We start from the raw sequence: 288,358 nt of genomic DNA, 5'->3' as shown, positions 1-288,358 counted from the left end.
ATTGTTGTCTGAAAACAAAACAGGTTATAGGAACATATGCTTATATATGAATAGATGGCCTCGGAGGGAAACATCATACAAACACGGTTAAAATGGTTACCTCAAAAAGAAAGGAGGGAGGGGACAGTAACTTGATAATTAAAGGAATATAAAACAATTATGATTTTTAATGTATATATTTTTTATCTTTAGAAATCTGCCATGTGCATATATTACCCATTCAAAGCAAATAGATATGCTTTTTTAATTCTTCCCAAATGGGGAGAAGGGCGTCGGTTCCTCAACACTTTCCTCCTCCTTTTTTGCTTCTAATGATGAATAGCTGAAATCCATCATTTGATGTCAAAACCTGAAATATTTCTAGTATCTCATATCCATTTGCTCCTTCCCCCCAAAATGGAACTGAATCCCTGCTCATGTTTGTTATTCCCTTGTTTTTATTTTTTTTAAGAACTACAAAACAGGCACATGAAAAGTTGAAATGCCTTCTTTAAAAAACTTGGCATATTTTTATTACATTCTCTCAGACTGTACCCATCTAGATATGTGGATTAAGAAAAATAAAACACTTAAAAACAGTACTAAGCATGTATATGTATGGTAATAAAGATGTTGACCATGAATAACTTAATATAATAAATAAATATTCTGAATATAAATATTATTACCACTTAATTTTTTGTAGCTCTTCAGTACTATTTAGGAAAGCACAATTATTAAAAACAGTTATATAAAACTTTCACAATTAGGCTACATTATCTGAGACTTCAAACCATTCTTATAAAAAACAGGACTATATATGGGGTGCCTGGATCACTAAGTTAAGCAGCTGACTGTTGATTTCAGCTCTGGTCATGATTGCATGGTTTGTGAGTTCAAACCCCTGCACTGTCAGTGCAGAGACTGCTTGGGATTCATTCTTTCTTTCTTCTTTCTCTCTCTCTCTCTCTCTCTCTCTCTCTCTCTCACTCACTTGCTATCCCCACCCCCACCCCCGGTCCTGTGCATTAATTCTCTCAAAATAAATAAATACACTTTTTAAAAAAGGAGTATAGAGAGATTCTTACTACTTCCTTTAATTAATGAGTACAGACAATAGAACAATTTTTCCTGCTTTCAAGACCCCTAGAAATAAAGCTGCCATTTATTTTTTTAAGGAAAATAAAATTCTTAGCTATTTCTAGCAACTTCAAAACTTGAATACCACCTCTCTTCACTGATTAAAACTTTTCCTAAAATCCTGTAGTTGTCAAATTTTTTCTGTTCTTAGTCCATCATTAAGACATCCTTAGCAGACTTACCAAACACAGAAGTCTCTGATATTGTCTGATCTTGAAAAACCACCAGTTCTGTTATACACTGAGTTTAATTTCTCTTGTTTGTACTTCATTGGGAACTGAGGCTTTCAAATTTCATGGAAATGTTGCTTGATATTGGGAAGGGAAAGCTGGTGGCAGGGAGAGACCAAAACTCCAAAGCATAAGATTCAGGGAAAAAGAGAGTCAATTCTCACACAGCCATGGAACCAAACTGGTTCCATGGTGTGATTACAGTAAACAACAGTGTATACATCCTGTTATCCAAAATAATAGCTAATCCAAAAACCTGTTCTTTTATACTTTGGAAAACATCCAGGCTTTCTTTGCCTTGTAGATTGACCTTTATAAAACAAATTCCCTTTAAGCAAAATTAGCCTGGATTCCCTCTGAAAATATATCAACTCAACCAAATGGGCAGAGTCAGCCAGAAACCATCTAGGTGGAAAGGGAAAAAGTGCTGTTCTTTACATTTTACAACTGGCTCAGCAAATGAGAAGAAAAAAAAATCTCATTACCTCAAAAATTAGGATGGATTAAGAATGAGCAGCCCCCCCAGCCTCTCTCCTGAAAGAAGGAAATAATAACCTCATAGTGATGACACCCAGCAAGAGCTCTGAACTTCTCTGCCCAGGGATGGACTGTAAAAGTAGACAGAACTATACCACCAGGAAAACACTCTTCCCCACCAGGCCAGGCTCTAAGATATGACCATTTACGTGTTCAGTAAGGTTATGACCTTACTGTTCAGGTGTTTGTCACCAATGAGTGCAAACTACTTCTTTAGTGAGGAAAAGTTAACAGAGGTTAACTCTGGCTGCAAGACCACTTCTGCACTAGCAGGAACCTAAGAGCAAGCAGCATAACCTGAGAAAAAGGGCACAGAATCTTTTCCTCAACATGGAGTAGCCATTCCCCTGAAGACACACACTGAGCTTCACTTTCAAAGCAGCTAGAAGGAAAGTCCCAACAAGGCCAGGGGCAAGACTGAGCCAAGACATTAGGGCAGAAACTGTGAACTCACCAGGAATAACACCTTAAGCCCCAGGAGGAGCACGGCAGGGCTCCAGTGTGGTTGACCATCAGTGGTACCACATGGGGAGAGCTCTGGGCCCTTCATCAGCCCAAACTTTCATGAGAAACAAACTCATAAGAAATCTGGTGTCATGAGGATTTCAAAATAGCCACTTCCTGGCCATTCAACCTATGCCAATTCTTATTCACAAGGGACAGGGGAGAGAGTACTAGCTTTCAAGAAGGAGCAGCAGAGAGAACTTGGCACATATGCACACCAAGGGAGGCTGAACTCGTGCACACACAGGTGGGAGAAGAGCATGTCTCAGACATGAATTCTTGAGCTTTTCTCTGATGCAGGGGAGGGAGGGCACAGCAACCAGATCCCTCGCCTCTCTGGAAATGATGCGAGAAGCTGTTTATCCCCAATCCTTCTGAATCTCCACTTACCACACATTTAGAAAGAAGTGGTATCTGGAAAAGTTGCTCTCAAACACTACAAGGTTTGCAGCCATCAGGAGGCAATCATTTCCACTGTGCTTACTAAGGAAGGAATGTGGGCTATTATTTTAGGAACATTTTCAACAACCAGAGTCAAAGAAAAAAAAAGTTTCTGTATCATTCTTTATTAAGAAAAATAGATTAACTAGAACAATACATTCCCCTAAGCTTCCTATCAATTAAGGAAGTGACTGGAATACAACGTGGGCCCTAGACCGGGAATGTATGGATTTTATTAGGGAACAGAGGAGCAGACTGTGCTGATAGAAAAATAAAAAAGTAATTAGAAGAGACTGTTTAGCTAAAGTCTTAGGAACAAAAAATAGTAACTTGAAAATACTTTCTAAATAAAGAGAAAAAGATTATCAAAACTAAAAGTAAAGTTAGAATGTTTCTGAAAGTGCCATTCAGGAAAAGGATAATTAGGGATTTAAGACTACAAATCAATAGTCCTTATTATAAGAGAAAATTGTAATTGCCCTTATCCCCATCCACCTCTCTACATCTTCTACAGGGTAATAAGTAATTTTTTTTTGCCTTACAACCAAATATAAAAGTTTTTGCTATCATTTAGGTAGAAAAATCAAAGACAGCTACAGGGAAATCTTTTAGCCTTCCATTAAGGAATAATAATTAAAAATTTAAGTAGAAAACATTCCATGTGTATGGAGTAAGAGAGTGCTAAATGTGATTTTTTTAAGGCAAAAACACAGCTTACTCAAGCTGAAATAGTTGCCAGTTCAGAAATATTTTTTCCACTTGGAATAAAATAATACTTCAAATAATCATTTGGAGTGATTCCTTCTGTGCTTCCAACATTGTTATTGCAAAGAATTTAGGGTTTTAAAAGCATATTTTGAATTAAATGACTATGGTTTCAAATTCAGGTACGTATATTTTTAAAACTCAAAGCAGCTTCAGAAAGATTGCAGAGAACTAGCAGAGATCCAGAAAGTATTGCAATGTAGCCAAAAACCTTTGGATAAATAACATCTGGCATTAGGGGTTTGCTATACTTGAGTTTCTCAACTTCCTCTCTGGAGAAATTTAAGTCCCTTTTGGCCTCTCTCTGATTTCCTTAAAAATGTTTCTGGAAACAGATACTCCACCATCTTCCATCTTCTTTATCTGGAGAAGTAGGGTAAAAACTGGTAGGAAACTACACTGTAGCGAGTGAGTACTGGACATGCTACAGCTCTTACCAGGGCCTATTTCAGTCTCAACCCCCAGTCTTTTAAATTTGCAGATCTGGAAAAAGCAAGAGGCTTTGGCATCTCAGTGAGGCTGCAATCCCAGCCTCACTATAGACTAGCTGTATGCCCTTGAACAAATATTTTACGTCCAACTGAGCCTCACTATCCTCCTGTCCTCCTTGGGTCCATTGTGAGAACTGAGGTTCTATGAAAAGGAACCAACCCCTGCCTGGCACATGGCAGGCCACAATAAATAGTAAGTGCTCAGAGAAACCCCAGCACTGACTGTGATAACAACAGGTCTAGCACACCTTTGGATAGGCTGGAAACCAACCACATCTGTTATAAAGTGGCTTTCCCTAGAGCTTCCTCCTCTGCCCCTAGCAGACTGTTTGTTTTCTCTTTCTCAGCTGCTATCCCTTCTGATTGGCTGTAGCTCTGTTCCCTAACCTACCCAAAAGTCTTCAGTGAAATGATTTGCAAAGGACCCCATAAAGAAAAACTAAGCAACCACTCATTCCTTCCCTTACTTCAAGCCATCTGGGATAACTTTCTCTTTCTCTCTACCTTGTTGTTTTGTCTTCCTCAAACAAATAAGCCAGAGCTGCTCACCTTGTTAAGTGAGAAAATAAGGTTCAGAACAATGTTATTTGAACTTATGTTTCATTATATTTTTATAATAGTGATCCTTTTTAATATTATACTTTGAATACACATACCTTACTTTTATAACATAGTTTCCAATGTACAAACCTATTTAAGTATTATTTGAAAAAACCAGAAAAGAATAAATAAGAATTCCCTGGTTTAAACTGAAGCTGAAGATGGGAGGCAGGAAATAAAATGGATAAAAAAAATTCCAGGTTTGAATTACATGAGAAGGCACAGTGGATATAACAGACATCAGGTCTACTCCAAGTGTGGTCTGCTGCCAGGATGTGAACTGTGTATTCCCAGACACCAAGGAGACAACACAGGATAATACAGGTAATACAGATAATGAGGGGAAGCACTTAGAAACTTTTTTTAAATTTTTGTTTGTTTATTTTTAATAGAGAGAGGCAAAGCTTGAGCAGGGCAGGGGCAGAGAGAGAGGGAGACACAGAATCCGAAGCAGGCTTCAGGCTCTGAGCTGTCAGCACAGAGCCTGACGTGGAGCTCGAACCCACAGACAGTGAGATCATGACCTGAGCCGAAGTTGGACGCTCAACCGACTGAGCCACCCAGGTGCCCATAGAAACTTTTACAGTAACTTAAAAAGAAGTCATAAGTATATGCAATAAACTAATAAATATTGGGGATTGTCTTTGTTGCTTTTCTAGTAATTTTCATTTTTCTAATTCATTCTCATTGAATATTATAGGAAAAGTACATTGAACAGTAAGTATCTGTCAACTGCAACTTTGAAATTTCAAAACACCAATCCTATACAACAGATTCATTCTTAAAAGACTTGGGGTGGGAGGATCTGCTCTGACCTCCCCAGAGAACATGAGTTTGTAGAGAGCGTAAATAATTAGAGGCCAGTGACATTCTACCAAATCTTCTTCTAATGTGTGAAATATAATCCACATAAGGCAAAAAAATAAAAATGGCCCTCAAATAACCTATTTAAGATACACAACAGAAATAAGTAAATAAAATAGCAAATAGTTTCACTTATTCTTGTCATACATGTTCATCAAGCATTAAAATTTACAGTGAGAACTCGATATGAGAATGTTTGAAATATCACCTCCAAAGCTGTAAGTCTTTGCAAACAATTAATCTAATATCACAAAGTTGCATCAATTATGACAAATGCTTCCACCTCCCTGAATTCTCAGTTTGAGGTGGCACAAGTTAGGGTAAACAAAGACATACACTGAAAAAGAACAATCACATAAGCAGAACCATCAAAAGACCTTCATTTAAAAACTGGCTGCACTAGTCATGAGGAAATTTCACAGCACTCAAACGCAAGCTTGCTAGAGTCTCAGCTTCTTCCTCAGTGATAGAGAGATCCCTTACTTCTCAGGGCTAGCTTAAGGACCAGATCAAATAATTGGTGCTAGAGCACTTTCTGAAACTTTGGAGCAGTGGTTCTCAGAGGGCCATCCAGGACCCTTGGTGTTCTCTGATACCCTTTAGGCCTTTAGGATGATCTGCAAGATCAAAATGGTTTTCATAATACTGCTGTATTCTTTGCCTTTTTCATTCTCATTTCCTCACAAATGGACACTGGAGTTTTCCAAAGGCTACATGTCAGGTGACTGCGACAGACTGCACACATAAGTCACACAAACCCAGTTGTCTTCTAGGACACCAGATACTAAAGAGATGTACAAAGACATAAAAAGAGATTAACCTGTCTTACTGAATTTGTTTTAGAAAATATAGAATGTTTCATAAAAAATAATTTTCATTAGCCTGCAATGGGGTTAGTGTTATGTTTAAATGTATGACTATATTAAAATCCATTTTAATTCCTTGTAATATAATTAAGTTTGTATTTGTTAGTATGTATCACTTTAGTATGAATTTATATTTATGCAAAGAAGTTTGTTAGACTGTATCCTCTATTTTTACCTCACTTTCAAGTTGCCACCATCCAGAAAAAAAGCACTGAAAGGGTCTGTTCTCTGGCAACCATGTGTCCCAGGTTTCCAGGCCAGTCTTAACATCAAATGTGTTTCCAATTTTTCCCATCAACCACAAAAATGCTCTTTATATTTCAACATTTTTGTGCCCAAATGCATCTCCCAATCTGGTTCTCACATACAAGAATAATCACAAAACATCTTCCTATTGTGTTGTCTGTAATTATGTTTAAAATATTTCAGCACAGCTCATGTGACAAATGCCTGTTGGTTGGTTCTGACCCATATCCCAGAATGGTTGGTTACTCCAGCTAAGAATACAGTCCAGGAGTATTAGTATCTGAAAGCTGCCACTCAGGACATGCTGTTGAAGAGTCTGAATTTTTCTGTAACTTTCATAAATATCAGAGGTTTTGTTAATTAGCAAAATGGATACTAAAAATTATTTTCATGGGTCAAATAGCAATTATTTAAAATGTGAATGACTGGAAATACTGTAGGGTACCCCTGTCCTTGAGTAAACAAGGTATATGCACTGAGAAAGTCCACTGGCCCAAGCCCTTTGGACTGGCAGCCCAGGTTTAGTATTTTCACTCTGAGGGAAGACCAAAGGACAATTAGGCAACTTCCCTTCTGTCTCAAGTGAACGTTTCCTACAAGGACAGCAACACCACCAAAAGGAGGGAGCTCACACCTCACTGAGCTTATGAAATAAACACATTGGACCCTTAGTAGTTACACACTACCCAGTAACAAGGCTGCTGAGTAGGAAATCTACAGCCCTCATCTATGCTATTAGGCTATGGATAACTACCAGAAAGATTACAAACCATCAAATTAGTTTAGTTTCAGAGTATTGGTAAAATGTCTTTCAGACCATCTGAACCTCAGAAATGCTTATTCTTTCTTGTCCAGGACTATCATTTAACAGCAAAGAACTCCCAGGACAGTTCAAAAGCTGCAGGATTCTGACTTACAAAACCAGTATCTTAAGTAATGACAAAGGCCAAATTTTATTTTCCACTGAATGAAATACAGAACCTAGTTATCAGCCTTTTGTGAGGAATCTAGGTACCTCTTCTTCAAAAAAAAAAAAAGGAATTAAGGGAATAAACATTCACTGAATTCTCTAACATGCCAACATTGAGCTATACCTTTATAAGAATACTACAAAATGACCCAATGTCACAGAACACAGCAATTCATCTCAAGGCAGCATTACACAACCACTAAGACAGCCCTACTTACAAGTAGAGGAAGCAGGGAAGGGAGAAAACAAAGCTGGTGGCAGAGGATGGGAGGGTAGTAGGGGGGTGGTTGGGGAACACATGCTCCAACAGGAAAATTTGCAGCTTCCAAAATTCAAGGTGTTGTGCCATCATTTTGTTTGGGGTAAAACATCAGATGATACGGAATCCATAGTCAAATATGAACTATCTGCTCTGGCTTCCTCCCATAAATATTGATGAACAAACTGTTAATAGTTAAGCACCAAATCTTCTCTCTCATTCCCTATATAACCAAAATGAACAAAATATCTATAATAATGGAATATCACACAACAGAAAATCATGCTACAAAAAAACCCTAATGACAATGAAGAATGTTCACCACATTTCATACCCCACCAAGAAGTGGGAGCGCACACCAGCTACACACAGCATGGTGTTTTTCCTCTGGATGGCTGTTTTTCTCACACTCCCCAATACCAGGGATATTCCTTGTTGGTATTTTGTCTCTCTAGCTTTTCTTCTATTTCTTCTTTTTATATTTTTTCTTTTATATATTTAAATACAAATATATGTGCTATATATTTCCACATATATAGATAGGGATAGAAATATGAGAGATAAATGTTTAAATATTTTTTATTGTTTATTTTTGAGACACAGAGTGTGAGTCGGGGGAGGGGCAGAGAGAGAGGGAGATACAGAATCTGAAGCAGATTCCAGGCTCTGACCTGTCAGCACAGAGCCCGACATGGGGCTTAAACCCATGAACCATTATATCATGAACTGAGCTAAAGTCAGACACTTAACCAACCAGGCCATCCAGGGCACCCCATGAGAGATCAATGTTTAGAGGAGACTTCTACACTTTTCAGTTTTGTGCATATGTTAAGAATTATAACAATATTTTTAATGAAATCTGTTCAAAGCAACAATATTTTCACATTACATCAATAATGGAATTCCCATGGAAATAATATATCCTTAGCCACCAGGTAATCTCCATAAGTCTGGCCTCCATCATGACCATCTAGAAAAATAATGCACTGTTTGACCATATGCATTCAATTCAACAAGTATTTAATCAAGCATCTTCCATTAGGTGGGTACTTTGATAGGCTCAGTAAAATGACAGAGGTTCTTTCAAATAAAATTATACAAGTCTCTAAATTATCATTACTTCATAGAATAGTCAAACTGAATGTGGTCATACTGCCTTTCCAAAAACTTGCAGTTGGTGTAGCAGAAATAAGAAATCTGAGAAGTGGGACTTATAAGTCAAATTGTTTGATGTCTAGGATACACCGGATACATAGCAATGACAGATGAAAATAAAGGAAATGAGAAATTGGTGAAGTGGATACCTTTGCTGAGTACTGAAACAGACCAGAGTCAAGCAGATACTTTTACTAAGAACAAAAAAGGAAGGTCAGTAGAACTACCTTTATAAACACAAAACAAAAATGATATCATAAAACATTTCACTAACAAAGGTGATTAAGATCCTATATTATATAAAGCTTAGAAGCATCTGGAAGCAAGAGCATCTGGAAGAATCTGACCAAAACTACACTTGCTACCCATTTATTTTTCTTTAGGCTGTGTCAATGCTAAATGAGTGGTTGGCTTGCTAATTCCAGATTAAATGGGTTCAGGTCTGGGAGATACACACAAACGGTTTTGGTTTAATTTAAATATCTTATTCACACATAACTTCCCTAACCTTTAAGTTTCCAAACTGTATTCAGACAAATTAAGCACAAATTCCAAGTTCCGCTGGCTCAAATATATTATGGCTAGAAAGCTAAGGGAAAGATAAACATGCAAAGCCAAAGAAAGAAGCAGTTCTAAAAGTTGAAAAGCCGCCTACAAAGATGGGATCAATTGAAATATGTGAGTCTGCATCTATTCCGAATAGCTCCACTTCATCCTCTATCAACACCAGACTCAGAGCTCCAGTCATCTTGGCTGCTCCTGCCTTTGCAACCAGCCTATCATGCTCAAAGAGTTCATCATGAGGGTTGGCCAACTTGGAGAACCTTTAAATCTATGATGGCCAAACCTATAAGAGCAGCAAGCCAGGAAAAGCAGATGTCGGCATCATGCTACAGCATGCATTTCAACGTTACAAGGCAAGATGGAAGATAACCTTAGCCAAAGATAATTTCTCTAACCTTGACATTAAAACTAGACATTGTATCTATTGTTTTTAAGTAAGTTTCCTACTATGAGCAAGCTTTCAGCTTCCCAGAACCAAGAAATACATAGACATTCTTCTTCCTATTGCTCTCCAGCTAGGCAGTCATGTTGCTTATTTACTGACTACTGCAGTTGATTAAGAAATCACCTTAAGGGGTGCCTTGGTGGCTCAGTCAGTTAAACATCTGATTTCAGCCCAGGTCATGATCTCATGATTTGTGGGTTCGAGCCCTGCGTCGGGCTCTCTGCTGACAGCTCAGAGCCTGGAGCCTGCTTCGGATTCTGTGTCTCCTTCTCTCTCTCTGCCCCTACCCTGCTTGTGTGTTTTCTCTATTTCTATCTAATATAAATAAATAAACATTTTTTTAAATTACCTTAAGTTATAGTTCCCAAAACTACAGGCCTAAAAGAAATTCATAAAAGTAAATATTTCCCCCAAAAGGTTCCCAACATTCCATTTCAACTGCAGTAGAGAACCCTCAAGACATTTAATATTATAACACAGACTCATATTCCTTTGGTGAGGGGAACAGCAACAAGAAGGAAAATGAAACACTATAATTAAAAAGGTTTGATACTGGAGAACCTCCAGGAAACTCTATGCAGACAGAAAGACACCAGTTACACCATCTTCAAATGAATGTTATTGGCTGTATCATCATGAAACTTATTTAACTTGATGTGCTACTTTCTCTGTTCCAGTATAACCTGAAAACACACCCAAACAGCACTTACACTGCACTTCTACCAAACCTATCCACATTCATTTCCCTGCCAATGCTATTTGGAGAAGGAAAAAAACTTTTAAAGCCCAAACTGAGGATTCTTAAGCATAACCTAAGAAGTGAAATGTCTTGATTTGTCTTTCTGCAAAAACCTTCCCTTAGGAACACAAAAGAGAAGTAGGGGAAGCCTGGGAAGTCTCGGCACTTCACTGCATGGTGAGCCAACAGCCCAGCAGCTTTGGGGCAAAATCCCACTTCCTTAGAAAAACCTGTATTTTCCTGTAGTTCTTACAAAGGGTGTTCAGATGTGATTCTTACCTTGTCTCCTCTGATAACACACTAAGTGAAGAGAAGGCAGGGGAGATGGGGAGAAGAGGACAGAGCACCAGGAGTAGGAAATGTGTGAAGAGGTCCAAGATAAACATTGAACACAAAGGTCAGTCCTTACCTAAAAAAAACCCTGGCTGGATTTTGGGAATTGAGAAACCTCCTGCCTCCTTGGAGTGGATGTGGTGTGCTGATGTGGGCGATCTGTGCACAAGTTTCTCTTCTGTTTTTGCTGGCCAGCAACCCTTCTTCCTTTCCTTTCATCCTTGCCAGAGGATTTCTCAGTTTAAACTTTGGGGTGAAGAGATAACCCGCTGAAACTTTTAAGTAAATGCTACATAATGCAAAATTAGCTTTAGAAGGTCCTGGGGCAAATCTGACATGGGTTTAGGGTATGATGCTCTCAAGGAGAACTCCTCTTTGAAGGAACAAACCAGGGTGCCTGAGTGGCTCAGTCGGTTAAGCAGCCAACTTCAGCTCAGGTCATGAGTTTAAGCCCCGAGTTGGGCTCTGTGCTGACAGCTCAGAGCCTGGAGCCTGTTTCTGATTCTGTATCTCCCCTCCCCACCCACCTCTCTCTCTGCCCCTCCCCCACTCGCATTTTCTCCCTCTCTCTCTCTCTCTCTCTCTCTCTCTCTCTGTCTCTCTCTCTCAAAAATCTCAAAAATAAAAACAAACATTAAAAAAAATTGAAGGAACAAACCAAATGTTGCTTATAAAAGGGCATTCCCAAGCCATACATTTCCCATCAAAGACCTGGAGCTCTGTTTGGCACCTGCCAGTCTGATCTGGCTTCCTGGTCACCACGGGTGAGGAAAAGAAAGAAAAAGGAAAAAAAAAGAGGAATAACCCATGGAGAGCACTCAATTTCAGATAGCATAATATACAGGCTTCTGTGTCTTGTGAGCTATTCTTTACAGAAGCTCTCCTAGAGACAGACACTATTAGTACCATTCATTGCACAGATGTAGAATCAAGGTAGAGCCACAGAGTAAATTACCTAAACTCACACGACCAAAAAGTTATTGGGATTAGAATGTCACTGGCTGGGGACGCCTGGATGGCTCAGTTGGTTGAGCGTCAGACTTCAGCTCAGGTCATGATCTCACAGCTCGTGGGTTCGAGCCCTGCCGAGGGCTCTGTGCTGACAGCTCAGAGCCTGGAGCCTGCTTCAGATTCTGTGTCTCCTTCTCTCTCTCTGCCCCTAACCCACTCACATTCTGTCTCTGTCTCTCTCAAAAATAAATAAACATTAAAAAAAATGTCACTGGCTGTAAAATTCTGACTCTGAAAAAGAAAATTAACATTTTCTTTCTTTTTTCTTTTTTTCCTTCCTTCCTTTTCTTTTTTTTTTTCTTCTTTTCTTTTCCTTCCTGTCCACATTCCATCCCTGCAGGATTTTGGTCACATAACATCTTTCCAAACTCCAGGCCTTTTTCTTCCACCTGAATAGCCTTAAGAAGCCTACTTCAGAATCAGATGATTTTATCTCCTCCCCTGTGAGCCTCTACCACCTCTCCAGGTACAACTGGTCAAAGGATCCTTAGACACCAGGAACTTGAAAAATGCTATTATAAGTAATCTATTTAACTATAAGCAATTCATTTAAATCTCAACTTCAAACTGCCAGTGGCTATCTTAATTCTTAGTTGGCTATGTAACTCTGGTCACAGCATTCAGAAAGAGCTTTAAAAGAATCAAATAAAACTTCTAACAGATCAATCACATTTTGAAGCAAGGTCAAATACACCAATTATGAGGTGAGAGAGTGAAAATCTATAAATATATTATTTTTTAAGGGATGACAAATCATTTTTCTTTCTCTTCATAGCTTTCATAAAGGGAGAAAAGTGAATTCAAATCATTTTTAAGAGTTTATGGTGAAGGCTGATTCACAAGATATGCACTAAAAACTCAGCTTTGGGGAACTTCTAGGGAATAGGTCATCATAGAAAAGTTTATACCCTTAAGCAAAACAACAACATTTAAGTTAACCATTAAGTGTGTAGTGTTCTAGGAACATGTTAAACACTTTTTCCATATCTTTCATAAGGTATAAAGTCATCATCATGGACATTAATGACAATGCTATGTGGACTCCAGAGATGTGAGCATCAGCAGCCCCAGCCTATCATCAGTTTTTACACCTTTTTATGATTCTTCGCTCAGGTTTTCAATTGTACTTCATGTTGATGATGTCAGTAGTTGGCCTAAGTATCAACTCTCCATTTAAGTTGGCTGTGAACTTAAATGCCAGGTAAGAAAACTTGCTGAAACTGAGTAATAGAAGAATACACACAAGTTCCAAGTAAGTACCTTTCTCATAAATACATGGACAGGAAAGGGTTACCTGCCAACAAGACAATTACATGGCTGTCATTAAGAATGGCCATGCCAAGTAGCACCATCACCCATCAATCACTTCTCACAGAAGCCAGAATCTCAGACATGGATGGTAACTACAGACACAGAACTTCTTGCTTAGATAATTCAACTGACCTGTGAAATAGGAGAATGTGTTGAGAGTCATTTTTCCAACTAACGACACTGCTACTGATCATGCACCAGCTGGCAATGAGAAAGTAAGTTCCATTCTTGATGTCTCTAGCCACTTCTTGGTAAGACCTGAGAAAATTCAGTGTCACGAGGAATTTCTCCCTTGAAAAATGTGTTTCACTTTTTATGCTGCTAAAGTGTTGTAAAAGATACAAGTATTTTTTTAAGAGAATTCATCTTTGGTTTGATGTCATTTTTTATTTTTTCTATCATATGTTCTACATTTTTTCAAATCTCCTGTACTGAACACTATTACTCTAATAATCACAAATATACAGTATTAAAAAAGGTGGTAGAAGTTGTTTGATGCTAATGGTTTGTCTTTCTTCCTTCTCATATAGCAGATGAGGCCAGGCTCTTGTGGTCAAATGTTAAAGAACTTTGGGTAAGTCTCTTGACAACTCTGAGCTTCAGTTTTTATATCCTTAAAATGGGAATATAGAATGGGAGAAGATATTTGCAAATGACATATCCAGTAAAGGGTAACAAAAATATACAAGGAACTTATAAAACTCAATATCCCAAAAAATGAATAATCTAATTAACAAATGGGCAGGGGGCACCTGGGTGACTGAGTCAAGTTAAGCATCCAATTCTTGGTTTCGGCTCACGTCATGATCTCAGTCATGAGACTGAGTTCCCAGTAAGCATGGAGGCCGCTTGAGATTCTCTCTCTCCATCTGTCTCTGCCCCTCCCCTGCTCACACACACTCTCTCTCTCTCAAAATAAATAAACATCTTTTTTAAAATGGGCAGAAGATATGAACAGATATTTCTCCAAAAAAAACATCCAGATGGCCAACAGACACATGCAAAGATCTTCATTATCACTTACCATCAGGGAAAAATGCAAATCAAAACTCCAATAAGATATCATCACATACCTGTCAGAAAGGTTAAAATCAACATAAGAAACAACAGGTGTTGGCAAGGATGTAGAGAAAGGGAAACCCTCTTGCACTGTTGGTGGGAATTCAAACTGGTGCAGCCACTATGGAAAATAGTATGGAGGTTCCTCAAAAAGTTAAAAATAGAACAACTCTATGATCCAACAATCGCACTGCTAGGTATTTACTCAAAGGATACAAAAATACTGATTCAAAGGGATAGATGCACCCCAATGCTTATAGTAGCATTATCAACAATAGCCAAATTATGGAAAGAGCCCAAATGTCCATCAACTGATGAATGGATAAAGAGGTTGTAGTACACACACACACACACACACACACACACACACACACACACATACACACAAAGGAATATTACTCAGCCATCAAAAAGAAAGAAATCTTGGCACAAAAACAGACACTCAGATCAATGGAACAGAATAGAGAACCCAGAAACAGACCCACAAACATACAGCCAACTAATCTTTGACAAAGCAGGAAAGGATATCCAATGGAATAAAGACAGTGTCTTCAGCAAGCGGTGCTGGGAAAACTGGACAGCGACATGCAGAGAAATGAACCTGGACCACTTTCTTACACCATACACAAAAATAAACTCAAAATGGATGAAAGACCTAAACATAACACAGGAAGTCATCAAAATCCTTGAGGAGAAAGCAGGCAAAAATCTCTTTGACCTCGGCTGCGGCAACTTCTTACTCAACACGTCTCCAGAGGCAAGGGAGACAAAAGCAAAAATGAACTACTGGGACCTCATCAAAATAAAAAGCTTCTGCATAGTGAAGGAAACAATCAGCAAAATTAAAAGGCAACTGACGAAATGGGAGAAGATATTTGCAAATGACATATCAGATTAGTATCAGGTTATTATCCAAAATCTATAGAAAACTTACCAAACTCAACACCCAAAAAACAAATAATCCAGTGAAGAAATGGGCAAAAGACATGAATAGACACTTCTCCAAAGACAACATCCAGATGGCCAACCGACACATGAAAAAATGCTCAACATCCCTCATCATCTGGGAAATACAAATCAAAACCACACGGAGATACTACCTCACACCTGTCAGAATGGCTAACATTAACAACTCAGGCAACAACAGATGTTGGCAAGGATGCAGAGAAAGAGGAACTCTTTTGCATTGCTGGGGGAAATGCAAACTGATGCAGCCACTTGGGAAAACAGTATGGAGGTTCCTCAAAAAATTAAAAATAGAATTACCCTACGACCCAGCAACTGCACTACTAGGTATTTATCCAAGGGATAAATAGGTATACTGTTTAGAAGGGACACATGCACCCCAATGTTTATAGCAGCACTATCAACAATAACCCAAGTATGGAAAGAGCCCAAATGTCCATCAATGGATGAATGAAGATGTGGTATATATACACAATGGAGTTTTCCTCGGCAATCAAAAAGAATGCAATCTTGCCATTTGCAACTATGTGAATGGAACTAGAGGGTATTATGCTAAGCGAAATTACTCAGTCAGAGAAAGGCAAATATATGACTTCACTCATATGAGGGCTTTAAGATACAAAGATGAACATAAGGGAAGGGAAGCAAAAATAATATAAAAACAGGGAGGGAGACAAAACATAAGAGACTCTTAAATATGGAGAACAAATAGAGGGTTGCTGGGGGGGGGGGTGGGAAAGGGGATGGGCTAAATGAGTAAGGAGCTTAAGGAATCTACTCCTGAAATCACTGTTGCACCATATGCTAAGTAACTTGGATGTAAATTATTAAATAATAAAAATTTTAAAAAAAGAAAGAAATCTTGCCATTTGCAATGACATGGATAGAGCTAGAGAAACAAGTTATGCTAAGCGAAATAAGTGAGAGAAAGACAAATCCCATATGCTTTCAACTCATATGTGGAATTTAAGAAACAAATGAACACAGGGGGTAAAAAAGGAGAGGCAAACCAAGAAACAGACTCTTAACTATAGAGAACAAACTGATAGTTACCAGGAGGTGGGCTGGGGGATGAGTTAAAGAGATAATGGACATTAAGGAGGACACTTGTGATGAGCACTGGGTATTGTATTTAAGAGATGAACCACTAAATTCTACACCTGAAACTAATATTACACTGTATAACTAACTGGAATTTAAATTAAAATTTGGAGAAAGGGAAAAAACAGGAATAATTTAACGGGTTGGGTAGTGGGGAAGGACTTAACACAGTTGTGATCATTGAGTGAGATGATATATGTAAAACTGCTCAGCTCACTGCTTGGTACAGAGGAAGATTTCAATCAACTATAATAATTATTATCAAAGAGCAGAACAGATGAGTAGTTATCTAATTTCAGCTCTGGCTTCTTCAAGCTTGCCTGTCTGCCTTTCTTCCTTCCTTTCAGTCAAAAATAGGTGATACTGGCAATTTCATAAGATTTGACTTTGCCTCACACATTTTTTTAATTGAACAGGGAAATTACATACCTGAGCACAGGTGAGTTTTAATTCATTAACAGATATCTATTACTAGTTCCTCTAAATTTAGGGAAGGTGTTTTTTTTTTGAAACCCACTACTTCCCAATCTTATTCTTGTGAATTTTGACAATGTCTTGACTATACATTTAAAAAGTCAAGTGTTAAAGTCAGTATTCATTTATTTATTCACTCATGCTTTCTATTATACCTTTAGTTAGCACACACTGTATTCTGTACTGGATTTAAAAATGTAAGGGTTATAGTTCTGCCCTCCAAACACCTCACTGGTTTGGAGGTATGTTCATTTCCTAGTGCTGCTGTTAACAAATTGCCATAAACTTAGTGGTTTAAAACACACAAAATTTTTATCTAGTGTTCTGGAGTTTAGAAATCATAAATGAGTCTTACAGGCTAAAATAATAATGTTACTTTTGGAAGCTCCAGGGAGAATCACTTCCTTGTCTTTTCCAGTTACTGGAGGTCATCCGCATTCCCTGGCTTATGGCCTCTTCCTCCAGCTTCAAAGCATAACATCCCATCTTCTGCTTCTGTCCTCCATCTCTTCCTCTCTTACTATGACCTTTCTTCTTATAAGGACCCTGATGATAACACGGGGACCACTGGATAATCCAAAACAATCTCCCAAACTGAAGATCCTTAACTTAATCATATCTGTAAAGTCTCTTTGCCAAGGTAACAGAGTTACCTTGTTACCATATTGACAGGTTTGGAAATCAGGATATGCACATCTTGGGGAACCATTATTCAGCTTCCCACAGGAGACTGATGGAAATAAAACCAGAAATTTCAGCAGGATCCCACTCTTTCAAGTTTTCTCTCTGAATCTTATCAAATTTTAACAAAGTTCCTAAGAAGTTCAATTACCTACTAAAACCAGGTAACAGCACAAGTGAACCACAAAGTTGAAGAACAGAGGACAGTTTAGGGTGCTAACTTTAGGAGACGGACTAACATCAGAACAGGAAACATAAAAATAAAATGGCAGACACCTTAGAGTACAACATAGTGATCTTAAAACACCAAGAAGGTTAGTGATGTGTATAAAGAAGACAGAGATGTGTATAAAGAATTTTAGAAGCATCTAAAATAAAATTTTTAGATGCTTTGCAACATGACTGATTTTTATAGTACATGAGCATATGAATACAGTCATGGGGAAAAAAAGGCTACAAAGATAAAACCAAGAATTAACAGCAATTATTAGTAGTAAATATTGCTGAACAGTTAAAATAGAGATAATTTTATTTTTTCTTACTACTTCTGATTTTTTCTATAATGAACATGCATTATCTTCACAACCAGAAAATATACATTGAAATATAATTTTCAATAATTTAGTAAAGTACAGGCTTCAGTTCTCTGGAAATATTCAATTAAATCAAAATACTCCTTTCTGCTATAAGCCCATAACAGCTTCATAACTATTCCTATTTTTTAAAGATCTGTTCTATAACATTACCAAGCAACACTGATTTTTTTTAATTATAATTTTTTGTTTGTTTTTTAATACTGATTACTAATTGACCTTCTCAGTTTCAGAGAAGTAGATGCGCTGGAATTAGTATTTCAATCACTGACCATTTATAAATGTTAAGAATGCATTTTAATATAATTATCAGACTTATGTACACATATATACACAATATTTAATAGTTACATGTTTATAAATCACAAACTCAATTGATAGATATGGACCAAAGAAGAAGAACACTGGTAAGCTGAGCATTAATATATTCACACCCTCAGGGTGTCTGGGTGGCTCAGACAGTTGAGCATCCAACTCTTGATTCAGCTCAAGTCATGATCTGAGGGTCGTGGAATGGAGTTCCACATCGGGCTCTGTGCTGAGCATGGAGCCTGCTTAAAATTCTCTCTCTCTCCCTCTGCCCCTCCCCCCTGCTTGCGTGTATGCATGCACTCTGTCTCTCTCTAAATTATATATGTATTCACACCCTCAAAAGATATAAAATCAATACCCTATCTTTACACTCACTGAAATTTCATTCATATGTGCACACTTCCATTTATAAATGGGGAATACTGAACAGACAGCACACTTATTCATGAACTACTTATCCCTCTTGTTTTATGGGGGGAAAAGGAGAGAGAGAAAGAAGGAAAGAAAAAACAGGAAAAGGAGGAGAAAAATGAAAGAAGAAAAAAAACAGAAAAATCAAGTTTTGCCCTGGACACTTATCTGGACCAGCCTAACTAACACTTTAATCTCTCATTTTAAAAATGCCATCTTCCCCCTTTCTTTCTAGATCAGTCAAAATAGCTAGCATAGACTCCTCAAGGATTTTCAGAACATTAGTCAATTTTACAGCCTGAAGCAAAGAGAGATCTACTTACTATGACAAAGAGATCCCAGTTATTTTGCCTTTCTGTTATAACTGAGTACTGTCCTTCCAGGGCAGGCAGTGAGTGACGGGGGGTCAGTAATGCCCAGCTACTCTGAAGATGAGGAGTGGTCTGCTTTCTCACTCAGAGGTGTGCCCGCTTTCCTAATCAACCCAAGGGACAGACTGCATAGAGACAGAGCATCCTGGCTCACTTAACTGACGAGCTCCCCTGCAGACAGGATGAAAAGAGGCTCTGCTCAACATCTGCTCTAAGTTTCAAAACTTGCAATCCTTGACTTTGGAGATGAGAGCCCAGCTCTGCCTTGTTCACACTATTCTCCCTAAGCACAAACATAAAATAATGATCTAAGGAATGACTGGTAGAAGTCCTTCACATGTGCCTATCTTTTGAATACTATATATTAAGCATAAAGACCCCATAAAATCCTAAATGTAAAATGCATCTATCAATTTGCAAATCATATCACCTAGAAAGACATAAGCAGAATATTCACATTATACCTAGGAAGTGAATCAGTGACTGAAAAGTTGTGGAAGATTTGGCTTATGATAAGTTTCTCCAATAGCTAGGTGAAATGAAGCAAAAATTATACATAGGTAAATCTGGTAAGAATCAAAAAAAAAGATGGTGTTCAAATGATCAGTACTCAGATTCTTAAATAAGTTCTTCTTTCCTATTCTCTTTTTATACCAATACTATTTAAAATGGGAAAGATAAAATTGTACATAAAAGTATGTCATTTCATGTATATTCTTTAATTATTCCTAAAAGTACCTCATTTCATAGTTTCTTCTTAAACAGCCAGAACCATTCACCTCCACATTTACTAAAATTATATATGATGTTTTTAAAGCCCCTTTTAATAAATGAATGGTCTTCCCTATTGACTAGTTCAGGACTGTAACTGACAGCCCAGCGCTCCCCTGGATGAGGGTATGAACAGCTCTATGCCAATGGACAAGGGGCACCAGAACAGCCAGCAGTTGCTTCTGCCCATGTCCAAGGGGAAACAGTAGGAGACAGCATAATATTATGAGTGTTAGAGAGTCAGCCCTTTGTTACCGGAATGACTTAAGGGGCAGCTTGCTGTGACCTCACTGAAAATCATGTCCGTCATCTGTAACATGGGAGATAACTGCATGTCCCACAGTGCTTCTGAGATGATATAAAGTGCCTGCTGCCTGCAAAACGAAGGAGAGCCCCGCTGTTTCAGATTGCCCCACTGCAATCAGCACTTCTGGCCTCACTCAGGGAGCCAAAACCATCTTCTCATTTATGGACTTGATTTAGAACCATGGCAAATAAACAATAACTGAGAGCAAAGCACTTTGTAAAAGACTTTGCTTCAAAACCATTTAATTTTTAAAGCAGTCCACAAAGAGAAAAAAAGAAAACGACTGAAAATGACCCCAAATCACTATGCTGTGACTAGATATACAACAAAGATAAAGCTAAAACGAAAGGATTTTTAATTGAAATCAGCTTAAACTATGTCATCAGCTTTCATTCACCTCAAACTTTGATCACATAGTTATCACAAAACAGCACAGAGCTTTTATTTTTTTTCTACTTGAAAGCCAAAGGAAAAAGTTGTACATAATAAAATGTGGCACAGGATTCTATTAATAATTAAATGCATGCTTCCAAATGCAACGTGTTTCTTATAGCAAACAGTAGGAAAACTTCAGGCAACTTTTTTCAAAAAATTTCAAATATCTCACTGCATCACTAAAAATGTTATCACTTATAAAAATGCAATCCAAAGAAAACTAAGTGACACCAAAGTTTAAAATATTACATTGCTTCTGAACTTAAATTTCATGTATTCCAGGAAACAAATATATCAATACATCCAATGGCTGTATTTCAATATTAAATTAAAACACACACACACACACACAAAGTATGCTACCATTTTTCAGTTTTGTAAACCATTTAGAACTCAAAATTTAATATATCTCAGCATTATAACTGAACTCTAAACACTTTTACTATATTTTATACACCTTCAGATAAGCCATCATAAATCATCTTAAACATATATAAAGACATTATTTTTCAGGTCCCAAGTAAGACTAAAAGTCTGGGTATCTTTACTAAACAAACTGCACAATGAAGTTAACAACAAAAAGGTGGTCCTGAGAATGTTGCTTGGAAATAATTAAGATGTCATAGGCTGGAGACACCCTCTCCTAGCCAAGATAGAGAAACAGGCACCAGATTTACCTACACACTTGAAACAACTCAAGAATGAGCAAAATATTTTGAACAATAGTTTTAAAACATTGAACACTGAACAACAAAGGACAGTGAGAGATGGAAATGAACAAGGTAACCACACAATTGAACCAGCTTATTGCCTGGAGGGAATTTCAAGATTACAGCACAAAAAACCTGGAGCCAGGCAGAGCCTGGTGGTCTCCCTGAGCTGAGGAGATGGGTCTGGGAGTGCAAGAAGACCAAGATGCTGAGAGTTGGCAGGGCAGAGTACCAGAGAAAAGAAAGCTATGAAGACAGGGGAATTCTGAAGATATGCTGGGGTTCCACCTCCAGTCTTCCCTAATCAACCCATATATATAAGGAAACTACCCAAGAACCACCTGAAAGAATGAGAGTAAATGATATCCAAAGCTCACACAGGCTGGGAATGGTTCTTCCTCTTCCCATTACAGTGGAAAGTTTCATAATTAACAGGACATCAGGTAGATAATTTTAAAGGATTTTACCTCAGTAGAAGGTAGAACTAGTACTAGACTAAATGCTGCTCTGGTCCTACTTAAGAAAGCTTAAAAACAAGACATGAAAGGGTCAAACCCTTTCCAAGTGACTTAACTATATTCCATAACCAAGCTCAAGAATACAAAAATATGCAGCATTAAACAAGATAAGATCACGATGTCTGGCATTTAATGAAAAATTACTAGGCATATAAAGAAACAGGAAAATACAAACCATAATAAAGACATAAATCAGTTAAGTAAAGCCAACCCAGAACTGTCATATATTAGAAACAGCAGGGTCACCTGGGTGGCTCAGTCGGTTGGGTATCAGACTTTGGCTCAGGTCATGATCTCATGGTCCGTGGGTTCAAGCCCCACGTGAGGCTCTGTGCTGACAGCTTAGAGCCCAGAGCCTGCTTCGGATTCTGTGTCTCCTCTCTCTCTGCCCCTGTTTATGCTTGGTCTCTCTCTCTCTCTCTCAAAAATAAATAAACATAAAAAAGTTAAATAGCAGACAAGAATATTTTTTAAAGGTTTCTGTATGATCAAAAAAATGCAAAGAAAATTTGAAATTTTTAAGATATTAAAAGATTCTAACTGAACTTCTAGAGATAAAAACTACAATGAATGGGGTTTCACACTGGATAGGATTAAAAGCCACATTAAAATTTGTAAAAAAAATAATAATAATAATAATTTTAAAAAGATAAGTGGATTTAAAGTCATAGTAACAAAGACTATCTAAAATGAAATACAATGATAAAAATAAATACTGGTGAAAAATGGACAAAGCATCAGTAAGCTATGGAACTACTTCAAGCAAACTAGTATAAATATAAATCAAGTCTCCAAAGGAGGGGAACAGAAAATATTTTTTTAAATAATGGTTGAAAATTTTCTAAATCTGATGAAAAAATATAAACCTATAAATTCAAGAAGCTCAATGAACTCTAAGCATAAGAAACATGAATAAAACAACACTGATACATATGCCACCATCACAGTGCTGAAACTAGTGTTAAAGAACAATACTGACATATATACCATCATCAGTGCTGAAACCAGTGTTAAAGAAAAAATCTTTAATACAACTAGAGTAAAAAATACACATTATTTACAGAGCAAATTTAATTTATACTTAATGGCCAATTTCTCATTAGAAATAATGCAAGCCAGAAGACAGTAGAACATCTGTAAAGTAATGAAAGGAAAAAACTGTCAATCTAGAATTAGTCAATGAAAATTTCTTTCAAAAATAAAACCAAAATAATAATGGTAAAGGATAAGAAATATTAAAGGAAATTCTTCAGGGAAGAAATGATTATCCAGTATAGTCTCCTGATCTTTAATTTAATCACATCTATAAAGTTCCTTTTACAACGTAAGGTAACATTTCCAGGTTCTAAGAATGAGGACACGGATATCTTTGGGAGACTATTCTTCCAACCATGTGCCCCATATGAAGAAACTACTCAAGAAGACACTCCACTAACAAAAAATCATGAAAAAAAAATAGATTATTTTTTAAATAGAAACTGAGTATAACTGAGAAGAAAGAGACATGAGAAAAAATTAAGTGGGACTCCTCTGGACTTTGATGCCTGGATATTCTCCTTTGACCTGCAGATTTAGTAATTTAAGATTGTTTTCTTCCTAACCACTCCAACTATAATACTTATCTCTGCAAATACTATCCACGTAATTATAACATTGCAATTTCTGTTTTCACAAAAATAACTCAAAAATAATCAGAACAGTGATTTGAAAAAACCTAAGGTTCCTGCTGCATCAATGTTCAACCAAATTACTCTTAGTTTCAAGGACCAAATTTGGCATTTGAGGGGTTGAAATTATGCTAACTTAACTCTAGGTCAATATGTTGTAAGTCATATTTCTTGATAAAGTTTCTTTTCCCCTTCATACTGTCAACCAAGTTGCAAACTTGAATGCTAAGTGAATTTATAGCCCATCAAGAATTCTAATAACTCTAACATTCTTGCCTTACATGAAATGCTTCAATGCATCACCAAATTGACTTATTATAATATTTATTTTAGAACTAGTAATGCAATTTCAGAATTTGAGAAACTGTAAATGATTAATATTCTTTTTCTACCTTGCACGCATACACCCATGCCAATAAAATTATATCAAGGCTTCCTGTTCAGCAATAAGAGATGCATTTTGCACACAACCTTGGAGATATAACTTTCATCCCAAGTTAATAGTTTGCCATAATATTAACAATCCCCATCACATCTAAATAGAAGTTCTTACAAATAGATCTTCTCATTCTATAATTTATAAATTATCTAAATAACCATAATTAAACAAATAAATGGAAGACATTTTTATAAAACATATAATTTCATATTACTTCTCCATGCAAATGCTACCTAACTGGGAATGACATTTCTGATTCTTAGTGTAGAACACCATGTTTACAGAAACTAGCACCATTTACCAAACTAATTCTCTTTAGTGATAACTCCAGTGGTGAAATATTTCACTTGACTCTCCTCCAACCAAAGTTAGGGGCTACTTAAAAACCAAATCAGGGCTTTGAAGCCACTGTATTTGTTCACCAATTTTATCCATTTCCATTTAATGATTAAAACTGTTTAACAGAGGCCAAACCCATTTGGCCATCGTTTGAGTTCCAGAGATGCCAGACCAACATTGAGTTTCACATGAGAGACTTCACTGACCCATATTTTTCAAGCACTCACTGAAACTTCCCTGAACAAGAGTTGCTAATCATTACCATAAGAGATGAAAATACTGATCTACCTCACTGAAAATTAACTGACTTCACATACAGAGAATGTCATTACCCAGACCTCCACTTCCCTTTTTCGATCTTGATGATCAGAAGAGAAAATTGGCTTATTTATACTGATGTTTCTAGGATTCCTGCCAGGATTACTGATTACTTTTTAACTACCTGGGTGGTCAATTCTGTCCTCGACACCACACAAAAGCAATGCTGGAGTAACTGATTCAGTCAAATAGATGCAATGACTAAGACCACAAGCTGCAACTTTTAATATGCTACTCATGTCCTAAGGCAATCACCTAAAAAAAAATCCAATGGCCTCCAATCTCTTCAGCTATAAAACAAAATCCTGACATCCGTTAGGTTGTCACAACAGGAATCAAAAAAGTGCATCACTTTCTTACACCATTCACAAAAAATAAGTTCAAAATGGATTAAAGACCTAAATGTGAGATAAACCATTAAAATCCTGGAGGAGAACACAGGCAGTAACGTCCTTGACATGGGGCATACCAACTTCTTACCTGGTATGTCTCTTGAGACAAGAGAGAGAAAAGCAAAAATAAACTATCAGGACTACATCAAAATAAAAAAGCTTCTGCACAGGAAAGGAAACAATCAACAAAACTAAAAGGCAATCTACTGAATGGGGAAAAATATTTGCCAATCACATATCCAATACAAGGTTAATAACCAAAAAATACATAAAGAACTTACAAAACTCAACATCCAAAAAACTAATAACCCAATTTAAAAAAAATGGGCAGAACACATGAACAGACATTTCTCCAAAGACAGCCATATGGCCAACAGACATGAAAAGATGTTCATCATCACTTACCATCAGGGAAATGTAAATCAAAACTACAATGAGATATCACCTCACACCTGTCAGAAGGGCTAAAATCAACAACACAAGAAACAACAGGTGTTGACAAGGATGTAGAGAAAGGGAAACCCTCTTGCACTGTTGGTGGGAATGAAACTGGGCAGCCACTGTGGAAAACAGTATGGAGATTCCTCAAAAAGTTAAAAATAGAACTAACCCTACAATCTAGCAATCACACTACTAGGTATTTACACAAAGGACCCCAATGTTTATAGCAGCATTATCTGCACTAGCCAAATTATGGAAATAGCCCAAGTGTCCATCAACTGAGGAATGGGTAAAGAAGATGTGGTGTGTACACGCACACACACGCACACACACACACAATTACTCTGCCATAAAAAAGAATGAAATCTTGCCATTTGCAACAACATGGTTGGAGCTAGAGAGTATATGCTAAGCAAAGTAAGTCAGAGAAGAACAAATACCATATGATTTCACCCATTTGTGGAATTTAAGTAACAAAACAAAAAAGCACAGGGGGGAAAAAAGAGAGGGATAAACAAAGAAACAGACTTTTTCAAAGATTTTTTTTATTTTAGAGAGAGAGAAAAAAGTGGGGAAGAGGGGCAGACAGAGAGGGGGGGAATAGAGGGAGAGGTAGAGAGATGGAGAGGTAGAGAGAGAGGGAGGGAGGGAGGGAGGGAGGGAGAAGAGAGCGGGAATCTTAAGCAGACTCCATGTTCAGCAGGGAGCCCTATGTGGGCTCAATCCCATGACCCTGGGATCATGACCTGAGCTTAAGAGTCAGACACTCAACTGACTGAGTCACCCAAGAGCCCCAGACTCTTAATTATACAGAAAAAATTGACGGTTACCAGAGGGGAGATGGGTGGTGGGAAGGGTTAAATAGGTGATGGGAATTAAGGAGGGCACCTGTGATGAGCACTGGGCGATATAAGCAAGTGTTGAATCACTATATTATACACCTGAAATTAATATTATACTGTATGTTAACTGGAATTTAAATAAAAACCTACAAAGAATGAAAATTAGAAAATAAAAAGCCTCTACCACCAAAAAAAAAAAAGGAAAAGAAGGAAATAAAAGAAAAAGAATGTGCATTATACCAAGTTTCCGGAGTTTACACTATCTGATGGCAATTCAAGCAAAAAATCTCAAAAACGCACTTTTTTCCCAAGTGATTTTCCTAGCTCTAATTGACATGAACTAAGACAGTGATTTTCTCTCCCTCCCCATCATGTGTGAGTTACTTATTAGCTCTTTTTACTTTTAAAAAAGACTTTGAAGTATTTACCACAAAATCTGGACAAACATGGAAATTGAAACTAATGAATTCAGAGTTTACATATTCTTTTATATTCTTGATCAGACAGAAAGCCAAGAAAGAAACAAATGTAACTGAATTAAGCTTATGAAGAAATAAAGTAGTATGATTATAATATACATTATAGAAAAAGAGGTATACATAGAATTCATACCATAATCAAATATCAGTCTAAAAAAGCTGGGGAAGCAAAATATCCACATGTAAGTCATGTACGAATTTTAAAAATCTGATAGTTAAACCAATATTAATATTACATTTTAAAAATTAGGTCTTTCTTTTTGCCATCTAAATGCCCACATTATATGGGTCTAAAAAAGAAAATAATTCTTATCTTGTGTATGTTGTCCCAACAAACCAGCATTTTGTCTGATTCTTACTCTTTCTTTTTGTACTTTCAAAACTACTGCAATTTAGAATGGCATCACAGGAAAAACAAAAAAGTATGAAATTCAGAAACTGAACAATACAGCAAGAATGCCTGTTTGTCTACGATGTTTATAATGGCTGCTGTATATTAAAAGGGAATCTATATACTGCAGGCCTTTTATTAAAAGCACATAACTATAGAATTGACTGAATCAATGAAGTGCAACTCTAAGGCTTAAAACTGTCCAATTTTTACCTTACCCCTGTGTGCAGCAAGACAGGAAAAGACTGGATTTAGAACCCAGACCTATATTCTGCTCAGGGTAAACTAATGAGCTAATCCCTTACACTACCCTCTCTGAATCTCAGCATTCCTCAACCATGGAATTAGTGGGACATCTACAAATCTTCAGAGCTCCTTCTGATTCTAATAAGGGATTAGCAACTCTGAATTCAATCAAATCTTGACTTCCACTTACCACTCAGTAAGAAATCTGTCCATTTAAAATCTCAAAAAAATAATTGATTTTAATATTAACTACTTTTTAAATACAAATTATTTTTAAAATAAAATCCTCATTCTAAATTACCCAAGAGTCCAAAATCACATATAAATTATTCAATGTTTTTAATTTTTTTAATGTTTATTTTTGAGACAGAGACACTGTGACCGGTACAGGGGTAGAGACAGAGGAAAACACAGAATGTGAAGTAGGCTCTAGGCTCTGAGCTATTGGCATAGAGCCCAACACAGGGCTCATACTGCAAGATCATGACCTGAGCTGAAGTCAGACATTTAACCAACTGAGCCACTCAGGTGCCCCTCAATGTTTTTAATTGTATAGGTCACCAATCCCCTCAAATACTGGAAGTAACAAGGAAGCTAAAACCATTATCACATGAACTCCCTTTCATCCAAACCCATTATTAGGCAGACACCTTCAAATTTCTTACAGGTTTTATACTTTATTGGCAAAACTACTCAAAAGCTAACCCCTGAAAATAACACAAGAAGTTCTTGCATACAAAAATAGGATTAAAATCCTGATGTTCATTAAAGAAAGCTAAAAATAGGGAGACCCACTTCCCCCAAAATTATTTGTCTTGATATATTTTATATGTTTTCAGAACGTTAACTTTTGAAATTAATTTATAGTGCTCTTTGCACTAGATATCTGTGTTTGTATTAGTTTCCTATTGCTGGTACGACAAACTACCACAAACTTAATGGCTTAAAACAACACAAATTTTGGGGCACCTGGGTGGCTCAGTAGGCTGAGCATCCGACTTTGGCTCAGGTCATGATCTCACGGTTCAAGAGTTCAGGCCCCACATTGGGCTCTGTGCGGACAGCTCAGAGCCTGGAGCCTGCTTTGGATTCTGTGTCTCCCTCTCTCTCTGCCCCTCCCCCACTCACATTCTTTCTCTATAAAAAATTAAAAAATAAATTAAAAAAAACACAAATTTATTATACCACAATTTTTAAGGTCAGAAGTCTAAACTGAGTTTTACTGGGCTAAAGTCAAGATGTTGGCAGGGCTGTATCCCTCTGGAAACTCTAGTGTAGAATGTTTCCTTGCCTTTCCAGCTTCTGGAGGCCACCCACATTCCTTGGCTCAGGATCCCTTCCATCTTTAAAGCCAACAAGGGTCAGTACAGTTTTTTCCCTTGTACCCCTATGACTCTAACTCTCTTGCCTCCCTCTGTCACTTATCACCCTATGGTTACAATGAGCTCACCTGGATAATCTCCCTATTGATTAACAAATCAATCTCCCAGTTGATTAACAAATTTAATTCCACTTGCAACCTTAATCCACTATGCCCCCATGCCGGTATAACATATTCATGGGTTTCAAGGATTAGGCAGTGGGTAACTTTAGTAGGCCATTACTCCACCCACAACATCTGTCATACATTTATTTAGAGTGCCTACTAACAGAGAGCAGAGATGAACAAGCCCTATGGGACTCACTTTAAGGAGGATGACAAAAAAACAAGTAAAACTAAATTCAGGGAGAAACATATAGAGATAAACATAGGAACACTTAGTAACAAAAGGCAGATGTACAAGAGATTTTTTTTTTAAGTTTATTTTTTAGTAAGCTCTACACCCAACATGGGGCCTGAACCTGAGATCAAGAGTCACATGCTCTACCAACAGGGCCAGCCAAGTGTCCCTGATTTTTTTAAGTAATTAAAAATACTGTCTGAAGCCACATGCTGTTATAGATAATAATTCTACACATAGGACTATCATCTTGAGGAAAAGCACCTGGTATGATAATCTACAAAGAATGAGTCATTATCAATCAAGTTCAGTACAGTTTAAGAAATAAGGGTAACATGCAATACCACTTTGAAACTACCAACTGCAGGCTTTTCCAATTTTAAATCATGTTTAGCTATTCTCCAAATTCACCTTTGTATAATTTCCTATTGCACAAGGGTGTTACAAATATGAAACACTGTATTTCATTCACCTAGCTCACATTATATCGTTGAGATATTATGCACCAGGAAAATCCTATAGCAAAGGGCCACAGCAGTAAACAACAAGAAAATTCCTGCTCTTGTAGATCTTCAGTTCTAGTGAAAGATAAAGGGAATACATGAAAAATAAATACATCGCATGTCAGGAAGAGGTTATATTTACTATTACAGGGATATGAAGGAAGACCAGGGATGTGCATTCTCAGTATCACTTGAAAACAAACAATATGGAATGTTAAGAGTTTAAGATGGAGGGGTGCCTGAGTGGCTCAGTCAGTTGAGTGTCTGACTCTTGGTTTCAGCTCAGGTCATGATCTCAAGGTTTGTAAGATCAACCTCTGCGCTGCGCTCTGCGCTGACAGCCTGCTTGAGATTGTCTCTCTCTCCCCACCTCATACTCTCTCTCTCTCAAAATAAATAAAACTAACTTTAAAAAAAAAGAGTTTATGATAGATGAAGGAGATTCAACAGCTAATGCCTTAAGAACACTCAAACACACAAGCATTGTCATAAAATTGCACGAGAACCCCTTTCTCAACTCCTAACTGAAAATTAATACCAATTATAGTCAAACTCAATCAAGATAGTGGAATTGGCAAAGAAGAGACACACAAATCAATGGAACAGAACAGAAAGACACTCACACAAATACAGACAATTGATTTTTGAAAAAGACACAAAGGTAACTCAAGGAAAAAGCATTGTGTTTTCAACAAATAGTGCTACAACAATTGGATATCCATATACAAAAAAGAAAACATGAACCTAAACTTAGACCTTACACCTTGAAAATAATTAGCACAAAATGGATCATAGACCCACATGTAAAATACAAAACTATAAAATTTCCAGAAGAAAATCTACATGACCTTGGGTTCAGTGATGAGTTTTTAAATACCAAAAACACTATCTACAAAAGAATAGAGAAGTTGGACTTGATAAATTTAAAACTTATCTGTGAAAGACACTATTAAGAGAACAGAGACAAGCCACAGACTGAAAGAAAATATTTGCAAAATACATATCTAATAAAGAAGTTGCACACAAAATACACAAAGATTTTCTGAAACTCAAGAATAAAAAAAACTACCCAATGTAAAACTCAAGAAGAAAAGACTACCCAATGCAAAATACATATCTAATAAAGAAGTTGTACATAAAATACACAAAGATTTTCTAAAACTCAAGAAAAAAACTACCCAATGTAAAAAGGGCCAAAATTACCAAAGAACTATTATATAGATGGCCAATAAACATATGAAAAGATGCTTAACATCATACATTATTAGGGAAATACAGGACAAATTAAAACCATAAGATACCACTACATATTTATTAGAATGGCTAAAATCCAAAACATTGACAATATCAAATGTTGGCAAAAATTCACAGCAACAGAACTCTCATTCGTTTCTGGTGGCAAGGCAAAAGGTACAGACGCTTTGGAATGTGGTTTGGCAGTGCCATAAGGCTAAATGTAGCCTGAACATACAATTAAGCAATCCTGTTCTTAGGTATTTACCCAATTCACATGAAAATTTATGTCCACAAAAACACCTGCATGAAAATGTTTATAGAAGCTTCATTAATAATGGCCAAAATATGTTAACAATCTCAATAGGTGAATATGTAAACAAACTGTAGTCTTGCATACAATGGAATACTATGGGGGGGGGGGGGAGGAGTAAAAAAAGCCGGCAAAAGCAAGGATGATTTCTTCAAGGCACATACCTAAATAAAAGAAGCCAGTCTGAAAAGGCTACATACTATACCATTACTTCTATGTGACATTCTGAAGAGGGCACAAACTATTGCCAGAGGATTGGGAAGAGGTATGGAATGAACAGGTAAAGCAAGTGAAATTTTTAGAATGGTGAAACTACTCTGTAAGGTATTACAATGATGGATACAGGACATTGTGCATCTGTCAAACCCATAAAACTTTAGAGCATACAGAGCAAACCTTAAAGTATTCACATTTTAGATTATTTAAAAGGTTGAAGAGGGGCACCTGGGTGGCTCAGTCAGTTGAGCATCCGACTTCAGCTTAGGTCATGATCTCACAGTCTGTGAGTTCGAGCCCCGCGTGGGGCTCTGTGCTGACAGCTAGGAGCCTGGAGCCTGCTTCGGATTCTGTGTCTCCCTCTCTCTCTGCCCCTAACCTACTTGTATTCTGTCTCTCAAAAATAAATAAACATTAAAAATAAATTAAATAAATAAATAAAAAGTTGAAGAATTCTAGGATGGAATGCAGACTGTCACAAAGGAATCTAACAAATGTATTAAATAAACTCACTAAAGGAGAAAGTGAGAAGGTTCTAAGTATCCTTAGAAGTAAGTGCAGTATGGGGGTGCCTAGGTATCTCAGTTGAGTGTCCAACTCTTGATTTCAGCTCAGGTCATAAACCCAGGGTTGAGGAATCGATCCCCACATCATGCTCTGTGTTGAGTATGGAGCCTGTTTAGGATTCTTTCTCTCCCCCCTCCCTCTGTCCTCCCCCTCTCGCACATGTGCTCACTCACTCTTTTGCTCTAAAATAAAATAAGTAATAGCAGTGCTATAACAATAGCCAAATTATGGAAAGAACCCAAATGTCCTTCAACTGAAGAATGGATAAAGAAGGTGTGGTATACGATGGAGTATACTCGGCCATTAAAAAGAATGAAATCTTACCATTTGTAATAATATGGATGGAACTAGAGGATACTGTGCTAAGTGAAATAAGTCAGAAAAACAAATATGATTTCACTCATGTGGAATTTAAGAAAAAAAACAAATGGACACCAGGAAAGGAAGGAAAAATAAAATAAGATAAACAGTGAGTGAGGCAAACCATAAGAGACTCTTAAGTACAGAACAAACTGAGGGTTGCTGGAGGGGAGGAGGGTGAGGGGATAGGCTAAATGGGTGATAGGCATTAAGGAGGGCACTTGTTGGGATGGGCACTGGGATGAATCACTAAGTTCTACTCCTGAAACCACTACACTGTATGTTAACTAGCTTGGATTTAAATAAAATTTAATAAATAAATAAATAATAAAAAAGAAAAAGAAAATACACACTGAAGTACTACTGTGTAAAGGGGCAAGATATATGCAACCTATTCTCAAATAGTTCCCTCAAAATAAATAATGGGCATAAAGAGAAAGAGAAATTCCACAAAATGTTAAGTTTTCTATATTGTTCTTGCAACTTTTCTGTAAATTTCAAATTACTTTAAGTCAATTAGTTTCTGAGCATATCTAATAAAATAGACCATAAGCCAAAATAGACATCAGTTTAAATTCTTCTTTTACCTATAGACTACCTCAATTCTATACCCTTAGTTGGATCAGGAAACAAATGGCAGATTTCAACTATTTTTTTGAAACTCTATGGACCTTTGAAAGAAATTAATGGTACATGTCAAATGTTAAAACAGAAAATGTATTTCATGCTAACTTTGGCAAGCTTTGGGAATTTAAATTGATCGCAATTACACTTTGGTGAAACCTCCCTATAGACAATGTTGCACGATGTGTAAGGTGTACTATAATGTACGAAAATGTTTAATACATTATCTATAATCACAAAAAAATAGTGAAAATATAAAAATCCACCAGTAGAGGAATAGTTATGATACATCCATACTATAGAACACCACAGATTATTTTTTTAATGTTTACTTATTTTTGAGAGAGAGAGATGGAGCATAAGTGGGAGAGGGACAGAGAGGGAGACACAGAATCTGAAGCAGACTCCAGGCTCTGAGCTGTTAGCACAGAGCCCAACACAGGGGGCAAACTCACAAACCACGAGGTCATGACCTGAGCCAAAGTCAGACACTTAACTGACTGAGCCACCCACGGTGCCCCTAACACAACAGTTTCTTAAAAGAATGAAGTGTCTCATAAGCACAAAAATATGGATATACTACATAATACAGAATGAAAACCAAAAGTTGCTGATACATGCATTTGTACAAAAAATCAGAGTTGTGTTAGTGTGCTTATGTATGTGCCCAAAAGCAAAAACCTAAAAGGATGCAGGAGGAATAGTTACTGGTGACTACCCCTGGGAGATGGAGAGGAGGAGGAAAGGATACAATTATGCTTTTGAATTTTTTTCCTAAAAGATCATGTACTACTTTTACAATTAAAACACACACACACACACACACACACACACACACACACACACACACACACTGTATTCTTAGAAATGACTGAAATGTTCTTCGATGAAATATGATTCATGCAACCTTATTTCATCAAAGAACATAAAATATAACTCTGACAGCAGAACTCTAATATATTCTTATTACTCAACTGTAACAAAATCTATTTTTGTGTTCAAGTATCTTTGTGCAATTGGTTCCATGTTCTTAATTTTTAATTTAACAAAGCCAACAACTCCTTTTTGGAAATAGGTAAGATATCAATCCTAAACTGAAAAACCTTTACTTAATGACACTAACAAAAACTTTAAAAAGCAAAACAAATATCCACACAATGTCTTTAAGAAAGTTTATTCTGAGAATATCAGTTGATAGCCAAACCAAAATATGATCTACACAACATTTTACAACTGTAAGTGATTTATGATAATAGAGAGACACAACAAACTCTTGAAATTTGAATTACTATCTTGTTATCCATTTTATGAATAGAGAAGATTAACATCATTCAGGTGTCCATTCACTAACACTATATGTTAGGTTGTGTACATAATTGAGAATTAAATTCAACAAAATACTTATTAGGTTGTTAGAACAATATGTTTGAAGCAATCCCTAGTCAAGAGAACCTTACAAAATTGGGGGGGGGGAGTTTATTTTAAATTGAATGCAATAATAAGTAAAATTAAGGACTCTATTTAGAACCTCAACTACTCCTTTAATCAGGTTATCTGGGTGACAAATTAACTCTTTTGGCCACTGTTTTGCAAAGTGGCTTAAAGTCACATTTAGAGTACATTTGTAAGTAGGGAATACGCAACAGGCTCACTATTACATACTTTGATAAGCAATGTTTACAATCTCAAATGACAATCACCATTGAGACTGTGTTTATGTTATGGGATTTTATGTTTAAACTCCTTTGCACAGAAGTCAATCTTAAGGGACCTTTAGGGAAACAATTTTTTTTTCAGGCTTCTAAAATGTTATTAGGAATATTATTATAAGGCATTAAAATAAAACAATAAGTATGCAATATAAATCTATTAACAGTAATTCCATAATTACTCTCAAACTCTCATTACCAGAAGAGACACACACAAGAATATCTATGCTAAGTATCTTAAGAACGTTGCTTCCTTACATCTAGGCTAAGCACCTTGAGAACTATACTTGCTTCCTTACCTATGTATACTAAAAAAAATGTCATTTTTCACTCTTTCAACATTTCCCAATTTTAAATCTTGTTTTTTTTTTATTTTTTTAATATTTTATTTTAGAGAGAGAGAGGTGCAGAGGGAGAGAGAATCTTAAGCAGGCACAGAGTTTCTCAGCACAGAGTCCAACCCTGGCCTCAATCCCAGGACCATGCCCTGAACCGAAATCAATACTCAGACGCTAAACCAAATGAGCCATCCAGGCACCCCTCAACATTTAATTTAACTAAGCCTCAATCCCTATACAAGGCTATGAAGATAAACAGATTTGGTCTCTAAATTCAAGAAACTCAAAATCCAGTGGGGAGAAAGTCACACAATCTACCTGGCATGATCATTAACACCTAACTTTCAACAAGAGAAAAGAAAGGCAAGTAAAATTGATAAAATTATTTTTCACAAGTGGTGTTAGTAAACAATTCTAAAACCAATAGACACTGCATACTGAAATTGAACAATTAAGTAAATGAATTAAGTAAATGGATCACAGAAACCAGATGTCCCTCTGTAGAGTGGGGATTTACAGACAACAGGAAAGCTACAATGATTCATGTGGTAACAGATTAGGGTTGGAGGGAATTTAGCTGAATATAGATACACATGGATACAAGTGGAAACAGTTATAAATATGTGCATACATGTTGGTTACTATACACAACTTCTTGTTCTGTCAGCTTAAAGGGCCTAGAAGCAACGCATTTCAGTATCCATGAGGACACCAGATCTTGGTTTCTAATACCATTCTCCAATAAAAGAACCAGCATTCTTTGGGAAAATGGCTGTTTCTAGAGCTGGGGCAGGGAATATAAAGGATGGGCATGAGTATCATGCAGTGCCACGAAGTACAAAGGTGCTTAAAAAAAAAAAAAGCACAATGATGAGAGTATGTCAAAGGGACACAGAAGCCAACTGAAAGAGCTTTCAATGCTCAAAGCCAGAATAATCTGAGCAAGAAAATAAGTTAGTATTACATTATTACCAAAAGAATAAAATAAATACCCATGGTCCATACTGATATGGCCAACGCCCTACAAAGAAGGATTTCATCATATTGTGTAGGTTCTCTCCTCTCAAGGGGGTATACAGCAGGACTCCCTACTGGTGTGGGCTGCACCAAATGACTTCCTCCAGAAAGTCTAGTACAGAAAAGCAAAATTTTAAGAAGAGTAACATTTCAATGGATAAACCTGGCCAACATTAAGTTAGTCAGGTAACCAGGATTACTATCAACAGTCATCAGTCATATTGGCAGTGTGTACCCTTGATATGGTGTACTTCTGATAGGGAAAAATCTGTTATATGATGGCCGGCATGAGTGATAAGGGAATTTCAATCTCTGCCTGAAGACTTCCCTTCCGGGTTCTTCTTCCAACCCTGCTTGTTTCAGGCACCAAATTACTAATAATGAGGAATGCGGAAGTAACAGACTAAATGGTCCCCTCTGTTGATGCTCTGGGCTCAGACCTCTGGAAAATGATCTACTCTGAGCCCACTGGTGTAAAATAAACCTCCTGCCTTCCAAGATCTCCGAGTGCTGCTTGGTTCTTCTGCTGGGTGATCCAGACTGGTTTCCATAACACTTCACCCCTCTGGTCATCCTCCCCAAAACACGTAACCCCAGTTGAACCATGAGAAAAACATCAAACAAATCCCAACTGAAGAACATTCTACAAAATACCTAACCAGTACTCCTCAAAACTGTGAAAATCATCAAAAACAAGGGAAGTCTGAGAAACTCTCAGCCAAGAGGAATCTAAGGAGACATGACAATTACGTAATATGGTATCCTAGTTGGAGTCCTGAAACAGGAAAAGGACATTAGGTAAAAACTAAGGAAATCTGAAGAAAATATGGATTCTGGGTCATAATAATGCATCATTACTGGTTCATTAATTGTGCAAATATACCATACTAATGTAAGATGTAATAAGAGGAAACTGGCTGTGGGACATATGGGAACTCTCTGTACTATATTTGCAACTATTCTGTAAATCTAAAATTGCTCTAAAATAAAACATTTTAAAAAATTCTACTGGAATGAATTATAAATTCTTACCAGTGAAGAAAATAAGAATCCTCCATTATTTCTGTAGGTACCAACTTAACTGAGCACACTTGAAAATCTGATTCATTCCTTAAACATTAAAAAATAAAAGCTGATATATTCATAAGGCAAGAAGCCAATGTTATCAGTTTGTAAAGTCTATTATTTAAAAAAAAATAAAAACATCCTCTGGATTGCAAAACTGATACTTTGCTATTGATTTTTTTCTTAAGCATTTGAAACTGCTGATAAGACAGGATAACAAAATAAATTACAACAGTTAAGAGTTCATATTAGGTAATTACAACAATAAAGGTTTCACTTTAGGTAAAATTGTGGTCAACCATGCATGGGTATCATTTGGACCTGAATTTTTCCTGCAACTACAAGAGGCATTCACTACAAATCGCCCCAGGGCTGACTCCTACAAGGACTGGTTACCATGAAATCCCAGTGAAGGCAATGTTCTGTGAGTATCACCTGCTACCTAAAAGAGCAACAAGCTAGCTTCATATAAGCTAAACTGGAGGCTGAAAACAGATGGTATTTAATTTGGCCATAATTGTTTCAATCTGAACTTGTTGCCAACAATAAAATCTGAGAGACTACATACAAAAACTACAAATTTCTACCTTTTTATTTAAACCATAGGAAGATCTGGCCATGTCTCACCTGCATTCCCATAGGCAACATCTGATGTAGCAGAGCAAAGGTGGCCCCTTTAAGGCATGGCACAGCCTCTCCAACATGCCTTAACCCCCAGCACTTCCCTATTTTCTGTATTCCAGCCCACTTTACTGATTCTTTACATAAGCTAAGAATAGAATGTGAATTCCACAAAGGACATCATAAAGAGGCTTCTGGGGGAAAACAGGACTAGTTAAATGAGTAGGTGGGTTTGTTTTGTTAGATGGTGTATGCCAGCTTGGGCAGCAGCAAAATTTCTTGAAACACACACACACATGCACACACGCACGCCTGGATCTGTCATTGGAAGGCTAACTTCATACAGTGCCTTGCCTCTCCAGGAAATGTTTGTCCAACCAATAGCTAGAGTGTGAGCCAGTGTTACCCTGAAAGGAGCACATACTTATCTAGACATTCTCTATTTCCATTATATAACTCTAAAAAGTCTACGAAAAAATTTGAAGACAACCCAGTTCAAGCTAGTCACAACTATTTGAACCCAACAGACAGGATAATGAGCAAATCTCAGATTCAGGAAAACAGAACAAGTCATGTCAAATCTTATACTTTCATATCCAAGAAAGGAGTCATAAGATACCCACACAATTCATGCCCATGGTGATATATACTCTAAACATAAATCAGTCAAAATTTCCTTTTTTTTACATTTTAAGTTTTTATTTTCCTTCCACTTAGTTAACACACTAGAACAAACAATGCTAAAATTTGTATGGAACCACAAAAGACCCCAAATAGCCAAAGCAATCTTCACACAGAAAAGCTAAGCTGGAATCACAATTCTGAACTTCAAGGTATATTACAACACTACAGTAATCAAAACAGAATGGTGCTGGCACAAAAACAGACACATAGATGAACAGAACAGAATAGAAAACCCATAAAGGAACCCACAATTATATGATTAATCTTCGAGAAAGCAGGAAAGATCTAATAAGAAAAAGACAGTCTCTTCAACAAATGGTATTGGGAAAAAGTGAACAGCAACATGCAAAGGAATGAAATTAGACTGCTTTCTTACACCATACACAAAAATAAATAGAAAATGGATTAAAGACTTATATATAAAACCTGAACTCATAAAAATCCTAGAGGAGAACACAGGTAGTAACTTCTTTGATATTGGCTGTAGCAACTTTTTTCTAGATAGGTCCCATGAGACAAGGGAAATAAAAGCAGAAATAAACTACTGGGACTACATCAAAATAAAACACTCTGCACAGTGAAAGAAACAATCAACAAAACTAAGAAGCAACCCACTGAATGGGAGAAGACATTTGCAAATGACATATCCGATAAAGGGTTAGTAACCAAAATATACAAAGAACTTATAAAACTCAACACCCAAAAATTGAATAATTCACTTAAAAAATGGAAAGACATGAACAGACATTTCTCCAAAGAAGACATCCAGATGGCCAATAGGCACATGAAAAGATGTTCATCATCACTTACCACCAGGGAAATACAAATCAAAACTATAATGAGATATCACCTCACACCTGTCAGAAAGGAAATCAACAACACAAGAAACAACAGGTGTTAACAAGGATGTGGAGATTGGGGAACCCTCTTGCACTGTTGGTGGGAATGCAAACTGGCGCAGCCACTCTGGAAAACAGTATGGAGGTTGCACAAAAATTTTAAAAAAGAACTACCTTACAATCCAGCGATTGTACTACTAGGTATTTAGCCAAAGGACACAAAAATACAATTCAAAAGGATATATGCACCTCCAAGTTTAAAGCAGCATTATTTACTATAGCCAAGATATGGAAGTAGCCCAAGGGTCTATCAATTGATGAATGGTTAAAGGAGATATGGTATATAGATATGCAATTGAATATTATGTAGCTATAAAAAAGAATAAAATCTTGCCATTTGCAATGACATGGGTGGAACTAGAGAGTATAATGCTAAGCAAAATAAGTGAGATAAAGACCAATACCATATGATTTCACTCATATGTGGAATTCAAGAAACAAAACAAATGAGCAAAGGGAAAAAGAGAGAGACAAACCAGGAAACAGATTCTTAATTATAGAGAACTGATGGTTACCAGAGAAGAAGGGGGTAGAGGGTAGGTTTTTAAATAGGTGATGGGGATTAAGGAGTGCAGTTGTCCTGATGAGTACCAGATGATATATGGAATTGCTGAATCACAAGACTGTACACCTGAAACTAATATAACACTGTATGTTAACTAACTGGAATTAAAATATAAAATTACTTAAAAAACTGTACCATTGTACTATGTATGTTATGTATGTAGATATAACACATATGGTAACCACATCATAAAGGAGGGAGGATGATGGTAAATGAACCTACATGGTTGTAAGGGCTTTCCTTTCACATAAAGTAGTACAATAATGATCCTAAATAGACTGTGACAACCTGAAGATGTATACTGTATAATCCTACAGCAACCATTTACAAATTTTTTTAAAAAGCTATTATTAAAAAACTACTACATTAAGTTAGGTGGAAATTTTATAAGTAATCAATTAACCCAAAAGTAGATTAGACAGGAAAAATCAAAGAACATACCATATTTGTCCACACCCACAAAATGTATAACACCAAGAGTGAACCCTAACATAAAACTATAAACTTTGGGTGATTGTGATATGTCGATGCAGGTTCAGCAGCTGGAACCAATGTATCACTCTGGTGGGAGATGCTGATAATGAATATACATGTGTGGGGACTCAGAATATATAAGAAATCTCTATACCTTCTGCTCAATTGTGTTGTGAAGCTAAAACTGCTCTAAAACATAAAGGTCTATTAAAAATTAAAATAAGATTGAAATAAAAACAGATGAGACAAACAATGCTTAATAAAATTACAGATCTAAATCCAACTATATCAATAATTACATAAAATATTTGTGAAGCCAAATGCTCCAGTTAAATGGCAAGGATTAACAGACTGGAAAGGATAAACTATGGTATGTTCATACCACAGAAAACATTCAGCAATGAAAACTGTAGCTACATACAACATGGATAGATCTCAATTTTGAGGGAGTAAAGCCAGACCTAACAGATTACATACTGTATAATTACATGAAGTTTAAAAGAAGGTAAAACCTACCGAGGTATATAGGGATTCACATAAGTGGTAAAACTACACAGCAAACTAAGACATTAGCAGAGAAATTAGGAGAGCTGTGACCTTCAAAGGTGAGGTATAGAATGAAGAGAATGCTTCTAGAGTACTGACAATATTTTCTTTCTTGACCTCACTGGTGTAAATAATTCATTATTCATTATTCTGCTACATTTGCTGCATCTGTGTTATATGTCACAATTTAAAATGTTAAAAACAAAAACATAAAATTGAACAGACTTGATCATTTCATAACTGTGGGTTTGAAAATGATAGAATGGAAATAGTCATAAGAGAAGCACAAAAAGCATATGTATTTGAAAAGGGCATTTGTGGTGATAATACACAGAATAACTCTACCCCAAAATTAACTATCACAAAATTCTCATATTCATAAGCATAATAAATCATATAACGTCCCTTGATTAGCTATTTTCTAAATACAAAATTCACTTTTTAGAATAGATAACAAAATTTTACCAATGACTAGGTCAATTTTTCCTAAAGGTTTAGGGTTCTTCATTACTCCAAAATTTATAGTCTTACATTAAACATCAGTGTAAGACCTTTTAAAAATACCTTGGTATATTTTGATTTACTGGAAATATTGGACAACTTAAAGAGCCAATAACATGATTTAAAGAATTCTAGCTTTGTATAATATAGTTTCTTTTGTTTGTTTAATTAAAAATTAATGTGAAAATCATTGGTCAAGCCAGTTTAACAGCCTTCATTATCTTAGTCTACAAAAGTCAAGTGGATATAGAACATTTTCACCCAAAAATTAACCTCTCCCAACGTCCAACAGCAACAACAAAACTACCTAACATTTTAAAATTCTTCCCAATCACTATCTTTATTTTTTCCCAGAGGTTTGGGGAATGCTGGTATGTTCCTACCTCGGTTGGATATAGTAAACTCAGGTGGGGTTTATTCGGATGTGTGGTATGGGAAGTCTGGGTCTGCCACGGAAAGGCAGAGGCAAACAGCTGAAAGAATGCTTATTCTTCTGCTTTTCCAAGCACTGAACTCAAGTGTCCCTTCTGTTGATGATAACATGAACACAATAAAAAGGCACTTACAGCTTAGGGCAGTGGAAAATCTGGTCACATGAACAATTTTATTTCTAATCTGCAGAAAACTTAAATGTAGTATGTGTAATTTCGAAGGTTTTGTTTTGGTTTGTTTTTTATTTTTCCTTTTTGGTGCTAGATGAGGACAGGTTTATTTCTGATCCTGCCTCTCCAAATGATTAGGTCTCTGGTAGACTCTGGCACTGCTACAAATTGCACAAACTCATAAACTCATGATTTAAAAAAGGTCTGATTTATATTTGTGCAAAGTAAGGTCAGAAGTCCTGGACTCACTTTCCAAATCCAATTGCTCCATCATCATGACCAACCTGAATTTCGTAAGAGTACTTACAAGACACAAAGTAAAAAATGTTAAACTGTTCAAAGACTACCTATTTCAGCTAAATGGGTATATCCTGATTTTCACAACAGAGAAATACACTGCATTAACTTATTAGTACTACCATAGCTAAATACCACAAATTGGGTGGCTTAAACAACCCAAATTTACTGTCCCCAGTTCTGGAGGCTAGAAGTCCAAAATCAAGGTGCTGTTGGGTTGGTTTCTTCGAAGAGCTATGAGGGATGGCCAGGTTCTCCCTATGGCTCTTCACAAAATCTTCCCTCCATTGTGTGTCTATGCCCAAATCTCCCCTTTTTTATAAATATACCAGTCACATTGCATTAGGGTCCATCCTAATGACTTTGCTTTAATTTGACTACCTATATAAAAACCCTATCTCCAAACAAGCTCACTTTCTGAGATACTGGGGATTAAAATTCCAACATATGAATTTTTGGTGGACACAATTCAATGTATAACATCTATACACATGTGTATGTTATATATATCATGTATGTACATGTGTATATAACTAGAATCACTCCTAACAATTAAGAAAACAATTGCACTAAATGTTTTTCATGCCACTTCTGAATGTGTATTTGTAACATTCACAGAGTAACACATTTCTATTTCTTTTCTTTCTATACACATAACACAGATCACACATACAAATCCATGTTTTGTTGCTAAACAGAGGTATTTCAAGCCAAGGAGCCTGAAAACACAGAAAATAGGGCATATTTTCCAATGGAGGTAAAGATTATAGTGTAACCAATAGGAATGTGCAAGCCAGCAATAATTTAATTTAGTAGCTGAGCCAAACCATAGTAGTCCACTTTAAAAATATGGAAACTTGAGAAAGTGATGTTGTTACAATTGTTAACTATGGAATGTAAGAACATTTATTTCAAACTTCAAGTCACACAAATCTATTTTGTGTATTTATTTTTTAAAAGAAATATCTATTCAGCACATTTGGGATTTGAGAGCTTGAAAATAACTGAATCCTTTTCCCTGTGTGTGCATGTTAACACCAAATGTAAATGCTGTTACGAGGTTCCAGTTACCGCAGGACTCTGCCTTCATGCCGACTTATTTTTATGCATCTCTCAGAAGGAAATACTCATGGTTTGAGTTTCAATGGATGAGTGCTTTCACCCTTATGAAATACAGAAAGTGCTCTCCCTTTTAAACTATTAACGAAAGGTAAAGAACTACTATGACTTTTCAAATGCCTTTGCTCTTATATTTTTAAAACTTTTAAAAAGTTTTTTTAAAAAATTATGACTGTTCAAAAGGTTTACCTGAGGCAAATCTGTCCTATGGGGTAAAAATCAGAGGACAACACACAGGATTTTTTTTTTTAATGTTTATTTATTTTTGAGAGAGATAGAGTGCAAGAGGGGGAGGGGCAGAGAGAGAGAGAGGGAGACACAGAATCTGAAGCAGGCTCCAGGCCCCGAGCTGTCAGCACAGAGCCCGACGCGGGGCTTGAACTCAACAAACATGAGATCATGACCTGAGCCAAAGTCGGAGGCTCAAATGACTGAGCCACCCAGGCGCCCCTTTCGGTTTTTGTTTTAGACAAAAATATGTGACATTTCCCATCTTAACCATTTTTTTAATTTTTTTTAATGTTTATTTATTTTTGAGAGAGAGAGTGAGCGGGAGGAAGGAACAGGGAGAGACAGAGGCACAGAATCCGAAGCAGGTTCCAGGCTCTAGCTGTCAGCACAGAGCCCAGCACGGGACTCGAACTCACTAACCAGGAGATCATCACCTGAGCCGAAGTTGGATGCTTAACTGACTGAACCACCCGGGCATCCCATCATCTTAACCACTTTTTAAATGAAGAGTACAATAGTGTTAACTATATGTACACTGTTGTGCAACAGATCTCTACATGTTTTTCATCTTGCAAAAGTGAAACTCTGTAACTGAGCAAAGACTAGACTCTTCTATTCCACTCCCTCCAGCCACTGGCAACACCATTCTATTTTCTGTTTCTAAGAGTTTTGACTATTTTAGATACCTCATTTAAGCAGAATCATGTCATACAGTATTTATCTTTCTGTGACTGGCTTATTTTAATTTTCTCTTAGCTTAATGTTCTCAAGGTTCATTCATGTTGCAGCATATTACAAGATTTTCTTTTTTAAAGATTTTACCAAGCAGAGTTTTTTATGTATATTTTTTGAGAGAGAGAGAGAGAGAGAGAGAGAGAGAGAGAGAGAGAGAGACAGAGGGGAAGAGTGAGCAGGGGCAGGGCAGAGACAGAGGGGGTCAGAGGATCCAAAGTGGGCTTCACACTGACAATAGTGAGCCTGATGTGGGGCTCAAACTCATGAAAAGTGAGATCATGCTCTGAGCAGTAGTTGGATGCTCAACCAACTGAATCACCCAGGCTCCCCTAGATTTTCTTCTTTTTAAGGTTACATAACATTCCACTGTGCATATATATGCACCACATTTGCTTTATCCATTTATCAATTGATGAGCATTTAGGTTGCTTTCATCTCTTGGCTACTGTGTGAATAATGCTCCAATGAACATGGATATTCACCTATCTCTTTGAATGGCTGTTTTCAATTCTTTTATATATATACGCAAAAGTAGCACTGCTGGACCATATAATAATTCCATTTTTAATTTGACAAGGAAACATCATACTATTTTCCATCATACTATTTTCCATATTTCCATGTGCACCATTTCACATTCCCAACAGTGCACGTGGGTTCCAATTTCTCCACATCTTTGCCAACACTTGTTATTTTCTGCTTTGGGGATAATGGCCATCCTAACGGCTGTAAGGTGATACCTCACTGTGGTTCTAAACTGCATTTTCCTAATAATTACGTGATGTTGAGCATCTTTTCATGATTGTTGGTCATTTGTATATCTTCTTTGGAGTAATGGCTATTCAAAACCTTTATCAATTTTTTAACAATTTTATTTTTTGTTACAGAGTTGCAGAAGTTCTATGAGTATTAATCCCTTATCAAATATACAGTTTGCAGATACTTTCTTCCTTTCTGTAGGGTACCTTTTCACTCTGTTGATTGTGCCCTTTGCTACACACAAGTTTTTAAGTTTGATATCATACCATTTGTCAATTACTGCTTTTGGTGCCTACGCTTTTGGTGTTATATCCAAAAATACTTGCCAAACCTAGTGACATGAAGCCCTTCCCCTATATTTTCTTTTAGGGGTCTTACATTTAGGTCTTTGAACCATTTCAAGTTAATTTTTGTGTATGGTGTAAGGTAAGTCCCCAAAATTAATTCTTTTGCTTGTGGATCTCTAGTTTCCCTAACAATACATGTTGAAGAGATTATCCTTTCCCATCATGTACCCTTGGCACCTTTGTCAAAGATCTTTTGACCATATAAGGGAAGGTGTACTTCTGGGTTCCCTATGGTGTTCTTTTGGTCTATATGTCTGTCTTTATACCAACACCATACTGTTTGATTACTGTAGCTTTATAATATGAAGTCAGAAGTGTAAAGCCTCCAACTTTGTTCTTCTTTTTCAAGACTGATTTCACGACCTGGGGTCCTTTACGATGCCATATGAATTTTAGAATTTTTCTTCTTTCTGCAAAATATGACACACATTTCAATAGCATTTGCATTGAATCTGTAGATCACTTTGGGTAGTAGGGCATTTTAACAATATTAAGTCTTCCAACCATATATACAAGATGTCTTTCCACTTATTTGTGTCTTCTTTGATTTCTTTCAGCAATGTTTTGTAGTTCTCAATATGAAAATCTTTCACCTCCTCAGTTAAGTTTATTCCTAAGTATTTTATTCTTTTGAAGCTGTCTTTTGGATTGGTCATTGTACAGAACTGCAATTTATGTCTGTATGTTCATCCCATAACCTACAACTTTGCTGAATTCATTTATTCTAACAGTTTTCATGTGTGTGGAATCTTTAGGCCTTCTATATATAAGATCATGTCATCTGCAACAGAAATAATGTCACCTCTTCCCTTCCTATTTGGATGCCTTTTGATTTGTTTTTCTTGCCTGAATGTTTTGGCCAAGATTTTCAGTACTTTACTGAATAGAGGTGGTGAGAATAAGCATCCTAACCTTAGAGGAAAAACTGAAAGTTTTTCACCACTGATTGATGTTAGCTGTGGCTTTTCATATTTGGCCTTCTGTACATTGAGGTAATTTCCTTCTATTCTCAGTTCATTGAATGTTTTTATCATGAAAGAATGATGAATATTGTCAAATTTTTACTACCCATTTGAGATAATCATTATCAGTTTTGTCCTTCATTCTGTTCATGTTGTATATTATACAGATTGATTTTCACAAGTTAAACCATTCTTGCATTCCAGAAATAAATCTCACTTAGACATAACATATACTCCTTTTAATATGCTGTTGAATTTAGTTTCCTAATATTTTGTTGATGATTTTTGCATCAATATTCATTAGGGATATTGGTCTACAGTCTTCTTTTCTTGTAGTATCTTTGATTTCAGCATCAGGTGACCTCACAGAATGAGTATGGAAGTGTTCCAACCTCCTCAAATTTTAGGAAGAGTTGGAGAACCGGTATCAATTCTTTAAATGTTTGGTATGGATCTAGGCTTTTCCGTGTTGTAAGGTTATTATTGATTCAATCGCCTTACTAGTTATAACTCTGTTCAGACTTTTTATTTCTTCATGATTAGTCTTGGTAGATAATAAACATTTCTAAATGTACCCATTTCTTCTAGGTTACCCAATTTTTTGGCATATAATTCCTCAGTTTTCCTGTTTGATCTTATTTATTTCTGTGCCATCACCTGTAAGAACTCCTTTCATTTCTGATTTTTCTTGAGTTTCCTTTTATTCACAGTCTAGCCAAAACTTTTCAAATTCATGAATCTTCAAAGAACCAACTCTTAATGTCATTTTTCTGTTGTTTTTCTATTCTATCATCAATTTCTGCTTCTAATCTTTACTTCCTTCTGCTAAAAATTGGGTTTAATTTGTTCTTCTTTTTCTAGTTCTTGAGTTGTTACTCTCAAACAGAAATTTTTGTTCAATATTTGCATTTATCATCATAACTTTCCTTCTTAGTACTGCTTTTGCTGCAGCCCATAGTTTTATTATATTGTTTTCATTTTCATTTGTCTCAAGGTAATTTCCACTTACCCGTGTTTTCTCCTTTGGCCCACTGATTCATTCAGAAGTGTGCTGTTTAATTTTCACATTTCTGTGAAATTTCCAGTTTTCCTTTTGCTATTGATATCTAGTTTCATTCCACTGTGGTCAGAAAAAGGTATTTGGTATGATTTCAATTCTTCTTAAGTTGGTGAAGAATAGTTCTGTGGCCTAATATGTGATCTATACTGAAGAATGTTCAGGTACACTGGAGAAAAATGTGTATTCGGCTATTGTTGGGTGGAGTGTTCCATATATGTCTATTAGATCCAATTGGTCTATCGTGTTGTTCAAATCCTCTGCTCCCTGTTAACCTTCAGTTTGTTTGACCTATCCCCTTACTGAAAGTGGGGTGTTGAAATCTCCCACTATCATTATGTTCCTGTCTCCCTTCATTTCTGTCAATGTAATGTTTGCTTCACATAGTTGGGTGCTCTATTAGGTGCATACAACTGTTACATTTTTTTTAATATGAAATTTATTGTCAAATTGGTTTCCATACAATACCCAGTGCTCATCCCAACAGGTGCCTTCCTCAATACCATCACCCACCCTTCCCTCCCTCCCACCCCCCATCAACCCTCAGTTTGTTCTCAGTTTTTAAGAGTGTCTTATGTTTTGGCTCCCTCCCTAATTTTTTTTCCTTCCCCTCCCCTATAGTCTTCTGTTAAGTTTCTCAGGATCCACATAAGAGTGAAAACATATGGTATCTGTCTTTCTCTGTATAACTTCTTTCACTTAGCGTAACGCTCTCCAGTTCCATCCACGTTGCTACAAAAGGCCAGATTTAATTCTTTCTCATTGCCAAGTAGTATTCCATTGTGTATATAAACCACAATTTCTTTATCCATTCATCAGTTGATGGACATTTAGGATCTTTCCATCATTTGGCTATTGTTGAAAGTGCTGCTATAAACACTGGAGTACAAGTGCCCCTATGCATCGGCACTCCTGTATCCCTTGGGTAAATTCCTAGCGGTGCTATTGCTGGGTCATAGGATAGGTCTATTTTTAATTTTTTGAGGAAACTCCACACTGTTTTCCAGAGCGGCTGCACCAGTTTGCATTCCCACTAACAGTGCAACAGGGTTCCCGTTTCTCCACATCCTCGCCAGTATCAATACTCTCCTGATTTGTTCATTTTAGCCACTCTGACTGGAGTGAAGTGATGTCTCAGTGTGGTTTGGATTTATATTTCCCTGATGAGGAGCAACGTTCAGCATCTTTTCATGTGCTTGTTGGCCATCTGAATGTCTTCTTTAGAGAAGTGTCTATTCATGTCTTCTGCCCATTTCTTCACTGGATTATTCGTTTTTCGGGCGTGGAGTTTGGTGACTTCTTTATAGATGTTTGGATACTAACCCTTTCTCTGATATGTCATTTGTAACTATCTTTTCCCATTCCGTCAGTTGCCTTTTAGTTTTGTTGTTTCCCTTGCAGTGCAGAAGATTTTTTATCTTGACGAGATCCCAACAGTTCATTTTTGCTTTTATCCCCTGCCTTTGGGGATGTGTCAAGCAAGGAATTGCTGCGGCTGAGGTCAGAGAGGTTTTTTCCTACTTTCTCCACTGGGTTTTGATGGTTTCCTGTCTCACATTCAGGTCCATTATCCACTTTGAGTTTATTTTCGTGAATGGTGTAAGAAAGTGGTCTAGTTTCATCCTTCTGCAGGTTGCTGTTCAGTTCTCCCAGCACCATTTGTTAAAGAGACTGTCTTTTTTCCATTGGATATTCTTTCCTGCTTTGTCAAAGATTAGCTGGCCATACTTTTGTGGGTCCAAATCTGCAGTCTCTATTCTATTCCATTGGTCTATGTGTCTGTTTTTGTGCCAATACCATGCTGTCTTGATGATGACAGCTTTGGAGTAGAGGCTAAAGTCTGGGATTGTGATGCCTCCTGCTTTGGTCTTCTTCTTCAAAACTACTTTGGCTATTCGGGGTCTTTTGTGGTTCCATACAAATTTTAGAACTGCTTATTCTAGCTTCGAGAAGAATGCTGGTGCAATTTTGATTGGGATTGCAATCAATGTGTAGAAAGCTTTGGGTAGTATTGACATTTTAACAATATTTATTTTTCTAATCCATGAGCACGGAATGTTTTTCCATTTCTTTGTATCTTCTTCAATTTCTTTCATAAGCTTTCTATAGTTTTCAGCATACAGATCTTTTACATCTTTGGTTAGGTTTATTCCTGGGTACTTTACGCTTCTTGGTGCAATTGTGAATGGGATCAGTTTCTTTATTTGTCTTTTTGTTGCTTCATTATTAGCGTGTAACAAAGCAACTGATTTCTGTACACTGATTTTATAGACTGCGACTTTGCTGAATGCACGTATCAGTTCTAGCAGACTTTTGGTGGAGTCTATTGGGTTTTCCATGTGTAATATTGTGTCATCTGCAAAAAGTGAAAGCTCGACTCCATCCTTGCCAATTTTGATGCCTTTGATTTCCTTTTGTTGTCTGATCGCTGATGCTAGAACTTCCAACACCATGTTAAACAACAGCAGTGAGAGTGGTCATCCCTGTCGTGTGCCTGATCTCAAGGGGGAAGCTCTCAGTTTTTCCCCATTGAGGATGATATTAGCTGTGGGCTTTTCATAAATGGCTTTTATGATGTTTATGTTCCTTCTATCCCGACTTTCTCGAGGGTTTTTATTCACAAAGGATGCTGAATTTTGTCAAATGCTTTTTCTGCATTGATTGATAGGATCATATGGTTCTTTTCTTTTCTTTTTTTAATGTGATGCATCACACTGATTGATTTGAGAATGTTGAACCAGCCCTGCAGCCCAGGAATGACTCCCACTTGATCATAGTGAATACTTCCTTTTACATGCTCTTGAATTCGATTTGCTAGTATCTTGTTGAGAATATTTGCATCCATATTCATCAGGGATATTGGCCTATAGTTCTCTTTTTTTGCTGGGTCTCTGTCTGGTTTGGGAATCAAAGTAACGCTGGCTTCGTAGAGTGAGTCTGGAAGTTTTCCTTCCCTTTCTATTTTTTGGAACAGCTTGAGAAGGATAGGTGTTATCTCTGCTTTCAATGTCTGGTAGAATTCCCCTGGGAAGCCATCTGGTCCTGGACTCTCATTTCTTGGGAGTTTTTTGATAACTGATTCAATTTCTTTGCTGGTTATGGGTCTGTTCAAGTTTTCTATTTCTTCCTGTTTGAGTTTTGGAAGTGTGTGGGTGCTTAGGAATTTGTCCATTTCTTCCAGGTTGTCCAGTTTGTTGGCATATAATTTTTCATAGTATTCCCTGATAACTGCTTGTATTTCTGAGGGATTGGTTGTAATAATTCCATTTTCATTCATGATTTTATCTATTTGGATCCTCTCCCTTTTCTTTTTGAGAAACCTGGCTAGAGGTTTATCAATTTTATTTTTCCCATAAAAAAACAACTCTTGGTTTCATTGGTCGACTCTCCAGTTTTTTTTAGATTCTAAATTGTTTATTTCTGCTCTGATCTTTACTATTTCTCTTCTTCTGCTAGGTTTGGGGTGTCTTTGCTGTTCTGCTTCTAGTTCCTTTAGGTGTGCTGTCTGATTTTGTATTTGGGATTTTTCTTGTTTCTTGAGATAGGCCTGGATTGCAATGTATTTTCCTCTCAGGACTGCCTTCACTGCGTCCCAAAGCGTTGGATTGTTGTATTTTCATTTTCATTTGTTTCCATATATTTTTTAATTTCTTCTCTAATTGCCTGGTTGACGCATTCATTCTTTAGTAGGGTGTTCTTTAACCTCCATGCTTTTGAAGGTTTTCCAGACTTTTCCTGTGGTTGATTTCAAGCTTCACAGCATTGTGGTCTGAAAGTGTGCATGGTATGATCTCAATTGTTTTATACTCACGTAGGGCTGTTTTGTGCCCCGGTATGTGATCTATCTTGGAGAATGTTCCGTGTGCACTCGAGAAGAAAGTATATTCTGTTGCTTTAGGATGCAGAGTTCTAAACATATCTGCCAAGTCCATCTGATCCACTGCATCATTCAGGGTCCTTGTTGCTTTATTGATCCTGTGACTAGATGCTTGAGCCATTGCTGTAAGTGGAGTATTAAAGTCCCCTGCAATTACCACAGTCTTATCAATTATGCTGCTTATCTTTGTGATTGTTTTATATATTTGGGGCTCCTGTATTTGGCGCATAGACATGTATAATTGTTAGCTCTTCCTGATAGACAGACCCTGTAATTATTATATAATGCCCTTCTTCATCCCTTGTTATACAGCCTTTAATTTAAAGTCTAGTTTGTCTGATGTAAGTATGGCTACTCCAGCTTCCTTTTGACTTCCAGTAGCATGGTAGGTAGTTCTCCATCCCCTCACTTTCAATCTGAAGGTGTCCTCAGCTCTAAAATGAGTCTCTTATAGACAGAAAAATAGATGGGTCTTGTTTTTTTTATCCATCCTGATACCCTATGTCCTTTGGTTGGAGCAATTAGCCCATTTACATTCAGTGTTATTACTGAAAGATATGGGTTTAGAGTCAATGTGATGTCTGTGGGTTTCATGCTTGTAGTGATGTCTCTGGTACTTTGCGGGCCTTGCAACATTTCACTCACAGAATCCCCCTTAGGATCTCTTGTAGGGCTGGTTTAGTGGTGATGAGTTCCTTCAGTTTTTGTTTGTTTGGGAAGACCTTTATCTCTCTTTCTATTCTGAATGACAGACTTGCTGGATAAAGGATTCTCGGCTACATATTTTTTCTGTTCATCACGTTGAAGATTTTCTGCCATTCCTTTCTGGCCTGCCAAGTTTCAGTAGATAGGTCTGCCACTAGTCTTATGGGTCTCCCTCTATATGTTAGAGCGTGTTTATCCCTAGCTGCTTTCAGAATTTTCTCTTTATCCTTGTGTTTTGCCAGTTTCACTATGATATGTCATGCAGAAGATTGATTCAGGTTACGTCTGAAGGGAGTTCTCTGTGCCTCTTGGATTTCAATGCCTTTTTCCTTCCCCAGATCAGGGACCTTCTCAGCTATGATTTGTTCAAGTACACCTTCAGCCTCTTTCTCTCTCTTCTTCTTCTTCTGGAATTCCTATGATACGGATATTGTTCCGTTTGATTTCATCACTTAGTTCTCTAATTCTCCCCTCATACTCCTGGATTTTTTTTATCTCTCTTTTTCTCAGCTTCCTCTTTTTCCATAGTTTTATCTTCTAATTCACCTATTCTCTCCTCTGCCTCTTCAATCTGAGCTGTGGTCGCCTCCATTTTATTTTGCACCTCATTTATAGCATTGTTTAGCTCCTCATGACTATTTCTTAGTCCCTTGATCTCTGTAGCAATAGATTCTCTGCTGTCCTCAATGCGTTTTTCAAGCCCAGCGATTAATTTTATGATTATTATTCTAAATTCTTGTTCCATTATATTGCTTAAATCGGTTTTGATCAATTCGCTAGCTGTTGCTACTTCCTAGAATTTCTTTTGCGGAGAATTCTTCCACTTCATCATTTTGGGTAGTCCCTGTGGTAGCTCCAAACTGCAGGGCACTTCCCCTGTGCTGTCTGGAACAACTTGTGTTGGTGGGTGGGGCCGCAGTCAGACTCAATGTCTGTCCCCAGCCCACTGCTGGGGCCACAGTCAGACTGGTGTGTACCTTATATTCCCCTTTCTCAGGAGCAGGACTCACTGTGGAGTGGTGTGGCCCCTGTCTGGGCCACTTGCACACTGCTAGGCTTGTGGTGCTGCTTTGGTGGGATCTGGTGTATTAGCCAGGGTGGATCCACAAGGTGCATAGGGGCAGGAGCGGCAGGCTTCGCTCCCTTTGCGGTCGTGGTCTCCTGTGGGAGAGGTCCCACAGCACCAGGAGAGGATGACCCATCGGAGGGATAGATCCACAGAAGCACAGTGTTGGGTGTTTGCATGGTGCAAGCAAGTTCAATGACGGGAACTGGTTCCCTTTGGGATCTCAGCTGGGGGATGGGAGAGGGAGATGGTGCTGGCCAGTGCCTTGTTCCCCATTGACCTGAGCTCTGTCTTCCAGGGCTCAACACCTCTCCCTCCCGGGGTCCTCTCGCCCTCCCACTCTCCAAGCAGAGCTGTTGACTTATAATGTTCCAGATGTTAAGTCCCACTGGATGCCAGAACTCATGCAGTCCAGCCCCTCCGCTTTTGCAAGCCAGACTCGGGGGCTCTGCCTTGCCGGGCAGGCTGCCCCTCCACCGCCCTGGCTCACTCCCACCAGTCTGTGTAGCGTGCACCACCTCACCGCCCTTCCTACCCTCTTCCGTGGGCCTCTTGTCTACGCTTGGCTCCGGAGAGTCCATTCTTCTAGTCTTCTGGCGGTTTTCTGGGTTATTTAGGCAGACATGGGTGGAATCTAAGTGATCATCAGGACAAGGTGAGCCCAGCATCCTCCTACACCGCCATCTTCCCTCCTGTTCCAACTGTTACATATCCTAGGAACTGAGCCTTTTATCTTTACATAGTCACCTTCTTGGTCCCTTGTGGCATTTTTTGCCTTAAAGTTTATTTTGTCTGATATAAGTATGGTCACCTCTACTCTCTGTAGGTTGCCATTTGCAATGGAATATCTTTTTCCATCCATTCACTTTCGACCTGTGTATGTCCTTATATCTAAAGTAAACTCTTGTAGACCACTATAGTTGGTCTTTTTTTGTTTTAAGCCATTCAGCCATTCTATGTGGGGAGTTTAATCTGTTTATGTTGAAAATAATTACTGGAGTGCTGACTCCAGTAATGACAGGACTCCAATAATTACTGGCTCAATCAGTTAAGTGTCCAACTCCTGGCTAACAAGGTCATGATTTCATGGTTCCTGAGATCAAGTCCCACATGGGCTCCATGCTGACAGTGCAAAGCCTGCTTGGGATTCTCTCTCCCTCTTTCTCTGCCTTTCCCCTACTCACAACACACACATGAATGTGCAGTCTATCACACTCTCTCTCAAAATAAATAAACACTTAAAAATTAACTAAAGTGAAATAAAATAATTACTGACAGGGAAGGACTTTTTACTGTCACTTTGTTAACTGATTTCCGTATGTCTTATAGGTATTTTATCCCTCTTTCCTCTCTTGCTGCCTTCGTGTTTCATTTTTTTTTTTTACAGAGACATGTTTTGCTTCCTTTATCATTTCTTCTTTTGTGCATCTTCTATAGGCATTTTCTTTACCAGAGAGCTTTATATTTATACATGCTTTCATGTTCTGTCCTTTCCTTTCAACTTGAAGAACTCCCTTTATCCATTCTTGTAAGGCATATCCAGTTGTCATGAACTTCTTCAGCTTTTATTTATCCAGGAAAGTCTTTATTTCTCCCTCATTTCTGAAGGAAAGTTTTGCCACATATAGTATTCTTGTTTGAGAGGTTTTTTTCTTTCAGTACTCTGGCCTGTAATGTTTCTGATAAGAAATCTGCAGACAATTGTACAGGAGCTTCCTTATATATTTTTCCTTGTATATTTTTCTCTTGCTGCTCTCAAGATTGTCTTGAGTTTTCACAGTTTGATTATAATATGTCTCAGTGTGGACCTCTTTAGATTCATCCTAGTTGGAATCTTTTAAGCTTCTTGAATTTGTATGTTCATTTCTTCCCTTGTTCAGGAAGTTTCCTGGCATATGTCTTCAAAGAAGATCTCTGCTCATCTCTCTCTTCTCTTCAGGAACTCTGATGTTGTATAAATTGATCCATTTGACAGTGTCTCATAAGTCCCTAAGACTTTTTTTTTTACTTTTCATTTTTTTTCTTTCCATTCCTCTGATTTCAAATGAACTGTATTCAAGATCACTCATTCTTTCTTCTGCTTTATCAAGTCTGCTATTGATCCCTTCTACTAAATTTTTTTCAATTAAGCTACTTTTTCAGTTCCAGAATTTCTGCTTAGTTTTTTTAGTTTCTACCTCTTTTGTTGATATTTTCATTTTATTTATGCATTATTTTCCTTACTTTATTTACTTGTTTATTTACTTGTTTATTTACTTGTGTTCCCCTGGAGCATATTGAGCCTCTTTAAGCCAATTATTTTGACTTCATTGGTAATTCACAGATCTCTATTTCTTGAGTGTTGGTTTCTGAAGATTTATTTGGTTCTTTTGATTGGGCCACGTTTCCCTGCCTTCATGTGCCTTGTTATTTGCCATATTTTTTTGTTGTGATTTTTGCACTTTACAGAAGCAGCCACCTCCCCAGTGGCTTTGTATGTTGGAAGACTTCCATCAATCAGCCTGGCTAGAGATTCTCAAACGCTTTATAAGGATACATATTCTATGGACTTGTGTGTGTAATTTTCCAATTACAGAGGTTTTCCAGTTTCTTTTTCATGAGGGGTTAGTCTCTTTCACCTTCTGGTGTCTATCTAGAGTACTGAAGATTCTCTAGCACTAGCACATACAGTTGAGCTCTCTTTGGTTCTAAATAGCCCCCAGCATCCAAAGTATGCCAGTTCCCCATCAGCACTCTAAGTGAAGCAAAATATAAACCAACCCCTCCTAGTCCCTCACCCCAAAAAAACCCTGGGATATTGGATACATGTTCCACTACTCTTTCCCTTCCAAAGGACAAGCAGCATATGGGGCTTTTCCTTTTAATTACGAGTTTTACTGGCCTACAGGAAGGGCTGATGGAGCTTAAATGAAACCATTTCTCTGACCCATTTCAATGCAGATGCTCCTGTCTTTGAGCATTCTCATAATGGATATTTGGACTGTATATTGCTAAGTCAGTGTTTCTGTAAGGGAGTGAATTCTAGAGCTGTCTACTCCACCATCTTTTTGAGAAAAGACCAGTTATCTCTGTAATGTCACATTATAACAAACTCAGTGGAAACATACACTACAGCACTCATCAAAAATTTATAGTGAAGACTGGTCTTTGATTTAGAAAAGGTATAACATATTTCAAACACCCACTTCTCTTTCTGAATTTTTTTGCACCTAAAATATACAAAATTATTATACTGTACAGACTATGTTATATACCATCTCACCTCCACCACACTTCATCTCCGACTCCAGTCAGCTATAGTTAATGACTCTGTGCAGGTGTCAACCCACTTTGTGCTAACAGTGCCTCATCTCAATCTTACTCCAAACAGACTTATTACTTCCTGTTCTCGAAGTTTGTTGGATGCATGCAAGGTCAAGAGGTATCACACATATGTAACCTAGAATTTCTGAGAAGGCAAACTTCATGGGGCAACCCTCAATCCTTTTGAAAGAGGGATAGAAACTTTTAGACAAATGGCTTCTCCTTTTAATCCCTCGGATGGGTGATTTAGGGATGTAGTCTCTGGGACTCACCAGAAATAATAGTCACCCTCATAAGTAACCAAGTCAATAATGTATCATTGTATTGGCTTTGGCTTCTTCTTCCCCATTTGACTCTCCTTATTCCCTCACCTCCTCTCCTTGAGACTATTTCCCAAATAAACTAGCTGCTACAAGTACTAGCCTTGAGGGACAGAGGTAGGCGACCCCAGGCTAAGAAGCACATTATGTAAGCAGGGCCTTACTCCATGGGATCTACTTTTCTTTTCTGTTATTGAGTATAGGTGGGTTTCTTCTCTTCCACCTGACTGTATTCCTCTTAAAGGTAAAAATCCTTATTCACTTGTGAAGTCTCATAACATGACCTCATGATTTTTTTAACACATACAGTAATTTCCCATTGGGTTTTTCAGATGGCTCACTATTCCTAATGATTTATAATAAAAGATAATTTTTACAAGCTTGAAAGCTAATAACTTATGCAGAACTTCCTTCAAATTCAAATCCACTTTTATAATATTTGTTGCTCAAGACTAGATGTTTTGACTTGGTCAAACATATTTTCCATAGATAATGCATCTCAGAAGTCCATTCATTGATTGTAAATATATTTTTGAAAGCAATCTTTCTTTTTAGGTGAAAATATGACTGCCAGCAATGTTACACTAAATTATAAATCCCATAAAAAAATAAAAATTAAAACTTTAGATTGATGCTAATCTTGGGTTTCATTTACCAATATTAAAAAAAAATTAAGAAAAGCATTCCCCCTGGATTAAAATAAACATTCCATTATATGATTCCTCCTGCAACACTCAAGCTAAACACATATTTTTCTGGCTTTTTAAATTAGATCATTATAATCAAACAATTTAAAAGATAGCAATATCTAGGGGCACCTGGGTGGCTCAGTGGGTTAAGCATCTGACTCTTGATTTGGATTCAGGTCATGATCTAATGGTTCATGGGATTGAGCCCTGTGTCAGGTTCCATGCTGACAGTGTAGAACCTGCTTGGGCTTCTCTCCCTCTCTCATTGCCCCTCCTCCACTTGAGCAGACTCGCACTCTCTCTCTCTCAAGATAAAATAACCTTTAAAAAAAAACACAAGAGATAACAATTTCTTGCCAAAATACTGATTTTGCCTAAATGGTACTTCAAAAGCTCAGAATATGATAAAGGGACCAACCCAAAAAATAAACAACACAAGCTATGGTGGTCTTCTGTACAAGAGAAATATTGTGTTAGTTCTCAATAATGAACAAGCAATTAAAATAATTCTGAAAATACTTAAAATTTGGACATACAGATAGATATCTTTTTAATTGAGATTTTACTCTAATGAACATTATTATATTCCCCTACTATACTTCTCTAGTGGTTTATATGACATATGCAAATCTTGACACATGAAGCTTGATAATTGGACATTTTGGCAGAGAAGGAAAATGTGACCAGAATATGCTACTTAGGGAAGCATACAATATCCTTTGCTCATCTAACGCAAAACCTTAAATCAAAAACCTTAAACCTTACTATCAAAAACCTTAAATTAGCTAACATCTAGCCCATAGGCACTGTAAACCTGACTGCCAAGATGTCAGCTCACAGTCAGCTGTCTTTTGAGCAGTTGCTCCTCCAAAACCAAGATATTCCAAACATCTTCATTGTACCCTCTTCCCCCATTTGCTGTGAAAGCTCACGTGTGGTATCGTACCCAAACCACTCATGTATGTAGACTCAGCCTCCAACACCACATGCCAGGCACTACTGGGCTTGTAGTGTATGCTGTGCAGAAGACTCAGAACACTAAAACTGGAGGGCACTGAGGGCATCTAATCCAAAATCCTGAGAGGTTAAATGATTTGTACATGGTCAATGGCAAGACTAGATCATGAACTCAAGTTGCCTGACTAACCCACTCTTCTGAGAGGAATGGTTTATTTCCTTCTAATCAAAAGGACTTCAGTAAGTATCCTAGTGCAATGAGCAAACTAACATAAAAGACCACTTATGTCAAGAATGGATGGTCTCTTATCTGAGATGCTTTAAAATAATGTTTAAACAAGTATCTGAAGATGTATTCCTGTAAGAAAAAGATAATCCAGTATCTGCAAATAATTAGGCTAACCTTGATAAATTTCAATGTATAAAATTAATTGAGATCAGATACAGATACAAATTATTCAACATTAACCTCCCTGAATTATTCTGCATATTCTCATTTAATACTCTCACTAAAATACTATCACTAACCATACAAGATTCTACACAGTCCCTAGAATAAAGGTAAAGTAAAACTAACTTGCATATGGACAATTACTATGCCTTCCTTGTGTAAGGCAGAACTGTTGGTATTTCTTAAGGCCAAGAACATACCCTACCTTTAAAGTCCAATTCCAGGAGGTCAATGCCAAGTCCACAGCCCAAAATAGAACAGTTTTCAATCGAGCTCCACCATGGGTCATTTATTCTATAAACACAGCACTGGACTAGATGCTGGAGATAATGGGAGATGAATTTGAAACATATAGGCCATGTACAGGGAACAACTGTGAGCCAACTTTGTATACATGATCATATAATCTTCACCACAGCCCTGGAAAAGGGATGTGATTACCCTGTTTCATGAAGAAGAAAGCAGAAGAGTTAACCAAAGCTACTAGAAGGCAGAGCTTTGGAACACATGCATTCTCACTGAGAATTCTAACCTACCTTTGCGCCTACCACCACATTCCTTTGCATTTCTGCAGGGAGCTGGGGAAACATGAACCTATTCTGGAGTACAGTTTCTCATCTTAGATCCAGATGTGGTATGTCTCCACACTGCATAAGAGCTTCAATTCTACAACAACCCTAAGGAGAAAATGAGTATCTAAATCCACTAAAAACTCCAAAAAGAAACCAGGCCCCAAGTTTAAAGGGTTCATTATAGCCTTTCTGTCTGTAAAACACGGATCCCCACAGCACTGGTATCTCACAGATTGTAGCATAAGAGGTGGGGATTGCTGAACAGGCCTAAAGCACCAGAACAGTGTCTCACACATAAGTGCTCAATTAAAGTTGGCTGCTGCTTTCAAAATCACTACCATTCTTCGGTAACCATATTCCTCAACTTTTTTCCCTCAGAATACAGTTCCAAAGGGGAAAAAAAAAAAGCAATGTAATTCATGTTTACTATAAGGTGGTCTATAAAATTTTTTGACCAAATGTATTCAACTATAAAATTTTAATTCTGAAAAGAATCAAAAAGAACTATAAAACATTATTAGCTTAAATGCTAAATACAAAATAGTTAATGCTACAGCATGAACTACATAAACTCTATGCAAATAGTCAAGGATTCTATGTCAAGACTGCTTTTCAAGGCAGAAAAGTGAAAACAGCCATTAGGATAGTGAGATGATTGTTTTTATTCTTAAAAGTTCCCTTCAGAAACAATCAGCAAAACTAAAAGGCAACCAACAGAATGGGAGAAGGTACTTGCAAATGACATACCAGAGAAAGGCTTAGTATCCAAAATCTATAAAGAACTTATCAAACTCAATACCCAAAAAACATATAATCCAGTGAAGAAATGGTCAAAAGACATGAATAGACACTTCTCTAAAGAAGCCATCCAGATGGCCAACAGGCCCATGAAAAGATGCTCAATGTCATTCCTCATCAGGGCAATACAAATCAAAACCACAATGAGATATCACCTCACACCTGTCAGAATGGGTAATATTAACAACTCAGGCAACAACAGACATTGGCAAGGATGTGGAGAAAGAGGATCTCTTTTGCATTGTTGGTGGGAATGCAAGCTGGTGCAGCCACTCTGGAAAACAGTATGGAGGTTCCTGAAAAAATTAAAAATAGAACTACCCTATGATCTAGCAATTGTACCAATAGGCATTTATCCAAGGGATACAGGTATACTGTTTTGAAGGGGCACATGCACCCCAATGTTTATAGCAGCACTATCAACAATAGCCAAAGTATGGAAAGAGCCCAAATGTCCATCGAATTATGAATGGTTAAAGAAGATGTGGTATATATATACAATGGAGCATTACTTGGCAATCAAAAAGAATGATATCTTGCCATTTGCAACTATGTGAATGGAACTAGAGGGTATTATTCTAAGTGAAATTAGTCAGAGAAAAACAAATATCATATGACTTCACTCATATGAGATAAGACACACCAACAGATGAACATAAGGGAAGCAAAAATTATATAAAAACAGGGAGGGAGACAAAACATAAGAGACCCTCAAATATGGAGAAAAAACAGAGGGTTACTGGAGGGGTTGTGAGAGGGGGGATGGGCTAAATGGGCAGTAAGGAATCTACTCCTGAAATCATTGTTGCACTACATGCTAAATTTGGATGTAAATTAAAAAAACAAAATTAAAAAAAAGTTCCCTTCATATTGCTTTTTAAACTTCTGTAACAACAAATGTGTCCTTTTAGATTATTTCATAATATATTAAATAGGTAGGTGTCTGTTACACCTAACTTAATGGGAGTCTGTAGGAAAATTAAATTTATTCTGAGACTCCTGTGCAATAATAAAGACAATATACCCCCCCAAAGGAATATATAGGCTTGGGCTCTTCTCAAGTCCCTTACAACAAGCCACTGTAAACGATGGTGTGCCAGTAACAAATTATGCTAGACTAAAATGCTTCAATATGGTTTAACATGGAGAAAGTACTGGCTTCAAACATAAAGGAAATCAAAGAAAGAAAAGGATCTGGAGCTTTTTAATTCTGATCATCATCATCTATGTAGCAATGTTTCTCAAAGAGTACAAAGTCCTAGGATCACCTACATTAGACTCACAAGAGATTCTTTTCAAAATGCAGATTCCAACCACCACTACAATCTTCAAACCTACACAATCCGAATCTCCAAGAGAGGCCCACAGTTTGCCTTTCTATGCATACAGATTTTTATGCATACAGATTTTAAGAACTATTGATCCAAAGACATGTTAATCCAGTAAAATAAACACCATTCAAAATTTTCAGTGAAGGAAACATACAGAGCTCTAACTCTAGATAGGTAATTCAATTACATCCTAATTTCTCACCACTATCAGCTCAAACAAGCCAGGTTGTAAGAGCACAAGCACAAGGAGCAGACATCCTGCAAATCTATTGTCTCTTCTTGCCTAACCTGTGAAACTTTTTCTGGAAAATAATTTTGCAAACTTTATCAAAAGTCTTAAAATGCCCATGCCCTTTACCCCCAAAATTTCACTAGTAAGAGTTTTTCCTATGTGAATAATCAAGGATGCAAAAAACATTTTTAGGCAAGAGTGTTTAGGACAGCAGTATTAATATTTATCATCTGCAATTTTTTGAGTATATGCACTGCATCTGGCACTGGTAGGTGCTTTACACACAGTATTTCTAATCCTCACAACTTAGAAGATACTTTTATCCCCCTTTTAGAGATAATAAGACTGAGGCTCAGAGAAGTTATTTACTGGTCCAGGCAGGAATTATTAATCTGCCCAAGATCTGAATCTTGGGCAATCTGAGTAAAAACATTAGGCTCTTCCCACTCCCAGACACACACACAAAAAAATGCTATGTTTAAGCAAAGTATGATATGTCAAGGGGATAGTTCATATCCATTTAAAACCATGCTCTTCAAAATCTTTAATGAAATGGAAAATACTCATGACACAATGTTAAGTGAAAACTGGGTGTGATCCCACTTTAGAATGCAAGGGACACAAGACACAGAAGGGTAGGGACTATATTCACCTTGGTTTTGTCTGCATCCCCAAAGCCTAACACTGTACCTGATATATAGTAGGAACTCAATATCTGTTGTAAAAATAAATTACGTGTGGACATATTTTTTAAAGACCGGAAAATAATTCCCAAAATACTATCAGTGGTTATTGCTAGATTCCCAAAATATTATCAGTGGTTATTGTTAGATTAGGAATGACATTTGGTTTCTCTCTTTTTTTTTTTTACATTTGTTTGTACTTTCGAATATTCTATAAGAAGTTCACATTACTTTCATAATGAGAAAAAAAACTGCAATGGCTAATTTTCAAATCCTAGATTTAAGCATCTTGCTACACAAGAGATGCAATTAAGCTTCACAAAAACTCAATATGCAAACTAACGTCTGGTTTATCTTATTCATTTTAACAGAAAAACTACTTTACAGTTAGAAAGTGAGCATTCACTTTTTATATGCCAGCACCGATTTAATACTGGTAACAACTAAATGCTTTCATCGCCTACAGTTATTAGTAGCTTGGGAGGCAGGAAATGTATTTACAAACGTGTAAATAACATCTACAAAATGTTTCTATTAATGGTTTATGCATTTTGGATACTGCCCTAAATGTTAGTACCACAAGGATTAAAAATCAAATTTGGTGGCTTCTGCAGCAAAACAAGGGTTTCTTGCCAAGGTCATCCCCATGCACAGCAAAAGCCACTATAAGTTAGCATTACAATTGTGCCTCATCCCTGGTAGTTTATTAAGCATTTTACATAAAGGAATATATATGGTCACTGTTATCCCAAGCATTTTTTAAGAACTATATTTAAAATAAACAGAATAAACAAGAATGAGCCAACTGGTATATTTTAATAGCTCATCATTCTGGAAATTTTCAAACAGCAAAACGTGGCACAAATCTGATGATAATTCTACTATCAAACTGCCTCCAAAATGACTTAAATCTTTCTGAACAAATTCCGGAATACTGCAGTAACCAATCTACAAAAACCCAAAAGGAGAGAAACATGAACTACACTGAACCTGTCGATTCCAAAACCAATTTGAGATGGGTGACAAGCAGGAAGGAAAAGGGAAGAGAGAAAGGATATCTTGGGTAATAAAAGGGAAAATGGGCATTTGTACTGTTGTGTAATTATCAATCAAAAAAAGAAAAAAAAACAGTACCTGATATGGAGAAAACAGTGGAGGAAAAAGCTACAATACTTAGTGGCCTTAGGTCCTGTTTGTAAAAGCAGTAGCAGGATGAGAAGAGCTTTCTATGATCAAAGATATTTTGTCTTTGGAATTTATGTTTATTCCTGGATTATGCCAAGAAAGAAACTCTACCTACCTATAATGCCACTAAATAATCTAAATCTCTAGGGATTCTCCATGCAGGCCAGTCTCCAAATACAAGCAAGCCTCTGCTGCTTCAATCACAACTTCGTATTTTGCTACAATTCCCCCTGCTTCATCCGCTGTAGGGAAATAATGGGTTGGATCCATTCTGGTTCCCTTTCTCCTTTACTTAGGTTAGAAAAGCTGGAAAAAAAGTTTTAATTCCAGCATCTCTTGTAGCAAAGAGTGGCCAAAAAAAACCATAGATGGAAGTTTCAGGAGAGAGAATTCTTTGACAAAATCTTAAATAGAAAACAATGTTTATTCTCATTTCCCCTGCACAGACCCCCAGATGCACCTCCAGGCATAGCTATAGCCAGTCTACAACAATGAGGCCAAAAGCCACTTGAGGGGGGGGAGGTGAGGAGAGTAGTCGCTGGGCTCCTTGATGCCCTTGGGACAACTATTGTAGGGCTGAGACCTCTTAGCTCCAGGTTTTGTGTTAGGTGGAGAAAATAAACCTCTGGCTTGTTTAAGCCACTCTGTGTTGAGTTTTCTGTTAGTCAGAGACAAATACATTCCCACCCATTAAAATCATCAATGTGACAAACCTTTCTGTTTTAACTTATCAATGATCAACTTCACCAAAACTCCAGTCTTCACAAAGTTAAGATTTACTGAGAGTCTATGCGTTTACTGGGAGTGTGTCCTCAATGCCCATGAGGGCAGGGACTTAACACCCATCTCCTTTCATCCTTACAGGAACCCTACTAGAGGCAAAGTGCAGACCCCAATATGGGCCACTCTAACAGCAGCTCCTGAGCTCTTTACTGTCAAGCTACACAACCACTGATGTACATTTTCATTGTTTATAAAGTGATCTTAACCTTCAGTTCTGCTCTCTGACTCCACTGCAATTGTCCTAACTTTCTGATTGGAGAAAGACTACACCTAAATATTAAATCTCTCCTTCCCCTAAACAAAAGGGACTTACAGGCAGCTTTGAAAAACCAAGCAAGCAAACAAACAAACAAAGAAACAAAACTGGCAAGCATTTGTTTTCTAAGGTTTTGAAATCTTTATCCATCACAGGGCACAGAGCTGCTGTTGCACTAACACCTACTAAGCACCATGTGCCTGGAACTAGGCTAAGGTTTTCACATGCAGTGTCTCATTCAGTGCCCACAACATTCCCAGAAGACAGGACTACTGCTGCCCCCATTTTACAAGTGAGCAAATAGAACATGTAAGCCCAGACACAGACTTTGAAAGAAGTGTCTTTCCAGATACCAACGAATGACAAATTCAGAGCAACATAAAACTAGAAGGGAGATTGATTTTTCATCTACTCTTTAGTAAAAATTTCAGAAGTGACTGGCTCAGGACCCTTCAAAAAATGAAAAATACTTAAGGCAAGGACAACTAAACAGGGTGTAAAGCCATCTCATCCTGAGCAAAATCTGGAATTTCACACTCATGTCTAATATAATTTTACTCAGTATATACTCAACCACCTTTACAAGAAGCTAATATACTCATCATACTGTGAGCTACCAGGAAGGCCAATAATATTTAGATAGCTATGATTATTCATTTATCATAAGACCATTTTAATTCATTTTCCAGTACACCTGATTTTTATTTTCAATATAAGAATGTTCATTTATGAATTACGGTTTATAATAAATAGAGTTATTATCCATTTATTCAGCACTTCCAGCCCTATAATGTTTTACATACATCTTTTTTCCCTTAATTGTCACAACCACCTCAAGATGCAAGAACTATTAACAACTCCTTTTAGAAAAAGGAGTGAAGGTGATGAATTTTCCCTATTTCCCTATTAGAAGGCAGCACTGAGATTCAAATCCACATAGGGCCCAGAGCCTTGTGCTTTTAACCACTAAACTTCATTAGGTTATTAGATTTGCTCTTGTTGTATTAGCCTTAATCAAGCATTAGCTAGAAAACTATATTCAGCTGAGCTCATATTTATCTTCCCTTTCAGTAGTCCCTAATTTTCACATATTTGTGCTTCGTATTTCTCACACAAAACATCTAAAAAATAAGACCATCTTCACTAAAGATTCATTTCACTTGCTGAATTAAAGAAATAACATTAATGCTGCTCTTACTTTTAATCAATGATGTGTGATAACCTGTTTTAGTGGCTAGTTCTGCTACTCAAGCAAGCAGAAGTAAATGATTCCTATTTTGCCTATCATTGTAAAAATGCAACATGGTTTTTAAAGTCTTTAACAGCAATATCCTAAAAGCCCACCAGATGTCAACCTCAGTTCATGAAAACAGGACATTTCCTACCTTGTAACACTCCATTCTTTCTATAATGAAACACGGGATTTGAAATTTTGAAAATGCCTATGCTTCTAAACTATATGTAGGAATTTTTTTAATTTTTTTGTTTATTATTGAGAGAGAGTACCAGTGAGGGAAGGGCAGAGAGAGAAGGGGACAGAGAGAATCCCAAGTAGGCTCAGTGCCACCAGCACAGAGACTTATGTGGGGCTCAATCTCAGGAACCCAGTCAGGAGATCATGACCTGAGCTGAAATCAAGAGTCAGACGCTTAACCAACTGAGCCACCCAGGCACCTATTGGAATTTTTAATTATATGGCACATGTGTTATGTTTTTCAACATAAAAAGAAAAGTGTAACAGTAAGATGTAAAACAGCCCCAGAGACAGAAAGAGAAAGAAAAGTATAAATATACAAATTCTACATTTGCCTCTCAGGGTCTCTAGAAAACACCAAAACTGTATTTCTGACTCTTCTGACTTTACACCATTCTCCTCCATCTTCCTATGCTATAACTCACATTTCCTTGACTTAAATGAATTAATACTATTATCTCACACAAGTCATGAAATCTAATTTTTGAAAATTAGTAAATAAATTAAAAACAATTTTTCTTTATGATTAAACAGTGCTGTCCATGGCTGACCATTAACTTAAATAAACTTGAAAATAATTCCCATTTATAAAACCATTGACTAATAAAGTTGATAATCTTCATTTACACTGGAACAAAAATGTCAGATACTCTGCATGGCTGTTCCAAAGTAGTTATTAAACCAAATAAAAAAAAAAAAAAAAGAAAAATTACTGATTTTTTCCCTACATTTTCAGCCTGGTGGTTTTTATGTGTATCAATTCTTTTGAGATTCACTGATCATCCAAGAATGGTATTTAATTTCTTTGATCAGTGCCCTACTGCCCATATTTTAACATCACTGAATTTTTGGTCCATTGCGTAGAAGAATTTCTCTACTAATAAAAATGCAACCCATTAAAGATTAACTTGCCCCCAGGACAGTCTCTCTAGAAACAAATTCCAAGCATTATAATCACCAATTTGCACTATGTAGACTTAAAGACAGATCATCTTGTTTATCCTGATTTGAACTGGAATTCTACACATTATTTTAAGGCAATTATGGAAAGAAAAATGGCAAACCAAATTCGCAATAATGAGAAATCCAACCAGACAAATACTAATTTGGAACTTTCCAAATGAAAAGTTTTACACCCAAGAATATCTAACAATATTTGAATACTTGTTGACTTACCAAACTTCCTATCTTGGTGTATATTTTACTTCTACAATATGAAATTGCACTACAGGTCAGAAATTATAACAGGTGCTGGAAATCTTTTGAATCCATGCTGTAATACTTACTATTAATAAAAATAAAAGCAACTAATCTATATTAAGCTCTTATTTACCAACAGTGTGGCAAGTTTTTAGCTTATCAGGCATATCTCTTTTAATTCTCATAGTACCTACCGTAAAAGAAATACTAATTATCAGTGCCATTTAGAGATGAGCAAATTGAGACAAAGGCAAGCCCAGGAACTGTCCCAAGGTCTGTGGGATTCGAATCTAGGTTTGAGTGATTCTACTGCCCACTCTTGCTATAATCATCTGATTTAAAACAAAGAGACACAGGATTATGTTTTGTTCAGAAAACCAGTCTTACTCCTTCAAACACAGTAGTTCTACATAATTTAACACTAGGAAGCATGCATCACAAAATGCCTTGGTACACTGTGCACTAGGTTCTATTGTCAAACGTGTTCAAAATTTACTTTCTGGGAATGCATAATCCACTTCTTGATGATTTCTAGGAAGCTAATCAAAGCGCTATGTTCAAGCATTAAAGAATTGTTTGGGGCTGAAATGTAAATATTTCATTATATACAGATTGTTGAATAAACATTAACTCTTTTAGGACTTTCTATAAAAGAAACTATCTCTGTGAAGCAATTTTAAACCATCTCATGTCAGAATATATCTACAAGGGGATAGCCTTCAAATTTAAGAAATGTATCACCCATATTTCATTTTATTCAAAATGAAAAAATTAATTTATTCAAAAAAGAAACCCACTTCTAGCCAGGGTGGCTCAGTCACTTAAGCGACCAACACTCGATCTTGGCTCAGGTCATGATGCCAGGGTCACAGGATGGAGCCCGGAGTTTGGCTCTGCACAAAGCATGGAGCCTGCTTAAGATTCATTCTTTTTCGCTCTCTCTGCCACTCTCCCCTCCCCTCCCCCCACCCACCCTGCTCTTTCACTCTCTCAAAAAAAAAAAAAAAAAAGAAAGCCACTTCTAAAGCTCAAGTCATACACAAGGGTTTCCTAGAAACTAACATCACTGTCACTACCTGTGTGAACAGGTAAGGAAGATACAGTATTATGATAAGATCCACCTTTCACATCATTCCACACTCGTGTAGGAAACAAACTGGAAACTTGGTCAAAGGATGGGTATGTACTCTATCAGTTTGATCCAAACAATCTCACAATATTTTTACGAATAAACTTAATACTTTGTTTTACAATCAGAAACTAGGAAAAAGAACCAGGGAACAAATGAAGTAAAATGTATTACTGAAATACAACTTTAATTTCCAAATCTACTATAATTTAATTTCTAAATCTGCAATACATTATCCATATTTGAACAGTTTATCACAGAAGTAACTCTCTAGAAAATTATATAATTTAAAGCGGGGACGGGGGAGAGAACAAGAGAGTAAGACACATTAAGCACTAGGGATGTTTATCAATAACAATAAGCAACAAGGGAGATGAGTTTGCAGTTCATCCACAATCGCCAGCCAAACACTCCTGCCCTTTGTTTCTACCCAGTTATTGTCTTGGAAAATATGTTGTTCTCTCTTAAAATAACCTGCTTAATTGTTTTAAAAGCCACTGGGGAGGCTAAAATCTCCAGGAAGGGCTAAAAATCTCCATGTTGTGATGCATTGACTGATAAAGTCAAAGTAGGTTATGCACAAAGCCACAAAAGATAGTTGGAAAGCTCCAATCCTCTAATGATATAAGGGTACTAGCCACTGAATGAACCCATCATACATCCTTAATCAAATTAATGCCTGGTCCTCTACAGAATCACAGTCATTCAAACTACTCTATTTTTCTGGAGAAGGGAAATGACCACATTGGTGGCTTTACAGGTAGGCTAGTAATTAACATTTTTAAGGAAGGTCAAAATGACCTTGGACATGTTAGCATTCACTCTGAGAAACCAACCATCCCATTAAAACTCACTATTTGTTTCCAGTCCGGTATGGTTAAAGCTATTGTGCCTGGGAAAGTCCCAGAGAAACTAGGTAATTAAACACACACACACACACACAAATTGTGTAAGACAGATACTCATAGTACAGGAAGATTTTCATGAACTGAGTGTAACTCAGGATCTGTTTTATAAGCCTGTCAGGAGGTGAACACACGGTGTCCTCCAACCCAGCAGCATTGAGCTGACACAATCCCCACACTCTGGCTGCTTACCCCCATCCAGGCCCCTCTTTACCGCCCCGTGGAGGGTGGAGGGGAGGGAACTCCTATCTTAAATTCTGACACGGGCAGCGTTTCCCAATAGCTAAACAAGGCCCCTCAGCTGGAGGAAGTGGATACTGACAAGAGGAGAAACAGAGAGGGGCTCAGAGGTAGAATTCAAGGCTATCAGCGAGTGGGGATAGAGTCACGCATACTCTGTGCGGTCCTAGTGGGTCCTGATGACACAGCCCGGGTGTCCGGACTAAAGTTGGCATCTCCAAAATATCCAAGAACACAACTCAACTCGGGCGCGCCGGTACAAACTCGGCCTTTGGCTTTTCTGAAGCCGGGTCAAGTTAGCACAAGGCTCCCGGTGCCTGAAGACCGGAGAGGTGTGGAAGGGTGGAGAGTCCCGTGAGGTCTTCACTCCTTGGGTGTCCTGCAGTTCCGCGGGGGAGGGGACCGGGGAACTAAGTCGGCTGTCGCTGGAGTAGGGAGCTGGGCGCGGGACAGGGATGTCCGGGAAGGAGTACGGGCTCCGACGGGGAGTCGGAGAACGCGGGGGATGCCTACCTTGTAACATGGCCTCAAGTTTCTTCCTGTCCACGCGGAAGCGTTCCTCGCTCCACTCAGGACTATGCAAGGGCGCCCCGGCGACCAGGTCGTCCTCGGAACCTGGCATGGGCGAGTCAGTGCTGCGCTCGCTGTTGGAGCCCGGGTCCGACTGAGCCGCCTGATAGCCGGGCTCTCCCTGGGCGGCCATGGTGGGCAAGCGGCGCTCGGGCTCCGGCCGCCGCTCTGCCTGCGCCGCCGCCTCCGCTCGCCGGCCCGGCTCGACTGGCTCCCCGCGCCGCGGCGCTAGCTCGTCCCCCGGCCGCCGCCGACGCCTCCGCCAACGCTGCCGCCACGGAGCCCCCGGCGCATCCCAGCCCCGGGAGCTGCCCGCCACCCCGAGTCCCGGCCCCAATCCCAGGCCAGTGACTGCGCCTCCCCCAGCCAGCAACTCCCGCGCGGAATGAACGCGCCTCGCCGCCCGCGCCTCCATCCGCAGGGCTCCGGCGCCCCCTCCCCGCCCGCCGCCCCTGCCGCCGCGCGCTCATTGGCCCCGCCGGCCCACGGGAAGCCGAGGCGGGCGGGCGCGCGGGCGGGCGCGCGGGCGGGCCGCCCCTGGCGCTCGGACACACTCGCGCGCGCACACTCACCACGTACACACTACCGGTTTTCTGCACTTACTTGCACAAGTCTTGTCCCGCACGCATACTTTAATAGTTCTTCACGCACAGACACTCGTCAGGTTTAAGCACAACACCTTCTGAACGCACACCAAGCACCCTCACGATCCCCTTTTACTTACACTACACCCTGAAACTCACAGCCCCGGTTGGTTCCACGAGTTTGAAACAGGAGGAGGGAGAAAAGAGAAGACAAGCGGAAGAAACAATATCCATGGCTTGCAGACATCACTGTGGTCAATGCTTACACGCAGTTCATTCCTTCACTGAAGTTCAAAACCGGATTACTCCTCTCATCACAGCAAAGTGGCCAGCTGCAAGAGAAGCGGACTAGGGGCTTAGTCTTTATTGTGAGGAAAGGGTTTTTTTGTTTTTTTTTTTTTTGTTTTTTTTTTTTTCCTGAATGAGATGAGTAAGGAGTCATTTTCTATGTGATTCTCAAGAAATGGATTCAGCTGATTTAAAAGGGGCAGTGGGTGGGGGCGGATAAAAGAACCTCAGAGATCGAAATGGTGGTTAGCTGGATCCAATTGGCATCTGGGCAGCCTCATGGACGGAGGGCTTTTCTCTGTTCTCAGTGTCAGTCTCATAGATGAGAACCAGCAAATGACCCTATAATCCTAACTGCCCAGGCCGCCCCACCCACTGTCACCTTCAAACTTGAGACTTGAAGCACCAGAGAAGAAACTTCCTTGCATGACGGATGCCTTTGGGACTCTATTTTGCATTCGCACTGATTTATCCCTGTTTGTTTTCTGACCAAAAGCATGGAATTTTTGTTTAACTCTTTTAGGGGGTGGGGGTTGGATGGGAAGGCAGTTTCTTACTGCGCCACAGAGGGAGAATTACTGGATTACACAAGGGGCAAGGTATACTTCAGGTCAATCGAAACTCATTAGGCTCAGTTGCCTAAGTAACAACAATTGACTATGCTGTGTACTGTGGTGTACTGACAGATGAGGTAACTAAGACTGTGGGAAGTCAAGTGACATGACCAAGGTCACACAGCATCAAATAATGGAGCCAAGAATCAAACCCAGGTCCATGTACCTGACATATAATTTCCACAAAATCCCTACTTTATTAAGCAGAAAACCCTCCTGCTCAGAGTCCCTTGCTGAAGAACTGGCAACAGATATACAGCTTAACTGCTTGATTGACTACCATGCTTTCCTTTTCTGAACTTATTAATTAGTATGCAAAGCACTGACTTAAACACGGAAAGAGGTTATCAAGGAGCCTTCAATCAGGGATGTTTAGCATCTTTTTCTGTCAAGAACTATTTTGGGGGAAACTGGAATGTGCTGGATTTTGTGTTAGGAGGAAAGAAGAGTTAACAAAAACAAACACCATCCCCAGGCTCCTGGAGTTGACATTCCAGGGAGAAAGACTGTTGACCAAAATAAATCATTCAGAAAAATATAAAATTGTACCTATATGAAGCATTACAAATAAGACATTCAAGATATGGGCAAAGCTGTAAAGGAATAATTGGATTCAATCAGAGAGGTCAGTGGAGGCTTCTCAGAGAAAGTGACCCTGGGACTAAACAGAAGTTTGAGAAGAAATTAACTGGGCAAGAAAGAAGAGAGTGGGGCCTTCCCTGCAAATGATTATTTGATCATCCTAACATCCCTGACTGTAGATATTGCAATTATCCTTGTTTTCCAGTTGAGAAAACTGAGGCACGGGAGGTAAAATAATTTACCCAAGTTTAGCCTACTAAGTAAGTTGTAAAATCAGGATTTGAACCCAGGAAGTCTCCCTTAAATATTAGACTTCAGGTGCTGTATGTTTAGCCACTAAACTATATTGGTTCTCAAAAGGATCAGCATAAGCAAAGGTCCTGTGGTTGGAGGAGACAGTGTACATTCCTCCATTGGACGACCTAAAAGAAAATCAGCAAAGCTGGCACAAGAAAACAAGGAATTAGATGGTGCTAGCTGAGGGACAAGAAGAGTAGAATATGTAAGCCCTGTAGTTAAGTTTTGTCTTTATCCTTAGAACAGAAAGAAGCCATGTAGAGGCTTTAAGTAAAGCCTCTTAGATAGCATTTTAAAAAGAAAACATGGCTGGGGCACCTGGGTGGCTCAGTCAGTTGAGCAACTGACTTCGGCTCAGGTCATGATCTCACAGTTCATGAGTTTGAGCCCCGCATAGGGCTCTGTGCTGACAGTTCAGAGCCTGGAGCCTGCTTCAGATTCTGTGTCTCCCTCTCTCTCTGCCCCTCCCCTGCTCATGCTCTGTCTCTCTCTCTGTCAAAAAATAAATAAACATTAAAAAAATTAAAAATAATAAAAAATAAAAATAAAAAGATGACATGGCTACAATATGCAGAGTAGATTGAGGAACAAGGACAGAAGTAGACCAATTAAGAGACTATCTAGGAAGTTTAGATAATAGATATTGGTAGCTTACCTAGTGTGGTGAAGGTGAGAAATCTGAGAGGATTTGAGAAATATTGTGATTGTAAATGTCACCAACTGATTGGTGATTGATTGGGCAAGAGGTGATGGAGAGAAAAATGTCAAGAATGACTGTCAAGTTTTGGCTAACATAATTGGAGAAAGATAGGTACCATTAGCTAAAATAGAAACACTGGAAAGGGATTGACTTCTCTGGAAGAAAGATGAAGTTGAATTGGGCATATTGAATTTGAGGTGCCACTGAGACCCCCAAGAAAATATATCAAGTAAGCAACTGGATATATGGTCCAGAGTTCAGAAAAGAGATCTCGACTGGAGATAAAAACGTTTTATTTGTTTATAGGTTAGTAATTAACCATACGCATGGGTAAAACCGTCTAGGGAAAGAGAAGAATTAGAAAAAGGGAGAACCAAGGAAAGAGCCTTTCACAAATTCTAACATTTGTGATCAAGGATATGACAATGTAATAGAAAAGGAGCTAGAAGGAGTAGTAGTAAGAGGGGAAGGAGAAAATAAAAAATAAAGTTTTATCATGTAAGCCCATGTAAGCCATGATTATCATCATCATCACATCATCATCATAGGTCTGATGTCTGAGTTCCTTATAGAGAAAATGTGTCCTTCCATCATTTTGTCCTGGTGGGCACCCAGATTTTTCTGATACAGGTTAATAAGCTTTTAACTATGCACCTAGAAATTTAAACAAAAATTATTTTGTGATACACTTCAGATGATTATGTATCTAAAGAGTTACTGAGGACCATCATAAAAAGTCAAAATTCTAATGCTGGAATTAAAGGTAGCTGAAAGCTAAAAACATTCTTTTCTCAATTTACAGCTGAGGAGACAGATGCCTGGAGAAATGAGACAAATTGGTTGGAATGCCATATTCCATGACAATAATCTGAAAACCTAGAAAATCATAAATATTGAACCTGAAAAATTACTAGGTCCAGTCCCTTTACCTTGCAGATCAAGAAATTGAGACCCAAAGAAGGAAAAATAAAGTTCTGCAAATATATGCTTAAATTTTATGAAAAACTGATTTTCAGCAAAGCATCATCCATAGAAACCATTCATTTCATCTTAAATTTTTTTCATTCTAACTTATCACTCAAAACTTTTGGCTGAAAACCTACATAGCCATGTTATGGTGAATTATATTTTACAGATTAGTTTGCACTTAAGTGAACATTCTAAAATTATATAAATGTACTTTGATGTCAAGATAAACGAGTAGCAGAGTATTAGATATTCTATTTTAATGCTTTGAGAATTGGTTCTAGGAGAAGCTTATTTGGAATAAACATAAATGATGTAATAAAGGAAGATTTGTATACCATGGATAAAGCCAATGTTTCTTCAGATTAATAATAATGCCTATCACATATTGCATATTTATGATTTGCTGAACACTGTTAACTATCTAATTTGGTTCTCACCACAATCCTATGAGACTGACACAACTATTATCTCCATTATAAATAAGATAATGACTAGGTCCTTGAGAGGATAACATTACTGAAGACCCTCTGTAGGGTATGGTTATGATTCAAAGACAAGGACATCTGACAGAGATGGTGCTTTCTCACCAATCTGGGACTATCTGATTACATGTAGGTAACATAAAATATTAGAAGTGGAAGGAATCTAAGACTCATTGATGCTGGTAGTTTTCACATTTAAAACAATAGAAACCATCTTTCAAATAAACTCGAACACAGAAAGGCCTTACAGAAAACTAATAACAACAGAGTTGTTCGAGCTGAAAAAGGACAGAGGATTCTCACTAGCTCAAACTTTTTCTTCCATAATCTTAGGGTTTTAAAGTCTCAGAAAACTACTGATCTCATTTGCTCTCTGTTAATCTTTTTCCCCCAACACATACACATTTATACCTACGGACAAATGAAGCACATAGATCCAAAGTGACTTGCCCAAGTTCCATGACACAAAGCACAAGTCATGTTCAGGCTTTTATTGCTTTCTCATCAAAAGAGGAGCAGTTTTGTGTTTTCCAGAAATCAAGAGCAGAGAATATCTAGTTGCCAGAAGGCATCTGCGTGTTCTTTTACTATTTCAATAATATAGACTTCTGATAAAAAAAAAAATTGGAAAAGTAAAAATTTTCATGGAGGTTTCAATACCCCAATGCTGAAAAGTAATAGAGAAAACGTGAGTCATTGAAAAGAAAATAGAATGATTTGAATTGGAAGAAAGTTAAGCAGTAGGCAGAAGAATAGAAGGAAATTAACTTCCCCAGGCATTTACCTGAATTCTAACATTGCCCAACACTTCAACACTTAGCTTTGCCTAAGTGGAAAAAAAAAAAAAAAAGAAAAAGAAAAAGTTGATAGTACTATGTTGAAACTGCCACCCATGGAGATATTTCAGCCCCAGCCTCACAACTCCTGCAGTTGTCCAAGTTCCAAGGCACATGTTAATTGTGCTTTTGATCTACAGGATCAATATTTTACCCTGTCATCCAGGATACCTGGACTAACACTCACCTGTCAATTTATTCTCATGACTCCCTGGGATTGAGGAAGATGGAGTGTTTTGCAAAAAAACAACAATATAAGCATGTGCATAACTGTATCTTCCTGCACTTTTTTTTTTTTTTGATGGGCTGAAAGTCTGATGGAAATGTGACTTTTAGCTCCATCCAGAAATGAAGTCTATGAAGCTGTAAAAACATCCAACCTCAGGGATGTGAGAACTGGCTCTGCTTCTAACACTACATTCAGTTACAAAGTAAATTCCACCCATGCCACTTATATGCTAAAGCTCACCATCAAATGAGAAAAGAAACATTCCAGAAATGCAGGCCAATGGAACATTGAAAGTGACCCTTCTTAGGCAGCTAAGAAGGGTTCATAGGCAGGCAAGAAGTGTTCATAGCAGGAAAAGTGTGGGGCATCAAAGGAAGGACCAGGCTGCTAAATCTGCAGAAATGTCAATGGGCAAATACATGGCACATGCTCCACCACAACCTCAACCTCCTCCCATGGCTGACATTACTGGTTGAACACAACCCCGTTCCACTCCAGCTCAGGAAATAACTTCTCAATGAACAGTCTGAAGAGCCAAGACAAATCATTTGGAGTTGGCTCTCAGTATGAAATTTCATTGCCATGTTGGATTCAGTGCTGTGGTTAAGGGATTGGAAGATGGACACAGGCTGTTGATCCCTCTTTCAGGGGAGGTGAGCCTAAGAGCAAAGGAAATAAATATCCTACTCATTATTTGTCAGCTGTTCCCTTAGGGATCCCTATGTTTTGGTACAGCAAAAATTAATGGGAATCACACTGAATCTACTCCACGTTCAGAATGTGGTAGTGAGCTATGACCATGTAGAACTATCAGCATGGACCTGCTCACAGCCCTAAACTGGATTTTCATCTGTAAAAATTAGGACCAGATTGATTTGGATTATGTGAATTTTCAGGTTCCTTCTAACTATAAATTTCCATGACTTAAAGGAAATACTCACTTATTACTCAGTTCAGGAACAAGCAGTTTCCAGTTAGAACAGTGTCTTTCAAGGGTGCCTAGGTGGCTCAGCCAGTTAAGCATCCAACTTCTGCTCAGGTCATGATCTCACGGTCTGTGGGTTTGAGCCCTGCATCAGGCTCTGTGCTCTCAGTTCAGAACCTGGAGCTTGCTTTGGATTCTGTGTCTCCCTCTCTCTCTCTCTGCCCCTCCCCACTCATGCTCTGTCTCTCAAAAAATGAATGTTAAAAAAAAAAGAAAAGATTCTGAATAAATTGTTAAAAAAAAGTTTCTTTCAAAGAAGAATGAATAGAATCAAAGAACTGTAACATTGTCAAATTCAGTGTAGTAGAAATAGTGTCTTATAAAGGTACAGATTAATCAAAGTCAGTGTCACATACAGGTGAACAGACTGTTCACTGAAATCAGATCCCCTGGGTTCCAAGAGAACAGGGACATTTATTACTTTTATGACCTTTATGTTAGTTATCTCTTTTCATGTAACAGATTACTCCAAAATTAACGTTTGAAAACAACAAACATTATCTGTGGATTTCTGTGAGTCAGGAATCCAAGTACAACCTATCCAGATGCCTCTGGCTCCAAATCTTTCACAATACTACAATCAGGTTGTCAGCTGCAGTTGTGGTCTCTTTCAAAGGCTCAATCGAGGGATGATCCACTTCCAAGTCATTCACATGGCTGTTAGCAGGTTCCAGTTCCTCAATGGCTATTGGGTGAAGGACCACAGTTCCTTGCTGACTGCTGGTTAGAGGTCTCCCTCAATTCCTTCCACATGGGCCTCTCCTAGGGCAAAACATAACATGGCAGCTGGCTTCCATCAGAATGAACAAACAAAAAAGCGAAAGGAAGAGAGAGAGTACTCAAGCCAGAATTTTTTTTTTGGGGGGGGGGGGGAGTGGCTAATCTCAGAAGTGACATAACATCACATTTTCCACAGTCTATTCATTAGAGGCAAGTCACTTGGTCCAGCCCACATGTCAGGAAAAAGGATTATACAAGGACATGATTACCAAGAGAGAAGGGTCATTAGTGCTATTTTAGAAGCTGCCTATCCCAACCTGGAACCAACTATTTTAACTCTCTAGACCTCAGTTATTCTTTATTTAAAATGGGCATAAAGTAGCTACATCCAAAGATAGTTGTAAAGATTATGAACATGTTATAAAGCATTTAATCCACTCAGTACATGGGATGTAGTAAGTACTCAATAAATAATGGATATTAGTTTTCATAATTGTTTTGTATATACCTAGAGAAATCGAGACATCACCTTGAAAAAGGAAGACATGTTCATATACGTGAAAAAGATAAATAAAGGAAGATTGAGGTGGGATTAGAAGTGCATTTTCTGAAACTCTTTGAATCCTCCCCCTCCAAAAACACTCCAGACATAACAACTAGTTAGCAAACCCAAAAACCCGCAAAGAATGTATACAAGAAAAATAGATGACTACATATCCCCACAAACCTCAGAATAGAGGCTAATGGGAACAGTATCAGAAAAACTCCAAAACTTCCATCAAGTACTCCTTGGAAAGCAAAAAATCTAATCTGAACCTAGCTAAACCTAAGCAGGAGCCCTGCAGGATCAAATTTGTAGTTCAGGGCATGAGAATGACTGGTGCTGAATTCTCAAAACTAAGAAACCAAAGCTCTCCTCATATACTGAGTAGAAACTCCTGGAAATAGGATCAGATTAAGTAGGACAGAGAAATAGTGACCAAGAGAAAATGTCAGGATATAAGTGAAGAAATAAACAGAAGAGGTAAACCTTAGAAGTATGGGGCCACATATTTCTTATCACTTTGCTAAGGAAATCTACTTGCATTTAAAAATGAGCAACAGAAAATGACACAGGCTAAATTATGGGGAAAAAAAAGAGGTCAAATAATGTAGAAGATATCCCTAGAGATCATGAAATCATGCCAGGAAGACATGCACTCCAACTTAAAATTTCAAAACAAGCAAAAACAAATGTTTTAAATAATAGAAACTATAAAAGAAGAAATAACTCGAATTGAAAAAAAAAAACTTTAATATGAATAGTGAAAGGGGAGATTTAAAAAAGAGGATAAGGAACTCAGGAAAAAAGTAAACATGTTTAAGTAAGAAATTAACATTATGTTAGAAAATACTGAGGTGCAAGCAAACATGGTGGAAAATACCTGAAGAGAAATAGAAAATGGAAGGATAAAAACATTTTAAGGCAAAAAGTAATTTTAAAAATATATTTAAGACATTTGAGAGAAAGTAATAGCGATAGAATATAAGGAAGGGGACTTCTATCTAATAGGAGTTGCTGAAGAAGAAAATCACAGCAATGGGGCAGAACAAACACTAAAAACTTTACTAAGAAAACTTTCATGATATAAAGGATGGCATAAATATACATTTTTTAATATGAAACTTATGGTCAAATTGGTTTCCATACAACACCCAGCGCTGATCCCAATAGGTGCCTTCCTCAATGCCCATTACCCTCCCTCCCATTCCTCCAAACCTCCATCAATCCTCAGTTTATTCTCAGTCTTTAAGAGTATCTTATGGTTTGCCTCCCTCCCTAACTTTTTTTGCCCTTCCCCTGCGCCATGGTCTTCTGTTAAGTTTCTCAGGATCCACATTAAGAGTGAAAACATATGGTATCTGTCTTTCTCTGTATGACTTATTTCACTTAGCATAACACTCTCCAGTTCCATCCACGTTGCTACAAAAGGCCAGATTTAATTCTTTCTCATTGCCAAGTAGTATTCCATTGTGTATATAAACCACAATTTCTTTATCCATTCATCAGTTGATGGACATTTAGGATCTTTCCATCATTTGGCTATTGTTGAAAGTGCTGCTATAAACATTGGGGTACAAGTGCCCCTATGCATCGGCACTCCTGTATCCCTTGGGTAAATTCCTAGCGGTGCTATTGCTGGGTCATAGGATAGGTCTATTTTTAATTTTTTGAGGAAACTCCACACTGTTTTCCAGAGCGGCTGCACCAGTTTGCATTCCCACTAACAGTGCAACAGGGTTCCCGTTTCTCCACATCCTCGCCAGTATCAATACTCTCCTGATTTGTTCATTTTAGCCACTCTGACTGGAGTGAAGTGATGTCTCAGTGTGGTTTGGATTTATATTTCCCTGATGAGGAGCAACGTTCAGCATCTTTTCATGTGCTTGTTGGCCATCTGAATGTCTTCTTTAGAGAAGTGTCTATTCATGTCTTCTGCCCATTTCTTCACTGGATTATTCGTTTTTCGGGCGTGGAGTTTGGTGACTTCTTTATAGATGTTTGGATACTAACCCTTTCTCTGATATGTCATTTGTAACTATCTTTTCCCATTCCGTCAGTTGCCTTTTAGTTTTGTTGTTTCCCTTGCAGTGCAGAAGATTTTTTATCTTGACGAGATCCCAACAGTTCATTTTTGCTTTTATCCCCTGCCTTTGGGGATGTGTCAAGCAAGGAATTGCTGCGGCTGAGGTCAGAGAGGTTTTTTCCTACTTTCTCCACTGGGTTTTGATGGTTTCCTGTCTCACATTCAGGTCCATTATCCACTTTGAGTTTATTTTCGTGAATGGTGTAAGAAAGTGGTCTAGTTTCATCCTTCTGCAGGTTGCTGTTCAGTTCTCCCAGCACCATTTGTTAAAGAGACTGTCTTTTTTCCATTGGATATTCTTTCCTGCTTTGTCAAAGATTAGCTGGCCATACTTTTGTGGGTCCAAATCTGCAGTCTCTATTCTATTCCATTGGTCTATGTGTCTGTTTTTGTGCCAATACCATGCTGTCTTGATGATGACAGCTTTGGAGTAGAGGCTAAAGTCTGGGATTGTGATGCCTCCTGCTTTGGTCTTCTTCTTCAAAACTACTTTGGCTATTCGGGGTCTTTTGTGGTTCCATACAAATTTTAGAACTGCTTATTCTAGCTTCGAGAAGAATGCTGGTGCAATTTTGATTGGGATTGCAATCAATGTGTAGAAAGCTTTGGGTAGTATTGACATTTTAACAATATTTATTTTTCTAATCCATGAGCACGGAATGTTTTTCCATTTCTTTGTATCTTCTTCAATTTCTTTCATAAGCTTTCTATAGTTTTCAGCATACAGATCTTTTACATCTTTGGTTAGGTTTATTCCTGGGTACTTTACGCTTCTTGGTGCAATTGTGAATGGGATCAGTTTCTTTATTTGTCTTTTTGTTGCTTCATTATTAGCGTGTAACAAAGCAACTGATTTCTGTACACTGATTTTATAGACTGCGACTTTGCTGAATGCACGTATCAGTTCTAGCAGACTTTTGGTGGAGTCTATTGGGTTTTCCATGTGTAATATTGTGTCATCTGCAAAAAGTGAAAGCTCGACTCCATCCTTGCCAATTTTGATGCCTTTGATTTCCTTTTGTTGTCTGATCGCTGATGCTAGAACTTCCAACACCATGTTAAACAACAGCAGTGAGAGTGGTCATCCCTGTCGTGTGCCTGATCTCAAGGGGGAAGCTCTCAGTTTTTCCCCATTGAGGATGATATTAGCTGTGGGCTTTTCATAAATGGCTTTTATGATGTTTATGTTCCTTCTATCCCGACTTTCTCGAGGGTTTTTATTCACAAAGGATGCTGAATTTTGTCAAATGCTTTTTCTGCATTGATTGATAGGATCATATGGTTCTTTTCTTTTCTTTTTTTAATGTGATGCATCACACTGATTGATTTGAGAATGTTGAACCAGCCCTGCAGCCCAGGAATGACTCCCACTTGATCATAGTGAATACTTCCTTTTACATGCTCTTGAATTCGATTTGCTAGTATCTTGTTGAGAATATTTGCATCCATATTCATCAGGGATATTGGCCTATAGTTCTCTTTTTTTGCTGGGTCTCTGTCTGGTTTGGGAATCAAAGTAACGCTGGCTTCGTAGAGTGAGTCTGGAAGTTTTCCTTCCCTTTCTATTTTTTGGAACAGCTTGAGAAGGATAGGTGTTATCTCTGCTTTCAATGTCTGGTAGAATTCCCCTGGGAAGCCATCTGGTCCTGGACTCTCATTTCTTGGGAGTTTTTTGATAACTGATTCAATTTCTTTGCTGGTTATGGGTCTGTTCAAGTTTTCTATTTCTTCCTGTTTGAGTTTTGGAAGTGTGTGGGTGCTTAGGAATTTGTCCATTTCTTCCAGGTTGTCCAGTTTGTTGGCATATAATTTTTCATAGTATTCCCTGATAACTGCTTGTATTTCTGAGGGATTGGTTGTAATAATTCCATTTTCATTCATGATTTTATCTATTTGGATCCTCTCCCTTTTCTTTTTGAGAAACCTGGCTAGAGGTTTATCAATTTTATTTTTCCCATAAAAAAACAACTCTTGGTTTCATTGGTCGACTCTCCAGTTTTTTTTAGATTCTAAATTGTTTATTTCTGCTCTGATCTTTACTATTTCTCTTCTTCTGCTAGGTTTGGGGTGTCTTTGCTGTTCTGCTTCTAGTTCCTTTAGGTGTGCTGTCTGATTTTGTATTTGGGATTTTTCTTGTTTCTTGAGATAGGCCTGGATTGCAATGTATTTTCCTCTCAGGACTGCCTTCACTGCGTCCCAAAGCGTTGGATTGTTGTATTTTCATTTTCATTTGTTTCCATATATTTTTTAATTTCTTCTCTAATTGCCTGGTTGACGCATTCATTCTTTAGTAGGGTGTTCTTTAACCTCCATGCTTTTGAAGGTTTTCCAGACTTTTCCTGTGGTTGATTTCAAGCTTCACAGCATTGTGGTCTGAAAGTGTGCATGGTATGATCTCAATTGTTTTATACTCACGTAGGGCTGTTTTGTGCCCCGGTATGTGATCTATCTTGGAGAATGTTCCGTGTGCACTCGAGAAGAAAGTATATTCTGTTGCTTTAGGATGCAGAGTTCTAAACATATCTGCCAAGTCCATCTGATCCACTGCATCATTCAGGGTCCTTGTTGCTTTATTGATCCTGTGACTAGATGCTTGAGCCATTGCTGTAAGTGGAGTATTAAAGTCCCCTGCAATTACCACAGTCTTATCAATTATGCTGCTTATCTTTGTGATTGTTTTATATATTTGGGGCTCCTGTATTTGGCGCATAGACATGTATAATTGTTAGCTCTTCCTGATAGACAGACCCTGTAATTATTATATAATGCCCTTCTTCATCCCTTGTTATACAGCCTTTAATTTAAAGTCTAGTTTGTCTGATGTAAGTATGGCTACTCCAGCTTCCTTTTGACTTCCAGTAGCATGGTAGGTAGTTCTCCATCCCCTCACTTTCAATCTGAAGGTGTCCTCAGCTCTAAAATGAGTCTCTTGTAGACAGAAAAATAGATGGGTCTTGTTTTTTTTATCCATCCTGATACCCTATGTCCTTTGGTTGGAGCAATTAGCCCATTTACATTCAGTGTTATTACTGAAAGATATGGGTTTAGAGTCAATGTGATGTCTGTGGGTTTCATGCTTGTAGTGATGTCTCTGGTACTTTGCGGGCCTTGCAACATTTCACTCACAGAATCCCCCTTAGGATCTCTTGTAGGGCTGGTTTAGTGGTGATGAGTTCCTTCAGTTTTTGTTTGTTTGGGAAGACCTTTATCTCTCTTTCTATTCTGAATGACAGACTTGCTGGATAAAGGATTCTCGGCTACATATTTTTTCTGTTCATCACGTTGAAGATTTTCTGCCATTCCTTTCTGGCCTGCCAAGTTTCAGTAGATAGGTCTGCCACTAGTCTTATGGGTCTCCCTCTATATGTTAGAGCGTGTTTATCCCTAGCTGCTTTCAGAATTTTCTCTTTATCCTTGTGTTTTGCCAGTTTCACTATGATATGTCATGCAGAAGATTGATTCAGGTTACGTCTGAAGGGAGTTCTCTGTGCCTCTTGGATTTCAATGCCTTTTTCCTTCCCCAGATCAGGGACCTTCTCAGCTATGATTTGTTCAAGTACACCTTCAGCCTCTTTCTCTCTCTTCTTCTTCTTCTGGAATTCCTATGATACGGATATTGTTCCGTTTGATTTCATCACTTAGTTCTCTAATTCTCCCCTCATACTCCTGGATTTTTTTTATCTCTCTTTTTCTCAGCTTCCTCTTTTTCCATAGTTTTATCTTCTAATTCACCTATTCTCTCCTCTGCCTCTTCAATCTGAGCTGTGGTCGCCTCCATTTTATTTTGCACCTCATTTATAGCATTGTTTAGCTTCTCATGACTATTTCTTAGTCCCTTGATCTCTGTAGCAATAGATTCTCTGCTGTCCTCAATGCGTTTTTCAAGCCCAGCGATTAATTTTATGATTATTATTCTAAATTCTTGTTCCATTATATTGCTTAAATCGGTTTTGATCAATTCGCTAGCTGTTGCTACTTCCTAGAATTTCTTTTGTGGAGAATTCTTCCACTTCATCATTTTGGGTAGTCCCTGTGGTAGCTCCAAACTGCAGGGCACTTCCCCTGTGCTGTCTGGAACAACTTGTGTTGGTGGGTGGGGCCGCAGTCAGACTCAATGTCTGTCCCCAGCCCACTGCTGGGGCCACAGTCAGGCTGGTGTGTACCTTTTCTTCCTCTTTCCCAGGGGCATGACTCACTGTGGAGTGGTGTGGCCCCTGTCTGGGCTACTTGCACACTGCCAGGCTTGTGGTGCTGCTCTGATGGGATCTGGCCAAGTGCGTATTAGCCGGGGTGGATCCACAAGGTGCACAGGGGTGGGAGGGACAGGCTTAGCTCACTTTGCCATTGGTGGTCCCCTTCGGGAAGTGCCCTGCAGCACCAGGAGGGAGATAGGCCCGTGGGAGGAATGGATCCATGGAAGCACAGCATTGGGTGTTTGCCTGATGCAAGCACGTTCGGTGAGGGGACCCGGTTCCCTTTGGAATTTCAGCTGGGGGATGGAGAGGGAAATGGCACTTGCCAGCGCCTTTGTTCTCCGGCCAAGCTGAGCTCTGTCCTTCCGGGTCTCAATTACTCTCCCTTCCAGCATCCTCTCACCCTCCACGCTCAGGCTGTTGACTTTTAACTTTCCAGATGTTAAGTCCTACTGGCGGTCAGAACTCATGGAGTCCAGCCCCTCCGCTTTTGCAAGTCAAACTTCGGGGGCTCTGCCTTACTGGGTGGGCTACCCCTCCACTGCCCCAGCTCCCTCCTGTCAGTCTGTGTAGCATGCACCATCTCTGCCCTTCTTACCCTCTTCGTGGACCTCCTGTATATGCTTGGCTCCAGAAATTCCATTCTGCTAGTCTTCTGGCGGTTTTCTGGGTTATTTAGGCAGATTTGGGTGGAATCTAAGTGATCAGCAGGATGAGTTGAGCCCAGCATCCTCCTACACCACCATCTTCCCAATCTGTCCTAAATCTACATATTTTAAAGAAATTTCTTGAACCTAGAAAAATCAACCTATAATAGCCAATGCTGAGACACATTCTAGTAAAAGGTATTAGATTTTAAGTAAAAAAAAAAAAAAAAAAAATCCTATGGACTACCAGACAAAAGAACCTATTCATTTATAAGGAATAATAATACAATTGTCATTAGACTGTTCAGCAGCAACACTTTATGCCACAAGACAAAAGTACTCAAGAAGAGAAAAGTTAAGGTATTCCAGAAAAAAAAAATAAGAAAAGTCCCACATCAGGGATTTTATATAGAGCTAAACTTATTTACTAGTATAAAAAGGCTACAGGTAAACTGTTATGAATATACTTAGGAAATATTGCTCCCATGAGCCCTTCTTACGGAATCTTCTAAAGAATCTACTTTAAGCTTTCAGCATACAAAATGATATGGGAGATATCCAACATAAGGACCTAACATTAAATATATATTACCTATAGAGCTAAGTCTAAATGATGGTCATAAAGGAGATAGTATAGTATGTAATGTCTATACATACTGACAATGTAGACACAATACAAACGAAAGAAAGGAGGAAGAATCAGGAGAGTGTATGAAAAATAGAAAAACCAGTTGGTTAAGCATCCAACTTTATCTCAGATCATGATCTATCAATCTGTGAGTTCAAGCCCCATGTCTGGCTCTGTGCTGACAGCTCAGATCCTGGAGCCTGCTTCAAATTCTCTGTCTCCCTCCCTCTCCACCACTCCTCCACTCGTTCTCTCTCTCTCTCTGTCAAAAATAAATAAACATTTAAAAAAAATTTTTTTAAAGGAAAAATAGAAAAACCTGAAGAAAAAGAAAGGGAACACATCACCAACAAGGCCATACACAATCATCACCCTCATGTTTATAGACATTAAGTTAGGGAAGTCATCCTTCTTTAACCGAAATCACTGATAAGAATGTCTATAGGAACTGTTCCAAGAATTTTGCCTGCCAATAGGCCTGTATTATGCACTATGAAAAATAAATTTAGGTATTAAAAATTTTAGAAGGAAGAAATTTCTATGATTTTTCTTAAAATATAGTACAAGGGCATCTGTATTAGAATCACTTGGTGTGCTTATTTTAAAAATGCAAACTTATGGAATTTTTCCCAAACCAATTGAATCTGAATCTCACAGTGAAAGATGAAGGGAGAGTACTTGAAAATCTACATATTAACATGTTTTCCAAAAGGCCCAAAAGTCCTTTGAAAATCACTACTCTGAAGTCTTACTCCAAAAACCAATCTCTATGTCTAGGTATAATCCTTTCCTCTAAAGCCCGGTCTTGCTGGCTGGAGATCAAATTGCAATGGAATACAGTCAGTACCTGCAATATGTCTTTCACTGAAGTAATAAGGTATCCAATTATGTATTCCTTTTTTTAATAAAAAGAAATGAGGGGCACCTGGCTGGCTCAGTCGGTAGAGCCTGTGACTCTTGGTCTAAGGGTTATGAGTCTGAGCCCCACAGTGGATGTAGAGATTACTTACATAAATCTTTAAAAAGAGAGAGAGAGAATTTAAACCTTTTGATGATATTTTTCCTATTGAAAATCACTAGAAAACTCCCAGACCTATCCTTCAATCCATGCTTAAAGACACTGTTCAAAAATCCAAACTACACAAACCCCACATATTTGTAATTGAATTTCTCCTCAAATGTTTCAGTTACTGCCATATTTTAACTCCAGCTAAATTTTACCATCAGTTATACAGCTCAATATTCTCTGATTATAGCACATACTACGTGAAAACAAACGGAGTCTGTATTTAATTTCTACATTAAAATTGCTGTTGTACAGTATAATTTGTATTTTATAAGGCCAAAGGCAAAATGGCTAAAATAACATTCATTCAAAGGGGACATGTGATTAGCTAAGCTGAATATGAAATAGTGTATTATAAGAGCTCAAGGTCAGATATACAAAAGCTTAGCCTATCTTTGGCTACTTCTTTCAATGCCAACAAATTTAATACAGAAATTTCTCAAACAATTTAAAAAACTTGCTCTTCTTGGTAAAGATTTTTATATTTCTGAATTCTTTCTTCTTCCTTTTGGCCCTGATACCACTGTGGTTTTCTTCTAACTCTTTCACCAGTAGAGTATCTCTGACATTTCCACATACAATATCTGATCACAAAGTAAAAAGAAGAATCAATTAAAGCTATTTACCTTTATGTTCACTATCTACTTGATTTATTCTCAAAAAGTCACTCCTCAGTGGAGGCTTTCCTGACCATCCCCAACCCAAAGACAGAATTGACCACTCCTCTAATGTCTTCATGGCACTGCCTACCTGACTGTATCATGGTATCTCTGATAATTCAGTTGCTGCACACTTATCTATCTTCATCTATTAGGTCACAAGTCCCTTAAGTGCAGGGTCTCTTTATCTTCATATCTCCAGCACTTAAAGTTGCACTGAAGGTATTAAATAAAGTAAATGAGTTAATGTTCTACTTTCCAACAAAAATGAATAAAAAATTAAAAAGATAAAATAACCAAGAGTGCTGCTCAAGCACAAAGTAACATAAGATTTCTTTCTTGCCTTATTTTCAAGTTGCTGGCTGTTTTCATGGACTTTAAAAGGAAAGGTACCTCATGGAAGAAATAAAATAACAAGCAGAATAACAAGTAGATAAAAAGGAATAGCCTTTGGTATATGGTGCCTATTAAACTTTTTGGCCATTTACTACTAGCTTGATGTTGTTTTCTAAATATGTATGGTAGAATGCAGTGCTGGGCTAAACCTTGAAATTTTCAAGTCCAAATAATACAAACTTTCCCCTAATTTATTTAAAAATATTAAATTGATATATGAATTTCTTCACTAAGTTTTTCTACCAAAAATGTTTTTAAAATTATTTTGGAAACTACTGCTATGGGTTTATTGACAAATCAATTAGATTTACTTACTAAGCATAGATTAGTGGAGAACTCCATTACCATGAACTTATGTTTACTTAGACAATTTGTCTATTTCATAGTCTTCTTTGCTTGTGGCTGTGAATAATTCATAACCAGAGAAACTGGAATGTCCAGATCTGCTTTAGCACCCTGTGACTACAAAATGGGAATCACATTTACATCCGAGTACTCTCTGTTCTGGATTAACCTATTTTCTCTCAGCTACAAACCTACCTTTTTCTATTCTACTCCAGGAAGCTGGGACCTGGGCTCTGCAAATGCCATTCTCTTTTGAGAGAGCACTTCCTTTTAGGTTCTGTAAATGGAAGCAATAGAGTGAGACAAGAAACCTGAAGGAAGAAGAGATTTTCTCTTTCCCTCGTGCCCCTTGTTCCTGTCATTGCTGCCTCAGCAATATCGTTTTGCCCTAGTATCAAAGTGTAGTTCTAGTTTTGATCTTCTTCCATTACTGCTGGGACCAGCCTTATACTCAGAGATACCACCAGCAAGTGGTGGCATCCCCTCTATAGAGGTCTTATTCCCAGCTTTCAGGGACTCTCCAAGCTTGCAGGTTTTGCTAATCTAACTCTTCCCTATGTTCTCCCAGGCACAGGGAGAAACACTTCCTCACCTGCTAAAGCAGTTTATTTGGACATTATAGACGGGCACATATCAATCTAATAGCACAATCCATTGTGAGTAATGTAATGTCCCAGGTCCCACTTATCCATGTCCACTTTTCACAAAACTGTTTTGAAGATATCTCAGTGCTAATGTCTATGCTAAGTTTATAGTAACTGGATGCGTCCAAAGCCATCAATACTCCTTGACCTTCTGGATCCTATACATAAGTAGGAAATGCCAAAATTTCCAAACAGTGACATGGAAACATGTCTATACCATATACTATTAGGTTTAAAAAACAGCTTTAAGAATCTTTAAGCTTTAAGATATTAATGGCATCATGTTATAAATACATGCTATGGAGAGCTTGAAAAGATGGTGGAGTAGGAGGACACTAATCTCACTCTGCCTAATGTTTGCAACTAGATATCACTCATATCTGAGTAATTAAACCAGAGAGCATTTGGAAGAATGGAACAACTAAGTGTAGAGAAGAAGATGAATGAAAAAGAAAATTGAGGAATATCTGTAGAAATAAGTAAAGAGAAGCACAGAATAAAAAGATGTAAAATATGATACTAAATATTTGAAATGTGGAGGAGAGAGGAGTAAAACGTGAGTTCAAAATAAAGTGATCATCACCTTTATATAGACTGCTATATGCAGAAGATATTATATATAAACCAAATGGTAACCATAAATCAAAAAATAGTAATAGATATGCAAAACATAAAAAGTAAGGAATCCAAGTATATCACTAAAGAAAACTAACAATCCATGAAAGGAAGAGATCATCAGAGAAACAGTACAAAAACAACCACAAAACAAGTAACAAAAATGGATATATATATGTGTATATATATATATATATATATATATATATCTCCATTATTACTTTGAGTGTAAATGTAATAAATGCTCCAATCAAAAGACACTGGATGACAGAACAGATGAAAACACAAGACCTATCCATATGCTGCCTAAAGAAACTCATTTCAAACCTAAAGACATTGTAGATTGAGAGTGAGGGAATGGACAAACATTTATCATGAAAATGGATGTCAAAAGAAAGCCAGGATAGCAATACTTATTTTGGACAAAATAGACTTTATAACAAAGTCTGTAAAAAGAGACACAGAAAGACACTATATAATAATAAAGGGGACAATTCAACAAAAAGATTATGACAATTGTAAATATTAATGCACCAATAATGGAAGCACCCAAATACATAAAATAGTTAATAACAAACAGAAAGGAACTAATTGATAGCAATACAATAATAGTAGGGGACTTTAACACCCCTCTTACATCAATGGACAGATTATCTAGGGGCACCTGAGTGGCTCAGTCAGTTAAGCTTCTGACTTTGGCTCAGGTCAAGGTCTCATGATTCGGTGGGACCAAGCCCCACTTCGGGCTCTGCACTGATAGAGCCTGCTTAGGATTCTCCTCTCTGCCCTACCCCCCCCATACACACACACACACACACACACACTTTCAAAATAAATAAATAAACTTTAAAAAAAATAGACAGATAGTCTAAACAGAAAATCAGCAGGGAAACAACAGCTTTGAATGATACACTGGACCAAATGGACTTAACAGATATATTCAAAATATTCCACCCTAAAACAGCCGAATACACATTCTTTTCAAGTGCATATGGAACCTTCTCCAGAATAAATCACATATTAGGCCACAAAACAAGCCTCAACAAATTCAAAAGAACAAAGTCATACCAGGCATCTTTTCTGACAACAACCCTGTGAAACCAGAAGACAACCACAAGAAAAAATCTGGGAGGACTACAAATACATGCAGGTTAAATAACATGCTACTAAACAATGAATGGGTCAATCAATAAATCAAAGAAGAAATTAAAAAGTACATGGGAAAAAAACAAAACTGAAAATACAACGGTTCAAAATCTTTGGGACACAGCTAAAGCAGTTCTAGGAAGTTTATACCAATAATGGCCTACCTCAAAAGCAAGAAAAATTTCAAATCAACAACCTTACCTTATACCTAAAAGAGCTAGTAAAAGAACAACAAACAAAACCCAAACCAGCAGAAGGCAGTAAATAATAAAGATTTGAGCAGAAATAAATGGTATAGAAACCAAAGAAACAATAGAACATATCAAGGAAACCAGGAGATGGTTCTTTGAGGATATCAACAAAATTGATAAACCTCTATATAGACTCATTAAAAAAAAAAGGATAGAAAGGATTCAAATAAACAAATCACAAATTGAAGAGGAGAAATAACAACCAACACCACAGAAATACAACAACTGTAAGAGAATATTATGAAAAAACATAAGCCAACAAATTGGACAAACTAGAAGAAATGCATACATACCCAGAAACATAACATACCAAAAGTAAAATAGGAGAAAAACAGAAAATTTGAACAGGCCAATTACCAGAAAAGAGATTGAATCAGTAATCAAAAAACTCCCAAGAACCCAAAGTTCAGGACCAGGTGGCTTCATCGGTGAATTCTACCAAACATTTAAAGAATTAAAACCGATTCTTCTCACACTATTCCAAAAAACAGAAGAAGGAAAACTTCCAAATTCATTCCATGAGACTGGTATTACTGTGACATCAAAATGACATAAAGACACCACAAAACAACAGAACTACAGGCCAATATCTCTGATGAACATAGATGCAAAAGCCCTCAACAAAATACTATCAAGCCAAATCCAACAATACATTAAAAAAATCACTCACCACAGTCAAGTGGGATTTATTCCCAGCATGCAAGGGTGGTTCATTATTTAGAAATCAATCAATATAATACACCTCATCTATAAGAGAAAGGATGAAAACCATATGATGATTTCAATAGATGCAGAAAAAGCATTTGACAAAGTACAACATCAATTCATGATAAAAGCCCTCAGCAAAGTAGGTTTAGAAGGAACATACCTCAACATTTTAAAGGCTATATCAAAACCCACAGTGAACATCACACTCAGAGGGGGAAAAACTGAGAACTTTCTCGCTAAGGTCAGGAACAGGAAAAAGATGTCCACTCTCACCACTTTCTTTTTAGGTTTATTTTATTTATTTTGATAGAGACAGAGACAGCACGAGTGGGGGAAGGTTCGAGAGAGAGGAGAGAATCCCAAGCAGACTCTGTGGTGCCAGCACAGAGCCTGACATGGGGCTTAAACTCACTAAACTGTGAGATCCTGACCTGAGCCAAAGCCAGGAGTCAGACACAAAGCCGACTGAACTACCCAGGCATCCCAATTCTCACCACTTTTATTCTACATACTATCGGAAGTCCTAGTCACAGCAATCAGACAATAAAAAGGAATAAAAGGCATCCAAATTGGTAAGGAAGAAATAAAATTTTAACTAGGTAGAGATACCATGATATAGATATATAGAAAACCTTAAAGACTCCCCTGAAAACTACTGGAACTGATAAATGAAATCCTGAAAGTCACAGGATACAAAATCAATGTACAGAAATCTACTGCATTTCTACATATTTATAATGAAGCAGCAGAAGACAAATTAAGAAAACAATCCCATTTACAATTGCACCAAAAATAAGAAAGTTAGGAATAAACCTAACCAAAGAGGTGGTGGGGGAAAAAAACAGTACTCTGAAAACTATAAAAACATGAATGAAAGAATTTGAAGATGACACAAAGAAATGGAAAGACATTCCATGTTCATGGATTTGAAAAACAAATATTGTTAAAATGCCTGTACTAACCAAAGCAATACATACATTTAATACAATCCCTATCAAAATACCAGCAGTATTTTTCATAGAGCTAGAAAAAAAAATCCTAAAATTCATTTGGAACTACAAAAGACCCAAAATAGCCAAAGCAATCTTGAAAAAGGAAAGCAAAGCTGGAGGCATCACAATTTTGGACTTCAAGTTATACTACAGAGGTGTAGTAATCAAAACAGTGTGATATTAGCACAAGAAAAAAAAAGGACACATAAATCAGTAGAACAGAATAGAAAGCCCAGAAATAAACTCACAACTGCATGGCCAATTAATATTTGTTGAAGCATAGAAGAATATCCAATGGAAAAAAGACTGTCTCTTCAAAAAACTGTGTTGGAGAAACTGGTCAGCTACATACAAAAGAATGAATTGGACCACTTTATTATACTATGCACAAAAATAAACTCAAAATGGATTAAAGACCTAAATATGATACCTGAAACCTTAAAAATCCTAGAAAGGAATATAGGAGGTAATGTCTCTGACATAGGCTGTAGTAATATTTTTCTAGATACTTCTCCTAAGGTAAGGTAAATATAAGCAAAATTAAAATATTGAGACTACATCAAAATAAAAAGCTTCTGCACAGCAAAGGAAACAGTCAGCAAAACTAAAAGGCAACCCACTGAATGGGAGAAAATATTTTCAAATGACATATCCAATAAAGGGTTAGTACCCAAAATATGTAAAGAACTTATAAAACTCCAAATCCCAAAATTTAATAATCCAATTAAAAAATGAGCAGAAGACATGAACACACATTTCTCCAAAAAAGACATCCAGGTGGCCAACAGACACATGAAAAGATGTTCATCATCACTTACCTTCAGGGAAATGCAAATCACAGCTACAGTGAGATATCACCTCACCTCCATTAGCTAAAATCAACAACACAAGAAACAACAGGTGTCGGTGAGGATGTGGAGAAAAAGGAAACCTCATGTGTGTTGGTGGGAATGCAAAATGGTGCAGCCACTGTGGAAAACAGTATGGAAGTTCCTCAGAAAGTTAAAAATAGAACTACCTCACAATGCAGCAATTTACTCCCAAAATACAAAAACAGTTATTCAAAGAAATACATGCACCTCTATGTTTATAGCACCACTATTTACAATAGCCAAATTATGGAAGCAGCCCAAGTGTCTATTAACAGATGAATAAATAAAGATGTGAGATATATATATATATATATATATATATATATATATATATATATGATATGGAATATTAGGCCATAATAAAGAATAAAATCTTGCATTAGACAGTATTATTCTAAGTGAAATAAATCCATCAGAGAAAGATAATTACCATATAATTTCACTCGTGTGTAATTTAAGAAATAAAATAAAGGAAGAAAGGGGGAAAAAAGAGAGTGAGAGACAAACCAAGAAAGACTCTTAACTATAGAGGGCAAACTGATGGTTACCAGAGAGCAGGTTGAGGGAATGGGTTAAATAGGTGATGGAGATTAAGGAGTACACACTTGTGATGAACACTGAGTGTAGTATGGAATTGTTGAATCACTGTATTGTGCATCTGAAACTAATATAACACTATATGATAACTATACTGAAATTTTAAAAAGTTTTTTTAAGTTAAATAAAAAATAAATAAATGCTATTTTTTAAATGGTGGGGGAATGAAGGTATAGATGTATATGTATTAAAATTAACCTATAACAGTGATTATCTCTGGGTAAATAAGATTATAGATTAAAAATTGGAGGGTGCTTATTTGTATTTTCTACTTTATCTTCTAAGAAAATACAGAGTATCTGAAATTTTTAACTTTAAACATATACATATACATTTTGTCCCAGATGGTCACTTTTTAAAATCATAATTATTATGCGTCTTCCTAGCAAAGAGAATTAAATTGACTTCAATTTTTCTCTCAAGAAGTTAAAAACAAACAAACAAACAAAACCCTCAAGATATCAATGTCATAATTCAGCTCCAACCAGCTCCCTATCCTGTTTTATAACTTACACAAAGATTAGCTTTAAGTTGGTTAGTATTTAAAGTCCTGAAAATAGTATCCCAAGTGTAGTCAATTTGTTCTGTTAAACATGTGACTACACAATTTCATGGAATTAAATATGTGACACTCACCCTTAGTACTTCAATTTTTTTAAATAAAGAGTTTGGATCTATTCATAAAGCTCATAAAACTGAAAGTAAAAGAAATTGCTTTCTTAAAATCAGCTAAATTCACTTGTCTAAGAATCTGTTTACCCAATGCATGGTTTCTGGTCTGCTTCACCCATTTTTCTGTTTTTGGCATCAGCAGAATTCTTTCTTGTGTACCACATAATTACAACTATTGCTAGCCAGCCAATACATATTATTTATGCCAAGTGAAAATAGATACCCTGGTTTTGTGTCATAAATGTAACAAGGTTTTTTGTTACATTTAAGAAATTTTACCCCAAATTTTCATCTTTTATTTTGTCAGGATGATACTGTTGTTAACCACAAATTTTTAGGTTCTAAAACTTGAGACATTATGTACATTTGAAATTTGTTTTCTATTTGCCTTATAATGGTGAAATTAATATATTTATAAGTATGCCCCTACTTTAAGATAACCTTTTACTTGGAAATTAAAATTGGAGGAGCTGGTTATTCTAATTCAAAAGAGATGCCCACATATCATGAACTTCTTGACAGAGAGAGAGGGTTAGTAGGTCACAAAATTAGAAAAGGGAAAAAACACTTTAAACCTTAAGTTTTAAATGTCTGTAGACAAGTAAAGTTATCTGAAACTATGTCTATGAAAAGGCAATACTGCACGTATTCCATTTAGTACAAAAATAATATATAGCACAAATTTTAGGAACATATATGATAGGAAATCAACATTCATCTGTAGTGGAAATTTGTCCTTCATTTATTAACACATTGATCAAATTCAGTGGCTGCCTTGTTCCATACATCATACAAAATAAATGTATTAAACTATTTAAAGTTCTTTAAATGGTGGTATTAGTGATACCCATGCTTTTTTAGTTCTTAGGCAAAGCTAACACTGGAGTTAGGAGACTGGGGAGCACGGATGGGCCCAGGAGCCAACAGAGTCTACTGTTCCGACATGAGTCATCTTTTGTTTTGATTTGTTTTCCATATCAAATGTCAGAAGAGTATCTCCAAATGTATGGTCTAGTGAGAATCATGGAATTTTTACTGTGCATATGGAATGCTCATACTCAAAAACTCTCCCACTTTCAAATCGTCCAATCTATCTGCAATTTGGCAGCGAGAACTTGTACTCACTGCAAGGAAAAACTTGAAATCACTGAAATAAAAAAAGATGTTATTGATATACCACATTTTCTTTATCCATTCATCCATCGATGGAGTATTACTCTTCAATCAAAAAGAATGAAATCTTGCCATTTGCAACTACGTGGATGGAACTGGAGGGTATTATGCTAAGTGAAATTAGTCAGAGAAAGACAAAAATCATATGACTTCACTCATATGAAGACTTTAAGAGACAAAACAGATGAACATAAGGGAAGGGAAACAAAAATAATATAAAAACAGGGAAGGGGACAAAACAGAAGAGACTCATAAATATGGCGAACAGAGGGTTGCTGGAGGGGTTGTGGGAGGGGGATGGGCTAAATGGGTAAGGGGCATTAAGGAATCTACTCCTGAAATCATTGTTTCACTATATGCTAACCAATTTAGATGTAAATTTTAAAAAAGAAAAAAGAAAATTAAAAAAATAAAAAATGTAAAAAAAAAAAAAGATGTTACTGAGTTTGAAAATGATGAGTTAAAATCTGAGTGATCACTAAAACGGCAATGTCTAGTTCTTAATTAAATGTTATGTGCTTAAGGTCGTTTTAGTGTAATTAATAGAAAATAGTTATTGATAGCTTACAATGTGTCACTCACTATTGTATGTGCTTTATATTTATTACCTGATTTATTTATTGCTCGCAGCAATTTTTTGAAATAGATTCTTATATTATGATCCTCTTATAAATGAGAAAGAAGAAGCAATTTAAGCAACCATACACATCAAAGTTGACCCACTATATAGTGCAGTCAATAATTAGTGTGAGTGCTCTGTTTTTCCAATCCATGTATGCTTTAAGGTTAACTATACATTTTTGACTTGATTCAAGGTTTTTTTCTGCAACTTTAACAGATTTTCTCTGCCAGTTTTTCAATTGATGAGTTTCTATATATAGGCGTATCTTATGTATACCTCTCACATAGTTTGAAAAGTTTACTTCTAAGCAAGTGCAAATATAGCTATTTTCAGGACTGATTTGAGATGAATTTTTTTCCATAAGCTACTTTTTGAGCACATCGTGGATTCTCAAACTAGAATAAAAATATTAAAGTTTAAACACATTTGGGTAACAGAAGCTAGAAGTATGCATAACAGAGAATGACTTAGCTTTTCCTCTTTGTACACCTCAGAAAGCATCTGAAAAGATTTAACCTCCAAAAATTCTCACCTTTGGGCTGAAACCAAGTAGAAAGAACTTCAGTTCCAAAGGAAGCATTCTTTTCTTAAATTTCTGAGTGAATTAGACGAGGCAATTACCTGGAATTTGGATGCATACAAAGCTACATTTTGTGCCCACACGTGCTCTAGTATCTACTTCCTGTTCAGTCAGCAATGATAGTTATTATTCTATAAAATAAGTGTTTGCTTCCCAGGGCTATACATCCTGAGACCACCTCAGACTCTTCCGTGGACTTCGTTTCTTACAGCAAAGAGGAATACAGCGTCTTTTTTCTTTTGGTGCAAGACTTAAGGGGTGGTGGAAATAAGATAGCAGAATATTTCTAACCCAGCCCGATATCTAGTGGCAACTTTATTATGACCTCCATGGAGAGCAATTGATTTTCTGTCAATAATATATTTGGTAATTCCTTGGTTTTAAAATCTCACCAGTTTAATAATAGTTTTTGGCTGTCGGGGAGGAAGAAGGAGAAATACTACAACATAAACCATTAAATGAACACATTGATTGTGAGGCATGACTGGATATCACATACATTAAATTTTGAAAAAAAAATTGAAAAAAGATGTCTTAGAATTGAAGAGATTTGATTATTTGTTGACTTGAATTAAAATAAAATAAAAACCCTCCAAAGAAGAAGTAGAACTAGAATATATAAAGCCCCATTTTATTTCTCTTAAGTTATATCAAAGATGGCAGCCATTGCTGCCACAACTTTTTCCAAGAGAATCTACTTCCACTCCCAGTCACTACTGCACCTCTTATCAAAAGTCATTGGATGATAGATGGGCATTTGACACAACCTGGGCCAATCAGATTTTTGCATCCAGTGAATTTGAAATTGGGACACTGAAAGACTAGGTTAATTAGCTGGGGAAACCAAGTTTCAAAGGACATTAAAATCTGAGTCAGTGTCCAGCTCATGGCCAGAGTGATCAACTACCTATAAGTCAAAATTCTGGGAGAGCAGAGATAACCAGTGTGCAAAGTACAAAAATGCAGACCATGCTGCCTTTGAAAAGGTTTTCACTTTTGTTGCCTGTATGACTCAGTTGTTTTTAATTTGCTGCCCTTTGACAGTTTTAGCCCTAAAATAGTCTTTTTTCTAAAATAACTTGACTCTTTAACAAATGGTGCTGGGAGAACTGGACAGTAACCTGCAGAAGAATGAAACTAGACCACTTTCTTACACCATTCACAAAAATAAACTCAAAGTGGATGAAGGGCCTGAATGTGAGACAGGAAACAATCAAAACCCAGAGGAGAAAGCAGGAAAAAACCTGTCTGACCTCAGCCACAGCAATTTCTTACTTGACACATCTCCAAAAGCAAGGGAATTAAAAGCAAAAATGAACTATTGGGACCTCATCAAGATAAAAAGCTTCTGCACTGCAAAGGAAACAATCAACAAAACTAAAAGGCAACTGATGGAATGGGAAAATATATTTTCAAATGACATATCAGACAAAAGGCTGTATCCAAAATCTATAAAGAACTCACCAAACTCCACACCCGAAAAACAATCCAGTGAAGAAATGGGCAGAAGACATGAATAGACACTTCTCTAAAGAAAACATCCAGATGGCCAACAGGCACATGAAAAGATGCTCAACATCACTCCTCACCAGGGAAATACAAATCAAAACCACACTGAGGTATCACCTCACGTCGGTCAGAGGGGCTAAAATGAACAAATCAGGAGACTATAGATGCTGGCGAGGATGTGGAGAAACAGGAACCCTCTTGCACTGTTAGTGGGAATGCAAACTGGTGCAGCTGCTCTGGAAAACAGTGTGGAGGTTCCTCAAAAAATTAAAAATAGACCTACCCTATGACCCAGCAACAGCACTGCTAGGAATTTACCCAAGGGATACAGGAGTGCCGATGCTTAGGGGCACTTGTACCCCAATGTTTATAGCAGCACTTTCAACAATAGCCAAATGATGGAAAGATCCTAAATGTCCATCAACTGATGAATGGATAAAGAAATTGTGGTTTATATACACAATGGAATACTACGTGGCAATAAGAAAGAATAAAATATGGCCCGTTGTAGCAACGTGGATGGAACTGGAGAGTGTTATGCTAAGTGAACTAAGTCATACAGAGAAAGACAGATACCATATGTTTTCACTCTTATGTGGATCCTGAGAAACTTGACAGAAGACCATGGGGGAGGGGAAGGGGGAAAAAAAGTTGGGGAGGGGAAGGGGGAAAAATAGGGAGGGAGGCAAACCATAAGAGACTCTTAAAGACTGAGAATAAACTGAGGGTTGATGGGGGGTGGGAGGGAGCGGAGGGTGGGTGTTGGGCATTGAGGAGGGCACCTGTTAGGATGAGCACTGGGTGTTGTATGGAAACCAATTTGACGATAAATTTCATATTAAGAAAAATAAAATAAAATAACTTGACTGGACTGGACTTAAAAAAAAAAACAGTACCTTTTTCATTCTCAAGCCATTATTTGTTTCCTTCCTGGCAGCCACAATGTAATATTCGTGCATAAAGATGATATCCTCTACAATATTACCCAGCAAGATCCAAACAACCAAGCCAAGTTTAATGACTTGCCCAAGGTTTTGTCATCTAAGCCAGAACTTGATACTAAGCCAGGTTTCTTTACCACCTAACGAAGTGAAATCTGGTCCAAATCGGGTCCTTTTCTGCTTGCATCTGACCAAAATCTGCATTCACTTGGAAGTAAATATTAACTGTTCCCAAATTATCTTCCAAAACTTTTTTGGTACACATTTCTTGCAGAAATATTATTTTAATGGTGGACAAATTTCAAGATTAGGCCCTATTTCAAGATTTCAACTAATTTCAAGATTCGTTACCTATTGGGGGTCTGAAATCCATTTTGTTTATTAAGAAAATACAATACAATACTGTAGTAGTGGTAATTATTAAACAAAACAGTAAATTGAGTAATAATTCTTTTTATGTATTTGAATGCTTGGTTGGAGGAAGAACAGATTTTATTGGAAGCTTTATGCTGATTTTTAAAAGTAGGTCTGGGCTTTTTGAAAGGCTTTTTAGAGTTTCAGGAAACCAACCGTTCTCCATTATGCTTAGTTACACCTCTGAAGTTAACATTGCCAGAAAACAAACAGACAAACAACTGAACCAAAATGCCCCAAACTGTTATCAGTGGTTGTCTCTTGTAGGTGAGGTTATATGAGACTCTCTTTTGCTCAATACATTTTTATACTCTTCAAACTTTTAAAGCCACCAAGCATTACTTTTACAATCTGAGTAAAAGTGATAAAAATACAAAAATCTTTGAAACTTCCTTTTCCTGGATACTGTTGTTTTATCACAGTCTCCTGTACTTATTGTTTATGATCCAAATCATTTTAAAATTCATGAATAAAAGAGTATGCTTTATTGTACAGAGGTGGAGAGAAAAAAAAGAGCATTAAAGAGCATTTTAACTATGTGAAAGGGTTATCTGAGATGGAAACATCTGAGTTGTAGTTTGGCTGGGGTACCATCATCAGCAGAAAGGAAGGAGGTACTAGTTAAAAAAAAAAGTTTCTCTGCCTGTAAAAGCCTAGAATGCTTTTCTAGAACAGAGGAGTTAAATGAGATTGACCTTCAGGAAGACAAGAGGTAGAATCAGTGTACACAAGACTGGTATTGGCACAAGTGGGAATTTAGAACCAGAGGAAAGCCTATGTAGACAATAGGATCAGCTTTAACTGAAGATGGAAGTAGGAGAGAACGTGGATATGATGACATTCCTCTGCACCTCTCCACCAACACGCCTCATGAAATTACTTCACATAACTTATTTCAATATAAAAAGGGTCATTACAGTCTGAAAAAAAATTGAAGTAAAGAATAAAAACAGTCTTGGGGGAGTAACAACTTAAAAGCACACAAATACCACTAATTACTATTAAAAGCTATAAATATATATAGAATAAATTTGCTATACTGGTGAAAAATTATAATATTGCACTTGATGAAGGAGAAGGGTGGCTACCACAAGAAAATAATAAAAGTAGCTACCATTTTTTTTCAATATTGGTTGTATCTGACATCAAGAAATGAAAAGACTTTATGTGCATTATTACATTTAATTTACTCAAAAGCCCTATGTGTGATAATGCAAACTATGCCATAGTGCAAACTACAGTCCAAGATTCCCCAAATCAGGGCACTGGAGTGGCTCAGTCCATTAACCTTCCAACTTTTCTGATTTTGACTCAGGTCAAGATCCCATGATCTGTGGGATCGAGCCCCACATTGGGCTCTGTGCTGACATCAGGTTGAGAGTCTCTTGCTCCCTCTCTCTCTGCCCCTCACCTCCCCCAAAATAAAAACAAATAAACTTAAAAAAAATTCCCAAAATTACATGGCTAAAATGGCAGTACCAAGGCTGAAAAAAGAGCGTCACTGAACAAGAGACCCTGAGGGCACTATTCAGATATATCCCAATTTGATGTGAGGATGATCAGAATATCATTCAAATAGGAGAAAGCAAAAATTGTGGGGAAGGGAGGATGCAATATCAATTGTAGTGAGAGAGCTAAAAATTAGGTGGGACAATTTCATAGCCTTCAGGAGGGAAAAAGATGGCCATTCTGTCTCATTCAGGCCACTTGAACCCAACTCTACACTTAAATAAGTGCAACTCTGGCTCATCCCCACAAGTGTAGGGAGAGAACACAGGATAACAGTTATCTCTTCTGTGACCAAGAAGGCAAGAATCATACAAAGGGATAACTAAATTCACTATTTTTTTTATTATTAAACAAAATCTTTATTAATCTATTTCTCTGGATACCATATTGGTTTTTCTTTTTTTCTTCATAACCATACTGGTAGAAACAGAGGTCCATATTTGTTGCCTTTCTTTCCTCACCTTACATTTATTCATCTACCAAATGCAATCTGCCTTCAGTGTCCTCCAATGCCACCAAATCTGCTTGTGTCCAGGTCAACATTGACTCCAAATTTTAAAAATCAAATGGAAACTTCTCAAACAGTATCTTACCTAACCTTTCTGACACAAGAACAACTGCATCCTTTTGTTTTTTGTTTTTGTTTTTATTTGTTTGTTTTTTCAACAAGAACATTTTTTACTTGAAGCATACTTAAGTTGGTCTGCTTGTGAAATGAGACCTGACACCATCTCCAACAGAATTGAGGCCCCACAGAACTCTCTGTTTGGAAGACACAGTGTGGACAGGGGCCCAGGTGATCTGGGGGAGGGGACCACCACACTGGAACGGAGGTAAGCTTGACTGAGAAGGGCAGTCCTACCAGAGCACAGGGGAATGGGGCTGGATATAAAGAAGTTAAGCAGCCAGTATCATGCTGAGCTGCTTCCTTCAGGTGGCTCTGTGTTTATGCTGAGGTATGGAGGAGGGAAATGATGCTAGCCAGCTCTCTTGTTCCAAGAGAGACATCTCTGTGAACATTGCCTCCCAGCGACTCTCTCCAAGATGAGTGAATAATTTCCTCACTATGTACCCCAGGTGTTCTGCAGATCACTGTTGCCACTCTGCCCCCAGGTTGTTTGCTTGCCTTCTCTCTGGAAGCAGGGCAGTGCCCTCTGGGCTCTATCCTAGCCAAGCCACTGACCTTTACACTCCAGGCTTTAAGCCCTGCTAGTTGCAAAAACTTACAAAAACCAGCCCCTCTCATTTTCCAAGCCAATGACTGTGGGGAAATGTTCTCTTTGTGTGTTCTCCTGGGTGCTCCTCTCTCTAGCTCTTCTCCACAACCACAGCCCCCTCTTCTCAACAGCACCTACAACCCATCTCTCCCCTAAACCACATCTCTGCACTTTCTACCTTCTTTGATGTGGCCTCTTCTCTCCCTTTAGCTGCAGAGTTTGTTATGTCAGTCTTCAGGCTGATTTCTGAGGTATATAGGATTAATCTGATAGTTATCTAGTTGTGTTTATGGGATGAGATGAGCCTAGCACCCTCTTACTCTGCTGCCATCATTGATGCCTCTAAATTCACTATCTTATCATAACTCTCACAGACATTTAAGAAGAAAGAGAAAGAAAGAAAGAAAGAAAGAGGAAAGAGAAAGATGTCCAGTCAGAAAAATCAAACCACACTAATACTGATTGCCCTAGTCCATGATCAGTGTCTCTATCCTCCATTTTCCTTCTTGTTCTGTGAAGTAAGTTACCAAGGGGCACTTTTTCACAGGGCACAGCTCTCATCACTCTTGGTCCTTCCAGCTCTAAACATATGCCAATTCTGGGACCCCCAACACACTGTAATTTGTAAATAATTTGTGGGAAGTGATGAACACATAGATGTGCTCTGTAGGCTCATTCAGACCACTGCTCCCCAAAACCATGTGATGGGGACAAAGTAACCTAATACCTGAGGCCCATTTCTTCATCAGTGGAATGAAGACATTGGGTTCAGTGATCTCTAAGATACATTAAAAAAAAATAAATGTAAAATAATTGAATAGCTTCTTTATTCACTCACTGTGTATCTCTTGATTGGGACATTCAGTCCATTTACATTTAAAGTAATTATTGATATGTATGTACTGATTGCCATTTTATTACTTGTTTTCTGATTTTTTTTCTAGTTCTTTTCCTCTCTTTTTCTCTTATTCACTTCCTTGTGGTTTGATGCTTTTCTTTAGTGCTATGCTTAAATTCCTTTATTTTTTTTGTGTGTTATAGTTTTTTGATTTGTGGTTACCATTACCATGTTAATATATAACAACATATGCATATAGCAGTCTATATTAAGTTGATGATTGCTTAAGTTTGAATATATTCTAAAAGCACTAATACATTAGTGATTAATCTATTACTATATATTTGCTTTTACCTGCAAAAATTTTCCCTTTCATAATTTTCTTCTAGTTATGGTTTTTTCTTTCCATCCAAAGAATTCCTTTTAACATTTCTTGTAAGAGTGGTTTAATGGGGGATGAACTCCTTTAGTTTTGTTTGTTTGGGAAACAGTTTATCTCTCCTATTCTGAAAGGTATCCTTGCTAGATAAAGTATTCTTGGCTTCAGATTTTTTCCTTTCAGCATTTTGAATATATCATACCACTCCCTTCTGGCCTGTAATGTTTCTGCTGAAGAATTCAACTGATAGCCTTATGGGGTTTCCCTTATATGTAACTGTTTTCTTTTCTCCTACTGCTTTTAAAATTCTCTATCACTACTTTTTACTATTTTGATTATTATGTGCCTTGGTATTGACCTCCTTGGGTTAGTTTTGTTAGGGGCTCTCTGTAATTCCTGGATTTAGATATCTATTTCCTTCCCCAGATTAAGGATATTTTCAGCTATTATTTTTCAAATAAGTTTTCTGCCCCCTTTTCTCTCTATTCTCCTTCTGGAATCCTTATAATGCAAATGCTATTACTTTTGATGATGTTGCTGAGTTCCCTTAACCTAGTCTCAATTTTTACTATTCTTTTTGCTTTTTGCTGTTCAGCTTAATTGCTTTCCATTAGCCTACCAGATCACTGGTTAATTTTTCTTCATTCTCCAATCTGCTATTGATTTCCTCTAGTGTATTTTTTGTTTCAGTTATTGAATTATTCATCTCTGACTGGTTCTTTTCTATATTTTCTATCTCTTTGTTGAAGGTCTCACTGAGATCGTCCACTCTTTTCTGAAGTCCAGTATCCTTATGACCATTACTTTGAATTCTTTATCACACATATTGCTTACCTCTATTTCCCTTAGCTTTTTTGCTGTGACTTTGTCTTGTTCTTTCATTTGGGACATATTCCTCTCTCTCCTCATTTTGTCTGTGTTTGTTACTATGTATTAGGAAGGTCAGCTACATTTCCTGATGTCAAAAGTAGTGACCTAATGAAGTGGTCCTGTGGTACCCTATAGCACAATGCCCCCTGTTCACCAGAGCCAGTTGCTTAAGGCGTGTCTTCTATGTGGATTTCATGCACCTTAACACAGGCACCCTACTGTGCATTAGGTTTGCCTTCAGTTCAGTTATCTGCAATGGCCCACTTTGTCTGCTGTGGGCATGCTGAGCAGGGTTTTGTCCCTGCACTGTTAAGGGGAAGGTTTGAGGCCAACATGGGCTCATAGTTGGATAATGTCATCCATCAGTCTACCTTTCTGTACTCTGTCTGTTGAAGTTGTGTGCACACCAAACTGCAGGGCACTCTCCCTGAATTGCCCCCTGAACAGTTTTCATTTGTTGGCAGAGCCTGCAGCTAGACCAGGTATCTGCTCTCAGTCCATCTACTGGGACTGCAGTTACACCAAACTGCAGGGCATTCTCCCTGTGCTTCCAGCTAAAAGGCTCATGTTCATTGGTGTGTGTGATTATCTCCTCTTCTCCTTAAGGTGGGCATCACTTTGGAGTGGTGCCCGTCCCTGCCAGGGCTGCTTACAAGGTGTGCCAAAGCAGGGACCACCTTGACAGGACACATGCTGAGTCACACAAGTTGGATGGGGTGGGTCCCCAGGGGAACATGGGGTGAATCATGTGGTGTTAGCAAGATAGGCGGGAGAGTGTTCGTGCTAATTCCCAAAAGTGTTCAGCTATCTAGATGAAGGAGGGGAAAAGAAGGCATCCACCAGCACTTTTATTCTTAAGAAGTCTTATAAAAATCCCTGCCCATCCAGCACACGTTCTGAGATTAGTAAATAAATCTCCTTCACTTATACCTTAGATGCTTTTCAGGTTGCTCATTCTATGCTGTGTCTCAGGCAGATTATGCTGGCTCTTTAAAGGCAGAGACTCAATTTCCTATAGTTCTCCCAGAAATAAGTGCACTGATTTTTAAATTATCCAGAGTTAAACACCCTACCCCCACCCGATTTTAAAAACACACAAAGTTAAACCCTAGTTAAATCCTAAATTATATGGAGACTTGTCTTCTCCGTGTGGGTTCCCCATGCCTGAAGTGTCTGATGTGGGGTCTGCTCCTTTCGCTTCTCTGTGCTTGTGGTGTTCCTCCTGTTTATGGTTAGTCTCACCAGGAGTTTGGTTCCTGACCATGTTGCTGCCCTTCTTAGTCTTCTCAATGTGGTCTCCTCTCTACAATTATATGTGGAAGGTCTCTTCTGCCAGGCTTTGGGTCACTTTCAGGGTTAGTTATACAAGTGTAGCTGCTATCTCAATGTGCTCAAGGGACAAGGTGAGCTCAGGATCCTCCTACTCCACCATCTTGACCAGAGTCCTTGTATATGCTGCTTACAGGGGACTCAGTTAAGAGCTAAAGACACATGCAGATTGAAAGTGAAAGGATGGAAAAATATGTACCATGCAAATGGAAGTGAAAATAAAGCTGGATAGCAGTACTCATATTGGTCAAAATAGACTTTAAAACAAAGACTGTAGCAAGAGACAAAGAAGTACACTGTGTAATGATAAAGGGAACAGTCCAACAAGAGGATGTAACAATTGTAAATATCTATTCACTCAACATGAGAGCACCTAAAGACATAAAAAATATTAACATAAATAAAAGGTGAAATTGACAAAAATACAGTAATAATAGTGGACTTAAACACCCCACTTACATCAATGGATACATCGTCCAGACAGGAAATCAACAAGGAAACAGCAGCTTTAAACAACACATTAGACCAGATGAACCTGACAAATATATAAAGAACATTCCATCCAAAAACTAATACATATTCTTTTCAAGAGCATATAGAATATTCTCCAGGATAGATCACATTTTAGGCCACAAAAAAGTCTCAATAAATTCAAGATGACTAAAATCATATCATGCATCTTTTCCTACCACAACAGTATGAAACTAAAAATCAATTACAGGGAAAATAATTTGGAAAGAACACAAATACATGATGGCTAAATAACATGCTATGAAACAACGAATGGATTAACAAAAAAATCAAAGAGAAAATCAAACAATACATGGAAACAAATGAAAATGAAAACACACTGGCTCAAAATTTGGGGGATGGAGCAAAGCAGTTTTAAGAGGGAAGTTCATAGCAATACAGGCCTATCTCATGAAACAAGAAAAAACATCAAATAAACAACCTAAACTTATACCTAAAGATGCTTAAGAAAATAACAAAGCCTAAATCCAGTAGAAGGAAGATTAGATTAAAGGTTATAGCATAAGGATATGAAATAGAGACTATAAAACAATTAAAAAGATCAGTGAAACCAGAAACTGGTTTCTTGAAAAGAGAAACAAAATTGATAAACCTTTAGCTAGACTCATGAAGAAAAAAGGAAAGGACTGAAATAAAATTGGAAATAAAGGAAGAGAACTAACAACCAACCCACAGAAATACAAAGAGATCATAAAAATTACATGCCAACAAGTTGGACAACCTAGAAGAAATGGACAAATTCCTAGAAACATATAATCATCCTAAACTGAATCAGGAACCAATAGAAAATTTGAACAGATTGATCACCAGCAAAGAAATTGAATAAGTAATCAAAAAACTCCCAAAAAACAAAAGTCCAGGACAAGATGGCTTCACAGACAAATTTACAAACATTTAAAGAGGAATTAATACCTATTCTTCTCAAACTACTCCATAAAATAGAACAAGAAGGAAAGTTTCCAAATTCATTCTACAAGACCAGGATAGCCCTATTACCAAAACCAGACAAAGACACCAGAGAAAAATAAAACTATAATATTTCTGATGAACATAGATGCAAAAAACCTCAATAAAATATTAGCAAATAAATTCAACTATACATTTTAAAAAAATCATTCACCACAATCAAGTGGAATTTATTCCTGGAATTAGATACATCACATTAATTAATTAAAAAATTAATTAATTTAAAAAAGGATAAAAACCACATGGTCATTTCAAAAGGTACAAAAAAAGGCATTTGGCAAAGTACATCTATTCATGATGAAAAGTCCCCAAAGTAGGCTTAGAGGGAACACACCTTAACAGAATAAAGGCCGTATAAAAACCCTATGGCTAATATCATAGTCAATGGTGAAAACTGAGAGCCTTTACTTTAACATCAGGAACAAGACAAGGATATCCACTCTTACCACTTTATTCAACATGGTACTAGAAACCCTAGCTGCAGCAATCAGACAAGAAAAAGGCATCCAAATTGGTAAAGAAAAAGTAACACTTTCACTATGCAGATGACATGATACTATATATAGAAAAGCTTAAAGGCTCCCCCCAAATACTACAAGAACTGATAAATGAATTCCAGAAAGTTACAGATACAAAATTAATATACATAAGTCTATTGAATTTCCATACACTAATAATGAAGCAGCAGAAAGAGAAATTAAGAAAACAATCATATTTACAATTGCATCAAAAATAATAAAATACCAAGATTTAAACTTTACCAAGGAGGTAAGAGATCTATATGCTAAAAACTATGAAAAATGATGAAAGAAATTGAGAATGACACAAATAAAAAATATTTTATGTTCATGAATTAGAAAAACGAATATTCTTAAAATGTCTGTGTGATGAAAAGTAATCCACAAATTTAATGCAATCCCCATCAGAATACAAAGAGCAACTTTCACAGAACTAGAACAAATAATCCTAAAATTTGTATGGAACCACAAAAGACACCAAATAGCCAAAGCAATCTTGTGAAAAAAGAACAAAGCTGGAGGTATCACAATCCCAAATTTCAGGATATACTACAAAAGTACAGTAATGAGAGAATTATGGTACTGGCACTAAAATAGACACATAGATCAACAGAAAAGAACAGAGATTCCAGAAATAAACCTGTGTTTATATGGTCAATTAATCTATGACAAAGGAAGCAAGAATATGCAGTGGGAAAAAGTCTTCTCAACAAATGGTTTGGAGATAACTGAAGAGCTACTTATAAAAGAATGAAATTGGACAACTTTGTTACACTATACACTAAAATAAACTCAAAATAGATTAAGGACCTAAATGTGAGATATGAAGTCATAAAACTCTTAGAGAAAAAAACATAGGCGGTATTCTCTTGATATCAGCCATAGAAACATTTTTCTAGATATATCTCTTCAGGCAAGGGCAAAAATAAACTACTAAGACTATGCCAAAATAAAAAGCTTTTGCACAGTGAAGGAAACCAACAAAATGAAAAAGCAACCTACTGAATGAGAGAAGATATTTGCAAATGATATATCCAATAAGGGGTTAATATCCAAACTATATAAGGAACTTATACAACTTAACACCAAAAAATCCCAAATAATCCAATCTAAAAATGGGGAGAGGACCTGAATAGACATTTTTCCAAAGAAGACATACAGATGGTCAATAGACACATGAAAAGATATTCAACATCACTAATCATCAGGGAAATGCAATTCAAAACTACAATGAGGTATCATCATTTTACACCTGCCAGAATGGCTAGAATAAAAACAAGAAATAAGTATTGGTGAGGATGTGAAGAAAAAGGAACCCTCAAGCACTGTTGTGGAAATATAAATTAGTGCAGCCCCTATGGAGAACAGCTTGGAGATTTCTCAAAAAATTAAAAATAGAAACACCACATGATCTTGCTTGCAGCAATCTTACTCAACACGTCTCTGGAGGCAAGGGAAACAAAAGCAAAAATGAACTACTGGGACCTCATCAAAATAAAAAGCTTCTGCACAAGCGAAGGAAACAATCAGTAAAATTAAAAAGCAACCGACAGAATGGAAGAAAATATTTGCAAATGACATATCAGATAAAGGGTTAGTATCCAAAATCTATAAAGAACTTACCAAACTCAACACCCAAAAAACAAATAATCCAGTGAAGAAATGGGCAAAAGACATGAATAGACACTTCTCCAAGGAAGCCATCCAGATGGCCAACTGACACATGAAAAAATGCTCAACATCACTCATCATCAGGGAAATACAAATCAAAACCACAATGAGAGACCACCTTACACCTGTCAAAATGGCTAACATTAACAACTCAGGCAACAACAGATGTTGGCGAGGATGCGGAGAAAGAGGATCTCTTTTGCATTGTTGGTGGGAATGCAAGGTGGTACAGCCACTCTGGAAAACAGTATGGAGGTTCCTCAAAAAACTAAAAATAGTTTTAGTTGCTATGACCCAGCAATTGCACTACTAGGCATTTATCCACGGGATACAGGTGTGCTGTTATGAAGGGACACATGCACCCCCATGTTTATAGCAGCACTATCAACAATAGCCAAAGTATGGAATAAGCCCAAATGTCCATCGATGGATGAATGGATAAAGAAGATGTGGTATATATATATATATATATATATATATATACACATATATATACATATATATACACATATACACAATATATATTGTATACAATATATACAATGGAGTATTACTTGGCAATCAAAAAGAATGCAATCTTGCCATTTGCAACTATGTGGATGGAACTGGAAGGTATTATGCTAAGTGAAATTAGTCAATCAGAGAAAGACAAAAATCATATGACTTCACACATATGAGGACTTTAAGAGACAAAATGATGAACATAAAGGGAAGGGAAACAAAAATAATATAAAAACCATGAGGGGGACAAAACAGAAGAGACTCATAAATATGGAGAACAAACTGAGGGTTACTGGAGGGGTTGTGGGAGGGGGGACAGGCTAAATGGGTAAGGGGCATTAAGGAATCTACTCCTAAAAATCATTGTTTCACTATATGCTAACTAATTTTGATGTAAATTTAAAAAAATAAAATTACAAAAAAAGAAATACCACATGATCCAGTAATTATGCTACTGGATATTTACCCAAAGAAAATGAAAACACTAATTCAAAAAGATACATGCATCCCTACGTTTATTGCAGCATTATTTACTAGAGCCAAGATACAGAAGCAATCAAAGTGTCCATTTGTAGATGAATGGGTAAAGAAGATACACACACACACACACACACACACACACAGGAATATTACTCAGTCATAAAAAAAGAATAAGATCTTGCCATTTGCGACAATGCGGATGGACCTAGAGGACATATGCTAAGTGAAATAAGCCAGACAGAGAAAGACAAACGCCATATGATTTCACTCATACGTGGAATTTAAGAAACAAAACAAATGAACAAAAAGAAAAAGAGATGAACAAAAAAACAAGACTCTTAAATACAGAGAAAAAATACAGGGGAGTTGGGCAGGAAGATGAGTGAAGTGGATAAAGGGGATTAAGAGGTACTTAACAAACTTCCAGTTACAAAAGAAATAAGTCATGGAAATGAAAAGTATAGCATAGGATTCGGATTCTGTGTCTCCCTCTCTCTCTGCCCCTCCTCTGCTTGCACTCTGTCTCTCTCTCTCTCCCTCTCTCCCTCCTTCTCTCTCTCTCTCAGAAATAAACATTAAAAAAATTATTTAAGTATAGAATAGGAAATGTAGTCAACAACATTGTAATAATGCTGTTGATGACAGATGGTGACTACCTTCATTTGGTGAGCACTGCATAATGTACAGAATTGTTGAATCATGTCATACATTATTATGCTTTAACATAACATTGTATGTCAATTATACTTCAAAATACATACATACATACATACATACATACATAAGGTTACCAGGGCTTAAGAGAATAAGGTGTTATAGCTTAATGATTACAGAATTCTGTTTGGAGTGATGAAAAGTTTTGGAAATAAATAGTGGTGAAAATTAATACCATTAAATTGTACATTTAATAATGGTACAAAAAAGTTGATAAAAGCAATTATAAAGGTAAGTGGAATAAGTAGTCAATATATTCTTTCAGACGTTTACTGTGATGAGATAGTATTCATTCTCTCCCTCTCTCTCTCTCTCTTCTCTCACACACACATCAAGTTGAAGATACTGTCGATTTTAATATGCACAATTTCTTTCCGTACCAATAATCAGGGAAAAGATGCTGTCAACTAAACCATGATACTCCATTGATTGGAAGATGCATCTCAGTTTCAGAGATGTTAAACTGCAAAACAAATGGGTCTTGAAAACAATGAAATGTAGTGCATATGTGTATATGTGTGCACGTGTGCGTGTATGTGAATGTTTGAGTTCTTTTAAATTTTTTTTAATGTTTATTTTTGAGAGAGAAAGAGGCAGAGTGTGAGTGGGTGAGGGGCAGAGAGAGAGGGGGAGACACAGAATCTGAAGCAGGCTTCAGGCTCTAGGCTGTCAGCACAGACCTGAACTCATGGACCACAAGATTGTGACCTGAGCCGAAGTCAGTTGCCCGACCACCTGAGCCACCCAGGCACCCCTTAGAATGTTTGAGTTCTTGGGAGACTCTCACTTCCTGCATTATTGGCATTTTCTATGACATACCTATATAGCACTATCACGTGGCACTAGGTTCATTTTCATTTATCCCTATTACACATCCCACTTTCCATCAATGGCTCTTAACACCTTCACTCCAGGCTCCCTGAAGTCTCAAGCTCTCCTTGGTTCTCAAATGTCTCCAAAACTTCTTAGAAATAATCCTGATTCCAAGCATGATAATTTTGACTTTTATAGCTCCCTTGTCCTTTGAAAATAATTCAGTCCTATATCTCATTCTCATTCTCTTGCTAACTGACTGAAATAAAATTTATGAGTAATTATAGCTAGTGTTTTCGTGGTCGGCAATAAATTTTTTTTGTTAGATTTTCACCTTCACATAGGCTTTCTTACCAAACAAATAAACAACAAACAAACAAAAGAGTGTGCATTTATTGAAGAACAAAAAGAACTGTATATAAAGAAGTGTTTTGTTCCCTTCAAATCATACTTGTTAATACTGTTTATTGCCTTAAATATGTAAATCTGGGTGGCCCAGGGGCTACCAAAAGTCTAAAAAGAAACTTCACTTTCCTTTGTGTCCTACAGGAATGCAGAGACAAATTCTCAGAAATAAAGTAAATGTAAGCGGCTACTTTGACCCCCCAGACTTGCACTTTGGGGTTATCCTCCTCTTTTTCCTCCCCTTCTCCATCATCATCATCATCATCATCATCATCCTTTTACTTTCATCTTTGATTTGGCTCCTAAAAATAAAACCTCAGTATGAAAGTAATTTTTTTCCAGGATCCATATAGGAACCTGGTGCTTACACTTTGAATACTAATCTTATTTCAGGTTGTACCCAAATTTTGGACCCTTATATACTTATCTTTATTTCTACATTATTTTGTTATAGTAAATATAATTTTAAAAGGCACTTTATGCTTTCTTTAAATAGAGGTGGCATTCATTAGTCTGCCTTTTACACTTTTTAGCACTTTTCCCATCTAAGAAGCCCTTTTGGGAACAAAAGTTGATAATATTTCTCTGGTGGGCAATGCATCCATATGTATCAAAAACCTTAATATTATGCAGGAGATTTAAACCCAGAAATTTCACATCTAAGAACTTATTTTAAGGAGAAAATTTACCATAAGTACAAAAAGTAATTTTTAAAGATATTCATTAAGTGCATCTCATAATTCAATCAGTATGAATTTGGTTAGATAAATGCCAGTGAATAGATTATTCAAGCAATGGACTATCAGGTGGCCATTTTATGTTCAGGAATATTATCTACACATGGATGTTTGTAATAAATTGCTAACCACAAAACACAAGCTACAAAATAAAATGTCCACTATTTACCATTTTCACATGGCATGAGGATTAAAATAAAATATGGGTAGGTTTTCCAGCTTCACAGAGCCTCAGTTTCGTCATGTCATTTATAAATAATAATACTTATCTCTTAATGTTTTTGTAAAGATTCATTTAAATAATGTAAGCAGAGGCCTAAGGACATGGCTCCATACATAATAAGCATTCCATAAATGGTTTTCCACATTGAATATGTGACATGTGGGATTTTTGATTATAGGTAACAGAGGTAAATTTTGGCTAACTCAAACAATGGCAAATTCATTAAAAATAATATGGAAAAGTTGGAGAACCAGTCTTGGAAATAGGCAAAAACCAATTCAGCCTCAGGGGCTAGAAAGCAGGAATTATAGGATCACTCTTGTAGTGCAACAATCTGGTAGGGATGTTGGTACCCAGATAAGAGAATGCCAACCCCTTCCTCAATCACCAGTTTCACACACTCAAAAGTTAAAGTCCCAGCAGAGGGCTTCCATGGGCTGAGCTGATGCCACTGCCTACCTTCTGGCCACAGAAGGCATGGAAGGAAAAATCTGGGTCTTTGGGGCACAGCCAACTAGATTTTCCCTTTCAACAAGATTATATACAAAATGGTAGTAGGTCAACTCTCCTGAAACAGAGTTCTGTTGAAGGTGGATGCTGCTGAGTGCCATAGAATGATAGATGCTCATCTATCATATAAACACAAGGCAATTTTGAAATGGGAAAAACATAAATCAAGAATTTATTAAAAAAAAAACTCTTTCACATACATGTGACCATCATAAAACCCTGTGAGAAAAGCAGAAAAACAAATATTTTCATTTTACAAAGAGGAACCAAGGCTTAGGGAAGATAAAGGACCAACCCAAGGACACTACACTTAGTTTATGCAGAGCTGAAACAGACTCCTGAATCATAGTCCAAGGCTCTTCTGTAGGTACCCACTGGAAACTGTGAAACATCTCCCAGCCTTCTCAACCCTAAACTTCAAAGGACACAGATTACCAGTTGGTGGCATTTTCCTTTTCATATAACTTGCTGGTCTGTTCCTCCCACCACCACCACCCCCTACCTCACTGCTTGAAATTCAGCTCCCCCCCCCCCACCAGCTGGATGCTCAGCTGGAAGCAGTACAGTTATCCTGCCTGAGGATGGCTGGGAGGCTTGGCAATCTGCCTCCACCTCCAACACATTTGAAGGAAAGAGAGGGTGGAGAACAGAGAGCTGAAAAAACACTGGAGAAAGAAAGGAGTCACACTGGAGGAAGACAAAAAGGCAGGGGCCAACCTGGAAAGGAAATGGTATGGAGGGCAAGCAGTGGGGAGACAGAAAGAATGATTTTTTTAAGCCAAAGAATTAGGAAAATTGTTAAATCAGCCAGGAAGAGGTCCAGTGATTACTAAGATCTCATGCACCTAGCCAGAGAAAAAAGTTAAAGTCTTACAAAACTGCTGTCTCTGTCTCTCTGGAATAAATGATACTCATGATTTACCACAATATTTGACATCTAAGTTACTGAGGATTTGTTTTCTGCTCTGTATCTCTTCTTACAGTTTATAGAAGAGCCCACCAGAAAGAGCAAACCAATTGGAAATTCCCAGACTCTATGAGTTCAATGATAACTGAATACTTCTAGAAAGATCCTAAACATCTTATCTAATATATGCATTTTTCAGTTAGAGAAACTGAGACACAGAATTACAAAACTTGTCCAAAACTATTTATGTACTTTAAAACACTTAAAATATGACTCTCTATACCAGGGAATGGCAAACTTTTTTCTATTAAGGGCCATCTACTAAATATTTTTGGCATTGACAGTCATATAGTCTTTGTCACATCTACTCAACTCTGCCATTATACACCAAACACAGTCATAGACAACATATAAACAAATGGATATAGCTGTTCCAATAAAACTTTATTTACAAAAACAGGGTGTGGGTCAGACTTCGCCAGTAGACTGTACTTTATTGATACCTTATCTGGACCTAGTTATTTATTAAACACCATGTGAACATCTCAGGAAAACATATGATCAAATGTGAAGCATAAATTAAATTCCCACAGGAATGATACTAACAATGGCTGCAAGTGATTAAGCACTCCTTATGCAATTTTCCTTATCTAATCACTCCACCAGTCCTGGACAATGAATACTATTATGCTATTTTTCTGGATAAGGAAAAAAAAATACATGTAAGTCAAATAACTTTCCAATGGTCATACAGTTAGAAAGTGGTAATGTCAGTATTTGAACCTTAATGCTGTCTCACTTCAGGACCAAAGTGCTTAACAACTACACCAGGTACAGGAATATAGATACTTGGAAGGCAGAATAGAAAGCCATATCAAGTTTCTCACAAAGGATTGAATGTTTTCATGTTATTCTGAAAGAAACATCAAATAGCTTAAATATTTTAATAGTGCATTCATATCAACTTGGATGAAGCATGAGTCAGTCTCTGTCTCTCTCTCAACCTTCATCTTCCCCTGAAATGCTCATTTTGTTGCCTTTTTCTCATGATCTGTCATGATCTGTCTGTTGGACTTTCTAGCACACACACTAAGATTTAAGGAAGGATTTAGGTGGAGCCCACCCACCTCAGATCATGGGAAGTGAAGGGTCTCTAACATTCAGAGGAATTCAAGCCTGAAGGGGAAAAGAGGACAGCTCTTGATGATTATCCTAAATTGTTGAAGCCAAACCAGGGAAGACTTGAGGAAATGACTCACTGAACCCAGGAGAAAGAAAAACAGCCGAGTGATGGCAGGAGAAAATGAGGATAATATAACCTTACTGTTAAAGTGAGGGTTAGAAGTCCACAGAGACTCAGAAAGGAAACACTGAAATGGCTGAGTTACATTCCTGAAACTAACATGCAATATTGTTTTATCAGGCTTACAGCTGTTTGGGCCAAGAATGAGGCAGGAACAGATTTCTTCTTAACAGAGACATCATTTCATATTCTTTACTGTCCCCAGATTGTCTCCTCTGCTAGAGTCCTAAGGAGAAATCACAGCTATGCCTGTCCCTTCTATTCTTAAATCACAAAACTAGGCATTCCTGACTCAGAAGCTGAGATTGGTGTGAAAAACAGATGCACTATAGTGCAGCCATTAAAAATCTCCTAACATCTGTACTGAGCCCATGAAAGGACTTTGAGACATCAACATTCCAGTGTAAAAAATTTTTAAAAATTAAAAATTTTTTTAAAAAGCCTGATAGGAAAAGTTGGAGAATGTTTTCAAGCATGAATACAGTTAGCTTTTACTTAGTAGGTCACTAGAAACAGAAAGAAAACTATGAGAGAAGTAAACTCTATCCTTTGTCTTTTCTGACCCTTCTATCAAATTGTCACTGAATTAACATTCTTTTTTCCTTAAAGTTTACTTATTTATTTTGAAAGGGAGAGAGAGAGAGAAAGAGAGAATCCCAAGCAGGCTCCATACTGTCAGCAGGGAGCCCGATGTGGGGCTCAAACTCACAAACTGTGAGATCATAACCTGAGCCAAAATCAAGAGTAGGATGCTTAACTGACTGAGCCACCTAGCTACCCCTCTGAATTAACATTCTTATGTAAAACTCTGATCATGTTACTCCTGTGCTCACAAGCATGCAAAATTAACACACCATATTGGTAATGGTGCTGTGAAATACCCACTTTAAAAAAAAAAAAAACAAACACTTTCATATATTGGTGGTGTAAGTGTAAATTGGTACAATCTCCAAAAGGAACAATTTTGCAATGTCTACCAAAATTACAAATGCACATATCTCTGTTCTAAGAATTTATCTTATAACTGTACTGGCACTTGTATGTAATGGAGTATGTATAAGATTTTTTGATACAATATTGTTAGTAAGAATAACAGATTAAATACACTTTTGCTCCTGGATAGCAGGTCACAGAAGGTCAAAGCTCTTGCTGCAACAACTAAAAACAAATGGACAAATGGAAAGACACATGTTAAATACATAAAAGAGCCATGGATAATTAGATGAACTAAAAGTTCAGAGGGAAAGCCCTTCTTAGGGCTGATAAGACATAAACACTCCAAGCTCTCAATAAAAAGCCTGGAAAGATTGTATCTAAAGAATAGAGACAAACCAGGGGTGTATGAAATCTTGCTAACATTGCAAATCAATATATGATTGAGTTGAGGTAATTATCCCCTGGCCCCATTGGCCTCACAAAGAAATAAAGGATCTCTCTCTGGTAGAAGATATCATCATAAGTGTCTACAATTCTTATATACAATACCCAGCATACAGTAAAATGCCATACATTCAAAGAAACAGGAAAGGTAATCAATAACCAAAAAATAAAATAAAATAAACACAAACCCACAGATGATTGAGATAATGAAGTTGTAATAAAAGTATAATACAGTAAGTATTGTCAAAGAAACACACAGAAAATATTAAAAGATTTCAACAAAGAATCAGAATCTACAAAATAAAACAAAAGGATATTTTAGAATTGAAAAATGTAATTTCTGTATTTAAGAACTCATTGGATGGGTTTAAGAACAAACTGGACATAGAAGAGAGGATCAATGAATTCAAAGGAAGATTGATAACAACTATTCAAATTGAGCCACAGAAACTAACCTGGAAAGCAAGAGTATGTCCAAATGTGAGACATACTCAAACACTGTAATATACATATAATGGAGGTCCAAAAGGAGAGAAAGGAAGAGAGAATGGAGCAGGAGCATTATTTGAAAACGTAGGACTGAGAATTTCCAATAATGATGAAAGACATAAACCCACCATTTCCAAGAAGTTTAACAATCCCCAAACATGATAATACAATGAAAACCATAACTGACACATTATAGAAACTGTTACAAAACAAAGATGAGAAATTCTTAAAAGCAGCCAAAAGTAAAAATACCCATTGTATTAAGGAGAGCTACCGTAAGATTGACAGCTAACTTTTCAAATGAAACTATATGTGGTGGCCATTGAAATGTGCCATTTAGATCTTCCTTCAAGAGATCCTGTTGCAGGCACCATATCTGATGGACAGCTGTTGCACTTTTGGATCCAATGAAATCTTCATGTCATATCACACTTCCTTTGGGCTGCTTCCAGCCAATGAATAAGCACAGTTAATAGAACAAGGTCAAAGAGTTTTCTAACAGCTTTGGCTTGGGAGATCTCCATTGGCCTGTCTAAGCATTTCTCAGAACTGTTCTATAGTCTGAGTTTCTTCTGACCAAATCCTTCCTCTCTTCTTTCATGGATGCCACAACTTCCTGGTTGTCTGAAGGTTCTCCTTACTCTACTCTTCCCTTTCTCATTTTATCTTTCACAGGCATTTTCCCTAAATACATCTGTTGCATTTTTAATCCTATCATTATTTTTTCTTTTTGTGGAACTCAAACTGACATACCATCAAAGTCAGAAGACAATATAATGACATTTAAAGTGGTGACAGAAAAAACAAACAAACTGCTGAACCAGAATTGCTAGTGAAATTATTTCCTTCCAGCAGAAATAAAGAGACTCTGGAAACAATGCAGATATCTCTCAGTGGATACCATGGAATATTGTTCAGCAATAAAAAGGAATGAACTATGAACTATTGGTGCATCCAGTAACCTGGATGAATCTCCAGAGAAAATTAGGTTGAATGAGAAAAAACAATCCCCAAAATTTACCTGGTATAGGCTTCCATTATTATACCATTCTTGAAATAGCAAAATTATAGAAATGCAGAACAGATTGAGGGCGCCAAAGATTAAGCAGGAGTTATGGATGGGAAGAAAGTGTGTATGGTTATAGAAGTGAAAATAAAGGGTCTTTCTGATACAGAAAAAAAATAAAAAATAAATAAAGAGAATCCTTTGCCAGTAACAGACCACTGAAGTAAATACTCTAAGGGATTCCTTATCTAAATGGAAAATTTTCTTGGTTAGAAACAGAAATTTGAAGGAAAAGAAAAGCACTAAAAAAGCATATGTGAATAAATATAAAAATACTGTTTACAGCAACAATGATAATGTCTTTTATTTTATTTGTGTGTGAAAGAGAAACTGGGGGGAAGGGGCAGACAGAGAGGGAGAGAGAGGAGAGAGAGAGATAATCTTACACAGGCTCCACACCCAGCATGGAGCCTGATGTAGGGCTCAATCCCATAACCGTGAGATCATGACCTGAGCAGAAATCAAGAGTCTGATGCCTAACCGACTGAGCCACCCAGGGGCCTCAACAATGTCTTTTGAAGTGTAGAACATATAGCGTAAAATATATGACAACAGTAACACAAAAGGTAAGACAGGGCAAATAAAATCAAGTTATCAAATTCTTACATTCTTCAGGAAATGTACCAGTAAAGTAGACTATAACAAGTGTAGGGTGCATGTTGAAATCTCTAGGGCAATGACTCAACTGAGAGCAATTTTTCCCATCAAGAGATATCTGGCAAATAAGTAAATAAATGACACAGAGAGAGATTAAGAGAAAGAAAAAGAGAGATTTGGCAATATTTGGAGAATTTTTGGTTGTCACAACTATAAAGGAAGTATCAAAAGCATCCTCAATTGAGAAACACTAGCTAAAAGACAGAGATCATCAGAAAAAGACAGATTGTCAGATTGTCAAAATAACAACAAAAATGATCAAACTATATTCTGTCTCTAAGAAACTTATTTCAAATGTAATGATATGGTAGGTTAAAAGAAAAAGGATAGAAGATGAGAGTCTTTGCAAACTCTGGCCAAAGAAAGCTGAGGTGGTTATGTTAATATCAAAGAAGACTGCAGAGCAAAATAATTCATTAGAGATGAAGGGAGCATTACATAATGATAAGAGTTTCATTTCACCAAGAAGACAAAACAATCCTAAATATATTTTTACCTTTAACAGAGCTTCAAAATGCATGAAGTGAAACTGAGGGAATTAAAGACAAAGAGCAAAAATCCACAGTTATATCTGGAGACTTCAAGTTGCTCTCTCAGTAATTGACAGAACTAATAGAAAATCAGCAAGATTGTAGATGAACAGAATAACACTATCAACCAACTGGATCTCATTGAAATTTTTAGAACATTCCACTATCAACAGCAGAATGTACATTCTTTTCAAGTGTACATGGCACACTCATCAAGACAGATCATATCCTGGGTCATAAAGCAAACCTTAACACATTTAAAAGAATTGAAATCACATAAAGTATGTTCTCTGATATAATAGAATTAAAATATAAATAATAATAGAACGATAATAAGAAATCTCCAAACTCTTGGAAATTAAAGAATACCCTTTTAGATAAATCCATACATCAAAGAACATCCTAGAGAAATTAGAAAATATTTTAAAATGAATAAAATACAACATATCAAAATTTATGTGATGAGTAAAGCAGTGCTGCAAAGGAAACTTATAGCATCAAATCCTTACAGAAAGAACATTAAGAAACTAGAAAAGGGAGAGCAAAATAAACTTAATTTAAGCAGAAGGAAGGAAATCATAAACATAAAAGCAGATGCCCATGTAATTGAGCATAAACAAACAAAAAACAATAAAGTCAAAACAACCAAAATCTTGTTGTGTAAAAAGGTCAAGAAAATATAAATTAACCTATAACAAAACTGACCAAAAGACAAAAGAAGACACAAATTACAAATATCAGAAATGAAAAAGAAAATATCACTAGAGACCCTGCAGACTGTAAAAGGATAAAAGGGATACTTTGAACAACTCTACAGACAAAAATTTGACAACTTAGACGAAATGAACCAATTCCTCAAAAACCACAAATACGTATCCATGATAATAGAGATAATATGAATAGTCCAAAACTAATTTTTAATTGGATTTATAGTTTGAAACCTGGAAAAAAAATGTATCCAGAATTTCTTCCGGTCTATAGTGGGAAGATTTCAGGTTATTTTAGCTCACTGTATTACTAGTCATGGAACTCTTCTAAGTTTTTTGTAAGCCCGTTTGAATTGAGTTTTCTGTTACTTAAAGAAAGACTTCTTAAACATCATAGTTCTGTGACATTTGAAATAATATTGTAGTTGTTAAGTGTACAAATGCAATACCGTGATGACCTAATGTAGTAATTATAGAAATACTGGCAGTAGTACCATTATGGTGTAGTGGCATTAGTAGTTAAATAATAGTAATTATAACTAAGAGATACTAAGCACTTAACCTGTGGCACCCTGCAAAAAAAACTTTGCATTTGCAAAGTGTTGTAGAAGAGGAAACGAATATAGACATTATTAAGTAAAAGAGTAAAAACACAGTGAAATGGAGTATCAGGTGGGCCTTTCTGTAGATTAGTTTTCTTCCCAGCCTACTGTCTGGTTGTGATCCTTCTACTCTGGGATAGAATGGGACTAGAACAATTATCATTTTTTTCTACCCATGCGAAAATGCCTTAATGACATGCCCGTGGTCTTCAGGAGAATGCTTCCAGCCCAAGAAAAAACAAGTTCTGGCAGCATCAAGATCCTGCCAAGAAAGTAAGCCAGTTTTGTGTTTCTTCAGCCAGGATTTGCCCTTTCCACCAATTAGACCATAGAGTCATAAACTGTACTTGCTGAAAGCCTCCCGTGCCAGGTAACACACACACATACACACACACACACACACACACACACACACACACACCATGAACAGTGAATGAATGCAGAGTGCCTAAGAAAGCTCCCAGATTAATGGGAGGAACATCTCAATGGGGTGGTCAGTCTCTAATATATTAATAACCTTCAAAAAGAATATGCAAGTTCATCTTGTTTACTTATTGAAATAAGAGCCTGAAAGGGCTGTTATGCAGTGTTTAGCAGTATTCCCATAAACTTGCTAACTTCAAGTAAGTACTTTTCATTAACCCGAAAGTTGAAAGAAAAACTTACATGCAAGTTAACTGCAAAAAACAAAAAGATAAGCACCACTTATTTCTATGCTTTCTCCATTCTAATGAGGCAATAATCCAAGAAACCACATTCTTGCCCTTATAAATCAGCTACCAACATGAATGTGATTCTTCAGCTATGAGAAAATGTATTTTGAAGGATACAGGTTAGTTAATATTGGAAATTCTTGTGTACGTTGGGAGATAACACTATTTGCCCTGATAAGGACCAGTACTTTTTTTTCCTTGATAAAGACCAGTGCTTTTTTCTTCCTTTTTATCTGGCCTTGTCAAAAATCAGTCATGCATTCTTGCATTTTCCCTTTTTATCTTTCTTGCCCTTGCCAATTTGGGGGTTAATGCCAGTAACACATTTTCCTGATACAGTGGTGAATATAATATAATCCAGTATTCTTGTCCCATATGTTAAATACAATCTTGAAACAGGAAAAGTTTTTATTTAGGAACAATAAATAAAAGTTACAATGTACAGCAGCTACAAAGCAAGAATATACTAACTGCGCCAGTGAAAGTATTTGGCTTTATGACTTTGAAATCTCTTACTGTAAATCAATTCACTGGTGTTAATGTTTATACTTCAGATGGAAATATGATGGATAAAAAGAAGAAGGAAGGAAGGAAGGAAGGAAGGAAGGGGAAACTGGCAGATGGTTAGAAAAAAGAGAGAGGGAAGGAAAAAGGGGAGAAGAAACCCAGGTTGGGATTTGGGTACCTGGGAGAGTAAGCCAACTTTGAATCCTATTAAAGGAAATACAGCTAACCATGGAATTTCCAGCTACCTGTTCATTACTATTTGGAAAGCATTGCTGACATATGTAAATTTGCTCTAAGTAAAAAAGGTTCTATTCTGTGAATTCAGTGGGCTTTATGCCTGGGATACAGAGAGTTCTCAGTAAATATTTGGTAAATAAATAAGTGAACAAGGAAACATACAAGTTTCTTTTTATGTATTCATAAAACTGAAGCCTACTTGTTTAGTGAGTTGCCCAAAATCATAAAGAAAATCTTAGGTTCCTAAAGCATATTAGATGGAAAATGTAAGAAAGATAATCAATTGGGACCTAAGAGATATGGATTCTGGTTCAGGGTTTGTTTTGTCATTTCACTTCTCTGGGGCTCTAAATTGCAGAAGGAAGGGACTCAACTACATTGTTTTCTGCTGTACCTTCAATGCTTAGCACAGTATCTAGTATATACCAGATGCTCAATAAACATTTAAATACTTAACATTTCCCCATCTGTAAAATCTAGTTTCCCCAATAAAAATTAAGATGTTGATACGAAGCCTTTCTGAGTGCTTTTTCCAATTCTATGTCACTGTGAGAAAGTTTGCTTGTTCCAGTCCTCATTTCATCCTCCACTTTCCAACTTCTGCTCAAGTTGTACAGGAAGGCAAATACAGGTGAGTGAGGTTCCAACACCCTTTCTCCAATGTTATACCATCATCCTTCTGAGCTCTTATTTCTACAAGAAAAACCACAAAGATACAATTTTAATTAAAAGCAGTGAATCAATTACTTCATTGTCTATTCTGTAAAATGAATTCCAGAATCACCACAGACCTCCCAATCTCACAACCTCAGCAAAGATTTCCCAAACTTTCACATTAGGTGGTTCTCGTCATTCTTCCCTAGAGGGGAAGCCAAGGGACATTCTTTCTCCTTGTCTTCTGGGGGGTTCAATAGCAATAAACAGGTTGGAATAAAACAGCAGCAACAATGCTTCATGTATTACAGGATAGTGTCCTTGAGAGAGATGAATTCTCCCACACTATTATAGGGAGTCCTTCCTCCTCCTTGCATAATACTGCCCTAGTGAGAAAAATAGCAGAAAATCCCGAAGCATAGGCAAGAGAATCCATAGAATTGTCAGCACAACCTTCCTGTTTGTCCAGAGAAGGAGGGGGACCCAACTTCCCAGAAGACCCACCCATGTTTCTCCTTTTTTGAGGACTCCTTTCCTGAGGAAAGAAAGCCCTGACTGTGGCTCACTCTCAGTGACTTTAGGGTAATGTATACCATTCTGAGGAGGGGCCTAGTCAAGGAGTCAAGAATTCCAATTTGACTTCTAACAAACTGTGTGACTGAAATAGTTCCTTTCCTCTCTGAGAATCAAATTCCTCAATTTTTAAAGCTTATTTGAACTTTTAAGTAGTTGTAAAATTCGTTTTTCAAAAATACCTTTCTTATTCTAGAAATAATACATAATATTGTTAAATTCTTTTAAACAAGACAAATTAAAAGAAAAAACACAATTATTCATAAATCTACCACCCAGTGATATTCACTGTTAACATTTTTGTGTATATTTTTGGATGACACTGCTTGGGATTTTAGCATCATTGAATGTGTATCTCCTAGTGAAGGTTACCATTTAAAGTCTTCCTGAGGCTTCAGTTGTGCCAGTTGTGTCAGTTCCCTCAGTTACTGAGGGAAGCCCCCTCAGTAACCATAGACTATGACAGCCTTTTGATAAATTTTTTTTAACGTTTATTTATTTTTGAGACAGAGAGAGACAGAGCATGAACGGGGGACGGGCAGAGAGAGAGGGAGACACAGAATCCGAAGCAGGCTCCAGGCTCTGAGCCATCAGCCCAGAGCCCGACGCGGGGCTCGAAGTCATGGACTGCGAGACTGTGACCTGAGCTGAAGTCGGACGCTTAACCGACTGAGCCACCCAGGCGCCCCTATGACAGCCTTTTGAATGCCCTTGGTGGTAAGTCATCTGAGTCTGCTTGTAAATATTGGAAAAGTCATTTGAAGACAAATCTGTATGATTAGAATGATCAAGGTGGGTACCTGTTTTGGAATTATTATCATTATTATCATTACTGTAAAGCTTAAAGACTATTTTTCACCTTCCTCTGGAATTTCCAAACTTTTGATGATTAAAGAAAAGAGACAGGGTAATGTATACTTTTGATGATTCAAGAAACGGGATACATTTCACTATTTTAGGGCATTTCCCAAGATGTTTTCTATGGCCCTACAGATGCTGGAGATGTTCCCTTGGAAAATAGAGTTGTGTGGTCAAAACAGTTTAGCAAAAACTACGCAATTTACTCCCTTAAAGACTCACAGCGCATATTTAATATATTAAAGTCTCTGAGATTCCTCTGCTAATAAACCCCTTTAATCTTCATTAACTGTGTTTCCTAAACGTATTCGAGTTCAAAAACACTTACTTGGGAATTTCACATTAGTTTGCCCATCAGTCAGTCATGACAGATAGTATAGTTTGGAGAGCAACCATGCAGACTTCTATGGGCACATGAGCTTAACCTCTCAGAACCTGAGGCTCCTCTAAGATAAAGATTAAAATCTTACCTATATCACAGGACCTTTGCAACTAAATGAAACAAATCATGTGAAGAACATAGAGCAATACTGGCACAAAGCAAATGTTCAAATAAATGTGAGATTTTATTTTTGTTTGAAAGAGATGAGATGTTGAGGACAGGATGAGGATGGACAAAATTTGTGGAGGAGGGGAAGGGTAATGAACAGTGATTCCTCTTAATTATTGTAGCAAGTTCTTGTCCAGACACAGGAAACCATTTTTTGGCATTAAGGCAATCTGGCTTCCAGAGAAGCCATCCCGGTACAGAACATCTAATACATTTTTTCTAAAATATAACATTCATATTTTTAAATTCAAAGCTTAACCAGCAGGAAAGAAGAGAAAATAACAAAAAAGTACAATCCAAAGAAGAAAGCAAGTACTAGAGGCTCATTTACAAGTCTCTAGTAGCTAACAATTTGGGTTTAATGGTTTATGCTCAAGTGGCAAAAGACAAATCCTGAAACCAGTGCAATGTGGGAGGCTGTATTATAGACCACTGTATAAATTCAGTAGCCCCTAGAAGATAATGGAATAATGGGTAAAAATAATAAAGGAATGAGTGGAGGGAATACTGTGCTGTTTTATCCTTAGTTTTATATGGAGCAAAATAAGAGAGAAAAAAATTCCCCTTATAATTTGTAATTCACAATGAGCCCACCTTCACACAGGTTTGGAGTTAGAACCCATACTATTCAAGCACTCTCAGGTTGATGGTGCCATGAAACACCCAAGAGAAGCAAAAGCCTTTTCTTTCTTGAATTAAATTTTTAAAATCTTAAATGCAGACCTCAAAGATACCCCAGAGGGATTTTAAAAGTCTCTAAGCCTATTTGGAAACAAATAATCATTGTCATGATGTGAATATTCTACAGAATCACCCCTAAACAGACAGAAGATAATGGAATTACTAGATATCAAATATAAAATTAAGCATAAAGAACTTTACAGCAGTATTTAAGGTATGAACATTGGTAGGCCATTGGTAGGCCAGTGGAAAAAAAACAAATAAAATGTTTAAAGATAAAAAAATTAATAATTAAAAATGAACCTCATAGGGAAGTTTAAACATTGGTTTAGAAACAGACGAAGAGAAAATTAGTGATCTGGAAAATAGATTTGAAAAATTACACAGAATGAAGCACTTTGAAAGAGAACCCAACAACTCAATAATGAGAGAATTTAATGTACATTTCTTAGTAATCGGTAAAGAAGCAAATGAAAAATTGGTAAATCTATAGAAGAATTTACTGAATAATCCATCAGTTTGGATTTTTGATGCCTGGGAGGGATAGCATCATCAGATGCCATTCAGACCATAGTGGGAACTATTTTACCTGTTTTTTCCCCTGTGATAGTTAGCTTAACATGACTCTAGGGAAGGAGATTTTAAACCTCCTTTGTTCAAGAAGCCTCACTTTGTTCAAGAAGTCTTCCCACAAAACTCTCCTGGAATTAAGTATACCAGTAAGACATGTCTCTGTGACTTCTTGTTAATGTTTGTAATTTTGCATAAGTTCAGTTGTTTTTTTCTTTTATTTCTATTTGGCTTTCAATGTAATACATGCACATTATAAGACAATGTGTGAAAATATATATAAGGCCCCCACCCAAAACAAAAAGAAAAAAAGAAAATTAAAATGATCCACGAACACATTATTCAGAGGTAAGCATTATTAATATTTTATTATATTCTTGTCATTTTTCTATGTGTAATCTTGTTCACTCACTGTTTAACACTTATCACATGGCTCACACTTCATTTAAGCAGCATGGAGGTAGCAGTAGCGAAAAGTAAAGTCTCTGTCCTCTTGGCACTTACATTTTTTTCTGTACTTCCATATATGAAATATGCATATTTTCAATTTAAAAACAAATGAAGATAAAAGACCAGATGAGATACTTAGTAATTATTCATGTTATTCTATCCCTTATTTCCTCAGTGAGGAACTAGATAGCTGTAATCATGGTATTCTTCATATCACCAGGCAGAGTATGGTAGATCCAAAAGTTAAGAGAGTCAAAGGGAGCAGGGAAAAGGCAAAAGGCAATTGGGATCATGGGTCTCTCTCAATTTGGGGCAGGTCTTAGTGTATTGGCAAACCTAATGTATTGGAGGGGCACAGGAAGCACTGACTTGTAGTGTTTGCTAATTTCCATGGTACAAATACTCCCATGTATCCAATTTAAAGCTTTCATGTTTTAGAAAACATACTTATTACTAACCTTCAAGAGCTAGTACAAACCAGCTCCAGCACAAAATGCCTGGCCCTGATAGAACCCTTACATCCTCTGTCTCTTAGTTCTGGTGGTGCCCTGGAGAATGGAACCTTCTCTCAGTAGGAAGAAAAGAAAGAAGGCTGGGATGCTAGAGATCAACCTCACCAAATCCTCCTTTTGGTCTAATCCACTTTGCTTTTTGGAATCCTGTTCTGCTCCCTGGCTAATCAGGGGCTTTGCCTAGAACAAATGGAAGACCTACTATATACCTACTATGGTATTGTGTGGAACACAGAAAACGCACAGTTGTGATCCTCACTCTCCACCAGCTCACCATATAGTGGAGTAGGGAATCAGAAATATTGCTAAGTGATTATTTAAAAATGCAGAGAAAATGAACCCACTTGGAGATATGATTATTTCCAAAAGTTCAGATGCAGTATAATGAGGTCTCTTACGTCAGACATGTGACATGAGAGAATCAAAGCCCTTACTCTGTCATTTGAAGTTCTGTGGTTGTTTTTTGTTTTGTTTTTGTTTTGTCTTGTTTTTTGTTTGTTTGTTTTTTGCAGTTTCTATGGTCTTAAGCAGCTAATTAGTAACAAGAATTAAATAAGACAATGCATGGAAAGTCATCACATGGTGCCTGACACACAGTCAAGTACTCAATGCTACAGTTAATAACAGTATTGTTATCAATAATATTTATAGTACCACATGAACAAAGACAAAAAAACAGAAAAGACTATAGCTATTTCATGGATTAGCCAGTAACTTGGTTTTTATTAAAATCTTTGTGATTAATGGAAGATTGCAAAATTATTATAAGGGCATTAAGAACCATGATGAGGAGTTTGCACTTGTTTTTTGTTTTTGTTTTTAAGAGAGAAGCTCATGCAAGTGCCTGAGTGAGGGAGAGGCAGAGGGAAAGGGAGAGAGAATTTTAAGCAGGCTCCACACCCAGTGTGGAAACTGACGCAGGGCTTGATCTCAAAACTGAGAAAATGACCTGAGCCAAAAATCAGAAGTCAACACTTAATGGACTGAATCACCCAGGTATTTCTGTATGTGGTTTTATAAATGATGACGAAGCAATAGAAATTCAGTGACATGATCTGAGCTGCATTTGGGGAAGATCAAGCTTGAATTATGGCTACTTTCACTGACAGGTTTGGTAGTTTTTGCTGATATGAGTAGATGAAGGCAATGCTGTTTGTGGCCACAGAACCTGGGCAGTCAGGAATTTGCCTTCAGAGATCTCCCTGCAGCCTCATCTCTGGGGATGATTTGCCTTCAAAGCAGACAGCATGTATTTTCCTGAAGCTACGCCAAGTCCTTTTTCCCTTTCTTACTTTGCTATTTTTTGGCTCATAGAGTCACTAAATATAAGCAACTTTTGAAAAGATCTCCAGCCCGCTCATTCCAGTGAGTGTAAGAGTTATCTAGGAATTGAAGATGCATACTAAAGTTCATCAAGATAGGCCTGCTTCCATGTCACAGTCTGTAATATCTTTGTCCAAGTTTTGGGGGTAACCAGGTCCTAACAATAGCTTTTCACATTTCTCATTATCTTACATAAGAGGCAATACTTTTCTCAAGTTTGTTGACATATGAAGCAAATAAGCTGTTGGAGAAGTTTGTTGCAAAACTGGAAACAAAATGTATCTCAAATAGTTTACAAAGGCTGTGAATCAGGGGTTGGGAGGTGGCCCAAAATTCCTGCTTCCTGTCGAAAGCACATTCAGCTCAGTGGGATGCATTTGTCTGGTTGTGATATGTAAATGATCTCCACAGTGTATTTATGCTTGAAAATTTCACTGATTCCTGTTATTTCAGACCACATACACCCACACAACTGTGATTACTTGGAGTCCTTGACTGGAATATATCAGGAGTAATTGGGCTGGTATGCCATCTTTTGTTGATAATTGGAAACTTTTGGACACAACACAAGAAGTTAGCAGATTCCCCTGAACCTAGCCATATGTTTGAGCAGTTATAGCAACAACAATTTTCTGCATGCTCCTAGCTGGAACTCAAGAAGGACTTTATGACTACTGCACAGGTCTAGCCCTAATGGTCTCCAAAATATTATTTGATAAACAGAAACAAGATCTTTACCTGACAAATTATTAATAGACCTGGTTAGGACACCATGTTGCACAAAATCAATTCAAAGGGCCTTTTTTTATTTTACTAAACTATAATCAAGACACAGGGAAAAGATAAAGGTTTCCATTGCAAGGCAAATTAAACACCCCAATGAAATTTATCATGTGGACTGATTTAAACTGGAGGACTCAATGGGATGTTAAATATTTTTTGCATCTAATTATAAAAGTGAAAGGAGGAACACACATGGAGTTGATTGTGCTTTGCATAATTTTGGGAAAAGAAGGGTTTTATTTTTTAATATACCACATTTTCATCCCCTAAACACTAGTCAAGGAGAGATTTCTCTAGAAAAATCCATCAGATCAAAGTCAGTCATTCAAAAGGAGGAGGCAAATTTGATTCACAGGATATGAAAACAAAAATTTAATTAAATAGTAAGAATAAACACAATAAAGGTTTTTAAAATACCCTAATATGATGTATATCAAAGAAAGCAAATTTATATGAAGAAAACATGGCATAAGAATTATTCAGATAGTATGAAATAACAGCACCAATATCGGATGAGGTTAAAAAAAAAAAGCCAAGATGATGAAAACTTTAGCTGGACTTTGAGTAGGTCTGCAACTTAGTGGAAGGGAAGGACTATGATTAATTTAAACAACTTGGGAAGGGGAAGATGGTGGTGGAGTAGAAAGACCCTAGGCTTGCCTCATCCCATGAATACAACTAGATAACTATCATGTCATCCTAAATACCTCCAGAAATCTATATAAAGACTGACAGAACAAGCTCTACAACTAAAAGTAGAGAAGAGGCCACATCAAAGAAGGCAGGAAATGTGGAGACATGGCTTGGGAGAGAAACAGATCATGGCTGCTGTGGTGGGGAGGGAGCCATGGTTGTGGAGAAGAACAAGAGACAGACTGGCAGAGAACCCACACAGGGAAAATGAATCCCCGTAACAATTTACTTGAAAAGCTAGAGGAGCCAAATTTCATGAGTTCTTGCCATCAATGGTACTTAAAGCCTGGAGTTTTAAAAGTGAGCATGTTTGGTCCCGGAAGAGTTTGGAGGATGTTGGGTTGCTCTTGAAGAAAAAGCAGGGCAAACATCCCACAGACATACAGTATGGAAACAGCAATCTAAGGAACACCTAAGGCACACAGTGGGAGCTTAGTCACTCATCTTGGAGCATCTTCCAGAGGCAGCATTCATGGAGAGGCCCCACTGGGTACAAAGGAACTGGCAGGCACCATTTCCATCCCTGCTCCAAAGCATAAGCACAGGGTCACCTGTAGGAACCAGTGCAATGCCTACATTCACTACCTAACTTGCTTACACCAAGCCCTGCCCCCTGTGCTCTGGAAGAACTGCCCTTTCCAGTCACATTTACCTCAATCCGTGCAGCAGGCCCCCTACTCCAGAAGACTGGCCTGAATGCCTGCCAACACTATGTCTCCTTACCCAGAAGTTTTGTGAGGCCTCAGTTCCAGTGGCAGCAGGGACAGGTCTCATTGTACAAGCAGACCAGACAACACCTAGTTAAAATATGTCACATTCAGGTCAGGGACCAGACATTACCTACAGCAGGGAAAGAGAGCCTCTGCAGATGACTGGCCTGAAGGAGAAGGCAGCCATAACACAACAGCAGAGCCTATGCAGCACCCAGTGGAGACATTCTCAGAAGTGCCAGGCCCTGAGGAAAGGGGGCACTACACTGCAGGACACTATAGGACCACTTCTTCATAAGTCATTACCCTCAAGAACAGGAGACATAGCAGACTTTCCTTACACATAGAAACGGATACAGAGACTGAGATAAAATGAAAAGACAGAGGAATTTGTACCAAATGAAAAACATGACAAGGCCATGGCAAAACAGGTTTAAGTAACATGCCTGATGAAGAATTTAAAGCAATGATCATAACGATGCTCACTAGATTGGAGAAAAGAGTCGAGGACATGGGAGGACATGAGTGAGTTATTAGCAGGTAACACAGAGATAAGAAATAACAGCAGAGATAAAGGGCTCAATGAATAAAATGAGAAACATGCTTAATAGAATGAACAGCAGGCTGGAAGAAACAGAGGAACAAGTTGATGACCTAGAAGACAGAGTAATGGAAAGTAATCCAACTGAACAGAAGACAGAAAAAAAAGAATTATGTAAAATGAGAATAGACTTAGAGAATTCAATGACTCCATCAAACATAATAACATTCATATTACAGGAATCTCAGAAGAAGAAGAGAGAGAAAAGGGGGCAGAACATTTATTTAAAGAAATAATAGCTGAAAACTTCCCTAATCAGGGGGAGGAAACAGATATCCAGATCCAGGAGGCTGGCTACAACCTCCAACAAAAACAACAAAAACAGGTCCACACCAAGATATATTGTAATCATAATGGCAAAATATAGTGATAATATTAAAAGCAGCAAAACAAAATAAGACAATTGCATACAAAGGAAACCCCATAAGGCTATGAGAGGATTTTTCAGCAGAAACTTTCCAAACCATAAAGGAATGGTATGATATATTCAAAGTGCTGAATGGGAAAGATCTGCAGCCAGGAATACTCTATCCAGCAAGGCTATCATTCAGAAAAGGAGAGATAAAGAGTTGCCAGAGAAACAAAACCTAAAGGAGTTTGTTACCACTAAACCAATCCTGCAAGAAATATGAAAGGGGACTCTGAGTGGAAAGGAAAGACCAAAAGTGACAGTATGAAGGTAAGGAACATAAAAGCAGTAAAAATGAATATTTCTGTAAAAAATCAGTCGGAGAACTCACAAAAAAGGATGTAAAATAACACTATATACATAAAACATGGAGAGGAGTAAAGAATGGGTTTAAACTTTAAACGACCATCAATTTCTTACCAACTGTTATATGCAGAAGATGTTATATGCAAACCTAATGGTAACCACAAATCAAAAACCACAAATATGCAAAAAAATAAAGAGAAAGAAATGCAAATACATCACTAAAGAAAACCAACAAACCATGAGAGAGAAAGACAAGAAAGGATCAGAGAAAATCTTCAGAAATGACCACAAAACAATTAATAAATGGCAATAAATACAACCTTGCCTGCACCTGCCCTGAGCCAACAATTTTCTTTTTGCCCAGCATCCAATGAGGTGAACCACACACCCATGCAGACAGAGTGGACATGGGCAGAATGGTGGTGGCCAGCCTCAGACTGGGGTTGCTGCTTCTGGCACTGGTACAACCCACATAGATTTATTCAAATCAAACAACTGTTGTAACACTTTCAAGTAACTGCTCCCAGCTAATGCCTGTCCACAGCAACTGGCAGTGCTCTGCAGTCCACAGCCAGTCTCTTTGTGATCTCATTCTTCCTTCTACATCTCTACTGCTAAGAGACTCAGGCCAAAAAAACATCTGTACCTCCCCATATTCTAAACCCAATCCAAATGGTGTCCAGATATCCAGTGTGATAAGGAAAAAACAGATTTTCATTGAATCTGCTAACTCCACATTTCAATAAATGCTGAGGATTCCAAATTTCATTGAAGAACATGTGAAGGGGTTGACTAGATGATGAATATCTACTAAATCTACTGGAATTTCATGTACAAGAAGACAACATCCAAGATTAGTTAAGAGGTGATTTCTTTAAATGTGGCTTAAGAAGTATGGACATACAAAATTCTACCTTGAAAATGAGAATAAATTTTATCTTACCTGTATCTAAAGGATAGGATACAAACAGATTCAGTTTTCATTTGGTTCATTAAATCTTTAAGACCATAACTCAGGTAATACAAAAAGCTTCCATGATTTTATTTATATGCACATTAGAAGGAACTTCCAGGTGTTATAGCAAATCCTCAATGCATTGTTTCAACATATTAATTTAATGCCTATTTACTCTAGATAAAGTTTTATATTATTAAGCTATCATTCTTTCTTGGGAACTGAACTCTCGTCTCTGAGGCTTTGAATTTCACATTGCATTTGATTTTTTATATAGTAATTTACATGTGCCAGGGCAATGATGTGTTGGAATCCAAATTTTGCTTACATACTCATCACCTATTCCTATTCAACAATAGTGCCAGATTCATTTAGCTAAACTGATTCCAAAGAGTAGAAGTACATTGACCTCAACTAATTTAAAAATGCTTTTTTAATTTTTGCTTATGTTGAATACTTTTTACAATTTAAAAAGTGATCTGTTTTGAAGGTAAAATTGACAAATCTTAAAATTAAAAAGGCAAAATATGTGCAGCAGCCAAAATTGTATATCAAGTATTTGTAAAGTGAAGACTGGAGGCTTACATTAAATTCAGAAAAACTTTTATACTCTTTTTGCAAATACTTTTTTTTTTAATTCTGAATTAGAATAACCACATTTGGAACACTTTCTGTTAGTCAATAATTTTAGGTAGTTAAAACTTGGTCTTAAGCCTAAAGTGGGCTTGATTCTGGAAAGTAACTCTTTTCACAACTGTCTCAGTGCACATAAAGCTTTTTATATAGATACTGTAAGGTCTTCTGTTCACATGGTCACATATTGATGCTAAGATGCTCTAATATTTAATATGGCCACAGTAATCTTGATAACCAATGATAACCAATACTATTTTTTCCTATCTTTAGGAACCTACACCAGAACAACTATACCCAACAGATCCCAAGCTACTATTTGTGCCAATGAAAATTTCATTTTGTTTCCTACATGAATACTGTATATCTATTTTGGATTGTATATTGTATTTCCATATTTCTGCTTTGATTCATAGTACTTTCTCATGTTGTGAAATTGATTGTCATTGAACCAAAACTGTAATTAAAAAGAAATAGCTGAAAGAGGAAAAAAAATAGTAAATACATATCTATCAATAATTATCTCAAATGTTAATGGACGAAATGCTCCAACCAAAAGACATAGGTTGACAGAAAGGGTAAAAAACAAGACCTATCTATATGTTGCCTATGAGAGACACATTTTACACCTAAATCCACCTGCAAACTGAAAGTGAGGGGATAGACAAACATTGATCATGAAAATCAATGTAAAAAGAAAGCCAGGGTAGCAGTACTTATATCAGGAACAATAGACTTTAATTTTCTTTTTAACATTTATTTATTTTTGAGACAGAGAGAGACAGAGCATGAACGGGGGAGGGGCAGAGAGAGAGGGAGACTCAGAATCGGAAGCAGGCTCCAGGCTCTGGGCCATCAGCCCAGAGCCTGACGCGGGGCTCGAACTCACGGACCGCAAGATCGTGACCTGAGCTGAAGTCAGACGCTCAACCGACTGAGCCACCCAGGCGCCCCGAGGAACAATAGACTTTAAAACAAAGACTATAACAAGAAACCAAGACTATATAATAATAAAGGGGACAATCTAACAAAAATATATGACAATTGTAAATATTAATGCATCCAATATGAAAGCACCCAAATACATAAAACAGTTAATAACAAACATAAAGGAAGTAATCAATAGTAATACAATAATAGTAGGGGACTTTAACACCCCACGTACATCAATAGATAAATTATCTACACAGAAAATCAACAAGGAAACAATTGGCTTTGAATGGCATGCTGGACCATATAGATTTAACAGATATATTCAGAACATTCCATCCTAAAACATCAGAGTACACATTTCTTTTCAAGTGTACATGGAACATTATCCAGAATAGATCACATATTAGGTCACAAAACAAGCCGCAACAAGTTCACAAAGATCAAAGTCATAGCTGGCATCTTTTCTGACCACAATACTATGAAAGTAGAAGTCAACCACAGGAAAAAATTTGGAAAAACCATAAATACGTGGAAGCTAAATAACATGCTACTAAGCAATGAATGGGTCAACCAAGAAATCAAAGAAGACATTAAAAATTACATGGAAACAAACAAAAATGAAAATATAACAGTTCAAAATCTTTGAGATACAGCAAAAGTAGTTCTAAGAAGGAAGTTTATAGCAATACAAGCCTACATAAAGAAGCAAGAAAAATCTCAAAGCAACAACCTAAACTTACATATAAAGGAGCTAGAAAATGAAGAACAAACAAAATCCAAAAACAATATAAGGGAGGAAATAATAAAGATTAGAACAGAAATCAATGATATGGAAACCAAAGAAAAATATAACACATCAATGAAACCAGAGGCTAGTTCTTTGAAAAGATCAAGAAAATTGATAAGCCTCTACTTAGACTGAGAGAGAAAGAGAAAGAGAGAGAAAGGACTCAAATAAAAAAATCACAAATAAAAGAGGAGAAATGACAACCAACACCAGAGAAATACAAACACTGTAAGAGAATATTATGAAAAACTATATGCCAAGAAATTGGACACCCTAGAAGAAATGCATAAATACTTAGAAACATATAACCTGCCAATACTAAAGCAGGGAGAAATAGAAAATTTGAACAGGCTGATTACCAACAAGGAGATTGAATCAGTAATCAAAAACTCCCAACAAACAAAAGTCCGGGGCCAGATGGCTTCACAGGTGAACTCTACCAAACAGTTAAAGAATAGTTAATACCTGTTCTCCTCAAACTATTCTAAAAATAGAAGAAGGAAAACTTAAAATTCACTCTAGGAGGTGAGTATCACCCTAATATCAAAACCAGATAGACACCAAAACAAAGAGAACTACAAGCCAATATCTCTCATGAACATAGATGCAAAAATCCTCAACAAAATACTAGCAAACCAAATCCAACAATATATTTTTAAAAAATCATTCACCACGACCAAGGGAGATTTATTCCTGGGATCCAAGAGTAGTTCAATATTTGCAAATTAACCAATGTGATACATCACATCCATAAAAGAAAGGATAGGGGCACCTGGGTGGCTCAGTCAGTTAAACGTCTGACTTCGGCCCAGGTCATGGTCTCATGGTTTGTGAGTTCAAGCCCCTCATCAGGCTTGGACAGGCAGCCTGGAGCCTGCTTCGGATTCTGTCTCCCTCTCTCTGTGCCCCTCCCTAGCTCATGCTTGCTCTCTCTGTGTGTCAAAAATAAATAAACTTTAAAAAATATTTTTAAAAAAAGAAAGGATAAAAACCATATGATCATTTTAATAGATGCAAAAAAAAGCATTTGACAAAGTACAACATCCATTCATGATAAAAACCTACAACAAGGTAGATTTACAGGGAACATACCTCACCGTCTATCAAAAACCTACAGCAAGCATTATGTTCAATGGGGGTGGGGGGGAGTGAGAGTTCACCCTTAAGGTCAGGAACAAGATAAGGATGTCTTCTTTATCTTCCACCACTTTTATCGAACATTATACTGGAGGTCCTACCCAAAGCAGTCAAACAATTAATAAAAGCATTCAGTAAGGAAGAAGTAAAACTTTCACATTTGCAGATGACATGATACTATACATAGAAAACCCAAAATACTCCACCAAAAACCTATTGGAATGTATAAGTGAATTTGGTAAAATCACAGGATGCAAAATCAACATACAGAAATCTGTTGCATTTCCGTACACCAGTAATGAAGCAGCAGAAATATAAATTAAGAAAAAAAATCCCATTTACCATTGCACCAAAAATAATAAGATACCTAGGAATAAACCTAACCAAAGAGGTGAAAGAATAGTACTCTGAAAACTAGAAAACATTGATGTAAAAAATTGAAGATGACACAAAGACATGGAAAGACATTACATGCTCATGGATTGGAAGAACAAATATGGTTAAAATGTCTATACTACCTAATGCTATATACACATTTAATGCAATCCCTATCAAAATACCAACAGCATTTTTGGGGCGCCTGGGTGGCTCAGTCGGTTAAGCATCCGATTTTGGCTCGGGTCATGATCTCACAGTTTATGAGTTTGAGCCCTGCATGGCACTCTGTGCTGACAGCTTGAAGCCTCGAGCCTGCTTCAGATTCTGTGTCTCCCTCTCTCTCTGCCCCTCCCCCTGCTCATGCTCTGTTTCTCTCTCTCTCAAAAATAAACATTAAAAAAATTTTAAAAAATACCAACAGCATTTTTCACAGAGCTAGAACAAAGAATCCAAAATTTGTATGGAACCACAAAAGACTCCGAATATCCAAAGCAAGCTTGAAAAAGAAAAGAAAAGCTGGAGACCTCACAATTCTAGACTTCAGGTTATATTACAAAGATGTAGTGAACAAAACAGTACGGTACTGGCACAAAAATAGCCATATAGATCAACAGAACTGAATAGAAAACCAGGAAATAAACCCACAACTACATGGTCAAGTAATCTTCAACAAAGTAGAAAAGAATATCCAATGGGAAAAAGGCTGTCTCTTCAACAAATAGTGTTGGGAAAACTGGAAAGTTAGATGAAAAAGAATGAAACTGGACCACTTTCTTACACCATACACTAAAATAAATTCAAAATGGATAAAGACCTAAATGTGAGACCTAAAATCATTTTTAAAAATAGTAAAGAGCACAGTCAGTAATCTCTGACATCAGCAGTAGCAACTTCTTTCTAGACATGTCTCCTGAGGCAAAGAAAACAAAATCAAAACTAAATTATTAGGACTATATAAAAATAAAAATCTTCTACATAGAGAAGGAGACAATCAACAGAACTCAAGGGCAACCTACTGAATAGGAGAAAATATTTGCAAATGACATATCCAATTAAGGGTTAATATCCAAAATATGTAAAGAACTTAAACAACTCAACACCCCAAAACCAAATAATCCCATTGAAATGGGCATAAGCAGACATTTCTTCAAAAAAGACATACAGGGAGCGCCTTGGTAGCTCAGTCGGTTAAGCGTCCGGCTTCAGCTCAGGTCATGATTTCACAGTTCACGAGTTCGAGCCCCACATCAGGCTCTGTGCTGACAGCTCAGAGCCTGGAGCCTGCTTCGAATTCTGTGTCTCCCTCTCTCTCTACTCCTCCCCCACTCATGTTCTATCTCTCTCTCTCCTTCAAAGATAAATAAAAACATTTTTAAAAAAAAAGACACACAGATGTCTAACACACACATGAAAAGATGTTTATCATCAGTTACCATCAGGGAAATGCAAATCAAAACTACAATCAGATATCACCTCATATCAGAATGGCTAAAATCAACAACACAAGAAACAAGTATTGGGAATGGACAGAGAAAAAGGAACCCTCGTATATGTTGGTGGGAATGCAAACTGGTGCAGCCACTGTGGAAAACAGAATGGAAGTGCCTCAGAAAGTTAAAACTAGAACTACTCTGTGATCCAGCAATCGCACTACTGGGAATTTACCCACATAATATAAAAACACTAATTCAAAGTGATACATTCACCCCTATGTTTATAGCAGCCTTATTTATAATAGGCAAGATATGGAAGTAGTCCAAGTATCCATCAATAAATTAATGGATAAAGAAGATGTGGTGTGTGTGTGTGTGTGTGTGTGTGCACAATGGAATATTATTCAGCCATAAAAGAGAATGAAATCTTGCCATTTGCAACAACATGGATGGAGCTAGAGAGTATAATGCTAAGTGAAATAAGTCAGTCAAAGACAAATTCCATATGATTTCACACACATGTGTAACTAAAGAAACAAAACAAACAAGCAAAGGAAAAAAAAGAATGAGAGGAAAAACAAGAAACACACTCTTAACTATAGTGAACAAACTGATGGTTACTAGAGGGGAGGTGGGTGGGAGGATAGGTGAGATAAGTGATGAGGATTAAGGAGTGCACTTGTGATGAGCACCTGGTGATTATAATAAAAAACTTAATGAATGAATGAATAGGTAGGTAGATAGATAGATAGATACATAGATAGATAGATTAAGACTGAGAGGAAAGAGATAAAGCTTCCAATCTTGCTTTGCCACTAACAAGCTGTGTGATGTTGGGTTACTCACTTTTTTTTTCGGAACCTCAGTTTCCTTTTCTGTAAAATGAGGCTGGGGTATATTGCCTTTATTCTCTCTAGCCATGCTAAAATCTTACTTCTTGTATTATATCCCTTTCCTCACATTCCTGATGTTATCTCAGATGAAATAAATATTTTTAAGAAAATCAAGAATGTACCATTAATAGGATTTTATATCAAAAGTTATCTGCAAACAAATGACTTAATTAATTCTGCAACTTATTCATTCTTTCATTCATTCAACAAAATTGGATTTCAAAGTTGAGTACCTATTATGAACCAGATACTGTGGTATCCTATAAAGTCTTCCCATATAAAGTATAAAAGTCAAAAGGACATTTTACCTACCCTCAAGGATTTTATATTCTGGTGGTGGAGACAGGCACATGATTTTAATAAAAGGTAGAAGTAAATGATAGAGGGAAGCACAGAAAACTTTTGGGAGAGAAATGATATACCCTCTTAAGATGGGGAAGGCTTCCTATAGGAGGAGACACATGACCTAAAGAATGAGTAGGAGGTTATTATTCTAGGTAGAGAAGAAAGACTGTCAAAGTACAGAAGAGTAGAAGTAGAAAGAATTTTGAGATAGTAGTAGTAGCTAGGATGTAAAGCACAGAGTAAGGAACAATTGCATAAGAGGAGTAAGTAGTGGAAATTCTAAGGTACCTTTTAAAGGACCTTCATTTTGTCCCATAGAGCAATGCTTTTCAAAGAAGCCAAGGATCCACACGTACCAGAATTACTTGAGACTTTTGTAAAAACCAAACAAACAAACAAAATCTGAGTTTTGATTTTAAGCTAAATCTGCTGATTCAGAATCCCTTGGGATGAGGCCTGGGGATCTGTATATAAAAGAAATATTCCAGTATTTCAGATGCAACCTAAGGTTTGAGAATCATTTGTATTAGATACTTTTACATCCATTATTTTTACTTAATTTCCACCATGATATTATTAGTAATGGGAATTTGGGTTCCAAGAAAGATGCCATTCCCTAGGATAACTGATGAAAGCAAAATCAATATTATGAGCTGAATAAACATTGGGATCAATGAATAGATGACTATATCAAGAATAGAGAATAAAACTAGGACTTGGGGGCCAGAAGTATGTTCCAAATTGGGGATTTAATTTTTATAACAAGGCAGAATATCCAGATGAATACTGAAGTATAAGATCAGACATAATAAACACTACAGTTTAAAACACTTTCTAAAATCTCAGTTTCTATCCTGTGAAATGGAAATAACATCTTTCATAGGCACCTGGGTGGTTCAGTCGTTTAAGCCTCTGGCTTCAGCTCAGGTCATGATCTCGCTGTTCATGGGTTCGAGCATCACATAGGGCTTTCTGCTGTCAGTGCAGGGCCCGCTTCAGATCCTCTGTCCCCATCTCTCTCTGCCTCCCTCCCCCCACAACAAATAAATATTAAAAAAAAATAACATCCCCCATTGGAAGAACAAATGTTAAAATGGCAATACCATCCAAAGCAATCTACATATTCAATGCAATCTCTATCAAAATAACACCAGAAAACACCCCAAATAGCCAAAGCAATCTTGAAAAAGAAAACCAAAGCTGGAGGCATCACAATCCTGTACTTACAAGATGTAATACTGGTACAAAAACAGACACTCAGATCAATGGAACAGAATATAGAACCCAGAAGTGGACCCACAAACATATCGCAACTAATCTTTGACAAAGTAGGAAAGAATATCCAATGGAATAAGGACAGTCTCTTCAGCAAATGATGCTGGGAAAACTGGACAACAGCATGCAGAAAAATGAATCTGGACCACTTTCTTACACCATACACAAAAATAAACTCAAAATGGATGAAAGACCTCAATGCGAGACAGGAAGCCATCAAAATTCTCAAGGAGAAAGCAGGCAAAAACCTCTTTGATCTTGGCCGCAGCAACTTCTTACTCAACACGTCTCCAGAGGCAAGGGAAACAAAAGCAAAAATGAACTATTGGGACCTCATGAAAATAAAAAGCTTCTGCATAGTGAAGGAAACAATCAGCAAAACTAAAAGGCAACCGACAGAATGGGAGAAGATATTTGCAAATGACATACCATATAAAGGGTTAGTATCTAAATCTATAAAGAACTTATCAAACTCAACACCCAGAAAGCAAATAATCCACTGAATAAATGGGCAAAAGACATGAAGAGATACTTCTCCAAAGAAGACATCCAGATGAGTAACAGACACATGAAAAAATGCTCAACATCACTCATCATCAGGAAAATACAAATCAAAACCACAATGAGACACCACCTCACACCTGTCAGAATGGCTAACATTACCAACTCAGGCAACAACAGATGTTGGCGAGGATGCGGAGAAAGAGGATCTCTTTTGCACTGCTGGTGGGAATGCGAGCTGGTGCAGCCACTCTGGAAAACAGTATGGAGGTTCCTCAAAAAATTAAAAATAGAACTACCCTACGACCCAGCAATTGCACTACTAGGTATTTATCCAAGGGACACAGGTGTGCTGTTTCGAAGGGGCACATGCACCCCAATGTTTATAGTAGTACTATCAACAATAGCCAAAGTATGGAAAGAGCCCAAATGTCCATCAACTGGTGAATGGTTGAAGATTTGGTTTATATATACAATGGAGTATTACTCAGGGTGAAGAAGAATGCAATCTTGCCATTTGCAACTATGTGGATGGAACTAGAAGGTATTATGCTAAGCAAAATTAGTCAGTCAGAGAAAGACAAATATCATATGACTTCACTCATATAAGGAATTTAAGATACAAAACAGATGAACATAAGGGAAGGGAAGCAAAAATAATATAAAAACAGGGAGGGGCACAAAATGTAAGAGACTCTTAAATATGGAGACAAAGGGTTGCTGGAAGGGTGGTGGGAGGTGGGGGGATGAGCTAAGTGGGACAGGGGCATTAAGGAACCTATTCTTGAAATCATTGTTGCACTATATGCTAACTAACTTGGATGTAAATTTAAAAATTAATTAATTAATTAAAAAAATAAAGACAGAGCAGGCTGCAGGCTTGGAACATTCCAGCTACCTTACAAAGCAAAACTTCAGTTATACTGTTTAGTTTGCAATCAATTTATTTTTATGATTCCTTTATAATGATGGCAAGTGATACAGGTTTTCCATGTGGGCTGGTCTTCAAATAAAGTTGTTTTAAGGGGAAAAAACTCTTTCAAAGGACAATGTGGGGGTCTAAGATGCTACCCAACTTGCATGCTAATAGATTAGCCTGCTACAGTTTAATGGATGCTAGAAGACACAAAATCCCTGGTTCAGAGACAAAGAACAGTATATGACTTATGGCAACAGCAGTAGCCACAGAGCCACCATATCTGTGCTTAGTCTCCAAGGCCCATTTCCAAAAGGGAGCTGCAAAAAGAGGGTTCTTTACAAAAGGGGAACGCTGAGTTTAAGAAACCTGACAGAAGGGGCACCTGGGTGGCTCAGTTGGTTAAGTGTCCAACTTCAGCTCAGGTCATAATCTCACGGTTCATGGTTCAAGCCCTGCGTTGGGTTCTGTGCTGACGGCTCAGAAGCTGACGGCTTCCGATTCTGTGTCTCTCTCTCTGCCCCTCCCCTCCTCACGCTCTCTCTCTCAAAAATAAAATAAGAACACTAAAAACATAAAATAAACAAATAAATAAAAGAAACCTGACAGAAGACATTATCTCTATCTCCCAAAACTATTTGCTGTACAAGCATCCTTCAAAAATTAGTCTGAAACAAATGGGAACCAGTGCCTCACTCACAAGATGTGCAGAAATGTAAGAGACTGACAGAGAACTGTCTCATTATGATATATATCTCACAGGCTGATATAATAATTAAATGGAGTAAAATATATAAATTACATAACAAGGTGTTTAGAACACAAAAATAGCTCAATAAAAGTAATTGCTATTATTACTGTTATAGACTTATCATTTTGGGTTTTGTTGCTGTTTAACATTACTCAAAGATTGTTTGTGGTTTACATATTAGCCTGCAACTTACCTTGACCAAGAGAATTGACCCAGAAGCCTGGAGTTGGGTGGGTCCTGAAGGTGGGACTAAATGGCATGACTGGGGAAAGAAAAGTTAAAAGGCAGAGTGGTCATTAGAGATATTGCCCTTGGGAACCTCAGTGGGGACCACATTGTCAGTCCTCTGCAATCTGTGGTAACAGTAAGTGATGAATTGGTAACTGTTGTCAGAGGCTTCAACCTCTGCTATTTTATTTCCTTCTCTACCCAAACAGAATCTAAAATTTCCTTACACAGCAAGCCTGTACCTGTAATGCCTTCCCTTCCCCTCTCTACCATCTGTTTTCTGGAAGGCAGCATATAATGGAAATAACCCAAGAAATCCTGGACTTAAATCCAATATTTGCAACTTACCAAAGCTTTTTTTTAAAGTAGAAAACGGAATAAGTAACATTTAAATCTTTTGAATTTCCAGTGCCCAGAATAAGCTTAAGGCAAAGTGATGAGTTTTGACATAGGACTTGAATTTCTTTGCGGTCCAGCCCCTACCCAGGGGATAGTTGACCTAGATCTGCCCTTCAAGATCTAGAATATAGGTTTTACTTCTCCTTTATCTTCCTAGGCTATTTGGAATTTGTAGTCTTTGTTGAGATTCTTCACAGGATTTGATCTTTCACATTGAAATACCTAATGGTGCTTTCAAGTAGCTTAATACTCTGCTAATGGCCAAAACTTTCTATCTACCCTAGAAGCACAAATCCAGCTGCTCGGTTATGGGCTGGTCTATTTATAATTTAAAGACTATCCCAATGTATTATTTGTCACAATGTATTTCAGAACTTATACCTGGACATGTAAGTCATTTCCCAGGAGAAATGTTTCTTTCTTCTTGCTCCTCTTGATTCGTCATGAGATATTTGCTTGCTATCCATTTGCAAACAGTAGGGCCTGTGCCTCTGGAAGAGAATAACATTTAAAATGGCCACTAGGCTTGGAGACAGACAGTCTGGGTTCAGAACCCAGTTTTATTACTTCCTAGTTCTCTGGGAGGCAGCATCTAAGGAGATGAACTTACCTGCATCCAGATGGTTTTGAATCCTAGCTACTCACTAACTAGATGACTTCTGACTGACCACAAAACCTTTGTGAGTCTCACTTTTTCCATTTTTAAAATAAGAATGATAATACCTACCTGATGGAGCCTTCTGTGAGTAGTCAATGAGATACCATGCTTACACAGTGCTCATCACATTATAGCAGCCACCTAACAAGTGTGACATCCACTCCAGCCATTCAAGGTTTCATCATCCTCTGAACTCACAGCATGCGATGGCTCTGGCAGGAATGGAACACTTACATGCCTGTGGGCCCAGCACATAACTGAAGTCAATGAGTATAAGAAAAAGAACACTGCAATTTTCAGGATACAAAGCAATTAAAAGTTGGCCTCAACATTGGGAAGAAAATAGTAAATGCTGAGGACTGTGGCAAACCAGGAAGTGTGTGTTTCATCTAACACACCTACCACTCCAGCCCATAGTTGCCCCATATTAACAGATCTGATTTTTCCTAAAAGAAGTCATATATTTGGATTTTTAGGTAAACGTTCTCAACTTTTAACTGTTGGCTCACTTAAACATACTCGGGGGCACCTGGGTGGCTCAGTCCGCTGAGTGTCCATCTTCAGCTCAGGTCATGATCTCATGGTTCTTGAGTTCAAGCCCCACATCAGGCCCTGTGCTGACAGCTCAGAGCCTGGAGCCTGCCTCAGATTCTGTCTGTCTGTCTCTCTCTCTCTCTCTCTCTCTGCCCCTCCATCACTCATTCTCTCTCTCTTTCTCTCCAAAATAAATAAACATTAAAATAATTAAAAAATAAATTTAAAAAACATACACAAACAACTTGGAACTAAAACAAAAAAAGCTTAGTCCAGACCACCAACTAGGAGACTCTATTTAACCACATTCACTCGATACCATTTAAGCCCAGAGCTTATATTACTCCTTGACTCTTTTTATTTTATTGTGTAATTTTTAGTGCTCAAGTTCTGTCTCCAATTATATTTTGTTAAGCTACTTGAGTAAGATATTTGAGAGCAGGGTTGGTGTCTTGCTCAGGAAATAGCCACAATTGGTAAACTCCCCTTTGGGTTATATGCTTTAATCCCTTGAAATGGCTTGCTTCCCTCCAGAAGAACTTATTGACTTCTTTGTGCCATGACACAGGAATACAACAGCTGGCTGCCTCTGGGAGGTTGAAAATAAACAGGTTCAGAAGCTCTGAGGACAGAAAATGGACATTGTAGGTGGAGAAACAGCCCAAAATAAATACAGCTGTTGAGGCAGAAAATTTTATTTACTTTGGCTCTTTTGAGGTCTATATTGGGGGAGGAAGAGTTGCAAATCCTGAGACTTTTCATATACTGATGACAGAGACCCCACTGAGGGACTGATCTCTAGTGCTAGGCACATTTATACTAATCATTCAGTGTATATTTGATGATTAACAGATTGACTAGATAGCTCAAATGATGGAGGACATTTTAACAAAATGAAAATGATGAATTAAAGGTCTCTGCATTGGAGGGCCTATGTTAATGTACATTCTAGTTTGGAATATAACTCACACTGAACATTCTTTAACAGCAAGCTTTTGTTTGCCACATAGACATAAGAGATAAGACATGACACTAGCTTCAAAGGCAGAAAATATGGCCTGTAGTCTTAATTTGCTAACTAGCCATATGACTTTAGTAAATCATCACAATATTCTGGGACCCAGTTTCTTCCACTATAGAGTGAAGGATTCAGAAAGAAGATCTAGAATGGGAGCAGTGGAAAAGTATGGGATGAAGAACCAGAAGGTCCACACTCACATCCTAGCTATGATCATTCATTCCTGTGAAAACTTGGATGGGAAAGAACATAATCCCCAAATCTCTCTCCACCTTTGCAGACAAGACAAATCACAGTCTTCTTCTGGTGTTGTAACCATGAATTAGAGAGTAGAATTTACATAAAAGTGCTTTAAATGGATATACAAGCATAGACATTGGTATCGGACAGAATCAGCTTTGAAGCCTGACCCCCCCCACTTCCATGTGCTCATAGAAAGGTGACTTAAGACTTTTTACCTTACTTTCCTAATTTGAAAATGCACATAATGATATCTACTTCATTGGGTTGCTGTAATAATTAAATTATGTGTAGTAATATATGGAAATCACAAAGCACCATAAATAGTAATTATTATAGCTGGTAAAAGACAAATGGCATCGATATAAGATCTCTATCGCATTATTATATGGTGCTAATTAGCTAAATCCGAAAACAAACTAATTTTTTTACGTTTTGATCTCAATAAAAATTATTCTCCTTTTACAAAACAAAACAAAACAAAAACACCAAACAATGAAACAGGGTGATCTAGTTTAAGTTGATCATGAACCTAGTTGTTTTCTGAAGCCCAGGAGAGAATAAAATCCAGACATCCAAACATTGTGGCTCAAGTTTAATTTGCCCTGCAAGGGCCTGTTGCATTGAGGTAAAAAATAATGGGAAAGTTTCCTTTAGAAAGAAAAGATCACAGTCCATTTTTCAGAAAGCAGCCCATGGAAATACTTGGGTGTGTAGTCATCCAGAAAGCAAAAGCAAACATCCCAGACAGTCACTGTTGCAGATTGTGTTCTCAGGGCAACATTCCAGGCTTTTCTAAGATCCAGATCACAGGAGTAACTCTTTATCTTAATAGCTCTCCAGATCTTGCCAATATCATAGGGTACACTTGAAATCAAACTTCATCCAGATGGCAAGAAATGAATTGAAACTCTCTTTATCTGACAACTGAATTAATCACTCATTCATCCACTGATTTATTCATTTAAAACACAGCTATTATTAGTCTAATAATATGCACTATACTAGATGCTACAACCATAAACTAGGCAAAGTCCCTGCTTTCAGTAATGATCTGAAATACAAAGATTCTCACACACATAACTCCAAATGTTTTGTAATGCCAGGTCTAAAATGAGTAAATATTAAGATACATGAAACAATATTAAATGTGTCTACTCTATCACAAATATCTTACTGCTGACAATCTATCCTCCACAAAAGGGAAAGACTATATATATAAACATGTTCATGGAACATTATTCATGGTAGCAATATAAATGCCTAACAAATGGAATAATGGTTCAAAAAGCCAAGGTACATGAAAAAAATGGAATGCAGGCATTAAGAAGAATATAATTATAAAGATCAGCAAGATAAAAATAGCCTATTCATGTGAGATGATAGAAATAATACAAAATTATGATGTGTCAAAGACATTTAACTTGGGGTATAATTACATCTATTAAAAATACACATTTGTTTCTGAGTAAGGTCTGAAAGAGAATATAAAATTTTGTAGTTTTATAAAAGTAGTAAAATTTTAGTGATTTTTTTCTACCTTCTATAGTGTTGTTACATGTGTAAACAAAGTAAGAAGTTAACACATGCTGTGATTTGAGTAACGGGAGAAAATGTTTCTTAACCTTATAAATATCTCCTTCAGTACCATTTCACCAAATACTGGCTTATCAGTTTTAAATTCTCTTTCAAATCTGGTCTCTTTCTGCACCCTCACTAATATGCTTTAGTTTAGCTTCTCAGTTCACCTGCTTCTTGCACCCATTAATTCACCCATGTCTCCATTTTCAGACTTCACAGGTGTTTGTCCATTCAACTAATATTTATTTTTCTTAAATATTCAGTCCTGGTAATCAAACAACCTTCCCTCAACCCACCAGACATGTATATGTATATCATGTCTGTGCCTTGGATTGCCATCGTCCCTGATATTAGAGATGCATGTATAAAACATAAGCAGCTTTATGTTTTTTTGACATGTCTCATTCTGAAATCCTTCCATTTGTTCCTGGGAGATAGAAGAGTGTACTTGGTAAGACTTTAGGTTCCACACAAGAATAGCTAAGACACTTCTGAAGAATTAGACTAAGGTGAGGAATTTGTTATACAAGATAGAAGACTAATTAACAAGCCAAAATAAATAAAATAATGTGGGTACTCTGCTCCCAGTAATGATTGAGTAGCTCCTATCAGGCTAACCCTCCACATATAACAACTAAAATTCTGTAAAAACTATTAAAGAAAAAAAACTCCCTGAAATAACTGAAAAGCAACTAAAATCAGGTGGAAACTGGAGAGAAATTTACACTTAGATGAAGATAAATGAACTGAATTTTCCATTTGAAAATGGATTTTTATTTGAGGGCAAGCATTAGTTCACTAAAACTCGAGTAGAAGCCTATAATCTTAGTGGCTTGAAAACAAAATAACAGTTTGGGGCAAACGCAGTAGCTGAAAAGTAAGGGGAGAAACCCAGGAAAGGAAAGATCCAGAAAGGGAGAGTCCCAAATTCTGCATATAAATTTTCCCCAAACCTCTGGCTGACCCTTAAACTGTGCATGTATGGAGGAGACTAAGTATTCCTGCTAAGGCTAAAGGGGTTAAACAGAGATTTTCACCTGCAAGGTAGACAGATTAGGAGTATGAGGTCAGCAAAATTAATTGCCTGCAAAACCAACAGTTTCAGGGGAATATAACAGAATTCAGAAACTACAAAATATCATTTACAGTGTCTAGGATATAATCCAAAATTATTAGACATATAAAAATAGAATAATTTAATAATGCATACTGAAGAGTAAAGGCAATTAGTGGAGACTAATAGATCAGATGTTGGAATTATAAAAAATGTTATTGTACCTAGAGGAAACTAGAAGAAACTAGAACATAGATGAAAACATATTCATAACGAATGAAAAAGTAGAAAATCCTCCAGCAGAGAAATAGTAACTATTTTTTTTAATAAAAAACTTTAGAATAGAAAATACATATGAAATTTAAAAATAAGAGATTTTTTTCTCAGGAATAGATGGTATGAAAAATAAAACAAAATAAAAAGCCCAGAAGCAGATTCATGAAAGTGTAGATACTTGATATAGAACTGAACTGACATTGAAGACCAGTGGGTAAAAAATAGATATCCACACTAAAAAAAAAAAAAAAAAAAAAAAAAAAAAAAGGATTACTCTCTCATACCACACGTGCAGTCAATTGTATACTGATTAAAGATTTAAATGTAAAAGGCAAAAATTTAAAAATTTTAGAGGATAGTATACCAGAAAATATTCATGACCTTTTGGCTGATAAAGAATTCTAAACAAGAAACAAAAAGTACTAAACACAAAATTATAAACTGACAAATTTGAAAGTATTTAAAAAATTTTAAAGCTAGATATAACAGGGTACACTACCATTTTTATAAGAAGAGAAAGTAGAGTGTATATACAGTTATTGTTGTAAAAGAAGCAGAGAAAAGATAACCAACAGATGAAAATGATTATCTATCTACATGGAGTAGAGTGGTTGGGAACTGGATGAAGAGTGAAGAAATAGAGATCATGACTTCTTTGAGCTAACAATTAATTATTAATGATTCATCTTATTATATATTGTTAATAATATATAGTAAATATATATATTCTGTCAACATATAAATATTTTTAAAGTTAAGTAAAGATGATTTTTTTAAAACCCAAACTCTAAAATTGAACACAAACAGAAACATATGACTCTACCTATAAGTCAAATTGATAGAACACTTAACCACACAGGGAAAATAATTCAAGTAAAATTTTTTTTTAACTTTTGAGAGCGAGGGTGCAAGCAGGGGAGGGGGCAGAGGGAGAGACAGAGAAAATCTTAAGCAGGCTCCATGCTCAGTGCAGGGTCCAATGCAGGACTCAAGCCCACAATCCTAGGATCATGACCTAAGCCAAAATCAAGAGTCAGATATTCAATAGACTGAGCCACCCAGGCGCCCCTCAAGTAAATTTTAAACAGAATTACCTGACTGTTCACCTTTTGTATGATAGAGGATAAAAAAGTGCTGCAAATAAATTTGGAATTCGATTTAGTTTTGTTTTGAATAACGGTACTGCTCTAAAACTGTTTTGTGTGCAGTGTAGAATAGAGCAAATGTATAAATGTTTGTGGTGTTGCTTGGGAAGCAGGGTTTTCACTATGGAAAAAGAGACATACCAAAATGGAATGAGAGAAGATAGCAAGTAACCCTGTGGTATTAGATCTGAATTCAAAGTATCAGCAAGAACTCGGGATTTTTTTTAAGGGAATTTCCTGGTAGCTAGAAACAATGAGGCCCCAGTAGCAATGAGCACACTTAGAGCCCAGATGTTATATACTAAATCTCAATCCCAGCTAAAAGGAACAGAGCTACCTGGAGAAATGTCTGATACCGGGTCTAGGATAAGGAGTGTACAAAATAAACCTGAAATATCACATGGCGCCAGAAAGCAAATGCATGCTTAATGACTAGCGGATTCATGTTGTTAACAGCAACAGAGCTACTTTCCAAATGAAAAATTATTTGCAGCACTAATATGTGAAAGGGAAAAAGCAAAACTGCAGGGCTCGGATCCCTGGTCTTTCACCCTCCATCTTATTTCATATCTTCATTCAGTGGCAGCCTCTAAGACCAAGATTTTGAGAACCATTGGTGTATTGAAAAGAGCCTGGATTTAAATGTTCAGAGACCTGGACTCTAACCCATATTTGGACAAACACTCCCATATAGCCTTAGATAATTATTTAGTCTCTCTGGGCTAAATTTACATGTATTTACTTATATGTAAAGCAGGGCTAAAGCTACTAATTTGCCTATTTCACACTTGTGAGGGTCAAAGAAGATAATTGTGAATACTCTTTACAAGGTTAAATAGAATGGTTCTACACTAGTGTAATTTATTACACCCCATGGAACATTTAGACATATTCTTGTACACCATTTGGCAGCTGTCATTCTTAGCTGTTGCCAAATGGTAAGGTAACAACAGATATTTAATACATATCGGGGGAAGATGGAAGTTGCTCTTCACCCTTCCTTTCACCACAGCTTTACTAGTCACATATGGTGTCAGGCATCTGACAGTACAAAGATAAAGATGCCATGGGTTCACTGTGTAAAAAAGGAAAAATAGCATAAATAAAATACTTGAATGTAGTATGAGAACGATGCTGGAAACACTTATATTACACTTGCAACCAGAAAACAATGCAATAGGCAGTGCCAGGATTCAGGGTAGAGAGGGGTGGCAGGGAACAAACACCACATAGAAATGAAGGTGCCAGAGGAGCCAAGATGGCAGAACAGCATGGAAGCTTTTTGTGTGTCTCACATCCATGAAATAGAGCCAGACCAACACTAGCCCATCCCACACACATAGAAAACTGATCGGAGGATTAACACAACAATCTGCACAAACTGAACCACAGAGTTCAGCAGGTACACAGTGCAGAGAGCTGAACATGGGGAGCGAGAAGCCATGAAAGATAGGGAACTGCTTTTGCGATCGGAGACAGGACTGAGACTGGGGAGGGGGAGAGAATATGGGAAAAGCACCCCTCCCCAAAAGCAGCTGGAGAGAAAGTGGAAAATTGGAAACAGCTGCAGGGACTAAACTAAAAATGGAGAAAGGAGGAAGGAGAGGGTTCAAATTGTATTATGACTGTAAACAAGGGGAGTGCAAAGGCTGCAACTCCACAGTTTGATACCTGGTGGTACTCTGATGGAAAGAGTGAATCCCCAGGAACAGAGTGGGGTCTGGGAGGTTCTTGGGCCACACAGGAAAAACTGGTTCCACTGCTGGAAGGTCATTTGGTAGAGATTGTTGAAGCCACGTGGTCCCAGTAGACCCCAGAAAACAGCTACATTCACTGGTGCTGGAGCAAGGTCGTTAAGGGTGAAGCCTGGTACCAGATGTGTGTTGTGATTTTTCATAATCCCTGAAATGCTGCTGCTACACTATCTTGTGAAATTTTTCTGGGTTGGGCTGGCACCTGGCTGCAGTCTCAGGGCACCGGCAGCAGCAAGGTCCAGCAAGCGTTCCTGGGTAGAGCCAGCATTCAGCCGTTTCTTGGTGAGACCCTCCCTCAGTGGGGCAGAAGGGGTCAAAGCCTGAGTCCTTCAGAAGTAAGGAGCCAGAGAAAATAGCTGCATCTGAGACAAAACTTGGGAGAAAGGTACTGCCTGGGGCCTGGCCACAGAAAGTGAAAAAGCTGGGAGTGGACAAGAGCTAAAGACAGAGGACAGGTGCATGATTGCTGATCTGGGAGAACAGACTTGGTAGCTGGGTGGCACCATTTTCACCGCTCCCGAACATGCGCATACGCTCCTACCAGTGCCACAACAATCCACCCCAGTAGGATAGCAGCGCCATCTAGTGGAGAGCGGAGCTGTTACACTGAATCCCACCCAACTGGGCCAACGTCGCTCTTCAAGAACACAAGTCTCACCACCGGCTTAATTTACAGACTATAAAGAGCTACATAGACTGACTTCTAGGGGAAAACGAAGCAATTTCAGTCCTACTTCAATCTGTTAGGTTCATCTATTCAATTTTCTTTCTTTTTTTTTCTTTTTCCTTTAAATCTTTTACACTTCTTTTCCTTTTCTTGAATACAAAAAGAAAAAATTCATTTTTGCTTTGAATTTTTATTAAAAATACCTTTCTTTAATTTTTATTACTATATTTTTTACTTTTGTGTAAATTTTTTCAAATTCTACTTTACTTCCATCATTTTATTTAGTCTACTTCAGTGTACTCACCTTTTCGAATTTTCAAACAACTTCCTTTTTTTCCTTTTTCTTGAATGCAGAAAGAGAAAAACATCATTTTTACTTTAAATTTCTATTAAAAATATTTTTCTTTAATTTTTTTACTTTATTTTTGCTTTTATGTAAATTTTTTCAAATTCTATTTATTTCCATAATTTTATTTTAGTCTACTACAGTGTATTCAATTTTTCAAATTTTCAAACGATTTCCTTTTTTTCTTTCTTTTTTAAAATCTTTTTTCTCTTTTTTGTTTCTTTTATTTATCTTGAGTACAGGAAAAGAAAAGATTCAAATTTATTTTTAATTTTTATAAATTTTCTTTAATTTTTCTACTTTATTCTTTCCTTTTATGTTATTTTTCAAATTCTATTTTACTCCCATTATCTCATTTAGCCTACTTCGTTTATTCGTGTATTCATTTTTTCAAATTCTCAAACAATTTCCCTTTTTTTCTCCCCCTCTTTTTTTCCCCTAATCTGTCAAACCACTTTCAACACCCAGACCAAAACACACCTAGAATCTAGCATCATCTATTTCATTTGTGTGTGTGTGTGTTTTTAATTTTTTAATTTTAATATTTTTTAATTTTAATATTTTTTATTTTAATTTTTCTACCTTATTAATCCCTTTTCTCCCATCAAAATGACAAAACAACAGAATTCACCCCAAAAGAAAGAGCACAAAGAAATGACAGCCAGGGATTTAACCAACACAGATACAAATGAGATGTCTGAACCAGAATTTAGAATCACGAGAATAAGAATACTAGCTGGAGTCAAAAATAGATTAGAATCCCTTTCTGCAGAGATAAAAGAAGTAAAAAATAGCCAGAATGAAATTAAAAATGCTATAACTGAGCTGCAATCACGGATGGAAGCAGTGGCAGCAAAGATGGTTGAGGCAGACAGAGAATCAGCAATATAGAGGACAAACTTATAGGGAATGAAGCAGAAAAAAAGAGTGAGATTAAGGCAAAAGAGCACAATTTAAGAATTAGAGAAATCGGGGAAGCGAAGTGCGTTCATCCCAAGCTAAGGACTTGTTGAGGAGGTCAGCATACTTAAAAGTGACACAGGTGCCTTTTACACTGCTAAGCACTGGAAATACCTGCAAGAGTCACAGTGCTGGCTTGAAGATGGCGGCATAAGAGGACGCTGGGCTCACTGTGTCCTGCAGATCACTTAGATTCCACCCACACCTGCCTAAATAACCCAGAAAACCACCAGAAAACAAGCAGAATGGATTCTCCAGAGCCAAGTGTAGTTGAGAGGCCCACAGAAGAGGGTAGGAAGGGCGGAGAGGCGGTACGCGCTACATGGACTGGCGGGAGGGAGCTGGGGCAGAGGGGCAGTCTCCTGGCAAAGCAGAGCCCCTGAGTCTGGCTTGCAAAAGCGGAGGGGCCGGATGGAGTGTGTTCTGACAGCAAGTGGAACTTAACATCTGGAAGGTTATAAGCTAACAGCTCTGCTCGGAGAGTGGAAGGGCTGGAGGACAATGGGAGGGAGAGGTGTTGAGCCCCGGACAACAGACCGCAGGTTGGCGGGGAACAAAAGCGCTTGCCAGCACCATCTCCTTCACCCATCCCCCAGCCAAAATCCCAAAGGGAACCAGTTCCTGTCAGGGAACTTGCTTGCACCACATAAACACCCAACGCTGTGCTTGTGTGGATCCATCCTCCGGGCGGGACTGACTCCCTCCCAGTGCCGCAGGGCCCCTCCCGAAGCAGATCACCTAAGGAAAAGCGAGCTGAGCCTGCCCCTCCTGCCCCTGTGCACCTTGCTGATCCACCCCAGCTACTACACCAGATGCCCAGCACCACAAGCCTGACAATCTGCAAGTAGCCCAGATGGGCCACGCCACCCCACACTGAATCCCGCCCCTAGGAGAGGGGAACAGAAGGTACACACCAGTCTGACTGTGGCCCCAGCAGTGGGCTGGGGGCAGACATCAGGTCTGACTGCGATCCCGCCCACCAACACAAGTTATTCAAGACAGCACAGGGGAAGTGCCCCAAAGTTCCGCACCACTCCAGGGACTATCCAAAATGACTAAACGGAAGAATTCCCCTCAAAAAAACCTCCAGGAAATAATGACAGCTAATGAGCTGATCAAAAACAATTTAAACAATATAACAGAAAGTGAATTTAGAATAATAGTCATAAAATTAATCGCTGGGCTTGAAAACAGTATAAAGGACAGCAGAGAATCTATTGCTACAGAGATCAAGGGACTAAGGAACAGCCAGGAGGAGCTAAAAAATGCTATTAATGAGCTGCAAAATAAAATGGAGATGACCACAGCTCGGATTGAAGAGGCAGAGGAGAGAATAGGTGAACTAGAAGATAAAATTATGGAAAAAGAAGCTGAGAAAAAGAAAGATAAAAAAACCCAGGAGTATGAGGGAAAAATTAGAGAACTAAAGATGCACTAAAGAGAAATAATCTACGCATAATTGGTATTCCAGAGGAGGATGAGAGAGGGAAAGGTGCTGAAGGTGTACTTGAAGAAATAATAGCTGAGAACTTCCCTGATTTGGGGAAAGAAAAAGGCATTGACATCCAACAGGCACAGAGAACTCCCTTCAGATGTAACTTGAATCGATCTTCTACACAACATATCATAGTGAAACTGGCAAAATACAAAGAAAGAGAAATATCTGAAAGCAGCTAGGGATAAACACGCTCTAAAATATAAAGGGGGACTGATAAGACTAGTGATGGATCTCTCTACTGAAACTTGGCAGGCCAGCAGGCCAAAAAGGATTGGCAGAAAATCTTCAACGTGATGAACAGAAAAAATATGTAGCCGAGAATCCTTTCTCCAGCAAGTCTGTCATTTAGAATAGGAGAGATAAAGGTCTTCCCAGACAAACAAAAACTGAAGGAACTCATCACCACTAAACCAGCCCTACAAGAGATCCTAAGGGGGATCCTGTGAGACAAAGTACCAGAGATATCGCTACAAGCATGAAACCTAGAGACATCAAAATGACTCTAACCCATATCTTTCTATAATAACACTGAATATAAATGGACTAAATGCGCCAACCAAAAGACATAGGGTATCAGAATGGATAAAAAAACAAGACCCATCTATTTGCTGTCTACAAGAGACTCATTTTAGATCTGAGGACACCTTCAGATTGAGAGTGAGGGGATGGAGAACTATTTATCATGCTTCTGGAAGTCAAAGAAAGCTGGAGTAACCATACTTATATCAGACAAACTAGACTTTAAATTAAAGGCTGTAACAAGAGATGAAGAAGGGCATTATATAATAATTACAGGGTCTATCCATCAAGAAGAACTAAGAATTATAAATGTCTATGTGCCGAATACAGGAGACCCAAAATGTATAAAACAATTAACCACAAACATAAGCAACCTTATTGATAAGAATGTGGTAATTGCAGGGGACTTTAATAACCCACCTACAACAATGGATAGATCATCTAGACACACGGTCAATAAAGAAACAAGGGCCCTGAATGATACATTGGATCAGATGGACTTGACACATATATTTAGAACTCTGCATCCCAAAGCAAGAGAATATACTTTCTTCTCGAGTGCACATGGAACATTCTCCAAGACAGATCACATACTGGGTGATTGTAAGTCCTTCATAAGTATACAAGAATTGAAATCATACCATGCATACTTTCGGACCACAATGCTATGAAGCTTGAAATCAACCACAGGAAAAAGTCTGGAAAACCTCCCAAAGCATGGAGGTTAAAGAACACCCTACTAAAGAATGAGTGGGTCAACCAGGCAATTAGAGAAGAAATTAAAAAATATATGGAAACAAACGAAAATGAAAATACAACAATCCAAACGCCTTGGGATGCAGTGAAGGCAGTCCTGAGAGGAAAATACATTGCAATCCAGGCCTATCTCAAGAAACAAGAAAAATCCCAAATACAAAATCAGACAGCACACCTAAAGGAAATAGAAGAAGAGCAGCAAAGACACCCCAAACCCAGCAGAAGAACAGAAATAATAAAGATCAGAGCAGAAATAAAGAATATAGAATCTAAAAAACTGTAGATCAGATCAATGAAACCAAGAGTTGTTTTTTTGAAAAAATAAACAAAATTGATGAACCTCTAGCCAGGCTTCTCAAAAAGAAAAGGGAGAGGATCCAAATAGATAAAATCATGATTGAAAATGGAATTATTACAACCAATCCCTCAGAAATACAAGCAGTTATCAGGGAATACTATGAAAAATTATATGCCAACAAACTGGACAACCTGGAAGAAATGGACAAATTCCTAAACACCCACACACTTCCAAAACTCAAACTGGAAGAAATAGAAAGCTTGAACAGACACATAAGCAGCGAAGAAATTGAATCAGTTATCAAAAATCTCCCAACAAATAAGAGTCCAGGACCAGATGGCTTCCCAGGGGAATTCTACCAGACATTTATAGCAGACATAATACCTATCCTTCTCAAGCAATTCCAAAAAATAGAAAAGGAAGGATAACTTCCAGACTCATTCTATGAAGCCAGCATTACTTTGATTCCTAAACCACACAGACACCCAGTAAAAAAAGAGAACTACAGGCCAATATCCCAGATGAATACAGGTGCAAATATTCTCAATAAGATACTAGCAAATCGAATTCAACAGCATATAAAAAGAATTATTCACCATGATCAAGTGGGAGTCATTCCTGGGATGCAGGGCTGGTTCAACATTTGCAAATCAATCAACGTGATACATCATATTAACAAAAGAAAAGAGAAGAACCATATGATCCTGTCAATCGATGCAGAAAAAGCATTTGACAAAATTCAGCATCCTTTGTGAATAAAAACCCTCGAGAAAGTCGGGATAGAAGGAACATACTTAAACATCATAAAAGTCATTTATGAAAAGCCCACAGCTAATATCATCCTCAATGGGGAAAAACTAAGAGCTTTTTCCCTGAGATCAGGAACACGACAGTGATGTCCATTCTCACCGCTGTTGTTTAACATAGTGTTGGAAGTTCTAGCAGCAGCAATCAGACAACAAAAGGAAATCAAAGGCATCAAAATTGGCAAAGATGAAGTCAAGCTTTTGCTTTTTGCAGATGACATGATATTATACATGGAAAATCCGACAGACTCCACCAAAAGTCTGCTAGAACTGATACATGAATTCAGCAAAGTTGCAGGGTACAAAATCAATGTACAGAAATCAGTTACATTCTTATACACTAATAATGAAGCAACAGAAAGACAAATAAAGAAACTGATCCCATTCACAATTGCACCAGGAAGCATAAAATACCTATAAATAAATCTAACCAAAGATGTAAAAGATCTGTATGCTGAAAACTATAGAAAGCTTATGAAGGAAATTGAAGAAGATATAAAGAAATGGAAAAACATTCCATGCTCATGAGTTGGAAGAATAAATATTGTTAAAATGTCAATACTACCCAAAGCTATCTACACATTCAATGCAATCCCAATCACAATTGCACCAGCATTCTTCTCGAAACTAGAACAAGCAATCCTAAAATTTGTATGGAACCACAAAAGGCCCCGAATAGCCAAAGTAATTTTGAAGAAGAAGACCAAAGCAGGAGGCATCACAATCCCAGACTTTAGCCTCTACTACAAAGCTGTCATCATCAAGACAGCATGGTATTGGCACAAAAACAGACACATAGACCAATGGAATAGAATAGAAACCCCAGAACTAGACCGACAAAAGTATGACCAACTAATCTCTGACAAAGCAGGAAAGAACATCCAATGGAAAAAAGACAGTCTCTTTAACAAATGGTGCTGGGAGAACTGGACAGCAACATGCAGAAGAAGGAAACTAGACCACTTTCTTACACCATTCACAAAAATAAACTCAAATTGATACAGAACCTGAATGTGAGACAGGAAACCATCAAAACCCAGTGGAGAAAGCAGGAAAAGACCTCTCTGACCTCAGCCGTAGCAATCTCTTACTTGACACATCCCCAAAGGCAAGGGAATTAAAAGCAAAAATGAATTACTGGGACCTTATGAAGATAAAAAGCTTCTGCACAGCAAAGGAAACAACCAACAAAACTAAAAGGCAAACAACGGAATGGGAAAAGATATTTGCAAATGACATATTGGACAAGGGGCTAGTATCCAAAATCTATAAAGCGCTCACCAAACTCCACACCCAAAAAACAAATAACCCAGTGAACAAATGGGCAGAAAACATGAATAGACACTTCTCTAAAGAAGACATCCGGATGGCCAACAGGCTCATGAAAAGATGCTCAACGTCGCCCCTCATCAGGGAAATACAAATCAAAACCACACTCAGATATCACCTCACGCCAGTCAGAGTGGCCAAAATGAACAAATCAGGAGACTATAGATGCTGGAGAGGTTGTGGAGAAACGGGAACCCTCTTGCACTGTTGCTGGGAATGCAAATTGGTGCAGCCACTCTGGAAAACCGTGTGGAGGTTCCTCAAAAAATTAAAAATAGACCTACCCTATGACCCAGCAATAGCACTGCTAGGAATTTACCCAAGGGCTACAGGAGTACTGATGCATAGGGGCACTTGTACCCCAATGTTTATAGCAGCACTCTCAACAATAGCCAAATTGTGGAAAGAGCCTAAATGTCCATCAACTGATGAATGGATAAAGAAATGGTAGTTTATATACACAATGGAGTACTACGTGGCAATAAGACAGAATGAAATATGACCCTTTGTAACAACGTGGATGGAACTGAAGAGTGTGATGCTAAGTGAAATAAGCCATACAGAGAAAGACAGATACCATATGTTTTCACTCTTATGTATATCCTGAGAAACTTAACAGAAACCCATGGGGGAGGAGAAGGAAAAAAAAAAGATGTTAGAGTGGGAAAGAGCATAAGAGCATAAGAAACGCTTAAAAACTGAGAACAAAGTGAGGGTTGATGGGGGGGTGGGAGGGAGGGGAGGGTAGGTGATGGGTATTGAAGAGGGCATCTTTTGGGATGAGCACTGGGTGTTGTATGGAAAATAATTTGACAATAAATTTTATATATTAAAAAAAAAGAATTAGAGAAATCAGTGACTCATTAAAAAGGAACAACATCAGAATCATAGGAGTCCCAGAAGAGGAAGAGAGAGAGATAGGGGTAGAAAGGTTATGAGAGGAAATCATAGCAGAAAACTTTCCTAACCTGGGGAAAGACACAGACATCAAAATCCAGGAAGCACAGAGGACCCCCATTAGATTCAACAAAAACAGACCATCAACAAGGCATATCATAGTCAAATTCACAAAATACTCAGGCAAAGAGAGAATCATGAAAGCAGCAAGGGAAAAAAAAGTCCCTAACTTACAAGGGAAGACAGATGAGGTTTGCAGCAGACCTATCCACAGAAACTTAGCATGCCAGAAAGGAGTGACAGGATATATTACGTGTGGTGAATCAGAAAAATATGCAGCCAAGAATTCTTTATCCAGCAAGGCTGTCATTCAAAATAGAAGGAGAGAGTAAAATTTCCCAGACAAACAAAAATTAAAGGAGTTTGTGGCCACTAAACCAGCCATGCAAGAAATTTTAAGGGGCACTCTCTGAGGGGAGAAAAGATGTATATACATATATATATATATATATATATATATATATATATATATACACACACACACACACACACACACATGTATATACATATGTATATGTATATATACATGTATCTATACATGTATATATATGTATATACATGTCTGTGTATATATATATGTGTATATATATATACCAAAAGCAGCAAAGATTAGAAAGGACCAAAGAACACCACCAGAAACTTGAAACTTGAACTCTACAAGCATCATAATGGCAAAAAATTCATATTTTTCACTCTAAAAGTCACTCTAAATTTCAATGGATCAATGCTCCAATCAAAAGACACAGGGTAACAGAATGGATAAGAAAACAAGATCCATCTATATGCTGTTTACAAGAGACCCACTTTAGACCTAAAGACACCTTCAGATTGAAAATAAGGGGATGGAGAACCATCTATCATAATGGTCAACCAAAGAAAGCCGGAGTAGCCATACTTATATCAGACAATCTAGACTTTAAAATAAAGACTGTATCAAGAGATGCAGAAGGGCATTATATCATAATCAAGGGGTCTATAGACCAAGAAGACCTAACAATTGTAAACATTTATGCGCCAAATGTGAGAGCACCCAAATATATAAATCAATTAATCACAAACATAAAGAAACTCATCAATAGTAATACCATAATAGTAGGAGACTTCAACACCCCACTCACAGCAATGGACAGATCATCTAATCAAAAAACCAACAAGGAAACAACGACTTTGAATGACCACTGGACCAGATAGGTTTAACAGATATATTCAGAACATTTCATCCTAAAGCAGCAGAATATACATTCTTCTCCAGTGCACATGGAATGTTCTCCAGAATAGACCATATACTGGGACACAAATCAGCCCTAAGTAAGTATAAAAAGATTGAGATCATACCGTGCATATTTTCAGACCACAATGCTGTGAAACTCAAAATCAACCATGAGAAAAAATTTGGAAAGGTAACAAATACTTGGAGACTAAAGAACATCCTACTAAAGAATGAATAGGTTAATCAAGCAGTTAAGGAGGAAATCAAAAAGTATATGGAAGTCACTGAAAATGATAACACCACAACCCAAAACCTCTGGGACGCAGCAAAGGCGGTCATAAGAGGAAAGTATATAGCAATCCAGACCTTCCTAAAGAAGGAAGAAAGATCTCAGATACACAACCTAACCTTACAGCCTTAAGGAGCTGGAAAAAGAACAACAAATAAAACCCAAAACCAGCAAGACAGAAAATAATAAAGATTAGAGCAGAAATTAATGCTATCAAAACCAAAAAAAAAACAAAACAAAAAACAGTAGAACAGATCAAGGAAACCAGAAGCTGGTTCTTTGAAAGAATTAACAAAATTGATAAACCACTAGCCAGTTTGATCAAAAAGAAAAAGGAAAGGACCTAAATACATAGAATCAAGAATGAAAGAGGATAGATCACAACCAACACAGCAGAAATAAAATTAATAATAAGAGAATATTATGAGCAATTATATGCCAATAAAATGGGCAATCCGGAAGAAATGGACAAATTCCTGGAAACATATACACTACCAAAACTGAAACAGGAAGAAATAGAAAATTTGAACAGACCCATAACCAGTAAGGAAATCGAATTAGTAATCAAAAATCTGCCAAAAAACAAGAGTCCAGGGCCAGATGGCTTTCCAGGGGAATTCTACCAAACATTTAAGGAAGAGTTAACACCTATTCTCTTGAAACTATTCCAAAAAATACAAATGGAAGGAAAACTTCCAAACTCTTTCTATGAAACCAGCATTACCTTGATTCCAAAACCAGAGACCACACTAAAAAGAGAATTATAGACCAATTTCCCTGATGAACATGGATGCAAATATCCTCAACAAGCTATTAGCCAACAGACCCCAACAATACATTAAAAAAATTATTCACCACGACCAAGCAGGATTTTTACCTGGGATGCAGGGCTGGTTCAATATCCACATAACAAGGTGATTCATCACATCAATAAAAGAAAGGACAAGAACCATATTACCCTCTCAATAGATGCAGAGAAAGCATTTAACAAAATACAGCATCTTTTCTTGATAAAACCCTCAACAAAGTAGGCATAGAAGGAGCATACCTCGAGATCATAAAAGCCATATATGAATGACCCAACGCTAATATCATCCTCAATGGGGAAAAACTGAGAGCTTTCCCCCTAAGGTCAGGAACAAGACAGGGATGTCCATTGTCGCCACTGTTATTCAACATAGTATTGGAAGTCTTAGCCTCTGCAATCAGATGACACAAAGAAATAAAAGGCATCCAAATTGGCCAGGAGGAGGTCAAACTTTCACTCTTCACAGATGACATGATACTCTATATGGAAAACCCAAAAGACTCCATCAAAAAACTGCTAGAATTGATTCATGAATTCAGCAAAGTTGCAGGACATAAAATCAATGCACGGAAATCGGTTGCATTCCTATACACCAACAATGAAGCGACACAAAGAGAAATCAAGGAATCGATCCCATTTACAGTTGCACAAAAAACCCATGAAATACCTATGAATAAATCTAACCAAAGAGGGGAAAAATCTATACACTGAAAACTATAGAAACCTTATGAAAGAAATTGGAGAAGACACAAAGAAATAGAAAAAGATTCCATGCTCCTGGATAGGAGAACAAATATTGTTAAAATGTTGATACTACCCAAAGCAATCTACATATTCAATGCAATCACTATCAAAGTAACACCAGCATTCTTCACAGAGCGAGAACAAATAATACTAAAATTTGTATGGAACCAGAAAAGACTCCAAATAGCCAAAGCGATCTTGAAAAAGAAAACCAAAGCAACAGTTATCAAAACCCCAGACTTCAAGCTATACTACAAAGCTGTAATCATCAAGACAGTATGGTACTGGCACAAGAACAGACACTCAGATCAATGGAACAGAATAGAGAACCCAGAAATGGACCCACAAACGTATGTCCAACTAACCTTTGACAAAGCAGGAAAGAATATCCAATGGAATAAAGACAACCTTTTCAGCAAGTGGTGCTGGGAAAACTGGACAGCGACATGCAGAAGAATGAACCTAGACCACCTTCTTACACCATACCCAAAAATAAACTCAAAATGGATGAAAGACCTCAATGTAAGACAGGAAGCCATCAAAATCCTCAAGGAGAAAGCAGGCAAAAACCTCTTTGATCTAGGCCGCAGCAACTTCTTACTCAACACGTCTCCAGAGGCAAGGGAAACAAAAGCAAAAGCAAAAATGAGCTACTGGGAACTCATCAAAATAAAAGGCTTCTGCACAGCGAAGGAAACAATCAGCAAAATTAAAAGGCAACTGACAGAATGGGAGAAGATATTTGCAAATGACATACCAGATAAAGGGTTAGTATCCAAAATCTATAAAGAACTTATCAAACTCAACACCCAAAAAACAAATAATCCACTGAAGAAATGGGCGAAAGACATGAATAGACACTTCTCCAAAGAAGACATCCAGATGGCCAACCGACACATGAAAAAATGCTCAACATCACTCATCATCAGGGAAATACAAATCAAAACCACAATGAGATACCACCTAAACCTGTCAGAATGGCTAACATTCACAACTCAGGCAACAACAGATGTTGGCGAGGATGTGGAGAAAGAGGATCTCTTTTGCATTGTTGATGGGAATGCAAGGTGGTGCAGCCACTCTGGAAAGCAGTATGGAGGTTCCTCAAAAAACTAAAAATAGAACTACCCTATGACCCAGCAATTGCACTACTAGGCATTTATCCATGGGATACAGGTGTTCTGTTTCGAAGGGATACATGCACCCCCATGTTTATAGCAGCACTATCAACAATAGCCAAAGTTGGAAAGAGCCCAAATGTCCACCGATGGATGAATGGATAAAGAAGATGTAGTATATATATACAATAGAGTATTACACAGCAATCAAAAAGAATGAAATCTTGCCATTTGCAGCTACGTGGATGGAACTGGAGGGTATTATGCTAAGTGAAATTAGTCAATCAGAGAAAGACAAAAATCATATGACTTCACTCATATGAGGACTTTAAGAGACAAAACAGATGAACATAAGAGAAGAGAAACAAAAATAATATAAAAACAAGGAGGGGGACAAAACAGAAGAGACTCATAAATATGGAGAACAAACTGAGGGTTACTGGAGGGGTTGTGGGAGGAGGGATGTGTTAAATGGGTAAGGGGCATTAAGGATTCTACTTCTGAAATCATTGTTGCATTATATGCTAACTAATTTGGATGTAAATTTTAAAAAATGAAAAATAAAATTAAAAAAATAAATTGATATAACCACTTAAAAAAAATAAACAGACTTATTTAGAAAAAAAAGAAATGAAAGTGCCAACATAGTAAAACATCTGGCAAAAATTAATGAGTATTAACCTGTAGGTAAATATGGCAGACTGAAAATAGGCACTTAATTTCAGTCACCCTTGAAATCCTACTAAAATGGCAATTTACACCTGGCAGTTTAGCAAAAGAATATAAGATAAACAAAAATGTGTTTAAACCAGCAAATCAAGGGGAGTTTAACAGTTTTAAAAAAGTTGATCAATGTAATTTGCCATGTTAAGAAGTTATTTTTTTTTAATATTTTTTTTTAATTTTTTTTTCAACGTTTATTTATTTTTGGGACAGAGAGAGACAGAGCATGAACGGGGGAGGGGCAGAGAGAGAGGGAGACACAGAATCGGAAACAGGCTCCAGGCTCTGAGCCATCAGCCCAGAGCCTGACGCGGGGCTCGAACTCACGGACCGCGAGATCGTGACCTGGCTGAAGTCGGACGCTTAACCGACTGCGCCACCCAGGCGCCCCTGCCATGTTAAGAAGTTAAAGAAGAGGGGCTCCTGGGTGGCTCAGTTGGTTAAGCAGCTGACTCTTGATTTCTGCTCCGGTCATGATCTCACTGTTCATGGGATTGAGCCCCATGTGGGGCTCTGAACTGACAGTTAAGATCCTGCTTGGGATTCTCTCTCTCCCTCTCTTTTTGCCCTACCCTGATTTGCATGCTCTCTCTCTTTCTCTCTCTCTCTCAAAATAAATAAATAAACTTAAAAAAAGAAGTTAAAGAAGAAAAATTGTACAATCAGTTCAATAGATATAGAAAAACGTGATAAAATTCAACATACTTTCATGATTAAAAAGAAAAAGCTCAGGAAACTTAAAACACAAGGGATCATTTTTATAAAAAAATAAATAAAAATCAATCTTAACCCACAAGCAAACATAATTTTTAATGCAGAGACACTGAAAGTTATCTTTTTGATGTAAGTAACAAAATAAGGATGCCTCTGTCCCATTTCTTGTCAACATTGCCCTAAAGGTCCTAGCCAAAACTATAAAGCAAAATGAAGAAATATAATGTATAAGGGTTAAACACAAAATACAACTGTCATTATTTGCAAGTGTTATGATTGTGTTCCTAGAAATACAAAAATAATCTAGTGATAATTCAGTTTAGCAAGGTTGCTAGATACAACATCAATATAAAATTTATTTCTATATATGAGCAACAAACATTTAAAAAACAAAAGTTAAAATAATATGCCATTATATTATCAAAATTTAAGTAATTAGGAATAATTATAGCCTAAGATTTGTAAGGCGTATATGGCAAAAGACTATGAAATTTTAATAAAGAAAGTTAAAGGAGACCTAAACAAGTACAGAGACTAAGAACATGGATTTGGGGGCTCTCTATTATTAAATAACAGTTCTCCACAAATGTATCTACAATTTCAATGCAATTGAATAAAAATCTCAATAGGTCTGAAGAAATAATAACAAGCCAATTCTAAAATATATATATATAATACAAAAAAAAAACCCAAGACTAGAATACACAAGAAACAATTATAGTAAGGACTTTGGCTCTACCAAAAATAAAGATATTAAAGTACAGCACTTACAAAGAATGAAATCTGGCCATTTGTAGCAATGTGGATGGAACTGGAGAGTGTTATGCTAAGTGAAATAAGTCAGAGAAAGACAGATACCATGTTTTCACTCATATGTGGATCCTAAGAAACTTAACAGAAAACCATGGGGGAGGGGAAGGGGGAAAAAAAAGTTACAGAGAGGGAAGGAGGCAAACCATAAGAGACTCTTAAATACTGAGAACAAACTGAAGGTTGATGAGGGGTACAGGGGAGGGGAAAGTGGGTGATGGACATTGAGGAAGGCACCTGTTGGGATGAGCACTGGGTGTTGTATGGAAATCAATTTGACAATACATTATATTTAAAAAAATAAAAATAAATAAAAAAAATAAAAGAAGGTAGTGGTGCAAGGACAGGCCAATAGACAAATCAAATAAAATATGTGTGCTCCAGAAACTGACCTACACGTATATGGGTACTTGACTTATGACAAGTTGTAATAATAATGTAGAGTAGTTAGAAGTGGGTGGTCTTTTCAGTACATAATGACAGGAATGTTGAGCATCCTTTTGGGGAAAAATGATATTGGAACACTTACTATGCAACGAAATCAAAATCAATTCCACCTAGCTCATGGCACTGAATAGGAAAGGCAAAATAATAAACCCTTTTAGAAGATAATATAGGTGAATATTTTCAGAACTTCAGGGTAAGGATATAGTACCAAACAAAACACAAAAAAAAGTATAAGGCTAATATTAATAAAAATATTAATAAATTTGACAAAATTTAAACTAAATACTTCTGTTCATGAAATTACACCACCAAAATAAACAATGACACTCCAGGAGTAATGAATGCCCTTTGTATCTAGATTGTAATCTCATTATACTATTTCTCCAAAAAGAGAACCAGAGCACCTTTTAGTGATGGCAGTTCCAAATCTGTAACACCAAATGTACAGGATGAATCAGAGACATCTTGTCCAGCCTGAAAGCAAGAAAGTTATCAATGGCTACTAGTGTCATACTGAAAGAACACAGGAGCCAATTAGAAGGGGCTCATACTGACCAAAGATGGGACAACTTAAGCATCTAAAAAAATAATGGCTCCAATCAATTGAGGTATATCAAATATATACAAATCCATTTTTCATAATGATAGTCCAAAAATAAAAACTCAAAAATAAAAACTCAAATCTAAGAATTACTATGAGTGGGAAAAACTGGCATTATGTGCCTCCAGACATGATGGAGAGGAACTATATAGCATTACACCTATATACTGACAACAGAGATTTGGAAATTGACATTAAAGAGGATTACCACTTATGACAGCAAAAAAATAACAAATACTTATGGTGACCTTGGGTTAAGCGGAGATTTCTTAGATATGATGCCAAAAACAATTCATAACAAATTCATAAATTGGACTTCAACAAAATTTAAAACTTTTGCTCTGTAAAAATACACCATTTTTCTTTAAATGAAAGAATGAAAATTAAATAAAAGAATGAGAATGAAAAGGCAAGAGACATACTGGGAAAAATCTTTGCAAAGTATATATCTGATAAAAGACTTGTATCCAGATTATATAAAGAACACTCAAAACTCAGCTATAAGAGAAAAAAACAAGACAATTAAAAATTAGGTAAAAGATTTAATCAGATATTTCACCAAAGAAGATCTATAAAGGGCACATGAAAATGAGTTCAATATCATTGGTCATTAGGGAAATGCAAATTAAAAGCACAATGAGGTTCCACTAGAATGGCTAAAATTTAAAAGACAGACTTTATGAGTGTGGGTGGGATGTAGAAAACTGAAACTTTCATACACTGCTGGTCTGCATGTAAAATGGCACAACCACATTGAAAAACATTTTGGCAGTTTATTTAAAAGTTAAACATATACCGCTTCTGCCAATGTGTTATTCTGGTGGTGGTGGTGGATCACCCTTTGCCTGGCAAAATGGACACTGAGGCCATGAGCAGATACACCAACCCAATGAACTTTGGTTGTCCTCTCCCATCTGACTGTGGTGCTGTTGACCATTGGCATGTTCTTTACTGCCTGGTTCTTCATTTATGAGGTTACCTCCACTAAGTACATTTATCTACAAACAGCTTCTCATCTACTTGGTGGCCTTGCTTTTCATGGGCTTTGGAGTCCTCTTCCTGTTGCTCTGGGTTGTCATCTATGTATGGGCTCCCAATGGTTCCAACCAGGTGTCTTCACTGAATATCTGCTTTTGCAAATTAATTTTTTTACTATTGCTGGAAGTGTCCCATTTGCTGCTCACAATAAAGGCAGATGTGTGACCAAAAAAAAAAAAAAAAAAAAAAGTTAAACTATACCTATAATACTATCCAGTCATTTAATTCCTAGGTATTTACCCAAGAGAAAGGGAGATACATGTCCACACAAAGACTTGCACATGAAGCATATGGCTTTATTTTTAATAGCCAAAACGTGGAAACAACTCAAATGTCTATCAGCAGATGAATAGATAAATTGTGGTATATCCATACAATGGAAGGCTCAGCAATAACAGGGCAGGAACTAGTGATATAACAACATGAATGAATCTTAAATTACTTATGCTGAATGAAAGAATCACTGTGTGATTCCATTTACATAAAATTCTAGAAAATTCAAACTCATTTATAGAGATACATAGAAGATCAGCGGTCACGTAGGAAGAGTAAAGTGGAGGGATTAACAAGGGTCATAAGGCTGGTCACAGGCCCATTGCATGGTGTCAGAGCACCAGTAAAATGATGACAGCGTAAAAGTGGGAGAGGAACGAGCAGCAGTGATGGGATTGCATAAAAGAAATTGATCAATTGGGTAAATCTGTTAAGGATAATGGAATCAGTTTCCTGTTGGGAGAAAGGGAGTAAATGTGTGGAAAGAAGGAAAACTAGAATGAACCTTGTGGTGCTAAAATAAAATTAGAGTTGTCACTGTAGATTCATAGTTTTCAACACATAGATTGATAGGTAAATATAGATGTAAATGTGTATTGTTATATGTGAATATATTTTATTTTATTATTTTATTTTGTTTATTTAAATCCAAATTAGTTAACATATAGTATAATAATGGTTTTAGGAGTAGAATTTAGTGATTTATCACTTACATATAACATTGCTTATCCCAAGTGCCCTTCTTAATGTCCATCACCCATTTAACCCATCCCCCCATCTAACACCCCTCCAGCAACCATCAGTTTGTTCTCTGTATTTAAGAGTCTCTTAGGGTTTGTCTCTCTGTTTTATGATATGTTAAATAAGCCAGTCAGAGAAAGACAAATATCATATGATTTCACTCATATGTAGAATTTAAGAAACTAAACAGATGAACATAGGGGAAGGGAAGGGAAGGGAAAATAAGATAAAAACAGAGAATGAATATTATATATATGATATATATGCATATATACATACATATATACATATAAATGTATACATATACATACATATATTCTCTAGCTATGTCCACTAAGAGAACATGTGAGCAGTAATACCTTCAAAAGCAATAAGCACATCTAGTATCCAGATCTTATTCTCTAAATCCACTAAGTGGAATCTTGGAATTAAATTTCTTGGAGAAATAGTCAGTTTCAAGATAAGGTCATGAAAAGTAGAACATGATCCTGGAATATTCTTTCTTTTTGTGCCAGAAAATAAGGAATGGCTTAAAGAATGATGGTGATATGTCAAAATGGCAAAGACCTGTCTTGAAGGGACTATCCCACACATCTGGGGTGATTTAAGCATCACAGTAAATCATATGTTAAAGCACTATAATCCTTTGAATAAAATTGGAAACCATGACTCAACATAAATTTAAAAATTAATAAGCTGAGTTTCATAAGATATTTAAATGAGGTACTTCAATATCATCAAAGAATCTCCCCACAAAATATCTGTTAATTATAAAGGACAAAAGAGTAAATTTGCAGCTGAGAAGGCTAGCAAACTTAACTACCTTAATCAAGTGATCAAAACTAACAACATCAATAACAGAACAAATAGAAACTATATGCCACCTGGTAGAATGCAATGAAAAGAACATAACATCACTTTTTTTTAATTTTTACAAAATCTTTATTTTTGAGAGAGAGATAGAGAGACAGAGTGCGAGCAGGGGAGGGGCAGAGGGAGAGGAAGACACAGAATCTGAAGCAGGCTGCAGGCTCTGAGTTGTCAGCACTGAGCTCAATGTGGGGCTTGAACCCACTAACGGGGAGATCATGACCTGAGCTGATGTCGGACGCTTAACCAACTGAGCCACCCAGGCGCCCCATGAACATAACATCACTTTTATAATTTTCTTGGCAAAGATGCATAAAGTAAATCTAATCAAGAGTAAATATCAGATAAGCTTAAATGGAGCGACATTTTACAAAATAATTGACCTATAATCTGCAAAAGCTTCATGGTTATGACAGTCAAAGAAAATTGGAGGAACTGTTTTGAATTGAATTGAAGAAGCCTCAAGAGTGTGTGATTCTGAACTGAAGGTTTTGAATTTTGGAATTGCAAATTAGGGAGTAGGTATAAAAGACAGTATTGAGACAATGTGCAAAACTTGAATGGAATCTAAGGATTAGATGGTATGGTACCAATGCTAATTTCCTGCTTTTGATAGTTGTATTGAGGTTATACAATAGAATGTTCTTGTTTATAAGAAACACATACTAATCTACTCCTGAAATCACTGGTTCACTAAATGCTAACTAATTTGGATGTAAATTTTTAAAAATAAAAAATAAAATTAAAAAAATAAATTTTTAAAGAAAAAAAAAAAGAAACACATACTAAAGTATCCCAGAAGTAAGGGGCATTATGGAGAATTATATGGGACATATTAGCAGTTTATTCTCGTATAGTGTAAAAAAAATTATGTACCATATTTTCAACTTTTCTATAAATTTATTTCAGAGAAATTTCATTTTTTTTAACGTTTATTTATTTTTGAGACAGAGAGAGACAGAGCATGAACAGGGGAGGGGCAAGAGAGAGGGAGACACAGAATCTGAAACGGGCCCCAGGCTCTGAGCTGTCAGCACAGAGCCCGACGCGGGGCTCGAACTCACTGATCGTGAGATCATGACCTCAGCTGAAGTCGGACGCTTAACCGACTGAGCCACCCAGGCGCCCCAATTTCAGAGAAATTTTAAATGGAAAATTAAAGTCAGGCACTATATGTATGTGTGTGTGTGTGTGTGTGTGTGTGTGTGTGTGTGTGTGTATATATATATATAAAATATAAATACATATATTGTGGGTGTGATTTAATTTATCTAAAGTTAAAAAACAGACAAAACTATTTGTTTAGGGATGTATAATTTGGTGGCAAAACTAAAATGAAAACCAAGAAAATTAATACATAAAAGTTAGGTTAGTGGTTACCACTAATGGCATGGGAGAGGATGATGATTGAGAAGGGAAATGCTTGGAGCTTCTTGGGTGCTGGGAATCTTGTACTATTTGACCTAGGTGATAGTTAAACACACATTCATTTTACAAATATTCATTAAATTGTACACTTATGTTTTATGCACTTTCCTGTAAGTTTGTTGTATTTCATAGTATAAAATTGTGAAAAGGAATTTTAAGAAAGAAAACAAAATGAGACAATCACTTATCTGAACCCTTTGGGGAAGGATATATTTCAAATTTTAGATTTTTTCAGATTTTAGAAATATGGTGGATAGATATATTTTCTATAACTCCCCAAGTGGATCACTTGCTATAATCACTATAATCAAACACATCAAAATTTCTTCAGCAAAGCATCTAAATAATCACACCAGGTAGCATAAGTAAGAACTATAAGTAGCCAGATATGTTCAAATCAGATGTTGCTGTCAAATGAATTTTCTGCCAATGTAAAATTTTGTTTTATTTTGTTTTGGTTTTGGTCTTCAGAGCTTTTTGAATTTTGAAATTGTAAATTAAGGATTGTAGATGTGTATTAACTTTATAAAATGTACAGAAAAGGAATAGAAATAATCATATGCTATGCAGTGTAGCTATGAAAAGCACTTATATACTAAATGACATGCATAAACAGTGAAAATTATTCAACTGAAAACAATGGTAAAACCATATTGCAAGATTGTACTGGGAAGTACACATTAATAATATAACTTTTATTTCCTGAAAATTGCTAGTCTGTATGTATGTAAAGAGAGATAAATCCCTACATAGATACTGCCTAAAACTGAAAAAAGAGGCAGCAATACAGGCATTATTTAGCAACATAAGGTTAAACACCAAGACATTCTAAAAAAGGTAAAAATGATTGTTTCTACATTCTGGAAAATGGGAGAGTGGTAAGAGAGAATCATAACTCTGTTACTTTTCATAAGCCTCAACGGTTTTATTTGGCTCTTTAAATTGTGTGGAAGAGGGGCGCCTGGGTGGCTTGGTTGGTTAAGCGTCCGACTTCAGTTCAGGTCATGATCTCACGGTCTGTGAGTTCGAGCCTCGTGTCGGGCCCTGTGCTGACAGCTCAGAGCCTGGAGCCTGTTTCAGATTCTGTGTCTCCCTCTCTCTCTGCCCCTCCCCTGTTCATTCTCTGTCTCTCTCTGTCTCAAAAATAAATGTTAAAAAAAATGAAAAAAAAAATTGTGTGGAAGAAATATGTAAACCTTTTTTAAAAAGTAATTGTTAAGTACCTAGTATGTTCAGGATACTGTACATAAGTAAGATATAAAAACCATTCTCAAAGTATTCTATTTCGGGTCAGCCATGTATCCATAAATAAAATGACCAGGACTACCAAATGTATATGATAACAGTCATTGGAGGTTTAGCCAACAGCAGTTCAGAAGAGGGCAGAGAATGATTATTAAAAGAGTATGCCTGAGATGAGACTTAAAAATGGGTAGAATCAATATTTGTGCTCATGTTACACCCTTGCTAACAAAAGGGCTTCCACTCTGGTCTGAGATTTGGATATCTGAAATGAAGACTTGGGGAAATGATATTGTTGATGGGGTCTTCAATTGGCAAAGAAATGGAAATGCCATTAAATAAAAGCCAAAAGGAAGGCAAAGAATCACAACAAAACAAAAGTATATCTTTCTAACATTAATTCCAGAAATAGGTGGTTTCCACTTCATTCTACTAGAGCAGTGGTTCTCAACTGGGGGCTATTTTGTTGCCTTGAGTATATCTGACAATGTCTAAAGATGTTTTTCAGTGGAGAAGTGCTACTGGCAAAGTGAGTAAAGGCCAGAGATGCTACTAAACATCCTACAATGCACAGACAGCACGCACAACAGAGAATTATCCCATGCAAAATGCCTGCAATGCTGAGATTGAGAAACTTTGTCCTAGATCATCCAATCCTGTTCCCTGTGCAGAGGTGGCCTTAGAAAGAGGGGAACAGGAATTGGCACAGGTATTATATCTTAAAAGATTCCAGGAAAACCTCCTAAGCACACTTGTCTCCACGGGTTGATTACTGGTACTCTAAAGTTTACCATTAAAAGTATCCCTTTGGGTTAAAATATTGCATATCTGGAAGTTCCCAATTAAAAGGAAGAAGTAACCCACTAAAGCAGCAACATCAAATGAGTTTCATCTTAACACTGAATCTGACCAACTGGAAGGGGTTACCAAGAATACTATGTTAAAAAGATTCTGAAGACTCATTTGGGTTCTGTATAGGAAAGGACCATGGCTGACTCATGATATGTAAACAGACACAGGAGAATGAGTGGGGACATGTCCTACATGTTTGCCTTTAACATCTTCTATTGAGTTCAATTATCAAGTCTGTTTTTCAGCTTTGTAGGGAATCATTGGAGAAATAAAATTCTTGACTGCAAAATTAAAGACGAGTATGGTAGATTAAAGACTCTAGAAAGATGTTCATGCCCTAATTTCCAGAACCTGTGAATAAGTTACGTTACACAGCAAGAGAGAGTGAAGATGAAAGAAGGAATTAAGGCTGACCTCAAAATAGGGAAATTATCCTGGGTTATTCAGGTGGGCCCAAAGTGATCACAGACATAAAAATTGAAAGTAAAAGGAGGAAAGTAAGAGTCAGAGTGAAATATGATGACAAAAGCAAAGTCAGAGAGATATATAAGAGAAAGCCTCCACCAGCCACTGCTGGCTTTGAAGATGGAAGGGAGCCATAGGCCATGAGGAAAGCATGGAAAAAGCAAGAAAATGGATTCTCTCCTAAAATCTCCAGGAAGGAATGCAGCCCTGCTGACACCCTGATTTTAACCCAATGACACCATTTCAGACTTCTGACCTTCAGGACTGTCTGATAATAAATTTGTGCTGTTTTAAGCCCTAAGATTATGGTAACTTGTTGAAACAACAGTAAACTAATGTAGTGGGGAAGCAAAAAAATTGGGGAGAATTATCATTAGCAATATTGGGCCAAATAGGGAAAACCAAAGTAGGGCTTCAATGTGGTGAACTTTGAGCCTCTAGAGGGTAGCAGTATAGTTCTGAGAACTGGCAGATAGGAGTGATAGACCCCAAGGGGAAAGGGTCCTGAGCAAAAACAGTTTATGACAAACCTGACTTCTTAATTGTGTTTCTAAATACAAGGTCCCCAGGGAAAGATGGGAGTAGAGCAGGTTTTCCTTGTAGAGTCTGGCAGGTAGATTCCTGAAGGAGGAGTAGAGACTTGTTGAATAGCCCAAGGGAATCAGGTCACTTTATTTTTCCCATCAGGCACTCTAGTTTCCCTAACATAAGCCTGGCCAGCATCTTACCTGAATTAACATGAGGGACAGCCTTCCCAACCAGCTCACGAGTTACAAATCTGGGACATTTTTGAGGTTTGACTTGAAGTTATTCCTGCAATCCTTGAATAATTGCCATCTCCACTCAAGCCCAATGCATGTTTTATTTGTGTAAAAACTCTTAGCCAGAGTCCTTTATTACTTTCAGTTATATGACTGATTACCTTAAACCACACTAGCAGTAGCACAAAGGATCAAAAACAGAAAAATCTGCTTACACAGTCTTTGGACCTGAGAACCAAGTGGAAACATTAATACCTTAAAGCTGAAAGCAGTTACTGGATAAAACTCCTAAGGAACCTTGAACAACCTATTCAACCAAAACAACATCCTGTCCCACAAATGTTTTAATTCATGTTGTGAAATAAAACAGACATTATGTTTTTACCCTTAGAACATAAAACATGGTATTGACCTTCCAGTGCTATGAAAGAGATATACAATTTCAGAAAGTAGAATAGGTCTACAGTTTTGTTGGAAAACAGCTATGGCTTCATGTTTGTTTTTTTCAGGTTGAACCTATTGCCAGATAATTATTTCAAAATGAATCTCTTTCCCAATCCTCTGAAAAAGAATGCTTGGCATGTTTTGATTGGTCAGTGTGCCATCATGCATTTTATAAGCTCTTCACTTAATCTGATGTTAATGTATGCTTTTTAGGCAAAGGAGAAAGACTATGCCCAGAGGTTATAGTAGTAACACCTGAATTACTCAACACATATTTACTTGGTTTAATATGCCAGAGAAAGGAAGGCAACTCTGTCTTTTTTTTAAAATCATATTCTTCTATAAAGCCTTCCCTGACTAGCTTGAAAAGCACCATGCACTTCTCCATCATAACTCTCACTGCATATATTCAATGTCTGAATGAGTAATAACCTATTCAATGTCTTCCCTGTTATATATTGTAAGTTCCAAGAGAGTAAAGACCATGTTGGTTTTATTCTATGTCCTACTTCTATTGCCTAATACTGTGCTTTTACAGTAAATTTTATTTGAACTTATTCTAAGTTAATAAATGAACAAGCAATTACTTCCTTCCCTAAGAGCTGAGAAGTTTAATCCCAAGACATCTAGGTACTCTCAAATTAGCTCTTTCTAGACAAATATAAATGACATGGAAATTTTCTCAATATAGTGTTTTTTGAGGAAACATTTTACTTATTCTGCCACACTATGAAAACACTCTTACCTGGCAATCTCTTCAGCACATTTACATTTAGTGTGTATTTGGTATTTCTTCTTTTCTAACTTTTTATTATGCTTATATCTTATCAAGTCATATTGTTTATGTCTTTACTTTGCATGCTCTTAGACTCCCTCTCTGCCTGCTCTAGTTTTTGGATACAACAAGTAAAGCACTTTAACTATCCTACTTCAGGTTCAATGGTAAATACTGGCCTTAGCCCATCCCAGTCCCTCAAGAAAAGTAGGTGAATTTACAAGGGGATGACTTACTGGTTTATGTTTTCAGGTTTCAAGAAATACAGCCTCCAGGGGAAAGGTGGGTCTAAGCAGAATTATATCTGTGCTCAAATTTGTTGTTCATTTTGTACCATTTCAACTCTTTCCTTCCTCCGGTCTTCAAAAAATGTGGATTTTGGTAACTGTCAACCTTGCCTCTTACTGCAAAAAAAAATGTTTTGCCATTTAGTGACAGGAATATAGTCTGTTAAAAAATGCTCAAGTGGTGCCAAAAGCATTATTGTGTGAGAGTTCTCAACTTTGCCCCTCTGTGACTATGTGCTTACCTCCTGGCATTGGAAGATAATAGCCTGAGGATATTTATTTTTTAATCTTAAAAAGAGAAAAAAAAAACCTTCTTTGTTGGGGGGGGGAGCTGTGGGGGAGGCGGGGCGTGGAGACCAGAACTCTGAGTGTATATAGGGATGATAAATAGATTTGGTGGGCTGAGAGAGTCTTTGGAAAGAACTTTAGAGTGGGTAGGGAATGGGACGAGTGATGAAGTAATTTTAAGGAGTTCTCCTAGATATTATTTTGTCATTCTTTGAGAGTCTTGTCAAATATTCGAATTACCTTCTGATTAGTCTCTATTGTCAAACTTGTATTTATTTGAATGTGATGCATCATACAGACTGTATCAAGTGGGGCCCAATGTTTAAATGGGATCTTTCTCCCTTGTTCCCCTCATCTCTAATTATAGGGAAACCACTATAAGTGGGAGACAACCAATCAGAATTTTCTAAGCTAATTTAACCTTTATTTTCCCAGAGGACTCATAGGAGACACAAATAAGTGAAAGAGAGTTATTCTGTTAGAACAAGAAATTCTGTTAGAACACACATACACACAACTGTTGGAGGATAGATACATTTCAATCTTTAATACTTTCTCCATCTACAGCTCTAATCTATAAAAGATGAGCACTCAGCTCAAGCTCAGAATGATGACCCTGAGATACTATTAAAATCTCACTTTTTGAACATACTAAAGAAAGAAAAATAACCAGAAGAGATTTTGACATAAGACACAATCCTTTCTAGCCCTGAGCATTGTACTTAAGGGCAGTTTGCTGCACACCTGTTTGGCAACCTTAAAGACACAAACAATTCAAAAAGGGATCAGTGACTTGTGACCATATAGATGAGAATGAAATCCCACCTTAACACACCAATAATTTTTGTTCTGTTTCTTCTTTTCAAAAGATGGGACAATATGAGCAGCACCTCAAAGAAACACACTGGAACCTCTATGTTGAGGAAATTCTAAACCACTGAAGGGCAAAACCAGTAAACCTTTCTCCTTCCCACTGGAAACTTTTCCTCAAAATGACAAATTTCTACCAGTTTTATTTATACTTCCTGAACCAGGACAAAGAATCAGTCCCTCACACTCGCACAGCATTTATAGACATTACTGTGGCCAACTTTTTTGGCCTCCTTTCAATTCTGTTGAGAAGAAAACCCTGAATTCCAACCTCTGTTGATGGCTCTCATCCCAGGCCACACAATTGGCAAAACTCTGAGTCCCAAGACCTCCCAAAAAGATGCTTAGGAATCTGAAATAGGTACCCACTGCTTATTTTAGCAATAGAGATTTGTGTTTCATTTGCCACTGTTACTTAAACAATTCTTTAGACATGACTTTCAAGTCCCTCACTTGATCTTTTTTCCATTGACATATTTACCCCAATTCTCTCCTCCTCTTCTCAGGCTTTCACTCTTGACATCTCTGCTAGTACTGATATCAACACCATGGTTGTGTTTAGTCTCCCCCTAGTGCCAGGCTCACTGATGTGGTGAGTGGAGTTCTGGAAAGTGGAGCCGAGGGGGTTGAGTCATCAGTCAGCATCTCCTGTCTCCCTGGATCTGACCACAATGACAGAGGCTCATCTCACTCAAGTGTCACTGGGAGGCCACAGCCAGAAGGAGGTGGAGGACTTCTCCCATTGGACTGGAACCACTTTAAGAAAGGATACATTTTTGGCACAGCAATGGAGAGATGTTAGTACAGAAATATCAGTGCAGCTTCCACTCCCTGTTGTCCTTCAGGCCACAGCTTAAATGTGACTTTTTTTTTTAAATGTTTATTTGCTTGTTTGTTGTTTTTATTTATTTTTAGAGGAGAGTGTGCACAAGCAGGGGAGGGACTGAGAGAGAAAGAGGAGATGAATCCATGCTGAGCATAGAGCCCAACGTGGGGCTCAATCCCAAGACAACGAGATCATGACCTGAGCTGAAATCAGAAGTTGGATGCTTAACCAACTGAGCCACCCAGGCACCCCTAAATGTGCCTGTTTCTAAATGCATAAACCATTTTGGAAAGCAACTAAAGCTAAACATATATATATATGCCTATTCTGTGACCCAATGTTTCCACTTCTGACTACATATGTCTAGGTATATATATAATATGTTCACATTATATATTCAGGTTATATACCATATATTCAATAAACTTTATATGCATATAAGTAATATAAATTTTTTCATGTGTTCACCAAAAGATATGAATAAAAATGTTCAGAGCAGCACTATTTATAATACTACAGACAGGAACTACCTAAGTATCCATCAATAGTTTAATGGATAAATTGTGATTCTGTTACATCAATGGAATATCAAAATATTCTTTGATAGAATACTATAAAGGACTGAGAATTTTAAAAACTATAAATATGTACAATTAGGATGAATACTACCAAATATAACAAAAAAGAAAGCATATCAAAAATAGTAAATACTGTGTGGCTTCATAAGTTAAAAAGTAGGCAAAATTTATACTCTTAAAAGTTAGGATAGAGGTTACCACTGGGGGTTATGACTGGAAAGGAGTACAAGGGGGTCTTCTGTAGCACTAGTAATTTTAGATTTTTTATCTAGGTGTTGCTTACCCTGATGCGTTTAAGTGGTGAAGGAGTTATCAACTTTTCTCTTTGTATGTGATACTTCAATTAAAAATTTTTTTAGGGGAACTACTGGGACCTCATCAAAATAAAAACCTTCTACACAGCAAAGGAAACAATCAGCAAAACTAAAAGGCAACCAACAGAATGGGAGAAGATATTTGCAAATGACATACCAGATAAAGGGTTAGTATCCAAAATCTATAAAGAACTTATCAAACTCAACACCCAAAAAACAAATAATCCACTGAAGAAATGGGCGAAAGACATGAATAGACACTTCTCCAAAGAAGACATCCAGATGGCCAACCGACACATGAAAAAATGCTCAACATCACTCATCATCAGGAAATACAAATCAAAACCACAATGAGATACCACCTAAACCTGTCAGAATGGCTAACATTCACAACTCAGGCAACAACAGATGTTGGCGAGGATGCGGAGAAAGAGGATCTCTTTTGCATTGTTGGTGGGAATGCAAGGTGGTGCAGCCACTCTGGAAAGCAGTATGGAGGTTCCTCAAAAAACTAAAAATAGAACTACCCTATGACTCAGCAATTGCACTACTAGGCATTTATCCATGGGATACAGGTGTGCTGTTTCGAAGGGACACATGCACCCCCATGTTTATAGCAGCACTACCAACAATAGCCAAAGTATGGAAAGAGCCCAAATGTCCATCTATGGATGAATGGATAAAAAAGATGTAGTATATATATACAATGGAGTATTACTTGGCAATCAAAAAGAATGAAACCTTGTCATTTGCAACTACGTGGATGGAACTGGAGGGTATTATGCTAAGTGAAATTAGTCAATCAGAGAAAGACAAAAATCATATGACTTCACTCATGAGGACTTTAAGATACAAAACAGATGAATATAAAGGGAGGGAAACAAAAATAAAAAAAACAGGGAGGGGGACAAAACAGAAGAGACTCACAAATATGGAGAACAAAATGAGGGTTACTGGAGGGGTTGTGGGAGGGGGGATGGGCTAAATGGATAGGGGGATTAAGGAATCTACTGAAATCATTGTTGCACTATATGCTAACTAATTTGGATGTAAATTTTAAAAAATAGAAAATAAAACAAGTTAAAATTAAAAAAAAAAATTTTAAAGCCATCTTCTCACACACGCTATGACATGGATGAAACTTGAAGACATGCTGAGTGAAATAAGCCACTCGCAGAAGGACAAATATTGTATGATTCCACTTCTATGAGGTACCTAGAATTGGCAAATTCATAGTAACAGAAAGTAGAATAGCAGTTACCAGGGGCTGAAGGGATGGAGAAATGGGGAGTTATTTTTTTAATGGGCATAGAGTTTTGTTTGTGATGGTTCTCTGAGGCTCAAACTCCTCAGGAATTAGCTTTAGGGAAAAACCAACAGACAAGTCACTGAGGCCAGAGAAGTGGTAGCTAAGGAAGGGGAGGATTTAGAACGGTCACTGGAGGACGAAAGACAATGAATATCAGCTGGAAACTGTGCCTTTTTCACTAGGAATGGAGGCTCATTAGAACCCTGGAGGAGCTGCTGCCAAGAAGCATGAAGGGTGGCCTGTGGCAGCCATGTTTGCTGACTGCTCAGAACTCCCTTCAAGAAAGAACTTGCCGGAGGCGAGGGAAGATGGCGGCATAGGAGGACGCTGGGCTCACGGCGCATCCTGCTGATCACTTAGATTCCACCTACACCTGCCTAAATAACCCAGAAAACCGCCAGAGGATTAGCAGAATGGAGTCTCTGGAGCCAAGCGCAGACGAGAGGCCCACGGAAGAGGGTAGGAAGGACGGCGAGGCGGTGTGCGCTCCACGGACTGGCGGGAGGGAGCCGGGGCGGAGGGGTGGCTCACTGGCCAAGCAGAGCCCCCGACTCTGGCTGGCAAAAGCGGAGGGGCCTGACGGATTGTGTTCCGACAGCAAGCACGACTTAGCGTCTGGGAGGTTATAAGTTAACAGCTCTGCTCAGAAAGCGGGAAGGCTGGAGGACAAAGGGAGGGAGAGCTGCTGAGCCCCCGGATGACAGAGTTCAGTTTGGTGGGGAACAAAGGCGCTCGCCAGCGCCATCTCCCCCACCCATCCCCCAGCCAAAATCCCAAAGGGAACCAGTTCCTGCCAGGGAACTTGCTCGCTGTGCGCAAACACCCAACTCTGTGCTTCTGCGGAGCCAAACCTCCGGCAGCGGATCTGACTCCCTCCCTCTGCCACAGGGCGCGTCATGAAGTGGATCACCTAAGGAGAAGCGAGCTAAGCCTGCCCCTCCTGCCCCCATGCACCTTGCGTACCCACCCCAGCTAATACGCCAGATCCCCACCATCACAAGCCTGGCAGTGTGCAAGTAGCCCAGACGGGCCACGCCACCCCACAGTGAATCCCGCCCGTAGGAGAGGGGAAGAGAAGGCACACACCAGTCTGACTGTGGCCCCAGCGGTGGGCTGGGGGCAGACATCAGGTCGGACTGTGGCCCCGCCCACCAACTCCAGTTATACACCACAGCACAGGAGAAGTGCCCTGCAGGGGCCTCACCACTCCAGGGACTATCCAAAATGACCAAGCAGAAGAATTCCCCTCAGAAGAATCTCCAGGAAATAACAACAGCCAATGAACTGATCAAAAAGGATTTAAATAATATAACAGAAAGTCAATTTAGAATAATAGTCATAAAATTAATCGCTGGGCTTGAAAAACGCATTGAGGACAGCAGAGAATCTATTGCTACAGAGATCAAGGGACTAAGGAACAGTCACGAGGAGCTGAAAAGCGCTTTAAACGAAATGCAAAACAAAATGGAAATGACGACAACTCAGATTGAAGAGGCAGAGGAGAGAATAGGTGAACTAGAAGATAAAGTTATGGAAAAAGAGGAAGCTGAGAGAAAGAGAGATAAAAAACTCCAGGAGTATGAGGGGAAAATTAGAGAACTAAGGGATACACTAAAAAGAAATAATATACGCATAATTGGTATCCCAGAGGAGGAAGAGAGAGGGAAAGGTGCTGAAGGGGTACTTGAAGAAATTATAGCTGAGAACTTCCCTGAACTGGGGAAGGAAAAAGGCATTGAAATCCAAGAGGCACAGAGAACTCCCGTCAGACGTAACTTGAATCGATCTTCTGCATGACATATCATAGTGAAACTGGCAAAATACAAGGATAAAGAGAAAATTCTGAAAGCAGCAAGGGATAAACGTGCTCTCACATATAAAGGGAGACCTATAAGACTCGTGACTGATCTCTCTACTGAAACTTGGCAGGCCAGAAAGAATTGGCACGAGATCTTCAGTGTGCTAAACAGAAAAAATATGCAGCCGAGAATCCTTTATCCAGCAAGTCTGTCATTTAGAATAGAAGCAGAGATAAAGGTCTTCCCAAACAAACAAAAACTGAAGGAATTGGTCACCACTAAACCAGCCCTACAAGAGATCCTAAGGGGCACCCTGTGAGACAAAGTACCAGAGACATCACTACAAGCATAAAAGATACAGACATCACAATGACTCTAAACCCGTATCTTTCTATAATAACACTGAATGTAAATGGACTAAATGCACCAACCAAAAGACATAGGGTATCAGAATGGATAAAAAAACAAGACCCATCTATTTGCTGTCTACAAGAGACTCATTTTAGACCTGAGGACACCTTTAGATTGAGAGTGAGGGTATGGAGAACTATTTATCATGCTACTGGAAGCCAAAAGAAAGCTGGAGTAGCCATACTTATATCAGACAAACTAGACTTTAAATTAAAGGCTGTAACAAGAGATGAAGAAGGGCATTATATAATAATTACAGGGTCTATCCATCAGGAAGAGCTAACAATTATAAATGTCTATGTGCCGAATACTGGAGCCCCCAAATATATAAAACATAAGCAACCTTATTGATAAGAATGTGGTAATTGCAGGGGGCTTTAATACCCCACCTACAACAATGGATAGATCATCTAGACACACGGTCAATAAAGAAAAAAGGGCCCTGAATGATACATTGGATCAGATGGACTTGACACATATATTTAGAACTCTGCATCCCAAAGCAACAGAATATACTTTCTTCTCGAGTGCACATGGAACATTCTCCAAGATAGATCATATACTGGGTCACAAAACAGCCCTTCATAAGTTTACGAGAATTGAAATTATACCATGCATACTTTCAGACCACAATGCTATGAAGCTTGAAATCAACCACAGGAAAAAGTCTGGAAAACCTCCCAAAGCATGGAGGTTAAAGAACACCCTACTAACGAATGAGTGGGTCAACCAGGCAATTAGAGAAGAAATTAAAAAATATATGGAAACAAACGAAAATGAAAATACAACAATCCAAACGCTTTGGGACGCAGCGAAGGCAGACCTGAGAGGAAAATACATTGCAATCCAGGCCTATCTCAAGAAACAAGAAAAATCCCAAATACAAAATCTAACAGCACACCTAAAGGAACTAGAAGCAGAACAGCAAAGGCAGCCTAAACCCAGCAGAAGAAGAGAAATAATAAAGATCAGAGCAGAAATAAACAATATAGAATCTAAAAAAACTGTAGAGCAGATCAACGAAACCAAGAGTTGGTTTTTTGAAAAAATAAACAAAATTGACAAACCTCTAGCCAGGCTTCTCAAAAAGAAAAGGGAGATGACCCAAATAGATAAAATCATGAATGAAAATGGAATTATTACAACCAATCCCTCAGAGATACAAACAATTCTCAGGGAATACTATGAAAAATTATATGCCAACAAATTGGACAACCTGGAAGAAATAGACAAATTCCTGAACACCCACACTCTTCCAAAACTCAATCAGGAGGAAATAGAAAGCTTGAACAGACCCATCACCAGCGAAGAAATTGAATCGGTTATCAAAAATCTCCCAACAAATAAGAGTCCAGGACCAGATGGCTTCCCAGGGGAGTTCTACCAGACGTTTACAGCAGAGATAATACCTATCCTTCTCAAGCTATTCCAAGAAATAGAAAGGGAAGGGAAACTTCCAGACTCATTCTATGAAGCCAGTATTACTTTGATTCCTAAACCAGACAGAGACCCAGTAAAAAAAGAGAACTACAGGCCAATATCCCTGATGAATATGGATGCAAAAATTCTCAATAAGATACTGGCAAATCGAATTCAACGGCATATAAAAAGAATTATTCACCATAACCAAGTGGGATTCATTCCTGGGATGCAGGGCTGGTTCAACATTCGCAAATCAATCAACGTGATACATCACATTAACAACAAAAAAAGAGAAGAACCATATGATCCTGTCAATCGATGCAGAAAAGGCCTTTGACAAAATCCAGCACCCTTTCTTAATAAAAACCCTTGAGAAAGTCGGGATAGAAGGAACATACTTAAAGATCATAAAAGCTATTTATGAAAAGCCCACAGCTAACATCATCCTCAACAGGGGAAAAACTGAGCGCTTTTTCCCTGAGATCAGGAACACGACAAGGATGCCCACTCTCACCGCTGTTGTTTAACATAGTGCTGGAAGTGCTAGCATCAGCAATCAGACAACAAAAGGAAATCAAAGGCATCCAAATTGGCAAAGATGAAGTCAAGCTTTTGCTTTTTGCAGATGACATGATATTATACATGGAAAATCCGATAGACTCCCCCAAAAGTCTACTAGAACTGATACATGAATTCAGCAAAGTTGCAGGATACAAAATCAATGTATAGAAATCAGTTGCATTCTTATACACTAATAATGAAGCAGCAGAAAGACAAATAAAGAAACTGATCCCATTCACAATTGCACCAAGAAGCATAAAATACCTAGGAATAAATCTAACCAAAGATGTAAAAGATCTGTATGCTGAAAACTATAGAAAACTTATGAAGGTAATTGAAGAAGATTTAAAGAAATGGAAAGACATTCCCTGCTCATGGATTGGAAGAATAAATATTGTCAAAATGTCAATACTACCCAAAGCTATCTACACATTCAATGCAATCCCAATCAAAATTACACCAGCATTCTTCTCGAAACTAGAACAAGCAATCCTAAAATTCATATGGAACCACAAAAGGCCCCGAATAGCCAAAGTAATTTTGAAGAAGAAGACCAAAGCAGGAGGCATCACAATCCCAGACTTTAGCCTCTACTACAAAGCTGCCATCATCAAGACAGCATGGTATTGGCACAAAAACAGACACATAGACCAATGGAATAGAATAGAAACCCCAGAACTAGACCCACAAACGTATGGCCAACTCATCTTTGACAAAGCAGGAAAGAACATCCAATGGAAAAAAGACAGTCTCTTTAACAAATGGTGCTGGGAGAACTGGACAGCAACATGCAGAAGGTTGAAACTAGACCACTTTCTCACTCCATTCACAAAAATAAACTCAAAATGGATAAAGGACCTGAATGTGAGACAGGAAACCATCAAAACCTTAGAGGAGAAAGCAGGAAAAGACCTCTCTGACCTGAGCCGTAGCAATCTCTTACTTGACACATCCCCAAAGGCAAGGGAATTAAAAGCAAAAATGAATTACTGGGACCTTATGAAGATAAAAAGCTTCTGCACAGCAAAGGAAACAACCAACAAAACTAAAAGGCAACCAACGGAATGGGAAAAGATATTTGCAAATGACATATCGGACAAAGGGCTAGTACCCAAAATCTATAAAGAGCTCACCAAACTCCACACCCGAAAAACAAATAACCCAGTGAAGAAATGGGCAGAAAACATGAATAGACACTTTTCTAAAGAAGACATCCGGATGACCAACAGGCACATGAAAAGATGTTCAACGTCGCTCCTCATCAGGGAAATACAAATCAAAACCACACTCAGATATCACCTCACGCCAGTCAGAGTGGCCAAAATGAACAAATCAGGAGACTATAGATGCTGGAGAGGATGTGGAGAAACGGGAACCCTCTTGCACTGTTGCTGGGAATGCAAATTGGTGCAGCCGCTCTGGAAAGCAGTGTGGAGGTTCCTCAGAAAATTAAAAATAGAACTACCCTATGACCCAGCAATAGCACTGCTAGGAATTTATCCAAGGGATACAGGAGTACTGATGCATAGGGGCACTTGTACCCCAATGTTTATAGCAGCACTCTCAACAATAGCCAAATTATGGAAAGAGCCTAAATGTCCATCAACTGATGAATGGATAAAGAAATGGTGGTTTATATACACAATGGAATACTACGTGGCAATGAGAAAAAATGAAATATGGCCTTTTGTAGCAACGTGGATGGAACTGGAGAGTGTGATGCTAAGTGAAATAAGCCATACAGAGAAAGACAGTACCATATGGTTTCACTCTTATGTGGATCCTGAGAAACTTAACAGAAACCCATGGGGGAGGGGAAGGAAAAGAAAAAAAAGAGGTTAGAGTGGGAGAGAGCCAAAGCATAAGAGACTGTTAAAAACTGAGAACAAACTGAGGATTGATGGGAGGTGGGAGGGAGGGAAGGGTGGGTGATGGGTATTGAGGAGGGCACCTTTTGGGATGAGCACTGGGTGTTGTATGGAAACCAATTTGACAATAAATTTCATATATATATATATATATATATATATATATATATATATATATATATATATAAAAAAAGAACTTGCCAGCAGCTTCAGCTATTAATGCTTTCAGGATCTGCCTTAACTTTCAAGTTGAAGCCATATTCTTCTAAGGCATTCCCGGCCAATGACAACACAACAGAGACACTAGTGCCTCACCATTAATGCATACTCTAAAAAGCAATCTTTGCTTTAGACATCCCCACCAGGTTGGCTGATGTTTTGTCAGATCTGAGGCTCTCCCTATCCATTCCTGTTTTCCATTTCTCTTCCTTTGCAGGTGTCAGAGCTGTATCATATTCTGAAGGCTCTCCCTGCCAAATCCCACTTCTTTCCCCTTTTGCCTGTCACAGATAATATCTCCCAATAAACCTCTTGCACTTCCAACTTTGTCTCAGGGTCTGCTTACTCTAGGACCCAACTGACACAAATGGTTTTGAGTACAAACTCCAAATTTAATGCCACAAGGGCAAACACAAAAATTATAAGCATTCATTCAGGAAAGGAAAACTTATTTACAAGCATCAAAAACTCTATGTGGTGGGCTCCAGGTATGTTTTTTATTTAATGATCATAAACAATTCCTTTGAGAAATGTAAGAAAGGCCATCCAGAAATAAAATCATAGTTGAAATCCATTGAATAGTTCCTATGCAGCAAACTCTTGACATACAACTTTCCACCTATTTCTCACAATGCCTTATGAAGTGTGTAGTATTTTTATTATTCCCTTATACAAATGAAAACAAATGGAGGTTAGTTTTATTGCCCAATGACATAATTAGTAAGTTAAAAAATCAGAATTTGTACCAAGGTAAGCTTAAGCTATTAACTTCTATACTGTTTCAGCGACCCAGCATTGATTTGTATTGTTAATGACTGAAGAATCCTAACAGATAGGAATATGGATCCAGGGATCAAATTATAGGGTATAGAGCCATAAGAGAATTGTGCACTCATAGAAACAAATTTAGCCCCATCTGAAAGTATCATCTCTATATCTGAGCCAAGTAGCCTCAATATCTATTTCTAAAAAGATTGCTTTTTTTTTTTTTTTGCTAGTTGAGTTTGCCAATTCCTGTGATGTTTTCAGAAATTTCTTTTGAAATGTCCAGTTTTGCACATGACCACAGGGAAAAATAGGATGTGGTCCTAGTCCCTAGTCTCCTGACAGTAGATGTAGCATAAAGGGGATTATCAGCTTCCTCCTGAAAGAGAGCTTTCAGTGTAGCAAAAAGTATAGTTTCTATAAACGAGGAAGACAGAAAGGCTTCCTTATGCAATGAAATTTCAATGGTGGTGGTGGTGGTGGTGGTGGTGTGTGTGTGTGTTTTAAAGAGGGATTGGTTGCTTGGAAATCTTTGATTCCTTCTTCAACTCTTATAGTAATCTCAGCCCTATAGCTATAAGAGTTAGGGATTCTTGCAGCATGCTGATCATAAAAAATTAAGGAATTTTAGTTTGTCTCCTTGAAAATAAAACCCTGAGTTTGATCTTCTAGATTATAGGTTGGATTTACAGTCTTGTCAATTATCTTATATAAAAATCCTGGACATTTATTTTTAAAGAGTTCCCTTACCAGAGACTCTATTCAATATGCCCACTAGAGTATCATGTCATTAAGAGTGGCTGGTATACTGGGAATTCATGTAAAGGAATAGTTTAAATACCCCAATAGTAGCTGTTGGAAACATGAATAAGTAGAACATATTTGTTTAGGATCTATCTTGTGAGGTCAAATGGGTTTAGATATTTCCCATGCTAGCATGTGAATAGTGTCAGGGAACATATCCAAGCTATGCCTCATACAAAAGAAAGGTATATAGAATAGCTGAGGAAGTTGGCAGGCATCCTTAGATATGTGGATCCCTCAAGCCAACTATATCAGTATCCTCCAGCCAATGTGTCTTTTGAGGGCCAGGGAAGCTACACTACACTAATGTTAGGGTGGTTAGTTCCTGATAACCCTTTCTAAACTATCTTGCTGTCATCTGCTAGGTAAATGTTTATTGAGTGAATTATGGCTGTGAGCTTAATTGCCAGCATGCAATCCAAGAGATCCCCACTTCAAATCCATTATGTTAGTGGCAGCAGTAGAATCATAGTAACTTACTTTAAAAGTGGGGCAAGACACATGGGAAGAAGTAATTTTTATTCCCTAGATTCCATGGTGGTATTTCAGTTCAGTTCACCGGATGGCTACAAAGATCATAGAAATATGACTGGTACTGTACTTGAGCTGGAACTTTTGCTTACCTCCAGCCAGTGCATCATTCAGGGGTCAGTTACAGAAAACAGAAACCACATTCGCTATTTTCAGCAGAAAGGAATGTAAGAAATGCAGAGAATTGGGTGTATATAAAATATTGGAAAAGATGGGGAAACAAATTTGAGGCAGGGCCTCCAGAAATGACTCCCAGAAGACAGAACTGGCCTGCCAAGAAACCAGCTACCATGGCATAATCAAAAAGGTAGAGAATCAGGAAACTGCCATGGAATTCAGCCTACACAGCGATCTGGAAATCACAATGCCCCACTGATATAGCTCTTGTCTCTGAAGTTACACTGCTCCTGCTTGACCGGCATCAGCAAAACCTGCATGTCCAGTATCCCATGCCTTGAGCCCAATGGAGCTAGTGACTAGATATTGTGATGCTACTACAGAAAGCCCAACCCCTCCACACCATGCTTGCCTGCAGAAACAGAAACAACAGCACTCCTCCATACTTATATCTGTCTTCCAAATATCCCACAAGTGCATCCCACAAGTGATTGGCCAAATTTAAATCACATTTGCAGCCCTAAACAGAGATACAGTTTTTGGTTTCCCAGCCTATGAGGTACAGACAAGCATCCTAAATGGAGGGGCAAAGGATGAACCTCAGCCAGCCGGCTCTGTCCATAGAGGAAGGAGAGAGCAGTGAGTAGTGAAAAGCCACAGGTGAAGGCATTTGCTGGCTTGCAAAGAGCAGAAATGGAATCAGAAGAGAAGAGAGAAAAGCATAGCTCAGTGGAACATTCAGACAGGTTTGATGTGGAGAATTTTTTCTGTGATTCTGGAATACCTATCAAATGCTGCCCTCTGATGTTTGTGGAATAAACTACTCTTGAGAAACACTGAAATATAACCAGATGATGGAATGCATCTAGCTGTAGTTTTCTTGGATGAGTAGCTATAGATGTCTAAACTTCTTGGAAACTGGGAAAAACCCACTGGACACCAAAACTACTTCCAAATTATTTGGCCAATTAACATCCAAATCAAACTTTGCCAAGGTGTTACTGACTCAAACTTCTAGGTATAGGTTATTTTTCCCTTTATAATCAGAATGGGGAAATTTTATTCCTTTTGGTAAATTCAATGATCAGAAAAGCAGATGATCAATTAATTTATGAATGATTTATACAAATTATGGACCAAAGTGAAGACTTCCAGTAAAATAATTTAATTTATTGTCAGTGTCATTAATTTGACATTTCTTGGTTTGTAATCTATATTTACAAGGTCTTCCCAACCACAGTTAGGAAAAGAGTGACATCATTGATTTTCAGAATTTTAATTTAATTTTAATTTATTTTTATTTTTTATTATTCTTTTATTTTAGAAAGAGAGAGAGAAGGTGGGGGGAGAGGGGCAGAGGGAGAAAGAGAATCTTAAGCAAACTCCACACTCAGCATGGAGCCTGACACAGGGCTCAATCCCAAGACCCTGGTATCGTGACCTGAGCTAAAATCAAGAGTCAGCTGTTCAACCAACTGAGCCACCCAGGTGCCCCATGATTTTCAGAATTTTATATGCCAGTAGGAACAAGCATATGTCAACAGATGAAAACAGAATTCTGAATAAAGTATTGTTCAGTGCATCCAAAAAATGAAGGCTACTATATTTAAAATTATTAAATCCAAAGCCACCAAATGTAATCCAAAACACTTGCCAGAATCATAAATTAAATAAATCCATGGATCAGGGGCTGTCCCTTATACACACCAAGAATGCTCCTGCTTCAGTGCCTTTACTTTCTCCCTGCTTGGAGCCTGGTTTCCTCCAATATGGCATCCATAGGAGTGTGATTCTCTCATCTTCCTTCCAAGCTGATATAGATCCAGGGTCCATGTTCACAGGAAGTAAATTGTCATAACCTCCTCACTTCCCTCTTCTTTCCTTAGGGCTTTTTTGTGGCAAACCAGAACTATGGTTCGGGATCTTTGGGTGAAGTTGTATTAGAATAGGTACTACCTAAAGGAAGCTTTAGAAAACTTTAGTTGTGTATATTGGGGTTGCGGGGTCAGAAGCACATTTATCAATCATGCGTTACTTTGTATTCCTTTGCTAACCTTTCTTCCTTGTATGTCTTTCTTGGCTATTCTTTGGTAAGATTTAAATCTTCATGGGTCTCTGGCTACAGTTATTTCTAGTATCATCTCTCTCTCACTCTGATTTCTAATTGGATCCAGACTAGAAGAGCCTAGGAGATTAATGACAAAAGGCCATCATGGCTGGAGTTGTAGCACTTTTTTCTGAGAACTGTTTCTACTCCAAGACCACTATCTCTGAGAACCTCTAAATATGTGGGAACTCTTTAACAAACAGTAAGAAACCATCCAAGTTTGAGGCTAGAGCTGAACTAAAATATGACAAGCTGGAGATGCTCAGCATAAACCACTTCTTATATTGCTTCATGCAGATTAACCTTCAGTTTCCAGGTGCCAGAGCTGTCCCCATTCCCACTTCTCTCTTCAGTCCTCTGGCACTAAAGGAAAGAAGTTGTTTGCAAACAAGTCACTGCAGAGATCAGAGCCATCTGCACAGCCTGGGGGACAAGCATCTTGCTCTTCCCACTCCACTGTTTGCTTTCCCACTGGGGAAGAGATGGACTGAAGGATGCAGGGATGAAAGGCTGCAGAAAACAACAAGCTTGAAGCTGTGTGGGGTCAGGGCTGTGTGTATTTAGTCAGTAAGGGGTCCTGATCTGCTGATATGCTTCAAAGCTTTGGATTTTAACTTAAGGGATGTCGTCCTGCTGGGTTCACTGAAGAAATTCCCAGAGGCTAGGGTGAGGTCTGGCCACAAAAGTGAGATGTAGATGGAGAAGCACTTTGAAAAGACTTTGTAGGGCTGTTGTTAGGATAATGACAACAATAAGCACAAGGACCCTCCCAAGGCTGTCAAATCCCCCATGTTGATTAGTTTAGTCATAGTACCACAAAATAGTGTGGCTTTGAGATCAAAATGAATGTAGGCTGGAGAAACAAGTTCAATGCTCACAAACAAAAGACAGATTAAACAAATTATGGTAATCTCTACAGTAGAATAATAAGCAGTCATTAAAAAGTTATGCAGTGCTCACATACTGCTAGGGGTATGTAATTGGCACTACTTCTGTGGAAGGCAACTTGGCACCACAGATCAAAATTACAAATGCATATACCTCCAATTGGCATTTTCACTTTAAGGAATTTATCTTATATATGTTCACAGAGGTGCTAAAGACATGTGTAAACATGTACAAGACTATTATGGCAGCATTTTTTTTTTTTTGTAACAGCTGAAGTTGAGAAACAATCAATCATTAGGGAATCTGGTTTTGGTTTGTTTTTTTTTTAAGTTGTGGCTACAGCCATGCAATGGAATAAAGCACAGGCTTAAAAAACAAAAAGCAAAAAAAATCAAAAACAAAAACAGAAGCAGTTCTCTATGCTTCTTTTTCTTTTAGATACACTGCTAATGTAAAACAGTAATAATAACAACAAAATCAAAAACAGTATGTATACTACACTACCATTTGAGGTTAACAGATTGAGTGAGAGAGCCTGGGAAGAATATATGCTGAATGAAACACAGCCAGAGCCCAATCCAGCTTGCTTCAACCTCTATTGCCTTCGACCTCAGCCATCTGGGCACTGAGCTGTTCCTGAACGGGGCAGCCTGAGTTGAGAAAGCATATGTATGTATGCCAATGCAGTAGATTTTAAATTTTAGTAGGCATAAGAATCATCTGGATTGCTTGCAGAAAATGAAGATCCAAGTGGTCTTTCCTCAGAGATTGTGACTCTATACGTCTGGGATTAGGTGCTGGAATTGGTGGGGTTTTTTATTTTGTAAACAGACTATTTTTTAGAACATTTTTAGATTCAAAATTGAGAGGAAGGTACAGAGATTTCCAATATACCTCATGCCCCCACACAGCATAGCCTCCCCATTATCAACATCCCCCATCAGAGTGATGCACTTGTTACAATCGATTAACCTACACTGACAAATTATTATCACTCAAAGTCCATAGTTCACATTACAGCTCACCTTTGTTGTACATACTATGGGTTTGGACAAAGGTATAATGACATATACCTACCATTATAATATCACCCAGAGTAGTTTCACTGACCTAAAAATCCTCTATATTCCACCCTATCATCCCTCTCTCTCCACCTACCTCTGAAAACCACTTATCTTTTTACTGTCTCTATAATTTTGCCTTTTCTAGAATGTCATACATGTAGTTGTAACCTTACAGTACATAGTTTTTCTGATTAGTTTCTTTCACTTAATAATATGTATTTAAGTTTCCTCCATGTCTTTTCACAGCTTGATAGCTCATTTCTTGTTTGAGCTAAATAATATTCCATTGTCTGGTTATACCACAATTTATTTATCCATTCACCTACTGAAGCACATCGTGGTTGCTTCCAGGTTTTTTTTTTAATTTTTTAATGTTTTATTACTTATTTTTGAGAGAGAGACAGAGTGTGAGTGGGGGAGGGTCAGAGAGAAGGGAGACACAGAATCCAAAGCAGATCCAGGCTCTGAGCCATCAGCACAGAGCCCAACACGGGGCTCAAACCCACAAGCTGTGAGATCATGACCTGAGCCAAAGTCGGATGCTCAACCAACTGAGCCACCCAGGCACCCTGGTTGTTTCCAGGTTTTAGCAATTATGAATAAAGTAGCTGTGAACGTTCAAGTGCAGGTTTTTGTGTGGATGTAAGTTTTTAATTCCTTTGGGTAAATATGATTAATGGATTCTATGGTAAGAGACGTTTATTTTGTAAGAAAATGTTAAATTGTCTTCCAAAGTAGCTGTATCGATAATTTTGCATTCCCACCAGCAATCAATGGGAGTTCCTGCTGTTCCACATCCTCACCAGCATTTAGTGTTGTCCATGTTCTAGATTTTGGCCTTTCTAATAGGTATGTAGTAGTATCTTATTGTTGTTTTAATTTGTATTTTATTGATAGGATGAAAAGCACCTTTTCATGTGCTTATCTGCCATCTGCAAATCTTTGATGAAGTGTTTCCTAAGATCTTTGGCCCATTTGGTATCTTTTTTATCAAGCACAACAGGTGATTCTGATTCAGCAGGTCCTTGGACCAGTCTTTGAGAAACAGTGTTAGAGTAACCACAGAACTCATATCTGGGGTGAAATAAGTCTTCTCACTAAGTTGAAGTCAGATCCAGGATCTATGAGAGGGCAATCAAACCATACCATTTAGCAAGCTCAGCCTCAAAAGGGCCCTGAAATTTGGCTAGTGTTCATGGGCAAATTTGTTCACAGAAGCAAGAAGTCCTCCACAAATATTCATATTTTGGAACTTTTGAGCTTGAGGCTATCTATATCATTTTCTAAGAACTATAATGGAAGTACAGTAAAGGTCATTCCTGGTCATCCAGAGTTATTCACAGATGGAAAGATGGATTTATGAGCACAAAACACTTGGCTGCCCAGTTGATGACTTAAGAATGTTTTATCTACTTCAATTTATATGGTGACACTTTTCTTCTCAGAGAGCAACATGAGATACACATCCTTTAAATGATAGTTCATACAATTTTATGCAATTATATGCATTATATATACTATGTGATCATATAGTTTATTTACACACTACATAAGTATTGTAACTTCACTGGTCTGTCAATATTCTTGTAGTCTAACTATTAGTTGTCTTTTGCCACTTATTTTTCATTTACTTCTTTTGTTATTTTTAGATGTCATTCAGGTAAAGTAGAAGTGCAAATACATGTGTAACATTCATACATTTTTCTTATACCACTATTCTTTTCATCAGCTCTGCAATATTTTCCAAATCCATCAATATTCAGTTCATTTGCAATTTTAAAAGTTTACTCAAGAAATTTCTAAATTTACGTTTTTTTCAGGAAAGTACAACATAACCTTTGTTACATACTAGATGGGTGAGAACTTAGGCACTGTATTTTCACAGAATTATGTTCTATTATAAGACACATCTCCTGATAATGTAGTGCTTACTATGTAAGGTACTATTCTAAATGCAGTATAAACATCACTAATTTGATCTTCAAACAAGACTATAATGAAAGTGCTATTCTTACTGTACCATGCTGATTCTCAATATTGAGAAATTTTGTAAAAGTTAGTCTTCTGACCCTAATTGAAATTCATCTTGAATTGCAATCTCCCTATCCTACATAAATTCTAAGATTAAGGGGTCTCAAAAGGTGAATGCTCTGTGGCTTCCTCAGTGCTCTTAGAAGAGAGAGTTTTCCCTACATATTTTACTACTCCAGGTTAGTCCCCCAAACTGCAAGGTGTATTGATAGTTTCTGCTTGAACTGGGGTCCTTGTATGCACCCTGCCCTTCTTGCCATGTTGCCCAGCCTTTGTGCTAGAAACCTTCTCTTGTGTGTTTGCTTATCTCGCCTCATCCTGCTTCCTGAGGCATTACTTGTTTCTACTTACCTGAGCATTGCCTGTTGTTTACATTCCCTCTGAACACTGCACATTTCACCTTCACCCTACCCTTAATTAGGCCACTGGATTGGACATCCTAAAGACTATTGTCTTTTTGATCTACTTCACAGTTCAGTAAAAGCACTTCAAGCACTGACAATAATCCCACACCTGGGCCAGTTTCTCCTGACCCAGTTCTGACTTTCTAACTCCATTTCTTTGGGTGCTAAACATATGTAGTACAGAAATCTACCTAAGCTATGACACTTTTGTGTCAAAAGTAGACATTCCTTTGAATTAGGAATGATAAAATCTCTGAGAAACTAGGTTTCAGTGATGTGACTGAAAGCATAAATCTCTGTCATACAAGAAGGTTGTTATACATGTTATACAAACTGTAAGTTTTTTGTTTTGCTTTTTTATCAGAGTACCCTTATATAAATCCCTAGAAGGGTTTAAAATGTTTAATGATGGATCTTAGTGACACAAATATATACCAACTTGAGAAGTCTTCAGTTTTAAGTCTACTTTCATTCATCTTTTATTCAACATTTACTGAGGGCTGAGCATATGCCAGGCACAGTTCTAGCTAGGTATGGCAGAGAACAAAACAAAGATTTCTGCCATCATGGAATTTACATCCAAAATGGCAATAAATCCTAAATATAATGAGTAAATTATATAGTACTTAGAAGATGTTAAGGCCTATAGAATAAAGAAAGAGTGAAGTAGAAGAGATCAAAGTATAGTGAGGAAGATATAGGTTGCCATTTTATTTTTTTTTATTTTTTTTCAATATATGAAGTTTATTGTCAATTTGGTTTCCATACAACACCCAGTGCTCATCCCAAAATGTGCCCTCCTCAATACCCATCACCCACCCTCCTCTCCCTCCCACCCCCCATCAATCCTCAGTTTGTTCTCAGTTTTTAAGAGTCTCTTATGCTTTGGCTCTCTTCCACTCTAACGTTTTTTTTTTTTCCTTCCCCTCCCCCATGGGTTTCTGTTAAGTTTCTCAGGATCCACATAAGAGTGAAACCATATGGTATCTGTCTTTCTCTGTATTAGGTTGCCATTTTAAAAAATGTTCAGAATGGCCTTTAATAAAAGATGACATTTGAAGAAAGACTTGAAGGAAGTTATGGAGAGGAGCATGCCCCAGAAGTGGACTATGGTCTGGTGGGGGAGAAGTGGGTAGAATGAGGTGAGTTATAGATAGAATAGGAGATGAAGTCAGATGATGAATTAATCACAGCAGCACTATTTGCTTTGGTTCAAAAGTGAGACAGACTTTACTACTTTGTGTAGGGATTTATTCTTCTGTATATTCCCAATAAAATTTTATTTTAATATTTATAAAAACTTTAAACATATTTTATCAACTATATGATATATAAACAGTACAATTCAATTAATTCTTTACATTACACCTATGAACTCATCACCACATGCAAGTTACAGAACATTTCCATCATCCTTATGAGCTTCCCTAAAACCCTTTGTAGTCCATCCCTCTCTTCACTGGCAGCCCCAGTCACTACCAGTCTGATTTGTGTCCATATAAATTGGTTTGCGTTTTCTAGAATTTTTATATAAATGGAATCATACAGAATATACTCTTTTATGTCTGGCTTCTTTCACTCAACACAATGCTTTTCAAATTCATTCATCCTAATATATATATAAGTACGTCATTCGTTTTTGTTGCTGTGTATAAACATACCATATTGACTTTTGGGGAAGATGGCAGAGTAGGATAAGTCTAGGCTCACCTCATCCCACAGATACAACTAGAGAACACCCAATAGCAGTCTAAATAACTCAGAAAATGGCAGAATAAACTCCACAACTAACTGTGGAGAAGAGTGCACATGGAAAAGGGTAGGAGGGTGGAGACACAGTCAGGAGCTAAATGACTTAACACCTGAAATTAGAAAAAAAAAAATCAGTGGGCTCAGCTTTGGGAGAGTAAGGAGGGTGAGAGGACACTGAGTCCTCCCCACCCCCTTAAAAAGACAGCACAACAAACAACTGGTGGATATAGAGCATCTAAGCAGCAGTTTGAAAGGTGCCTGGGGCATATGGGAGGAAGAGTCATTTACTCATCTCAGAGAGTGTCTGGAGGCATAGAAATCACTGGGGAAGTCCTCTAGGAACAAAGGAACTGGCAGGCACCATTTTCCTTCCCTGTCCCCTACCTAACTTGCTAACACTGCCACCCTGCTTCTACATGCTGTGCTTCCACCAATCCACCCCTCTGGAAGGGCAGCTTTAGTCCAGTGTAACAGGGCCCCTTCTGCAATGAAACAGTCATGCACCACCCCCTTACCGCACTGCTGCCATGCACTGTGTTTCAGTGGAGACTGATGGGTACTTCAGTGCTGGTGCTACAGGGCCCCTCCCATGACCTACAAGCTTGAAGGCATCTCTCCCACCCCCCTTCATGACACTACCCCTGCACTGTGCCTCGAGGGAACCTCCCTCTCCAAGGGGCACTCTTGAACACAGTTACAGGGCAATGCTGCAGGTTTGGCAGTGTGCAAGCAGCCCCTATGGTGGCCAGCACAACTCCAAAGTGACTCCTGCTTCAGAGAGAGGGAAAGATAATCACACACACCCATCAGACAGAGACGTCAGCAGTGGGCTGGAGGCAAACTACTAGTCTGACTGTAGGTCCCGTCCACCAATGAAAACTTCTCAGGGGATAGCACAGGGAAAGCACCCAACAGTTTGGTGTTACTGAATCTCAAATAAATGCCTGGTCTGATTCAACTCAAGCCCAAGGAGTCCCCAGATTGGCCCACTAATACTGCAAGGAAGCCATTACAGATTTACTGCACTGAAGGAAAAAGTGACCCAGCCATAATAGCAAGGCACATGCAACACACACAAGAGAACTTCCTGAAGCAACAGATTCTTGCAAACATGGGACACTACACAGCAGAGCACTACAAGACCTCTTCTCCATAAGGCCACTACTTTCCAGTGCAGGAGACATAGCTGATTTTTATAACACACAGAAACAGACACATAACGTTAGACAAAATGAGGAGACAGAGGAACATGTCCTAAATGAAAGAACAGGACAGAACCACAGCAAGAGACTTAACCAAACAGTTATAAAAAATATGCCTGATAGAGAATTTAAAATAATGATCACAAAGATACTCACTGGACTTGAGAAAATAGGGGAGGACATCAGTAAAATCCTTAACAAAGAGAGAGAAAAAAAATATCAGAATTGAAGAACACAATAAATTAAATTAAAAATACACTTGATGGAATACACAGCAGGCTAGAGGAAGCAGAGGAACGAATTAGTGATCTGGAAACAGGGTAATGGAAATTAATCAAGCTGAGCAAATGGGGGAAAAAAGAATTATGCAAAACAAGAATAGCCTTAGGGAATTCAGTGACTCCATCAATTGTAATGATTTTGCATTATAAGGATCCTTGAAAAAGAACAGAGTGAAAAAATGGCAGAAAATATGTTTGAAGACATAATAGCTGAAAACTTCCCTAATATGGGAAGTAAATAGATAGTAAGATCCAGGAGGCACAGAGATTCCCCCCCAAAATCAAACCAAGGAGATCCACACCAAGATACATAATTAAAATGCCAAAAAGTAGTGACAAAGAAAAATATTTAAAAGCAGCAAAAGAAAACGGTCACATACCAGGGAAACCCCATAAGGCTATCAGTGGATTTTTCAACAGGAATTTTACAGGCCAGAAGGAAGTGGCATGATATATTCAAAGTGGTGAGAGGGAAAATCTGCAGCCAAGAATACTCTATCCAGCAAGGCTATCATTCAGAATAGAAGGAGAGATAGAGAAGTTGTTGGATAAACAAAACTAAAGGAATTCATGACCACTAAACCAGACTCACAAGAAATGTAAAGGGGATTCTATGAGTGAAAAGGAAAGACCATAAATGAGAGTATAAAAAATAAATATATCTGTAAAAATCAGCCAAAAGATACACAAAATACAAGAATGTAAAATATGACAACATATACTAAAATGAAGGGAGGAGAGGAGTAAATAATGGGTTCAAACTTAAGCAACCATCAACTTAATATAGACTGAGATATGCAAAAAATGTTACATACAACCCTATTGATAACCACAAATCAAAAACCAGTAATAGATATGCAAAGAATAAAGAAAAAGGAATCCAAGTATATCACCAAAGAAAACCAGCAAACCATGAAGAAAGATCAAAGACAAACTATGGAAACAAAACAAGTAACAAAATGGCAAGAAATACATATCTATCAGTAATTACTTTGAATGTAAATGGACTCAACAATCCAATAAAAAAAAAATAGGATGACAGTATAGATTTTAAAAAAAATCCATCTATCTGCTGCCTACAAGAGACTCATTTCAGACCAAAAGACACCCACAAACTGGAAGTGAAGGGATGTACAAACATTTATCATGCAAATGGATATCAAAAGAAAGCCAAGATAGGAAAACTTATATCGGATAAAATAGACTTTAAAAAAAAAAAAAAAAAGACTGTAACAAGAGACAAAGAAGGACACTAATAATCAAAGGGACAATCCAACAGGAAGCTATAACAACTGTAAATATTTATGGAACCAATATGGAACATCTAAATACATGAAACCGTTAATAACAAACATAAAGGACTAATTGATAGCAATTCAATAATAATAGGGACTTTAACAGGCCACTTACATAAATGAAAAGATGATCCAAATAGAAATGGAACAAGGAAAGAGTGGCTTTGAATAACACACTCGACCAGATGGATTTAACAGATATATTCAGAACATCCCATGCTAAGACAGCTGAATACAAATTCTCTTCAAGTGCATATGGAACATTCTCCACAATATCTCACATATTAGGGCACAAAACAAGCCTCAACAAACTCAAAGAGATTGAAGTCATGCCATGCATCTTTTCTGACCACAATGCTATAAAATTAGAAATCACCCACCATAAAAAAAAAAAATCTGGAAAGACCACAAACACATGGAGTTTAAGTAACATACTACTAAGTAATGACTAGGTCAGCCAGGAAATCAAAGAAGAAATAAAAAGTACATGGAAACAAATGAAAATGAAAACACAAGGATCCAAAACCTTTGGGATGCAGGAAAAGCAATTCTAAAAGAGAAGCTTATGGCAATACAGGCGTACCTCAAGAAGCAAGAAAAATCTCCAATAAACAACCTAACTCTACACCTAAAGGAGCTAGAAAAAGAACAAACAAAACCCAAAACTAGCAGATGGAAAGAAATGAAGATTAGTGCAGAGATAAATGATATAGAAACTAAAAAAACAAAAATACAGATCAATGAAACCAGGAGATGTTTCCTTGCAAATATCAACAAAATTGACAAACCTCTAGTTAGACTCATGAAAGAAAGAAAAGAGAGAAAAGATTCAAACATAACCACAAATGAAAGAGGAGAAATAACAACCAACACTACAGAAATACAAACAATTGTAACAAAATATTATGAAAAGCTGTATGTCAACAAACTGGACAACCTAGAAGAAATGGATAAATTCCTAGAAACATATAACCTAACAAAACTGAAGGAGGAAGAAATAGAAAATTTGAACAGACTGATTACTAGCAAGGAAATTCAATCAGTAATCAAAAAACTCCCAACAAAAAAAGTCTAGGACCAGACTGCTTCACAGGTAAATTCTACCAAAGATTTTAAGAATAGAACCTATTTTTCTCAAACTATTCCAAAAAACAGTAAAGGAAGGAAGCCTTCCAAATTCATTCTATCAGACCAGCATCACCCTGATAACCAAACCAGTAAAGATGCCATAAAAGAAGAGAACTACAGACCAGTATCTGACTAACACAGATGTGGAAATCTTCAACAAAATACTAGCAAAACAAATCCAACAATATATTAAAAATCATTCACCACAGTCAAGTGGGATTTATTCCCAGCATGCAAGAGTGGCTAAATATTTGCAAATCAATCAACATAATACATTTCATCCATTAAAGAAATGATAAAGCCATATGATCATTTCAATAGATGCAGAAAAAGCATTTGAAAAGTACGACATCCATTCATGATAAAAACCCTCAACAAAGTAGGTTTAGAGGCAACATAACTCAACATATTAAAGCGTATATATGAAAAACCTATGGCAAACATCATACTCAAAAGAAAAAACAAAAACAAAACTGAGAGCTTTCCTGTAAGTTCAGGAAAAGATAAGGATGTCCACTCTCACTACTTTTATTCAAGATAGCACTGGAAGTCTTAGCCACAGCAACCAGACAACAAAAAGAAATAAAAGGCATCCAAATTGGTAAGGAAGAAGTAAAACTTTCACTATTGGCAGATGACATGATACTATATAGAAAACCTGAAAGACTCTACCAAACAAAAAACAAACAAAACAAAACAAAACCCCCAAAACTGCTAGAACTGATCATGAATTCAGTAAAGTCACAGGAATACAAAATCTTTACAGAGATCAGTTGATTTCTATGTACTAATAATGAAGCAGCAGAAAGAGAAATTAAGAAAACAATCCCATTTAGGGACACCTGGGTGGCTCAGTCCGTTAAGCATCTGACTTCAGCCCAGGTCATGATCTCACAGTCCATGGGTTCAAGCCCCACATTGGGCTCTGTGCTAACAGCTCAGAGCCTGAAGCCTGCTTCTGATTCTGTGTCTCCCTCTCTCTCTATCCCTCCCTTTCTCGTGTTCTCTCTCTCTCTCTCTCAAAATAAATAAACATTAAATTTTTTTAAGAAAAGAAAAAAATCACTTATAATTGCACCAAAAATGTAAAGTACCTAGGAATATACTCAACCAAAGAGATGAAAGACCTATACCCCGAAAACTATAAAGCATTGATAAAAGAAATGGAAGATGACACAAAGAAATGGAAACACATTCCATACTCCTGGATTGGAAGAACAAATATTGTTAAAATATCTATACTACCCAAAGCAATCTACACATTTAATGCAATCCTTATCAAAATATCAATAGCAGCTTTCACAAAACTAGAAAAACAACCCTAAAATTTGTATGGAACCACAAGACCCCAAATAGCCAAATCAATCCTGAAAAAGAAAAGCAAATCTGGAGGCATCACAATTCCAGACTTCAAGTTATACTACAGAGCTGTAGTAATTAAAACATTATGGCACTGGTATCAAAATAGACACATAGATGAATGGAATAGAATAGAAAGTCCAGAAATAAATCTACAGTCACATGATCAATTAATCTTTGACAAAGGAGGAAAGAATATGAAATGGGAAAAAGTCTCTTCAACCAATAGTGTTGGGAAAACTGTAAAGTTATATGCAAAAGAATGAAACTGGAGCACTTTCTCACACCTTACACAAAAATAAATTCCAAATGGATTAGAGACCTAAATGTCCTGAAACCATAAATATTTGTGAAGAGAGCACAGGCAATAATATTTGTAACATTAGTTGTAGCAATATTTTTCTAGATACATCTCCTGAGGCAAGGGGAAAAAAAGCAAAAATAAACTATTGGGACTACATCCAAATAAAAAGCTTCTGCACAGCAAAGGAAACAATCAACAAAACTCAAAGACAATCTACTGAGGGGCGCCTGGGTGGCTCAGTTGGTTAAGCATCCAACTTTGGCTCAGGTCATGATCTCGTGGCTCGTGAGTTCGAGCCCTGCATCAGGCTTTGTGTGACAGCTCAGAGCCTGGACCCTGCTTCAGATTCTGTGTCTCCCTCTCTCTCTGCCACTCCCCTGCTCATGCTCTGTCTCTCTGTCTCTCATTAATAAAATAAACATTAAAAAAATTTATTAAAAAAAGACAATCTACTGAATGGAGAAAGTATTTGCAAATGATATATCCAATAAAGGGTTAGTACCCAAGATATGTAAGGAACTTCCACAACTGCACACCCAAAAAACACATAAAACAATTTAAAAATGGGCAGAAGCATGAACAGACATTTCTCCAAAAAGACATCCACATGGCCAACAGACTGATGAAAAAAATGCTGAATATCAGGGAAATGCAAATCAAAACTACAATGAGATATCACCTCACACCTGTCAGAATTGCTAAAATCAACAATACAAGAAACAACAGGTGTTGGCGAGGATGTGGAGAAAAAAGGAACCCTCATGCATGTTGGTGGGAACGCAAATTGGTGCAGCCACTATGGAAAACAGTATGGAGATTCCTCAAAAAGTTAAAACTAGAACTACCCTATGATCTAGCAATCATGCCACTGGGTATTTACCCAAAAAATAAAAGAACATTAACTTAAAGGGATACGTGCATCCCTATATTTATAGCAACATTACTTATAATAGCCAAAATATGAAAGCTACCCAAGCGTCCATCAATGGATGAATGGATAAAGAAGATGTGGCATGTGTGTACACACACACACACACACACACACACACACAAACACATTTACCAATGGAATATTATTAAGCCACAAAAAAGAATGAAATCTTGCCATTTGCAACATGGATGAAGCTATAAAGTATAATGCTAAGTAAAGTAAGTCAGTGAGAGAAAGATAAACACCATATGATTTCATTCATATGTGGAATTTAAGGAAAAAAAAACAAATAAGCAAAGAAAAAGAAAAGGAGAGACAAATCAAGAAATAGACTATTAACTATAGAGAACAAACTGATGGTTACCAGAGGGGAGGTAGGTGGGAGAGATGGGTGAAATAGGCGATAGGGATTAAGGAGTGTGCTTATCATGATGAGCACTAATGTATGGAATTGTTGAATCACTATTTTGTACATCTGAAATGGTGTTAACTATATAGGAATTAAAATTAAAATTTAATAAAAATTTTAAAAAGAAAATATTTGCCTTTTAAGCTTCACTAACATGGAATAACTGCAAAGACTGCCTATACCCATGAGATTACTTGTTCAGTGTTTGTTTTATCAAAACAAATCATGTGGTTCAAAAAAAAGGTATATATATACTTTTTAACATAAGAAGTATATATAATATATACATATATATATAATTCAGTTTATCCTTAATATATTGTTGCATTTATTAATTATATTCTAATAGTAATTATAATGATCCCACGATCCAGAAATTCTAAGTACTTAAAGTCTGTGGATACAGGAAATTTAAAAGCTCAATCCAAATTTATATCCATATTTTTGCTCTACAGAATTATGATAAGGTAATAAACAAAAGACATTTAAGGATGAGAATATATTACATTAGTAGGATAAAATTCTATGGAGGGTGTGGAATGGAAATAATGGGAAATTTCCCAGTGAAATGAAATTATAATGTTACCCTATGGTTTTTACCCCCCATTTTATCCATTTAAAGAAATGACTTATCTTTTTAAATCAATATTTATGATATGCTAGAAATTTAATACTTTACAACTCTTTAAACTCTAGTTTAAAGTATAGTATAAAATTCTATATACTAATTTTAAAATGTGAATGTGAAAATTAAAAAATAAAGCCAAAAAGTTTGAGTACCCCTTCTCTCAGGTCCCATCCCTAGAGGATGGTCTTTAAGTAGCCTGGGGTGTGCAGGAACATCATGGGGTTTTTAAAGTTCCCCAGGTTATTCTAGTGTGTAGCCAAAATTGAGAAAAGCTGTAGTTTAAAAACAGTAGTCTCTCTCAATAAGATAACTCTGGACAAGAAGCAGAAAAAATGAAAGTTGCATAGTTTACCACTTGCCTGAGAGTGTTAGTTGCCTGGCAAGTAATGATTTGCAAGGTTTATAAAAACATCAAATCAATTGTTGTTATAGAACTTAAACACAAAAATGTTAACTGGCAGCTGTGGCTGATAATTATGGTGTCTTGCAATGATGAAATGCTATTATTTGTAAGGCACTGTGCCAACTATTTTAAGTAAATGACATTATCTCCTCTGTAGATAATCCCAGGCCTAGAACACTGAACCATGGGAGGTGTGGTGACAGAAAAACCCCAGAAGGTAGTAATTCAATTATACGTTAACTAACCATTGCTCCTGGGTTCATCTATTAGCCTTTTTTTTTCCACAGCAGTATTTAGTTTTGCTACTCTCCCAAATCTTGAGTCAGCAAATTAACTTTGTTTTCTACTTCCCTATTTCTCCTCTATTCTTGTTTTCTGCCTTAGCTTTTTTTCTTCTCTTATTTCTTGTTATGATTTATTGTTAAACAATAAATGTATGTATATTGTTAAACAATGGGACTAGGATTTGGCCTCAAAGGCCAAATTCCACAATTCATTAGCCATGTAACCTAGTAAAATAATGCAAAATGAGGGTCATCATTACCCTGCACAGTGGGCTGAATGGTAGAGATTCCAGAAGAATATGTTCACATCCTAATCCCTAAGACCTGTGACTATCACCTTATGTGGCAAAAGATGTGATTAAGTTAAGGATCTTGAGAGGAGAATCTTATCCAGGGTTATCTGAGTGGAACCAAAATGCAATTACATGTATGCCTGAATGAGAAAGGCAGAGGGGGTTCTGAGACATATACACAGAAGAAAAGTGATGGGAAAACAGAGCAGAGAGAGAGATAGAGCTACCACAGCCAAGAAATGCCAACAACCACCAGAAAGCTGGAAAAAACAAATATTCTCCCCTTCAGCCTTTGGAGGGATTATGGCCCTGCTGAACCAATGATTTCGGATTTCTGGTTCCCTATACTATTAGGGAAATAGTTTCTATTGTTCTAAGTCACTGAGTGGTAATTTGTTCCAGAAGCCATGCTGCTTACCTCCCAAGCCAAAGAACAAGCTAAGGAATGTACAAGTATTTTGTAAACTGAACTGCTATACAAATACAAGCTCTTCTCACTGGTCACTTTTACAAGGACCTCCAAGACCATGCAAATAACCATCATCATAAATCAGTCTTCATGGAACAGAGGTATGAAGAGTTCCTGGGGCTTTCTTATGTCTTTGTATACCCTTCCCTTTAATCCTTCTCTTCCCATAAGCTTAGTATTTCTTTTGGTGGTTGTGTGGATATTGCTAATGGTAGCAACTCCTAAAGAAAATAAATTAGAACTACCTTAGCTATGTCTCTTAAATCTTGCTAGCTATTGTTCTTCTCTTTATTCCAACATCTTATGATAGTCCAGAATTTAGAGCAGGTTTTCTCAACAGCAGCAAGATTGACACTTCGAACTAGACAATTCTTTGTTGTGGGGACTATCTTGCATATTGTATGTTTAGCAGCAGCCTTGTCCTCTATTCATTTAATGCTTGTAGTATTGCCCCCAGTTGCGGCAATCAAAATTCCTCCAGACAAAAAGGCCAAATATTCTGAGGGGCAAAATTTCCAGCCCTCCCTCCAATCCCGACCATATTAGAACCACTTATTTAAAGAATGATCACACAGACTGTCCAAAGATCTATCTGATATGGCTCTATTCTTGGTAGATTACCCCAATCTCCTTTCATAAAATATTAAGATCTGTTATAGACCTAAAGAAAGGATGTATCTCCTAGTAGCCTGCTGATTCATCATTAAATTAATCTTTTAGATAATTTCATCAGTGTTTTTCAAAGTATAATCAATATTCCATTTCTGGCAGAATCATTTGAGCTTCTTGTTGATCTATTGAGATGCCCCCAAACTTGCATTACATGTTTTGCAGATGATTCTTACTTTAATTTGTTAAAGACTGATTTTGATGAACTTCAGATTCCAGGTGTGTGATGTACTTTATTCCTCTTTCTTGGTTCTAGAACAGGACTCTGGTTCCCAAAATAAAGTCCTTCACACATGTGGTCAGTTGAACACCAGATTTCATACACTACAACCTAGCCTCTGCTTATTCAGACACCTCAGGTGATACATCAGTACTGTGAGTGAAGATATAGGATCTGCGTAGTATGATCTCCTTAGGTGTACGCTCAAATTTCCTCAGATACACATTCAAGGCTTGGTATTGAGAGTTTAGCTAAACTAGTCCCTAATATTGCTGCCTCAGCAACCAGCCTCAAGCTGACACTAGCCCCTCCCTTGAACTCTTGCCTTAGTTAACAGCCTTCAGAATTACAAGTAAATATAAGTTCCTGATATGACTCCCTCAACCACCCTCATAATAAACATTCTCCCCCACCTCCCAGGACCTTCATCTTGTGTGCCCTTCAGATAAGACCCCCAGAATTTTACCAAAATCCACATTTTCTGGTTTGAGTTGACCAATCTGAATTTAGCCTGGGAACCCCATAGCACTCCACCCAAGGACCCTAATAAAGGTATGTTCCCAGGACCTGTATTACTCTTTCTCTACCTGCGCCCTGTCTTGAACTCCCTGAATGGCCCCTCTAGACATTTGGAGTACCTCCTTCAGGACCTGTGAGTAATATACATCTCTATTTCACTTTCTTTTCAAGTATTTTGTTGAACTTTGGCTTACTATCTGACACCCCAGAGCTCTACTTAACAAATGTTAAGTGAATAAAGTCACACTATGATTATCTCTATACAAATTAACCCTTAGCTTTATCCATTGTAACAATGTAGCAATGTAGCAATGTACCTATGTATCTCTCAATCCTCCCAATTTCACCATTTTTGTGTAGATGCCTACAATCTAAATCCTGGCCTTGTCCTGCCTCTTTGACTATGGAAACAATAACTTAGAGAGGTAAGAAATCCACAGATCTAGGCAGAGAAATGGCTAAGTTGAAGGAACAAATTCTTCAGCATTCCCATCTTGGTTGCTCAAAGAAACTTGGGAATAATTTTTTAAATATGTTTCTCTGTTTCATCTCTCATATATCATCAATTACCAGGTCCTATGAATTCAACCTATTGAATATGTCTTGAACCAACCTAATTATCATCATCCCCAATATAAGGCTTTGGATGTGCTGTTTCCTCTGTCTTTCTACTACAGAAGACTACTAGCTACATACTGGCCCCTCACTGTTAGGTTAACCAATAATCATGCTCCAAAATTGTTCCAAGAACAAATTTATGCATCTGCCAAATGCAAGTTAATATGAAGATGTCATTGGTAAGACAAAATAGTAGAAATATCAAAAAACACCAATTTTACCACAGATTCGGTGCAATCCCTATCAGAATCCCAGCCAACTTCTTTGCATAAATTGCCAAGCTGATCCTAAAATTCACATGGAAAAAGAATCCAGAATAGCCAAAACAATCTTGAAAGTGCTGAGCAGAGTTGAAAAATTCACACTTCCCAGTTATAAAACTTACTACAAATCTACAGTAATTAAGACAGTGTGGTACTGGCAGAAAGACAGACATACAGATTAATCTATTAGCACTGAAACTTCAAAAATAGACCTGTATATTTGTGGCAAATTGATTTTTCACAAGGATATCAAGATAAGCCCATGGGCTAAAATAATCTTTTCAACAAATAGTGCTAGAACAACAGATATCCACAAGCAAAAGAATGAAGTTTGACTCCCACCTCACACCATACACAAAAATAAACTCCCTGTGTAACCTTAATACAAAAATTAAAAATGGATTATAGATCTAAATGTAAGAGCCAAACTATAAAACAGAAGAAAATAGAGGGTAAATCTTCATAAATTTAGATTTGGCAATTGTTTCACAGACATGACACCAAAACATAGGAAAAAAAAGAAAAAATAAACTGGACATCATCAAAATTAAAACTTGTGCTGCAAGCGATATATTATCAATGAAGTAAAAGACAACCCCCAGAATGGGAGAAAATATTTGTGATTCACGTATCTCATAAGGGACTTAAATCTAGACTATAAAGAACTTTTTAAACTCTATAATAAAAAGATAACCCAGTCTTAAATATGTCAAAAAATCTGAATAGACATTTCTCTAAAGAAGATATACAAAATGACTAATAAACACATGAAAAAATGCTTGATATCTTTAGTCATTATGTAAAACACAAGTTAATATCACAAGGATGGCTATAATAAAAGATTAAAAACAAGTGTTATACAGAGAACAGATAGGTGGTTGTCAGAGGTGAGTGTTGGGCGGGTAGACAAAAGGGGTGAAAGTGGTGGGTAAAAGGTACAAATTTTAGTTATAAAATAAACAAGCCCTCAGGATGTAATGTACAGCATGGTGACTATAATTAATAATACTGCATTGCATATCTTCTGAGAATAGATCTTCATATCACAAGAGCAAAAATCTTTGTAACTGTGTACGGATGACAGACGTTAATTGGACTTATTTGGTGATCATTTTGCAATGTATACAATGAATCATTATGTTGTACATCTGAAAACAATGTAATAGCATATGTCAATTATATCTCAATAAAAAAAAAGAAAAGGTGGTAGCAAGAATGTGGAGAGGTTAGAAAGAACCTTCATACATTGCTGGTGGAAATGTAAAGTGGTCATATAAGCCAGCACTTCCTAGGTACATACTCAAGAAAAAGAAACATAGAGTGCTCACAATACCTATAACAGTTAGCACTCAATAATTAAAATGGAAGACAGTACATATAATTGTTAAGAGTCAAGTCAGTGTTTGAATCCTGGCCAACCTCCCAAGAGCCCTAGGAATATGAAATCTTATTCATAGTATTCTCTTTCTTTCCTCAAAATATCTGTGGGTGTTTTGGTTCTCTACTTAAAAAGGAGTTACGATGGCAGAGGAGTGGGAGACCCTAGGCTTGCTTCGGTCCTCAAACACAGCTAGATGAAAAACAAATCAGTTTGAACTCCCAATTGATCTGAGGACCAAGAGAAGAAAAATGCACAAGTAGAGGTGAAAAAACTGCCACATAGTGGAAGGTAGGAGCTGCAGAGAGTTGATTTAGGGGAGAGAAGAGCTGTGGGTTCTGTGGAGGAAAGGGAGATCTGATCACAGAGAGGAGTGAGAGAGAAAAAGTGAAAGTACACAGGGGAATTGCACAAGAAAAACTCTTCCCCAAAACCACTGACTGGGAAAAGGAGAGGGACTGAATACCACAAGTTTTTATAAATAACAGTGTAGATTCTGAAGTTTTGGAGGTCTGCACCATCACCAGGGTTGGGCTTAGTGGGCTTTAGCAGTACTCCAGTGGGGAAGGAGGGCAGAGACCCTGGAGCCAGCAACATGTTCTGAGCTTCCCATGAAATGCACAGGGAGAAGCAGTTTTCCTGCTTGGAGTGCATTTGGGAGAGGGCATGGCCTCTCCCAGGGACAAAAGACCCAACAGACACCATTGAGCTAACCCATTCACTAACATAAGAATGGGACACTGGTTGAGGGCAGCATGCCTTGGTGCCAGCTTTCTGTTGCACTTTACCATAACTCTGAACCTGCATTGTTGCACAACTGATTTCTGGGATAAGCAGGGATTGGCCATAGCACTGTGAGATCCTCCCCCAGAGACCAGTGTGGATGCCCTGCACAGATCTCTAAAATTTGGAATTTTGAAACCTAGCCTTGTGCCTGAGATAAAACACAGAACTGCTGTGCCACCTGGCTGGCAGGCAGACAGCTCAGATACAGGCAGGGTGAAGGTGGGGATCTGATGAAAGCCAGGGACACTAGAGAGGTGATTGTTTGCTCTTCTGTGAGGGCTTAGAGAGTGGTAGGCACGATCTTCCCACTGCAGGGACAAGAGAGAGGGGTGACATCATTTTCAGCCCATCCATCAGCACTGACCAACTTCAGTGAGCAAAACAGAACTACCAAGTGGAGGCCAGAGCAGCTTACACCAAGCATTGTCCCCCTGCTCCTGGAAGGTGCATCTCCACTAGGGCAAGTCCACCTGAAAATCAGTGAAGCAGGCCCGCCTCCAGAAGACTAGCACAAACCCCTCACACACACCAAATCTACTGATCGTACAGTGCTACAAAGTTTCAGGTCTGGGGAAATAGGATCTAGCCTCTTTGGTTTGGGGGTTTGTTTGTTTTTCTCTTAGGATACAAAAGAGCCAATTTTTTTTCAATTAATTAATTAATTAATTAATTAAATGGATCTAGCTTCTTTTAAGAAGCAGACCAAAACACACATAGGATCAAGCTCTTTGTTTGTTTGCCATGACAATATGACAAGATGGAGGAATTCACCCCAAAAGAAAGTACAGGAAGAAGTGACAGCCAGAGATTTAATCAATACAGACATATGTCTGAACTAGAATTTAAAACAATTATAAGGATAGTAGCTGGTCTTGAAAAAAGCATAGAAGACACTAGAGAATCCCTTACTGCAGAGACAGAAGAACTAAAAAGTAGTCAGGCAATGGGTGCCTGGGTGACTCAGTTGCTTAAGCATCCAACTCTTGATTTTGGCTCAGGTCATGAACTCATGGTTCATGAATTTGAGCCAGCACATCTGTGCTGACAGTTCAGAACCTGCTTGGAATTCTCTTTCTTTTCTTTTGTCTCTGTCCCTCCTCCCACTCTCTGAAAATAAATAAATGAATGTTACAAAACAAAAACAAAAAAACTAGGGAGGCCAAAATTAAAAATGCTGTAACTGAGATGCAAACCCAAATGGATGACATGACAATGAAGATGGATGAAGCAGAGGAATGAATCAGTGATATAGACGATAAAATTACACAAAATAATGAAGCTGAAAAGAAGAGGGGGGAAAAGGTTTGGATCATAAATTAGGCTTAAGGAATTCAGTGACTCTTTAAAGTGTAATAACATTTGTATCATAGAAGTCCCAGAAGATGAAGAGAGAGAAAAGGGGGGCAGAACGTTTTTTGAGCAAATTATAGCTGAAACCTTCCCTAATCTGGGAAGGAAACAGATATCAAAATCCAAGAAGCACAGAGAACTCCCATTAAATTCATCACCAAGACACAGTCAAATTCACAAAATACACAGACAAAGAAACAATCCTGAAAGCAACAAGGGAAAAAAAATACTTAACTGACAAGAGAAGACAGATCACATTTGCAACAGATCAGTCCACAGAAACGTGGTGGGACAGAGGGAGTGGCACAATATATTCTATGTGCTGAATGGGAATAATATGCAGCCCAGAATACTTTGTCCAGCAAGCCTGTCATTAAGAATAGGAGAGACAAAGTTTTCCCAGACAAAACCTAAAGGAGTTCGTGACAACTAAACCAGCCCTGCAAGAAATATTAAATGGAACTATTTAGTGGTGAAAAAAAAGGACCAAAAACAAAAAAAGACTAGAAAGGAACAGAGAACATCATCAGATACATCACTTTGCAAGTAACACAAGGCACTAAGTTCATATTTATCAGTAATCATTCTGAATGTAAATGAACTAAATGCTCCAATCAAAAGACACAGGGTATCAGAATGGATTAAAAAAAAAAAAAAAAGACCAAATCTATATGCTCCTTACAAGAGACTCATTTTAGACCTAAAGTCACCTGCAGATTGAAAGTAAAGGGATAGAGAACCATCTACCATGGTAATGGACGTCAAAAGAAAGCTAGAAGAGCAGTACTTATATCAGACAAACTAGATTTCAAAATTTTTTTAATGTTTATTTATTTTTGAGAGAGACAGAACATGAGCGAGGTAGGATAGAGAGAGAGAGGGAGACATAGAATCCAAAGCAGGCTCCAAGCTCTGAGCTGTCAGCACAGAGCCCAAGGTGGGGCTTGAACCCACAAACCGTGAGATCATGACCTGAGCCAAAGTCGGATGCTTAACTGACTGAGCCACCCAGGCACTCACAGAAAAACTAGATTTTAAACAAAAGACTGTAAAAAGAGATGAAGAAGGCCATTATGTCATAATTAAGGGGTCTATCCACCAAGATCTAAAATTGTAAACATCTGTGCCCCAAACATGAGAACACCCAAATATATAAATCCATTAATCACAAACATAAAGAAACTCACTGATAATAATACCATAATAGTAGGGGACTTCAATACCTCACTTACAACAATGGACAGATCATATAAGCAGAAAATCAGCAAGGAAACAATGATTTTGAATGACATACTGGACTAGATGGACTTAACAGATATATTCAGAACATTTCATCCAAAAGCAGCAGAATACACATTCTTCTCAAGTGCACATGGAACATTCTCCAGAATAGCTCACATACTGGGACACAAATCAGCCTTCAACATGTACAAAAAGATTGAGATCATACCATGCATGTTGTCAGACCACAACACTATGAAACCTGAAATCAACCACAAGAAAAAATTTGGAAAAATTGGTGGAAAGACCACGAATACTTGGAGATTAAAGAACATCCTATTAAAGAAAGAATGGTTTAACCAAGAAATTAAAGAGGAAATTAAAAAGTACATGGAAGCCAATGAAAATGAGAACACAACCCAAAACCTCTGGGATGCAGCAAAGGGGATCATAAGAGGAAAATATATAGCAATCCAGGCCTTCCTAAAGAAGGAAGAAAGGTCTCAGATATACAACCTAACCTTACACCTTAAAGAGCTGAAAAAAGAACAGCAAATAAAGCCTTAAACCAGCAGAATACAGAAAATAATAAACATTAGAACAGAAATCGATGATACAGAAATTAACAAATAAACAAACAAAAACAGTAGGACAGATAAAAAAACTAAGAGCTGGTTCTTTGAAAAAATTAATAAAATTGAGAAACTGCTAGCCAGACTATCAAAAAGAGACGCAAATAAATAAATATCCCAAATGAAAGAGGAGATCACAACCAACATCACAGAAATCCAAGCAATTATAAGAGAATATGATAAAAAATTATATGCCAACAAACTGGGCAATCTAGAAGAAATGGACAAATTCCTACAAATATACAAACTACCATAACTGAAATAGGAAGAAATAGAAAATTTGAACAGAACTATAACCAGCAAAGCAATTGAATCAGTAAGCAAAAACCTCCCAACAAACAAAAGTCCAAGCTGATGGCTTCCCAGAGGAATTCTACCAGATATTTAAAGATGAATTAATACCTATTCTTCTCAAACTGTTCCAGAAAATAGAAATGGAAGGAAAACTTCCTATTTCGTTTTATGGGGCCAGCATTACCTTGATTCCAAAAACAAAGAACTCACTAAAAAGGCCAATATCTCTGATGAACATGGATGCAAAATTTCTCAACAAGATACTAGCAAATCGAATTCAACAATACATTAAAAGAAATATTCACCACAATCAAGTGGTATTTATTCCTGGGCTGCAGAGGTTGTTCAATATTTGCAAATCAATCATTGTGATACACCACATTAAAAAATAAAAAAAGGATAAAAACAATATGATTCTCTCAATAGATGGAGAAAAAGCATTTGACCAAAATACAGCACGTATTCTTGATAAAAACCCTCAACAAAGTAGGGATAGATGGAACATACCTCAACACCATAAAGGCCATATATGAAAGGACCACAGGTAATATTATCCACAACAGGAAAAAATGGAGAGCTTTTCTCCTAACTTCAGGAACAGACAGGATGTCCACTCTTACCATTACCATTTAATATAGTGTTGGAAGTCTTAGCCTCAGCAATCAGACAACAACAACAACAAAACCAAAAGGCCTCCAACATGGCAAGGAAGAAGTCAAACTTTCACTCTTTGCAGGCATTATGATACTCTGTAGAAAACCCAAAAGACTCCACCCAAAAATTGCTAGAACAGATACAAGAATTCAGTAAAGATGCAGAAATAAAAATAGCGTACAAAAATCTATTACATTTCTATACACCAATAATGAAGCAGCAGAAAAAGAAATCAAGGTATCGATCCCATTTAAAATTGCTCCAAATACCATAGATACCTCAGAATAAACCTAACCAAAGAAGTAAAAGATCTACACTCTGAAAACTATAGAACACTTATGAAAGAAATTGAAGAGGACACAGAAACAGGAAAACATTCCATGCTCATGGACTGTAAGAAAAAATATTGTTAAAATGTCTATACTACCCAATGCAATCTATACATTTAATGCAATCCCTATCAAAATACAACTAGCATTTTTCTCAGAGCTAGAACAAATAACCCTAAAATTTGTATGGAAAACACAAAAGACCCCAAGTAGCCACAGTAATCCTGAAAAAGAAAAGCGAAACTGGAGGCATCACAATTCCGGATTTCAAGATACATTACAAAGTTGTAGTCATTAAGACAGTATGGTATTGGCATAAAAAGACACATAAATCAATGGAACAAAATAGAAAACTCAGAAATGAACCCACAACTATATGTTCAACTAATCTTTGACAAAGTAGGAAAGAATATCCAATGGAAAAAAAAAAAAGAGTCTCTTCAACAAATGGTATTGGGAAGACTGGACAGCAACATGCAGATGAATGAAATTGGACCACTTTGTGACACCATACCCAAAAATAAGTTCCAAATGGATGAAATACCTAAATGTGAGACAGGAAACCATCAAAATCCTAGAGAACACAGGCAGCAAATTGTTTGACCTCAGCCATAGCAACGTCTTACTACACAAGTCGCTGGAGGCAAGGGAAACATGCAAAAATGAACTATTGAGACTTCGTCAAGATAAAATCTTCTGCATAGCATAGGTAACAATCAACAAAACTAAAACGTAGCCTATGGAATGGGAGAAGAATTTCCAAATGGCTTACTTGATAAAGGGTTAGTATCCAAAATCTATAAAGAACTTATAAAACTCAACACCCAAAAAACAAATAATCCAGTTAAGAAATGGGTGGAAGACATGAATACACAGTTTTCCAAAAAAGACATCCAGAAGGCTAACAGACACATGAAACTGTTCAACATCACTCATCATCAGGGAAATACAAATCAAAACCACGATGAGATACCACCTCACACTTGTCAGAATGGCTAAAACACAAGAAACAAATGTTGACAAGGTTGCAGAGAAAGGGGAACTCTCTTTTACTGTTGGTGGGAATGCAAACTGGTGCAGCCACTCTGGAAAACAGTATGGAGGTTCCTCAGAAAGTTAAAAATGGAACTATCCTACAACCCAGCAATTGCACTACTAGGTATGTACCCAAAGGATTAAAAAATACTGATTCGAAAGGGTACATGTACCCTGATTATATAGAAGCATTATCAACAATAGCCAAAGTATGCAAAGAGCCCAAATGTCCATCAACTGATGGATAAAGATGTGCTATATATGTACAATGGAATATTACTCAGCCATCAAAAGGAATGAAATCTTGCCATTTGCAATGACGTGGATGGAGCTAGAGTTTATTATGCTAAGTGAAAGAAGTCAGAGAAAGGCAAATACCATATGATTTCACTCGTGTGTGGAATTTAACAAAACAGATGAACATATGGGAAGGGGAAGAAAAACAAATACGAGAGAGAGAAACAAACCGTAAGAGGCTCTTAACTATAGAAAACAGGAGTGCCTGGGTGGCTCAGTCAGTTAAGTGTCCTACTTTAGGTCAGGTCATGATCTCACAGTTCCTGAGTTCAAGCCCCAGGTCGGGCTCTGTGCTGACAGCTTGGAGCCTGGAGCCTGCTTGGGATTCTGTATCTCCCTCTCTCTGTCCCTCTCCCCACTCATATGCAAACTGAGGGTTGATGGAGGAAGTTAGGCAGAATGGGCCAGATGGGTGATGGGTATTAAGGAGGGCTCTTGTGTTATATGTGATTGATCACTAAATTCTACTCCTGAAAAACGTATTACTCTACATGTTAACCAATTAGAATTTAAATAAAAACAAAGTCCATCAACAATCAATTCCCATTTTCCATTTAAAAACGAACACTTCACATCTGAATCCAAGATAATACTGTCAGTAATAGTATTAGCTAAGTTATGACATCTCACCATTCAGTCAAATTGTCATTCAGGCTCTTGTTACAGAGGACAAATAGGAGCTTTGCAAAAGTAAAAACTGAGGATGGAGATAACTTTTGGGGAAATGTCCTGAGTTATTTAGGTCTAATTTATATTTGATACTAAGCTTACACATAATCAGATTTATTAATGTCAAAATTAAGAGAAAACTGCTGTTTTTAACAAACCTCCACTCCCCCCACCTAAGTAGTCTTGTAGTCAGGGTATAAACCTTAGTTACACAACTACTAAGGTCCTGTTCTGATGGGTGAATGAGGAAAAAAAAAATCCAAAACTCATAGAAAATGCTCATAATGCTTCAATAATTTCTGAAGGATTAATAAACAAATTTGGATCCCTCCTCTCATTAATCCCACCCAATTCAATGCAGTAAATTTCCAGTTTAAACAAGTAATTTAAACAGGACCTTGAGATGGGTACAACCAAATCAAGTTTTCTAATGTGAAGGCTGGTAGTTGGCAGCCTGTATAATAAAAGGTCACTGTGTCAAAACCATGCACTCCCTTCCTTCTGTCCATATTTTATACATGATTTGGGGCGGGAGGAGAAATGAAATTGGTTAAATTCTAAATTCAGCAAAAAAGAATTAACTCAAGTATCTTCTTGTACATCACATATGTAAATCAGAAACCATTTTATATAAAATATTTCGAATGATGTTGTGAGAAAATGTTTAGCTTATTCAAAATTCTTGTTTAGGGTCAATTTTAGTATTTAGATCCTTATCCAGTAAATTTTTTTAATATTTTAAATGTATTAGAAAAAGGTTTTGCATTTTATGTATTTTCCATTAAATGCAATCAATGATTTAATCAATTGTCAGAAGTATTCTATTTGTGAAAAATGTGAGACTGATAATAGCAGCTTTGTATAATTTTACTTTCTGTTTGGAGTTTTACAAATTCAAAATAATAAATGTTTATTTTCTTATTCTTTCCAAAGCTTCAATTTAGAAAAGAATATTACTGCTTTAAAATTGCAAAACACACAGAATCTGTGCTTAATAACATTTTCAAATTTGTCTGTAAGAGCTTGGTGCTATGAAGAAAAGAGTGGTAGAGAATAAAAAAGTAAGGAAGAGAATTTTCTTAAAGTGAATATTGATATCATTAAGAGAAATAATGGATACCATCAGTTAACTATACTAAAACTTCCTGTTGTTTTAGCACAACCTGGTGGTGATTAATTTTAGGTGCAGCAAATGTCAGAAAAAAATCAAAATTTTCTGGTTACTTTAAATCCACTTATAGTAATACCTTTTTAATTTACAAATTAAATATACACATTTAGAGCCATTATAAAAACATATGGCTTATCTTCTAAAATGGCATTTCCAAAAAAGGAGTTAGCCAAAAACAATAGCAAAACTACACAATTACAGTAGGCTGAATGTGCACACAATATCCTTTAAGTAAATGTCAGAAAGTAATCACACCGCCCCCTCTCCTGTCATCAAATTATTTCAAGAACCCAACATTGGTACTCCAATGAACAAAAGTACAAAAATCTCTTTATGACTAACTGCTTAGAACAGCATGAACACTACTTTGTTTCATTTCTTCAGCATCTTTCCCTCTAGCACTTTCTGTACCTCCTACAGCAAATACTTTGTTAGGGCAACTTAAGAAAAGCCCCAAAAGTAAGGCTTTTTATGAGTGGCCACTGGTTATTGACCAGTAAGAGCCTGTTCTTTATAATAGAAACTTTGTGGGGCACTTGGGTCGCTCAGTTGGTTAAGCGCCCGACTTCAACTCAGGTCACGCATGATCTCACGGTTTGTGAGCTTGAGACCCGCATGGGGCTGTCTGCTGTGAGCAAAGAGCCCACTTCGGATCCTCTGTCCCTCTTTCTCTCCCCCTCCCCCACTTGCTCTCTCCTTCTCTAAAAATAAAAAAAAAAATTAAAAGTTATAACAGAAACTGTGTATACTGTGAATCTAGATTGCATTTGGTATATGGCATTCCAGTCTTCTGCATGTACTGAAGTTTATTAAGGTGTGGACTCAGATATTCCAATATTTAAAGTATTAACAGTAACATTCTTTTAGAAATGAAGAAAACCCAATAAATTATCATTATTTTATAATGATACCCAACTTTATCAATACCCAATAAAGTATTATCATAATGTGGTTCGGCTCTAGCCACTGTTTCATACTTCTTTTTCCAATATGAGAGTGTAACTACTTGAGAACTTACCGGATACTGGATTTCCCAATATACTTGGAAAGATATGATTTGAATGTGTTCTGTATAAAATACCATACGTAGGTAGTTAAATGTTAAAAGCACCCAGAAGGTAATTGTGAAGATATGTTTTGTACTACATTTGTCCAGGCAGATATTTACAAAATTCATTTCTCTATCTTACCCATTCTACAATGAATATTGTACTATCAACACGGACTCGTATGTGCTCCTTGGGCTCATGTGAAGCACAGAACACAGTAAATTATTTCACTGATGACTTTCTCCATTCTCAAGATGGTACATAATCAGTACCTTTCTAGATGCCCCAGGGAATGAGGGCTTAATTCTTTCCTGGAAACCCTAATAATAGAGACTGATAGACACTAGTAGTGTACCTCCTCTTCTTTCCCCAAATCCTTCTAGCCTCAGAATCACGCTGTATCTATTTTTTTTTCATGGCATATCCATTTAACTAATGGCAGACCATCCTGTATTTGTAACCACAGGGAAAACTTTGAAAACACCCAACTTTATATGTTTAAATCTTATTCTTCCTCTTAAGTTCTATTTTTCTCTTCAGTACCTACTTTTGTCAAGCTTATTATATACAAGTTATCTTTTCATGACTTTGTACTGATTTTCTATATAGAAACTACAAAAATCTTCAGAGTTTTTCTGGAGATTTAGAAGCTACAATTTTTCTCCATATTTAGCATAAAATTAAGTGCATATAAATTTTGAGTTATCCTGTTCCTGTGAACTGATGGTGAAAGATGAATGATTTTATCAAAAGGTGGTATAGATTTTGAAAACCTTTGCTTGACTCCCCAGAGAGGATAAACAAATGCTAAAAGTTGATAAGGTATGTGGTATATACTAACTGGAAAGCTCATGAAGCTTTTACTAAGCCATAACAAATAATTTAAAAGAATCTCATCCCACACTATATGGACCTTTTTTATTATACTGATATAATTTGAAACTAAAGAGTATTTTCCTTGCTAACACTGTGGAGCAACTTTGCTTAGCTTCTTCAGTGATTTGACTTCTTTCCTCTTAAGATAATGGTGACAAAGATTCTAAAACAACCTCTGAAAAGAGTTTTATAGAACTATTACTAACAATTATACACTGGACACTAGTAGTTTACACATAGAACACTAGTCACACTAGTCTATACTAAAGGTCACAGGTTGACAAACTTTCTTTGTAAAGGGTCAGATAGTAAATATTTTAGGCAGGCTTTAGGCAGGCTACACAGTCTCTGAAATAACTATTCAACACTGTTCCACAAAAGTAGCCATAAACCATGAGGAAAAGAGTAAGTACAACTGTGTTCCAATAAAATTTCATTTATGGACACCAAATCTCTTTTAATTTTTGTGTGTTTTGAAAAATTGTTTTTAACCACTTAAAACTGTAAACACAATCCTTAGCCCACAGGCCATGAAAAGCAGGCATTGGGCTGGATTTGGCCCACAGACCAGAGTTGGCTATACCTTATATGGGCTTTTATATGTTACACAAAATGTTTAAATTCCAAGTCTAAAGACACTGGAGACTTTTGTTTTTTAGATCTCTCATTTTAAAACTTATACTAGACAAGTTGTCTACTTCCTGGATAAATACACTCATGTGAGACAGAGAAAATAATTCAGAATACATATCCCTACTTAAAAAAGAAGACAGGAAAAATTTTTGCAAAATGAATCTTTCACCCTAAAACATATAATTAGGAAACATTTAAAATTTTTATTCTATGCAATATAAAACAATATGCATAGATTTGGTACACAATTTCTTGGTTTTTACTTTAGGAAACAAGGCAATAAGGAAAACGTTTATAAATCTCTCCATCCCTTTTATAAAAAGTTGCAACTGAAACCAGCAATTCCTTGCAAGTACAACTATCAATTCTGAATATATGAATTATACCTAGGAATTGGCATTTACATAGATGAGTACTGGGTGCTCTTTTATTTTGAGAGAGAGAGAAAGAGAGAGGGTACAAGCGGGGAGGGTCAGAGAGAGAGAACAGGTGAGGGAAGGGCGGGGGCGGGGGGGGGGGGGAGGGAGGGCGAGAATCCCAAACAGGCTCCACACCATCAGAGCAAAGCCGGATGCAGGGCTCAAACTCATGAACTGTGAGACCATGATCCGAGCCGAAACCAAGATCAGATGTAAAACCGACTGAGCCACCCAGGCACCCCTCTTTTAAACATGTACAACTGTATCATAAAACACCATGACTTCTACAATTTGGGGCACTTTTGAATATGAAACTCCTGCCTCCATATATATATAAGGAAACAAGAATACTCTTTCCAGTCATCAAGTAAGAAAAACTTCACAGTCTGATTTACCTTTATCGAAGGTAAAATGATTCACTACTGCATTTCATGGATTATTGTGATTCTCAGTAGTTCCTTAACACAAAGTAAATTTCACATGAACTTTTTATCTGTTTGGGTTTTCCAAAGCAAAATACTAATACAAAATGTATTGAACTGGCAGAAGTCCATGGGCTAAAGAAAAAGGAATTAAATATAAAATGTTCACCAACTTTATCCTTTCTAATTTTCAACAGCATCAGATATGGAGACCTAACTGGTTTCTTGTGTCTATCCATTATGAACATAACTCAATCTTCTATTTTAATACTCTTCAATGCCATTTTTTGCTTGGTGCTTTACTGTGCGACGTAGAAGATCATTTCGTCCAACTTCAAGCATCTGTTCTTCCCAAGATTTCATTTCATTATAATAACGAATTTTATCATCATTAGCAAGTTGAATATACACCTGAGAAAAAGTGTAACTGTTAAAATAATTTCTTTTAGTAGAATCTTTACAATTAATTTCTGGAATGCTTCCATATACTCTAGAAATCACCTATTATTCTACATGTATAATGGGGGACTAAGGAAGGAATTTTTTTTTGATATAAAAGATGAGAAAAAGGCTGAGATAAAGATAATTAAGTTGTTACAATTTCGGGGTTTGGGATGTGGGAAAGGAGCTGAGGCAAGGTGAGATTGTCACTGGATAGAGTGAACACTTTAAGTTATGAGTGACATTGTTTTTTATTTGTAGTTAAAAACTACCAAAAGAAAAAAGCTGAACTGGTCCTAAAGATATGAAAATAATTTCAAAATACTTTGTGATACTAGTGATATAAAGTTGTTTTCACATGAATAAAGCCTTGCCCTAATATATTCTCTCACAGATATTCCAACTAGACACTTGAGACTAAAACCATACTACTTACTTGCTTTTGAGAACTGGAGAGATTTTTCCAGTTTTCATTTATAGTCTTCAGCTTTACCTGTAAAACACATATGTTTAAGTACCAGATACAGAGACTTCAGTGGTTAAAGATCTTTTTTAATTCTTGATTCCAATAATAAAATCTGATATCGAGAATCACAGGCAAAGTCTTATCAATTCCTTACCTCCCTTTTTTAAAAAATTTTTTTAATGTTTATTTTTGAGAGAGAGAGAGACAGATGACAAGTGGGGGAGGGCAGAGAGATGGAGACACAGAATCTGAAGCAGGCTCCAGGCTCCAAACTGTCAGCACAGAGCCTGAAGCAGGGCTCAAACCCACGAGCCATGAGCTCATGACCTGAGCCAGAGTCAGATGCTTAACTGACTGAGCCACCCAGGGGCTCCTTACCTTTCTTTCTAAAAAAAAAAACAAAAAATTTTTTTTAATGTTTATTTTTGAGACAGAGAGAGACAGAGCATGAGCGTGGGAAAGGCAGAGAGAGAGGGAGACACAGAATCTGAAGCAGGCTCCAGGCTCTGAGCTGTAAGCACAGAGCCCAACGCGGGGCCCAAACTCGTCAACTGCGAGATCATGACCTGAGCTGAAGTCAGACGCTCAACCGACTGAGCCACCCAGGAGCCCCGTCTTTCTAAATAAGAACTATTAAAGTTAAAACATACAAAAAGTGAATAGGATGTAGATATTATCCTTTTTTATTGATATATAATCGACATATGACATTATTAATTTCAGGTGTAAACTTGATTCATCATTTGTATATCCTGTGAAATGATCACCACCCTAAGTCTAGTTAACTAATCTGTCACAATACATAGTTACAAAATTTTTTTTTGTGACAAGAAGTTTTAAGATTTACTCCAGGCAACTTTCAAAAGTGTAATATGTCATTTAAAAAAAATTTTTTATGTTTATTCATTTTTGAAAGACAGAGAGAGACACAGCACAAGCAGGGGTGGGGCCGAGAGAGAGGGAGACACAGAATCTGAAGCAGACTTCAGGCTCTGAGCTGTCAGCACACGTGGGGCTTGAACTCACAAACCACAAGATCATGACCTGAGCCAAAGTTGGATGCTCAACCAACTGAGCCACCCAGGTGCCCCTCAAAAGTGCAATATATTATTTTTAACTATAGTCACCATGTCATTGTTTTTTAGAGGGAGAGAGGAGAGAGAGAGCATGTGCACACACGTGAGTGGGGGAGGAAGAGACGAGAATCTTAAGCAGGCTCCACGCTCAGCACGGAGCTCACCTCACGACCCTGAGCCAAAATCAAGAGTAGTATGCTCAACCGATGAAGCCACCCAGGCATGCCTACAGTCACCATGCTGTACAATGTATCTTCAGGACTTATTTAAAATTAGAAACTGGTACACTTTGACCATTCTCACCCATTCTGCATCCCAACCCCAACCTCTAGCAACCACCAATCCATTCTATTTATGAACTTGGTTGTTTTGTTGTTGTTTTCAAGATTCCACATATAAGAGAGTTCATACAGTTATTTGTCTATTTCTGACTTATTTCATTTAGCATAATGCTCTCAAGGACCATCCATGTTGCTGCAAATAGCAAAATTTTCATTCTTTTTGATGGCTGAATAATGCATGCACACCAGTTTCTTTATCCATCATCCATCAATGGACAGTTAGATAGCTTCCACATCTTGATTATTGTAAATAATGCCCAATGAACATGGGAGTGCAGATATCTTTTCAAGTTAGTGTTTTTGTTTCCTTTGGATAAATATCCAGAAGTAGAACTGCAGGATCATATGGCAATTCTATTAAATTTTTGAGGAAACTCCATACCATTTTCTACAGTGAGCTGCAATCTACATTCCCATTAACATATGCACAGCAATTCCCTTTTCTCAGCATCTTTGCCACCACCTGTTATTTTCTTATCTTTTTGATAACAGCCATTCTAACAGATATGAGGTGATATCTCATTTGGTTTGCATTTGCCTGATTACTGATGCTGAAAACCTTTTTATGTACATGTTAGTCATCTGTATTGTCTTCTTTGGAAAAATGTGTATTCAGATTCTCTCCCATTTTTTAAGTCAGCTTGTTTTTTTGCTACTGAGTTGTTGTACAAGTTCTTTATATATTTTAGATATTAACCCCTTTTCATATATATGATTTTCAAATCTTTCCCCTCATTCAGTAGGTTGCTTTTTCACTTTGTTAATGGTTTCCTTTGCTGTGCAGATGTATCTTTTTTGATTCAACAATACTTATATTCAACTATATTCCTATGATAAACTAACTTCAAAGACTTAAATGTTTTATTTCTTCCCTGTATCTTAATGTTTTATTCTAAAATTTGTACCTAAGTATTCAGGCATACTCATAGGAACAATACAACACTGGTCCTTAATTCTACTTAGCTGAACTTAAATTATATGACCTGGAAAAAGTCATTATTACCTCTCTTAGGCTTGGTTCTTCATTTATAAAATTAAAGGATGCAGGAAACCCAGGGATGGAGGAGAGTTAGAGAGGAGAGTCAGCACACCTCACACAGTATGTGCTGTTGCTCCCAGAAAGCAGAGACTGAGGCAATAAATGGGTGGGTGGAGAATGAGGGGCAGAGGGGTCGGAGAAGGCAAGTGTGAAGAAGGGAGGGAAATGGTCTGAAAAGAATCTATTTAAATCTAAGAGGAAGTCATCAGTGATTTTAAACAGAAGCAGAGTGAGAATAATGAACTTTACTGTTCTGACCAGAACTCTGTATTTTATCCTACCAACAAAAATAGAGATATAGACAGGATCTGAGACTACATAACCATCATGTTTTGGAACACTTTAATACTTACCTTTATAAACACATCTAATATATTCAGGGACATTTACTCACTAAATAATTGCTCTCTTAGCTCTGGAAGGAATTGCTTCAATCTTTCATAGCTAAGCTTTTTCCTTATATTTAATCCATAAACTTTTGTATTCACTGAGTTCAACAATAATTTATAAAGTTGCATGCATAAAAAAATCTGATCTTTCACCTTATAAAGTAATTCATTAAAGAAAATTAAAGAGATAGAAAGATGTTTAGTTTTGCTCCTCCCTAAAACTCATTAAATAAGCCCTTCCACCATGTGAGGACACCGTGAGATGGTACCAGCTATGAACCAAGAGGGCACTAGCAGACAACCATGACAGTGCCTTGATCTTGGACTTCCCAGCCTCCAGAACTGTGAACAATAAATTTCTATTGTTTATTTTTTTTAAGTAAATGAATAAACAACATTTTTTAAGGCATAAACCCACATGGACAAAGACAACAGGAGAGGAAACTACCAACACAAAATTTTAGCAGCTAAAAAGTAGGTGGATGGGGCGCCTGGGTGGCGCGGTCGGTTAAGCGTCCGACTTCAGCCAGGTCACGATCTTGCGGTTCGTGAGTTCGAGCCCCGCGTCCGGCTCTGGGCTGATGGCTCAGAGCCTGGAGCCTGTTTCCGATTCTGTGTCTCCCTCTCTCTCTGCGCCTCCCCCGTTCATGCTCTGTCTCTCTCTGTCCCAAAAATAAATAAACGTTGAAAAAAAAAAAATTTAAAAAGTAGGTGGAGAAATGGTAACTGACTTACCTAACCAAGAAGGCAGATTCCCAACCTGGTACTGGGGAAAGCCATAAAGCAAACCAATTTACAATGCAGAATCCCCAAGCAGCTCAGGAATTGGCAGCACCAGATAGGTAGAAAACGGTGGTGAAAGGTGTGCTTAAAACAGTAAGACTGACTGAAATTCTCTTGAAAAAGAGATTAAATCCCCACCATGGGCAGATTCTAGGACTTATCCCCTCAAAAGGGTAAAATAGAGCTACTCTGTGGATATCAGGTACAGTTGGGGCCAGTGGTACCACACTGGAAACAAGGAGATTAAGTAAAAATGTACGTATACAGTATCCCAGAAAGAAAAGCAAAAAAGGTTAAGAGAAAAACAATACAGAAAAGAAAATGAGAGGACCAGCTCAGAAGACACAAAAACAAGTATAAGGTTTTAAAGAGAACACAGCGGGGAAGGTGGGGGGGGGGGAGGAGAGAAGAAAAAAGAAACCAAATCACATTCAAAAGACCAATAATCAAAATGCCTTTATACTTCTCAAAAGCTATTAACAAGAGAAAGAAGCAGTATTTTTAAAATTCTGAAAGAACATGATCTCTAGATTCTATGCCTAGAATTCTATGCCCAAACTATCAAGCAAATATAAGGTTAGAGATTATTTTCAGACAAGCAAAAATTCAAAAAACTGATCTTCCATGTACTCTCACTGGGGAGATGCTGCTATAATAAAATCAGTAAACCAAGAAAGACAACAGCAGAAGCAAAACCACCACAAAGATGAATGTCAACTGTGCACTAGCAATAAAAGGCTACAACCAAAGTGGAACAAAACAGAGGTTCCAGATTGAAACTGACAAAATAGCTAATGCATCTAAATGCACTGAAAGCTGGTAAATATTTAAGGGTTTGGGGCTAAATTACTGATAATACATAAAAAACTAAGGAAACAAAAACATAAGACATACTGAACTTCAGTGAAAGTTTTGCAATTAAAAAAAAAATAGTCATAGCAAATGGCATAGCAAATGGCATAGCAAATATCATACTCGATACTTCTCTAACCAAAATTGTAAGTATACTGGGAGGCAGGAAAATGGAAACATGAACAGTGGGATGAGAAAGTAATAAATGTTCATCTTAAATAATGGGAGATAATGCCTAAAATATAGGTAATGCTGAAAATTGAAAAAAAATCAAGAAGTAACAATATAAGGCTGTTATTTACAGATATGAAGATAAACAGCACAAGAATGAGCTAACAATAAAAGGTATTCACTTATATGACAGGGCTGTGAAAACTGGTTATCTTTTATAACAAGTCTTATTTTGATTCTTTTAACTATAAGGATATATACCCAATATTTTTTAAATGAATAAAAATGATAGTTGCATTAATTTTAATATCCTGAGATAGGGTCCCTCAGCCATTAAGCTTTCTAGGTGATTCCAAGGTGCAGTCGAGTTGAGAACCACTGATTTAGAAGCATTCTCTAGAATAAAACCTTTTTACACTGATAAGAAAACTAAATCCAAAGTCATTTAGTGACTGAGCAAATTCCAACTAAAAAAATAAACAAGCATATATTTTTAGTAATTTAAGGCCATAGAAACAATTTTAAAATCCCAAGGAGTAAATAAATCAAAGTATACAGCCAGGGAAGACCATATCACATATACATATTATTTAATCAAGTGCCAAACAGGACTTATGAAATGAACTACCGATCCTAATAACCCAAAATGTGGCACAGTGGCAAAAACCTTCATCTCAGATTGACAAAAGTTAGAGATCTGAACGTATGCTCTTCTTACCCTATTATATTATAAAAGGAAAAATACAATTGCCAATTTGGAGCTTCTAACAAGGAAATAAGGAAAGAATAAGCCACAGCAGGAATGACACACTTCTTTTCTTCTTTGACATATTCATATGGTGATACTCATGGGCGTAATACATTCTCATGGGCATAACCAAAATTTTATTAAAGGATATAATATGAAGCAAGGTTATACTCAAATCCCAGTACAAAGTATTATAATCCCACTCTCATTCTTTCCCAGTGATGGTAAAACAGTCCCAGGACTGACTGATAAGAAGTCTCCAGAACTTTAACACCCCTATAAATTTGAAAATGTTATTATTTTAAATTTTAAAAAGCTGACAATATATATATTGCCCGCTAAGTACTCAAGTTGTATGTGGCAAGAAAATGTGTTTTCCTTTAAAAGATACAAGAGGGCATTATTTGGATAAAGTACTTATTTATAATAATTTACTACTTTTCTTCACATCCTAACATATGACACCCCTACAATTTTCTGTCTAAATATTTTAAAAATCAAAACAAAAATTTTAAAAACAAATCTAATTCTGTTTTACCTGTGATGTACCATCCTTATGTTCCTGGAACCTTTCAGCTATATAAATGTTGTAAGCTGAGCGAGGTCTTTTCGGTTTTCCAAGCATTGTTAACTCCTGAGTAACAAAAATGGAAGAGTTAGATATAGTTTTAACTTCTGTAAGACTTCACCTACAGAAACTTTATTCACTACTATGCATTACAGGAAGTTCCTATAAGTGAATGTTATGATTCTTTGTATATACAAAATGACTACTCACTCGGGATCAGAATTATTTTTGTGATAGCACTAAGTTTTGAAAATTGTAAAAGGTTTTAGGAGTTATTTTCCAAATAAAAACTTTTCCCTTACATATTATTTTCATGGTCTCCATGAAGTGAATAACTGAGCACTTAGGTACAAAATCTTTTTTAAAGGTTAAAACAATTTCAGTTTCATCGTTCCAGAACACTACCATCTCCCAGCCACTATATGCCTCTACCACAACTCATAAACACTAGAGTATCTGTTTAATAATCTCTCATTTCATTTCCTTCCTTGGTATCTCTCAACTTTTAAACTTCAACAGATGTGTTAAATTCAATTCTTTTCACTAGGTACCAAAGGACAGAGGAGGCAAGAAATAGCAAATACATGTATCCCTTACTGCTTAAGTTAGTTTAGTTTCAAGGGGCACCTAGGTAGCTCAGTCAGTTAAGTGTTCGACTTCAGCTCAGGTCATGATCTCACAGCTCTTGAGTTCGGGCTCTGTGCTGACAGCTCAGAGCCTAGAGCCTGCTTCAGAGTCTGTGTCTCCCTCTCACATTCTGCCCCTAACCCACTCACACTCTGTCTCTCAAACATAAATAAAAACATTAAAAAAAATTTTTTTTTAATGTTTAGTTTCTGAGTTTCAGAGAATAAAGGATGCTGCACTATTCTATTTAGTTTTTGAATTTGGATAGTAGTACTTGTAATTCATAAATTATGTGGTTTTTAATGGCAATTTGGTTAAAGTCAATAACAAACCCAATTTTATTTCATAAATAAAGTACAGCCCCTGTGATTAACCTCATTCTTCCTGGACTTCTCAGACACAGAACTACTATAAAACTACTGCAGACTCCAGGTACTTCATAATGTAACTGTTTCCCCTTTTGTTTCTAGAGCTTGGAATTCATCATCCTTCCTAACAGTAAGTATACAGCTGAACAGACTGAAAAATCAACAACCCTCTTGGATCCCTAAGGGAGAGAAGTTTGTTTCAAACTGCTGCCCCCTAGACTGGAGAGACACACAAGTAAATACAGGGAGTCGAAGCAACCCCTGCTGGAACCAGTGCTGGGGTACCAAAACCTCTACTGTAATTAATGAATTGCTGGATGTTCTGGCTTCAGGGGGAGCCAGTCATAAGAATGTCCTCACAGGACGCCTGGGTGGCTCAGTCAGTTAAGCATCCACCTCTTGGTTTCAGCTCAGGTCACTATTAGTGAGTTTGAGCCCAGCATCGGGCTCTGCAATGATAGTGTGGGATTCTCTCTCTCTCTGCCTCTCCCCTGCTGGCTCTCTTGGCCTCTCAAAATAAATAAACTTAAATTAAAAAAAAAAAAAAAAAAAAAAAAAAAGACAGTCCTCACAGTATTGTGATATACTTCTAGGAGCTAAACCAGATTTCCACAATTAATACCAGAAAAAATATTTCCCCTGCTTCTGTAAGAAAGGAAGAGAGGAAAAGAAACTATTTTGAAATGCCTGAGCACTCAACTATTAACAAGGCCTGCCTTCAGGGGAAACTAGTTAACCAGAGCCTAACTTACCTGCATGAAGGGAAAACACCCAACTCCTGCACACTCTAGTCATCCTGACTCACACCTAATGGGGAGGGGGAGTGTGGAAGAGTGAACTGAGAAACTCTTGTGAAGTTCACAGACCAGTTGCATAGGCTCACTAAAAGATCGGGACCTAATTGTAGGACTACAGAATGCTTTTCTTGACCCCCACACCTCACCACCACATTGCTAAGGCCTATTTACAGCAGTTCCTTTTACTCAGTACATTATGTCCATCAATCAAGAACAAACTTCCAAGGCAGACTAAAAGGCAAAAAACACAATATGAAGAGACAAAGCAAGCATCAGAACCAGATATGGGAGGGATGTTGAAATTATCAGACCGGGAATTTAAAACAACTAGATTAGTATGCTAAAGGCTCCAGATTGCATGTAAGAACAGATTAGCAATGTAAAGCTCGGAGATGGAAATCCCAAGAAGTAACCAAAAAAAACCAAAAACCAAAAAATTTAGAGATCAAAAATGCTGTAACAGAGGTGCCTGGGTGGCTCAGTCAGTTAAGTATCTGACTCTTAATCTCAGCTCAGGAGACTGGGCTCCAAGCTGGATATGGCACCTATTTAAAAAAAGAGAGAGAGAGAGAGAGAGGAGAGAAAGGAGAGAAAGGAGAGAGAGGAGAGGGACAAATGTTGTAATGAAACGAAGAATGTCTTTAATGGGTTTATTAGTAGACTGGACATGGCTGAAGAAAGAATCACTGGGCTAAAGGATGTATTAATAGAATCCTCAAAAATCCAAAACAAAGAGAACAAAGACTGAAAATAAACCAAAAACTGAAGACTATCCAAGGACTATAGGACAACTTAGAACAGGTGTAACAAACATAAAATGGGAATACTAGGAGGAGAAAGAGAAAAAGAAATATATGAAAGGGAAATCCCGTATTACTGCCCAATCCTCATTTCTGGTCTCTCCACTCTTACATTGGATGGGTGCATTAAAAAGGAAGGGAGAATAAAGAAGGGAGAATAAACTTCAGTACCCAGCCCTCCAAATACTTACCCCTATGCAGACACTGTATTTCTATTGTCTTTTCTAGCTCCTTTTTACTAACTGGATCAGAAGACTAGATTGCTATTTAGATTACTGACTTAAAATAGGTGAGTCCTGAACTCTGGTGCTAGGAGAGCTCAACAAGAGTCAGGGAGACATATGTTGTCATCTCACATTAAAGTCTCAAATTTACTTTTTCAAAGAAATAGTTTTAACTCTGATGACCATTTTCTACAGTATATGTACTGGACCAGCAAGCTGACCATCTCATACCTAATACTGTTCCTACAGAAAAATGTAGTCTTTCAAGCAATAGTATTTATGTGGATTAATAACCTTAAACTGGGACCAGACTACAAATCTGAACCATGTGGGGTGTTTAATGAGGAAAAGTAGTTCATCCTATAGGACTTCTTATTTGACTAGATACAATAAAGGCATTTTTTCCTGATGTGTTAATGAAATCAGTCTATTTAGCAACATCCATAATGAAACTCATCCATAATCAAACTCACCATTACCTATAAAACAATTCAAATCAGCAGGTTATCCTAGACAAGACACAGACACAAAGATTCTTGCTATTCCTGATTTGGCTGTTTCATAACTCTGTTCCTTCAGCTTTCATTCTAGTCCTAACTACATATCTTAAATTTGGATACATTCAAAAGTAGTAACAAGGGGTTCCAAGACAGACTCAATGCCAAGTGGTCCTAGTGGCAGAAAAGAGTTATCCCATTTTTTCCTAACTGGGGTACTCCTGATGACATTCTACCATTTAGCCACATATATCAAAATAAGAAAAACTCCCAATATTCATTGTTCTATAAATTTCAGTTCTTTGCCAAAGGAAAAAAATATTTCACTGATACTCACTCTCTTTTTTATTAATGCTTTCTTTTTTAAACGTTTTTGCTGGATTTCTTTTTCCAAAGATACAATCTGACTTGGAGTTAACTGTTCTTGAATTCTGTTTATCTCTTCTTTGTATGCCTGCCAGTCTGCCCTGTAAGCATCTTCATATATCTATAAATAAAAAACCCAAACATGAAGTCAATAAATTACTGCTGATAAATCAAACACAGCACACCCGCCAGGGAAAGACAATTGCATGACTTCAGATAAAGACAGACTAGGGGCACCTGGGTGGCTCAGTCAGTTGAGCGTCCGACTTCAGCTCAGGTCATGATCTCACAACTTGTGAGTTCGAGCCCCACATCGGGCTCTGTGCTGATAGTTCAGAGCCTGGAGCCTGCTTCGGATTCTGTGTCTCCCTCTCTCTCTGCCCCTCCCCCACTCATGCTCTGTCTCTGTCTCAGAAATAAATAAACATTAAAAAAAATTAAAAAAAAATAAACATTAAAAATAAATAAAAATTAAAAAAAAATAAAAAGACAGACTGAACCACCAAGTGAAACATGTGCTCTGGAATCACATGTATATGGACTAAAAACATGTTTTTTTCATAAAAATGTTAACAAAGGTGAGAGTCTAACAACTAGTCTTCAGTTTCAGATATTGCCAACCCTTTGTTGCCACTGCCATACATCCATTTTCTAATCATTATGAATCAGAAAGTATGAAGTTCCTTTATAGGTAACAGATATTAAAAAATTTTTTTTTAATCATCTAGTCCCTTAAAGGACATGACTATTATTCTTAACTGCAGAATAACTGGTCAGCAATACTGAAAAACAATATGCTTACTTTTTTCTCTGAATCAGGAAGTTCCCTCCATAGCTGGGCAATTTTTCTAATTAGTTCTGAATTTTTCGCATCTATAGATTGAAATAAAATGAAAAAGTCACAATTTTATGTCTCAGGATTAATTTCTAAAGACTTCTAGGAAGTCTAGCTTTAGCTCTAAGTTTTATTACAGACACCTCTATACCACATATAATTTAATACAATGATTTAGGTTTTCTTTAATTTCATACTTGATCCAGAATTGTTCAAGTCTGTTACCTAATAATTAAGAAATATGTCACATACCCCCCCAAAATTATTAGTTTAAGCAGTTGGGTAATCACTGTCTTCAAGCTTTTTACTTCATATTTCAAACAAAAAAATTTTTCCCATCTTTCAGGAATTATTAAGTTCATAAAACCTGACTCAACAATAAAATATAATCTTGATTCATGTAACACTGCCTTGTATTTCAGTTACAGAAACACTACTTGCAACAAGCTATTCTAAAATCAATTCATTATTCCCCATTTCCTTCCTCATCTTAACTGATCATTATTCCCCATTTCCTTCCTCATCTTAACTGATCAAGTCATTATTCCCCATTTCCTTCCTCATCTTAACTGGAGTGGCATTTTAATAAACCACTTAGTTTGAACTACAACATTTTAAGACATGTGAGTACTTCTTAAACATGTCTCTTAAACCAATTCTTTATAATGTAGGAATTTTCATTACAGTTCATTTGGTTTTCACAAGTACCCTGTGAAAGGGCTCTAGAAATCATAAAGTTGACTATTCTTAATTTAGTTATTATCTTTACACTACTATAATCACAAATGAAGGCCCACAGCCTTTCTAGGGAGTCAACAAAAACTCTACCTGGAAATCTTTTTTTTTTTCAGGAAGTCAACTGATTTCCAGTGAAAAACCTCTTGGAATTAGCAATTTGTATAGAGCTTTACAGTTTACAGAACACATCCACATAAGTTATTATTTCATTGCAACTTCATTAACAATTCCCTGAAGCAGGAGCTAAAGCAAGTAATAAAATGATTCACCAATGGTGCTCCAGGCCAATGGCAACTAGACCCCCAAAATTCAGCTTTTTCATCTTCTTCCCTGGGTGCTTCCACTCCACATGCTGCTATTTTTAAAATACTTTTCATTAAATGAGTAAGTCAGGAGGATAAAGTCAATGGTATTGTAATAGTCTTGTATGGTGATTGATGGCAGCTACACTTGTGGTCAGCATAGCATAATGTATACAGTTGTCCAGTCACCACTATGTTGTACACCTGAAACTAGTGTAACACTGTGCTTCAACTATACCTCAATAAAATATACATACTAATAACAAACAAATAAAAATACCTTTCATTAGCTCAATTATTTATAAGGAATTTGTACTTGGTAAAAAATGTCATACTTTACAGACCACTAAACGTTAATGGTTATGTTTCCGCAGTCACTGGATGCTTTCAAAGTGCAAATCAAGTTTGAAGTAAAACTGTTTAGTGGCTTCTTTATTACATCAGAAAACAGTAAATGCTCCAAAACTCCTTACCTGGGTTCTGAGCTTTAAATATGGGTAGCTGTTCTTTAGAAAATCGAACGTATGAAGTCAGAGGCTTCTTTGGATAACTATTCACGGTGGATGAAAAACATCTCGGTACATATGCAAAACTACGTATAAAGAAAATAACCAATATCAAGTATTTAAGTGCCAATATTCACTTTTAGATGAACACAGATCCCCCCCCCAAAAAGACGCCATCAGGATGCTATATATGGCACGGTGTTAGTGACTTTTAAAACCCTGTCCTAACCAGAGAAAAGACCTGCAAAACCGAACTCTCAAAGCTCCATCTATGCCTGTTAAGAAGGGCAGAGTGGAGGAAAGCATCAGCACTTCAGCTCCTGGACCCTGCCTCCTCAACGCCTCTACTGATGGAGAGAGACTCTTTGGCGCGCGACTTCGCAGAGAACTCTGAACGAGGGCTACAAGGTTGGACAGCGCGGAGCGACGGGAAGGAAAAGGAAAGGTGGAGGGTGGCCGGAAAGTAAGACTGCTGGATAAGGCCTGGTCGCAAAACCACCAGCCCCTTCGCAAAGTCGAGGCATGATTCAAAGCGCCACGGTGGCCCGGACCACCTAGGAGACACAAAAAAGTGTACGAAAACGTCTACACTCCAACCCAGACCGTCCTGAGCCGTGCCGCCTCCTGAAGTGCAGGCGAGAGGTCCTTACCTGAAGGGAGAGCGCAGTCGACTTCCACAGCCCGCGCAGAGGTCCGCTCCGGACTTTCCCAGTGCACTCAGCACGCTCCACACGCCCCGGAAAAGCGCCATTGCACCAACTTACAAGGCAGCGACCAGGCGCCACCCTCCTACACCCCCGCGGCACAACAGAACTCCAACAATGACGAACAGAACCCGCTGGTGACCCTCTGTAGTTTACTCTCATGCCCGCCACTCGCAAGGCACTATGGGAAATCGGCTAACATCCGGTCAGTAGCCGGGGAACTAGGCAGGGCAGAATTGACGCAGGCGCTGTAGTAGCTTCCCGGTGGGTGGGGCTGCAAAGGAGGAGGGCTCGGGGGCGGAGAAGGAAACCGCAGCCCGGCTTGCCTGCGGAGGGCCCTGGCCTAGAGGAGGCGCAGCTGAGCCCACCTCTGCCCCCGGCCCTCCCCTCCGCATTCGGTTCCTCCGCCCGGCCTGGAGGCTGATGGAGGCACTGTGGCCACCTCACCGCGACAGTGCGGGGCTGGCTGGCGTCCGCCTGTGACGACCGAAAGGGCCAGTACGTAACAGTTTTACCGCGAGGACGCGGGATAGCTGTGCGGCCTGCGCTGCTCCGAGGTCAAGCTGGCGGGTGCTGCGCGACCAGCAGAGCCGCTGAGTTCAGGCCCCAACTGACGCTCAGTATCCAAAACACTGATGGGGCGGGGGAAGTGGGGCACGTTTTAAACCTAAAAATGCAGATTTCCTGGACTTGCTGCAGTGCCTGATTCAGTATATCTGTGAGGCCCGTGACTCTGTTTTCAACAGGTTCCTCATTGTTTAACAATTTCTGATGCCAGTGGTCATAGGACCACATTTAAAGCAATACTGAACTAGACCCTCGTCCCCTCCACTGCAACTATCCCAGACCCAGTCTTCAACCCTGACATCCAACCCTGCTTAATTAGTAGGGAGGAAACTTTGGCTGATTAGTCGTGCAAAGACTCTATTCCCATTATTAACGTTAAAGTCTTGGTCCGGAAATGTAGCATTCCCTAAGACTCACTTTCCCTCATTGCAGATGAGGATGTTAGACTAGATTAGTTCTTTCGAAGTCCTGAGAAAGTGTGACAAATATGCCTTGAGATATTGATCGATATGCTGTATAACCATTTTCTGTGTCGGCAATGACATGAAAAAGATTGGGAAGACCTAAACGTATATAAGGATCAGCTTTTATATTCCAATTATTTCCTTCTGAAACAGCCTCTATTGGGTAGCTATATTTGTTAGAAAATTCTTACCACTGTAATATTAAGCTGAGAGTCAACTGCTTTCTGTAGCTTTGAAACATTGGCCCTTGATGCAACAAAGGAAAAGCCCACTTTTAAGTGGTATGTAAACAACTATCACTACTCCCTTTTCTTAGTCTCTCAGGGTTGAAAGGAACTTTCCATGTCATCTGTTCAAACTTCTCATCTTGACATGGAAAAACAGCTTTTTTTTTCTGATTACATAACTACGTACAAGGCCCCAAACTTAGGTAAAAGACACAACATTCCCCCACTCCCAATAAAGTCTGACAGAAGGAAATAAACAATTATAATGCACTGCCAAGGCAGAGGTAAGTATAGAATATGCTTCCTTATAACATTTTAGCTGGGTTCTGAAATAATTTGTTTTCTCTATATTTTCTAGAATATTTTTGTTCTTTCAGTTATTTGCTAAAAAAACTATTGCAGGTTCGGCTTATCACATTGGGGTCACCAATTGCAGGTTTAGCCTATCATCAATTGTGGGTTCAGCAGAAAAGATTACTCAAGACTCCATGCAAGTCAAGAGAGATGAGAGGGAGGCTAAGGGAAATCTCCCCGACATGATCTCCAGCTCCTGTATATATTAAGCATGAATTATAGGGAGAACATTGCACAATATGTCTTTGGCTATGTGCCAGTAAGATCTATAGAAAGTGTGCACAAAAAACAAGGCATTCCCAAGACCACCAAAGAGCAGATGCAGAAAGCAGGGTGGAGAACAAGATAAGATATTCCATAGATAACATGGTCTAAGGAATTCATGAGCACAGGAAAGACCCAACCCCTAAATATGCACTAACTAGATACTGGTCAGCTGTTTTCAGCAGGGCCAGAAAGCAGTGTAATGCATTCCCTATAATCTCCTTAACCAAGACATAGCTATTTGATTTCCCACAAAACTTCTTTTGGATATTTAAAAAATCTTTTTGTTTTTTTAGAGTGTCATTTTGATCTTACTGTAAAGGTCTTATAAATCTGTTCTATAATATTTGTTTTCAGCAAATACCAATATTCCTTAACAGTCATTTACATTGCAGCAAAATTTTATTCCAAATGCAACATTTACAAAGAAAATATAATTCTACCTGCTTACTCAAACTATCCTTGAGTTTCACTTATGAAACATGAAGACTTACCACAGCCCTTCCTAGGGTTCTGTTCTTTTATTTTGTTTTAAAAGTTTATCTACTCCCATGACTTCAGCTATCAGTTATATCCTCATGGTTCCCATATCTTATATTGAATCTATTTTAGTCCCAAATCTACATAAACACTGTCTTCTGGACATTTTTACCATCATGTCTCACAGATACTTCAATTTTTCATTAACATAATTCACTATCTTTCTCCTGTTTTGAACAACTTCTCTTCTTAAGAAGCACCTGTATCCCATTTGAATCATCCAAGCTAATAACTTGATAAATCATTTTATAATATCTCCCATTGACACTGTAACTGAACTAACATGAGTTTGGTCTTTGGCGAGTCACAGATAGAAACTATACTAGATGGAATTGTGACACAAAGTAAACTTTTATTTGCAGCAAATAAGGAGATGATGGGGAATAAACTTCCAAAGCTATGACTCTCTAAGCAAGGGTGAATGAGTTCCTTTTATTTAGGGTTAGGATGAATATTTAGATAGGGAAGCTTTGTCATTGTATGTAGAGGTGAGCATAGGGTCGTTCGTGCACCTTAAAGAAACATGCCTATACATACATCATATGTAAATGAGATTTGTGTTCCTCCTTGGATGGAGACTTTAGTATTATAATGAGGTAAAGGTAACTGTCAGTCATTCCATGGTCCATCTGTGCAGGTGTGAGTTGGGGTTAATCTCAAATTAGTCTGGGCTGACTGAACTCTTTGCCCAGACAGTTGTCATTGCTTGAGGGGTAGTTTCGGTTTCCTTCCCCTTGTGTCTTTTGCCTGAATTAAGAGAGAAGCTAGAAAGAAGAGCTTAAGGAAAAATGTGGGACAAAGGTCAGTAGGTACTAGCAGGTGAGCAGTAAAGGTCAGGGGTCTAGCTGGTGACATAACTTCTCCCCCATCAACCAGCTAATGATAAGTGTTGATGATTCTACCTCATTAACCCCTCTAGTAAGTATTCCTTCTTCTCCAGTCCAATTGCTGCTGCTTTTGTTCAGGATAGTAATATGTTGGTAAGTCAGGTCTCAAAAAGAAAGCCCTAATTTGTGTTTGCTGAGGTCTGTGATATAGACACTCCTACCATGGCTGATTTCAAACTACCAACTTGGTATCATTACTCCTGAAGTTGGGAAAAGATATATATAATTGATTGTCCAGGCCAGTACCAGCCAGCTCCTATGTGCCACTCACTGGTTCAGGCTCTGACATCTTTTTCCAAACTCTTACAAGTACTTGTCCTACTTTCAGGCTTACTTCCCTCCTAATCATATTCCACTCTGTCACCAAGTCAGTCTTTCTAAAAGGCAAATCTCATTTATTCACTTGTTTATTAAGACAGACTCCATGCCAGGCAATGATCATGCTTCTATATTTGAAACCTTCAGTGGCTTCTGATTGCCATGGTATCAAGTTTAAGTTCTCATACATGGCATACAAGTCCTCCATGAACTGGCTTTTTTGTTTCCCCTATAGCTTCATTTCTCACTTCACCCTTGCTTAAAAATAATTTATTATTTAAACATCTATTTCTTCTGACTGAAACCACTTCATTTGGCTCTGAGTTTACCATTGCATGTTGTGTGATATGCCAAAGTTATGGAAATTACTGGATAAGAATACAGACTCGGAAGTTAGATCTAGGTTTGAATCCTGCTTTTGTTATTTACTAGCTGAGTGACCTTGCCAAATGACAATTTCTGTGACTCAGAGTTTTCCCTTCTGTGAAATGGGGATAATAATGTTTGATTCTTTGGATTGTTACAAAGATTAAATTAGAAAATGTACAAAAAGTTCTTAACAGAGTCCCTGGGACATAGTAAGAGGGTCAACAAACAGTGGCTATAATTATCCTTATATTACTCATAACAATTATTATTAGCTTTTAAATAATTATAGGTATAGTATGAATTTTCCCCAAAGTCAGATTTGCATCACAAACCTGTCATTACTTTGTCATTTTCTGTCTCTATTAAATTACATACACTAATTAGTAAGTTGTGAATGTGAAAACCTGGTCTTCCAATTCATTGTCTTAATGCTTCCCCCATTGTATAAGACTATCCCTCAGACTCATTCAACATACATTATTCCAGCCCCAAATATCTTCTTTGAATCTTCTATAGTGTGTGAGCTTGTATTATTTACTTGTGACATATACTGCTCTGGTGTTTAACCTTTTTTTATGTGCAGATGTTTTTTTTTTCCTCAATAGATGGTAAGCTCTTGAAAACAAGATCAAGTCTTATACTTCTTCCTATCACTTATCAGTTGTAGTACCTAGCATAGTATATTAAGCATGACAGATGGGTAAGAGGGAGGAAGGGAGGAAGAGCAAGAAAGAAAATGTAAAAAGATTTGTATCTGCACAAATTACCTATATGCAAATTTGGCCTTGTAGAAAATAGCAACTACCTGTTAGAAAATAGCAGCTGCCAATAGAAGGGACAGTTATGTGTGGAGATAGGAACCATGTAAAATTTTGGAAAATATATATGAAAATAATGATCATGGTTTATTGATACTTGGTAAAGTTGAAGATAGCAACAATAAATAGCAGCAGCAATAAATAGCAGCAGAGACCAAGATAATTCCCTACTGAATAATGGAGTTAGATACAGTGATATCACTCAAAGAAAAAATATTCCTAAAAGAAAGCAGTTTTGCTTTTGTAATTATAATGAATAAATAAACTCACTAAAATAAGAGCAATCACCTGATAGGTTTAGCACAAGGAATAGATGCATTCTGAACTCATAAGTAAATGTAGAAATAAGAAATAAGATTATACTGTAAATACCACATGTAAAGACAATTTACTCAATTAAATAGCCCTGCATAGGTATTGGAAGTAGCACAATAAGTATAAGACATTGTTCCTGTCCCAAGGAGGTTCACTCTGATTAGGAAAACAAAGCAACAACACATGAAAATTATAAAAGTATAACAATTTAATGCAGCAAGAGGGAAAAAGCTTATCTTTTCTATAAATCAAGATTTTAATTAGTTACAGTAGAAAACTGTGTATGTAAGTTTTTCCTTCAAAAAATTTCCATTTGGGGCGCCTGGGTGGCTCAGTCCGTTAAACATCCAACTTCAGCTCAGGTTGTGATCTCACAGTTTTTGGGTTTGAGCCCCACATGGGGCTCTGTGCTGGCAGGTCAGAGTCTGGAGCCTGCTTCAGATTCTGTGTCTTCTCCTTTCTCTGCCCCTCCCTCACTCACACTCTCTCTGTCTTAAAAATAAATAAACATTGAAAAAAAATTTTTTTAAATACATTTTCATTTACTTAGTGTCTATTATGACCACACTTGAGTTTGCCTTAAAATAGTATACAAAAGGATAGAAGGGAGAGAAAAATTAGAAAGAAAGATCTATTGCATATTAACAGTTCCCAGATATCCAAATTGGTTTATAAATTATTTCTCAAGTAGAGCAAAGTGTAGATGCAGCCTTAATTATTAACAGCATATCAAAGTTATTTTTAGCCATTGCTGTGGCAGCATTATGCAAAATAAATATAGCTTTTCTATTTTAAAGTTGATTCTATGAGTCAGCAGGAGGTAGGACAAGTAAAACAGGATAGCTATAATTTTATGCAAATTATAAAACTCAAATTCATATTGCTGGATATTCCTGAAAGCTGACATAAAGAATGGAAGAAATACAGAATGATTATATTGATGGAATAATGCTATTAATAAACAGGATAACTTAGAGTATTTGCCCTCACATTATTATAAAAACCTGATCGATTCAAATTATAATTTATTGCTCAAATATGTGCCAAATGTTTTATTTCTTGGCTATTTACATACTTTTTTTAAGTTTTTATTTTAATTCTGGTTAGTAAACATACAGTATTATATTAGCTTCAAGTGTACAATATAGCAATTGAACACTTCCATACAACATCCTGTGCTTATCACAACAAGTGCACTCCTAGGGTGCGTGGGTGACTTGGTTGGTTGAGCACCTGACTCTTGATTTCTGCTCAGGTCATGATCCCAGGGTCATGGGATTGAGCCTCGTGTCAGGCTCTCTACCTGCTTAATATTCTCTCCCTTTCTCCTCTGCCCCTCTCCCCTGCTCACACTCACTCACTCTCTGTTTAACATAAACTAACTAACTAAATAAATAAATAAATGAATAAATAAATAAATAAATAAAATCACAACAAGAGCACTCCTTAATCCCCATCACTTATTTAACCCAACCCCCCACTCACCTCCCCTCTGGTATGTGCCAAACATTTTAATACATTATCTCTAATCATTCAAAATCCTACAAGTTGGAATTCTTTGTATTATACAGACATAAAAACTGGTATTCAGAGAGAGAGAGAGAGGAAGGATTCTTGTTCTTGTTGCATCTTATTAAAAATTTCCACCTATGAATCCATAGTTTGCAACTTTGAAATTATATTTTATTGTATGTAAGGACAATATAAGCTAGTGAGTCATCAAGTTACAGTAGTTTATTTTTTCAATACTCATATACTGTTCTTTTCTATCCCCTTAAAGGCTTTCTTGACTTCTTTAACTAATGAGTAGACTGTTAAAATAACATCTTGCAGTCTGTGGGTTCAAGCCCTGCGTTGGGCTCTGTGCTGACAGTTCAGAGCCTGGAGCCTGCTTCAGATTCTGTGTCTCCCTCTCTCTTTCCCCCTACCCCACTCATGCTTGTCTCTCTCCATCTCTCAAAAGTGAGTAAACATTAAAAATAATAATAACATCTTAAGCTCCTTTATTCACTCATTCATTCAAAAACATTTAGGCTTGAATTTTTTTTAACTATGCACATACATCCACATGTGTGTGAATGCATTAAAAAGTATGCAAAATAATACACACAAAATTGGGCTTACTGGTGATTATACCTGAGAATTGCCTGAGTGTGTAGATGGTACTCACTTTTTACTGTATATAAATCTGTATTGATTTACATTTTTTCCCAAAATATAACAGTAATATTAATCTTTTATAATATTTTTTTTAATACTGCAATAACTTCTAAAAAATACAAAGATGACTAAGGCATTATCCATCTGTTTAAATCTCCCTGGGGGAGGAGGGGATGGCTTCATAAAGCAGGTGACATTTGAACTGTTTTTTCCAAGTCGGGAAGAGTGGAGGTGCATTTCAGAAAAAGGAAACAGTAATTTTCAAGTCACAGATATACATGAGAGCATGGTGTACTTTAAAAATCTGTATGTATGTAGAAAGGAGTTATATGACACAAATCCAAAAGGTTGTGAAGGTCTGTGTGTAATATGCTAAGGAGTTTGTTAGCAAAAGATAAACAACTTTTTAGGTAGGTTAAACTTGTTTTTAGATAAATCTCTTTGGTAGGAGCACAGAAGGTGATGGGAATGAGGAAACTTTAAAAAAGAGGAGTGAGGAGATTATTGCTATAATCCAGGAAAGAGATTGAAATTCTGAACTAGCATGCTGCTACAACTCAAAATCCAAAGGCATTTCTCAGTACAACCAGCAAGCCAAGAATGACTTTGAGGATTCTGGTATGACAGACTGTTCCAATTTAAATCCTATACTGTGGTAAATAAATATCCCTAAACAAATGCTCTTATTACATAAGTTTTCTGGCTAAAAACTTACACTGACTTTTTATAGGCTATCAAATCAAGGTTTCACATCCAGTAGATCTGCCTTCTCCGCCTAATCTTTTCTCTCATTAATTGCACACAGACCTCCAAGGCCACTATTTATTTCTCTTATTTCTACTTCTACTTTATTATCTTTGCTTGGTTTCACTTATCTTAATTAATGCCTTCCCCATTTAAATATGCCATTAAAAATTCCAAGTATCTTCTGTTGCCTAATTTATTTATTTATTTATTTATTCAATTAATAATTGAAATCTTATGTGCTAGATATTGTGCTAAGTGCCAGGGAGTAAAAAGTGGAAAACACAAAGTATTTCACAGTTAATGATACTGATAATATAGCATGGTAAGGGCAATTATAAAGATACACACTGGGGGTGGAGTGATGTCAGCATTATGGCTGAATAAGACATCCCTCATCTGTGTCCCCAACAATTTGACATCCATCCATGAATACAAGTGCCTAGGTGGGAGCTGTGGAATCTAGCACTATTTGCCAAGGGATTTGGGAGGAGTTCCACCTACCTGTGTGATGGGTAATAGGCATATTGACCTTAGTGTCAGCTGTGGACACTGCAGTGGCCTGTGAACCACTCCAGCCCCTCTAAGCCACAGTCTAGGAGTCCCTGCAAAACACTGCCTTAGACAATCAAGGCCAAAAGAGCCATTGTAGAAGTCCAGGTTTCCAGAAAAAAACTTTAAGCAAAAAAGCAAACAAACAAAAAAAAAGTTTTGACACATTGGAAAAGGTAAGAGGAACAGAGTCATCACCTCTTTCTTAAGACAGTACAGCATAAGGCCAAGAGAAATCTGAGCCCACACTTTCTCCAACAAGGGAAAGTGACAGTATGTGAGTGAGCAATCCACTTCCCCAGCTGTGTAGAAAACTGTTAAAGGAGCTCATTCCAGAACACTGAATCATAAACTTCAGGACTGGGGAGTAGGAAGAGGCTGAGGGAGTGTCAGATAGGATTCTCAGAGGGCATTAAAGGAATGTGAGTATTACCAATGGTGGTGTGGACTCCATCAAGAAACCAGCCCATCAGCTATTGGGGATGCCTCACCCATGGATCCTCTCAACTGCCATGGGCATCCCCCAGCCCTCGTTGCAACACACACACACACACACACACACACACACACACACACTACACACACACACACACACTACACACACAAATTTATGCCCTGTGTCCAACTTCCTGTGTGCACTTCTGATGACAGCAGTAAGAGCAAACTTTGACATATGGCTAGTGAGCACTCATGGAGAACCACGTGGAATCTACAGGCCAAAGAGAGACCACAAACTTGAGTTTTAACGCCACCTTTGGGAAAACAAAACAGAAGCTATCAAGCACTCAACCTGGTGCATTACAGAATCAAGATAAGGCATATAAGTTTAAGAATTCTGCCACAAGAGGGAGCAAGAAGCATGGAACAGGTATATCCATAATCTAAGAAAGCCTCAGAATCCCTAGCAGGGCTGATGGAAGTTATTTCTCTCCTGAAGGTAGTTAGTAAAGACTAGAGGAGGTACTATGTCAGATGTGAAGGTGGCAATGCAAAACTTTGAGGAACATTAAAAAAATCAAGGAAAACAATGCCACCAAGGATCACAATAATCATCCAGGAACTGATGATCCCCAAAACATAGAGATCTGCAATTTACCTGGTAAAGAATTCAAATAGCTATTTTAAGGAAACTGAATGAGCTACAAAAAAGGGGGGTGGCACCTGGGTGGCTCAGTCAGTTAAGTGTCTGATTCTTGATTTCAGCTCGGGTCCCGATCTCATGGTCGTGAGAACATGCCCCAAGTTGGGCTCCATGCTGGGCATGGAGTCTGCTTAAGATTCTCTCTCTCTCTCTCTCTCTCTCTCTCTCTCTCTCTCTCTCTCTCTCTCCCCCCCCCCACTGCCCGCCTCTCCCTCTCTCCCCCCCCCCGCAAAACACACATGCGCACACAAAGACAATTCAATAAAATCAGAAAACAATACATGAAAAAAATGAGCAGTTTAAAAAAGAGATGAAAATCATAAAAGACTAAAACAAATTCTGGAACTGAAGAATTCAATGAATGAAATGCAAAATGCTATGGAGAGCATCAACATCATAATGAACAAACAGAAGAAAGAACCTGTGAGTCAGAAGACAAGACCTTTGATGTTATTTAGATGGAGAACAACAACAACCACAATAAAAACAATGGAAAAGAATGAAGAAAGCCTACATAATCTATGGGATATCATACGAAGAAACATTCTGAAAATTATTGAAGTTCCAAAAGGAGAAAAGAAGGAGAAGGGGAAGAAAGCTTAAAGAAATAATTGCTGAGAAATTTCTAAATCTGGGGATATTTGGATTTCCAAGTTCATGAAGCTCATAGATCACCAAAGACCTTGAGGTCTTTCATCCATTTTGAATTTATTTTTGTGTATGGTGTAAAAAAGTGGTCTAGTTTCATTCTTTTACATGTTGTCATCCAGTTTTCTCAACACCATTTGTTGAAGAGACTGTCTTTTGTCCATGGATAATCTTTCCTGCTTTGTTGAAGATGAGTTGGCCATAAAGTTATGGGTTCATTTTTGGGTTTTCTATTCTGTTCCATTGACCTATGTGTCTGTTTATGTGCCAATACCATACTTCCTTGATCACTACAGCTTTGTAATATAACTTGAAGTCCAAAATTGTGAAGCCTCCAGCTTTTTTTTTTTTTCAAGATTGCTTTGGCTATTTGGGATCTTTTGTGGTTCCATATAAATTTTGGGATTGTTTTTTCTAACTCTGAGAAAAATGCTGGTGGTATTTTGATAGGGATTGCATTAGATGTATAGATTGCTTTGGATAGTATAGGCATTTTAACAATATTTGTTCTTCCAATCCGTGAGCATAGAATATTTTCCCATTTCTTTTTTGTGTCATTTCCAATTCCTTTTATCAGTATTTTATAGTTTTCAGAATACAGATATTTTATCTCTTTGGCTAGGTTTATTCCAAAGTATCTTAAGGTTTTTGGTGCAGTTGTAAGTGGGATTTATTTCTTGATTTCTCCTGCTGCTCACTATTGGTGTATAGAAATGCAACTGATTTCTGGATATTGAATGTGTCCTGTGACTTTAGTGAATTCATTTATCAGTTCTAGCAATTATTTTGTGAAGTCTTTTGGATTTTCTGCAAATGTCATCTGCAAATAGTAAAAGTTTGACTTCTTCCTTGCTGATTTGGATGACTTTTCTTTGTGTTGTCTGATTGCTGAGGCTAAGACTTCCAGTACTGTGTTAAATAAAGAGTGTGCATCCCTGTGTTGTTCCTGACAATAGAGGAAGAGCTCTGTTTTTCCCCACTGAGGATGGGTTTTTCATATGTGACCTTTATTATGTTGAGGTATGTTCCCTTTTTCTCTACTTTTTTGAGGATTTCTGTCATGAATGGATGTTGTACTTTGCCAAATACTTCTGCATCCATTGAGAGGATCATATGGTTCTTTTCTTTTCTTAATGTGGTATATCACATTGATTGATTTGTGAATATTGAACCACCCTCTCAAACCAGGAATAAATCCCACTTGATCATGGTGAATGATTATTTTAATGTACTATTGGATTGATTTGCTAGTATTTTGTTTAGAATTTTTGCATCTGTATTCATCAGGGATATTGGCCTGTAATTCTCTTTGTTTTAGTGGGGTCTCTGTCTGATTTTGGACTCAGTATAATGTTGGCCTCTAGAATGACTTTGGAAGTTTTTCTTCCATGTCTACTTTCTGGAATAGTTTGAGAGAATAGGTATTAACTCCTATCTATCTATTATCTATCTATCTATCTATATATCTATCTATCTATCTATCATCTAGCTAGCTAGCTATAATTAATTTTATTTATTTTTAAAGATCTTATTTTTAAGTAATCTCTACACCCAACATGGGGCTCAAACTCATAACCTCAAATTCAAGAGTCACATGCTCCACTGACTGAGCCAGATACATGCCCCAGTATTGACTCTTCTTCAAATGTTTGGAAGAATTCCCCTGTGAAGCCATCTGGTCCTGGACTTTTATTTGTTGGGAGATTTTTGATTACTGATTCAATTTGTTTGCTAGTTATTGATATGTTCATATTTTCTATCTCTTCATGTTTCAGTTTTTGTAATTTATATGTTTCTAGGAATTTATCCATTTCTTCTACATTGCCCAATATGTTGACATATAATTTTTCATAATATTCTCTTATAATTGTTCAGATCTCTGTGGTGTTGGTTGTTGTTTCTCCTCTCTCATTTGTGATCTTTTCTTTTTGATAAGTCTGGCTAGGAGGTTATCAATTTTATTTTTTCAAAGAATCAGCTCCTGGTTTCATTGATCTGTTCTGTTGTTTTTTTTTAAGTAGTTTCGTTATCATTTATTTCTGCTCTAATCTTTATTATTTCCCTTATTCTGCTGGTTTTAGGCTTCATTTGGTGCTTTTTTTCTAGCTTCTTTAGTTGTAAGTTTAGGTTGTTTATTTGAGATTTTTCTTGCTTATTGATGTAGGACTGTATTGCTATATGCTTCCCTCTTATGACCCCCTTGCTGCAACCCTTAGGACCATCGTGTTTTCATTTTCATTTGTGTCCATGTATTTTTTTTTTATTTCTTCTTTAATTTCCTAGTTGACCCATTCATTCTTTAGTAGCATGTTGTTTAAGCTCCATGTATATGTGGTCTTTCCAATTTTTTTTGTGGTTGACTTCAATTTTCATAACATTGTGGTCAGAAAATACGCATGGTATCATCTCCATCTTTTTGTCCTTGTTGAAGTCTGATTTTTGACTTAGTATGTGATCTATTCTGGAGGACATCCCATGTGCACTTGAAAAGAATGTATAGTATGCTGTTTTAGGATGAATTGTTCTGAATATATCTGTTAAGTCCATCTGGTTGAGTGTCTCATTCAAAGCCCTGTTTCCTTGTTGATTTTCTGTTTACATCATGTATCATTGTTGTAAGATGGCTATTGAAGTCTCCTATTATTGTATTATTATCTATGAGTTGCTTTATGTTTGTTACTAATTATTTAACACATTTGGATGCTCTCAAGTTGGTAGCATAAATATTTACAATTGTTAGAATCTTATTGGATAGTCCCCTTTATTATAATATAGTGCGCTTCTTCATCTCTTATTATATAGTCTTTGTTTTAAAATCTAGTTTGTCTGATATAAGTATTACTACTCTGGCTTTCTTTTGACATCCACTTGAATGGTAAGTGTTTCTCTATGCCCTCACTTTCAATCTGCAGGTGTCTTTAGGTCTAAAATGAGTCTCTTGTAGGCAGTATATAGATGGGTCTTGTTTTCTATCCAATATGATACCCTTGTCTTTTAATTTGAACATTTAGTCCATTTACATTGAGTAATTATTGGTAGATGTGTATTTAGTGCCATTTTATTACTTGTTGTTTTGTTGTTTCTGGAGATTTTCTTTGTTCTTTTCTAGTCTTTGTCACTTTTGGTCTTTCCTTCCCATTCAATTAGTCCACTTTAATATTTCTTGTAGGACTGGTTTAGTGGTCAAGAACTCCTTTAGTTTTTGTTTTTCTGGGAAACTATCTCTCCTTCTATTCTGAATAATAGACTTCCTGGATCGAGTATTCTTGGCTATAGATTTCCCCCATTCAGCATGTTGGATATATCATGCCACTCACTTCTGGCTTTCCTAGTTTCTATGGAGAGATCTGCACCTAGCCTTATGGGTCCTTCCTTGTAAGTTAGGGACTTCTTTTGTCTTGCTGCTTTAGGATCTTTTCTTTATCACTATATTTTGAAAATTTAAGTATGATATGTCTTGGTGTTGGCCTGCTTTTGTTGATCACGATGGGAGTTCTCTGTGCATCCTGGATTTGGATATCTGTTTCCTCCCCCAAATTAGGGAAGTTTTCTGCTATTATTTTTTCAAATAAACCTTCTGCCCCCCTTTTCTGTCTTGTTCTGGGACTCCTATGATACAAATGTTATTATGCTTGACGGAGTCAGAGTTCCCTTACTCTACTCTTGTGATCCATCATTCTTCTTTCTCTCTTTTGTTCAGCTTTATTATTTTTCATAGTTCTATCTTCTATATTACTTACTCATTCCTCCACTTCTTCCATGCCTGTATTTATTATGTCCATCTGTTTTGAATCTCAGCTACTGCATTTTTCTTTTGTTTTAATTCTATCTCTGCAGTAAGGGTCTCTCTGATGTTTTCCATGCTTTTCTCAAGCCCAGCAAGTATTCTTATGATTGTTGCTTTAAATTCTCCATCAGGCATATTACTTATATCTGTTTCACTTAGATCCTTGGCCCTGACCTTTTCTTGTTCTTTCTTTTCGGATGAATTCCTCCACTGTGACATTTTGTGTTTCTTGCTCCTGAGAGTGATGTCTTTATAAAGAAGGGGTCATATAGTGTCCAGGGTCTGGTGCTTCAGAGAATGTCTGATGTGTGCTGTGTGCACTCTGCTGATGTGTTTTGGCAGCCTGTTCCTCAGGTCAGTCATATGCAGAGGTTCTCCTTGCCGGGAGTGGGTATTTTTGGACCTTGGCCAGAGTATGATGAGTTTTAACTAGGGGTACTATGGTCTCCTTGTTAAATGAGACCTGATGATACTTCCACTAGAACTGAAGCCTTGTAGAACTCTATGGTGGTAGGCAAGGGGCATGCATGGTTTGTTCTATTCTTCTGGAGAAGGGGCCTGCTGCTCTAGTCCCTAGGCACACTTGCCTGAAAAAAAGCAGTATCAGCAGAGCACAGCAGGGCAGGACTTGCTGTAAGCCAGTTAGGCAACCAGTGTTGGTGTTGTGCTGTTTATTGAAGTTGGTTGATGCTGAGGGGTGGGGAAGGGAAATGGCACCAGCCAGCTGCTTTGTCCCCTAGAGGGGAGCCCATGCTTCTTGCTCTCAGGGAAGCACTCCCAGAAGAGTGAATAATTTCCCCTCCTGCATCCCAGGCATTTTTCAGATCATTGTTTTCATGCTGTCTGTCTCTGGGTTGCTTGCCCACCTGAAGCAGAACAGTGCACTTTGGGCTCTATCCCAGCCAAGCCTGGTGACTTTATAACCCCAAACTTTAGGGTCCTTGAAGGGCAGGGATACTTGCACTAGTCTTCTGGGGGTAGGTCTCACCATGCTGCAACTGATGCAGGTTTGACCAACAAGGGCAGTGGCACTCAAGTTCAGGGGTATGGGATTTGGAACAAAGCAGACTAAACAGCCAGTATCTGGGTTAGTGGTCCTCAGCAGGTCTCTGCACCTATTCTGAGGGGCAGGGGAGGGAAATGGTGCCCCCCTCATTCTTTGGTCCCAGGAGAGGCTTCTCTGTGAATGCTACCTCTCACAGATGCACTCCAAGCAGAGCAAACATTCTCTTCCCGCGCACCTTAGGAGATCTTCAGATCATGCCCTCTGCCCCGAGGTTGCTTGCATGCCTTCTCTCCTGGAGCAGGGCAACACCTTCAGTGATCTATCCCAGCCAAACCTGCTGATGTCTGTCTGAAACTCCAGTCTTTGACCCCAATGGTTGCAAAAACTCATGAAAATATCAGTGCCTCTCGTTTTCCCAGCCACTGGCTTTGGGGAGGTGTTCTCCTTATGCATATCCCTGTGCACTCCATTCTGTCTTGCCTTTCTCCTCGACCAGGGCTCCCTCCCCTCCGCAGCACTTACAATTTGTTTCTTCTCCCACTTCCTTCCTGTGGCTGACCTCTTCTCTCTGTCTAGTTGTGCAGTTTGTTCTGTCAGTCCTCAGGTCAATCTTGGATATTCAGCATTATTTGATAGTTATCTAGCTGTGTTTGAGGATGAGCCAAGCCTAGGGTCCTCCTCCTATGCCGCCATCTAGCTCCCACCAGAAGTCAGCGGTTTTACAAGAGGATAATGCATCTCAAAGGGGGTTTAGTCCAGAAATGTAGAGATAACTTAACATTTGAACATCAGTTAATGTAATTCATACTACATTGAGAAAAGGGATAAAAAGCACAATAATAATCTTGATTGATGTAGAAAAAGTACTCAATAAAACTTAACATGTAACTCAACAGTGGTAAAAATTATCCATAAATTAGCAATAGATGGTAATTTAGTAATAAACAGACACCATACTTAATACTGAAAAGATGAAAGCATTCCCTCAGAAATCAAGAAAGGATGCTTGCTGTCATCATTTTTATTCAGCATGATACTGGAGGTCATAGCTAATGCAACAAGGAAAGAAAAGGAAATAAGAGACATATATATATTAGAAATGAGGAAGTTATCACTATTGACAGGTTACATAAATATAATTGCAGAAAACCTTAAAATTCTACAAACCATTAAAAAGGAATTGAACAAGGTTGCCAGATACAAGGAAAATATTATAAATTGATCTCTATACAGTAAGAACATAGAAAATGAGAAACATTTTAATACATTTTAAAAATCAGATACTAGGAATAAATCCAGTGAAAAATATGCAATACCTCTACGCATAAAACTATAAAACATTCAACCATTAAACATGAATATGTATTCATGGAATGGAGGAATTCATAAGATATGGTAGTGACCCCAGATTTTCTCATGGAAAGGTGGGAGTCTATGTCACCTTCCCTTTGAGAGGGCTTATAACTGCTTCAACCAATGAAGTACAGCAGAAGTGACACTGTAACTTCAAAGGTTAGATTATAAAAGGTCATGCAGCTTTCTCCTGTTCTCTTGGAACACTGCTCCCCAGATGCTCCCTCTTAGAGCTGAGCTGCCATATTGTGAGAAGCTCAAGTCACATAGAAAGTCTTTTAATTTTTAATAAGTGCTCTAGTAGACAATACTTGTCCAGATGCCAACATCTGAGTGAAGAAACCTCCTGATGGTTTAAGCCTCCAGTCCCTAGTTGCCCCCAACTGAGGCCTAAGTATCATGGAATAGATAAGCCATCCCTACTGTGCCCCATCCCAAATCCTTACCAACAAAATCTATGAGCATAATAAAAAAGGTTTTTCCTTTACACGACTTAATTTGTGGTTATTTGTCATTCAACAATAAATAACCAGAACAAAAGCTGTCTTTACTAAAACCTCTCTATAGATTCAATACAATCCCAATTAAAATCTCAGCAGAAGTGGAAAAGCTGACCCTGAGATGCATTTGGAATCACAAGGGACATAAGAGTCAAACTATCACAAAAGAACAAATTTGGAAGACCCATAATTCCTGATTTCAGAAGTTACTACAAAGCTACAGTAATTAATATAGTATGGTACTAACATAAAGCATGTAGATCTGTAGAATATAGAGTCCGGAAATAAACCTGTGTCTAGTTGATTTTCAACAAGAGTACCATGACCATTCAAAGGGAAAGAAAAGTCTTTTCAACAAACGGTGCAGGCCTGATCTTTAGAAGGGCTTGCTTACAAGATTGACCCTCAGCAGGCATCTAGAACTTGGTTTTGAAATTTTCTTTATGTGCAAAGGTTGTATAGGCTGTGCTAGCCTGATAAGACTGTTTAAAAAACAATATGATTTATGGTGAATACTTGCTTTTCTTTTGGGAGATTAGGATTTTGGAGGGCAAAATGTGCCTATATGATTTAGTCTCCAATAAAAACCCTGGACTTTGAATTTTAAACAGGTTTCCCTGGGGAGAAACAGTGTGCCCAGATTAATGCATTGTTGGAGGGAGTGCACTCAATGTGGCCCCTTCAAGGACAGCATAGGAAGCCTGCACATGGATTCCTCTAGACTCTAGTCTTTTCCTCTTTCTGATCCAGCTGTGTATCTTCACTGTGTCACTATAATAAATTTTAGGTAGGAGTATGATCACATGCTTAGTCTTATGAATTACATTGACACGTTGAATGTGTGGGTGCTCACGGGACTGCTAAAATGAGTGGGTCAGAAGTGCTAACACAAGTGGTGTCACAACTGTTTCTCATAATATGTATATTAAGAATTTACAATACTGTATTTCATACACAGCTCATCGTGATCCCTTGCACTAAAGAGATCGTCACACAAATAAATTATATGGGGAAAGCATAACTCAGAATAATAAAGGAACTTCCTCCTGAGGTAAAAAAGGCACATCCCTTCCTCTACAAGTAGAACCTAATAGAGTGCTAAAGTAAGTTTTTAAAGAAATATATCTTATTGTATAAAAATGCCTCCAAATGCTAATAGTTTTAGGTGAATATTCCCTCCTATTAGTTCATTTATAATTTAAAACTACATTCTTATATATAACAGGATAATGGCAGCAGAAATTTAAATGTAATATAATACAACTAAGTGATTTAACACTTAGGTTGTCCTGAAGATACTTTTACACTAGATTATTTCTACAACCAAAAACATCAGCTGTCCACAAATTTTTAATTATCACTACTACTGAAAAAACTTCTGGTGAAAGCACATCAATTGTGTAGGAAGTTTGCCAACATCACTCAACGCACACATACACACACACACGACTAGTTATCTATACATAGCAATTTTTACAAGTGAAATCAGATGAATCTTCTCTCATCTGTACAACTATTAGAACTATTAGAGAAGCACTATTAAAAAAATGAGAACGGGGCACCTGGGTGGCTCAGTCGGTTGAGCAACTGATTTCTGCTCAGGTTATGACCTCACAGTTCATGGGTTCGAGCCCCGCGTCAGGCTGTGCTGACAGCTCAAAGCCTGGAGCCTGCTTTGGATTCTGTGTCTCCCTCTCCCTCTGTTCCTCCCCTGCTCGTTCTCTGTCTCTCAAAAATAGATAAACGTTAAAAAAAAAAAAATGAGAACTTTAGGGGTGTTTGGTGGCTCAGTCGGTTAAGTGTCAGACTTCAGCTCAGGTCATGATCTCCCGGCTTCTGAGTTCGAGGCCGTGTAGGGTCTATTCTGACGGCTCAGAGCCTGGAGCCTGCTTGGATTCTGTCTCCCTCTCTCTGTCCCTCCCCCACTCACACTCTGTCTCTCTCAAATTAAATAAACATAATAAAAAAAATTTTTTTTTAAATGAGAACTTTCACAAATGACCTGCATTATCCTTTAGGGCTAATGAATTGCATTTAAGCCTCTGTTTTAAGCAAACATTTTTTGAAAATCCTACTTTGATAGAGTAGGATACTCTATCAAACCAACAATCTCTTTCATGACCAACAATCTCTTTTAATCTAAGAGGAAAATTAATATCCCCAATCTTTCCATCTTAAAAATACAGAACTGTGAGAGCAGGATCCTGCATAACATCAATGACTGAATCATATACAAAGATAAACAGATCACTGTGATAAAGTAATAAAAGAAATGAAAAACTACGTGACATTTTTTTCAAGTTTTTTTAAAAGTTACTCTTTTGAATATTAACTTTCAGGGTTCCTCTTGTTTCTGTGTTTCTTTCTCACCTGATGCCTTATGATCCTTTGCAATTTATAAGTAGTTGATCTACAAAGTAAATTTTTCACTTTCCTTAAATAGTTTAAGGATGGGGGCAAGGGGATAACTTAAAGCAAAAATGAATAATCATATATGGTTTACATAGGTAGGTGTAAAGCCTGTACCGCAGGAAGCACATGCTTTTTAGTTGGGGGATGCAAGTCAGGTTACCCTTACAACTTGTATTACTGATTTACTATATGTGGCAGTTACAAGTGTCCAGAATCCAATTTGAATATGGTTTCCAACTGTCTTGGACCACCCAAGACTTCAAAAGGTTAAAATCCTAAATCTCCAAAGACTATTCATTTTCCTCACTCCAAAGCAGTCCCTAAATTAATGGTTAATCCATGGAGGAAGTTCCCTGCTTTGAACTTGCAGTTGTACAAGGTAATTGATGCACTCTTTGTCAGAATTAAGCAAAAACAACATAACCAAAATGGTGACCTGGCTAATCATTATGCCACTGTTGAACTCTTAAGGTTTTTATTTAATTATGGTAACTTGTGTTCACTCTTCCAGAATCTGGTCGTATAATTCAGATGTAAGCAAAGGCAAACAAGAGTTAGACGACTTTCAAAAACTTTAATAAAGAAAAAAAAAGCCACTTCCAAAAATAAATGCCACACAAATCAAAGTTTTAAAAAAGTGGAAGATATTCAAGAAACAAAATCCTTTACTATCAAAATACACTAAATACTGAAATCTAATGATGTTGAGTGTTCAAATTCTGGGTGAATGTAGCTTATAATCATATAGGTAGTAAAGCAGTGTTTTTCATGATATGTCTGTTTCAAGACATTACTTAATAGTACTTTTTAAGCCTCTATTTTCTTAAACATCCACTTCACAATTCATTTAATTATTTTTACATTCATTTATAAAAACACATTTTCTAACAACAGGTTATTTTGTGCTTTAATAATAATGATCCATGATAAAATACTTAAGTGATTTAAATGCTTCGCTAATGACTACATCAATCACAGATTCTTGTACACTTACACAGCTACTGCAATAATCCAAAGAGCTACAACTCTTCTTAAAAATGACACCCACTCAAGTTTGGTAAGCATGCTAAATAATTAGAAATGTATTTTTTTCAAGTTAAAACATTAAACTTTCTAGCTTTCTTTAAAATCTGCAAAGATAACCTGTTTATTTAAATCACTTTTTAACTGGAAATTTATAAAAACAGAGGAAAGCATCATTTTAGAATTTTCTTTATAACATCTTTAGTAAAAAATGTATGTCCTCTTTCAAACTGTGATGACACCAAATGATAAAAATTCTAGCTTTTAAAATGTTAAGAAATACAATGTCCATTTCATCTAGAGGGGCATTTTAATGAATTAAACTAATGTATTTTTCAGGTCTATACTTTCCTCAACGTGGGTGACACTGCCTTATACTCATCACAGTACTTTAGTAAATAATCCATTTAAAATGTGATCCAAGACAAAGCTCAGCGTATTCTAAATTCTTTTCTATAACAAGGGACCAATGTATATCATCCTCTAGACTTTTAATACAGTAAACAGATACAAACCTAAAGAAATAGAATTTTTAAAATCAATGGCAATTAATGCTAAACACAACAGACCTCATTCCCACAATTTGGAATTAATTTTCATGCAAAATTTTATAGTTTTTATCCTTACTTATAGATAATTTATTTCTTTAAGTAATCAAGACAAATAGTAGAAAAAGCATTTTATTTATATGGAAAAAGCTACATTAATATCTGTAAAAGATGTCAATATAATATTGCCTATACAGAAAAAAAAATTCAAATGTGAATAGCAACAAATAAAAGTTACACATCTTCCTACTTAGCAGTGCAATTAATTCACATTGCAATAAAGTCAAGTATAACAAAATCAAAACAAGTGTTTCTCCATAATCAGGATACTGAGAATTACAGTGTAAAGATCATTTCAGGTTTAAGAAATCTGCACTCAATCTACAGAATACCCTAAAACAAGGGAGACAGACAGTTAATTCATTTAATTACCAGTTGTTGGGTTTTTTCAATACTGTTCACAGGAAAAAGGTAACGAGTTTAGGTACATGTACATAGAATATATTTAGTCTATACAGTAAAAAAATACAAATTATAAAGTGAGCTAACAAAGAATGAAATCTGAATACAGATTTATAAAACTGATAACATCTTAGACAACACATACAGTATTTCTCATGTAAAAACATCTAGTTTCAGCAAAAAATAATTTGGTTGCTTTTCAGATGCACTGCAGATCTTGTAAGCTGAAGATGCAGATGTCCAAGTATCTTAAAAACCATAATAAATGTCTTTCTCAATGCATACAAAATGACAAATGCTCTCATCACAGTCTTAAGGGTATTTTTGGAAGTCTGTCTTGCTTCAGAAATACATGTAAAATGGATAAAAATCAAAGATTTCATGGTACAATGAAACAGTAAACAGTGCTCAATTTACTGCTAATGTTGAAAAAAACCTAGATTTTACAGTACTCTGGTATATATGAAAATTTTTTTTGTTTTTACATTGCATATTTCTGAGTCCATTCTCTTGCATGTCTGTTGTATCTGTGGGCATACAAAAGGGATATAGTAAAAACATACAAATTGAACCTTTTAGAAGACCTATTTTATATAAAACTGTATATTCTACCATCTTATACTTAATTGCAATAATCGTTCATATGCCAATTATTGGGTCAATGTTAGACCATACATTAAATAAAACAGAAAACAAGTGATTTTTTAACTGATGGATTTCTCTACAACCAATATAAAAAAATACCTAAGTTATAAACAAAAAAATGAAGAAACCAATTTCTAACAAATCTATAAAAGCCAACCCTGAATGGGCATTAATCTGTAAACTGTAAATGAATCAATAGTACCAGCAAAATGAGGCAGCTTGAAAATTAGGTCAGGGTGGAGGCAGTTAGGGATATCTTCTCTTCTGGGGAGAAGATAAGGAATATAGTATTCAATGCTTTCCAATTATCAAATACTTTTATTTTAAATTTATTACCTAGAACTATGTATAGTTCTTTCTATCAAAAAACATGACATATCATGCAAATATAAACATGTACTATTAAATAGTAAAGGATTAAACACTATGTAGGAAGGAACAATATTTTTTATAAAAATATTTTTAAAAGATTTAAAAAAGATTTTTAAAAAATTTTAAAAGGAACAGTATCTTCCATTGGAAAGATAATAAGCACAATTAAATGGACTTAAATATATTAATAATACTTATGTTTTGGCAGACTACCTAGAAATACTTCTAAGCAGAAACTAATATAAGTAAACACTTACTTTTCTTTGTCTGATTTATAGATTTGTGCAATATCTGGTACTAAGGGGTCATCGGGATTAGGATCACAAAGTAGAGAACATATGGACAACAAAACTAGATTGAAAAGAGAACATCACATTAGATAATGATCTATTTTATACAGTCACATGTATGAAAATGACTTTACTGAATACAGACCATGAACTTCCAAAGAAAACAAAATAAAATAAACATATTAAATTATATTTTAGATTATCTTTGGTTAGGAGCAAGTATTTTTAATATTTAAAATTATAAAATTACCATACAATGTATATAATAAAAAATTACTAAAACTTTTGAAGTTTTAAATTCTATTTGAATTTCTACTTATTTAAAAAATGCGCATCTCTAAAGTAACTATTAACAACATGTAAACTCAAGAGTTCTCTACAAAAATATTTTTAGGTAATACGTATACACCCCAAATATGGTACCTAATCAAAACATTGTTAGAACGTATCCTAACTTTAGATATTTCTTAGAGATATTTTTGTATTTTAATGAGAAAATTATCTAATGCAGAAGATCTATGTTCTAATCAATTCAAATTAAAGCAATCAAATTACAGTTAACAGTCCAAAAACCATTTCGGACTCATGTTTATGCACTTTTTTACTTTGACTTGGTGCTATAGTTTGCCTACCAAGAAGAAACATTTGTCAGATTTTTTAATGAATCTTTTATTCCATACACATTTGTATCACTCATTTAAACATAATGTGAACAGTTATCAACACATAGCTTGTTTAGTATATTAAAATATAAGTGAAAATTGAAAAAGTAGTTGTTTACTGCCATGTCAAAATACAAATTCAAACAGCTACATTTAAAAAAAAATCTAAGTATCTGGAAAAGTAAGGAACAAGGACTCTGGTTCCTCATTTGTCTGCTTCAATTGCATGCTACCACTTCTGAGGTGGTACAAGGAGTCTTTGGAACAATATTTCATCTTCACCCACCTCTATGTTCCTTTACCTTTTCCTACTCTTACAAATCCACAAGTGAATGTATAAAGCAGAGTTAATTCTTAAATGATACAGACAAGGGGTTGCTCAGGGCTAATGAGAAAACTAATATTTTATTCATCTTCCTTATCTGCCCAGTGAAATTTTATGCCTTGTATATTAAACCAATAGGGTAGATTATCTGGGCCCACATCCCTAGAAAGTTTCCATACTAAACTCATGATAAAAAGCAAAATAAACCATTTAAAATATTAAAAAGTGAAAAATGCACAAATGAGCAAAAGTATAAGCTACCCTATAAAATAACCAAGAGGGAAGTTCTTCATTCTCCACTCTTGCTGTCAAGAGCCAGGTGCCCTGATTTCACGATCATGCACACAAATCAAATGTTTTAAGATAAGGAAAAAGGTAGTAATAGTTAACATTCATTTGAGTGCTTACTATGTGCCAGATGCATAGTGACCTTATATGGTAATACTATTATAATCCCCATTTTACAGATGAGGAAACTGAGGCTATTAGAAATTCTTCTTAAAGGATAGTTTCCAGAAGCCAACCATACTAATTAATATTTATAAAAAGCTGCAAGAGTTAGGAGATAAATGCTTAACATCTGGCAGTCTGCCATTTCTTTTATATGTGTAAGTACTTAAGCACTTATGCCAAATGAATTTCATTTTGTGATACCATTCCAGGAAAAGAGTATATTAATTTGAATAACCCTTCGACAGAAAATTTTTCCTACATCTACTGCATAACAGTTACACTATGTGAGATTTTTTAAAAAGACACTAGAATCGACATGAACATTTTAAACAAATATTTTAGGTCAGAAAAGCTGCCAGTCATAATAACTAGCTGACCTGAAGGGCTACTACTTACCTAATATTTGAAATAATTATGGCTGTGGATGCTGTTTCCTATAATCCTTATCACTTTTATAAAAAATAAGTTAAACATTCAGGTAGCATTTATTTAAAAGACATTTTAAATGACCATAGATTCCTCCCCTGAATCCTTCAAGAGAAGTAAGTTTTCCTAAATTTTAAAAAAATTTTACAAAAAGGGAAAACTACCAAATTACTTCAGGGGCAGATGCTTCTAACTCAAAACAATATTTTGAACAGTCAGGTTCTCTTCTGCTAGAGAAACAAGACATGAATTAAGAGGGCTGGCACAGCAAATAGTATTGGCTAATAACAAAAAGGCTTCAGATAGTCTAGGGTACATATCTGATAATTTAGCAAAGAACAAAACTATATATCTGTGAAAGATGAGAATCCGCAGGGATTATGTTATCATTCATTACAATAATGTTATTGATTATTCAAAGTTTAGACTAACATGCTAAATGTAGTGCATTATTCTAATGCAGTGAAATGTGTCTAATGAGTGAAATGTGTCATTCATTTTAAATCAGTTATCAGCCTAATCAGGTATTTCCTAGATGAAGTAAAAGATACAAAGCTTTACTCATTACATCAACAATCCCACATAATAAATGAGGCAGCTGGTCCCAAAATCTTATTTTTACTCTATCTCTGTCTCTCTCTTTAAAGCCCAAACTAAAGGGGCAAAATGTCAACAGGCTTATCCAAATTTCTAGCTCTAACATTTAAGATTTCTCTCATTTTATCATTTATATTTGCCCATCAACCCCTCCCCATAAGTTAACTGCTAAAAGCAAAAGAGTAATAGAAGAACTAGGTAAGAAAAGCAAAATCAAAGCAGGAGAAAACACAGATTATTTTTTTTTTTTACTTTAGTCCCTGAATACTTCTGCTAATACTTCCCTAAATATTTAGTCCCTAAATATTTTTTCTGTCTCACTGTTATCAGCTGTTATAAATCTGATAAATGAAATTACCTTTTGATACAGTCAGAGCTGGTGACCATTGTGACCTCAGGATATCAAGACAAATACTTCCATTACTGTTTATGTTTGGATGGTAAATTTTTGTTGTGAAAGCAATCTAAAAACAAAACAAAAATGTGACAATCCATGATCTATGAACAAAGAGAACCAATTTGCTCTAGAATTTTATATGACCTTAGAGGAGAAATGTATTCAACACAAATTGAGCATCTACTTTGTGCATACATAGCTACTGGGATTATGAAAGCAAAAAGAGTCAGTATCCCCTTTCCCCGCCCCCCCCCCCCCCCCGGGAATTGAGAACTATTTTTGGAATATAATAAATAAGCCTATAATAGCTGGTATGACTGGCTGAGTAGTACCTGAATAATTAACCATGGCTTCCATCATCCCTCAAAGTAATCCTTTTCTTAATTTGAAAATCACTGATACTTACAAGTAATGCCTGGATCTACAAATAGAGTGCTGACATTGTTCCAGAGGGAAGTTGAGGGGCCTCAGCCTGTTACTTATCCTAAGGAATCTGCTAACAATTCTAATCTTCCACAAAAGTTATTGTTATATTGTTTCATAAATATAATGTTAATCAGGTGTGCTTAAAACTATAAAATAATTATTTCAAGTGACAGAATTTGTTAACAAATCTGTCCCTCCTTGATGTCACCATCATTTATTTTCTCTTCAGGTCTAGTCTAAATTTAATTTAATAAGAACATGTTTTTATTTTCCCTACCATACTTAATAAAGGGGCTGTGTCATATTTACTTTTGTAGTCCCCAATGTAACAGAACATTGGAGGTGCTCAATAAATTTTTGTTGAATACTTAAGAACTGAGAAATAAGGTCAACTTTGGAAAGATAATCCTCTGAACAGAAAAGTCTGATTTTTGGGGGCACCTGGGTGGCTCAGTCGGTTGAGTGTCCGACTTCGGCTCAGGTCATGATCTCACGGTCTGTGAGTTCGAGCCCCACGTCGGGCTCTATGCTGACAGCTCAGAGCCTGGAGCCTGCTTCGGATTCTGTGTCTCCCTCTCTCTCTGCCCCTCCCCCACTCATGCTCTGTCTCTCTCTTTCTGTCAAAAATAAACATTAAAAATAAAAATTAAAAAAAAAAAGTCTGATTTTAGACCATTAAAAAATTTCCTAAACTACATATATATCTAATGAGGAGGGGGGAAAAAAAGATAAAGAAGCTAATTTATAGTATATCAGATACCACCTTTTGTTTTACAGATATAGTCCAATATTTGAGTAAGAAAGCATATTTTAGATTCAGTGATTTTACAGAATAGTTTGAACATGCTAATCTACCCAAAGTCTCTGACATCATGAACATATCTTGGGGTAGAAAGTAAAATCCTTGATAAAGGAGTCACACCAATCATAAAACTAAAAATACCTTTGGTGGCTTAAAAGGATAGTCTGTCGGAAAATGTACAGTGAGAAAGAAGACTCCACCTTGATAGGCGCTATCAGGCTGAAATTACAAATATTTGCATCAGTGTTTGGTTATTATATTTATTTAATAACCTAAGATGATTTCCCCCCAAATATATTTGAAAAAAAAATGCCATCATTCTGTCATAAGTTCAAATCATTTACCTTAAAAACAGGTTTCCCTTTGCAGGTATGAAGGAAGACAACAATCATGATGGTTAAACATAAAAATCGCACACACACAGTAGTGTGACTTACTCAAACAGGTCTGTTTATGAGTAAAGATTTTTAAAGATCAGTATACACACAAGATTGCTTTGAGAAAAGAAGAATTTTCTGCAACAGTAATCAGTATGGGAAAAAAGGTTAGGGCTATGTTTACCTTTTTATTTCTGATAGTCCTATAAGAAAGGGGCAAGAATAGAGATAAACTAAAAAGACCAAGTTATAAAAAGGAAAGGCTAAGTAACACACAATGCAGACCTCCAATCTTCACTTAGTAACAGTTAAACCCTAAAATTCTATTTTGACTCCTTTATATTTAATTAAATTTATCATGTTAAACTACCACTTTGGTAATAACAGCAAGACTATCATTACTTCCTTAAGTTTCTGCATATACATTAGAGAACTGTACAGTGTAATTATTCTTACTAGTTTAATTCTAGTTCATCAAAAATTATAAGGAATGTGGAAAATTTAAGTAATTACAATCAACAGATATGGTCTGCTCAGATATTCAAATCATATTATAGAGTGGCATGTATGCATTACTAAAATAAAGGGGGGATGAGTAACATCATTTGTAACCATTTGCTACATGTGATTCACCTAAGAAATATCTGTGAAGGGCTATATTTCAAGTGGTTAGGGTGGGCCTTTTAATAATAGTATTTTGAAGGTTCTTAGTAAGCAATGAAAAACAAATACGTAGATTCTTACTGTTGTTATTTAAATAAGTATGTTGCATTTTACCCTTTGGTAAGCTAACTTAATATAACAATTTAGTAATTTGAGACATTTTCCTAGGACTCCAGCTCTGAAAATTCAGTAATTGCTATTGTTTTTAAAAGTGAAACACAAGGCAATATGATTAAAACCTCTATGGCTTACTAGATACAGCTCTTTCAGGGGAGGGAAGAGAGAATGATGTTCATGGAAACATGCTACTAGTATACTCTCACCCAGAAGGTTGTCAATGCCCATTCTTATGCAATCAGTTTTTTGTGCACGAAAGAAAAGCCTGTTTCAAGTCATAACTGCCTCTTAGGTATAGAAAGAAATAATCTTAACAAAGGTGGTTAAGTGTTAAGAAAAGCCAATCATAAAATCACAGGTAATTCTGAGTTCAGTACAATACACCAAAACTAAAAACAACCAATCGTGAGGTGGCAAAGACAAATCCATTGCAATATCTCATCCATTCTCTCACACATGCAAACAGTGAAGAAAGTTATTGTAAACTGGTGCTTGTTACTTGCAGGTATTCCATTACTGAGTTAATGAGACTCATTTCTAACCTACAAAACTTGGTGATGTGACAATAATGCTTAGTTCTCAACAACTGACTTTTGTGTTTAAAAACAGATGGGGTGCCTGTGTGGCTCAGTTGGTTAAGCGGCCAACTTTGGCTCAGGTCATGATCTCGCGGTCCATGAGTTTGAGCCCCGCGTCGGGCTCTGTGCTGACAGCTCAGAGCCTGGAGCCTGTTTCAGATTCTGTGTCTCCCTCTCTCTGACCCTCCCCTGTTCATGCTTTGTCTCTCTTTGTCTCAAAAATAAACAAACGTTAAAAAAAAAATTTTTTTTAAAACAGGTAAAGCAAACACACAGCCTGGTTGCACTATGCATGATCCATGACTGTGTAGTGATCAAGGATGTGGCAAAGGAAAAATCACAGTGATCCTAGCAAGTATTTGCCACCATTGCTTTAGAAAATTATCATAAATCCTTTAACCGTATTTTTCTTCCTGAGTGATTCAGAGTACAAAAAAACTCCACCTTAGCTACAAACATCTGATCACAGGTGAAATGGCAAGAATGAAGTATGGCTGAGAGAATTAATTTCATATTTGTGAATCATACTTACAGGTCCCATAATAGTTGCTTGCCAGTGGAACACTGAAACAAACAAAGGAGTTTTGGAGTCATTAAGAAGTGTTCAAACCTATATGATTAATGGTAGCAAAATCCTAGCAAGAAAGCAATGCTTACAGTCATCTCCCACAGGTCCAGCTGAACAATGAGCAGGTGGGTCACGTTGTAGATCACTTAATTCCTGTAGCAAAGCAAAAATACTTAAGGTTAATTGTTTTTCCAGTGACACAATCATAATAATTCATGAAGACACAAACTATTGTCTTTGTATAGAATAGACACAAACTATTTACTTCAAAATAATTTTAGGCAGTTCTATTCAAAATATGAAACAGTCAATGTACTGTTACTGACTGGTAGAAGAGGATGGGAGGTATGAAATTCCTTCGTGAGATAGCTTCAAACCTTGAAAAAATTAAATTGATTACAATAGTTTTTCTCTAATATTCCTAAGACAAAAATATTTATGAGTATCTACTGTATGCAAAGTAATTTATGTAAGTGCTAGATATATAAGAATGCTATAGAGGTGTTTTGGTAGCTCAGTCTGTTAAGCATTCAACTCTTGATACCAGCTCAGGTCATGATCTCATGGTCATGAAATTGAGCCCCATCCCTGCTTGGGATTCCCTCTCTGCCCCTCCCTTGCTCATGCAAATGCTCTCTCATGTAAAAAAAAAAAAAAAAAAAAAAGCGCCTATACTATAAGAATATATGAAGAACAACTTCAGTAGGTTTACAATCTACTTTGGGAGTGATGGCTGACAGCCAAATGGATATTGAAAGAACAACCTGAAGATTAAATGGAAAGAAAGGAGAGAGTCAGGCCATATTTGAAAGCCTGGCACATTGATTCATATGCTCTTTTCTGCTCTCAAGGAAGCAAATGAAGGATCATGGAAATGACAGTTGGCCAGTCCTGGGTTGACATTCTAGTTCTGCCATAACTAGCATCACAAGCCTTGGAGAAATCATTTAACTTCCTTACCTTCACCCCAAATTTGAAAGGTATAAATTCAATATAAAAGATTATACATTAGGACTGAAGTACCCACTTCAAGTTTGGAAGATGAAAAATAAGGATGAATGGGAATTTGTTTTGGGAGAAATGAGTGACACTGTGAGGTAGACTGGCAAAAGATGAGGCTGAAAATGTAGGCCAGGCCGACAACTGAGAACAATACACATCATACCAAGGATTGGGGGTTTTAAGAAGCTGCATGATCTGATTTGAAAGATGGCTGACTGGTCTTTGTATAGAACAGATTAGAGATGCAAAAGAGGAGAAGCTATTAGTATAGGTCAGAAAAATGAGGGCTTGGGATGGAGAAGTAGCAATGAGATAAAAGTGGATAGAAATGAGATGTTTTGAAGAGCTTACCTCTCACAGGGTTTCATGATGAAATTACATGTATAGAGTTAAGGAGAGAGGTCACAGATATTTATCATGAAGATTAGTGGCAGCTAACATGTACTCCATGTTTTATTGTCCTAACCACTTCAGGGGGTAGGTGTTATTATGGTACCCATTTTACAGGTGAAGAATAAAGGCAAACGTTTCACTGTGTCTCTTTATAACTAGTATAGGGTAGAAGTAGGATTCAAAACCTGGCAAACTTCTAGCTTTTTAGCTTCACAAATGTAGATTCCATTACTGAAATGGAATACTAAAAGACAAGTTTGTTTGGAAAGTACACATATTGAAACAGGGATCCCTGTGGTATCAAAGGGAGATTCAGTTAATCATGCATGCAGATCTGGACTTTAAAAGAGAACTAGGTTAGAAACTGGAAAATCGTTGTCTCTACCTGGTACTTAAAACTGTTGGATTGATATAAACCTTTCCATGGGAACACATTTAAATACTGTGTTTCATCAAATCTAAGATGCCATCGAACATAAATTACATCCTTATTTTCTGTACCAACAATTAAGGAGAAATGCTACCAATTAAGATACCATCAATTATAAGATGAATCCAGATTTTAGACATGCTACAATGAAAAATATGTGCACCTTAGAATCACTGTATAATTACAGCAATGAGTTCAGTGTTCTAACAGAGACAAATATGGAAGAGGATGTGGTAGGAAAGGCCTTCCTAAGAAAGTGACATATGAGCTTAAAACTGAGCCAAATGCAAACTCTGGTCTCCTTCTTCCAAATCTTCTCCAGTATATCTTGGTACTTTCATTTTGTTTTTGTTGCTGTTATCTTCACAGCTGGTGCTATATTCTTCTTCCTGATAAGAATTTAACACAGTTAGCAGCTTCTTTGCTCCAGGTATAGTTGAACAATAAAGAGGAAGATTTCAGTCTTTGACTTAGCAAAAATGGTCAAAAAGCAAGGCTTGGAACTTCAAGTCCAGGTGCCATTACTCACTTGCCATATGATCTTGGGCAAAACATTTTTTTTTTTCCTCTCTAAACCTTAGTTTTCTTCAATGTAAAGTGGCATTTGTACCTTTATCCATAGTTTCTATAACAAACAAGAGAAATGATACATGTGAAATGTACAGCAATCCCTGACATGTAGTAAGCCTTCAAGTAAATGTTACGTTAATATGGAATGGATAACTGTACAATTCTCTAGTAGCAGAATGCAATTATTGAACAGTTTAAATGACTGGGGGAGGGGTGTTCCCAAGTCACAGATCCATTTTAGATGACTGTGCTTTATTTAATAGTTTTCTAATCTGGGCTTTTAGGAGATTACTTCTGAAAATATTAATCACGTTGAGTTTTCTAAACATTAGTGTAAATGGATAAATAGGACTAGTTTGCCCTTATCTTAACTACAAAACTAGTTGTTTAGAAAATGAGTTTCCATAGTTAAAAAACTGGAAGTTATAAATAACTTCCATACAGCTTTTACAGAACTATTGTATGTGTGAATATATCAAATATACATAAATACATAAATTTATTTTGTATACTAACAACTCCATATTAATTTTATTTGTAATAGCCTTGAATCATGTTCAAATTTTAAATGTTAAACTGTTCTTCAAATCTCCTTAACATATTATAGAAAAATAAAGGTTATCTTGTTTTTATATTTTTGTGCCCTGATTCTACCTCCTGTTAGGAGCAGTTAGAGCTCAGGACAAGAGAGAAAATCTCACAACTGAACTGTAAAGGTTATGTTCTTAAGTTGTCTATTTAAAGCTCACTTATTATAGGAAAGAAGCAGCTGACAGTACATCAAACATTCTTAACAGTGAGATTGATCATTACTTACTAATAATGACACTAATGCTTAGGTGAGGAGACTAACACATCCTAGACTTTTTAGGCGTCTAAATATCTAAGGTTCTATACCTTTCTTAAACCACATCTCTAGAAATATGCCCTGATATATTTGGAAATATATAAATGAAACTATTTTGTCTAGGTACAGACAGAACCAACAGAAAACAAAAGGCTCAAAATATACTCTCCCTCACCCAGAAAACTACAGATTCCTAAAACTGAATAAAGAAAAATGAGGAATTCTGAGACTTGCTAAGGGGGTGAAATATATAACAAACAAAAACTAAAACCAAAGAAACCAAAACCCCACCCTTTTGTTCTTATTCAGCAGCCAGTGTACTTTTAAGATAGGACACACACACACACACACACACACACACACACACACACACACACACACAAAGCAAGAACTACTTATCCTTGTTAAATTGTCTCTTCTGATTTAGTTTACTCCAAGTTTTTCAAAAACTGTCTTATTATTGATTTATAGTTTTTCTGATTTAATTGGCATTCTTACTTATCTACTTCTATCATCACAGCCACATAAATTTTTTATTAAAAATAGTTTAGTGACTTATGTTATTTCAAAAGGAAATTCTAGGATTAGTAATCTCTTCCTTTGCTCCTCTCTCCACTGTCTCTGTAAGAATCATCACTGAATTATACAAATTGCTCAAGTCCATAAGATCCTCATGTAAGAGCCAAAACCTAACTTCACATTTCTTACTGCTCATGGAAGCCGCTCTAAAATACAGTTCACAACCCGACCCTGGCTCTGACTTCCTGAACACTTCTTCCTATTCCACCAAGTACCTCGAAATCTAGGATGTACACTATAGGTAGTCTCCAAATAACTGTTTCATTTTAATCCCTTGCCTAGGCCTCCTCATGGCCATGCTTTTACCTCACACTGACTAAAGGCAAAAGGTCTCAAAGACAAAGCATTTAAAACCATTTATTTTTTAAAAATATTTTTATTATTTATTTTTGAGAGACAGAGAGACAGACTGAGAGCAGGGGAGGGGCAGAGAGAGAGGGAGGGGCACAGAATCCAAAGCAGGCTCCAGGCTCTGAGCTGTCAGCACAGAGCCCAACCCGGGGCTCGAACTCACAAACTGCAAGATCATGACCTGAGCCGAAGTCGAACGCTTAACTGGCTGAGCCACCCAGGCGCCCACTTTTGTAACTTTTTAAAGAAAAAATAGTGAAATTTTACTCAGGTTCTTAGGTATTTTTAAAAAGATGAAAAGACACTTTTTTTCCACTACACTTAAAATAAACATCTTCTCTTTTCACTAAATAATTTTTGTAAGAGGAAAACCGAGGAACTATCTTAGTACATATCTTAATACATATACAATATATGTACTAAGGAGACATAACAAATAAATTCAGTGTGGGGTCCCAGAATGGATCCTCAAATAGGAAAAGAACAGTAGAAAAACTGGTGAAATCTGAGTTAGGTCAGGAGTTTAGTTTATAGTATTGTACTTAATGTTACTTTTTTCATTTTGATAGATGTACTATGGTTATGTAAGTTGTAGATATTAGGGAAAAATAGGTGAAGGATACATATGAATTTTTTGTATCATTTTTTGTAACTTTTCTCTAAGACTAAATTTATTTCAACGTAATAACGTAAAACATTTTTTTTTGTAGATTTTGTACATTTTTCTAAAACTTAATCCACTACTTTCCTTCTCAAGCTTACTTCTTCTCCTGTGTTTCCTAGATCTACTAATAGAGTATTAGTCTCCCAGTCACAAGGCTCAAAAATCTCAGCATCGTTTTGACTCTTTCTCTTGTCCTTCATGTATAGTCAGATGAAGAGTACAATATATTCTCAATATCTGTTACACTGCTTATCACAGTTACCTCAACAACCAATTATAGTACAACTATAATTGCTTCCCAAATCTATGCATTATGTGTAGAATAATCTTCTAAAAGCACAGCTCTATTTCATCTTCCTTAGAAAATTTCAGTGGCTCCCGCATTGTTTATTAAAACCAAACCTAACCAATGAACTCAACCCTACATACTCAATTGGGTTCTCTTTCACAAGCTTGCCCAATAATACTCCAAAGAAGTCCCATGGGTTTTCTAAAACACCTTCAGGAGGTCTATGCAGACAGCATTAATTTCATGATAAAACTAACATGTTATTTACCTTTTTTCACTCTCAATATCTCATGAGTATACAGTGGAGTTTTCCAGTTATATGGCATGTGATATTGTAACAGACTGAATTCCTAAGCAGATATGAGGATTCAACTATCATCTAATTCTTAGATTTTGATTTTTTTAATTCTTATTTATTTTGAGAGAGAGAGCACAAGTGGGGGTGGGGCAGAGAGAAAGACAGAGACCGAATCCTAAGCAGGCTCTGCACTGACAGTGCAGCTCCAATGTGGGGCTCAAACTCATGAACCGTTAGATCATGACCTGAGCCGAAGTCAAGAGTTGGATGCTTAACCAACTGAGCCACCCAGGTGCCCCTGGAAAAGTTATTTTTAATAAAAATGTTACTTGATGTTAATATGTAATGGTTCTGTTATTTCTAAATTACTATTTTTAAATTTGTTTTTGTTTCTCATATGGTAAATATTAATAGATATAACCCATACAAACAAAAAAGCTCTTTGAAGCCCTCAATGCTTTTAATACAAGGAGGTCCTAAGAACCAAAAGTTTGAGAGCATCTAGTCAGGTTCCACCTGATTACTTGGTTGTAACAAGGCTAAATTTTCTGGCCTTCACAATTTTCTTTCTCCTAAAATAATCTTTCTGTTTCCCTATGCCCAAAATTTACCCATTCTCCTTAATAGTGGCCATCTTCTCAACAGTCACTGACCACAAGTTTTGGGTTCGGACTTGGATGAAATCTGGCCTTGCACTAACCTTTACTAGCTGTGTGACTCTGGGCAACTTAACCTCTTTGAGTATCAAGTGCCTCATCTGGGGACATCACTGGTAACCCTGAAGAACTATATTGAAAATTGAATGAAAATGCAAAAGTACCTAAATATTTGGCATATATAATAATAAGAACTTATTTCTTCCTTCCTTTTCCTCTTCTACCAGAATGTTTTTTTTTTTTTTTTAAACTAGGGTTTTAATGCATTTTATTCACGGATTCCTCCATAACCCTTAGCACAATGCCTTTCATATAGGGTGTGTGATATGATTTCAGCTAACCAATAAAATTTAAGGAAAAACATGATCAGCAGGGAATAGACAACTCAAATTTCAATCTTTTAGAAATACAAATGATTAGGGTGCTTGGGTGGCTCAGTCAGTTAAGCGTCCAACTTTGGCTCCATTCATGATATCATCTCCAGTTCGAGCCCTGCATCATGCTCTGTGCTGACAGCTTGGAGCCTGGAGCTTGTTTCAGATTCTGAGTCTTGCTCACTCTCTGCCCCTCCCCCGCTCATGATCTGTCTCTCTGTGTCTCTCTTTCTCAAAAATAAATAAAAACATTAAAGAAATGCAAATAATTAGACTTGGCAACAGAATCAGAATCAATTATTCCCTTAGGTAGCCATGTAGACTACATATAATAAAAAGAGTATTGTAATAACAGGTGTTAAGAGAGAAGAGTGCAGTTCACTTAAAAACACCGAGGTGGCCTTTTAAGTAACATATAATCATACCTAAAAATGAATCTCAAAAGAATATTAATCATTAAAGTATTAAAAATCATGCTACTGCTGCAACTATTTTCAATTTACAGAATGTATGATATTCTAGTAAAATAGCCAAAGCCACACAAAATTCTCATTAGTAATTTTTGGGTTTTTTTTCTGGTTTAGAAGACCTCATAACTCTAAATATTCCATCCTTATTGTTTATTTAGGATGCTGCTGACCTAATGTCAGGATACAGCTTTTGGTTGCTTTTCTGACAGGAGTTAGGGGTTTGTGCTGAGTTGACCAGGCTCAAAGTAAGGTATCTTCCAACCACTGGCAATCCTTGGTGACAGAGCTGCCCAGGGATAGGGTCGCAGTTTGTGGCAATGACAGAGTTTTTTGTTTTTGTTGTTTTTTGTCCCATGATTAATTTAACCAGTGGACTAATTATAGCAAACGTTTATTAAGCAGTTCCACATCCTATCTAATAGGGATTATGATTCTGTTTTTATACTATTATCCCACCTTTACCCTCCCAATGTTTTAAAGACTTAATGATATCAGGTTATGATGCTTATAAAAATCCTCCTAAGTCACCAGTCAGGCATATTTGTTGATGATTAATCTGAGGCATGAAATTCAAGGAGAACTGATTTGTGGAAAAAAATAACTTCATAAGACACAGTTTAAAAGCTATAATAAAGAGGGCCTCTAGATTCTTAGAAACTTAAAAATGGTTCTGTCTCCAAGCAAATACATTTAAGAGTAGCCATACACCTCAAGAGTCATCTTCTGAATGTGTTTACTCAAGTTTAGAACATTCTAAGGATCTTAGAAAGTTTCTTCCTAGGACAGAAGTGTGATCTAGTAAGGAACTGGCATAGAATATCTGGACTGACACTAACTACCTTTTAAATAAAAAATAAGTACAAGTATGAAACATTAATAAATAAGGTTATATGATCTAGTAAATTCGGGAAAGCCACATATACTACCTCAAAGACTATCTCCTACTCTACCCCTTTAAACCTGTGGCACACTACAATACTATACTTAAATAAAAATAACCCTTATTTGCAAAAGGTGGATTGCTACAGCACAGAAAACTTAATGTATTTTGTTTTTGTATTAGCCAGTTATTACAAGTAGCAGTTAGGGCTGCCTCATTTTGCCACACAGGGCATAAGCCAAATCCAGGGGGTATCTTTCACACACTTTAATGGGGTGGTATCTCCCTAGGGCTCTATAAAGTTTAACTGCAGAGAGTTGCACATGAAAGAAATGGACAATATATCCTTTAAACCCAACTTAGGATATTATCACTATTTCTGATAAACAAATAGCACTTTTGATGTAGAAGCAAAAGTGATGGTGTTTGACATATGAGTGGGACCATGAGTATTTACTTTATTTATCAATGTATTTCAAATGGAAAGAAAACAATGGCAAACTTAGCCTTCAAAAATTAAAAGTGAAGTCAGCAGCATTCTAGTGGAGGAAAAGAAAAATTTTTTCAATAGATGGTCATCTGGGTATCCATATGGGAAAAAAATAAACCTTGACCTCTCCCACTTCAAACCATATCCAAAAGTCAATTCTAAATAGATCATAGGTTTACATTTAAAAGATAAAATAATGCTTTTAAAAGGAAACATAAAATGTCTTCATGACCTTGGAGGAGACAGAAACTTCTTAAGCAGGACACAAACAAAGAGCACTACCCATAAGGGAAAAAATAAAAAATTTGGACTGGACTAAAATCAAGAACATTTGTTCATCGAAAGACACATTAAAAGTATTAAAGGGCAAGCAAACCATCAAACAGAAGAAAATATTTGTAATATACATATCTGACAAAAGAACCACATCCAGAATATGTAAAATCTTTATCTACAGATCAATTTTTATTTTTTTAATTTTTTTTTCAACGTTTATTTATTTTTGGGACAGAGAGAGAGAGAGAGCATGAACGGGGGAGGGGCAGAGAGAGAGGGAGACACAGAATCGGAAACAGGCTCCAGGCTCTGAGCCATCAGCCCAGAGCCCGACGCGGGGCTCGAACTCACGGACCACGAGATCGTGACCTGGCTGAAGTCGGACGCTTAACCGACTGCGCCACCCAGGCGCCCCATCTACAGATCAATTTTTAAAAGACAGATTCGAATAGGCACTTTATAAAAGAGACTGAGAAAGAAAGAAAGAAAGAAAGAAAGAAAGAAAGAAAGAAAGAAAGAAAGAAAGAAAGAAAGAAAGAAAGAAAGAAAGAAAGAAAGAAAGAAAGAAAGGAAAGGAGGGAGGAAGGAAGGAAGAAAAAAAGAGAAGAGAAAAGGAAAGGAAAGGAAAAGACAAGACAAGACAAGACAAGACTATCCAAACAGCCAATACATATATGAGAAGGGGCTTGGCTTCATTAGGCATCAACGAAAAATGTAATTAAAACCAAAATGTGATGATGCCACAAACCCAGCAGAATAGTTAAAGTGAAAAAGCCAGAAAAAATTTAAGTGTTGGCAAAGATGGTAGGCAACTGGAACTCTCATGCTGCTGGTGAATGAGGCAAAGTTTGACCTTAACTACCAAAGGTAAACACAGGAATACTTAATGACCCAGCAAGTTTACTGTCAGGTATATACCTAACAGAAATATGTAGAAATCTTCTAATGTTAACAGATGTCTATCAAACAATGAGACTAGTCATGAATCCATATATGAAAAGAAATTCATTATAGTCAACAGACTATGTGGTGTGTGTGTGTGTGTGTGTGTGTGTGTGTGTGTGTGTGTGTCTAATGTATGGGTGTATCTTCCAATTTCATTTCCAGTGACTTTTAAAATCTAAAATTGAAATACATAGTTGATCCAATTTCCTTCTTCTCCTATGAGACAAAGTAAGCTTAAAACAAACTAACCTTATACCTAAACACAGATCAGGCAATAAATACCATCAAACTGGTGAAAGATGCTCCAGACAAAAGTAATCTTTCAGTGAAGCAATTTTCTATTCCAATGTGATTAACATTCAAATAAAAAAACTAATTAGGGTATCTAAATTTAAAGATAAAAATATAAGATATTGTATATGAAAGGCAGATTTTGACTGGAACTATAGAAGCATTATACGTCCACAAAAATGTGTACTTAATGGATTTATATAGCCTTACATGGCTAAGCACCTCTATTCCAGTTCAGATTTCTATAACCAAGTAGACACAAAGGAAAGTACTAAGAGGTCTGAAACTGAATTTTAAATTGACACAGATGGCATGTTTATAACACCCCCACAATATGCTGAATGTTCTCCATAAAACCAACCTAGACACAGTCCCTGCCTCTAGGGAATTTAAAAATCTAAAAGTAGATGAGGCAGCCTAATTCAAAGAAAGTAAACAAATAAAAGGAAACAAAGAAGGGAATCTAAGAGAAGAGAGGCTTGCATTAATCTCTCAGTTCCCAGAAGGCTAACAGTCCAACCTGAACAGTGGAGAATGAAAGCTAACAAGTCAGAGCTGCCTTATTTATTTACCATCAAACTTAATATGACACTATGCAGTAAATATTCTCTAAAAAATTATGCTGACTAGACTGAAAAAGCTTGGTTGTTCTCTAGCTTCAATGTTCAGAAGGTCTAAATCTCTGTAATAGATACAATATATACCCCACTGGATGTGTGTAAAGGACATTAATGCACAGCCTGTTCATAGGGACTGATTTACAGTCCAAAATCTAAATTACTGAACCCAAAGCATATGAAAACATTATTTCATAAACCCTGGCTCAACAGGCAATTAATTCATGTGACACAACTATCTTTACCTGAAAACTCCTAAAACAAGACAGTGATTCTTACCACATTGTATTTTTGATGTTGTCTCTAAAGGGATATATGAGCTATATTTGATTTGTCTGTAAATAAACATTTCACAGGCTCAGAGTTCAGACTCTGGTCTCCTTATCCAGCTGACTAGAGCTATTTCAATAGAGATATCAAACAATTGTCAGAAAGGTCTCCATATACAGAACCTCCTTAAACTCTTGAATTAAAGGACAGCTTTATTATTAACCATGCAGATTTTTCCTGGAAGACTTCAAAACGCTGATGGCATCCAATTGATTAAGTCATAGGAACTACTCATTTCAACACAATGGTCCTCGCTGCTTCACTGTCTCTGGATCAGATATCTCTGGTAAAGGCTATTTATTAAAAAATCAGTCAATCAATCAATAATAATAATACAGCCAAATTCCGCACAAAAAAAGATGAAGAAAGCAGTTATGCTACTGACTTTGTTACATCAAAATAGTATTTATTGAACCAGAGTTATAAAGAGCATAATTTGGAATAAATGTTTGAGGTCAAGATTAGGGACATCATCTACCCAATATCTCAGATCTGCAACCACTTTTTCCCAGTGATTTCTACAGCAGTCATAATGACTTTCAATTTCCCACAATATTATCTTGCCTGTAGTTTAAAACATAGCTTCCTCTTAAAGAAAAGACTCCCAGTCACCTCCTTTACATATATTTCCATCACAGGAATTACATAAATAAAAATGCATCTCAGATAAATCTAAGATATCCCAGTAAAAACTGTATTTCAGTCTTCTTTATGAAGTATTATGATAAAAATATACTTTTTCCAGTAATCCAAACTCTAAACTTTAGCATCACCATCTGATTCCTTCATCATATCCCACCCCACTCTCCCATCCCTCATATTAATCAGTACAAGTTGTTCAGATTCTCCTTCAGTCCAAATCCCTCCCACTGAAAGGGTCCCAGAATATAAAAAACTGAGGTCCAATGGACAAAAAAAGTCTGAGAAGAGCAAGATGAGACATTTCAGCATAAGAAGCCAAAGGTTCAAATCAGGGAGACACTATTAAAGTATCTGAGAACAAATTGGGTAGTAGGGGTCTGAAGAGACTGCCTTGACCACCGAGCTTTAGAGATCTGATCTGAAAGGCCAAGTAGGCATGGGTGGGTCAGACCAACTCAAAAAGGCCAGGGTTTCTCATATAACCCTCTTTCCAAATGTCTTCTGCCACCATCCTAGCTCAGACCCTCTTTGGATCTCACTTAAACAAGTGTAGTGGGTTAACTGACTTGTCCTATTTCTCTACCAAGACACTGTAGTTAAAATCATCTTCTCAAAGTACCAAGTTGAACCCTTTCAATATTTTTCATTAGCTTTAACATAAAATTTATAAATCCTTAAAATGGCTTATTACCAGGCCTTCTAGCATCTGACTCCTCTCTGCAACCATTTTCCCCCAATGCTCTCCATACCAATCATAACTTTAAAGTCCCCCAAATGCTATTTTGTCCCTTGTTTCCTTTTAGATAGAAGACTCCTAAGCACCTCCCCACCACACACACACTCATTCACTTTACCTACTTTCCTTTTACCTTTAAAGTCTCATCTTAAACACATTTTCTTAAGGTTTTGCTTGAACACTTCAAAGGGTCTCTGCTATATTCCCAGAGAACTCTATACTATGACATTCATCAGATTTGTAATCATAAATGGTAAACAATCCTATGTTCTATGAGGGCAAGAATGGATACCTAAGAATATGATTAAGAATGTTACTTCCTTACTCAAAAAACTTCAATGGCTTCCCAAACTTTCCCAAATTTGAAGCATTAAGTACACATTTCTCATGATGAGTCTTCAAGGCCCTCCACTGTATGAACTTGTATGTCTACTATTCCCCAAATGCTTCCCAAAGGCAGGATTATCTGTTCCTTCCTAAACAAGACAAGTACTTTCTGGTGCTTTCATTTCTGTACCTTCCTTTATGAACCTCATCTTTAAAAATGCTACCCATTCTTCCAAACCTATATCTAATTCCATCTGCATAATATTTTTCCTGATCTTCCCTAAATAAATTTGGTCTCTCCCACCTTCAACTCTCTTTCTGTTCAAATACATTACATTTTCCTTATTGTACTTTCATAAGTCTACCTAATAATTATGGTATCTTTCTCACTATTAATAGTTTTAAATTTCTTAGGTTCATGCTAGCTATACATCACTTTTCCATGTATCTCCTTATTTCATTTTGTATATGCCTTATATACAGAAGGTGCTCCATAAATGCATTAACTAGAATCCAAAAAAATCTACTACATGGAAGGTAGCTGTATAAGGCAGTTTTCTAAATATGTGGATAAAACGATCTCTATACTTTAAAGATACCTGTGAAACAGATGGAAGCTAAATGGAATTAGAAAAGCTTGTTATGATACTGGTACAAAAACAGAAATATATCTTATTTGCATCACAAATAACTGCTTTTTAATCAAAGAGTAAGACATCTTAAAAGACTCATTATAAATCAGAAAGGACCACAGAAATTATCTAGTTCAATGCATCATTTCTAGATAAAGAAAATAAAGACTATGAGTATCTTGGCCAAGGTCATAAAGCCAAAGTTAGAACAAAGGCTCAGACCATCTGATTTCCACTCCAGCACTCTCCCCACCCTGAAACAATACTCACCTCAAGGCTACAGTAACTACAGCCCATTATTCTCAATCAATATTGGAGCCAACAATACTCTGGTACTTGAATTAAGGCCATTTGTACAGTTTCAGCCATACTCAAGAAACACAAAAGTGTGACAAGTGAGGAAATGAAAAGGGATTCTTTTTATCTTTTCCCAGGAACTCTAATTTTACAAAAGGTTAGAAATGAACACTACTCCATAGCTTTGAGGAGTGTTTTTGTTTAAAGATACTCTGAGAGGCAAGAAAAACATGATAAAAAATTACAGACAACTTTTCAAAATGCATAATACAATTCTAACACATAATGTAACATGCAACATAGAGCATTTTCAATGCTACGTTATCAAAAGTTACTATTTACTTCATAGTAACCAAGAAAGGTGCTTCAGGAAAAAAAGAAAGAAAAAAAATGAAAGAATAAAAGCTAGCAGCCTATTTCTTAAAAACTACTTAAAAGACCAACATATCTTTCAATATTTGCCAAATATTTATTATGTATCACTTCTTACAGTTCTATCCCAAATAACTGTTATACAGCAGGTACTTAATAAGTATTTGCATAATAAATCAATCAGTATCACTCAGCACTATTCTTGAATACTGTGGTTATATATCACAAATGCTACAACTTTTAGTAGAAAACAATGAGCATTGGCGGTTTGTAGCAAATAGAATGGTTTCCAAGGCTACAGTACTTTATACTGTATATGTGAATATATATATACATATATATGTATATGTGTTTCTATGTGTATGTATGTCCATTTGCTCTCTCTATATATACACACATACGAATGTGTGGCATATATTTCTGATAATATTAATTTTACCTAAGGATCTTATGCTATTGAACAATCATTTTCATACTTTTCTTACAGCAATTCATAACAAGAAAAATATGATACATATAGTACAACCTAGCACACATACACACAGGCACAGGGCACAGGCACAAATATATAATTAAAAAAAAAGTTTCATGAAACACTACCACTCTTACTATACCTAAAGCATTAATATTCCATTTTCTATTCCATTTTTTAAAATGATGTTTATGACCCACTAAATTGGTTTCATCACTCCTGTTCTGGAAGCTCATAAAAGTGCAAGAAGACATTGGGAAGGTTTGGCATTCATTCCTTAAAAATAAGCTAGGCTCTACAGACACCAACCAGAAACTGGCAAAATGAAGTCTGGAATTCATTAAATATTTTCATTCAAAAGCTATGTTGGGCATCTGAAGGGCATCACTATTATGGAAGGATAAAGTACAGACCATACACTGGGCCATAAAACAAATCCCAAATATTGAAAAGGAATCAAATAACAATTTCTTTGTTCATAATGGAATTAACTCAGAATCAATAACAGAAAGCTATCTGGGGGCACCTGGGTGGCTCAGTAGGTTAAGGGTCTGACTTCGGCTCAGGTCAGGTCCTGGCAGTTTGTCATTCTGAGCCCCACCTTGGGCTCTGCTGTCAGAGGGAAGCCCACTTCAGATCCTCTGTCCCTGTCTCTGTCTGCCCCTCCCATGCAGGCTCTGTTTCTCTCAATAATAAACATAAAAAAAAAAAAAAAAAAAAGACCGAAAAGAGAAGAAAACTATCTGTAAAATCACAAGTATTGGGAGAATAAATAATATACTTCTAAATAACTCAAGGGTTGAAGAATCAAATGGGAAATTAGGAAATATTTTTAACTAAATGAAAATACAACACATCAAAATTTAGGGGAAGCAAAAACACAGGCCAGAATTTTACTGGTTTAGAGAAGAACAATGAGCACAGGCCATCAGGTCTTTTTGGTTCCCTCTAAACAAAATCCAGACTCCCAAAATCCAGACATAAGGAGGTAGTCATTTGCACTGAGAATCCTCAGATTGTTTGCACTACTAAGTAAGTTTAAAGAGAAGGAAGCAACACACCAACCTTATCCCTGTTGGAAAGGTTTTCATAAATCCGAAAGGATACTAGGCATCTAATAAGCAATGTGGTACACTGAAGGGAAAGAGCCACAAAACAAACCAAAACAAAACAAAACAAAAAACAGAATAATATGAATAGAGAGCAGTGGAGGAAACATCCAGAAACACGATGGGTAGCACCAAACTAAGCTTCAGGATGGTAGCTTCCTCCCCATACAAAGGACAACTCCAGAACATAGTAGCCTCTAATACTGTGTAATGTGTTTAACAGAACCTTCAAATTCATCCCAGAACCAATTAAATGCAGAAAAAGTTCAGCTTTTCAGAGGCCATCTTGACCAAGAGTGGCTAGAAATAGAACCTGTTTTGCCTTCAGACAGATGTTCTGAGATAGCCTGAGGATCCCTCCAATTCCCTGAAAATCTGGATTGTATATTCTAGCATCTTTTATTCCAGTATCACAAGGTTAAGAGGAGACAGGACAAGTATCTCAATACCTGTTTTTAATTAATGTAATATCAGTTCACCCACTGTTAAAAAGAAGGTGGGAAGACAGGAGAGCTAATACGTCATAGACAACCATTAATTCAGTTTGATGGAAAGTATCAGGCTTATTATTTTGATTAGTAGCACTCATTAAATATGCTTTCTATGTGTATTTCAGGGAACTAAAGCATGTAAGGATGCTACTCTGCTTTAGTGGGGGCAATCCCACATCCTGCTAACTTGGTTTTTATAATATGTTTGGCTTCCTAAAATAGGCATAAACAGCTTCATTTAGATCTATGCTATTTATTTCCACAGAGAAGGACCTCAGAACTCTTTACCTATAATAGGTTATCTTGTTTTTTTACACTTTTGTTGTGATTAAGAAAGAAAAATACATGATACCCAGGGTAAAAGGAAGATTGAGCTTAATTGCAAAGATTTAGAAGCCAAAAAAACTGACATTGTGGCTTTTTAGAAAAAGAACACTTTCTTCCTTTCATCTCAAGGAAAACCACTTCATCTACCAAGAAGCATAAATACTGTGTTCTTCCTTTCTAAAATTTTTGTTAAAATTATATCCTTCTTTTTTTTTAACGTTTATTTATTTTTGAGAGACAGAGACAGAACATGAGTGGGGGAGGGGCAGAGAGAGGGAGACAGAATCCAAAGCAGGCTCCAGGCTCTGAGCTTCTAGCTCAGACCCTGACGTGGAGTTCAAACCCACGAACTGTGAGATCATGACCTGAGCCAAAGTGGATGCTTAACAGATTGAGCCACCCTGGTGCCCCAAAGTTGTATCCTTCTTTACTGAAAGAATCTGGAGTCCTAGACCTAATCTTGTAATCTGCAAGTCTTCCTAACATATTTGTGTCATCTGAACAGTCGACTGCTACTCAAAGCCACTAGAGGGACTAAACAGCTGTATCAGTTCATAAATAGTTTTCTCAAATGAAAACTTCACAATGAAATGATACTTTGACAGAATATTTATAAATTCCAAACAATTATTCTAAATCCCTTTGGAGGAGAAAAATTTTAAGTGATAGAACAAGAATAAACAAAGTTATATTACTCATTTACCATGTTAAATGATTCAGCATATGTTACTTGAGACCAGAGATTTAAAATGCACAACACAGTGTGATGCATCAGTGAAAATGATTAAATATGCCAAAGTTTAAATACCACTTTACATATGTATAGAATAGTCCAGTTTGCAAATCATGACCATAAACTCACTTGACTCTAAATGTCTATCAATTTAAATACAATAGATATGTCCATTTGGATAAGAAAAGCCATGTAATAAAATGGTTAATAGCATGGAATCTGAAGCCAACTGCCTGGTTTTGAACCCTAGCACTGCCACTTATTAGATATGTGATTCTCAATACATTACTCAACTTTCTGTGCCTCTGCTGCATCATCTGCAAAACAGGGATAATAATTATTTCAACTTCTTGGATTCACTAATGGTTAAATCAATTAATATATGTCAAACACTTAGAACAGCACCTATCACAGAGTAATCATTATATATTACATGCTGGTTGTACTTAGCTACAGTATCATTATATGGATAGGGAAACAGACTAGTAAGTCACAGAGCGAGAAATAAAAAAACAGATCTTCTTCTCTTTGATGCTCTATCCACAAAGGGTTTGGTTGTTTTTTTAAGTATCCTAAGATCTCCCAGACTGATATAAAGAGTATATTGTGGAATTGTACAAATAAAAAAATTCAGCAGCTCAAAACATTTATAAAGTTGTATTTTAATCTTCTTACATAAGAAGTTTAAGTCAAATTACTATTAAAAAAGCAAATATTCCATTTTGAGGATAGAACTATACACTAAGGAGTAGTTATCTGTGTTGCTATATTTGCAAAACAAAACTTCTTTGTTTCACTTTTCAAAAGACCAAAAAAGCAATAATATCATATCATGATAGTATGATGATCATAACTTCAATTTATCAAATAAAAAAAATCTAGAAAAAAATATACTAAGATGATAATAATGACTATATTAGGATCTCCTGTTTTTCTTCTGGTTTTCAAAACATGCAGTATTATGACATAACATTCATAATTTTAAAAGTGATTTCCAACAAAAGCTTATCAAGGATTAAACATAGTATTGATAAGAGAAACACTTAGAAATAATTCTAGAAAATAATAGATGCCCAGCTAAAAAACTATCCTCTTTTTTCAAATATATCTTAGGTATCTTTCCTCAGACTTTGTCCAAAATTTTTCCCTTTAGTGATTTAGGTGACTGTGATAACATCTTCTACTGTATCAAAAAATAGGGCATGGGTGTGTAAATTTATGAGCTGAAATGCAAAACTGGCACTGGATGTCTAAATAAGAGTATTAAGTCATTTAGCATACTTTACTATAAAAATATATTTTAAGCATTGATATCTACATGCTTCGTATATACATACAATTTTAATTCAACCATCTTTAATCTTTTCACATGAGGTAAAGAAATGTGAAGTCATGACTTTTTCAACATTCTCAAGTCACTTCTTCAGAGATTAACTTAAACAAAGCATTCCTTCACTCCTGGCCTCAGGTTCCTTCTCTGAATAATAATCCTCAACCTTCTTTCCACCCCAGCCTATCTAAGGGATTCAACATCTTTCCATTTACAACAGTGGGGACAGTCTGAAAACGTCCCACAGTTATTTCTAATACGCTACCGTAGAAGCAGTTCCAAAGCTATTCTGAAGCTGCCCCTACCCTCCATTCAACTCCAAAATGCAGAGTTCTCAGTAGTTCTACACAACTTTAAGGTCTGCCACTTTAGGAAAGGAAAATCACAACCCAATGACCTGGAAGGTATTGGATAGTGTTATTTTCATACACTTACAGAGAAAGGCCAAAAGTTAATATTCATCTTCTTTAATATTCATCTTCTTTGGTTGGAACATGCCAAGATTCAAATATAAATTTATATACTGACGATATAAAAAAAAGGCTTTGTTACTGTTCATAAGGCAAACAGCACACCTTACCTGGAACTGGTTTCTAATCAAGGTGTGAAAAGTAAGAAAAGTGGGAAATCAAACAAAATAACACCCCTTAAAGTTTGAGGGAATGGAACATGTGACTAGTGGAAAGGGAGATTTGTGCAAGTCAACTTTTCTGATAACAAAAAAGGAAAGCCAAAGACTGACACATAGAGATGCAACATTATGTGATCCCCAATTTATTCTCCAAAATATCAATTTGTTACAGGCCTAACATCAATTTTATGTGATTTTATTTTTTACCAGGCAACTCTGTTATAAATTAAAAATATGATTTGGGTGTATTCCATATTCTAAATATAAGCCAAATACATTGGTTCAGCATGGTGACTGACAACTGCCCAGTAAAGTATTCACAAATAGTGTCCATTTTCTTTGTCTACTTGCTGTGGACAAATTCTACATTATTTAAAAGCAATGGTATATGCAAAGTCTTATGAAGAATTGTCACAAGTAGGAAAGGAGGAAATGGAATTTTAAAACTTCCTTGGAACATGTGTGTTGTTTAATTCAAATGTAAGCCAGTATTACATCATCATTTGTAAGTATACAAGGCATGGCAAAGATGCTGATTAGGGCTTCAAAACTAGGATAATTTTGAATGTATAATTGCATTATCTTCAAATCAGAAAACATTAATCAATAGATGTGGAGTGTTAGCTTTTATAGTGAAAGTTAATTAGTTTTAATGATGTTAGTTTTATAGTGAAAGACACTCAAATGGCACGCGCACACACACAAACACACACAGTATTTTACAGATTCAGTGTTTGAACAACAAAAAAGTCTGGACCTGAAAGTTGCTGTCCTCTGTACTAGAAGATGACAGCACAATGTATATATATCTCTATCACTTCATGCCTGAAAAACCTAATAAAAATTTTCTGTAGCACTGATTTCTTCTAAAATTATTTACAAGGCATGCTGTCTGTTGTTGGCTTAACTTGCTGAAACATTCCCCATTTAAGATATAAATTCTCAGTGTTCTCCACATAAACTATAGCTATAAAACCTTTTTAAAACTTGTGTCAGTGAACAGACCAATAACCCAACAAAAAATAAAACTGAACAGAAAAAAAATGCCCCAACCCCAATTTTGTGGGATGTCCACATCTGAAACAGTAGCAATAAATACAGTATTATGCAAGAGAAGATAATTCCTTACACAGAGTTGGAATGGATAAATATTTGTCGAATGAACATACACATTTCTTCTTCATTCTATACTCATGTGTCAAAGCATCAAACAACTTAAACTGTGGCAGTTTCTTTGTGTTTCGAACTTTACATGTAAGTTTATCATAAGGGGTAAAAAACCTGTTTGGCTTGACTCACGATGAATCACAGCCAGGAGGTCATCTTGTTGTGTATCAGCAACTATGTTTTCACTACAGCTATGTGACCTGAAGTGGCAGCAGAAGAGGTACCAAAATAGAAGAGGCAAAGAGGCTTCTCCTGGCTTCTGGGCCCCAAATGGGCTTTTCCAGCCCGTTCGGGGATCTGAGCAGGAGCCAACCGCAGAGGAGAAAAAGAACAAACCCACAGTACCGAGGAGAAAGGCTGCAGGCCCACCACACCTTCCTTGCCCTCTCCCGGAGCCCGGGGAAGCAAGAACATAAGAGAACGCGCTTAAGAAACAGCGTGGAGGAAACAGCATGACAGGGGCCAAAACTAGACCGGTATAGGGCAAAATCCAGTCGTGACCGTGAAGCACAGATTTCGGGAAGGTCTGAAGCCCGAGAAGGATCTCCACCCTAGGGCTCCCGGCTCAGCTCCTGCGCGAGCCCGCAGCGGGGCCCCCGCCTCCAAACACCTCCGGCCACCGGGGACCTGCTCCCACCTCACCTATCCAGTGCCCTCTGGCCGGGCCGGCATCTCTGGCCGGATCCCCGCTCACCCTCCCATCTCGTGCCCTCTCAGCGCGTCTTTCGGGACCATCGCCCGGGTGAGTGTGGACAGGGAGCCGAAGCGCACCCCGCCGCTCCAGGCCTGGCCTCCGCACTCACTTTCTGAATCCTCTTCAGCGCCATGGGTCAGGGAGGGCGGCGGGGACACCGGCCGGTTGGGGGCGGCTGCAGGGTTCGGGGACGTAGGGTCGTCGTGGGCTCTGTTCGCTCTCCGCTCGGCTGGATCAACCCTGCAGGTCCCCGGCTCGCTGCTCGCCAACTCGCTCCGGCAGCCGGTGCCTGCTCCGAGTGCGCCCGAGCGTGAGTGTGCGCGAGTGTGCGGGAGGGGACGCCGGCGAGACTCTTTTGTTTCCGCTTCTGCTTCTGGGAAGGAGCCTGCGCCCTCCCCGCTCGCGCCCCGCCCAGCCTGGCACACTGGGAAGTGTAGTTCCAGCCGTGTCCCGGGCCGCCGGCCGCTGGCGAGGTCGTTACTGCTGACTTCAACCTAGGTTAAGAACTTCGCGGTCATGAGTTGGTCTTTGCAATTTGATTTTGATCAAGTTACTGAACCTGAAGTACCGAATCTGTAAAGGAGGGATAACAAATTAGGAATTTGTAAGCTTACAGGGATTTCCAATATGTGCTGCAGCTGATCCTTTATTTTTACTTTTGTAGATTTCACTTTCAACCGTATAAACTGCCCAAATTTCTCACACATGCACAGACCTACCAATTATGACTCCTTTCTTACCTCCTTAGTTCCTATTTCAAAAGGCGCCCACTCTATCCTGCTCTATCCACTGCTAATCCCTCATGCCTGCTCCTCCTTGGAACTCCAAATTCTGAGGTATGCCATCACTATTGGCTCCTAACCTTGTTGTCACAGCCCATACTCAATACGGTCTACTGACACTCCTCACTCCTTCAATTCTTATGAACTTGTGTGCTCATTAAAACCTGGCTTATACTGGGGCGCCTGGTGGCTAAATCAGTTAAGCGTCTGACTTCCAGCTCAGGTCATGATCTCAGGTTTGTGAGGATTTGTGAGTTGGAGCCCCTGGTCCGGCTCTGTGCAGACAGCTTAGAGCCTGGAGCCTACTTCAGATTCTGTGTCTCCCCTTCTCTCTGCCCCTCCCATGCTCATGCTCAGTCTCTCTCTGTTTCTCAATAATAAATAAACATTAAAAAAAATTTTTAAACTTGGCTTCTACTTTCAGCACCAGCAGAATTGGTTTTCACCAAGGTCACACTTGAGCTTCTAATTACCAGATCCAATTCACTCTTCATCTTTCCTGATGTTTTTGAACCATTTGACGGCTGAACACCCTTTTGCTTTTCAAAGTACTCACCCACACCCATAGCACCATGGTGGGTCTTTCCCTTTTCTTTGGCTAGCTCCTCTTCTCAAGAGCTGGAGTGCCCCAGAATTCCAAGTCTTGATCTCATCATTAATATCTTCCTAGAAGATAGACCTCCTGAACTCCCATAAACTGGGAGGCACCCCAGGGTTGATGGAGGGGCATGGGCTTTGTAGACTGATCACTCTGACCCCTACCCATTGCATGACAGTGGCTAAGCCACTTTAAACTCTTTAAACCTCAGTTCCCTCCTCTGTCAATACATCCTTGGATGTATCAAAATTAATTGGTATTGATATATATAATGTGCCAGTATCTAATATGTTGGAAGTTTTCTATAAAAATTACTTCCCTTCGGGGAGCACCTGGGTGGCTCATTTGGTGAAGCGTGGGGCTCTTGATTTTGGCTCAGGTCAT

At 37.1% G+C, this 288,358-nt stretch overlaps 3 protein-coding genes, 1 long non-coding RNA gene and 1 pseudogene across 11 annotated transcripts in view; 1 reads left to right on the top strand and 4 right to left on the bottom strand.

The window, feature by feature from the left end:
* The window catches only part of BICC1 (BicC family RNA binding protein 1), a 277,204-nt gene extending 205,999 nt beyond the window's left edge, over positions 1–71,205 (bottom strand). For 2 of the 5 annotated variants that reach the window (XM_027062038.2, XM_027062040.2), the window contains exon 1: positions 70,448–70,911. In XM_027062038.2, coding sequence (XP_026917839.1) covers positions 70,448–70,637 — 190 coding nt within the window. In that variant the 5' untranslated portion in view covers positions 70,638–70,911. Of the gene's footprint in view, positions 1–67,854; positions 68,639–70,447; positions 70,913–71,107 lie in introns of those variants that run through there. The other 3 variants (XM_053207343.1, XM_027062039.2, XM_053207344.1) reach the window with 3 other exon arrangements.
* A 51,460-nt stretch (positions 71,206–122,665) lies between these two features.
* Positions 122,666–218,985, bottom strand: LOC113600151 (uncharacterized). The gene is made up of 6 exons (XR_003421104.2): positions 199,956–218,985; positions 177,619–177,786; positions 145,361–145,503; positions 145,015–145,124; positions 144,200–144,268; positions 122,666–124,089 (listed from the first exon to the last, which is right to left on the bottom strand). It is a non-coding gene; the product is annotated as an uncharacterized LOC113600151 (long non-coding RNA).
* On the top strand, positions 169,347–169,720 carry LOC113600093 (transmembrane protein 258-like; annotated as a pseudogene).
* Positions 218,986–219,741: 756 nt separating the features above from the next.
* Positions 219,742–237,157, bottom strand: TFAM (transcription factor A, mitochondrial). Of its 2 annotated transcripts, XM_015070190.3 has the most exons (7): positions 236,672–237,154; positions 235,989–236,107; positions 234,443–234,513; positions 233,612–233,761; positions 229,932–230,027; positions 223,965–224,021; positions 219,742–223,498 (listed from the first exon to the last, which is right to left on the bottom strand). In XM_015070190.3, exons 1-7 carry the CDS (start codon positions 236,770–236,772, stop codon positions 223,352–223,354), a joined length of 741 nt encoding a protein of 246 aa, XP_014925676.1. In that variant the 5' UTR covers positions 236,773–237,154; the 3' UTR covers positions 219,742–223,351. The 2 variants fall into 2 exon arrangements, with proteins under 2 accessions (XP_014925676.1, XP_053062782.1); XM_053206807.1 differs by lacking the exon at positions 233,612–233,761 and having other exon boundaries at positions 222,427–223,498; positions 236,672–237,157.
* Positions 237,158–257,838: 20,681 nt separating this feature from the next.
* On the bottom strand, positions 257,839–286,966 carry UBE2D1 (ubiquitin conjugating enzyme E2 D1). Of its 3 annotated transcripts, XM_053206896.1 has the most exons (9): positions 286,704–286,966; positions 268,237–268,332; positions 267,236–268,096; positions 265,972–266,035; positions 265,847–265,878; positions 263,721–263,798; positions 262,313–262,418; positions 259,459–259,552; positions 257,839–258,711 (listed from the first exon to the last, which is right to left on the bottom strand). In XM_053206896.1, exons 5-9 carry the CDS (start codon positions 265,853–265,855, stop codon positions 258,666–258,668), a joined length of 333 nt encoding a protein of 110 aa, XP_053062871.1. In that variant the 5' UTR covers positions 265,856–265,878; positions 265,972–266,035; positions 267,236–268,096; positions 268,237–268,332; positions 286,704–286,966; the 3' UTR covers positions 257,839–258,665. The 3 variants fall into 3 exon arrangements, with proteins under 3 accessions (XP_053062871.1, XP_053062872.1, XP_014925677.1); XM_053206897.1 differs by lacking the exon at positions 268,237–268,332; XM_015070191.3 differs by lacking the exons at positions 267,236–268,096; positions 268,237–268,332.
* Positions 286,967–288,358: the final 1,392 nt, after the last annotated feature.

Source organism: Acinonyx jubatus, chromosome D2 (genome assembly GCF_027475565.1).
Source record: "Acinonyx jubatus isolate Ajub_Pintada_27869175 chromosome D2, VMU_Ajub_asm_v1.0, whole genome shotgun sequence".
Classification (NCBI taxonomy): domain Eukaryota; kingdom Metazoa; phylum Chordata; class Mammalia; order Carnivora; family Felidae; genus Acinonyx; species Acinonyx jubatus.
This window is presented reverse-complemented; position numbering and strand designations above follow the sequence as displayed.

Excerpts from the sequence above, each read along its gene's own strand:
- TFAM (XM_015070190.3), bottom strand. The coding sequence starts at position 236,772 with ATGGCGCTTTTCCGGGGCGTGTGGAGCGTGCTGAGTGCACTGGGAAAG. Across the intron at positions 224,022-229,931 it reads ATAAGGATGGTACATCACAG|GTAAAGCTGAAGACTATAAA; the intron begins GTAAAACAGAAT and ends TGTGTTTTACAG. Across the intron at positions 223,499-223,964 it reads TCTCCAGTTCTCAAAAGCAA|GTGTATATTCAACTTGCTAA; the intron begins GTAAGTAGTATG and ends ACTTTTTCTCAG.
- UBE2D1 (XM_015070191.3), bottom strand. The coding sequence starts at position 286,727 with ATGGCGCTGAAGAGGATTCAGAAA. Across the intron at positions 265,879-265,971 it reads TGGACCTGTGGGAGATGACT|TGTTCCACTGGCAAGCAACT; the intron begins GTAAGCATTGCT and ends TGTTTGTTTCAG. Across the intron at positions 258,712-259,458 it reads TATAAATCAGACAAAGAAAA|ATACAACAGACATGCAAGAG; the intron begins GTAAGTGTTTAC and ends GTATGCCCACAG.